Genomic DNA, 288,358 nt, shown 5'->3' on the forward strand with positions numbered 1-288,358 from the left:
GGTCTGGCTCACCTTCCTGATTCGCTAGGTAGAGCGCTGTACGTTAGGCACAGTTCACACTGAGACATTACGAAATGTGATACGATACACGATGCAGCCCGCGATACGACGCAGAAGCAACCAGCAGCGGTGGATCACACAGAAACATAGCGGAAACGACTTAACTGGTTCGCAGTGGGACGACAGTGGTACGACACCGACATGCGTCTCTGTGGTATCTACCGGCGCAAAGTGCAGTGCTGCTGCTCCACACAACTTGTATCGTGGAAAACACAGAGACGAAGTTTCAAGTCACCCGATGTGCCCTCAAAAGTGTTTTCTGTACATAAAACAAAGCTATATACGTCTCTGTACCTAATTTTCATCAGTAAAACTTTTATTTTTCACTTAAAAAATTAGAAATCACTGTTTTGTGATACACATGTCTTCTTTCCGATACACATGTCTCCCTTGCTATGCAATCTTTCTCGTTAGATTTTGAAAAAAACTATTTGCATAAAAGAATGATTCTTCCACACCTTATAGATTGAAATCCCAGCTTAATAATAAAATTGTTTTCTTTTCGTTATTGCCCATAGTTAATGTGATTCTTCTCAGTAAGATGAAACATCACACGTATTTTTTAAAAGTTTGCAGTGAAAAATGCAGCCACTGGACATTTTCTGTTTTGTGCATTTTGTGGCCTGTATTCCTGCGTACGAAATATAGCTAATAGCCGGCCGAAGTGGCCGTGCGGTTAAAGGCGCTGCAGTCTGGAACCGCAAGACCGCTACGGTCGCAGGTTCGAATCCTGCCTCGGGCATGGATGTTTGTGATGTCCTTAGGTTAGTTAGGTTTAACTAGTTCTAAGTTCTAGGGGACTAATGACCTCAGCAGTTGAGTCCCATGGTGCTCAGAGCCATTTGAACCATTTTTTTATAGCTAATATCGAAATCCTTTTTAATCGTGGAACGAAATACATATATCTTTTCACTATCGAGAGTTACGTGAAATATATTGAAGGTTATGCGTGAAGAGCGTGGCAGCTACGCACCACAGACGAAGCTGTTGATGCCTGCTATGCCCCGCTACAGGAAGTGCGGAGCGGTCTCGTGTTTCTCTTCTCCGTATGCTGCCGATACAAGCCAAAACTGGAAATGCAAAAGGAAAAAAAAAAACTTTCTTAAATGAAAAAAAACAACGGTACTCATCAGTTGATGATGCTGACTCGATGTTTTTTTCAATCTATGCTCCATGGTTCAGGAAGCTTAGTGACAGACATAAAAGAGATCTCAAAACTAAATTCCTGTTACTTCTGAATGAGCAACTGGACAAAAAAGGCTTTTTCCTTATCCTCATGGTCTTCTTCCATTTCTTTACATTGTCTACCCCTACAAAGAGTGCATCCCTCTTCAAACTCAGCAACATTCCTTCTGAATACTCCTTAAGCTTAATTATACACAAATCAAAAAACTATTACATCACCCCGGTTCCCAGAACTCCTGAAGACAGACGTTGACTGTGGATATTGTATCACAGACACAGTCCCTTTCATTGTTCAGAGATGTCACTAAACCATCCCAAAGATGTAAACAACCATGCATGGTGCAAATGGCTCTGAGCACTATGGGACTTAACATCTATGGACATCACACAACACCCAGTCATCACGAGGCAGAGAAAATCCCTGACCCCGCCGGGAATCGAACCCGGGAACCGGGGCAACCATGCATGAGCAGCGCCTATTACACGGAGGGGGTCCGACAGCCCATCAGTTCCAGTCATTCCACCAGGAAGGAGGTACATGGCTCGTATCGTCTGTAGTTCAACCATGCCTAGACGGTCAGTACCGCGGTTCGATCGCGTCCGCATTGTTACTTTGTGCCAGAAAGCGCTCTCAACAAGGGAGGTGTCCAGGTGTCTCGGAGTGAACCAAAGCAATGTTGTTCGGACATGGAGGAGATACAGAGAGACAGGAACCGCTGATGTCATTCCTCGCTCAGGCCACCCAAGGGCTACTATTGCAGTGGATGACCGCTACCTACGCATTATGGCTCGGAGGAACCCTGACAGCAACGCCACCATGTTGAATAATGCTTTTCGTGCAGCCACAGGACGTCGTCTTGCGACTCAAAGTGTGCGCAATAGGCTGCATGATGCGCAACTTCATTCCCGAGGTTCATGGCGAAGTCCATCTTTGCAGCCACGACAGCATGCAGCGCGGTACAGATGGGCCCAACAACATAGCCTGAGACGTGTTTGGAGGCAACTCGGTCAGGTTGAACGCCTTAGACACACTGTCCAGCGAGTGCTGCAAGGTGTAGGTTCTATGCTGTTTTGGGGTTGGCATTATGTGAGGCCGACATACGCCACTGGTGATCATAGAAGGCGCCGTAACGGCTGTACGGAATGCCATCCTCCGACCGATAGTGTAACCATATCGACAGCATTTTGGTGAGCCATCCGTTTTCATGGACGACAATTCTCGCCCCCATCGTGCACATCTTGTGAATGACTTCCTTCAGGATAACGACATTGCTCGACCAGAGCGGCCAGCATGTTCCCCAGACATGACCTCAGATGTTAAGTCCGATAGTGCTCAGAGCCATCTGATTTGAACATGTCTGGGATAGATTGAAAAGGGCTGTTTATGGGCGACGTGACCCACCAACCACTCTGAGGGATCTACGTCGCATCGCGGTTGAGGAGTGGGACAACCTGGACCAACAGTGCCTTGATGAACTTGTGGATAGTACGGCCACGACGAATACAGGCATGCATCAATGCAAGAGGACATGCTACTAGGTATCAGAGGTACCGGTGTGTACAGCAATCTGGACCACCGCGTCTGAAGGTCTCGCTGTATGGTGGTACAACATGTAATGTGTGGTTTTCATAAGCAGTAAAAAGAACGGAAATGATGTTTACGTTGATCTCTATTTCAATTTTCTATACAGGTTCCGGAACTCCCGGAACCGAGGTGATGCAAAACTTTTTTTGATGTGTGTATGTTATTTTGCTACAATGAACAGCTGTAGAAATAGTTTCCTAGTTTCATTGACTAAAGCAGCAGCAACAACTAATGGGAAACTTCTCGGAAGGAGAAGCAGGAAATTGAAAATTTCTTATCTCCTTTGTTGGAGTAACTGATGCTAGTTTCTCTTTCTGTAGAATTAGTGGAATTTGTGTTCTTGTTGGGAAAGCTCACGAGAAATGCAGCTGAACAGTGTTTGATATTTATAGCACTGTTTGGGTGCACTCAGAACTTTGTTTTCTTTTTCAGTATTTTTGAGCTTTAAATAATGATAAAGCAAAATAACGTCCTGTGAGAAAAGCTCATGACAGTAACTGAAGCTGAAACAGAAACGTGACAATGCTGTCTTTTTGCTTGTCGTATGGCAAGTCGCATCGCCCATTGTATCAACTATCACACCACCTCAGTGGGAACAAACGTCGCCGGCCGTTGTGGCCGAGCGCTTCTAGGCGCTTCAGTCTGGAACCGCGCGACCGCTACGGTCGCAGGTTCGAATCCTGCCTCGGGCATGGGTGTGCGTGATGTCCTTAGGTTAGTTATGTTTAAGTAGTTCTAAGTTTTAGTGGACTGATGACCTCAGATGTTAAGTCCGATAGTGCTCAGAGCCATCTGATTTGAACAAACGTCCCGCGATGTTTATTGCAGCGTGTTTTACCACCATATTGTATAGCCTCAGGAGAGCCACGCCCTACGCTATACAAGATAGGTAAAGAGCAACTGGTATACGTTATCGAGGCATCGGATATCAACATGTCCCTTCTAGAAATGGCTGCAAGTTCAAATAATCCCAGGCAGCACAACCTAAAAGTACGCATGTCAGACGTATGACATACACGTAAGGCATCTAGAACAGATGACGTTGAAATTATAGCAATCCCACAGAATTACGAAAAGTTTTGACAATGAAGGCATATACCTGCGATATTAACAAATTGAAGCTTGTACATTATGTATGGCTGTGCCTACATTTTTAAAAGGTATTATCGTCTTGCGATGGATTAGGAAACGACAGGGCTTGTACTACAACTTTATGTACGAGGGGCGTTCAATAAGTAATGCAACACAATTTTTTATTGGCCAATTTCAGTTGAAAAGAATGCGGTATTTGTTGAGGGACATCATGGAATGCTCCTGCTTCAGCCACTATAGTTCCATGAAGTTCCAATAGGTGGCAAAGCTACAAGTAGCTTTCAAAATGGCATCTGTAACGGAAGACCGTTCCAAGCAGAGAGCAGTCATTGAATTTCTTTTGGGGTAAAACCAGAGCACCGGATATGTTCATTGGAGCTTCCAGTGAACGAAAGCACGGTGAATAGCAGGCCGAGGAGTCTGCCACCATCCCGGCTAGGTCGCGCAGTCAAGTCCGATCTCCACCCTCCAGCCCGGACCTCGCACCTTCCGACTTCCATCTGGTTGGCCCAATGGAGGATGCACTCCGCAGAAGCAATACATCGATGGTGGGGAGGTCACTGATGCAGCAAGACTTTGGATCCGACGTAGGCCAGCAGGGCGGCACCGTGCGGGCACACAGGCCAACCCAGTAAGGTGGCGTAAGGCACTCGCATTCAACGACGATTATGTTGAAGAATAGGGTTTTGTAGCGAATAGAAAAAGTGTTACTTTGTTTATTAAACGCCCCTCGTAGTGGGTTGGCTCTGAGCACTATGGGACTTAACATCTGAGGTTATCAGTACCCTAGAACTTAGAACTACTTAAACCTAACTAACCTAAGGACATCACACACATCCAAGCCCGAGGCAGGATTCGAACCTGCGACCGTAGCGGTCGCGCGGTTCCAGACTGAAGCGCCTAGAACCGCACGGCCACTCCGTCCGGCCCTCGTAGTGGGGATCATACCTTCAGCTGCATATATGGATGTTAAAATATTCAAATGTGTGTGAATTCCTAAGGGACCAAACTGCCGAGGTCATCGGTCCCTAGACTTACACACTTCTTAAACTAACTTATGCTAAGGTTAAGACACACCAGTGTCCGAGTGAGGTGAAATGCGGTAGGGAGCTGCTGTTGAGTGGAAAGGTACGGAGCCATAATGAATTTATTAACATTTCTAAAAACACTAATGAATTCATTTTTTAAAAAGCAAAAATCCAAGAATAACATTAACAAATTGCCTCCAGAATTGAGAAGACTAAATTTCAATAACACCACTGATAGCAAATACCTCAAAACGGTAATTGTATAAAATCACTTCCTTTTAGTGAAGAAAGTTAAATGAAATAAAAATAAACTTACATGACAAACAGAAAAAATACGACCAAATGAATATGCCATAAACATCAACCATCGCCTATTGCCAGTAATTATCAATACGTCATTGCCTTCGCAGAAGCCAGGATGACAGACAAATGTGGTTCAAACTTATGATGATAGAGGCGGTGGCAGAGGCAACGCCAAAAGCAATAATTTCTCTACTAAATTGCCGTTACCACAGTACTAGAAGCCTTCGTTGAAAATTTCAGTCATGGTACACAGGAATCTTTAACTAGACCACAGTTAACAAGAGAGAACATCCCCTATCCTGCAACACAGAGACAACTTGTTAATTATTTAGTAAAAATTAAACATACTGCAAATGCAGAAAAGTACGAACTTTGCGCAGGAAACTTGAATACTGAGGCATAATATTTTCCTTCAGTTTTTTTTTTTTTTAAGTAGATGCAACCAATTTAGTAAACAGCTCGAGCTCGTGATACTAGCCAGCAGGTAACTATAGACATGCCTCAGATATAAGGTAGATAGGTTAAACAATTTTCACTGACTATAAAGTACAATTCGTAAATCAGAAGAATTACATCTGCATTCTGTACCCTTACATTCTAAAATCAGTTTGGAATACTGACAGCCACAAGCCCACACACACTGACGGAACTGAACTCAAGTAGTACTAAGCAAAACCGGGCAACCAAGATACGGAGTCAAAATAAGCAGCATCCGACACCAAGTGACATGCACACTAATCGGATGCCCACCGTAATTTCTCGTAAATTCCAGCGTCCATTGAGAAACGCTTGATTAGAGAGTGCCGATAGAAGGATGTAACGAGGATTCCTCGTAGTCGGAAACCCACGGGTATCATCCAGTAGACTATATTTGCAAAGGTCAGACCGGACGCCAACACAGCACCACAATGGACAAACTGCATACAACTTCAATAGCAGAGGACACGCCAAATACTGTGCGTCCTGCCGAAGTAGCTTTCAGAGAGCACTGTTCACAGCTGCGACCAACACTCGGCCCCGCCAAACCCGAAGTGAGTAAAGGCACAACTCTTGCCAACGGGCCACGGCAGGTGCTCGCCCTCTACCGGCGACAGTAACGCTCCATGCGCTCTTCGGGCAGAGGGATTCCAAATCCGCGGGAATTACCCGAAATTAATCGCGGGCGAACGGTACAGGAGGACTCGCAATCCGTAACATGGCGCCCCTAAACGCGCGGCCACTCCACGCCGCTTATACCGGTAGATGTTACTTTATTTGGAAATATGTAGCTGTTATTCATATCTTGCCAGCCGGAGAGGCCGCGCGGTTCTAGGCGCTGCAGTTTGGAGCCGAGCGACCGCTACGGTCGCAGGTTCGAATCCTGCCTCGGGCATGGATGTGTGTGATGTCCTTAGGTTAGTTAGGTTTAATTAGTTCTGAGTTCTAGGTGACTGATGACCTCAGAAGTTAAGTCGCATAGTGCTCAGAGCCATTTATTCATACCTTAACCACGAAGGAGGTTTCAGTGAAGCGGACATTGTTTTTTTCTTCACATAAAACTTCCGGGCTGAAAGGCCGTGGTCGAAGTATAAAACTCTCTCCTAACGTTTCGTCTCCGACCTCGCCGCTTTACCTCCGAGGATGTCTGCCGCAGTCGGAGACGAAACGTTAGGAGAGAGTTTTATACTTCGACCACGGCCTTTCAGCCCGGAAGTTTTATGTGAAGACAATACCGGCCGTGAAAAAAATGGTTCAAATGGCTCTGAGCACTATGCGACTTAACTGCTGAGGTCATCAGTCGCCTAGAACTTAGAACTAATTAAACCGAACTAACCTAAGGACATCACACACATCCATGCCCGAGGCAGGATTCGAACCTGCGACCGTAGCAGTCCCGCGGTTCCGGACTGCGCGCCTAGAACCACTAGACCACCGCCCGGCCGTGAAAGCTTACATTGTATGGGCATTGTACATTGTTGTTTTTTTTATTTTTTTATTATTTTTTTTTTTTGTACCCTCTGAGGTGTGTAATTATGATTTTCCAGTATCCCCATGATCGTATCATATAGATGTGCCTGTAGTTGGTGTAATGTAACACTGCCAGCCGGTGTGGCCGTGCGGTTCTAGGCGCGTCAGTCTGGAACCGCACGACCGCTACGGTCGCAGGTTCGAATCCTGCCTCGGGCATGGATGTGTGTGATGTCCTTAGGTTAGTTAGGTTTAAGTAGTTCTAAGTTCTAGGGGACTGATGACCACAGATGTTGAGTCCCATAGTGCTGAGAGCCATTTGAACCATTTGTAATGTAGCACCGAAGTCGGTTGCAAATAAAATAATACGTATGAATACAGTTGAAGATGTCACCTCTGCTACATAAAAATTCATAGGTAGTCAGTCACTTCGGAACGAGCAAGGTGTTGTATATGTTCGGAAGCTAGAGTCTTAACGTAGATATGACAGCTCATGCCCGGAGGAGAGTCGTATGTATGGATGCCTCTGCAAAAGCTCCGAGGTCATACGTGTTACAAGCTACATATTCATCTCAGAATATCATTACAAGACAAAACGTATGACGAGAAAGAGAGATGCATCGTTACGTTGAGTAGCTGCATAGCAGTCTGGACTAAGTGCCGGGGCTACCTGCTGTGTACCAGCACGGGCGCCGTTTCTTGCAATGGCTGTGACGTGTCCTCAGTCACCAGACAGCGCACAGTCCGGACAGGCCGCCGCGGCCGTGCGTTGTCATATCGGCCGAGTAGTTTACTGCAGGGCTCTGCGTCCGTCCCTAAACAAAACAACGGCGGGCGGCAGTAAGGAACCGCAGCGGCTGTTTGCATATTGCTGGCCGGCCGGACGGCTGGACGCACATACGTTACGGCTCCAAGTGGAGACACGTCGCCCGGCCCGGAGTCTGCCGCGGCGGCGCTGGATATGTTTCCAGTACATTTCTTCCGGCGCGGTGTTCCCGTTAGGCGGCGATAAAAACGGCGGCGGCAGCAGCAGCAGCAGCAGCGCCGGAATGTAAATGTTTGTGGGCGGCAGTCGCTATTAGAAGGCCGGCGGGCCCAGCAAATGGCTGCCTCGGCAGGGCGGCGCGGCACGGGCGAGTAACGGCCAACTCCGCCCTCACGCTAAATTAAGCAAGGTGGGCAGCCGGCAGCCGCCAGCGCCTGCTGTGTTTGCTCTCGAAACTGTGCGATCCTTTTTCTTTCGCGCCGAGGCAGCTTGTTATGTGCGACGCGGGGACCGCCAAGTCGTCTCCGCACGGAATTATTCCCGCGCTGTAGGGCTTAGCCCCTCTAGCACCCACGTTCAGCCAGCACGTTCGGTTAGGAAAGTGCTCTTCAGTGGCATTTATTATATTAACCCTGCAGTGAGCGTCGGAGATCTTATCAGGGAAATGCCGATCTCATGAAACGCATTTGTCGGTACCTCTCTGAGGCTGTTCGCGGATGCAGTTCTTCCTCAGACGGTGCGAGAGGAAGTCAGGAAGAAGGAAGATTAGTGCTTAGCAAGCCAGTGACGAGACGGAGAGCAGTCGGATTGGACTAGGATAGGAAGAAAGTAGGCTGAAACTGTGGTATCGATAGCTACGATGCCACGGCTTAGGTACCAGTTAAGTTGGCACTACGACACCGACACCGATGACAGCGCCCTCTAGCCGACGCTGGAGAGCTCTACGAGCATCGCTACAGATTCTGCCCATTTCATGAGGTGCAGACAGCCAGGAATCATCGCTTCAGCTTAGCTTGCTATTGAGACTTTGCATCAGTTACGATGGGGCCACAACGTTGCACCTGCGTGTCATCACCTTAAAAAAATGGTTCAAATGGCTCTGAGCACTATGGGACGCAACATCTTAGGTCATAAGTCCCCTAGAACTTAGAACTACTTAAACCTAACTAACCTAAGGACATCACACACACCCATGCCCGAGGCAGGATTCGAACCTGCGACCGTAGCAGTCCCGCGGTTCCGGACTGCAGCGCCAGAACCGCTAGACCACCGCGGCCGGCCATCACCTTAAGTTATGTAATATGTTTGCATATGTTTATACACTAGTAAAGGTGCTTTAACTGTATTTGCAATGCCGACTTACCTTTTCCTGCTCCAACCCACTCGCCGCCTTCCAGGAGGAATACAAAAGAAACTATGCCACGAATATATCAGCGACAGTGCTAAGTTACTTTTCTCCACATCCGTTTCTCCAGTCGACTAATAGAACGTGTTAGTTCAGTAGCATATTACTACTATATTACATACATAATGGATTTATTGTAATCGCTTCAGCTGGAGCCTCTTGATACAACACTGTATAGTTTACGAGCGGCGCTCAAAAAAAAATACAACACATTTCTTTCTCGGCGAATTTTGGTTGAAAAAATGCAGTATTTGTTGTGGGACATCGCGGAACAGTCCCTCTTCAGCCCCTATAGTTTCATGAAGTTCCGATAGGTCGTCTATGAAGAGGTGCGTTCCAAGCAGAAAGCTGTCACTCAGTTGGCGGCAGACCAGGGCATCGCAGATATTCGTAGCCTCTTGCAGAATGTCTACGGATACCTGGCAGTGAACAAAAACACTCTGAGTCGTTGGGCGAGGCGTCTGTCATCATCGCAACAAGGTCGCACAAACCTGTCCGATCTCTGGCGTGCCAGCCGGCTCACGCAGCTGTGACTCCTACAATAGTGGAACGTGCGGACACTCTCGATCAAAGTGAGCGATAAAATAGCTCGCTGCTCAACTGAACATCTCGGTTGTTAGTGCTGACACATCATCTACTGCCGGCCGGGGTGGTCTAGCGGTTCTAGGCGCTACAGTCTGGAACCGCGAGACTGCTATGGTTGCAGGTTCGAATCCTGCCTCGGGCATGGATGTGTGTGACGTCCTTAGGTTAGTTAGGTTTAAGTAGTTCTAAGTTCTAGGGGGCTGATGACCTCAGCAGTTAAGTACCATAGTGCTCAGAGCCATTTTTGAACAATCATCTACTAGTTCCGGTACTCAAAAGACGTTTGCCCGCTGGCTCCTCATGGCCTAACAGGCGACCATCAAGAGCATTTATTGCGCCTTTGAGGCTAGGCACACACTTCTCGCGCTCTCCACGCGCTTTCCAAGAGCCTCATTAACGGCCCTGGCCTGTACAATGTGCAGACACGTACTCCAATGTGTGTGTGTTTCAGATACTATACGATGGCGTCTGCGTCTGACTACTTTAGCAGCAACTTTCCCCGACTAAATGAGACAGTTCTAGGTAGCAGCACGGAATACAGTACCCGAAAATGTGTAAAGGCGTTCCAAATGAACTTAAGGCGTTATGTGAGATTAAATTACAAGACTTCGTGATTATCTACACAAAAAACAGCAAACAATCGAATAGTTAACGAAATAAGTAAAGGTCAAAGATGTTTCCGTGGCCCAAATAATCAAGGACTACATAGAATACAGGTTATCAGACAATAGTTTATAAACGTAATCTGTCTCGAAAGATTTCGTCGTTACAGCCGCAATGATGGTTCATCTCTCTTATAATCGATTATATACACTACTGAAAATTTGTATTTAAGCTACAGGCGACTATAAAAGATCCTGAAAATGCTATCCAAACCACCTTACACAAAGGTTTACGACACTGTGAATGTAAGGATGTGCAGTCCACAGGCCGGCCGAAGTGGCCGTGCGGTTAAAGGCGCTGCAGTCTGGAACCGCAAGACCGCTACGGTCGCAGGTTCGAACCCTGCCTCGGGCATGGATGTTTGTGATGTCCTTAGGTTAGGTTTAACTAGTTCTAAGTTCCAGGGGACTAATGACCTCAGCAGTTGAGTCCCACAGTGCTCAGAGCCATTTGAACCATTTTGCAGTCCACAACCTGTATAACGTGTGTTTCAATTTCATTCACGTGTAACCATTACTTCTGCGCGTCCATTCTTCAAAACTGTGTTTTTAATTAAGATTTCGCCAAATTTTCTTCTGGAAGAATGGTGTATTTAGATGGTATATATTAAAAAATCAGTAAATCAGATGCTGTAATTATAGTTTTTACCTTTCTGTAAAAGTAAAAAGATAGTTTTGTAGTGTTGTTACGTTTGTTTTTCATTCAAGATATTTGTTTCGCATATCCTCACAACTGATTTCGAATTCCATATTCTAACCACAACGAAAGAAGCTCATAATTCTTGGGGTACTTCGTTTTCAGTCTGGCACTATCGCTGATGATGTTTGCAACGTTCTTCAGCATTATTTACATATATCTTCGGTATTAAGTAACAGTATATTCTGTTTCATGAGACTCTCTTTTTATTGAATGTTTAATTTAATTACGTAATCTATAAGGACCCCATGAACCATGGACCTTGGCGTTGGTGGGGGGGCTTGCGTGCCTCAGCAATACAGATAGTCGTACCGTAGGTGCAACCACAACAGAGGGGTATCTGTTGAGAGGCCAAACAAACGTGTGATTCTTGAAGAGGGGCAGCAGCCTTTCCAGTAGTTGCAGGGGCAACAGTCTGGATGATAAACTGATCTGGCCCTGTAACATCAACCAAAACGGCCTTGCTGTGCTGGTACTGCGAACGACTAAAAGCAAGGGGAAACTACAGCTGTAATTTTTCCCGTGGACGTGCAGCTTTACTGTATGGTTAAATGACGATGGCGTCCTCTTGCGTCAAATATAAAACAGTCGCCCATTCGGATTTCCGGGCGAGGACAATACAGGAAGACGTCGTTACCAGGAGAAAGAAAACTTGCGTTCTACGGATCAGAGCGTGTAATGTCAGATCCCTTAATTGGGCAGGTAGGTTAGAAAATATAAAAAGGGAAATTGATAGGTTTAAGTCAGATATAGTGAGAATTAGTGAAGTTCGGTGGCAAGAGGGACAAGACTTCTGTCAGGTGAATACAGGGCTATAAATACAAAGTCAAATAGGGGTAACGCAGGAGTAGGTTCAATAATGAATAAAACATGGGAAGGCCGATAAGCTACTACGAAGAACATAGTGAACGCATTTTTGTAGCCAAGAGAGACACGAAGCCCACGCCTATCACAGTAGTACAAGTTTATATGCCAACTAGCTCCGCAGTTGATGAAGAGATTGAAGAAATGTATGATGCGATAAAAGAAATTATTCAGATAGTTTAGGGAGACGAAAATTTAATAGTCATGGGGGACTGAAATTCGATAGTAGGGAAAGAAAGAGAAGGAAATGTAGTAGGTAATATGGACTGGGGGTAAGGAACGAAAGAGGAAGCCGCTTGGTAGAATTTTGTGCAGAGCATAACTTAATCATAGCTAACACTTGATTTAAGAATCATGAAAGAAGGTTGTATACGTGGAAGAGGCGTGGAGACACTGGAAGATTTCTGATAGATTAAATAATGGTAAGCCAGAGGTTTAGGAGCCAGGTTTTAAATTGTAAGACATTTCCTGGGGCAGATGTGGACTCTGGCCACAATTTATTGGTCATGAATTGTAGATTAAAACTGAAGAAACTGCAAGAAGTTAGGAATTTAAGGAGATGGGACCGGGATCACCTGAAAGAACCAGAGATTTTAAAGAGTTTCAGAGAGAGCATTAGGGAACGATTGACAAATACAGGGAAAAGAAATACAGTGAAAGAAGAATGGGTAGCTTTGAGAGACGGAATAGTGAGGGCAGCAGAGGATCAAGTTACTGAAAAGACAAGGACTAGTAGAAATCCTTGGGTAACAGAAGAGATATTGAATTTAATTGAAGAAAGACGAAAATATAGAAATGCAGTAAGTGATGCAGGCAGTAAGGAATACAAAGGTATGAAAAACGAGATTGACAGGAAGTGCAAAATGGATAAGCAAGGATGACGGGAGGACAAATGTAAGGATGTAGAGGCATACATCACTAGGGGTGAGATAGATACTGCCTACAGGAAAATTAAAAAGGAAAAACAACCACCTGCATGAATATCAAGAGCTCAGATGGTAAACCGTCCTAAGCAAAGAAGGGAAAGCAGAAAGGTGGAAGGACCATATAGAAGGTCTATACAAGGGCGATGTATTTGAGGGTATTATCATGGAAATAGAAGAGGACGTAGGTGAAGATGAAATGGAAGATATGATACTACATGAAGAATTTGACAGAGCACTGGAAGACCTAAAAAAAGGCCAATGGAGTAGACAACATTCCATTAGAACTACTGATAGCCTTGGGAGAGCCAGCCATCACAAAACTCTTCCGTCTGGTGAGCAAGCTGTATTAGACAGGTTAAATACCCTCAGACTTCAAGAAGATTATAATAATACCAACCCATAGGAAAGAAGGTGTTGACAGGTGTTAAAATTACCGAACTATCAGTTTAACAAGTCACAGTTGTAAAATACTGACACGAATTCCTTACAGACGAATGGAAAAACTCGTAGAAGCCGACCTAGGGGAAGAACAGTTTGGATTCCGTTGAAATGTTGGAACACGCGAGGCAATACTGACGCTACGATTTATCTTAGAAGATAGAGTAAGGAAAGGAAAACCTACGTTTGTAGCATTTGTAGACTTAGTGAAAGCTTTTGACAATGTTGACTGGAATACTCTCTTTCAAATTCTGAAGGCGACAGGGTTAAGATACAGGGAGCGAAAGGCTATTTACAATTTGTACAGAAACCAGATGGCAGTTATAAGGACGAAGGGCATGGAAGGGAGGCAGTGATTGAGAAAGGAGTAATACAGGGTTGTAGTCTATTCCCGATGTTATTCAGTCTGTATATTGAGAAGCAGTAAAGGAAACAAAATAAAAATTCGGAGTAGGAATTACAATCCATGAAGAAGAAATAAAACCTTTGAGGTTTTCCGATGGGGTAATTCTTTCAGAGACAGCAAAGGACCTGGAAGAGCAGTTGAACGGAACGAACAGTGTCTTGAAGGGAGGATATAAGATACGTATCAACAAAAGCAAAACGAAGATAATGGAAATCAATCGAATTAAGTCAGGTGATGCTGAGGGAATTAGATTAGGAAAGGAGAGATTTAAAGCAGTAAGTGAGTTTTGCTATTTGGCGAGCAAAATAACTGATGATGATCGAAGTAGAGCGGGTATAAAATGTAGACTGGCTATGGCAAGGAAAGCCTTTCTGAAGAAGAGAAATTTGTTAACGTAGTGTAAAGATTTAAGTGTCAAGAAGTCTTTTCTGAAAGTAGTGGAGTATATGGAGTATAGTCATGTATGGAAGTGAAACCCGGACGATAAATGGTTCAGACAAGAGGAGAATAGAAGCTTTCGAAATGTGGTGCTACAGAAGAATGCTGAAGATAGATGGGTAGATCACGTAACTAATGAGGAGGTATTGAACAGAACTGCGGACAAGAGGAATTTATGGCACAACGCGAGCAAAAGAAGGGATCGATTGGTAGGACACGTTCTGAGACATCAAGGGATCACCAATTTGGTACTGGAGGGAAAAGTGGGGGGTAAAAATCGTAGAGGGAGACCAAGAGATGAATACACTAAGCAGATTCAGAAGGATGTAGGTTACAGTAGTTACTCGGAGATGAAAAAGCTTGCACAGGATAGAATAGCATGGGGAGCTGCATCAATCCAGTCTCTGGACTGAAGGCCACAATAATAACAATCACTAATCAATAAATAAGTTAATATAAGAACATGAATCGAGAGGTGTCACTTCAATCTTACGATCAAAATACATGGAAATCCCTTATAATCATCAACCTGAATAGTTCTCTGATAGCTCAAAAACGTCGCAACCCATAGTTACAGAATCTTTCCTGGCAATCACATCCTAATGTTTATCGTCCGTAAACTGTCGTTATCGGCAAGAGTGTGAGATACTTAGTACCGGTATGAAGTAGTTCTGTATTGATTGCAAGAAATGAAATGGAATAACGTAAACTCGGACCTTTCACTCCTCTAGAATCTATACTCTCTTACGATTGTGAGGTAGCAAGTGAGACGGATATCACCGACATCACGTCCTCCATACTACCAGCAGTATTTTATCACCGATAAGTATTAAGTCCATCGTAAGAGCGCCAGAAGCAGCCACCCCGTGCCACTACTCCGTCTCAGCATTTGCCCGCAGTTTACAGTCTCCACGCTCCCCGTTTGTATTCGAGGCCGCCGTATTTATGCTAGTGCCTGTTATCCGCTGCATCGTCCCAACCATATCTTTCTACACGAAACAGTCCACTGTATCTTTACCTCTTGAATATTCCAATTGCTTCTATTGCATTTAATGGCTTCAAATGTATTGATTTTGTCACCTTGTTCCACCGAGCTTTTACCAATTGTTGCTCTTATACTGGGTGTTAAGGGTACAGGTGCAGATATTTTGATATTTGGTACCTTAATTTGCACCCGCGTCTGTGTGTTAGTTGCTTTTTGTCTGCATCTAATTGCCTTTCCCAATTTCAGGACATAATTTCTTACCCGATTTTTTTATATTGCTTCACAGAAGTACTACCACTTCGTGGCTGGACTTCCTAGGATGAATGGATAAGTTTCACTTTATTTCCACGTGAGAAGGGTATTGAGCAGTTGATCCTTTGACCGTTTTAAGACTTTTTTTCTTTATTATATTTCATAAATGTTACATTTTGTTCCATTCGACAGTACATTTCTGTCACACAACGTTACATTTTCTCCTTTTTTTGTTTATAAACATACAATGTTACATCATTGGTGTGCCTCGATGATGGCGCAGGAAACTCTGGCGTCATGCCACCTCTCAGGGTGACAGATCCCACATGATCAAGATGTCTCGTAGTGCTTCTATTGTAGCGAATTGATTTTATGTGGATGATATGATTACTTCCCTGACGATCTCCACGTGCAGTTCCGGATGCAGATCCCTGATCCTTGTCCATGTAGGTGCTGCAAGGATTAACCGTAGACAACTGTTTTGTAGGGTTTTCAGCGGTTTGAGATTGCTGTTGCAGGTGAGAAGTACCCTTATAAGATTGACGGCAGGACTGTTGCTCGATGGAGGCGTAGTTTGGCCCTGACGTTCAGATGTTGACTCGACGGAAGAGGATATAATTGACGAAACACGTGCATAGTACTGCTCCGTTTCCATTGAACATGGTTCTTGAAAAGGACGGACGTAACTGCTCCATGGAGTTGACTACGCCTGTCAGTATAAACCATCTGTTCTGCGTCCACACATCAGTAACTGACCTGTTGCCCAAGGGAAAGTAAACAGTTAATGACTTGCTTCTGCCACTCATTCTTGGACGTCTTAATCAACTTAAAACCATATTAAGCGTAACTGCTATATTATTAGTGTGCAATGAAGTAACGTTGTTCCGTACACAGTCTTCATTCATCAATAAAAATATCTGTACTCATACGCCTAATATTGTAATTTCTGGCTTTATTCAGCTTGTGATCCTAGGAAATGCCTGGGTTGTCTGCTTATGGTATGCGATCTTTTTAATTTTATGTTAATGAGACTAAGATGTCACCAATCGATCTCTTGTTGACATTGTCACGAGCAAATCAGTTTGCTTTTGGCACTGTATTCTGTCTGAAGATGATCTAGAATATTTTTTTTATTTCTGTGTTCGTGTGTGTGTGTGTGTGTGTGTGTGTGTGTGTGTGTGTCAGAGAGAGACAGAGAAAGAGAGAGGAAGAGATAGAGAGAGAGAGAGAGAGAGAGAGAGAGAGAGAGAGGGAGAAAGTGAGTAGGTGATTAAGTACATCATTTCGGATACTATCCGCCTGCTTAGCTGAGTGGTAACGTGCTTGCCTACCGTGCAGCGGGCCCGGGTTCGATTCCCGCCAGGTTGGAGATTTTCTGCGCCCATGGACTGGCAGTTGTGCTGTCCTCAACATCGTCTCATCCTCATCGACGCACAAGTTGCCCAGTGTGGCATAACATGAAATAAGGCTTGCAACACTGAACTTCCCCCGTCGGAGCCTCCCGCCCAACAATGCCATACGATCATTTCATTTCATTTCGGTTACTGACGCAATCAGCACTTTGTACTTCTGTTGGTAGGTTATGAATTTCTCAATGTGCCTGCCAGAACTGATTCAACCTTGATTTGATAAAACAGATTTAACAACGTTTAACAGATAAAACACTAATTAGAAAATGAAAGACCGTTGCTGTTTCCGTCAACGACTCTCCAACAAAGTGATTTTCGTCCACTCTTCATCAAACGTTACCTGGTTGTTACAAATGCTGTTACGTTGCTGGTCATGAAATGTGTTTGGTAGTGAACAAGCAATTTCAGTTGAACTACCATTCCTATAGTAATACATTAATGCAACATTCATACACTTTTGATAACTTGTTGGGTACTTGAGTGAGAATGAATACACGATATTACAGTAACAACCAGCATTATCTTTTCGGTAGAAGCAGGTATGTCCACTACGAAAATCGACAACCAATACTATTTATTGTTTTTCAAATGTTTCACATTTTCTCGAAGTTCTCTCCTTCAAGTTTTGTGCGCAAGTGTAATCTACAAATTCAATAATAATTCTGCGTCACGCATTCATAGTAAGGTTTCCCAGAAATGCTTCATAGGTCGATACAATCTTGCCATCTTGTCTATAGATGCCTCTTGTTGCTTTTGGCCACGTACAGGAATTGCATGAAGGTATACGGAGTTATTGACCTTGACCTTGTCCTCAAAGTAAATATGAATTTGCCTTGATTTGGAAAATACTTTGGTTTTCTCAGCCCTCTAAAAGGTTGGTGAAAGAAGTTTCTGCAGAGGCTTGTTTTGGCCAACTTCTGGAGGTTTGCGCAAAGCTGATAAAAATATCCTGAACGTTCTAAGCAATGATTATTGCCGCACCATCTTCAGGTACAATTAAGGCGGACTGCAACAATCACCGCACATCATTCCTTGGCACTTTCCTCCGTCACTCTGCTGCTGCACTTACTTTATTAGGGAACAACCAGTTATATGTCTGCTGCTTAACCTCTGTCTCGTGTTACTACAGCCATGTTTAGTCAAGAAAATGGAGAGAGACGCCAAACAAGGTGAACTTTTTGAGTTCTCGTCACGTGTTTCATGCATTTTTGTGACAGGTCAAAATGACTGGTCACTGTCGCCATCCGTCTCTGTTAACACGTGACCAACAACTGAAAGTCAAGCACATTTCACTTACGTTGTACGTCTCAGGTACCGAATGAGACACTAACTTTCAGCTGATTCCTTGATATTTAGAAATATTTGCATGTACGCCTATATTATATACCAGAACCTTAACGGTCTTTGGACATTTATAAATTCCTCATATAAACAGCAGTAGCCTTTTTCTGTGAGACCATTTTCTCTGTTTGATGAGTCTTAGACATCGACAACAGATTGCTACCATTCGTTAGCCCTTAAGATATTGTAATAATACTAAGACGAAACCGAGCCATCAAGCCATTTCAGAATCTCTTCAGACCTTCACAATCCACAACGCGACTTGTGTACACCTGACATCCACCTGTATAAGTTACGAAAACTGTTACACCAGTCCAGTTTACATAGAACTCACTGATAACCTTATCACTGAACGTCAATATACGCTTTTTCATTTCTCACTTACCATTCTCAGCCAGTTATACGGTTCTGATTTGACATCACCACTTTCGCTGCACAGATTGTAATTTACTTTGTTCTTCTGCCGTGATATCTCAGTATCTCATGCTGCATGAAACTGTCGCGAGGGAAGCCTGGAACAAAAACAAAATTTGTATTTTTCACTGCAGTTGTACTAGTAGTACTGGAGTACCAATTTTGTTCATAAAATATTACGAGAATATGTTATCTGATGTTCGAAAATTTATGTCTCTCTCTGAACTTGTAGGTCAGTATCCCGTTGAATTTTTAAACCACAAGCTCCTAAGAGTCGATTTTCTGCAATTTGTATTAGGCAACACTAGTGAGGTTGACCTGTAGTCGCTTCTGAATTGACTGTAAATTAGTGAAAACAATAACAAAGATGAGTGGAAGAAAAGTAGTAAGAGAATGCTGGCACATCGGGGACCCGCTTCAGCCCCTGTAGTTTCATGAAGTTCCGATAGGTGGCGGTGTTATACATAGCCTTGAAAATGGCATGTGAGAGAGCTATCATTGAGTTTCTTTTGGTGGAAGACCAGAGCATCGCAGACATTCATAGGCGCTTACAGAATGTCTACGGAGATCTGGCAGTGAACAAAAGAGTTGTGAAATGTTGGCCGAGGCGCCTGTCATCATCATTACAACGTCGCACATACCTGTCCAACCTCCTGCGTGGCGCCCTGCCAAACACAGCTGTGACTCCTGAAGTGTTGGTATGTGCGGAAACTCTCATTCGAGGTGATCGATGGATCACACTCAAACCCCTCGCTGCTCAACTGGACGTCTCTGTTGTTAGTGCTAACACAATTATCTACCAGTTGCCAACCTCTTCATCTTACAGTAGCACTTTGCAACCTACGTCCTCAATTATTTGCTGAATGTATTCCAATCTTGGTCGTGCTCTACAGCTTTTGGCCTCTACAGCTCCCTCTTCCAATATGGAAGTAATTCCCTGATGTCTTAACAGAGGTCCTATCATCCTGTCCCTTCCCTTTGTCATTGTTTTCCACATTTTCCTTTCCTCTCCGATTCTGCATAGAATTTCATCATTCCTTTCTCTATCAACCCATCTAATTTTCAACATTCATCTGTAGCCTCACATCGCAAATGCTTCGATTCTCCTCTGTTCCGGTTTTACCACAGTCCATGTTTCATTACCATGCAATAGTGTGCTCCAAACGCACATTCTCAGAAATTTCTTCCTCAAATTGAGGCCTATGTTTGATAGCAGTAGACATCTCTTGCCCAGGCATGTCCTTTTTGCCAGTGCTATTCTGCTTTTGATGTCCTCCTTGCTCCGTCATTCTGCTTCATCTACTTCGTGTCTATCTTTAATGGTGCTAAGTTTCTCGCTGTTCTCCTTTCTGCTACTTCTATTACTTTCGTCTTACTTCTATGTACTCTCAATCCATATTCTGTACTCATTAGACTATACATTCCATTAAGCAGATCATATAATTCCTGTTCACTTTCACTCATAATAGCAAAGTCATCAGCGAATCTTATCACTGATATCCTTTCACCTTGAATTTTAATTCCACTCCTGAACCTTTCCTTTATTTCCACCATTGCTTCTTCGATTTACAGATTGAACAGTAGGGACGAAAGACTACATCCCCGTCTTACACCCTTTTTAACCCGAGCATTTCTTGGTCGTCCATTCTATTATTCCCCCTTGGCTCTTCTACGTATTGTATATTACCCATCACACCCTGTAGCTTACCGCTATTTCTCTCAGGATTTCAAAGTACTTGCACCATTTTAGATTGTCGAACGCTTTTTGCAGGGCGACGAATCCTATGGGCGTGTCTTGATTTTCCTTTAGTCTTGCTTCCACTACCAACCGCGACGTCAGAATTACCTCTCTGGTGCCTTTGCCTTTCCTGAAGCTAAGCTGATCGTTATTTAACACGACCTCAATTTTCTTTTCCATTCTTATGTATTTTATTCCTGTCAGCAACTTGAATGCATGAGCTGTTAAGTTCATTGTGCGATAATTCTCGCACTTGTCAGCTCTTGCAGTCCTCGGAATTATGTGGATGACATTTTTCCGATAGTCAGGTGGTATCTCGCCGGACTCATATATTCTACAGATGGCGTGAATAGACGTTTTGTTGGCACTTCCCCCAACGATTTTAGAAATTTTGATGGAATGTTATCTATCCCTTCTGTCTTATTTGATTTGAAGTCCTCCAAGGCTCACTTAACTTCTGATTCAAATACTGGCTCCTCTGTTGTTGTAGTGGTCTTCAGTCCTGAGACTGGTTTGGTGCAGCTCTCCATGCCACTCTATCCTGTGCAAGCGTCTTCATCTCCCAGTACCTACTGCAACCTACATCCTTCTGAATCTGCTTAGTGTACTCATCTCTTGGTCTCCCTCTACGATTTTTACTCTCCAAGCTGCCCTCCAATGCTGAATTTGTGATCCCTTGATGCCTCAGAACATGTCCTACCAACCGGTCCCTTCTTCTAGTCAAGTTGTGCCACAAACTCCTCTTCTCCCCAATTCTATTCAATACCTCCTCATTTGTTTTGTGATCTACCCACATAATCTTCAGCATTCTTCTGTAGCACCACATTTCGAAAGCTTCTATTCTCTTCTTGTCCAAACTATTTATCGTTCATGTTTCACTCCATACGAATACTTTCAGAAACGACTTCCTGACACTCGATGTTAACAAATTTCTCTTCTTCAGAAACGCTTTCCTTGCCATTGCCGATCTACATTTTATATCCTCTCTACTTCGACCATCAGCAGTTATTTTGCTCCCCAAATAGCAAAACTCATTTACTACTTTAAGTGCCTCATTTCCTAATCTAATTCCCTCAGCATCACCCGACTTAATTCGACTACATTCCATTATCCTCGTTTTGCTTTTGTTGATGTTCATCTTATATCCTCCTTTCAAGACACTGTCCATTCCGTTGAACTGCTCTTCCAAGTCCTTTGCTATCTCTGACAGAATTACAATGTCATCGGCGAACCTCAAAGTTTTTATTTCTTCTCCATGAATTTTAATACCTACTCCGAACTTTTCTTTTGTTTCATTTACTGCTTGCTCAATATACAGATTGAATAGCACCGGGGAGAGGCTACAACCCTGTCTCACTCCCTTCCCAACCACTGCTTACCTTTAATGTCCCTCGACTCTTATAACTGCCATCTGCTCTAAATCCACTCCTGTTTCTTCTTCTGTCACATCAGACATATCTTCCCCTCATAGAGGCCCTCAATGTACTCTTTCCACCTATCCGCCCTCCCCTCGGCATTTAACAGTGAGATTCCCTTTTCATTCTTTAAGTTACCATCCTTGCTTCTAGTTTCACCGAAGTTCGTTCTGAGTTTCCTATATGCTGAGTCAGCCCTTCCTATAATCATTTCTTTTTCGATTTCTTCACATTTTTCATGCAGCAATTTCGCCTTAGCTTCCCAGCGCTTCCCATTTATTTCATTCTTCAGCGATTTGTATTTCTGTATTCCTGAATTTCCGTGAATATTTTTGTACTTACCTCTGTCATCGATCAACTGAAGTATTTCTTCTGTTACACATGGTTTCTTCACAGTTACCTTCTTTGTACCTATGTTTTTCTTTCCAAGTTCTGTGATTGCCCATTTTAGAAATGTGCATTCCTCTTCAACTCTGTTGCCTACTGGGCTATTCCTCACTGCAGCATCTACAGCCTTAGAGAACTTCAAGCGTGTCTCGTCATTCCTTTAGTACTTCCGTATCCCACTTCTTTGCATACGGATTCTTGCTGACTGATCTCTTAAACTTAGAACCTACTCTTCATAACAACCAATTGCGGCATCCAAAGGCGTGAGCCCGCTGGGTTCCTCACGGCATAACAGACGACCATCTAGATCAACGAAGGACCATCTCTGCGGAACAGCTTGCGCGTTATGAGACTGATCGTGACAATTTTTTGTCGAATATCGTCACAGGTGATGAAACATCTGTTCATCATTTCGAACCGGAAACAAAACAGCAGTCCATGGAGTGGCGCCACAACACCTCTCCTCCGAAGAAAAAGTTCAAAGTCGTACCCTCAGTCAGTAAAATAATGGCGACAATCTTCTGGGGTTTTGTAGGTGTTATTCTTTTTGATGTCCTGCGTTATCGTGCAACATTTAACTCTGAAGTGTATTATGTTAGCCTCAGGAAATTGAAGAAACGATTTCAGCTTGTTCTTCACCATAAAAATGCAAATGAATTTCACCTTCTCCATTTCAACGCCTGGGCTCATACAAGCCTGCGCAACCGACAGGAGCTCAAAAAACTTTATTTGACTGTCCTTTCTCACATACTCTATAACCCGGATCTCGCACATTCTTCCATATGTTTGGCCCAATGAAGGACGCACTCTACAGTAAACATTACTTGGATAATAGGGAGGGTATTGATGCAGTAAATGTTTCCTCCTGCGTCGAACAGCAGAATGGACCATGCGGGCATTCAGGCCCTCTCTGTAAACTGGCATAAGGGCGTCGCGTAGAACTGAGATTATGTTGAAAAATAGGGTTTTGTAGCCAAAAGAGTAGGGAATAATATGGTGTAGTGGAATCCTGTATAAACCAACCTGCTTTCAGAAAAATATGTGTTGCATTACTTATTGAATGCCCGCGTATTTCACAATTGACGTTACCAATCTTCAGCATTCTTTCTTCGTCCTCATGTAGCCAAGACAACTGCACTTAGGCCGAAGTGACGTGGCTGTGACGCTGAACATCGTTGCAGACGAGCTTCCGACGCCAGCTGCTGCCGTTGTGAGTTCTCTTGTGAGAGCTTTTCCAGGCGACAGCGTCGTTAACCGTCGACACATAGCAGAACGTACTTGCGTAGGCGGTGCAGCGCGTCATTTGCTTACCCTGTGTGGCGGGCGGGCAGTATCAACAGGCGCGCGGGCGGCTCAAGCAGTGCCACGAAGCGCCGTCTGCAGCCACGCGAGCAATTAAGTGATGGCGGGGAACCCCCGCGCGCCGGCGGCGGCTGATCAAAGCACCTGATGAAGAGCGCCCGCCAATCAGGCGCCGCTGATACAATAAAACAGCGACAAAGCGCCGACCGCAATTACCGGCCGCCCCGCCACGCCTTCCTTTTGCCTTTTCTTTTCCCTTTTTAACGGTTTTTGTCTCCCACCCCTCGGCAGCGCCTCTCTCAAAAATCGGTGCGCCGGCCAAGGCTGCCGTGGCGGCTGGCACACGTTCCCACAGGCGCGGCCAAAGAGAAACGCCGTGCAGGCTGATTTTCATCAAGATGGACGTGCCGGTCTCGAGGGCCGGCAGGCTGCGACCTAAATATGTCTACGGTGCTGCCCTCCAAATCGTAATTTTGAGCCAAGAGGATAAAAAAGGAAGGTGGACCATTCTTCATAAATTTGCTACGTGCTCGCGAAAGGTACATTTTCAACTGCAGTACAATACAGCGCAATTTGCATAGCTACTTAAAATTACTCGCTATTCAAAATTTTGGAAGCTCCATTGGCGGCAGGTGTATTCTATCTGTTTATTTTCTAAACGGAAGTTTCTAAACGGAGGTGTTTCGTACAAGAATCGAACCTATGACACTGAACACATGCTTTATATTCACGAAGAAACTCAGCGAACTGCATATTGCCACTGCTTCTTTCTCTATGAAGGAACGGAGCTAGACGGGAATATGAGCTGCAGATGTCGCATAGACGAACTGGTAAACCACTTTAAGCGACCTTAAACCGATATCTTCCAGCAGCACAACTATACAGGGTATTAGGGGCGTAATACAGGTATGACAACTGGTACTTTACTATGTGCCCACTTCAGTTTGTTAATTCTCTGCATCTAACAGCCTTCCCGCAAATATATCACATAATTTGATATCTGATGTTTTCTCCACGGCCGTAACTGCATGGAGAAGTGGACTACACCAGGCAGTAGAGACTATCCCTTTAGTGTCCAATCATCCGCACTTCAATATCTGACTAGCTGCCCAGGGGAAAATTAACATTAATGGCTTGCTTGAGCCATGCGTACTTGGAGACACTAACCAATCTAAAAACATAGTATTCGCTGTGACTCTTGAAGTTTTCCCGGCGTATCGAGTATTCCACAAGATTTCGGGATTGCAGCCGGATCTCATCGACACTCGCCTGAAGATGGCTGTAAGGTTGTCAGCCGAAATATCGTGGAAAGAAGTCGATGAGATCCGGTTGCAATCCCGAAATCTTGTGGAATATAGTATTCGCAATAGCCGTAATTATTAGCTGCAAATTAATTAGATACTGATGTAATGTTGTTCAGTATAACGTCCTCAGTCATCAATAAAAATATCTTGACTTGTACCTCTCACACCCACTCTAAGTACAAGGGCAGCCACCTCACAGCTGTGTAATGGCCGAGGAACATTCAACCTAATTCTCATTGAATATAGATTGATTCTCTGATTATTATACAGATTTTCAGTGATGATGGAGAAAGGCAAATGTATCGATTTTTTGTAAGAGACCCTGGCCCCGAAACGACCGAGTCGAAAATTAAAAGCGTAATCTTTCTGATATCTCAGCTAGCAGAATACATGTACTGGGACTGTTATTGCTATGATTGTAGGGTATGCCACTTCGAGAGGTGGTAGTATGGACCAAGAAAAGAAAATAATATCTAGTAAACATGGGCTCTAAAGTTCATACCTTAAGAGCTGTGAGCACTTGTTCGATAGAGAAGTGTTTCATAGTAGCGAAGATGATGAAGTGCCCATAGGTCTTACTTTTTTTTTGTTTTGGTCCATACTACTACCTCTGCAAGTTGCCTACCCTACAATCTTAGCAAATACGGTACCGGTCAGTGTAAACCACCATTCACTTATAACTTCCGACTCGATAATTTCAGGTCAAGGATCCCTTACCCTAAATTGATATACTTCCAGCTTTTCGCGCCGGCCGGGGTGGTCGAGCTGTTCTAGGCGCTACATTCTGGAACCGCGCGACCGCTACGGTCGCAGGTTCGAATCCTGCCTCGGGCATGGATGTGTGTGATGTCCTTAGGTTAGTTATGTTTAAGAAGTTCTAAGTTCTAGGGGACTGATGACCTCAGAAGTTAAGTCCCATAGTGCTCAGAGCCATTTGAACCATTTTGAACCAGTTTTCCGCCATCCATGAAAGTTTTGTACAATCACTCATCACTAATATAATTCTAAGAAAATGTTATTGACAGTATGGAAGATTTAGGATGCAAGACGAAATGACGAAAAGGTTAGCGCAAGATACAAAGAAAGGGAGCGTTGAAACTGGACGTATTACTTGAGAAACTAAAAACTAACTGCACTCCCCGTCAACATGGGAGCGGACCAAGTCTAAATTTTAGGGTGTATCATCCCGTCAATGGAAAAGTGATTTGGGATAGTTTTTCTAACTGAACAAGGAAAGGAAGGAGATTAGCATTTGCCGAAAAGAATCATCCTGATATTCGTGTTAAACGATATAAGGAATCCACGGAAATCGTATTACGTATCCTTCTGCGTGTATTGCCATGTCACTTCACAAAAATAGTGAAAATACTTAATTATTTTCCCTGAGGAAAGCCGCTGCAGCACGGCCGAAACATCGGTATATATATTTCTTATTACAGGTTTCAAGTCGCCTAGCGTCTCATCATCAAGTCATATATGTTTAATATTCGTTATTCAGCACTGCGCGGGTTGTTGTGTAGACCTTGATTCCAGAGGATTATTCTCCGTGCACAAATCATTTTGGAAAGCATATAATCTTTTTTTGCCTCTATCTTTTTCACATCACACCACACGCTCTGCCACATCTAACAACTATCATATGATGGTACAAAATTTTTTAGTATTTTCGCATTTAAATGTTTTATAACACGATGCGGCAGTACACCGAGGATTTTAGTGAGACTGACATCGTTGCGGAAGCTGGCGTATTTATATCTGTACAGCCAGACGGTGATTTAAGCCCCAATCCTCCCGAATGAGACGCCACGTGAGGCGCCTCACTGAACTAGTCAGCAAAGGACCTTTGTTTTAATCACTCTACCCTCTATTTCGCGATAATACACAACAAGCTGTCCTCCTTTGAACTTTTTTGACGTCCTGCGTCAATCCTATCTGGTGCAGATCTCATACCCCACAGAAAGAGCGTAGAAAAGCATAGTGTAAGCAGTCTCTTTTTTGTATTTGTTGTATTTTGTAAGTGTTCTGCCAATAAATCACAGTCTTTGGTTTGCTTTTTCCGCAACATTATATTTGTTATTATTCCAATTTAAGTTAATCGTAAATTGTAATCCCTAAGTATTTAGTTGAATTGACTGCCTTTAGATGTGTGGTCTTTATCATGTAACCAAGATTTAGAATGTTCCTTTTGGTATTCATGAGGACTTTTCCACTTTTCCCACAATACAGATATTTTGTCCAAACCATTTTGCAATTAGTTTTGATCTTCTGATGACTTTAACAGACAGTAAATGACAGCATCAGTTGCAAACCATCTTTGAGGGACACTCAGATGGTCGTTTAAATTGTTCATATAGCTTATGAAGAGCAGAGGGCCTGTAACACTTCCTTGGGGAACCCCAGATATCACTTTTTCACTAGATGACATCCCCTCAATTGCTATGCACTGTAATTTTCTTGAAAGGGAATCACGAATCCAGTCGCACAACTGACAACCCATAGGCATATAATTTGATTAAAATCCACTTCTAAGAAGCTGTGTCAATTCCACCTATAAACTCTGCCAGAGTGATGCCATTCCAGAAGTCCAACATCATCTCCAATCCCTACTTAAAGTCTTAGGCCCTTCCCACGACCTCCTCCCTGACTCCATTTCCTATCTCACCCCTAAGTTACCCCACACACCCACATTCTAAATGCTCCCAAAAATCCACAAACTCAGCAATCATGGAGGCCTCATAGCAGCCGGTTATTGTGCCCGGAGTATTTTGCCCGGAGTATTTTGCCGAGTGCTGCTTGCCACAGCCTATCACTGTGGATCGGTAGCACACCGTTCCGGTAGCATTTGTCATTCAGTGGCGTCACCGCCTCGGCCATACGTGACACGTCCATCGCCGCCAACTTTGCCCGCTCTAAGTCCGCGTCGATACTCTGCTTCTCATGCTATGCGATACGTCACCGTATGTTTCACGTTTAGGGCCGTTCTGCACCGATTAACCTGCAATTCAACCGGCGGACAAGCCACGCAGACAGCTCCCTGACAGCATCTCACCTGTCGACGGCGACAAATTGTGAATATCGCCAGTCTCTGACAAGCACTACGGCAATTATCCTTTCAAACTCGAAACCTTTGCAGATTTACAGACACAAAAAAAATAACATTGCTCGCCGTCCTAATGAGTTGCTACTCCCTTCCTTCAAATTGGACAGGGCCGCTGTTGAAATGCGCGATCTACAACATTATTCCAGATGCTGAGATAAGGGAAAAGAATATTCAAATGACAATAACGCGTAAGCGGTGATGTAGTTTCAGCATTTCACTTAAAAAGAATCTGAGAATAAGCTGCGTTGTAGATTAAGGGGAGAGGGGAAGGGTATAATTTTTACTTTATTAGTGAGATCAATCAGTTACGGCCTTTTCTTCAGTTAGTGAAAGTCTCTTGGGATGCAGAAAAGTTTATGTAATTGAACTATCTGAACTGTCGAAAATCAGTGCTGACTGCATTTCAGTACCAAAACAGATCACTTGATAGCCAAATAACGCTACCTCTGGTGCGCGACAAAATGTTACCAGTTGATGCACTACAACGTGATGCATTATCATTTGAGAATGTTCTTATTTGTTTGTTGTCCTGACTTGTGTAATGGTCAATGTGATTTTTTCTGTGTGTCTTAACGTGCTAGGTCCTATGTTCCTATTTTACCATCTGAGCGTAGTGGCTTTGGTCGTGTGGTAATGCTCTAACCTTTTATAATAACTAATGCACTGTTATATGCATTAATAGCAAGTGGTTTTTGTCCTGGGTTGAAATGTGAATGAAACCCAAGCGTTCAAACAAGGAAATAACGATCCAAGATCCGTCACTCTGTGCAGACTGGGTATGGATTGCAGGCGGCCTGCTATGATTGCATATTGACTGCTGAATTAATTGCCTACTGATTAGGGATAATTTATGCCGGGACAGATTCAGCAACCTTTCGTGTATTAATCACAGCTTATTTGCAGTCACGCTTGCGCTTGTCATCTACTTGATGATCGGTTTCAGACTGTACGACCAAATTCGGGTCTACGAAAGAACTGAAATAAAATCTACCGAAAATAAATCGAACTAACAATCGCCAGAGTTAAATCTGTTTAGTCAGCAAAATAACTGATTTTAAGGATGTGAAGTTTTCTCCTGATGCAATATGTATAAAAAGTGACAGCAAAATGATGCACAGAACATTAATGTAGGACTTCGTGAAACAGGAAAATCCAGAGTTATATAGTCACTTACAAAGACCTGTCCGCATAGCTTAACACTATGGGCGTTGGATTCTTAAAAATGGTAGGTAATCGAGATACGCGGACTTCGGAATGTTACAATAGTTAGCCTTAATGTGGTTTTCAAATGGTTTTACATGTTCGTCTAGGTAAATTCTCAGTTGGTTCGAGGAACACAGTACACGAATGTCTAAAATAGAATACAAGCAGAGCATAGTTCACTGGAATCGTACCTTAAAAGAATATTAGAATTTGAGCGGAGAGATACATCTCTACATGATATGGTCTTAGATAGGTGACGAGACAAGACCAAAGAACAGTCGTATCTAATGACAGGGACAGGTTGGTGGGGTACGTTCTAATATATAAACGGTCAGATAATTTACCAGTGGGAAGGGTTAACACAGAGTCTGAATTACATGAGAAAGCATACATAACCCAGATTACTTCAAACTTCAAGATATGAGCTGTGTGATACAAATGTGTTGAATTCTCCGTTCTTTTCGTAAATCACAGATCGATTGCAAACACTTAAAACATATGATGAATTCTTCTCGCGTTACCAGAAGATGATGGTACGAAACTCATCACAACGTTTGGACAAGACGACGCCACCACTCGGCTGATAACCCGAGAAGGATTCATCAATGGAATACGCCGAGCAAGACAGCAATCGCACATACTCAAAACATATCTAAACAACTGCTTCAGAAGCAAGTCCCTTTGTTCGCCATAACCTTAATTTTCGCCTAGTAAAAGTTGGTTCTGATGTAGCGTAAAAGGCGGTTTCCGCTACAGTATAAAAATGCTTGAATTTATCCGTCTCCTTGCATATCAACCTTTTTACTCATATTCGGTTTATTAGCTTTCCTCGTGTGATTCAAGTTTTCACACTTGGCTTCCCTTTTAGAAATTGCTCCCAGAATTACTAACATTTGCTGGAAGTCAGAATCACTTCTTACTCGCAATGATATACTGGGTTTCGTGGGAGATAGCTTACGTGAGAAAATCCCGCACAGCATTGTTCAGCTTATCTTTCAGCAGTTTCTTCTAAAAGCATTCTGAAGCAACTAAAGTGTCACTGTGGATGTAAGAGTACGAAATTTCTCGATACAGATAATTTGTTTCAAATAAGGGAAGCTATATGGAAATGCAGGGCTTCTCGGCGAATTTCGATGATGAAGACTTCTCGGGTTATCAGCCGAGTCAAAGCGTCGTTTCGACAAGTTTCCTGCTTGTCATCTTGAAGCGAAGTGTCGGGTTCATGTCTAGTTTGTATCTTTATAGACGCTGGACCGCAGACAGAAAGCAGCGGATGGAATAGACAGGTAGCACCAAGATGCGACGCGACGACCCTCCAACACATGGGGAGTTCCCCCACCACCGTCCGTGATTCCCATCACCCCCTCCCCCCCTACTGTTCGCAATACCCCTTCCGGAGGCACGCCATTGGCCCAGTGTTGCAGACGATGCAGAGGAGCCTGCGGCCCAGCGCCTATAAAGATACGTACTGGACATGAACCCAACACTTCGCCTGAAGATGACGAGAAGGAAACTGGTCAAAACGTTATCGCAAAACAACGCCTTGAAACGGCAGACAACCTGAGAAGACATCGAAAAAAGAAACTGTTTTAATTAATTAAGACTTCTATACAGGTGCTTCAATAGTTTATGAAATACTTGCCTTGTAATCTACGAATCAAATCAAATCTTTTGATAAATGTATCAGCCACGTTTTGTTTGGTTTTATTTTTTATCATTTACGGGGATTTTAGTTTTTGTGCGTTTTTAGTCTTTCTATCCCCACGTCATCCCAGTTTAGCTAGTAGACACTGGACTTGCATTCGGAAGGACGACGGTTCAATCCCGCGTCCGGCCATCCTGATTTAGGTTTTCCGTGATTTCCCTAAATCACTCCAGGCAAATGCCGGGATGGTTCCTCTGAAAGGGCACGGCCGACTTCCTTCCCCATCCTTCCCTATTCCGATGAGACCGATGACCACGCTGTCTGGTCTCCTTCCCCAAACCAACCAACCAGTTTAGCTAGTATACCGAATACACGATTTGCATGCTAACAAAACCAGCAATATATGAGGGGTGCCAAATTCGATTTTAGTCGACTGAATCATATTGAAAATTGGCCTCCAGTGACAACTACCAGAGTGAGATCTGTCTCAGGGAAAGTGAACAGTTATGAGTAGTCTTGGAGAGTTTCCAGTGAATTAGGACATTACTAACACATGGACGGGAACAACAGTTTCAGATGATTCGAGTCTAATAAATAGGATGGCAATAGCACATGACGCCATATTTAAGTGGAGCATTATGTTCTATAAAAAATGGTTAAAATGGCTCTGAGCACTATGGGACTTAACATCTGAGGTCATCAGTCCCCTAGACTTAGAACCACTTAAACCTAACTAACCTAAGGACATCAACACATCCATGCCCGAGGCAGGATTCGAATCTGCGACCGTAGAGGTCGCACTGTTCCTGACTGAAACGCCTAGAACCGCTCGACCACATCGGCCGGCTATTTCTTACATTTTGTGTCGAATAATGATAAACAAATGCCGCGCGGGATTAGCCGAAGCGGACTAAGGTGCTGCAGTCTTGGACTGTGCGGCTGGTCCCGACGGAGGTTCGAGTCCTCCCTCGGGCATGGGTGTGTGTGCTTGTCCTTAGGATAATTTAGGTTAAGTAGTGTGTAAACTTAGGGACTGATGACCTTAGCAGTTAAATCCCGTAAGATTTCACATTTGAAATTTTTTTTAACAAATGACGCGCAAAATTTTCGTTTGTTATTTACATTTATAAAATCACCTAATATAATATGAAGCCGTGGACCTGCGACTTTGTATAGCTTAGGTAGTAAAGTTTTTCAGAAAAAGAACAAACAAAAAGGAAAAAGAAGAAAAAATATAGCGTGGTAGTGCTATGTCAAATCATAGATGTCTTTTTTATTGTCATTATATATATATATATACAAGCAAACCTCTGCTGAGTGTTATCAAAGTAAATCCTTCACTGCATAGAATGTACTGCTTAGCTGCCGTTCTCAATAAGTTCGTTTTAGTAATCTCTTTAATCCCTTTAGACAGGTTGTCAGCTTTATTCCTTGGTAAAAATTCTATTTCGAGTTTTATTTTTATTCTTTCTTGGCAATAGCAAGTTTAGTCGAGGTGTTGTTCCACGGTCTTGAACAGATATGTTTGTTGAATAAGTATCAACATCATTTGTGGTGTCCGTAACTGATTGGCAGTTTTTCCAAATGACGAGATATTCGCTTGTAGCAGTTACTGTTTTCATTTTACCATCGCAATTTCGGAATTTGTGCCATTTTAAAGCATATTTGAAGCAAAATACAACGCAATGAGAAAACGCAGAGAAAACGTAATATGAGATTAACAGCATGTACAACATACTTTATTAACAATCATATACCTACAAGATATCATGTTGCATTATATGACAGGAATACATTAAAATAACGTTGTTACAGTATTCTGTAATTTTTAATGGTAACTGTTTGTTATTAAAAGACATTAGTATATTTGTTATTAATGTGCAGGTTGACATAAGACAGATATAACAACATAAGACGTTTGTACATCAGAGAGTGTCTAGTCAGCAGTACATTACTGTATCATGCTACTCCATTTTATGTACTGCAATCTTGAGTGGACTATGTACACCATAACAGAAACGTACGTATTTTTAAGAGCTTATACTATATTACAGTGAATTACAGTAAATTATCCTTTATAGGTGCTTGAACATGGGACAAATTCCGAAATTGTCGTAGTGAAATGAAAACAATAACAGCTAAAACTGAATACGACGCCACTTGAAACAGTGATAGAAGATGTGGACACATATTACAAGAAATTAATGATGGGTAAATGTTCTCTCTTGGTGTAGTTAAAATCCCCCAGATCTCAACAGCAATCGAACATATCAAAACAGAGCTTAATAGGAAGGAATGGGAGACTGTACCAATCCAGTCACGTAGCACTGATACTGGAAGTGTCTCTGTTACGCAGTTGAATCTTTCACAGTAAAATGGGTCACAGGCAGAGCAGCAGGAGAGTGTAATGAGTCGGGACTGCTTCTCAGCTGGCTCTTTTGAAGCGGTGGGGAAGTTTCGGCGCCGCAGAGCGCCGCTGTAGTGGATGCTAGAGCCAGTGAGGCGTGATGGACGGCACTTGTGTGGCGGCCGCCTTCATCAATTCGCTAATTACGATCGCTAATGAGGCACACAAGCGGCTCGTTACGGAGCACCGCTGCGACTCACCTGCTCCACGCCCCAGCCGCCTCTGTGCTGCAAGCCTGCTGTCTGCATGGCGTCTTCGCTCGCAGCTGCGCGACACGCACGTACATCACGGAGAAAAGCGAGAAAGACACTGCAAACTCTAGCTCCAGGAAACACTCCCTGCGTTAGGGAAAAACAGGATGTACTCTGACATTCATAACACGAGGGGCGTTCAATAAGCAATGCAACAGACTTTTTTCCTCGGGCTATTTCGGTTGAAAATTGCTGTGGGACATCGTGCAATATTCCCGCTTCACCACCTGTAGTTTCATGGACGTTCGACTGGTCGAGGCGCTGTACTAGCCTTCAGAATGGCGTCCGTAACGGAGATGCGTTCCAAGTAGACAGCTGCCATTGAGTTTCTATTGGCGGAGAACCAGAGCATCGCAGACATTCATAGGCACTTGCAGAATGTCGACGGAGATTGGGCAGTAAACAAAAGCAAGGAGAGTCGTTGGGCGAGGCGAGTGTCATCATCGCAACAAGGTCGCGCAAACCTGTCCGATCATCCGCATGCTGGCTGGCCGCACACAGCTGTAAGTACTGCAATGTTGGAACGTGCGGACACTCTCATTCGAGGTGATCAACGGATCACCGTCAAACACCTTGCTGCTCAACTGGACGTCTCTGTTGGTACTTATGACACACTCGACAGGAGCTCACAAAACCTCATTGTACTCTTCCTCATCCATCCTACAACCCAGATCTCTGACTTCCGACTTCATCTATTTAGCCCAATGAAACATGCACTCCGCAGGAAGTAGTATGTGCAAGATGGGGGAGGACATTGATGTAGCAAGACCTTGGTTCCAACGTCGACCAGTAGAGTGGTGCCATGCGAGCATACTGACCCTTCCAATTTATTTATTTAATCGTATGGCTAGGGCCCCGTAGGGCAGGCCGTTCGCCGGGTGCCGGTCTTTCAATTTGACGCCTCTTCGGCGACCTGCAGTCGATGATGATGATAGAATGATGATGAGGACAGCACAACACTCAGTCCCTGGGAAAAATTCTCCGATCCAGCCGGTAATCGATCCCGAGCCCAGAGGATTGACACTCCGTCATGCTGACAATTCAGCTACCGGAATCGGAAATGGTTCAAATGGCTCTAAGCATTATGAGACTTAACATATGAGGTCATCAGTCCCCTAGACTTAACTACTTAAACCTAACTAACCTAAGAACGGCACACACATCCAAGCCCGAGGCAGGATTCGAACCTGCGACCGTAGCAGCAGCGTGGTTCCGGACTGAAGCGCCTAAAACAGCTCGGCCACAGCGGACGGCGCCTCTCGTAGAAGAGTAAAGTATAACCTACTAGTGACTATGGGTCACATGTTTACAGGGTGTCCCAAGCACTTACAGGCAACTTCTTATTCTTTTTGTTTTTGACGTCTGAGAACCACGTTAATTCACGGCAGCTTCGCTTCTTCTGGTCCTTATCTTTGTCCACTATTCTTTCATATTCATACATTGAAATCTTCGTCGCTTTTTGTGCATGATGACTTTTTTCTGGTTCTAATTTTGTCCCGGAAACCTAAAACAGCCTCCATCTGTGATTTGAAAGTCACCCTGTTGCAGCTCTCTGTTTCCTGTATTCCCATTTCTTCCAGGTCCTTGCACACATAAATCCGTACCCAAAGACGGATACGTTGCACAAGTAATACCAATATTCAAGATAGGCAATAGGGGTAATCCACTACATCACAGACCCATATCATTAACGTCGATATGGAGTAGTATTTTGAAACATATATTGTGTTCGAACATTATGAAATATCTCGAAGAGAAAGGCCTATTGACACATAGTGAACACAGGTTTAGAAATCCCTTTTTTGTGAAATAGAACTAGCTCTTTATTCACACGAAGTGTTGAGTGCTATCGGCAAAGTATTTCGTACTGATTCTTAATTTTTAGATTTTCATTTGACGCACTATCTTACAAGCGGGTTGTAATCAAGTTGCGGTTATGGAATATCGTCTCAGATACACGACTGGAATCGTAGTTTCCTGTCAGAGAGGTCGCAGTTCTTAGTAACTGATGGAAAGTCATCAAGTAAAACAGAGGTGATTTCTGGCGTTCCCCAAGTTTTAGCCCCTTTGTTGTTCCTTATCTATATAACCAATTTAGGAGTAACTTGAGCAGCCGTCTTGATGCAGTCGTTTATGACCTAGTGAAATCGTCAGACTATCAAAAACAGTTGCAAAACTATTTAGATAAAATATCTGTATGGTGCGAGAATTGGCAGTTGACCTTAAGTAATGAACAATGTGAGGCCATCCACACGAGAGCTAAAAGGAATCCGGTTACACGATACATCAGTCATATCTAAAGGCGGTAAATTCGACTAAATACTTAGGAATTACAATTACGGACAGCTGAAATTGGAAAGAGCGCATAGAAAAAGTTGTAGGGAAAGCGAACCAAATATTGCGTTTTATTGCCAAAACACTCAGAAACTGTTAAGAGATCTGCTAAAGAAACTGCCTACACTACGCTTCGCCGTCCTCTTTTGAAGTACTGCTGTGATGTGCTGTTACCAGATAGGATTAACGGAGTACGTCCAGAAAGTTCAAAGAAGGGCAGCACGCTATTTATTGTCGAGGAATTGGGGAGAGAATTTCATGGACATGATATAGGATTTCGGGGGGGGAATCGTTAAAACAAAGGCGTCCTTCGTTGCGGCAGGGTCTGCTCACGAAATTTCAGTCACCAGCTTTCTCCTCCGAATGCGAAAATATTTTGTTGGTGCAGATCTACATAGGGCAAAACGACCATCATAATAAAATAAGGGTAATCAGAGCTCTTATGGTGAGATTTAAGTGTACGTTATTTCCGCACGCTGTTCGAGAGTGCAATAACAGAGAGTTATTGTGGAGGTGGTTCGATGAACCGTATGTCAGATACTTAAGAGTGATTTGTAGAATAGGCATGTACATGTAGATGTCTTGGGTCCAACATAATTGGCTCTCTTGCCCACAAAAAATTGTATTATCTGATGTGTCAAACTCCCATGGTCCATTCTAAGGATGTGTCCAAAGAAACATGTTCCATGTGTTCGTGATGGTGACGGGTACTTTCTCTATATGGATATACAGGTCTTGGTTCACTCGCCTTCTATAATGATCATCTCCTGTTCTTCGAGGTCCCAATATCCTCCTGAGAATCCTTTGATCCACAATATTTAGCTCAAGTGATCCTGTTCTTGCGAGGTTCCGACTTTCTGTTGGATATACCCTTCAACGTGAATCACTATCTAGTCATGTTCCATTTTCGTATTGCTCGAACGATTCTTCACGTTATACATGTTCAGAGCTTGTGCGCTAAGTTCTTTTTCATTTCTTGCTCCCGTTGCTTCTTTTTCCGTTAACCCCTTCCTAGCTATTCTCCTAGGTATCTTAGGAGCTGTCTTGATGTTTGTGATATACTGTGTATCCTGTATAGAGATCTGTAGAACTGCTTTAGCCGCTTTCTGTTGTGCATGCGTGGATTGATTAACCGCCTCTTCTAATGATTATGGCTATATCACAACTTTCCTGTTGTATTCCATCCACTCCATTCATTTCTCGTCTCCGTCTCTGTTCAGTTATTTAGTGTCGGGCGTAATCGGATATATATTGCCCGAGATTGTGAAAACAAAACTTCGCAGATTTCGTAGTTAAACATAAAAGTGTGTGGCATGGGTGCTAGAACCAGTCATTGGAAAACAGAGAAGTGAGAACATTGCTTACATACCTCGCGCCGGGTTCGAGGTTAGTGGATGTCTAGACGCCATGAATGTCGGTTCTCAAAGGGCCACTACATAAAATGCAATGGAGTGGTCGTCATCACAGATCATTTAACAGCGGTCGTTTCTTAGATGCTGTTTCATCTTCTAGTGCTGTTCATCCACAAATGTGATGAATGTTATGCAGATCATTAGCTAATTGATATTAGTATTTGCTCTGATGATTACTCTCGACCTTTTCAAGCTATAGCCTGTCACAATGAGCTCCCAATGTGATGTTAGGACGATATTTGTTGTGAGTTGCAGATAGCCACGACAAATGAAAGGCTTATCATTTCCACAACAGTATTTCGTACGATTTTGATTGAATACCACGAGGAGATGTGCTGATAGTTTTTGTTTGGCAGTTATCAACATTAAGACAGATAATAACCATCTTTAAGAACGCAATACTGCATAGACACAGCGCTTTCTATATTCTTCCCAAACATTCTCGTTTACTTGTACATGTTGTTGTTGTTGTGGTCTTCAGTCCAGAGACTGGTTTGATGCAGCTCTCCATGCTACTCTATCCTGTGCAAGCTTCTTCATCTCCCAGTACCTACTGCAACCCACATCCTTCTGAATCTGCTTAGTGTATTCATCTCTTGGTCTCCCACTACGATTTTTACCCTCCTCTTCTCCCCAATTCTATTCAATACCTCCTCATTAGTAATGTGATTTACCCATCTAATCTTCACCATTCTTCTGTAGCACCACATTCTCTTCATGTCTGAACTATTTATCGTGCACGTTTCACTTCCATACATGACTACACTCCATACAAATACTTTCAGAAACGACTTCCTGACACTTAAATCTATACTAAATGTTAACAAACTTCTCTTCTTCAGAAACGCTTCCCTTGCCATAGCCAGTCTACATTTTATATCCTCTCTATTTCGACCATCATCAGTTACTTTGCTCCCCAAAAAGCAAAACTCATTTACTACCGTAAGTGTTACGAAACGTCCCCTCAGAAAAATTAATGAATTACTGTGCTGATAAACCTCTTACATTATTTGCTTTTCAAACGGCTGAGCAAAACAGAACGTACTCAGACATTACTCTCTTTACTTATTCTGATCAACACTAAACTGACACACAATATTTTTAGCGCAACGCAATCTGACTCTTAATAATCCCTACAAAAGAATGGCCCTGACTAACGATAACCTATACCTTTCATGAATAACTTACCACACAAAAATCTTCATTACTCGAACTACTGCAACACAGCGAGCGCCAATACTGCCAGCTAAATAAAAGATTCTAACTACTGAAGGGACTAACTACTGATAGGCATAGTTAGCAAATGAAAGATTTTGATAGAGAACAAACAATGTATTTACCTTAATAGTGTTCAAAAGTCATAATATATATAGCAGTTCATGACATCCAGTCTTACAAATTTACTGTCTCTGATGGACACACGTCCAGATCATCCGCTCTCAAAACTCCGCCATCTCACTCCCCACATCCACCACTGCTGACGGCTCACCTCCAACTGCGCAACGCTATGCGCTGTTAACAGCCAACTGCCCAACGCTACAATAGCGACTATTGCAACAATGCCGACCAGCCTCAGACTGCACACAGCACGGTCAATGAATTTCATACAGAGCGCTACGTGGCGTTACCAACATACAAACCTAAACAGCCTACTTACAGTGTCTCATTTCCTAATCTAATTGCCTCAGCATCACCCGATTTGTTCCGACTACATTCCATTATCCTCGTTTTGCTTTTGTTGATGTTCATCTTATATCCTCCTTTCAAGACAATGTCCATTCGGTTCAACTGCTCTTCCAGGTCCTTTGCTGTCTCTGACAGAATTTCAATGTCATCGGCGAACCTCAAAGTTTTTACATCTTCTCCGTGGATTTTAATTCCTACTCCGAATATTTGTTTTGTTTCCTTTACTGCTTGCTCAATATACAGATTGAAGAACATCGGGGATAGGCTATAACCCTGTCTCACTCCCTTCCTAACCACTGTTTCCCTTTCATGCCCCTCGACTCTTGTACACTTGTACATTGCTTTCGTAAACAGCTTCACACATATTTTCATTGCCCAAGACATAATCATCTGCGTACAGTCACCGATCGCACGCCAACGTCTCCGCTTCAGAAAACACTTCTGAATCGATGATCAAAACCTCAGCTAAGAAACAGGCGTTTAAGAGGGAGCACACTCATAAAAGAGTGAACAACAGTGGTTCTTTCGCGGTCACTAGAGCGTATGGAGATACTGGAAAAGATGCATCTTACGTAATCCGCTGGCGTTGGTAACCACAAACAGTTGTACAAAAACGTACACTCCTGATTAGATGGCATCTCGATTCGTTTAGTATACAGTGCCCTCTCTGATAACCTTATGCTGCAAGCAGTAAACAACGTATTAAAGGACGTCACGCTATGCAGAAACCGTCAGAACGTCTCATTAATTGTGATATAACCAAAATTGATTATAAACTGAAGAAGAACTATGAATTATACTCTAAATTCCTTGGTATCGCCGCCCGCAGTTGACGTTGTACATATGAATTTCCACCACACCCTGCAGAGGTTTCAGTTTCGTTCGATAAGCGTTAACCACTGTGCTATCGAAAGATAAGGGCCCTACCACTGTTCCAGTGCCATAGTCCCGCTGCCTCGCAGACGCAAGCGGATTGCCAAGGCCTCACGGAGCGAGGCATCTCTCGCCAGTACGCTTATCATCTTCAGACCAGTGAGCAGTATCAAAGATTTAGACGGCCGACATCCACCAGCAGAATGAAAGAGACCATGAAAAGCCACGCGCAAAAAAGACTCCCACGAAATTTTTACTTTATAATAAGGGCCACTCGAGAAAAGCGGCCAAGAGGAGTAACTTTTTTTCGAAAATTTAGTATTTGTCGACCGCAGGAATCGTTAGTTTACAGCGGGCCGGCGGACCTTTTTTTCTTTTTTTTCCTCGTGGCAGCGAGCCGGGCGGGGAGACGAAGCCCTTCCTGAGCGCCGTGCCAAAACGAGCGGCCTCTTGTCCATCACTTGAACCGCAGGCCGCATAACTAAGTCCCCACTCGCCCGCGCCGACCTGCGTTTTATCGTACTTGGCGCCCAACTTGCTCACCTATTCTCCGCGCTACTTTTCCACATCGACTTCCGATACCACTCCTGGCGCGTCTCCATTCCCCTCAACTCTTCGAACAGATAGCTAATCACCTTGGATCGATGCCTATTCCTTACTCTTTCCAGAGATATAGCTAAATATCCCCCGGAAACCAGGAAGGTGAAGTACACTACTGGCCATTAAAATTGCTACACCAAGAAGAAATGTAGATGATAAACGGGTATTCATTGGACAAATATATTATGCTAGTACTGGCATGTGATTACATTTTCATGCAATTTGGCTGCATAAATCCCGAGAAATCAGTACCTAGAACAACCACCTCTGGCCGTAATAACGGCCTAGATACGCCCGGGCATGAGTCAAACAGAGCTTGGATGGCGTGTACAGGTACACCTGCCAATGCACCTTCAACACGATCATCAAGAGTAGTGACTGGCGTATTGTGACGAGCCAGATGCTCGGCCACCATTGACCAGACGTTTACAATTGGTGAGAGATCTGGAGAATGTGCTTGCCAAGGCAGCAGTCGAACATTTTCAGTATCCAGAAAGGCCCGTGCAGGACCTGCAAACATTCGGTCGTGCATTATCCTGCTGAAATGTAGGGTTTCGCAGGGATCCAATGAAGGGTAGAGCCACGGGTCCTAACACATCTGAAATGTAACTTCCACTGTTCAAAGTGCCGTCAATGCGAACAAGAGGTGACCGAGACGTGTAACCAATGGCACCCCACACCATCACGCCGCGTGATACGCCAGTATGGCGATGACGAATACACGCTTCCAATGTGCGTTACCACGATGTCGCCAAACACGGATGCGACCATCATGATAGGGTAAACAGAACTGGATTCATCCGAAAAATTAGATTTTGCCATTCGTGCATCCAGATTCGTCGTTGAGTACACCATCGCGGGCGCTCCTGTCTGTGATGCAGCGTCAAGGGTAATCGCAGCCATGATCTCCGAGCTGATAGACCGTGCTGCTGCAAATGTCGTCGAACTGTTCGTGCAGATGGTTGTTGTCTTGCAAACGTCCCCATCTATTGACTCAGGGATCGAGACGTGGCTGCACGATCCGTTACAGCCATGCGGATAAGATGCCTGTCATCTCGACTATCTCGACTGCTAGTGATACGAGGCCGTTGGGATCCAGCACACCGTTCCGTATTACCCTCCTGGACCCACCGATCCCATATTCTGCTAACAGTCATTGGATCTCGACCAACGCGAGCAGCGATGTCACGATACGATAAACCGCAATCGCGATAGGCTGCAATCCGACCTTTATCAAAGCCTCCTTACACGAGGCATCACAACAACGTTTCACCAGGCAACGTCGGTCAACTGCTGTTTGTGTATGAGAAATTGGTTGGAAACTTTCCTCATGTCAGCACGTTGCAGGTGTCGCCACCGGTGCCAACCTTGTGTGAATGCTCTGAAAAGCTAATCATTTGCATATCACAGCATCTTCTTCCTGTCGGTTAAATTTTGCGTCTGTAGCACGTCATCTCCGTGGTGTAGCAATTTTAGTGGCCAGTAGTGTCACTCATTTTAAAATCGCCGTGAATCCTGTAAAAAGCGTAAGACGACCTACTTTCTTCACTGACACACACTGTAAGACAAAAAAAAAAAAAAAAAAAAAAAAAATCACCCTCACACCACGAAGGAATTGTCCGTACGGGATGGAAATTCGTAGATGTGATGTATGTGCACAGACAAAGAATGATTACAGTTTCAGAAAAAAATGGATGATTTATTCAAGAGAAAGATCTCCACAAATTGAGCAAGTCGATAACGCGTTGGTCCACCTCTAGCCATATGCAAGGAAGTATTCGGCTTGGCATTGATTGACAGAGAGATTCGATGTCTTCCTGAGGGATATCGTGCCAAATTCTCTCCAGTTGGCGTGTTAGATTTTCAAAATCCCGAGCTGGTGAGAGGGCCCTACCCTTAATGCTACAAACGTTGTCAATTTGGGAGAGATCCAGAGACCTTGCTGGCCAAGGCACGGTTTGGAAAGCATGAAAATAATCAGTAGAAACTCACACCGTGTGCGGCGGGCATATTTAAAGGTAAGCCCAAGATGGCTCGCCATGAAGGGCAACAAAACGGGTCGTAGAATATCGTAGAAGTACCGCTGTGATGTAGGGTTAGAAATGGTTTCCCAAACTATCCCCCTTGGTTGTCGGACCTTATGGCTGCGACAGTCAGGTTGGTATTCCACTGATGGCCTGGGTGCCTCCAAAAACGCCTTTTTCGTTCGTCGGGTCTCAATTCGAAGTGAGACTTATGAATAAAGACAATTTTACTCCTGTCAATCAGATTCCAGACCGAATGTGCCCAGCATCACTGCAAACGGACTGGTCGGTGTACAGAGGTTAATGGTAGACGGTGCGAGGTTCGTCGTGAGCTCAGCCTCCTTTCTGCGAGCCGCCTATTGATGCTTCTTCTGGTCACTGAAGCGCCAGTTGCACATCATATCGATGGTAATGATGAATCCGGGCCGGCCTGTGTGGCCGTGCGGTTCTAGGCGCTTAAATCTGGAACCGCGTGACAACTACGGTCGCAGGTTCGAATGCTGCCTCGGGCACGGATGTGTGTGATGTCCTTAAGTTAGTTAGATTTAAGTAGTTCTAAGTTCTAAGAGACTGATGACCACAGATGTTAAGTCCCATTTTGCTCAGAGCCATGTGAACCAAATTTTTTGATGAATCCGGGGCCTTTAGTGGCTCTCTGACATTTGCCCGATCCACACGTCCTATCGTCTCTCTACGTCGACCTCTTGCTTCTTCACGCTGTGTTCGGCCATCGTTCATCCATTCCCGCCAAAATCGTGGAATAGTGGCATCGCTCCTATTCAGATTCACGGGTTACTACAACTGACTCCTCTGATCCCACCTATACGTCCTCTCTCAGATGCTGACATGTACGTACACTGTTCACACGCCTGTCTGCGAGGCATATTCACTGTCTAGCTGAGTACACCGAATAAAATTCACGACGACTTTTTGCCCTGTTATCCAAAAGTCCCCTGTTTACCACACTAGCCAAATGCGAGATGAAACCGCGCAGCAGCATCACACATTCATCCAACGGCTGCCAAAGTTTACAGTTTTGCATTTTCCGTCGGTATGAATATTAATTTTTGACTAACTTGCCTATTACTTCATGGTGCCTCGTTTTTGTGTGTGATACAGTCTACAAGCAGGCTGGTTACGAATATCACATTTAGCTTCACTAAGGAAAGTGATGCCACGTTAGAACAAAATGAATGACTCAAAAGTATAAATGTAGGAAAAAGAAAACAGGAAGTACCTGTCAATCCACTGAAAACATTCCAAAGGTGGGCCCCATGACTGCATCTTTGTGGCTCCTTTAATTTCTGTATTTTTAACTTTCATCATTTCGCTGCGTAGTTTTTTCTTAAGTAACATGTTTTATGCTGCCTGCTTTGTCATTAGGTAGAAATACTTTTTAACTCTTACCGGCTAAAAAAAGAGAAAAACAATCAATCCTTGTCTCTTTTCATGCGTCAGACGTTTACTGGTACGTTCAATAACAGTCCTACGTTCTCATTAACTCTAGATTTTTTTTTCCTAGGAACAAGTCAAAATTACACATATTCTGAACGAAACTGTCATTAGGGCTGCCATAACAAAATTTATGATATCACCTTAAATAGGCTTTCGGCTATAGCTCTTTAATAAAATGTTGCCTACATAACACAATTATTCGCATAAAACAGCTACATGCCAATTTGGACTGTACAAAGTGAAAATATCCAAACAGAGAAAGGACTCAAGAATAAAATTGGAGGTAACCGTATTTCTAAATAATACCTCATGTTTCGACTTTCATAATACCATTGCGAAGCTTATATTGCTTGCATCTGCCGTGAATATCTCACGCCAAGTTTAAGTCCCAAGCGACTAGAAAAAAATGCAGGTGACTCCCGTATACAAGAAGGGTCTCGCAAAACTACTGTCCAATATCCTTAACGTCGCTTTCCTGCAGAATTATTGTTTAAATTCTAAGTTCGAATACAACAAACTTTCTGCCGATAGAAAAGCTTCTGTCCACTTATTAGCATGGGTTTGGAAAAGTATCGCTCTTAGCGAACTCAGTTTGCACATTTATAGGATGATATCCTGCGAACTAAGCTAATGGGCGACAAACAGGTTCCATATTCCTACATTTCCGGAATACATTGGAACAGTGGCGCACTGCACATTGCAGTGTGATAGAGCCGCTATTGTTCCCTATAACAGACATAAAAGATCTGACCGACAGGGTGAGCAACTACACTGACGGGAAAAAAAGTCGCAGCACCAAGAAGGAGCTGTGCAAAATAAATGAAAGTTGGTAGAAATGTTTCTACAACTGAAAGATGACGTCTGTTGAAATTTCCCGCTAGACATATAAGAGTGGCGCTAGTAGCGCCACTATGAGGATGCAAATCAGGTTTTCTTGAGTATACGCAGTAACGGTCGTGAGCATTACTTACGTTTGAGACTGGACGTGGAAGCCCGAGCTCCGGAGGGCCACGTGACACTACCGAGAGGGAAGACCACCGTGTTGGTGTGTGGCTTTGGCGCATTGTACTGCATCTGCAGCAGCATTAGCAGCAGCAGCTGGCTCCACAGCGATAAAAGGATCTATTACAAATATGCTATTTCAAGGACAGCTCTAACGTGCATTCCACTGACCCCAAACCACCGCCATTTGCGACTTCATTGGTGTCAAGCGAGAGCTCTTTGGGGGTGGATGGAGGTCTGTCGCGTTCTCTGATGAAATCTCGTTCAGCCTCGGTGCCAGTGATGGTTACGAGGTGGGCAGTTGAGGGCTGGCAGCCAACCTGTCTGTGGCTGGACACACAGGACCTACAGCTGGAGTTACGGTTTGTCGCGCGATTTCATGACAGCAGCGGCTCTCCCCTAGTTGTCCCACGCTCCCTTACTGCCAATTTGCACGTCAGTCTGGTGATTCGACCTGCTGTGCTGCCATTCAGGGACAGGATTCCAGGACGTATTTTCCAAGAGTAAAAACCGCTCCCCCGCATAATGTTGTTGTTGTCTAACATGCTCTACAGAGTGTCGACATGTGGCCTGCTCCATCGCCAGATCCATCTTCAGCCGAGCACATACCGAGCATCATTGGACGACAACACCAGCGCCATCTACAAATAGCATTAACCGTCCCTGTATTGACCGATCAAATGCATCAGGCATTGAACTTTTACCCATGCACTTTTACGTGTTAGCATTCAACATTCGGGCAGTTACACCTGTTATTAATGTACCAGCATTTCACATTTGCAATGGTTTATGTCTCGCTTACCTTACCCTGTGACCTTTCAATGTTAATCATTTAAATATGTTACCAAGACAAATCTATTCCCGAAATCTCAGCCGGCCGGAGTGGCCGAGCGGTTCTAGGCGCTACAGTCTGGAACCGCGTGACCACTACGGTCGCAGGTTCGAATCCTGCCTCGGGCATGGATGTGTGTGATGCCCTTAAGTTAGTTAGGTTCAAGTATATGGTGCACAGCTTGATCGAGAACTGCGATATATATACATATTATTGCGTACCAACGTACTCTGTCCGCAGCAACACTACATAACATAACTATTCAAATAAAAAAAATGTAGTCTTCATGTTTAGAAAAAAAGTGTCTACTACTTTAGACAACAATAGTTGTTATTACTTTTATTTGAAAATGTGGGTACAGTAACCCCTGATGTGTTTGACGCATTAGATGTTAACATTCCTTTGTACCCGGAGCCTTAAATATTACCTGTGGAATATCTGATTATCATTGTTATTTGTAACTGCCCGGGAATCAAATGGAAGGGCCACATCTACAGCGATGTTGCCGCTAATAGTCCTTTTTAGGAAACACTGCTATACAGGATCATCACGTATACCAATATCTCCATAGTAGCGTCTGCCTGAGTGAATTTTATGCAGTTTTACAACGCCGGTATAGATGGATCTCTGCTTGGGTTCATATACTGTAGATACGTCCTTTCTCGGTCAACGCCCGACACCATTTTGTGTCTGGGCGCCGTGGCGTGCTGAAGTCCGCTGCAGCTGTGTGCAGCGGAGCGCCTGATTATTGGGGAATATCTTTTATGCCGCTGGGAAGTGTCAACTGAACTCAGCTGAACTATGAGTACCATGTCTTGCTCGGGTAGAGGAACACTGAAATTCAGTTTTGAATTGAACACTGTTCGGAGATGGAGGATTAATGATGTCAAGTTGCTTGATGTGGAAGTGTTAAGTATTCAGTTGACAATACTGTGAGTAGCATGTATGCCAGATGTATAAAACAATGACGTTTGTGGACTAATAGTCACGACGAAAATAGTACCGTAAAATTTAAGCACACTGATGGGTCTTAGAGCACAGTTCCCATAAAGAACGCAGCTCTTGTCTTGCCGAATAGTATGAATGATACAGAGAGAAATAGAGCTCAAGTGCAGATGTAAAATAGTGACACATATTTTCCATTTAACGCGATTACTCCATTGGTGAAAGTGGGTGTGGGTAATGGACTGTTTCAAAAATATCGCACTGAATTTAAGTAGCCCTTTTGTGACTGTGAGGAAATACACTTTTTCTGTTGTATTTGACTGCTAAGCCTGATTTTTTTTCAGTTCTTAAGAGTCTGTATTATCTTAAAACATGTCTAACAATACCATTGGCCTCCATTTTTCAGTTGATCCTGATGACATGCACTGAGAGTTCTCCCGTGCATATTTTGTTTGTAGCAGCGTACAACCTAAGGATACCCCGTTGTTTAAATGTATTTACAGATAAGGGCACGAATATTGAAAGACTAAGCTATGCCATTAACGACTTTTATTAACAACATTTATTTAGTTAGTGGCCAAACAGATATGTTGCTAAATGCTCAAATGTTTGATCGTAGACCAGTGGTAAATTTTTGAGGTCCTAATTCCATAAGAGGCATAAAGGCAAGTACTTTACCTGTCGCTCAGAGCTTTTGTAAAAAGTTTATGTCGTAATAGCTGTATGTCTATTGTAAATGTAACAAATAATATTTTTTTAAAAGAAGAGAAATATCCTTTGCAAAGAAAAATCCGAGGTGGCTTCATCTATTCCTGTCAAATCAACGAAGTTCAGCACATTCGGGCGTGACCAGTACTTGGATGGGTGACCATCTGCATACGCCGTGCGCAGTTAAAAATTTCCCTTTGCCTTTACGATTTTGAGGGGACAGCGAAAACACGATTGCCGGAGTACCGAGTGTCCTATTCTCCCTGCCACGCACTGGTTCTCTAGCACTTGAATTTTATTCGTGATTTCTTGCCCACTGCTCTAATGGTAACGACTTCTTTGAATTCTCGGCGCTGTACGTGGGGCGTAAAAAAGTATCAGTCCCGAGAATGTTAAAACAAGTGGAAAAGAGCGAGACCGCTGAAGAATTCTCGGTAGCAGGCAGTCCACGACGTGCCGTCGTGTTTTCTGCGTCAGCGCCGGGTCCCTGCTCATTACTAAATGAGCGTCGCGACGGCAGCGGCGCCAGGCGACGCGTCGCCACCTGTGGCCGCTTCCACGACGGCTCGCATCGCACCTGTTGGCTGCACACGGTTCGCAGCTTCGTCTACTCGCCAGCGTACCGACCGAAAAAATCAAAAGTTCGTCACTGATTGTGTAGAAAGCCTCGCTCCGCCACATTGCTATTAGACCGAGTGGACAATGTCACGCAAAGTGTTGTCTCACATGAAGATGTGACTTGTATGACGTCCGAATATCGTGCTCAGATATAGCGTTAGGAGCGAGCGTACCCCGTCAGCCCAAGAACTTTCGAGATTGGAGTAATACAAACTAGAGAAAAGATGGTGGTTTTAATGCTGGCCGGCCACAAGTCTCACCCTGTAGGGAGAGACCTGAAGTTCTCCACCAGGGAAGGACCAGAAGACAAAGAAGAAGCAAGTAATCACAATCACTTTCCACCGAGACTTGTACAGGAATCGAGTTAGCAGAAAAAACCGCCTCCACGTTGTACAAACCATTGGAATCTCCTTTCTTGATTGGTCTGTTGCCCTCGTAGCCAATCCACCGTGTTCCCATATGGGGGGGGGGGGGGCGGGGGAGCAAGCCTCTGCTTTGCATATCCGGACGGCAGCCAATCAGCGATTCAAAACCTCTCTCTTGTCTGAAAAATAAGATTTTAAACTAGAGAGCATGACCATGTTTCGGCAAAAACGTCTACCTACATGGTCCACAGTCCCTCATTTACGAAGTGATCTCATCTTTCTGGGCTGACAATTTCCAATTTCTAAAAGAAAACTGTTAAGCTTCCCAGACAGTGGTGCCCGTGATTTTTTTTTTTTGTTTTGTTTTTTTTTTTTTTTTTTGTTTTTTGTACGCTAACAGAAGCCGGCGACTTCCTGGCATCAGGAGAGTTACAGTCTTGCCTCCTCTAAACATGTGCACAAGCCGCTCTGATCGTATCGCCCCAACTTCTAACATGAGAATGCTTATAGTTTTATGACCATCCAACTGTTTGCACGAAAGCTCAAATTACAACAGTGTCTCTTAAATGGCTTCCTCCACCCACTTACCGCCATCTGGCCGCCCTCACGACGGACTGTCGCCAAGCCCAGCCAAAATGTTTTCCGAGCCAGCGCCCTCCTGCTCCGACCCTATGTGGAAAGAATGGAGTGCCACAGCCTAAGATCACTCTGTAGGTACAATGCACCTTCTCCCTGTTCCCTGTCGCCTCCACTAAGGTCCCTCGGATACAAGTTCTCTACAGGCTACACATGCAGTTATAAGAACATTCTGCTCACAATTTCCTCATGTAAAAAAGTCATAAGCCACACATATCAAATGTAGTATTAGGCAAAACAGAGATCATGGCCTAAAGTATGAATATTAATCTGACCAACAGAGTAGTTAATGTGAGAGAGGCGACCGCTGTGGCCGAGCGGATCTAGGCGCTTCAGTCCGGAACCGCACTGCTCCTATGGTCGCAGGTTCGAATCCTGCCTCGAGCATGGGTGTGTGTGATGTCCTTAAGTTAGTTAGGTTTAAGTAGTTCTAAGTCTAGAGTACTGATGACCTCAGATGTTAAGTCTCATAGTGATTAAAGCCATTTGAACCATTTTTTTTTTAAGTGAGAGAATGGCTTTCCACCTTTCAAACATACGTCCAGATATGCATGGTTTCCATGTCATGGACAATTTTGTTACAGAGACAGTGGTCTAATACATGCTGCACCATGCAGCCACAGTTACAATATGCGTAGTTTCCTCCTATAAATTAGTACTGTTCCTCATACCTCGTGTCCTGGCGCCCTCTCCTGTCATACAAACTCGTAAGGTTGTGTCCGATTCGCTTCTCTTGCTGGCTTACCTTGTAGGGAATGTGATACAGTATTGTTCACAATGGTTCCATATTCGAATCGAGAGCTTACCGTTATGGCGTTTACTTAAGGAAAGGCGCCGGCCGCGATGACCGAGCGGTTCTAGGTGCTTCAGTCCGGAACCGAGCTGCTGCTACGGTCGCAGGTTCGAATCCTGCCTCGGGCATGGATGTGTGTGATGTCCTTAGGTTAGTTATGTTTAAGTACTTCTAAGTTTAGTGGACTGATGACCCCAGATGTTAAGTCCCATAGAGCTCAGAGCCATTTGAAGCATTTTAAGGGAAGGCAAACGGCAAGGGGCAGGAGGCAGCGAGGCTGTAACAGGAGACTATCCCCGCCGACAATGTTTACAACAATGTTTCGCCGATTACCTGGTACAGGGTCGTTTCAGGAATCAGGAAATCATGAAGGACACTCCCAAAACGTTTGGGCATCAGACTTGGAGGGAAATGTGATTAACACTGTGGAAGGTAACTGCTGTGTCAGTACCAGGTAGTTCGCCCGCCAGTACAGGGTAAACCAGATGACTGTGCGGAACATTCTCCATGACAATTGTTTCTACGCTTATCACTAACATGTGCAGGGCTTACTAGCGACAAAGTTTCCATATTGTGAGAAGTTTTGTCACTGGTTTCTTCCCCAGGCAACTACGATTCTGGGATTTGTGCCACCCATCCTGTTTACAGATGACGCCACCTTTATGCAGAGTAGTATCTTCAACTTTCGTAACAGTCATCGGTGGCATAGTATGCAGAACCCCCATGGTATGGCGACAGCGATTCATCAGCATTGATGCAGCCGGAATATGTGGACCGGCATAACTGGCGACCAGTCTTCCTTTCACGTCGCCCAACAGGCTGGAACTGTGGGCGGTTCTTGCGAGTGTCTTTTCCTCCCCTGCTGGAAGAAGTGCCACTGCTGAATCGAAGGGTTATGTGGCTGCTACATTATGGTGCTCCAGCTCGCTCCTCCATTAACATGCGGTCACATCTCAAACGTGTGTTCCCTGGTCGATGGATCAGACGAGAGGGTCCAGTTGCATGTTCTGGTAGTTCACCGGATCTCCGCTCATGCGATTTCTGGTTATCAAGCCACCTCAAAAGTATCGTGTATGCAGAACCCATTACAGATGTGAAAACACTGGAGCAGCGTATTCATGCTGCTTTGACGCTGTTCGGATGCAGCCTGGCCGATGTGAACGTGTGAGACAGAACATGCTACGACGCGTACAGGCATGTGTTGAGGCACATGGAAACCATTTTCAGCACGTACTGTAACTGTGGCTGCTTGGTACAACACGTATTAGAGCGCAGTCTCTGTAACAATCTACGATTCATAAATAGTCTCTAGCACGGAAACCATGCATTTTCGGACATAGCTCATTAGACCTTTTTTGTTCAGTATTCTCTCATCGATCAATCCCTAGAGTTCCCTGTACGCAGGAGCCGACACACAATAACAGGGAGCTGTCTGAAACTCGACAGTTCCGTTCATATTAATAGACCGGTAGCCAGGAGTGCGAAGAGTCCGTGATCAAAGGTGACTGACTCTTTTAGTAAAACATTAGAACAGTACTACAAACTTCAGAACGTTTAGTACATTGGTGGTAACAACAATTATAGCTCATAACAGATTAATGCACAAACACCTGACAACTATAACTAAACCATAAACAGGAAACTATTTACCAAGATGGTATACTCATTAGTTGCTACTTCGTTTATTCCTCATCTACGGCCCACCAATTTTCCATCAGAAGTGGACGCCACGAAGGCTACATGAAAACTGAAATTTATCACGTCTGTATGGGAAGCGAGAACGAAACATTGGCAGATAACACTTCTTCAGGAGCGTCAGTTAACCATACAGCGACTTGCTTTATTATCACTGTTATATTAAATTCCTGTCTTCTTCCCTCTGTCAGCCTTACATCGATAATAAGCTTCTATATTTTACTTACAAACTGACAATGTGTCACTCTATCTTCGTTTCCTGATTTTATGGAGCAATATTTGGTGTAGACTTGGGCGTAAATGTTGGTAGGTTTCTGCAGATACGAGCGATCAGATGTTTAGGCCTGGACCGATAGTTTGCTCTCAGGATGCTTTCGACTACTACCGCAGGTCCCATGGAAGCCCAGGTGAATGTTTCCCTTAGCATAATACTGCCCTCACCGACCCGCGTCCGAGACGCGATGCTTGTATCGAGTAGCAATTCGACTGGATGTCGTCGTATCCGAACATGACAGTAGAACTAGTGTGACAAGAAACGTGATTTATCCATCCAAGTGACACGTTTCCATTGTCCACGAATCCAATGTCGATGATCCTGTACCTAGTGATATTGGAATAGGGGAACAAGCAGGGGTCGTCTGTTCAAGAACGTGTTCCGAAACACCTCTGCCTCCTCCATCACTGTACTCTGTTGTCACATCCACAACATGCTTTATAGAGCGGACACGCCTCCTTCTTACACGTGCTGTAAAGAAGCGTAGAGAGCAACACCTTGTCGCTTATCATGGCGTCACCGTCTTTCAGTCACTTTCCATAGATGCTGGCGACAGCAGCACGTAAACAGATATTTTTGCCGTTCCGAGATATTCATTCCCAAGCGCCGGGCCATAACAATCAGGCTTTTGTCATGTCGCTTATTTCAGTGGATTTGCGGCCCATATCGTAGCTAGAATAATTCACGTTTCATCTCTGCTCCGCTTATACAGAGTGTATCAGTTGACAAATCAGACTAACTCGAAAAATAAGTTTCACACGAAAAAATATGTTGAATCCAAAGTTGATTACTTTCGAGGGGGAAATCTGCTGGTGCTAAAATTAGCCCTCCACCCCAGCCCCCAGGATGTTGGGCGGTAGGCAACTTTAAAATTTCAAATAGGAACCCCCATTTTTTATTGCAGAAACAGATTCTACACACAAAAATAAACTACGTTAGTCTCGTTTGTCAACTTAAAATTTACACCCTGTATACTTTCCTTAGGCCTGTATCACATGATTAGTGTATTTTTATGACAAATCTTTTGTAAGAACTAGGATCACGTTCTAATTTCTATAAAGGATGTGATAAAAGTATCCCACCACACCGTCAAAGAATTTGTAAGACTTCTTTTACAGAAGATGTTTGTCAAAGATCATCAGAAATACTTTACAGCGTAATACGCGCCCTACTGCGTCATGAGCACGCTACGCTGTCAAGCGTCATTCGGTATCGCGGTAGGCAGTTATCAGAATGTTCTGGCTTATCAGTGAGCATCAGTGCAGTTCATGAGGATAGCGGAAAATTCAGAATTGAAAGGGGAGTCAATCAAGAATCTATATCGCCAAAACCACAGCAGCCGTAGAGCAAGTTTTTCGATCCTTAAGTCGCGAAAACGAAGAATCAGCACGTTTTTATGAAACTAACTGGACTGTATTCTTTTCTCTGATGAAATTTTAGTTTTTGCCTCTTGTACAGACTCTTCTGGAGGACGAATGGAAGAATTTAATAGAGTAGGTTAGAAAGTAGTGGTGTCGGTCATTTATCAACCATTGCTGGATATACGTCTCTTCCAGATTTCTTCATTCAACTTCTCATATCCAACTGTTTCTGAGTTGTTTGTTTACATCGTCAATCCGTTTCCATTAGGTCATCCTCTAGGTTTTTCTTGATTGTGAGGAATCCAACACAGAGTCTCCTTTATACATTTCCCATCATTTTATCTCATTCCATTTCAGTTTGGCAACAGCCACGTCCTCAACTCCTGTCTTTCATCTTATTCATTTCTCAATATCTTTGTCCAGTCTTTCTCCATTGCTCTCTGTCCATCCCCAGTTCCTGGACTGTTTTAGTGTCCACGTCGTTTCCTCCCTTAAGTTAAAACTGGCATTGTACACTGATTACAGACTTGCCATTTAAGGCATATTCCATTTAAGTCATTTTGAATAAATTATTTATCTTCCCAAATGAATTATCGAGTGGTTCTAAGTATACAAATCGATCAACTGTTTCCATACCTCCATCATTAATCATTCCTAGCTTGCTATCGGCATAATGACGGTACATATTTTGGTGATACTACAGCATGTCCGGGCTAGAGGTATACAAAAAAATCTGTTTATGTTTCAGTGCCTGTTAAGGTTTATAAGTTTATTTGTCCAGCGTTGTACACAGAAGTTCAAATATTGTCATGCATGTTGATACAGTTCAATTGGGTACTGTTTCTAGCTCCATAGATATCGAAACTGTACTCCACTCGTCGCCACATTTTCATACCATAAGCATGAAAAGTGTTGTGGCCTCTACTGCGGCGTAGATTCGATGTCACAGAGGCACCAGATCGCGGACTCTTAAGCAATCTCCTTGATAAGCTCCCATGCAGTGAAATCCGGCGGTGTCAGATCGTGAGACTGTGGCGGAGGAGGGGTATGAGGGGAAGGGGAGGGGGGGATAGGAAATGGGATTCTCCATTCCGATCCAACGTTCAGGGAACGTCTCATGGAAAAATGTGGGAACACCCCATGATAGTGGTGTGGCGCACTATCGTGCTGGAAGATGACGAGGATCACATCTTGAAGAGTGTATCTATCAGTTGTGTACCATATTTACCCCACAACTTAAAATGTCGAGTTCTTTCGTTATAACGATTTGTTTGTGTATACCTCTAGCCCAGACACTTGAATAATTAAGTCTCAGGCCTACTGTTATACGTGCTCTGTTCAACTACTCCTTTTCTTTGCTGAAGTTCGTCATCAAAACAATATCATGTACAAAACGAAGGTGGTTCGGACAAGATCCGTTTATACGTTGTCCTTCTTTAGCCTACTTTAATGATTTAAAGACCTTCTCTAAGTCTGCAGGAAATAGTTTCTGGTGAAACTGAACCACCATGCGGAACTTATTTCTCAATACTTAAGTTTTCAATTTCTTCGCATAATCTTGTGTATATCCTTTAACAAACTGTTGTAGGCATATTACATTCTCAAGTGCTGCCAGCACAGATTTTATTGTGACAATGTCAAACGTCTTCCCATAGCCTGTAAACCCTATACAAAATAAAATCTTTTTTGTTTTCTAGCCGAGTCAGTTGGAATAAAATACTCGAGCTTTAGGTGGTTAGCTCCGCCATCATTGTCAGGAGTAAACACCAGTGACTGCTGGGGCTAGTACAGTTTTCAGCTTATACAGCCACGATTACAGATATAAAATAGAAACACATTCGTTGCTCCTCTTAGTAATTTCATTGGCACACTGCAGATAATACATTGAATTATATCGATTACTGACGTCAGCTGGTTCTTTTCCCTGATTAAAGTCTTACTTTTTCCTAAACGATTAGTATGGATTTTTGTACAAATCTTGTACACCACTGACAAAAGACTAATGTAAGTGTAATTGTTCACCTCTTTCCTGCTGTCTTTCTCGATTATAATAAGACTACTGCAATGTATAAGCAATAAATCGGATATAGAACAGAACAAATTAACAATGAAGGCAGAGAATCAGTTAATGAGCTTTTGTATTTACTGAATTGAAGCAAGTGACATGATGGACCAATGCAAGAAATAAACAGGGGAGAAATAACACAACTGATTGCTGCAGCACTGGTAGCAGTTATTGAATACTACGAGTCCAATATATACAAAAGATCACTATATGTAACTATTTTTTAATTATGGCTATAAGGTATGGACTTTCTGATTCAATTATCATTTCCCCCATACGTTTAAAAGACAGCTTACTGTACACCATGAGCTGATGAGCTGCTTGTAAAATATTCAGCTGACAGACCGGTATTTTGACACAGAGACCATAGTCAATGGCATTTGATGCAGAGGACGAACAAACAAATGTATATATATTGATATCTACAACATAATAGGCAACGGCCTTTCCGCAGTGGAGACACCGGTTCCTGTCGGATCACCGGGCACTTAGGTGAGTAACCATGCGGGCCGCCATGTGCTGTTGCCACATTTCGGGGTGCACTTAGTCCCGTGATGCAAATTGAGCAGCTGCTGGACCGAATAGTAGCGGCTCCGGTCAAAGAAAACCATCGTAACGACCGGGAGAGCGGTGTGCTGACCACACTCCCCTAGTATGCGCATCCTCAGCTGAGGATGACACGACGGTCGTATGGTCCCGATGGGCCACTTGCGGCCTGAAGATCGAGTGCTTTTGCTTTTTACAACAATAACATTCTGTATACACGAACACTGTAAACAAAAGGTGACTTACATATTGTGAACGTCCATATCAAACGTCGTGTGTGTCAGTTATGAAATTTCTGTTATGTGTATCCTGCTCAATGTGTTGTTCATGACGGTTAACATCGATTTCCTCTCTTTATCTATTCTGTCCTTATATATGATGTGTCAAAGTCCAGAACTTAATACACATGTCAGAGATGTATCTACCTATGATACCAGAGATTACAAGACCCGTATAAAATAGCCTCTGTGACCTGACCACCAGTTTCATGTTTTCATTCCGTGGCTGTAGTGTCCACTGAGGCCAGGAAGCGTGGCTGTTTAGCGTCTGAAGGCTGTAACATTATACTGCAGAGGTACGGAAGATGATGCATCCTATCTTGATCAAATAGACATGGTTAAAATTAGATTTTAAACATTCACAGGGATCTATATTTTCTGGATCGACATCAGTTTCGGCTTCACAGAGATTCCATAATTGACAAACACGTCATTTCACATGGACGTGCGCACTGGCGGCCTATCCGCACAATAACCCTGGGTTCGGTGTGGGGTGGCGGTGGGGTGGGTGGACTGCTGTATCCTGTTGTGGGGTTGTGTACCATTGAGGTCTACCGCTGGACGAAGCCTCTCCGTCGTTTCTAGGTCTCCGGTTCAATACACAATACACAAATATGTATTCATCCTTAAAGTATTATTCTAAAACATTGGTTAATTGAAATGTTTTTTTGTCTAATCTATTAGTACCTGATTCATACTGTGCTTTACTGATTCATTTCGGGAAAGAATCACCTGAGTGAGCTGGAGCTCTGGCGCAAGGTCACGATCTGAAATCTGTAATTAGTATTCATCAAACGTGAAATACTGAAGATTTATTGCTATTTTTTTGGATTGTCATAAATAATTGCTTCATTTGAGCTTGTCAAAATTTACGTGTTAAAATAAAAAAAAATCATAATAACAGCTTGCACTCGATATTCCTACATTTCTTTGTTTGTCCTTTGTTTCAGATGCTACTGACGATGCGCTCTACATCCGAATACCGCCCGGGCAGTTAAATATTTTACATGCAGCTCATGGTGTACAGCAAGATGTCTTTTAACAAGTACTTACAAGCCGGCAGCACCAGGCGTATAAGGTTTCATTTCATCCCATACACTATTCCATTTATAAATAGTGCGTGGGAATGGCAACTGTCGATAAATTCGTATGTGCTCTTCTTTCTCTCATTTTCTTGTTATGGTTATGTCACGAAACACATATGAGAGTGAATAATACGTCGTCCCGCTGGCGACGGAACGTACGCTCTCGGGATTTCAACAGTAAACCTCTTCATGACACACAACGACTCCCTTGTAGCGTTTGCCACTGGAGTTAGATGAGCATCTCCGTAACATTCTTGTACTTAAAAAAAAAAAAAAAAAATCCCGTGACGAATCGTGTCTCTCTTCATTCAATCTTCTCTCTCTCTCTCTCTCTCTCTCTCTCTCTCTCTGTCTTCTATTATTCCAGGTAGGCGAAGGTCTCAGATTAACAAATATTATTCAACCATCGGCCTAACAAGTGTTTTGTAATTCATTTATTTCTTGAACGAATTACACTTAAATAATATTCATCCCGTAAATTTCGTCTGTCATCCTGAATTCTATTTTGGGTATGTCTGGGCTGTTACTCCTAGAGCTTTAATTGTTTCCAGTGGTTTATCGCCAAGAGCATAATTGAATAGTAATAGATCTTTTCGCTTATTTATGCGCCACTCATTAATTTATTTTCGCTCCAGCAACTGTTACGAAGTTCCTGCGGAGTAATACAGTTAGTTTTCTCATGTAGATGTCACCATATAGAGCTGTTTGCGATGTTCTGCTGGCAGTTCGCTGACGTCTCAGACCAATAGCAGGGACACTATCCACCGAAAGTCACTGTCACTCTCTTCAATACCTTACTAATTTTAATAGCCCTGCAGTTAACTGGAAGTCAGGCATTAGGCCACCATGCGTCTAGCTGTCAGTGTGCTGAACATCTGGAAAACATGTAATTCAGTTACTGTCCATTCTCTTAGTTCCTCAGGAAGGCTACTACAGTTTCGTTATGAGGAGTCTAGCAGTAAATATTACTTTAAAACGATACCAAGATACATACAGAGAGTGATGGGCTACCAGCTTTGCATCTCTTGCTGTAAGATTACCACAACAGAGACTGTAATTCTAAGCAAAAATGTATATTGATAGATAATATTCAGCCAGAGACTTATATAACTGAGTATAAGCATGGAAAGGAATAAATACAGACTACTTGCTAATTCTGCCAGTTCGTTTCTCAATTCTTTCCTGGAGATAGTACGCTATGTCTAAATTACAGAACTGTTTTCTTCTACTGTAAGAGACTTAACAACGCTTATGAGTAACTTTGAGTTCTTTTACTTATTTACTGGTCGTCGGCAGCGCCCATACAGCCATCCAGAACATACAATAGCTTAAAAAATCAAACAAACTGCAGTTCCTTGACGAATAATACAGAAAACCAAACAAACAACACCATTGACAGCTGACATAAAATAATAGGCATAGAAATACATCGCCTCTTACTTTAACAATCAGATTAGAAACAGATGCAGACTTACACACACACACACACACACACACACACACACACACGCACACACACACACACACACACACACACACACACACATACGACAAAAACCCAAACTTAAAATTTACCAATCGGGTCAGTGGACGCCGCTCGCTGCAAAGTCGTTAAATCGTAGTGGCATTGCCGTCTTGCACAAAATATTGTTGTCAGTGATCGCAAAAAGATTAACTAGACCATCTCCTGGCCCTGTCTACAATATACAGGGGCTCGACAAAAATATGGTAAGACAAAAAACACATTACCACGCTTCAAAGTGGTATAGGAAACCTGTTGACATTCAAAATAGGTTCCAGTCGTTTCTGAATGGGTAAATACAGATCCTGTGTGGTTTTCATGGGGATCTTACACCATTCTTCCTGCAAAATAGTGTCAAGTTCAGATAACAAAAATTGAGGTGGATAGCGAACACGCGCCCTTTTCTCAACGGTAGTCCACAAAGGAACTCGATAATTTTGAGATCTGGTGACTGTGGTGGCCAGCTCACAAAACTAGGCCTGGACGATGACAGCCTTGCGATCGGGGGTCCTGTCCTCATGGAACACAACGTTGCCATTGGGGAAGAAACATTGTATCATGCCATGGACCTGCTCAGCCAAACTAGTTACATAATCTTTGGCAGTGAAGCCATGTGGGACCATGGAATATCACGATATACCTACCCACTCATGACCTAACTTCCATGCAGTTTCACTCTTGGGATGTTAAGTCGGCCAGAACATGGAAAGAATGTGGGACAAGACTTTCTTCCACTGCTCGCTAGTCCAGCTTTTATGGCTTTGGCACCTCGTTGTTCTGTTACGGGCTTTTGCATCCCCGAAGAGCGGTTTAGAATTCCAGCTCGCCCTACCGTTCCCATGTTATGGAGCTCCCTTCGTGTTGTTTTCGGTGCTGTCATCTTTCGAGAGTGTGACATTCAGTTCTGCAGTGACCATCGCAGTCACCATCATTCAACACCGGATGACGTATTTCCGTTTTCCCAGTATGCGGCACAAATCTTCGATAGGGTGTCTCTTCAAACACCAAACACATCGATTACCATGGTTACGCAAGCATCCACCATATGAGCACTAACAACTCGGCCACGTTCGAACTCAGGCCGCGCGGAGTGGCCGTACGGTTTGAGGCGCCATGTCACGAAATGCGCGGCCCCTCCCGCCGGAGGTTCGAGTCTTCCTTCTGGCAAGAGTGTGTGTTGTCCTTAGCGTAAGTTAGTTTAATTACTGTGTAAGCCTAGGGACCGATGACCTCAGCAGTCTGGTCCCTTAGGAATTCACAAACATTCGAACATTTGAACTCAGTTAGCTCCAACATAATGCATTCGTAACTACACAGAACACTGTTTTGGACATGACTGACACTTTCTCCCATATTAAGCTCATTGCCGTTCGTTGTCAAATACAACAGCATCACCCCCAGGCTTGGCTAGGATCTGCGTTTACGTTCAAGCATGCGTTTCTCACGGTGTTTTCACATTTTTGTCCAACCTCCTGCACGTCTTGTCTTCGTGGAGGTCTATGTTGACATACAGTGTAAGAATTCGCTCCCAGACATCGAATACTAACACCTGAACTGGAACACTACTATAGTATGGCTTCTTTGTTGTTTAGCATGGCACTTTCACAGCAGAGGCCTACATCGTTGTTTTAAAACCTTCTTGCTTCCCACCGTTGAAGAGCAATTCGGGGACGGCGATTGCATCTTTCAACACGATCGAGCACCTGTTGATAATGCACGGCCTGTGGAGAAGTGGTTATGCGACAATAATATCCCTGTAATGGACTGGCCTGCACATAGCCCTAACCTGAGTCCTATAAAATACCATTGGAATGTTTTGGAATGCCGACTTCGTGCCAGACCTCACCGACCGACATCGATACCTCTCCTCAATGGAGCACACCGTGAAAAATGGGCTGCTATTCCCCAAGAAACCTTCCAGCCCCTAATTGAACGTATGCCTGTGAGAGTGGAAGCTGTCATCAAGGCTAAGGGTGGGGCAACACCATATTGAATTCCAGCATTAGCGATGGAGGGCGCTGCGAACTTGTAAGTCATTTCCAGCTAGGTGTGCGGATACTTTTGATCACAACGTGCATAACGTTTCCTTAAAAGAGCATTCTGGGTTTAAATATTACTGTACCTCGACAACTTTTATAATTATTGTAAAAATTAATTCTCTATAACGAGCAGCGTGGAGACTGAATCTACCGTGACTTGAGAACAGTAACTTGGGTCGTAAAACGAACGACTTGGTTGAGTTTTAATCGAATCCCAGCTGCCGATTTGAGAAGGTTCGTTCAGTCACGAGGTGACGACGGTGTTGTATGCCGCTGAGCGGACGACTGCCGAAATACTGCACGCTTGGCGCATCATGATGCGAAGATCTCGAAGCGGCAGGTCGCCGAACTGACACAGAGGCTGAGCATAGGGCTGGACTTAAATGTGTCTGTCGCCACCACAGTCCACTCTTGGCAAATAACGCCACTGTTTTTTAAGATGCGAATATCTTGTTGATCCATAACAACACAACTAATACATTATATAATGAAAAGTTTCCGGAAACCTATTAGTGGGCATTAAAGTGGAGTGCGTCCACTCTTCGACTTTATGACGGCTTCAACTCTGCTGGGAAGAATTTCGGTGAGATATCTGAATGTCTGTGGAGGGATGGCAGCCCATCCTTTCTATAGGCTCCAAACCGGAGAACGTAAAGATGTTGGACGTTGGGATTTGGAGCGGAGCTTGCGTCCTAACTCACCCCAAATGTGTTTCGTTGGTTTCAGGTTGCGTCTCTGGGCTAGCCAGTCCATTGCTGGTTTAAGACAGGGTCTATTGTCATGCTGATACAATCATAGCCTCCGCACTGTTCCTCTACTGTACACAGTACACAGTGCTGTAAAGTGCGTTCATGTCCTTCCACATTTAGCGTTTTCTTAAGCGCTGTAAGGGGACCACACTATAACCACGAAAAACACTCTTACACCGTGACACCACATCCTCTGTACTACACTGTTGGCATTATCCCTGATAGTACGTAACGTTCTTCAGACATTCGACAAACCCAACGCCTTCCACCGGTTGCCACAGTCTACAGTCTCGCTTCACACCACATTAAAGCATCGCTTAGCGTTGTCTTCAAACATGTATGGCTTACCAGGAGCTGCTCCACCATTGTACCGTGCTCTTTCCAAATGCTAGCTCTTTGGAACTGAGGAGTGGTCCCTTCCACTGATTACACGCAACTTGTTACAAGGCCCCTCCGTAATAGTCGACGCTCCTTGACCGTCAGTACATGAGACTCACCTGATCTTCGATTAGCTGTGGTTTTCCTTCGAGTTTACACCTAACGATCACGTCACCAGCAGTCGACTTGAATAGCTTTAAGAAGATTGAAATGTCTCCGAAAGATTCGTTACTCGGGTGACATTCAATGACTATTTCACGTTCGAAGTCACTGAGTCCTCCTGACCAACCCATTTCGCTGTTACAGCATTTCTACTGACAGCACAATACTTCCTGCTTCCTTTTATAGTGACAACTACTGGTCAATTTCGCATTACAGATGGATGTCCGAATACAGTCGATCACATAGCGTATCTCTTCGTATTCTGTCAATACAACCTGTAAAGTATGTATGTAGAACTGTAAACGGATCGTAGCCAAGGCTCGACATACGTTACGTACCAAGAATAACGCAGATGTAGCCCTTGTGCGCAATTTCTGGTTAAGCCACTTCACAAGGACAATTATAAATTTAAAAATTACAGGGTCGCCACCAGCCCAAGCCCTTCCTTACAATTAAGAAAAATACCGAACTTGAAATTATCAGTTCAATTAAATTAAGAATTTAATTATAAGAATGCAATTTTTAAAGACACTAACAAAATGAACAGCATTGTATGTCGTATATCAATGATGTTGATTAACTAAACTGAGTTTTCCTCCCATTTTTGTTCATGACAAGCAAGCAGATTAACTTTTAAAATATCAAGGAATGGAAAATTAATTTGAAAACTGGCATCAATGAGAAAGATAAAGGACGCAGAGTTTATCTTTTACGTAGCACATTTATTTCATTACTGAATTTGATGCGCATCTTATGAATACACATGACTGGTGCCTGAATGAAAAATTTAACTAAATAATTCGACAAAAAATGGTAGAATAGCGCAATTAAAAAAAGGAAAAACACACAAAATGGAAGTGGAACAAAATAATTCAATCATTCCATCTATGTACCCTCGACTGTCCGAAAGGAACAAAGCAACTTCCACACCTTTAATTTCAATCACCATCATCGCCGATTTTTAACAAAATAATTATGCCACATTCCGAAAATACATAACTACACACGCTTCAGTTAAGCTGAAGTACTTAAATATGCCGTGAATTTAACATAGGGAAGTTCTAATTCGACCTACTTCCTATCAGCAGAAACCCTCTCTACGAACTGTACTCAGCAACCGCTAGCTGCAGAGTGTCCTTTCTCCACCGAGCTTCGCCTAACTACCGGTGCAACGGAAGCTACCAGAGGGGTAGGCTTCCGTCACCAACCTGACAGACAAACCAACCTCAGACATAAAAAGGGGTAAACCTCTTTGTCCAGGTCCTGGGATCATAAGTTGGTCATCCTGTGCTACCCTCCAAACGAGAAGTAAACATCACCTGCTCCTAGCAGACGACAACCAACTCAGCGTCCCCCACAAGAGAAACCCGAAACCCCTCGTAAAAGCACTCATTCAGTCACATTTACGCACACATAGGGTAGGGTGAATGGAAAAACGTAATAAATACAGATCATGGTTTCCTATGGAACACACACACCAAAAAAATCAAACATAATATCGTTTAATAAGCCTTACTTTGATTGCTCAGTCGTTCTGGGAGAGATAATAAATTAAGCCGCAATCACGCGGTGGAATAGGATGCACAGAATACAGTGAGACAAGCGTCTTATGAAACGACTCCACAGAGACGTTTCATCTTACGTACTTTTGCCGATAGTCTTCAGTTTAGTTACACGAGAAGGTATTCTATCGCAGTGCGTGTATTTTGCTGCAGATACAGTCGCCGTCACGGCAGACGAAGTGGAGGCTGTGCTGCTAGCGAAGTGGTACGTAAGGTTGTCCGCCAACGTCCCCAACCCCCGTCCGTCCCCCTGCCCCGCGCACAGCCAGGGCATCACGTGTCCCTAGGCTGGTAGCAGACGCCTCTCTCCCCAGGAGCATCCCGTCTCGGACGGCAGGCTGTTCCGAGGGGAGCCGAACACAGACGCGCTCTGGCACCCCACGGTCCAGCGCGCACCGAGAATCAGATACACTGCGCCTCTTTCTGAGCTGATGGCAGTTATCAGTGCGATTCATTTTCACTCTTCACATCTCAGACCTGACTCCCTACGGCCGGCATTTTAAGAGCAACTTCGCCGCTTCTATCTTAAAGGGCGTCGCTTCGATGGGATGGAATCACAGTTTAGGAAGTTCAGTTCTGAGTTTGTCGAAATGCGGCATCGGTAGCACTCAATACACTTCGCTGTCATTACTATCCATTTATCTCTACACTTATAAATAGCTTACGCACGTAAATAATGTAAGGGGGTTCCAGGAATAATGCAATTTCTTAAAATGCGATTAAAGTAGAATATAATTTTCAGAGACGATAATGTGAGAGAGGCCTAGCGTTCTGAAAACTTGCGCTTTGGGTGAGATATTCAGGTGATTGAGCCAACCAGTTTACCGTGTAATATTAAAAAGCTCGATAAAGTGAAACCGTGGCTCTCTTCTACATCGAAACACATTCATTACAAATATCCAGTGGACCCGCTTTTGCACACAAACTGATCTAACTGAAAACAGCAATATAAATGTTCTCATTTTACGTGGAAAATCTAGTGAAAAGAGTCATTTTTAATTTTTATGCTCCCATTCCAGCATTGCGGACAGTTGATCAATCGGTTCCTAACTTCAGTCAATTCCAAACTTCAGTCAGTTTGACTACTAAGATATAACTTCGAAAAGTAAGTTAGACGTTATCTTGGCAGGCCTAATAACTTGCTGCACTACACATCAGAGAGACAAAGATACGTGACACTATAGTCTAGCGTTGATTTCTGCAATTATTTCACGCAGTGCTACTTGTCTATTAGCACTGACAATTCTACACAACCGCCGCTGTTCTCGGTCGTTAAGTGAAAGCTGTCGGCCACTGCGTTGTCGATGGTGAGTGGTAATGCCTTAAATTTTGTATTCACGGCCCACTCTCTACATTGTGAGTCTCAGAATAGTCACCAAGTGTCTGTAAACAACGGTCAGAACGTTCTTCCAATCGACCAACTCCTCGACGATAGAAATCTGCCCCTTGGTCAAGGACCTAGAACCGCTGTATGAACACTCTCACTTTTGGAAAATCTCTTTCCTGGCGACTGCTGCGGGTCATTCCCTCGAATACCTGGATACTTTCATCTGTGGTCGACGTCGATGGTCTTCAAATGGTTCAAATGGCTCTGAGCACTATGGGACTTAACATCTGAGGTCATCAGTCCCCTAGAACTTAGAACTAATGAAACCTAACTAACCTAAGGACACCACACACATCCATGCCCGAGGTAGGATTCGAACCTGCGACCGTAGCAGCGGCGCGGTTCCGAACTGAAGCGGCTAGAACCGCTCGGCCACTCCGGCCGGCTGATGGTCTTCCTTCCCATTCAGCATCACCCACGTTTGTATGGGCTTGGTCAAATTGTCGGCACCATTTCATTACCACTGGACACAAAATTGTATTTGGTCCATATTGCGCAAGAATCTGTGAGCACTTTATACGTTTTGCCCATAAGCATCGCACTGTCGCCGCGCGGCGTACTCGTGCGGTCTAGGGTGCCTTGTCACGGCTCGTGCGACGGCTACGTCCCCCCCGTCTGATGTTCGAGTCCTCCATCGGTCGGGCATGGGTGTGTGTTGTCCTTAGCGTAAGTTTGGTTCAATAGCAACTTACAACAAATTTCCATCGCACTGTCCTGCGTACAACTATGGCCGATGGCCATAGCCCGTAAATGACCCGTTACACATTGTTTTGGTTCAGGTTTGTGCTTCGTCCTAAGACTTTGGTCCTGTTATTGCGGTTACGAAGTGTGGAAGAAGTCGAACACAGTGTACAGCAATGCCGTTCGGAGACGATTTCTGTTTGTATCAGCATGATAATATACCCAGTCTTGAAGAAGCATAAGATCTGAACCCAATGGGACATCTTTAGGATGAGTTACAACGTCGATATAGCTCCAGACCGCAGCGTACAAAATAGCTACTTGTCTGGTTTCTGGCCTGGAAAAGAAATGGCTGCCATTCCTCCACAGACATTCAGACGCAGTGTCCCCAAGAGATTTGAAGCAGTTATAAATGTGAAGACTTCTTAAGTAATAGAACCGAGTACGTTGTCCTCGATGGTGAGTGTTCATCGGAGGTGAGGGTATCATCTGGAGTGCCCCAGGGAAGTGTGGTAGGTCCGCTGTTGTTTTCTATCTACATAAATGATCTTTTGGATAGGGTGGATAGCAATGTGCGGCTGTTTGCTGATGTACGGGAAGGTGTCGTCGTTGAGTGACTGTAGGAGGATAGAAGATGACACGGACAGGATTTATGATTGATGTAAAGAATGGCAGCTAATTCTAAATACAGATAAATGTAAATTAATGCAGATGAATAGGAAAAAGAATCCCGTAACGTTTGAATACTCCATTAGTAGTGTAGCGCTTGACACGGTCACGTCGATTAAATATTTGGGCGTAACACTGCAGAGCGATATGAAGTGAGACATGCATGTAATTGCAGTTATGGGGAAGGCGGATAGTCGCCTTCGGTTCATTGGTAGAATTTTGGGAAGATGTGGTTCGTCTGTAAAGGAGACCGCTTATAAAACGTTAATACGGCCTATTCTTGCGTACTGCTCGAGCGTTTGGGATCCCTATTAGGTCGGATTGAGGGAGGACATAGAAGCAATTCAGAGGCGGGTTGCTAGATTTGTTACTGGTAGGTTTGATCATCACGCGAGTGTTACGGAGATGCTTCAGGAACTCGGGTGGGAGTCTCTAGTGGAAAGGAGGCGTTCTTTTCGTGAATCGCTACTGAGGAAATTTAGAGAACCAGCATTTAAGGCTGACTGCAGTACAATTTTACTGCCGCCAACTTATATTTCGCGGAAAGACCGCAAAGATAAGATAAGAGAGATTAGGGCTCGTACAGAGGCATATAGGCAGTCGTTTTTCCCTCGTTCTGTTTGGGAGTGGAAAAGGGAGAGAAGATGCTAGTTGTGGTACGAGGTACCCTCCGCCACGCACGTGGATTGCGGGGTATGTATGTAGATGTAGATGTGAATGGGTGAACATACTCCATATCGGTGTCCGTACACTTTTCATCAGATGGTGTGGACTGGGTTATTGTGAGGAGGCTGAGCCACCTAGTCGCCAAGTTTTTTCATCTCCTGCGAATGAATGTTAGTCCTTTCTTTGCAAAGAATATACGTTGTGTCCAAGTCTTACACAATATATGAGTGCGGGAAGAAAGGTCCCTATCTGACGGCGAGGCGCCAAGAAGGAATACGTAGCGGCAGCGGCCGCGGCGCCGACTCCGGCAGCGCCGCACCGGAAGCTGCGCGCAGGCGGGCGGCGGCGGCGGCGGCGGCGGGGGCGGCCGGAGGGCAGGGCGCTATTTGCATCGAGCTAAGACGGCGGCCGGCCGGGTCTGGGGTCTGGCCACGCGGGACTCCTTAGAACGGGGACGGACGGGACGGGACGGGGCGCAGTCTCGTATTGATCGGCGGGCCAGGCGCCAACCGCCCGGGAACTTCCCTTCTTGCGCCCGCCTGCCACCGCCGCAGGCAGCTAATCCTCCGTTGCTCCTTCTTCTTGTCCGCGTCTTCTCCCTGCCTCCGTCCGCCGCCTCGCCTCCTCGGCCGTCTTTATCGACCGCGAAGGCGTCGTCTGCGCCACGGCCGCAGCCGCCCCTGCCCGACTTGCCTACCCCCACGCCCGAGCCTACTCCCTCTGATGCCCAGAAATATCGCGCCCTCCTCCCCCTCGCCCCATCGCGCTGCTGGGCCCGGCCCCGTCTCTGCGTCACCCTCCCTTTCAGCCCTGGAAGCTACAAAACTTCGCCTTCAGACTCCCCTCCGACTCCCTACCAGCGCTCCCTCCTTTCTCCCGAGATGGTAAGAGGAGGAAAAAAAAAAAAAAAAAAAGCGGTCGTCGCCAGTTGCAGCTACTCATCTCTGCAGAACGAGGCGCTTGTTCCGCTCTCCCCAGACCCTCCCCCACCCCCGTCCCCCTCCCGCGTCTTCCCGGATCGATAGTCGGAATCTTCCGTCAAGAACTGTTCTTTGGCTGTTCTGAGGCGCAGGGAAAACTGCAGAGGAGCATTTTATACGCAATCGACGACGCGACAGTCCTTACAGAGTTAAAAATAAAAATACCTAAATCTCCATCTTCGTGAAAAAATTCAAACTCTATGGTAATAAAAAATTTTACCAAAACAGCTTGCCGGCCGGTGTGGCCGAGCGGTTCTAGGCGCTTCAGTCTGGAACCGCGCGACCGCTACGGTCGCAGGTTCGAATCCTGCCTCGGGCATGGATGTGTATGGACTCCTTAGGTTAGTTAGGTTTAAGTACTTCTAAGTTCTAGGGGACTGATGACCTCAGATGTTAAGTCCCATAGCGCTCAGAGCCATTTGAACCAAAACAGCTTCCGCATATCCTGTCTTCCTTTCCAGAGAGCACAACAACCAATCAGGCGCCGAAGGCTAGTGTAATATAACCTGTAAGAGAAAGACCAAACTAATAAGCAGCAGAAATGAGATTAGTGAAACTTCGCATCGCAGTTGGAGACCACGAAGGAACTGGGGACCAAGCAGGAATCTTGCTACCTTCGAAGCAAAATAACATCTGATGGGTGAAGCAAGAAGAAGATCAGAAGCGGACTGGCACAGGCCAAACGGACGTTCCTGGCCAGATGAAGTCTACCACTATCGAAACTAGGCGGTAATGTGAGAATAAAATTTCTTAGAATGTATGTTTGGTGCGCACAATTGCACGGAGGTGAATCCTGAACTGTGGCAAAACCGGAAATGAAAAGAATATAGAAGGATGCTGAAAATTAGGTGAGCTGATAACATGAATGATAAGAGCAGCGTGTGGGAAATATTGACGAGGGTGCTAAAACATCAAGGAATAACTTTCATGGTACCACGGGGAGTTGAAGAGGTCAGAAACTGCAGGGAGAGACAGAGATTTAAATGTATCGAGCAAACAGTTTAGAACGTTGTGTGAATAAGTGATGATCTGAAATGAAGAGGTTACCAGAGGAAAGATATTCGTGACGGATCGCATCAACTTTCACAGAAAACTGTTGACACCCCTCTCCGAAAAAAAAAGAAAAAGAAAAAGAAAAAAGTGGAGAGAGAGACAGAGAGAGAGAGAGAGAGAGAGAGAAAGAGAGAAAGAGAGAAAGAGAGAATTTTTTTATTTTTTTCTAAATGTACACTCTCTGCTCTGAGAAGTAAGTCGTTAACTGAGTGACGACGTCTTTCCTACAGCATCCCTGTGACGCTTCCCCGTGCACCGAACAAAAGCCTGACAAATCGTGAAGCTTCTTCCTGTATATTCTCTCTTTCATTGGTTCCTCTTCTTAAAAACTATATCTCTCACATACAAAGCTATCTGTCACATCGAATAACCCAGGGTGATACTCCATTGTCGGCTGTACCTACGCTTGTGCTCTGTCAGCAATAGTGTCCGCCTCTGTAGCTGAAGGGTGAGCGCGGCTAAACGCTTGCCAGCACGGTAGTTCGGGGTGTCAGGGGGTTGGCCGCCTTCTGTAGTAAAAAAACTGAGTGAAGTTTTCAGCGGCCAACTTGAAGAGGTGTTATAAGACATCTGTAAAGAGCTAATGACGAATAGTAACAAAGAAAGAGATAGAATGAGAAAAAAGTCTTTGCGAGGGCCTGGGTTCGATTTCCGGCTGTGTCGGAGATTTTCCCCGCTCGGGGACTTTCATGGACACGCAAGTCACGGAAGGGGCGTCAATTAAAAAGACTTGCACCAGGCGGTCTAACTCCCTGAATGGGGACTCCCGGACAAATGTGCCACAAGAACATTTTTCGTTTAATCAGCAATAATACATTCACACAATATTCGCTCTTTCCGTCTGTTCTTATAATTTAAAAAATTACAGGTCACTTTCTTCTTTTTGATAAAGCTACTGAAGATATAAGAAATGAGAAAGGGTACAGAAAGACTCCCTACGACTGATTTTGACTCTAGAACAAACAAAAGAAAAAAGAATGCGTAGAAGAATGCGATCGTGTCCCATATACCCCTGAGTTGCTCATATTCGTACTTGAATTGTATTTAAAAATAAAATATTATTTAAGGCGGAAAAAGTTGTCTGTTGCGAGACTATCCAGTAATGGTACCTGACTGGCAATAGAGAATGGGCAGAGAAGATAACTGTTTCCGTCATAAATTTTTATTGATAGAACCTCATGATTAATTTCAGAAATAGATTCCTGGCTACAGAACCAAAGAAAAATATAAATTCTTTCATGTTCTAAGTATGAATTCATTTGCTTCAATCAATTGTGCTTAGCCGCGAATGCAACATTAGCGCATGCTATTTTTTTTTATTTTAAAAATATTGTCTAGATATTCAGTCGTTCAGCCTGCTCATCATGTTTCTGTCCGCCCCCGGTAGCTGAGTGGTCAGCGCGACGGAATGTCATACATAACAGCCCGGGTTCGATTCCCTGCTGGGTCGGAGATTTTCTCCACTCAGGGACTGGGTTTTGTGTTGTCCTTATCACCATCATTTCATCCCCATCGACACGCAAGTCACCGAAGTGGCGAACTATAAAGGCTTGCACCAGGCGAACGGTCTACCCGACGAGAGGCCCTAGCCACATGGCATTTACATTTACATTATGTTTCTAGGCGATTCCTACGCAATGGATACATGGATACTTCGGAAAGAAAACTTAGTTGAACTAGCTGAATGGCACCACAGATGAAATACAATAAAATATGTAGGTGCCAATGTTACACTCACGGTTATTCATCATTGAGTAATGGATCAGGATCCACAGTTTGAGTCCATACTAATCGTTTTTCCTATTGTTATATCAGCAAACAGCGACTGAAGAACATACACAGATGACGCATTTAATTCTACACTCCTGGAAATGGAAAAAAGAACACATTGACACCGGTGTGTCAGACCCGCCATACTTGCTCCGGACACTGCGAGAGGGCTGTACAAGCAATGATCACACGCACGGCACAGCGGACACGCCAGGAACCGCGGTGTTGGCCGTCGAATGGCGCTAGCTGCGCAGCATTTGTGCAACGCCGCCGTCAGTGTCAGTCAGTTTGCCGTGGCATACGGAGCTCCATCGCAGTCTTTAACACTGGTAGCATGCCGCGCAAGCGTGGACGTGAACCGTATGTGCAGTTGACGGACTTTGAGCGAGGGCGTATAGTGGGCATGCGGGAGGCCGGGTGGACGTACCGCCGAATTGCTCAACACGTGGGGCGCGAGGTCTCCACACTACATCGATGTTGTCGCCAGTGGTCGGCGGAAGGTGCACGTGCCCGTCGACCTGGGACCGGACCGCAGCGACGCACGGATGCACGCCAAGACCGTAGGATCCTACGCAGTGCCGTAGGGGACCGCACCGCCACTTCCCAGCAAATTAGGGACACTGTTGCTCCTGGGGTATCGGCGAGGACCATTCGCAACCGTCTCCATGAAGCTGGGCTACGGTCCCGCACACCGTTAGGCCGTCTTCCGCTCACGCCCCAACATCGTGCAGCCCGCCTCCAGTGGTGTCGCGACAGGCGTGAATGGAGGGTCGAATGGAGACGTGTCGTCTTCAGCGATGAGAGTCGCTTCTGCCTTGGTGCCAATGATGGTCGTATGCGTGTTTGGCGCCGTACAGGTGAGCGCCACAATCAGGACTGCATACGACCGAGGCACACAGGGCCAACACCCGGCATCATGGTGTGGGGAGCGATCTCCTACACTGGCCGTACACCACTGGTGATCGTCGAGGGGACACTGAATAGTGCACAGTACATCCAAACCGTCATCGAACCCATCGTTCTACCATTCCTAGACCGGCAAGGGAACTTGCTGTTCCAACAGGACAATGCACGTCCGCATGTATCCCGTGCCACCCAACGTGCTCTAGAAGGTGTAAGTCAACTACCCTGGCCAGCAAGATCTCCGGATCTGTCCCCCATTGAGCATGTTTGGGACTGGATGAAGCGTCGTCTCATGCGGTCTGCACGTCCAGCACGAACGCTGGTCCAACTGAGGCGCCAGGTGGAAATGGCATGGCAAGCCGTTCCACAGGACTACATCCAGCATCTCTACGATCGTCTCCATGGGAGAATAGCAGCCTGCATTGCTGCGAAAGGTGGATATACACTGTACTAGTACCGACATTGTGCATGCTCTGTTGCCTGTGTTTATGTGCCTGTGGTTCTGTCAGTGTGATCATGTGATGTATCTGACCCCAGGAATGTGTCAATAAAGTTTCCCCTTCCTGGGACAATGAATTCACGGTGTTCTTATTTCAATTTCCAGGAGTGTACATTCATGCCCAAGGCGGGAGTAGAGCCTGTGATCTCTAATTTACGAGGCAACGACAGCATTCTGAGATTACAGAAGCCGATAAAGCCTCACTGATGCCGTGCAGGTATAGAAAGTTTATATACTTGGGTAACCGCATAAGTAACCAGATGACGTTGGATCATGGAGGGGAAAGGCAGATTTCCCATATTTATACAGGATTGATTCTAAGTAAGGAAGCAAACTTCAGTTGGTGATTCTTGTTAGAAAAAGGAAGAAGAGATTAATATCAACATACGTCTGGGAGTGGACGATGAAGAGTGTTGTACAACCTGGAGAGCTACATCAAAGCAGCCTTCCGAATAAGACCACAATTTCAACATTAAACTTAAACAATCGTCATCTGTGGCGTACAAAAAATATTGGGAGGGTGGTCGAACCATTATGTCATCAACGGTTTAGCGTCAATAAGGAGTTTATTGCCGAGCACCTATTTGTAACACTTGTTTTACTACAACGGCTTGAAAGACACAGACATGTGGAATGTCTGCAGAAACTTTGCATCATTTGTTAGGCAATGTGGCTTCAGCAATACGACAGGAAACTTGGCTGTGGCATCATGGAGCACCAACGCACTTTCATACCATTGTTCGTCAATACATCAACAATGTCTTCCCCAGGAGATGAGTAGGGAGAGGAGGCCCTTGTGCCTGGTCACATCGATCACTAGACGCGACTCCCTTAATTTTTACTAGTGGGGCCGTCTGTACGCTGAACCAACTGCGTGTAGCCTGTGACGCTATTCGACTACAGCCTGGATCTTTCGAAAAAGTGAGGCAGTCCACGATGAATTTCGGTTTCAAATGTTCCTTTACAAACGAAAATCCAGGAGTATTGCCTCAGTTAAATTCTCACACGACAGCAAAGATGGATGATGTAGATATTAACGTCACTGCGGTTGAGAAACAGCTAAAATCGCTAATATCGAACAAAGCTTCGGAGCCAGATGTAACCACTATCGAATTCTACACGGAATTTTCGGCTGAGTTCAGTCCTCTTTTAACCTTTCACTGAAGTGACGAAAGTCATGCATACCTCCTAATATCGTGTCGGATCTCCTTCTGACCGGCATAGTGCAGCAGTTCGACGTGGCATGGACTCAATAAATCGTTGGATGTCCCTTGCAGAAGTACTGAGCCATGCTGGCTCTATAGCCGTCCATAATATCGAAAATTTCACTGGTGCAAGATTTTGTGCACCAACCGACCTCTCCATTACGTCCCATAAACGGTCGCTGGGATTCACTTCGGGTGATCTGTGGGGTCAAATCAGTCATTCGAATTATCGGTAATGTTCTTCAAACCAGTCACAAACAGCTGTGGCCGGTGACAAGGCGCTTTGTCGTCCATGAAAATTCCATCGTTTTTTGAAAACATGATGTCCACGAACGACTGAAAATGGACTCCAAGTAGCCGACCACAGCCATTTCCAGTCACTGATCGGTTCAGTTAGACCAAAGGACCCCGTCCATGCCATACAAACAAAGCGAACACCAATATAGAGCCACCACCAGCGTGGGCATTGCCTTGTTGAAAATTAGGGTCCATGGCTTCGTGGAGTCTGCGTGACATTCGAACTTTATCTTCCTCTCTTACCAACTGAAATCGGAACTCATCTCCCCATGCCACAGTTTTCCAGTGGTCTAGGATCCAACCAATATTGTTACAGCACAGAAGAGGCGCTCTAGGCGACGTCGTACTGTTAACAAACGCACTCGCATAGGTCGTCTGCTGCCGTAGCCCATTACCGCCAAATTTCGCCGCACCGTTCTAACGAATACGTTCGTCCTACGTCCCATATTGATTTCTGCGGTTATATCACGCAGTGTTGGTTGCCTGTTAGCACTGACAACTCTACGGGAACGCCGCTGCTGTCGGTTGTTAGCCACTTCAATGTCCGTAGTGAGAGTTAATGCCTGAAATTTGGTATTCTCAGCACACTCTTGACACCGTGGATCCTGAAATACTGAATTATCTATCGATTTCCGGAATGTAATGTCCCATGCTTTTATCTCCAACTACCATTCCGCGTTCAAAGTCTGTTGATTCCCTTAGTGTGGCCACAATCACGTGGAAACTTTTTCACATGAATCACCTGAGTACAAATAAAAAATCCACCAATGCACTGCCCTTTTATACTTTGTGAACGCGATACTACCGCCACCTGTATATGTGCATATCGCTACCCCACGACTTATGTCACCTCAGTGTAATACATTGTAGCACCCTGGAACAAAATACCGTGCCCAGTATTTCAGAGAAGGTACAGGTCACACTCATCTACAAGAAGGTTGCAGAACTGCCAGTATCCTTGGCATCCATCCACATGAAGAAGACTCTGAAAACATGTACAGAGCTCAAACGTAATAAGGTATCTCGAACTGAATGTCCTCCCCCATGCCAACTACCACGAATTCCGAAAATATCAACATGAGAAATCCAACAGGCAAGTTTTCTCATGTAGCATCCTGAAAACCATGAAGTAAGGCTGTATATGGAGATGGTATCTGTTGTAATTAACAGATACCATCTCCATACATAGTTAAGGCTAACCGGCCATTGACCTTCTTCTGTGCGGATGCACACGCAATGCCCCAACTCTTGCGGGACTCGTTCAGATTGTGTGCCGCGAGTAATGAGTGTAGTCGGCAGAGGCACTACGAATGTAGTGTGTGGACATTAACTTGAGAATCGCCGGCACCGTAGCTCAGCGTACTCGGTCACAGAGGCGGTGGCCTTCTGTAATAAAAAAAAACGAGTAAAGGAGTCAACGATCTACTTGAACGGATGTCACGGGACGTCCGCCTAGACCAAACGCAACGAACAGCACGGAAAAAAAGATGGATAGAGCGTCTGCCATGTATGCAGTAGATCCCGGGTTCGAGTCCCGGTCGGGGCACACATTTTCTACTGTCTCCGTTGATGTACATCAACGCCTGTCGACAGCGTAGGGTCTTGATTTAATTATCATGAAGTAAGGCAGTCAGGTATATGCAGTATTTTTTGATCTCCGAAAAGTATTTGCCTCAGTACCACATCTACTCTTATCATCCAAAAGTACGATCCTGTTAGATATCAAGCGAAATTCGTGACTAGATTGAGAATTTATTGGCAGGGAGGACGCAGGATGTTGTCTTGGACAGCGATTCATCGACCGATGTGTGAGGAACTTCAAGTATGCACCAGGCAAGGGTGTTGAAACCCTTGTTGTTTATTTTGTATGATAATTATCTTGTAGACAATTTTAGTAGTAAAGTCATATATTTCTCAGATGATGCAGTTATCAATAATGCAGTACTGTCTGAAAATATCTGTGCAATATTCAGTGGGTTTTTGATAATGTTTCAAAGAAGTGCGTAGAATGGCAGTTTGCTTTAAATGTTAAGAAATGTAGACTTGTCTCCTTCACAAAAGAAAATAATGTAGTATTGTATGACTAAAATATCAGCGAATTACCAGTGGAATCGGTCAACTCTTACATACACTCTAACATAAAAAAACGCACCATGAATGAATTTTCCGAATGGGACCCAAACCGGTGGACATATTGTACACGAACAGACAAACAAATGATATCGAGCTTCAAAATCTGAGCAAAGCAATACCCTTTGCTCCACTTCTGGCCCGTATGCAAGCAATTATTCAGCTTAGCATTGACTGATGGAGTTGTCGGAAGTCCTCCTGAGAGATATAGTGCCAAATTCTGTCCAACTGGGGCGTTATATCATCGAGAGCCCTGTCCATAATGCTTCAAACGATCTCAGTTGGGGAGAGATACGGCGACCTTTCTGGACAACGTAGTGTTTGGAAAGCACGAAAACAAGCAGTAGAAACTCACCCTGTGTGCGCTAGAGCATTATCTTGCTGAAATGTAAGCCCAGGATGGAATGCTATGAAGGTCAGCGAGATGAGGCGTGGAATACCGTATCACAATGCAGTAAGAGTGACGCGGATGGCAACAAAATGGGTCCTACTAAGGAAAGAAAAGACACTCCACGCTATCACTCCTAGCTGTTTGGCCGTATAACGGGCGCCAGTCAGGTTAATATCCCTTCACTGTGCGGGGCGTCTGCAAGCACGTCTTCGGCCTGGAATCTCATTGACTGGAGTACAGTTGTCTTCAGCGATGAGTCCCGATGCCTAGAGAATGTGCTTCTGAAGACGCCCTCGTAGGGATTGAGAGGACGATGTTAGACTAATATCCGTGAGCCCCGTACATGAATGGAACAGGAAGAAGCCGTAATAACTGGTACTATGGGAAGTACCCTCTGCTATACACTTCACACAGGTTCGTAGAGCATGGATATACGAGGGTCACTCCAAAAGAAATGCACACTATTTTTGTAAAAATACAGTTTTCATTCTGAATGTGTGAAAGTTTTACAGTGTGTAGATACATCCTTCCCGCTTGTTTTCAAACTTAGTTCAACCTGTTCCCGTGAGTGGCGCCGTCACAGCATGTCTTCAAGATGGCTGCTACACTTGACGTTCGTCAGAAGCAACGTGCTGTCATAGAATTCCTGTGCTGTGAAAACGAGACAGTCGGAAACATCCACAAGAGGTTGAGAAAGGTGTACGGAGATGCTGCTGTCGGTCGCAGTACAGTTAGTCGGTGGGCAAGCAGGTTACGTGATGAAAGCGGGCACGGCAATATTGAGGATTGTCCTCGCAGCGGCAGGCCTCGTACTGCACACACTCCAGACAATGTGCAGAGAGTTAACGAATTGGTGACTGCTGACAGACGCTTCACAGTGAACGAATTGTCACGCTACGTTGGGATAGGAGAAGGAAGTGTTTGCAGAATACTGAAAGTGTTGGCGTTAAAAAAAGGTTTGTGCCAGGTGGGTTCCCAGGAAGTTGACAGTGGCTCACAAAGAAACAAGAAAAACGGTATACAGTGAACTTTTGGAACAGTACGAGAATGGTGGAGATGAATTTCTTGGAAGAATTGTGACAGGTGATGAAACACGCTCCATCATTTTTCACCAGAGACGAAGAGACAATCAATGGAGTGGCCTCGTGCAAATTCACCCAAGAAAAAAAATTCAAAACCACACCTTCTGCTGGCAAAGTTATGGCTACGGTCTTTATCGATTCCGAAGGACTCTTTCTTGTGGACATCATACCAACTGGAACCACCATAAACTCTGATCCATATTTGGCGACACTGAAGAAACTTCAAGCTCGACTGAGTCGTGTTCGACCACATCGGCAAAAGCAGGATGTTTTGCTGTTGCACGACAATGTACGGCCACATGTCAATCAAAAAACCGTGGAAGAAATCATAAAACTCGGATGGACAACACCGAAACACCCGCCTTACAGTCCCGACCTGGCTCCATGTGACTATCATCTCTTTGGGAAACTGAAAGACTCTCTTCGTGGAACAAGGCTTGAAGATGATGACTCCCTTGTGCACGCTGCCAAACAGTGGCTCCAACAGGTTGATCCAGAATTTTACCGTCCGGGTATACAGGCGCTGGTTCCAAGATGGCGTAAGGCAGTTGAGAGGGATAGAAAATATGTGGAGAAATGAAAATATTGTTCAAAACATGGTTCAAATGGTTCTGAGCACTATGGGACTTAACTACTAGGGTCATCAGTCCCCTAGAACTTAGAACTACTTAAACCTAACTAACCTAAGGACATCACACACATCCACGCCCGAGGCAGGATTCGAATCTGCGACCGTAGCGGTCGCGCGGTTCTAGACTGTAGCGCCTAGAACCGCTTGGCCACCCCGGTCGGCTATTGTTCCTAATGGATGTATCTACACACTGTAGAATAAAGGATGGATTTAAAAAAAATAGTGCGCATTTCTTTTGGAGTGACCCTCGTAGTTGCGAATGAAGATGCGACGTGTAAAGTTTGCACTGCACCCCACAAGCAGCCACGTTAAATATATTTTTGTAACATCTATCAAATTAATACCATGTAATAAGTAATGTAATGTACAAGATTAGGTTCCTTTCAGATTAAGCTGATACAATAGCTCCCTACTTCGCAATCATATACAACCGCTCGCTCACCGATAGATCTGTACCTACAGATTGGAAAATTGCGCAGGTCGCACCAGTGTTATGAAGGGTAGTAAGAGTAATCCATCGAACTACAGACCTATATCATTGACGTCGATTAGCAGTAGGGTTTTGGAGCATATACTGTATTCAAACATTATGAATAACTTCGAGGAGAACGATCTATTGATACGTAATCAGCATAGTTTCAGAAAACATCGTTCTTCTGCAACTTCGCACGAAGTAATGGCTGCTATCGACAGGGGATCTCAAGTTGATTCCGTATTTCTAGATTTCCGGAAAGCTTTTGACACCGTTCCTCACAAGCGACTTCTAATCAAGCTGCGGGCCTACGGGGTATCGTCTCAGTTGTGCGACTGGATTTGTGATTTCCTGTCAGGAAGGTCGCAGTTCGTAGTAATAGACGGCAAGTCATCGAGTAAAACTGAAGTGATATCAGGTGTTCCCAAGGGAAGCGTCCTGGGACCTCTGCTGTTCCTGGTCTATATAAATGACCTGGATGACAATCTGAGCAGTTCTCTTAGGTTGTTCGCAGATGATGCTGTAATTTACCGTCTAGTAAGGTCATCCGAAGACCAGTATCAGTTGCAAAGCGATTTAGAAAAGATTGCTGTATAGTGTGGCAGGTGGCAGTTGACGCTAAATAACGAAAAGTGTGAGGTGATCCACATGAGTTCCAAAAGAAATCCGTTGGAATTCGATTACTCGATAAATAGTACAATTCTCAAGGCTGTCAATTCAACTAAGTACCTGGGTGTTAAAATTACGAACAACTTCTGGGTGTTAAAATTACGAACAACTTCAGTTGGAAATACCACATAGATAATATTGTGGGGAAGGCGAGCTAAAGGTTGCGTTTCATTGGCAAGATACTTAGAAGATGCAGCAAGTCCACTAAAGAGACAGCTTACACTACACTCGTTCGTCCTCTGTTAGAATATTGCTGCGCGGTGCGGGATCCTTACCAGGTGGGATTGACGGAGGACATCGAAAGGGTGCAAAAAAGGGCAGCTCGTTTTGTATTATCACGTAATAGGGGAGAGAGTGTGGCGGGTATGATACGCGAGTTGGGATGGAAGTCATTAAAGCAAAGACGTTCTTCGTCGCGGCGAGATCTATTTACGAAATTTCAGTCACCAACTTTCTCTTCCGAATGCGAAAATATTTTGTTGAGCCCAACCTACATAGGTAGGAATGATCATCAAAATAAAATAAGAGAAATCAGAGCTCGAACAGAAAGGTTTAGGTGTTCGTTTTTCCTGCGCGCTGTTCTGGAGTGGAATGGTAGAGAGATAGTATTATTGTGGTTCGATGAACCCTCTGCCAAGCACTTAAATGTGAATTGCAGAGTAATCATGTAGATGTAGATGTAGGTGTACAAGCATTAGCTGCATAATGCCGAACACTCACCGTCCATTTCCGGACATCTATTTTTTTGTTCCTTTTCCTGCAAGAAACCATAACCTAAAGTTAGTCCTTTCATTTAGTGCTCATCCTGTAGACTTTTGTATCTGACGAAAAGGATCTGTACCCCAAACGCGTCGTGTGTGTTGTGGCTGAAGTGATAACTGTCTATTAAGATTTCACGTGCCACTGAGCAGGCTGTATGGCCAGGCGTCAGACCAGACACCTACAGTACAGGAGAGTCGTCAGATCGGAAAAGCGAGTAGGATGCGAGTGGCGGCAGCGGGACCGAGATGAAACGTATCGCCCGCTTCCCCCCGGGCGTCATATTTCTTACGAGGGCCGCGACCCAGAAGAATCGCCGACGCTGCAGAACGAGGGCCCCCACCCAACCTCTCCGCTCCGCCAGCAGACGTATGACTGTTATTAGTTGGATCTTCTCTTCTTACAGCCGCGCCGCCTCCCGTTCCCTGCCCTCCACCCCCTCTCACCACCCCCACTCCTCCCCCGCGAGCACGCGCCATTTCTTTCAGCTCCGTTCTTAATTGCAAAACAGCGCGCAGAACCCTCGTCGCTGCCTTTCATCGAAACGACGCTCGCCTTCATCCGGAATTCAGATGCCCTCGCTCTGCTTTCCCAGTCGACAGAACAGAACAGAAAAGAAAAGAAGAAAAAGAGGACGGGCGGGCGCGCCTCCTGACTCGGAGTCGGCACCTTAATTTACACCCTTACCGTAAACGTCAAAGTTCACTACTCCGCAGAGAAATCGACGGAAAACGCGCCTGCCTGTGAATTCAAAAATAATGCCGTGCTGACTGCGCTTTTCCAATTTACCGATTTTCACTTACAGATATCTTCGTGCTCTTTGCGTACTTGCGTACATACCAGTGTGTGTGTGTGTGTGTGTGTGTGTGCGTGTGTGTGTCTGTGTGTGAGTGTGTGTGTGTGTGTGTGTGTGTGTGTGTGTGTGAGTGATAAGAGTGAGAGAATGTACTTCTTGATACGTAAGTCTACACATAGTGTGTTTCGTGTGGCGTTTACCAGTTACTTTGCAGCAATACTGGAACGAAAATGGACATCGAATGCTATAGAACGTGTTGTCGATGATAGTGGGATGGTTCACATGCCTCTAAGCACCACGGGACTTAACATCTGAGGTCATCACTCCCCTAGACTTAGAACTAACTAACTTGAGGACATCACACACGTCCATGCCCGAGGCAGGATTCGAACCTGCGACCGTAGCAGCAGCGCGGTTCCGGACTGAAGAGCCTAGGACAGCTCGGTCACAACAGCCGGCAATAGTGGGATGACTAGTCTATTACCCACGTCTCCAACATCCTTCGACGAAACCTGATAAGAAATATTTGGTAATCTTAAGAGCGGTATAACATTCGTTGAATGTAACTCCACCGCCTGCGGCACTACACTTTTTGTCTGTTTCCTTGAACCATGGACCTAAGAAGTCTACTCTCTTTAAATGAGGGTGTGCCAGGTTTAGGTTTCTTTAACAAAGAAGGATCCGTATGATAGTAATGACGATAATGAGAATTAGTGTTTATTTTAAAATTCTTTTCTTGCCATAACGAGACAAGACGAACACAGGAGTCTCATGTTAGTAGTAATGGAACAGTGTGACTTAAAAGTGAATCTTCAGGAGAACAGATAATTAGGGACGAACAGGATGGTGAAATAAATGACGGCTACGGACAAACTGAAATGAATCACTAAATCATTTAACGGAATACTAGTTCTTTCGGAATATTAAGAGTATAATAGTACTTGGCTTTTCGTAATGACACTTCCATATGTCCGTTTCGCTTATTATATAGCAGGGCTACACCTAAAATCACGAAAACTGTTTTTCTTCCCCGCGAATATTATTTCAGCAAGTAGTGTAAACTGCAATCAGATACAGCATGCCTCCCGCTGAAATCGGAAATATATCTACAGTTTAGAACCAACAAGTGGAATTTTTGTATGTCATGTCACTTTTTTTCTTGGTACATCAAATATTATCCGTTTAGATCTTTATACACTGTTCTTTTGTTTCGTAAAAGTGCATAGATTTTATTTTACGTATTCAACGACAAAGCATGCTCTCTCCCAAAGACACGCAAGTGGATTTGAAATAAAAGTCGATCTGTGACCTTTTTTTTAGTACCAGTTTCTCTCTGTCTCTCCCATTCTCTCTCTCTCTCTCTCTCTCTCTCTCTCTCTCTCTCTTTCTCTCTCCTTCTTTCCATCTACATCTACACACGTACTCCGTAAGTTACCATGCGGTGCATGGCGGAAGCTGGCTTGTACCACTATTACTCATTGCCTGCCTGTCCCACTCACAAATGGAGCGAGGATAAAAACAACTGTCTGTACGCCTCCATATGAGCCCTAATTTCTCTTATCCTGCCTTCTTGGTCCTTACTCGAAATGTACATTGGCGCAGTAGAATCAGTATGCAGTCGCCCTCAAATGCCGCTTCTGTAAATTTTCTCAATATTGTTTAGCGAAAAGAACGTCTTCTTCCCTGCAGAGCTTCCCATCTAAGATCACGAACCATCTCCGTAATACTCGCATGCTGATCGAACCCACTGCTAGCAAATCTAGCAGCACGCCTCTGAATTGCTCCAAATTCGTGAATTCGCAACCTATCATCCTGATTAAGGTTTTCCGTCATTTGCCTAAATCGCTCCAGACACATGCCGGGATGGTTACTTTCCAAGGGCATGGCTGATTTTCTTTCCCATCCTTGAGAAAATCCGACTTTGTAGTTCGCCTCTAATGACCTCGTTGTCGACGGGACATTAAACCCTAATCTTTCTTCCTTCCTTTGTGAAATGCACTACTCACAATGGATCGCACTAACGTTCTATTCGCGGTCTCCTTTATAGATGGGCTACACATTACTTTAATTCTTCCAGTAAACCGAAGTCGACCAATCGCTTCTATCCTTCCCTACTATTGATATTGCGGGCTCGTTCGATTTCATATCAATTTCCAGCGTTGCGCTCACACATTTATTCGACGTCACTATGTAAAGTCTCCCTTTTCTCTCTTTTTCGCTCTTTCTCTCTTGTTTTTCTTTTTTTCATTTCCAAGTACCTTTGTTAAATATTTAATCTACGTTTTTCCATACAATTATTCCATTCTCCTGCTTCTTCCACACTTAAATGAACTATTCCTGGATACTTCAACTGTCCCTTCTTCTACTTACGTTTTCCTCTAGATTCCTGTAGATACTCAGTGCAGAATCTCAAAGTTTCTCATTAAATTTTCATTATCATTCTCTATATTTCACGTTTAAATTCTTCCTCTTGCTTCGCCTCCGATTTCTGCATGGCACACTTCTCTCTTTCATATAATAATGTTCTCCAGGCATATAGAGTCAGGAACTACGTCCTCAACTTAACGTCAGTGTCAGTGAGAAAATATTTCACACTGGTAGAGCCCTTTTGTTGAAGGAATCTTACTTCGCCTACATCAGTCTTCTTCTGATGTCTCCTTTGTTTTCATCATTTTCAGTTAGCTTCTTTCTGTCACAGAATTCACACGCTTCTGATGTTATGTTATTATATCTTCCCCAAACTTGATCTTCAGCATTTTATTGTTTTCCTTTCTGCTATCTTTCATCTCTGTTCCATTTATTCACAATCCAAATTCTGTACTAATTAGACTGTACATCCTATCCAAGCTTTTTTTCGAGTCTTCCTTATATTACATTATTCAGTATTATTATTTCACTCTCCACCATAAATAATATTACACTAGGTTTGAAATACAAGGGCTATCCACAAAGTACATTACGTTTTGGAATTAAAAATAAATAAAGTATTGGAAATTTTTTTATTATATACAGATGAAAGCCACACTTAAATACTACTTTTATACATAGTTGCCATTTAAATTAAGGCACTTATCGTAGCGATGGACGAGCTTGGAAATTCCTTCGTCGTAAAGTTCGGCCACCTGCGCCTTCAACCACGTGGTTACTTCTTCTTGAAGCTGTGCGTCGTCATCAAAACGCTGCATAGCCAACCACTTTTTCATTGCTGGGAATAAGTGGAAGTCGCTCGGTGCCAGGTCGGGACTGTACGGCGGATGAGGAAACAACTCCCACTTGAAAGATTCGAGAACTTCACGAGTGGCATTTGCCGTGTGGGCCCGGGCGTTGTCGTGAATCAGCAAGATCTTTGAGCCCAACTTTCCCCTACGCTTGTTTTGTATTGCTCTTCTGAGGTTGTGCAGGGTTTGGCAATACCTTTGAGAGTTTATTGTAGTGCCTCTTTCCAGGAAATCCACAAAAATCACACCTTTTATGTCCCAAAAGACAGTCATTACGTGGTTAAAGGCGCAGGCGGCCGAATTTTACGACGAAGGAATTTCCAAGCTCGTCCATCGCTACTATAAGTGCCTTAATTTAAATGGCAACTATGTAGAAAAGTAGTATTTAAGTGTGGCTTTCATCTGTATATAATTTAAAAAAATTCCAATACTTTATTTATTTTTAATTCCAAAACGTAATGTACTTTGTGGATAGCCCTCGTACTTTCAGTGGTCGTGTGTGTGTGTGTGTGTGTGTGTGTGTGTGTGAGTGTGGTGTACGCCGAAAACACTAACCTTTGCAGCTAACAGCCAGTTACGCTTGTGTCTATAAACAAGAATCGGCCTGGAGCGTAAGGAAAGCTTTCTCACGAGACGGGGCCTTAGTCCAGATGTTCGGCAGCTGGGTAGACGCCGTGAGGTTAATGACCCGCTGGCCCAGGTGCTCAAGAAAAAACAAAAGGGTGCCGCAGGCGGAGTCGCAAAGAAAGGTCGCTAATCTCGTAAAACACGTTCTCGCCTTACTGCACAATTTGCGCGCCACACAATAGCTTCGTTTTCCAGCACTGGCCGAAAATTTCTGCGCCCCTTTCTCTTTCTGCGATTTTTATGTTAATGGAGACAGATCAGTCCCTTTGTTTACTTCGTTAGTTACGCGTCACAAAATACGAATGGCGTTCACACAGTAAAAATATGCAAAAGGAGTCCAAGGCAATTTCTTATTCACGTAAGCCGTACCCTAACGAAAACAACGAAGTTAAGGGAATGTCCTTTCTCGTGAGTAAATAACACTCAGTGATCCGTGTGGCTAACGCAGTCTATGCATAACACGCAACCGAAAAGCGTAAATAGATTATTGTCTTCGCAAGCATAATAAAAAGAGTGACCAGAAAATTTCCCATGTTTTACTTTGTGAACCAGCAAATTTTAATTATTTGCCACAAAAGAAAATATAAGAAGGAGAGAGAGAGAGGGAGAATAATAATTTCCCACTTTTGTTGCATGTTTCCAGTCAAAGAGCATACATTTTGCGGGGTGAATATATCGCAAATAGATTTATCCTTTGCCACTGAGAACATCAGTTGACGACAAACCCGAACACCTGCTGTTAGGAATTACAGACAGTTTCTTTTTTCCTACGTAAGACGAGAAAATACACGAAAAAATATACTTAGATTTTGATCTTACTGCGTCATATTTTGAGGGTGCTGTACTCTATTATTATGTGATAACCTGACTGATGATCACCACCATTAAATATCTAGAAGTAGTCGTGCAGACCAGTTTAAACCGGAACAAACACTTAAAGTTGCAAGCAAGACACATCCAGGATTGATTTTCTTTGAAAGTATTTCAATGAAATGCTACTGCTCCAAGAAGGAGAATACTCATAAACGCTCAATGGCCGACTCTCTAGTATTAGGGACCTTTACAAGAAGAGTAGGGAGTGTCGTATAATTAACAAAACATAAAGGTGCTAGTCCAACAGCATCAAAAGCAACGTTATGCATTACGGAGAAGTTTTCTGTCAAAATCCTGAGTGCGTACATTACAACAACATTTAGTTAACATACTATTTTTCCTTCACACAACTCGCAAAAGTACTATTAGTGCAAAATCAGAGACATACTAGATCTACACTCCTGGAAATGGAAAAAAGAACACATTGACACCGGTGTGTCAGACCCACCATACTTGCTCCGGACACTGCGAGAGGGCTGTACAAGCAATGATCACACGCACGGCACAGCGGACACACCAGGAACCGCGGTGTTGGCCGTCGAATGGCGCTAGCTGCGCAGCATGTGTGCACCGCCGCCGTCAGTGTCAACCAGTTTGCCGTGGCATACGGAGCTCCATCGCAGTCTTTAACACTGGTAGCATGCCGCGACAGCGTGGACGTGAACCGTATGTGCAGTTGACGGACTTTGAGCGAGGGCGTATAGTGGGCATGCGGAAGGCCGGGTGGACGTACCGCCGAATTGCTCAACACGTGGGGCGTGAGGTCTCCACAGTGCATCGATGTTGTCGCCAGTGGTCGGCGGAAGGTGCACGTGCCCGTCGACCTGGGACCGGACCGCAGCGACGCACGGATGCACGCCAAGACCGTAGGATCCTACGCAGTGCCGTAGGGGACCGCACCGCCACTTCCCAGCAAATTAGGGACACTGTTGCTCCTGGGGTATCGGCGAGGACCATTCGCAACCGTCTCCATGAAGCTGGGCTACGGTCCCGCACATCGTTAGGCCGTCTTCCGCTCACGCCCCAACATCGAGCAGCCCGCCTCCAGTGGTGTCGCGACAGGCGTGAATGGAGGGACGAATGGAGACGTGTCGTCTTCAGTGATGAGAGTCGCTTCTGCCTTGGTGCCAATGATGGTCGTATGCGTGTTTGGCGCCGTGCAGGTGAGCGCCACAATCAGGACTGCATACGACCGAGGCACACAGGGCCAACACCCGGCATCATGGTGTGGGGAGCGATCTCCTACACTGGCCGTACACTACTGGTGATCGTCGAGGGGACACTGAATAGTGCACGGTACATCCAAACCGTCATCGAACCCATCGTTCTACCATTCCTAGACCGGCAAGGGAACTTGCTGTTCCAACAGGACAATGCACGTCCGCATGTATCCCGTGCCACCCAACGTGCTCTAGAAGGTGTAAGTCAACTACCCTGGCCAGCAAGATCTCTGGATCTGTCCCCCATTGAGCATGTTTGGGACTGGATGAAGCGTCGTCTCACGCGGTCTGCACGTCCAGCACGAACGCTGGTCCAACTGAGGCGCCAGGTGGAAATGGCATGGCAAGCCGTTCCACAGGACTACATCCAGCATCTCTACGATCGTCTCCATGGGAGAATAGCAGCCTGCATTGCTGCGAAAGGTGGATATACACTGTACTAGTGCCGACATTGTGCATGCTCTGTTGCCTGTGTCTATGTGCCTGTGGTTCTGTCAGTGTGATCATGTGATGTATCTGACCCCAGAAATGTGTCAATAAAGTTTCCCCTTCCTGGGACAATGAATTCACGGTGTTCTTATTTCAATTTCCAGGAGTGTATCTTGGACCCACAGACAAGTGCTCTTTCCGCGCACTTCTCGCGAACAGGGAAATCCGTACACGACGTATGCACACAACACACTGTACTGCACAATTACACGTATCACATCATTTGTAAAGTATTACTGAAAGCACAACATGTCATAGATGCCGTTTAAGAAAGCTGTTTCACTTACTTTGTTGTTTATTTTATGTAAATATTCATTCCTATGCAAGTGGAACAAGATTAGGTTCAGGTCAAGCCTAACTATGCATCCTCACAGCTTCGCTTCTGCTGATACCTTTCTTGTATTTTCTGGAGCTTGTTCTGCGATTAAGATGAGGTGATAGCTACCTGAGATATGGTGAGGCTCCTGAAGGGGTTGCACACTGAGAAGCAGACAAGGCATGTGGTAGTCACGTAAGTTGTCTGATCGGAAGCGTCCTAAGTGGGTGCTCGGAGCACTCACTTGGTCAAACAGGTGGATGTTTCAGAAATAACGCACACACACTATGTGATCAAAAGCATCCGGGAACCAGGCTGAAAATGACGTAAGAGTTCGTGAAGCCCTCCATCGGTAATGCTGGAATTCAATATGGAGTTGGCCCACCCTTAGCCTTGATGACAGCTTCCACTCTCGCAGGTGTACGTTCAATCTGGTGCTGGAAGGTTTCCTAAGAAATGGCAGCCTATTCTTCACGGAGTGCTGCACTGAGGAGAAGTACCGATGTCGGCTGGTTAGGCATGGCACGAAGTCGGCGTTCCACAACATCCCAAAGGTGTTCTATAGATTCAGGCCAGTACTCTGTGCAGGCCAGTCCATTACAGGCCGTGAATTATGAACAGGTGCTCGATCGTGTTGAAAGATGCAGTCCACATCCTTCAACAGTGGGAAGTAAGAAGGTGCTTAAAACATCAATGCAGGCCTCTGCTGTGATAGTGCCGCGCATAACAACAAGGGGTGCAAGCCGCCTCCATGAAAAACACGACCACACCATAACGCCACCGCCTCCGAATTTTACTGCTGGCACTACACACGTTGGCAGGCAGATGACGTCCACCAGAGATTCGCCATACCCACACCCTGCCATCGGAAAGCCACATTGTGTACCGTGACTCGACACTCCACACAACGTTTTTCCTCTGTTCACTCGTCCAATGTTTACGCTCCTTACACCTAGCGAGGCGTCGTTTGGCTTGCACCGGCGTGATGTGTGGCTTATGAGCAGCCGCTCGACCATGAAATCCAAGTTTTCTCACCTCCCGCCAAACTATCATAGTACTTGCAGTGGATCTTGGTGCAGTTTGGGTTTCCTTTGTGATGATCTGGATAGATATCTGCCTTTTACACATTACGACCCTCTTCAACTGTCGGCGGTCTCTATCAGTCAACAGACGAGGTCGGCCTGTACGCTTTTGCGCAGTACGTGTCCCTTCACGTTTCCAGTTCGCTATCACATCGGGAACAGTGGACCTAGGGATGTTTAGGAGTGTGGAAATCTCGCGTGCAGACGTATGAGACAAGGGACACCCTGTCACCTGACAACCTTCGAAGTCCATGAGTTGCATGGAGCGACCCATTCTAGTCTCTCACGATGTCTAATGACTACTGAGGTCGGTGACACGGAGTACCTGACGATATGTGGCAGCACAATACACCTAATATGAAAAATATATATTTTTGGGGGTGTCCATATACTTTTGATTACGTAGTGTACGCGTAAGCACCGGTAGCTGCTTCTAAACACCCATAATTTTTACTAAAGGCATCATGTTGGATTATATCGCAGTAGTAGAAGTTCGGCACACAAACTCAATGCACAAGTTCCCACTTCACATCCTACAGCAATTTGTTCCGAAATTTTTGGTGGGCATACAGACAAGCGGAAGTTTATCCGCATATGGTGGGAGAGCCCTCCACCTAACTGGGGTGCCCATCCAAAATTACACCCAGTTTTAACACCATTTTTCGATATATTGAGACACCAATGAAAGAGCACAATGACAAACTGTTCGTGTAAGCTACAAAAATTTGTTGGACGTCTTGTAATTTAGATTTCGGTTCACATTTTCCGCTCATTTTAAAACTAAAGGCCGTTTGTGATTTATGCCCATGATATCAGTGAACATTGTAAGTAGGCTGTTTAGGTTTTTTTATTGGTAACGCCACCTCTGTATAAAAATCACTGGCTGTGCTGTGTGCAGTCTGTGTCTAGTTTGCATTGTTGTCTGCCATTGTAGTGTTGGGCAGAGGCAGCTGTATGTGAATTATGAAAAATTTTTTCAAATCTGTATTGGCCACTGCCCAAACCAATTTGTAAAATTTTTTGTGGGAAGCATGGGGGCTATGTAAGTAGGCTGTTTAGGTTTTTTTATTGGTAACGCCACCTCTGTATAAAAATCACTGGCTGTGCTGTGTGCAGTCTGTGTCTAGTTTGCATTGTTGTCTGCCATTGTAGTGTTGGGCAGAGGCAGCTGGATGTGAACAGCGCGTAGCGTTGGGCAGTTGGAGGTGAGCCGCCAGCAGTGGTGGATGTGGGGAGAGATATGGCGGAGTTTTGTAATTTGTCATGAACTGCTACATACACTCGTTCATGTTTCACTCCATACGAATACATTCAGAAACGACTTCCTGACGATGTTAACAAATTTCTCTTCTTCAGAAACGCTTTCCTTGCCATTGCCGATCTACATTTTATATCCTCTCTACTTCGACCATCAGCAGTTACACTCCTGGAAATGGAAAAAAGAACACATTGACACCGGTGTGTCAGACCCACCATACTTGCTCCGGACACTGCGAGAGGGCTGTACAAGCAATGATCACACGCACGGCACAGCGGACACACCAGGAACCGCGGTGTTGGCCGTCGAATGGCGCTAGCTGCGCAGCATTTGTGCACCGCCGCCGTCAGTGTCAGCCAGTTTGCCGTGGCATACGGAGCTCCATCGCAGTCTTTAACACTGGTAGCATGCCGCGACAGCGTGGACGTGAACCGTATGTGCAGTTGACGGACTTTGAGCGAGGGTGTATAGTGGGCATGCGGGAGGCCGGGTGGACGTACCGCCGAATTGCTCAACACGTGGGGCGTGAGGTCTCCACAGTACATCGATGTTGTCGCCAGTGGTCGGCGGAAGGTGCACGTGCCCGTCGACCTGGGACCGGACCGCAGCGACGCACGGATGCACGCCAAGACCGTAGGATCCTACGCAGTGCCGTAGGGGACCGCACCGCCACTTCCCAGCAAATTAGGGACACTGTTGCTCCTGGGGTATCGGCGAGGACCATTCGCAACCGTCTCCATGAAGCTGGGCTACGGTCCCGCACACCGTTAGGCCGTCTTCCGCTCACGCCCCAACATCGTGCAGCCCGCCTCCAGTGGTGTCGCGACAGGCGTGAATGGAGGGACGAATGGAGACGTGTCGTCTTCAGCGATGAGAGTCGCTTCTGCCTTGGTGCCAATGATGGTCGTATGCGTGTTTGGCGCCGTGCAGGTGAGCGCCACAATCAGGACTGCATACGACCGAGGCACACAGGGCCAACACCCGGCATCATGGTGTGGGGAGCGATCTCCTACACTGGCCGTACACCACTGGTGATCGTCGAGGGGACACTGAATAGTGCACGGTACATCCAAACCGTCATCGAACCCATCGTTCTACCATTCCTAGACCGGCAAGGGAACTTGCTGTTCCAACAGGACAATGCACGTCCGCATGTATCCCGTTCCACCCAACGTGCTCTAGAAGGTGTAAGTCAACTACCCTGGCCAGCAAGATCTCCGGATCTGTCCCCCATTGAGCATGTTTGGGACTGGATGAAGCGTCGTCTCACGCGGTCTGCACGTCCAGCGCGAACGCTGGTCCAACTGAGGCGCCAGGTGGAAATTGCATGGCAAGCCGTTCCACAGGACTACATCCAGCATCTCTACGATCGTCTCCATGGGAGAATAGCAGCCTGCATTGCTGCGAAAAGTGGATATACACTGTACTAGTGCCGACATTGTGCATGCTCTGTTGCCTGTGTCTATGTGCCTGTGGTTCTGTCAGTGTGATCATGTGATGTATCTGACCCCAGGAATGTGTCAATAAAGTTTCCCCTTCCTGGCACAATGAATTCACGGTGTTCTTATTTCAATTTCCAGGAGTGTATATTATGACTATTAAGGTAAATACATTGTTTGTTCTCTATTAATATCTTTCATTTGCTAACTATCCCTATCAGTAGTTAGTGCCTTCCATAGTTTGAATCTTTTATTTAGCTGGCAGTAGTGGCGCTCGCTGTATTGCAGTAGTTCGAGTAATGAAGATTTTTGTGAGGTAAGTGATTTCTGAAAGGTATAGTTTAATGTTACTCAGGGCCATTCTTTTGCAGGGATTTTTGAAAGTCAGATTGCGTTGCGCTAAAAATATTGTATGTCAGTTTAAGCACAGTCATGTATAATTGTTCAAAGGGGACGTTTCAACATATCTTCACTTTTGGTACTTAACTAAAGCAGGAGGCGTTCCGCACAGAAATAGCATTCACAGTAGGGCAGAACTGACGAGATGTATCTAAAATAACAGCAGAAAATGATGAGGGGCTGGACCGAGTCGCCGCGCGGAATGGCAGCGCGGTTAGAGGCACAATGTCACGAATTGCGCTTCTCCTCCCGCCGGAGGTTCGAGTCCTCCCTCGGGCATGGGTGTGTGTGTTCGTCTTAGTGTAAGTTATTTTACGTAGCGTGTAAGTCTAGAGACCGATGACCTCAGCAGTTTGGTCTCTTAGGAATTCACACACATTTTAACATTTCTGGACTAGGTCCTCGCTTCTAGGATGACTGCATAGACCCATGATACATACTGCTGTCTCTTTGTCAAACACCTTCCAAGATATTTTAGCATATTATGTGAAAGTTTCAGGTGTCACGTTTTTCTAAGAAGTGTGTCCAGTTAATGGTACCTGACTCTTTGCTGAAGTCTAGTAATCGTCAATATTGTGAACTCACGGTTTTCTATACCATTTTAAGCTCATCAGTTAGCCTCATTGGTGCAAAGTTTGGCCTTAAGTGTTTCGAGAACCGTAATGATACTTGTCTTATATATTTAATATTCCTAGGTATAAAGTCAGTTGATCGTAAATAATATACAGTGGTTCAAAAAAAGAAAAAGAGGAAAAACACGGAAACACCGCAAGAAATGCGTGCGAGAACAAAAATGCAGATACTAGAAAGCCTGCAGACTGCGCTGTGGTATTTGACCATGCCAACGAGACAGACTGTCATTGAAGAGGACTGAGACGAGAAATAAGAGAACGAAAGCTGCAAATGTCACACCAGAACTGAATGCCGTACCTCTGGACATGATCAGCAAGAAAACAGCACGAAGGGAGCTCCATAATCTCGGAACGGCGGGAGGAGCTGGAAATCCAGACCTACTCAGCAGTGACACAATTGCCCGAAACAGCAGAACGTGGTGCCGAAGCTGTAGAACGTGGATTATGGAGCAATGGAAGGAAGTCATTTGGTCGAATGAGTCTTGTTTCATACTGTTTCCAATTTCTGGCTGAAATTACGTCCCAACACTGAAAAATAGTAGGGGTTCGTTGACGATATGGGCAGCAATATCGTGGTATTCCATGGACTCCAAGACTACAATACAACGTCGCCTTACTGCCAAGGATCACATGACTATTTTGGCTAGTCAGATCCATTACGTGGCATAGTGTTTGCTCACCAGTGGTGATGCTTTCTTCAAGAAGGCAGGGCTCTTCTTCTCACGGCTCGCATTTGTCGCGAATTATTCTTATTATTATTATTTGTTGTTGTTCTGGTATTCAGTCCGGAGGCTGGTTTGATGCAGCCCTCTATGTTACTCTGTCCTCTGCAAACTTCTTCATCTACAAGTAATTACTGCACCCTACATCCTTCTGAATCTGCTTAGTGTATTCATCTCTTGGTCTCGCTCTACGACTTTTACCCTCCACGCTGCCTTCCAATACTAAATTGGTGATCTCTTGATACCTCAGAACATGTCCTACCAACCGACCCCTTCTTCTAGTCAAGTTGTGCCACAAACACCTCTTCTCCCCAATTCTATTCAATACCTCCTCATTAGTTATGTGATCTACCCATCTAATCTTCAGTATTCTTCTGTAGCACCACATTTCGAAGGCTTCTACTTTCTTCTTGTCTAAACTATTTATCGTCCATGTTTCACTTCTATACATGGCTACACTCCATACAAATACTTTCAGAAACGACTTCCTGACACTTACATCTATACTCGATGTTAACAAATTTCTCTTCCTCAGAAACGGTTTCCTTGCCATTGCCAGTCTACATTTTATATCCTCTCTATTTCGGCCATCATCAGTTATTTTGCTCCCTAAAAAGCAAACTCATCTACTACTTTAAGTGTCTCATTTCCTAATCAAATTCCCACAGCATCACCTGATTTAATTTGACTACATTCAGTTATCCTCGTTTTGCTTTTGTTGATGTTCATCTTACATCCTCCTTTGGAGATACTGTCCATTCTGTTCAACTGATCTTCCAGGTCCTTTTCTGCCTCTGACAGAATTACAATGTCATAGCCAAACCTCAAAGATTTTTATTTTTTCTCCATGGATTTTAATTCCTACTCCATATTGTTCTTTTATTTCCTTTACTGCTTGGTCAATATACAGAATAAATAACATCGGGGATAGGCTACAATCCTATCTTACTCCCTTCCAAACCACTGCTTCTTTTCCATGCCCCTCGACTCTTGTCACAGCCATCTGGTTTCTGTAAAAATTGTAAATAGCCTTTCGCTCCCTGTATTTGACCCCTTCCACCTTCAGAATTCGAAAGAGAATATTCCAGTCAACATTGTCAAAAGTTTTCTCTATGTCTACAAATGCTAGAAAAGTAGGTTTGCCCTTCCTTAACCTATCTTCTAAGATAAATCGTAGGGTCAGTATTGCCTCATGTGTTCCAAACTTTCTACGGAATCCAAACTGATCTTACCCAAGGTCGGCTTCTACCAGTTTCTCTATTTGTCTTTAAAGAATTCGTGTCAGTATTTTGCAGCCGTGACTTATTAAACTGATAGTTCGGTAACTTTCACACCTGTCAATTCCTCCTTTCTTTGGGTATTTAAAAAAAGCGCGAGGAGTAAGTGTCTCATCTCCCTTGACCAGTACAGTCAGCAGATCTCAATATTATTGAGCCTTTGTTATCTACTTTTGAGAGAAGGATACGTGATCGCTCTCCAGCTCTATCGTATTTACACGAAACTGTCACTCTTTTGCAAGAAGAGTGGTATAAGATTATCTTCAAAACCATGCAGGATCTACCTATATTTATCCATTCCGAGACGAATGGAAGTTATTTTGAATGCCAATGGGTTTCCTACACCGTACTGGGCATCGGAATGTGTTGTGTTTTTGCTGTTTCCGTATAAACCCGCTGTATTACAGTAGCTTTTCGATACCGCGTATAAAATAATGGCTGGGTAGTAATCGCAGTGTGATTTTCTTTTTCTGTTGCGTGGAATCCATCCCATTCAAGGGAGAAGAACTTATCTGTTTTCCGTAGAATTATTGATTATGATTGTGGTTATCCTGTAAGGCTATCGCTTCAGTAGAGATTATCATTGTTGCTTTTCTTGTTAAGTTCATTATAACATATTGTAAGAGGAACTGTATATGATGGATCTATGTCCTGACAAGAATGGTGATCAACAATTAATTGCAGCATGCAGGCTTACTGGCACCGTAAGAAACAAAAAACTGATTTCGTTAGTCGGAGGTTGAAAAATTTTCTAATTTTAAGTTTCCAACAATAAAATTACGGAACTTTCCCCGTACAATTGTAGGTACGTATCACTGTACGCTATGCATGATTTTCGCTTTGCTATCATATTGCTTTAGAACGTTTCGCAGATTTCTGTATTCTTCGTAGCGTTTACGCGTCGGATCTGACTAGTTTCTGTAAACAGTGTCCTTATTTTTTGCAGTTTAACGTAACAATGTTGCCAGCCTCGAAGCGAACGGGTTTCTTATTCAGACTGTACGCATGGGGTGTGTTTGTCGCAGAAAACCGTGAACGCATTAGCAAGGTCATGAATCATTCTATGTTGTCGACAATGACTACTTACTTCTATTGAGTTCCTTTCCAGCGTCACAATCTGTACGTTTAATGTCCCCCTAAGCTATGCGGCGCAATTTGACATTTAAGGGGTGTGAAAAGTGCAGCACAAATGCTATGAGACTAATCGCGTATGTATGACCATTGTCAATGTTTCACGTTCTGATTACATTTGTGTGTGTTTTGTAGTGAAATAACGCTCACCTTGTGCAACTGCTTTTGCCTTCTTCAGTTGAAGGTTTGTGTAATATGCACGTACGAAGATAAGGTACACTATGTGATCAAAAGTATTCGGACACTCCCAAAAACAAACGTTTTTCATATTAGATGCATTGTGCTGCCACCTACTGCCAGGTACTCCATATTACCGGCCTCAGTAGTCATTAGACATCGTGAGAGGGCTGAATGGGGCGCACCGCGGAACTCATGGACTTCGAACGTGGTCAGGTGGTAGGGTGTCACTTGTGTCATACGTCTGTACGCAAGATTTCCACACTCCTAAACATCCCTAGGACCACTGTTTCCGGTGCGATGAAGTGGAAACGTGAAAGGACACGTACAGCACAAAAGGGTACAGGCCGACCTCGTCTGTTGACTGACAGAGACCGCCGACAGTTGAAGAGGGTTGTAATGTGTAATAGGCAGACGTCTATCCAGACCATCACAGAGGAATTCCAAACTGCATCAAGATCCACTGCAAGTACTATGGCAGTTACGCGGGAGGTGCGAAAACTTGGATTTCATAGCGGCTGCTCATAAGCCACACATCACACCAGTAAATGCCGAACTAAGCCTCGCTTGGTGTAAGGGGCGTAAACATTGGATGATTGAACAATGGAAAAACATTGTGGTGTCGTGACGAATCACGGTATACAAATGGCTCTGAGCACTATGCGACTTAACTTCTGAGGTCATCAGTCGCCTAGAACTTAGAACTAATTAAACTTAGCTAACCTAAGGACATCACACACATCCATGCCCGAGGCAGGATTCGAACCTGCGACCGTAGCGGACCCTCGGTTCCAGACTGCAGCGCCTAGAACCGCACGGCCAATTCACGGTATACAATGTGGCAAGCCAATGGCAGGTTGTGGGTATGGCGAATGCCCGGTGGACGTCATCTGCCAGCGTGTGTAGTGCCAACAGTAAAATTCGGAGGCGGTGGTGTTATGGCGTGGTCGTGTTTTTCGTGGAGGCGGCTTGTAACCCTTGTTGTTTTGCGCTGCACTATCACAGCACAGGCCTGCATTGATGTTTTAAGCACCTTCTTGCTTCCCACTGTTGAAGAGCAATTCGAGGATGTGGACAGCATCTTTCAACACGATCGAGCACCTGTTCATAATTCACGGCCTGTGTGGTTTCACGACAATAACATCCCTGTAATGGCTTGGCCTGCACAGAGTCCTGACCTGAATCTATAGAACACCTTTGGGATGTTTTGGAACGCCGAGTTCGTGCCAGGCCTCACCGACCCACATCGATACCTCTCCTCAGTGCAGCACTCTGTGAAGAATGGGCTGCAAGAAACCTTCCAGCACTTGATTGAACGTATGTCTGTGAGAGTGGATGCTGTCATTAAGGCTAAGGGTGGGCAACACCATATTTAATTTCAGAATTACCGATGGAGGGCGCCACGAACTTGTGCGTCATTTTTAGCCAGGTGCGCGGATACTTTTGACCACGTAGTGTAGAAATGCTGCTCGTTCTGGGTGGTTATGATAAATTGGACCGTATGAACGATGTGCATTTTCCTCGTGTTTCCATTTGTTTACTGTCAGCTCAGTCAAGTGAACGAGCTACGTTATTCCAGGTTGCTGCAGTGTGATAATCTTAATAGAGGTATGGTAATGTGAATAGAACACTGTTCAAATGGTTCAAATGGCTCTGAGCACTATGGGACTTAACAGCTGAGCTCATCAGTACCCTAGGACTTAGAACTACTTAAACCTAACTAACCTAAGGACATCACACATATCCATGCCCGAGGCAGGATTCGAACCTGCGACCGTAGCGGTCGCGCTGTTCCAGATTGAAGCGCCTAGAACCACTCGGCCACATCGGCCGGCTAGAACACTGTGATACCGTTTTGAATAGGTCTTGAGGAAAGAAAGAGGATTATCGAATTAAAACTATAGTACGCTGTTTTATTTTTTTTTATTTTTTTTTTTTTTCTTTTAAGGTACTTCTCTTTATATCTTGGTAAAGAACAAAGTTACCAGAAAGGCATTCATGTTGGTTAAAGTGTCTCAGGTAGCTAAACAATTCCCCTTCTGTAGTTTTATTTGACGTTCTGTTCTAAATTCGTATAGGAGCTTATATACTACTCATGTGTCTTCTGTTGCTAAAAGAGTTTTAATGTTGCTGGAATGGCATACCTAGGGATCATCAGATGCTGTAATAGTTCCACAGTTTCTTCAAACCTTATGTGGAAGACGAAGAAAACTGATTAACATCTTCCTCACTGCAGCATTCACATGAAGAAGATGGAAAACGCTGAAGCGGTGGAGATGTTGCCGGAATCTTCCGAGAATAAAAAGAAGTCATGCCTTTGTTAAAATAAAGTTTCTGTTGTTTCTGTGGTGTCACCGCCAGACACCACACTTGCTAGGTGGTAGCCTTTAAATCGGCCGCGGTCCGGTAATATACGTCGGACCCGCGTGTCGCCACTGTCAGTGTTTGCAGACCGAGAGCTGCCACACGGCAGGTCTAGAGAGACGTCCTAGCACTCGCCCCAGTTGTTCAGACGACTTTGCTAGCGATGCTACACTGACAATTACGCTCTCATTTGCCGAGACGATAGTTAGCATAGCCTTCAGCTACGTCATTTGCTACGACCTAGCAAGGCGCCATAGCATTTGATATTTATCTTGTGAAGCATGTACAGTCAAGAGAGATGTTCACCAATTGTGGATTAAAGTTAAGTATTCTACCAGTTACCTCCTTTTTTTACTAGACTCAACTCCTATAACTGTTCCAGACCTCACGCCAGCCTGCGTGAGCTTAAACGCGTGCATTTCGGCCTCCTCTAGCAACATGGTTTTGGCTCTTCTGCCAACACTACAGTTTCTGCAGTTTTGGTACTAAGGACTTGATGGGAGATTAGTCACCACTATCGTACAATGTATCACATTAATTTCGTAAGACTGTTGCAGATTTTCATTCCATCGGGATCTGATTATAGTCCTTATGTTATGAAGAATATCGTCGGGTAGCACTGAATCATATTTCACTGAATCTGTGTATATAGCTTCCTTGGTCAGTGTATCTACTTTTCCATTTCCTTTTATTTCGCTGTGCGCTTTCACACATGACATGATGGTCGTTTTATTTACACGGTAAAGCTTCTGCGCTGCTTCTATAATCCGATGTACTGGGTAATTTTTGGTATTGCTGTCGTCGTAGCTTTTTAACAGCGTCAATGCTGAGCATGAGTCCGATAAAACGATGATTGTTTTTGCATGGCTTGTGGAGAACTGAAGGAGACGGCAAGCGGTTCGCAGCGGAGGGAGCACCACGGCAGTTTTTTCCAAAATATTAGAAGCGTTCAATAACTAATGCAACACATTTTTTTCTGGAAGGCAATTAGTTTTATTCAGGATTGCCAAACGCCATGTATTCCCCACTCTTTTGGCTACAAATCCCTTTTTTCTACACCACTGGCCATTAAAATTGCTACACCAAGAAGAATGGAGATGATAAACGGGTATTCATTCGACAAATATATTATACTAGAACTGACATGTGATTACATTTTCACGCAATTTGGGTGCATAGATCCTAAGAAATCAGTACCCAGAACAACTACCTTTGGCCTTAATAACGGCCTTGATACGATTGTGCACTGAGTAAAACAGAACTTGGATGGCGTGTATTGGTACAGCTACCCATGCAGCTTCAACACGATACCATAGTTCATCAAGAATAGTGACTGGCGTATTGTGACGAGCCAGTTGCTCGGCCACCATTGACCAGACGTTTTCAATTGGTGAGAGATCTGGAGAATGTGCTAGCCAGGGCAGCAGTCGAATATTTTCTGTATCCAGAAAGGCCCATACAGGACCTGCAACATGCGGTCGTGCATTACCCTGCTGAAATGTAGGTTTTCGCAGGGATCGAAAGGAGGGTAGAGTCACGGGTCGTAACACATCTGAAATGTAACGTCCAGTGTTCGAAGTGCTGTCAATGCGAACAAGAAGTTACCGAGACGAGTAACCAAAAGCACCCCATACCATCACGACGGGTGATACGCCAGTATGGCGATGACGAATACCCGCTTCCAATGTGTGTTCACCACGATGTCGCCAAACACGCATGCGACCATCATGTTGCTGTAAACAGAACCTGGATTCATCCGAAAAAATGGCGTTATGCCATTCGTGCACCCAGGTTCGTCGTTGAGTACACCATCGCAGGGGCTCCTGTCTGTGATGCAGCGTCAAGGGTAACCGCAGCCATGGTCTCCGAGCTGACAGTCCATGCTGCTGCAAACGTCGTCGAACTGTTCGTGCAGTTGGTTGTTGTCTTGCAAACGTCCCGATTTGTTGACTCAGGGCTGCACGATCCGTTACAGCCATGCGGATAAGATGCCTGTCATCTCGTCTGCTAGTGATTACCCTCCTGAACCCCCGATTCCATATTCTGCTAAGAGTCATTGGATCTCGACCAACGCGAACAGCAATGTCGCGATACGATAAACCGCAATCGCGATAGGCTACAATCCGACCTTTATCAAAGTCGGAAACGTGATGGTACGCATTTCTCCTCCTTACACGAGGCATCACAACAACGTTTCACCAGGCAACGCCGGTCAACTGCTGTTTGTGTATGAGAAATCTGTTGGGAACTTTCCTCATGTCAGCACGTTGTAGGTGTCGCCACCGGCGCCAACCTTGTGTGAATGCTCTGAAAAGCTAATCATTAGCATATCACAGCATCTTCTTCCTGTCGGTTGAATTTCGCGTCTGTAGCACGTCATCTTCGTGGTGTAGCAATTATAATGGCCAGTAGTGTACATAATCTCAGTTCAATGTGACGGCCTCACGCCAGCTTATTTCGAGGGCCTGAATGCGTGCATGGCACCATTCTATTGGTCGACGTCGGAGTCAACGTCTTGCTATATCAGTAAACTCCCCGTCATACACGACCATTTCCCTCGGATCATTTACCTCGGATGAGAGTGTCCGCACGTTCCAATATTGGCAGGAGTCACAGCTGTATGCGACCAGCCCGCACGCGGGAGATCGGACAGGTTTGGGTGACCTTGTTGCGATGATGGCGGACACCTCTCCCAATGACTCACGGGACTTTTGTGCACTGCCAGGTCACCGTAGACATTCTGCAAGCGTTTGTGAATATCTGCGATGCTCTTTTCTTCCAAATTGAAACACAGTGACAGCTCTCTGCTTAGGACGCACCTCCATTACAGCTACGTATGGCGCCGCCACCCATTGGATCTTCGTGAAACTGTAGCGACGGGAATATTCCACGATGTCCTACAACAAATTCCGCCTTTTTTTTTTTTTCAACCGAAATTTGCCGAGAATAAAAATAGTTGCATTACTTATTGAACGCCCATTGTAAAATGGTCTTAATTTTGTAAGGCTCAATGCCCTGAAGGGTATGAAGGCCTCTTACGGTACCTACGTGGCAGCAGCTCTCAACAAGGAGACCTGGCACAGCTGGCCAGAGTGGCCTCGGCGCGGCCGGCTCTCGGTTACGGGCGGGCGGTGTAGTGTCGCGTTTCTTGCGGCGCGGCTCGGCGGGGCTCGTCTTGGCGCCGGGGGCGGCCGGCCGGCGGCCAGGCCGTGTTAATTAGTGTACACGGCCGGGGCCGCACCTAATTGGACTCCAAGACAAACAGCGGCCGGGATCCGCAAGACGGTTTGCGCGCCACCCTGCGCCGCGCCCTGGCACGCTGCGCTGACGTCGCCGCTGCGTCGCCGATTGGGTCGCACTGCAGGGGGGAGGGGGGGGGGGGACGACCAGCCTGACCCCGAGTATCGGTTTACCTAGCCACACACCAGTCGTCCTCGGTGAGGACATCTTGTTCACCTAATCCTACCAGAGAAAAATAGTAGATCGCTTACACAGATGTGCCTACACATGCGCAGAGCCGGATTTACAGACGGAGATACCCCAAGCCAGAAGCTTCGGCACTCCTCCACTTCCTCACCCTCCGCTTCCCCACCCTCCCATCTATTGTTTGTTTTTATCTTTCGTCGCTTTTGCTTTTCATATCTAGTTTTCGTCAGACTATAAAGTTAACATTCGATATTACCAAAAAATTAAATCAATAATTCAATTACTGAAAATAATCACATCATGCGTTACACACTGGCATTCGCCATATCTTTTAGCTTGCATGGCGTCTTGATCTTTTTGTTTCAAAAGTTCACTTCCAAGATGTACACCACTTAGCTTCTTCACATACTCCGTATACCACACAAGGCAATGAAAGTAGTGTCAACTTGTCCACTGAAACTTCCTGGCAGATTAAAACTGTGTGCCGGACCGAGACTCGAACTCGGGACGTTTTCCTTTCGCGGGCAAGTTCTCTACCAGCTGAGCTGCCAAGCACGACTCACGCTCCGTCCTCACAGCTTTACTTCTGCCAGTACCTCGTCTCCTACCTTCCAAACTTTACAGAAACTCCCCAGCGCACACTCCGCTGCAGAGTGAAAATCTCATTCTGGAAAGATCCCCCAGGCTGTGGCTAAGCCACGTCTTCGCAGTATCCTTTATTTCAGGAGTGCTAGTTCTGCAAGGTTCGCAGGAGAGCTTCTGTAAAGTTTGGAAGGTAGGAGACGAGGTACTGGCAGATGTAAAGCTGTGAGGAAGGCGCGTGAGTAGTGCTTGAGTAGCTCATTTGATAGAGCACTGGCCCGCGAAAGGCAAAGGTCTCGAGTTCGAGTCTCGGTCCAGCTACACAGTTTTAATCTGCCAGGAAGTTTCATATCAGCGCACACTCCGCTGCAGGCTGAAAATCTCATTCTAGAAACTTGTACACTGGTCGATGCACGATGCAACTAAACTGCAATTACGGCCACCGACATTACAAAAAAAACGTCCTTCAACTGATCTCAGCAGCAAACCAAGCGCTACTCTAGTGACAGAGTTGTTAGTGAGCGCTCCAGGTTTGCAAATTACGTGATTTTTTCCTCCAAGTCTACTGGAAATACAAGGGCCTAACAAATTCTCTCGGCACCCATTTTCCTCTCAGCGCCCTAGGCCCGTATCTACCTAGGTTACGCGAACGCACGCGCGCACACACACACATCCCGCCACAAGTTCTCCGGGTTAAAAAAAAAAAGGGTTCAGATGGCTCTAAGCACTATGGGAGTTAACATCTGAGCTCATCAGTCCCCTAGACTTAGAACTACTTAAACCTAACTAACCTAAGGACATCACACACATCCGTGCCCGAGGCAGGATTCGAACCTGCGGCCGTACCAGAAGCGCGCTTCCGGACTGAACCGCCTAGAACCGCTCGGTCACAGCTGCCGGCTCTCCAGATTAGTTGAGTGCATCGGCACACCTCATTACTGCGTTGGCGCATAAGTTCGTATTGTTTAGACATAAATTAAAGAAACATAACAGATGCGCAGAACAGAGACTTAAGTCATCAGTGATATATTCTCCTTTTCTATTATCAACATTCTGGCAACGCTGCGATGACTTCCGACTCCACGACTGTAGAAATCACGTGGTTTTGAGGTGAACAACTCGTCGAGCCGTAATTCAGAGCGCATTTTCATCCGGAAACAAAGTCCCATGAAGGTTTTTCGATAGAGAGTGGCAAAGGTGAAATTCTGAGGGTGCAAGGTCAGCTGAATAAGGTGGGTGCGGAACGACATCCTAAACAAACTCCCGGATAGTGTTTCTTGTCAGTCTACCAGAATGCGTGCGGGCGGTGTCGTGGAGTAGCATCACTCCACGATGTCTTCCTGGTAGTCATTCTTGGACTGCGTTTGAAGACGTCTCACTTGTGGGCAATCAATTTGACGCCTCGGGGAAGCAGTTCGTAGTACACTACACCGTCGCTGTTCCTCCAGATCCATAACATTACCTTTTGTGGATGCGCGCTGGTCTTTGTAGCGCGGAGTTGCTGCTTTTTTTGGGCTCATTCATTCCTTTCTTTTCCTTATATTAGCATAAAGACACCATGTAACGATACAGCATAGAAATGATCGGTGCTGTGTACGAGCCAGATATGCACATATGGCCACCCATAGATCTTCGTTATTTTGGCTCAGAGCGTGCGGTACTTTTACATCCAATTTTTGAACCTTCCCCATGGTATGCAAATATCGCATGATGGTAAAATGATCACCGTTCATCACATTTGCAGTTCTCGATTACATCGACATTCATCATTGTGAAGTAATGCGTTTAAACGATCCTCATCAAACACCCAAGTTCTTCCTGAACGTAGCGAGTCACTAACGTCAAAACGATCCTCCTCAAAACGGGAAATTCATTTTCTTGCCATCCTCTGACCAGTGGCATTATCCTCAAACACGGGGCAAATGTTTCTGGCTGCCTCCGCTATTCTTACCACTCTACTGAGCTCAAACAAACGCATATGTCGGGAACGTTGAGATTTCTCCACTTGGCACTCCATTCACTATCTCAAAATGAGAAAATGACAATATGTAAAATCAAATAGCAACAGTGAACTACAAAAAAATGATAATAGATAAATAAACCCTTAGCAAACGGAATAGAAACATGTAAAACAAAAACTCTAATAATTTATGTACCAACCTAATGTTTCAGACATTAATGTTGTGACACCTATAACACATGTCACTGATTTGTCGGCATTCATTTTAGTAGGGTTTGTAAGTCGCATATCCAGATGCACACTATCCGGCCAGTTATAAGGGCCTTTTTTGAGGAAACTTCATTTTTATACTCTCAACTGTAATTTTGTGCATTACTTCTCTATAAAATGAAACTCATCTTGAACAATACACTCATATTATAAGTAACATCCCTTTTATTTCGTGAACTTGCCAAGATATCGAAACGAATTTTTCTGTCTCTTGTAACAATCGCGATATTGGATATAATTTTTAGTGGCATCAAAAAACTCTTGAAAAGATATGTAAAAATCTAAAGCTTGTTAGTACTGACGTTGAAATTTTCGGGCAAATATTGGACAAGTGTCGGAAAATTGAAAGGCAAGCCGGTCGGTATCGGCTGTTGCACTGAAAACATCATCAAATAGGACTATCGTAACAAGCTCTCCGCCCGTTTATTAGTTTTCCACAAAGCTATTCACATAAAAATGTATACGCACACATTTGAAACAATTATATTAAGTGCCACCTGATATGCGAGTAGCTTGCGTGTAGTTGAGGTTACAACAGTGGTAGCCCAGTCCATGGGTTAGTCACATTAAAGTTGTATATACGTTTTATCGTACAGTTGCGTAGGCCATCATCTAGTTGCCTATAACGACGGAGCCTGGGCGCCTGGAGTGAAGACACCCCCCTCACACACACACACACACACACACACACACACACACACACACACACACACACACACCCTTGGTCTCACACCAGCCGATACTAGCCACCTCGGATTTCAGTTTTAGCACACTCATCGAATACTTATGTCAAAATTTTCTACACCAACATGCGATATATCAATCTAATCGTCGATTTAAAAGCGTTATAATATCTTAAAAAGTATATATTTCCATTTAAGAAAGCCATTCTTGCCTCTTCTCGGTTGATAGCCTCTTGCAGGTAGCGTGGCCGCATGGAGACTGGGCCCAGCGTACAACAGCAAAAAAAGCACACGTCAGATGCCCTCTGACAAACGCACGCATAGTTTACTCACAAGAGATGATATATATCAATGTCATGGGTTATTTACCGAAACCAGATCTTTATTTTTAATTTCAATACTCTTCCTTCTTTCTTTTCCACTTAAGAACCAAATACTGCTGGCCCCTCCCTTTTTCTCTCCTCTCCTGTTCTCTCTTTTTATCTTTTTTTTCTATTGGTTTTAGGCAAATGCTATTTCACCAAATACAGTTATGTCACATAGTGATACAAGCAGGAAACTCTTCTAACTTAATTACGAAATATAAAACACAATTGCGCGAGATAATAGGTCTACAAAAGTACATTAGTCTGACTGCACCATTCCTACTTCCTTACCCTCCATCCATTATCTCTGATGTACATGGCTGTGCGATACGAGTTGAAGTTATGCACCAATAAAAACGCTTACCAAAGATTTTATGCTGGTGCGTTAAAATTACTTTATTTGAAACTCCAGGCTGATTACTTTTACCTAAAAGATTTTGACCCATGACTACTTGTGTGAACATTCAGATGTTATTAGAATATCAATATTATGTAAATAGTTTATCTTTTTCTTTATCTATTTGAACAAATACTTGTCGGTGTTACATTTTATTTTCGATCTGAATATGGTAATTACATATGGTTTCAAATTGTCATAAATGTTTTCTCATGCAACTGGAACGGTAAAGGTAAACTTTTCTGAACATTTACCAAGTTGTTGGTCCTCTCGCTTCGAAACGTCGGCTGCTATTGTTACGAAGTGACTTCATGTCGATGTTGATTTCGTTGCAGCCGCGTGGGGTAGCCCCGCGGTCTCAGCCGCCTTGTCGCGGTCCGTGCGGCTCCCCCCGTCGGAGGTTCGAGTCCTTCCTCGGGCATAGGTGTGCGTGTTGTCCATAGCGAAAGTTAGTTTAAGTTACAGTAAGTAATGTGTAGGCTTAGGGACCGATGACCTCAGCAATTTGGTCCCATACGACCTTACCAAATAAATGATTTCGTTCCATGTGATGCTTCTGTGTAGATGAACGTGGTAGTCAAAACATATCATTATGAAATTGTCGCTAATCTCGATGAGTCTGTGATGTCTCTTAGATATGAACATTCTCACTGCAGGCTGTAATCGGGTATTTGGACTGCCAGGCGGGATTGCGTACTAATCAATCATCCCTCATCAATCTCCATACAGATTTTAACCTTTCTTGGAAAACTAGATCAGTTCCCCAATACGCCGTTTTTCGCTCGCAGATCATAACAATCCATTAAAGAGATATGATGGCCGGTCATATGTTAACTTTCGCAAGCCCTTTTGTTAAGGAGTCAACAATCCTAGCACCACACGCATATGTCAAGTGAAACCAATCGTGAATAACTGTGAGACCATGCCACGTTACACGTATTTGCAAAATTTAGCTACAACCTCCAAGTACTTCTCTACGCAGTCGCCGCCCCGACTTAAACATCTGTCGTACCGTGGTACCAACTTTCCATTGCCCTCGTCATAGAAGGTAGACGCCTGTGCTTTCCGCCGATTCCCTACGCTGGTCTGCAGCTCGTTGTCTGCGCCAAAGCAACAGCTCATGTGAACGAAGAGATGAAAATCAGGGAGAGCCAAGACCGGACTGTATGGAGGGTGATCAAACACTTCCCATCGAAAACGCTGTAGGAGCGCGTTTGTTGCACCTTGAGTGTGAAGCTGACCATTGTCATGAAGACAGACACTAATGACACGTTATGTGGGTTGCATGAAGCCCTTAGCATGCACCACACACCTGGTGGGAGATGCTAATGTTCTAGCCATCTTTAAGTGCTCACTGTACGCTCAAACTAAAAAATGCGACGTGACGCGATCAACGGGCACACTAGAGAGACTGCCCAAGACATCTGCAAAAAGCTTCATCGGATTTCCACTGCGGTATTAATTTCAAGATCGATCGGAATTTGAAAAAAAATAGGCCTCGTATCTTTAGAACTGGTCTCTTAATATACAACTAAGGGAAATAAATTACCTTTGTGGCAATATAAGTGAAAGAAAAATGTGTATTACCCTTGATTCCGTTGGCCGTCTTTGACAGCCTCCTTCCAACGGTTCACTCAAATGTTCCTTCCATTTGGATTTAAAGGTGTTAGATCGATTACACGTAATAACGCTTTACAGTCATTTTCAAGTATACTTCTTTTACCGATATAGCAAGCGAAGTTCGTAGTGCACAAACGCACCGTTTTCCGCAGCTTTCGCTTTCCTCTTGCCTTGATAAACAGGGGCGTTAGTAAATACCAGCATTACAGCCGGAAGATAGCTGTACTAAGCACACATATTTCCTGTTATACCTTCCAACGATGTCTTAAGTATGGAATGAAACGGCAATATGCCGGCCGGTGTGGCCGTGCGGTTCTAGGCGCTTCAGTCTGGAACCGCGTGACCGCTACGGTCGCAGGTTCGAATCCTGCCTCGGGCATGGATGTGTGTGATGTCCTCAGGTTAGTTAGGTTTAATTAGTTCTAAGTTCTAAGCGACTGATGACCTCAGAAGTTAAGTCGCATAGTGCTCAGAGCCATTTTTTTGAAACGGCAATAGGTGTGGATGTGAGCATCCTATAGGACAGTGGTACACACCCTGCAAGTCGTTGTACAGTTTCGTGTCAATAATAACTTTCCGCTGTCATTTTCTATTTCTATATGAGCAAACACAAATGTATGCTCTTGAGTAACCTCACCTCTGTAATCTCGTTCTCCACTTATTAGTACGATGTAGTATAATGTTACGCAGCTGAGCTCAAATACCGCTTTTCTATGGATACACAACAATATTCTTCGAGAAGCACGTCGTCTTTCTTCAAATAATATATTTAAGTTCCCTGAGCAGTTGAAGTTCCGTATCGGCGCTACCGAAATGCTACCATTCTAGCAACGTGTCCCTGTACTCCTTCATCATCTCCCATGTCTAGGTTCGCTTATTTATGTATTTCTAAGTTGACATAAAGACAAAGAGATGCAGCGCGACACAGTGAATAAATTTGGAGGCAAATAACACAGTTAACAGATTTGTCATTCGATAGAACTTTATTTACATCTACATTATAAAATGTAAATGTCGTGTGACTAGGGCCTCCTGTCGGGTAGACCGTTCGCCGAGTTCAAGTCTTTCGATTTGACGCCACTTCGGCGACTTGCGTGTCGATGGGGATGAAATGATGATGATGTCAACACAACACCTAGTCCCTGAGCGGAGAAAATCTCCGACCCAGCCGGGAATCGAACCCGGGCCCTTAGCATTGACATTCCGTCGCGCTGACCACGCAGCTACCGGGAGCGGACATCTACATGATTATTCTACAATTCGCAATTAAGTGTCTGACAGAAGGTTCATCGAATCACCTTCCCTACGTCTCTACTTCCCTACCGTTCCACCCTCGAACAGCGCGCAGCAAAACCGAACGCTTAAATGTTTCCGTTCGAACTCTAGTTTCTCTTATTTTATTATAATGATTACTTTTTACTGTGTAGATGGGCGCACACAAGTTGGTGACTGAGATTTCACGAGAAGGAGACTGTTTTAATGACTGCCACCTCAAAGCGTATATCTTATCCGTGGCACTTTCTCCGTTATTTCGCGGTAATACAAAACGAGGTGCCGTTCTTTGAACTTTTCCGATCTCCTCCGTCAATCCTATATGATGCGGATGCCACACCGGACAGCACAACACCCGAAGACAGCTAACAAGCGTACCGTAAGCATTCTATTGAGTAGTCTGTTACAAGTAAGTAATAGTTACAGTTTAAGCTATTCGTAATTATAATCTCTATGTATCTAGCTGTGTTTACAGCCTTTAGATTAGTGTGATTTATCGTATAACCGAAATTTAACTGATTCCTTTTAGTACTCATCTTGACGACTTCAGACGTTTCGTTGTCTAGAGTCAATTGCCACTTTTCTGATTCCTTTTAGTACTCATCTTGACGACTTCAGACGTTTCGTTGTCTAGAGTCAATTGCCACTTTTTGCACCATACAAATGTCTTGTCTAAATCGTTCTGCAATTCGTTTTGATCATCTGATGACTTTACAAGACGGTAAATGACAGCATCATCTGCAAACAATTTAAGAGGGTTGCACAGATTGTTCCCTAAAACACTTATGTAGATCACGAACAACAGAGGGCCTATAACAGTTCCTTGGGGTACGTTAGATGTTACTTCAGTTTTACTCGATGACTTCCCGTCGTTTATTACGAGCTGTGACCTTTCTGACGGAAACTCAAGAATCCAGTCACCCAACTGAGACGGTAGTCCAAAGGCATGCAATTTAATTACAAGTCGCTTGTGAGAAACGATGTCAAAAGTATTCTGGAAATCTAAAAATGTTGTATTAATTTGTCGTCCTCCATCGATAACACTCGTTACTTCGTGAGAGTAAAGTTGTGTATCACTCGAACGATATTTTCTGAATTCGCGTTTTTATAGCGATACATGACTTTCGACTAATAGAACATTTCTGTAGAACAGTTTAGGACAAAAAAATATTGCTAAGGGCGGTTAGGCGCTTGCTCGCTGTTCTCTGTCAATGATGTAGTAGCATGTAGAGCTTCAGGTCGGCTCACCACTCCGATCGAGACCCAAGTCCGACTGCGTGTGTAACAAGTACTTTGGCTGTCACGTCTGTAACGAGCATCCTCTCTGGCTGCATTTTCGCCGGTATGAGATTAAATTGTCAAAGAACACGGAAGAGAGAATGATTTGATTTGGTCTTACACGGCGCCACGCATTTGAAATTCTTTGACACGCGCTGCAGCGAGTGCGCGGAAAGAAACGCCCGGCTTTTGTGTCGGATGCTGATTCCTTCGCGTGCAAAAATTACATTTGCAGTCGCTGAAACTATCCCGGGCCGTTCTCGCGAGGGCCCGCAAGTGCTTTCTTTACTGCCGAAATTCTCGAGGACGGAAAATACAATTTACAAGCGTTTAACTATATGCGCGAGTCTCTTATTAAAAACCACGCATTTACATTTGGATTCGGGTCAAAATTAATGGGATTAGTTGGCTCCAGACCGTCGCACCGGAAGAGCCGCAAAAAGTCTTAATTTCTGGCGGTGTCACAAAGTTTAATGTATATCGGCGGCTGAGCGTGGGCGCGGGCTCGGGGGCCGCCGTGGAAAAAGTTGCTTGTTGCGGTTCCTCTTTTGTCGCGGCGCGTCGCGAGACAAAACAGCCCACCAAAAGCCGGCCGCGCTCATGTAAATACGCGGCGGAGGCGACGCCGCGCGGCGCGGGCGCGAAAAAAATCTTCGCGCACTTTTTTGCACCGCGGAAACTTTCCACGTCGCGTGCTCGTATTTGTTAATTTGAAAACAGGAAAAAATTAAAACTTTATGCGTTACTTTGCCGTGAGAGACGACGCGGCGCTATCGGCGGCGTTTCTGTGGGACCTGGTCTGAGAGTCCCCGGCACCCACGCGGCGCCGCCGGCTACACATAAAGGAGAGGACACGCCGGCGGTGCGGCTTACCCTTCCCTTCACCTTCACCTTCATTCACCTTCCAAGCGAACGTCAACATACCACCTCTTCATGATTCAGAAGTACGCTTATTCCAAACCTACGAGGGTCACCCCAAACGAAATGCACACTATTTTTTTTTTAAATCCACCTTTTATTCTACATGTTTGAAAGTTTTACAATGCGTAGATACATCCTTTAGGAACAATATTTTCATTTCTCCACATAATTTCCATCCCTGTCAACTGACTTACGCCATCTTGGAACCAGCGCCTGTATACCCGGACGGTAAAATTCTGGACCAACCTGTTGGAGGCACTGTTTAGCATGCGTGCACAAGGGAGTCATCATCTTCAAACCTTGTCCCACGAAGAGAGTCTGTCAGTTTCCCAAAGAGATGATAGTCACATGGAGCCAGGTCAGGACTGTAAGGCGGGTGTTTCAGTGTTGTCCATCTGAGTTTTGTGATCGCTTCCATGGCTTTTTGACTGACATGTGGCCATGCATTGTCGTGCAACAGCAAAACATCCTGCTTTTGCCGATGTGGTCGAACACGACCCAGCCGAGCTCGAAGTTTCTTCAGTGTCGTCACATATGCATCAGAATTTATGGTTCCACTTGGCACGATGTCCACAAGCAAGTGACCTTCGGAATCGAAAAACACCGTAGCCATAACTTTTACAGCAGAAGGTGTGGTTTTGAATTTTTTTTTCTTGGGTGAATTTGCATGATACCACTCCATTGATTGCCTCTTTGTCTCTGGTGAAAAATGATGGAGCCATGTTTCATCACCTGTCACAATTCTTCCAATAAATTCATCTCCACCATTCTCGTACTGTTCCAAAAGTTCGCTGCATACCATTTTTCTTGTTTCTTTGTGAGCCACTGTCAACATCCTGGGAACCGATCTGTCTCAAATCTTTTTTTAACGCCAACACTTCCAGTATTCTGCAAACACTTGCTTCCCCTATCTAACGTAGTGTGACAATTCGTTCACTGTGATGCGTCTGTCAGCAGTTACCAATTCGTTAAATCTCTGCACATTGTCTGGAGTCTGTTCAGTAAGAGGCCTGCCGCTGCGAGGACAATCCTCAACATTGCCGTGTCCGCTTTCATCACGTAACCTGCTTGCCCACCGACTAACTGTACTGCGATCGACAGCAGCATCTCGATACACCTTTTTCAACCTCTTGTGGGTGTTTCCTACTGTCTCGTTTTCACAGCACAGGAATTCTATGACAGCACGTTGCCTCTGACGAACATCAAGTGTAGCAGCCATCTTGAAAACACGCTGTGATGGCGCCACTCACGGGAACGGGTTGAACTAAGTTTGAAAACAAGCGGGAAGGATGTATCTACACACTGTAAAACTTTCACACACACAGAATGAAAACTGTATTTTTACAAAAATAGTGTGCGTTTGTTCTGGAGTGACCCTCGTATTATCTCTTTGAATCAGCTCCATTACCCCACTTCCAATCCTCGTACTCTCTATACAAAACAGGCAAGCTGCAACCACCCATCAAGAACCTAATACTATGGTACAGACGTGCTACCTAAAATTTTTTGACCGTTATGTTTAATGCAAATATGATATATATGGTTTATTCGGTAAATCTAAAGACGCTATTTGTTGTCCGCAGCTCGTGGTCGTGCGGTAGCGTTCTTGCTTCCCGCTCCCGGGTTCGATTCCCGGCGGGGTCAGGGATTTTCTCTGCCTCGTGATGACTGGGTGTTGTGTGATGTCCTTAGGTTAGTTAGGTTTAAGTAGTTCTAAGTTCTAGGGGACTGATGATCATAGCTGTTAAGTCCCATAGTGCTCAGAGCCATTTGAACCATTTTTTTTTTTTTTTTTTTTTTTTTTGCTATTTGTTAACTATAAGTGTGATATGTGCTCTAATCAGTACAAATTATTCTGTATTATAATGTATTTACTCTGTGTTAATGCCGTTCGGCAAAGTTAGGGAAAGCATAACGTCGGTAGAGAGTAAAGACATGTGTAGGAGCACTGTCTCTGAATGTGTGACGTCAGAGCAGAGCGTGCAGCAGATTTACTTGGTAGTGAGACGTAAGAGTGAACTCACGCAAGTGGCGTGTAGTGATGGGTCTTTGTGAAGCGCAGTTGTTAGTAGCGAAGTACCAAGACCATAACGAGTGCGGTCAGATATTAGAGGCTCCAGTAAAATCAAGATCCTGCCCCATAATTCGTCATTGCGAATTAAAATGTGCCCCCAATGTTACATGCAGCTTGGGAGCATTCTAAACGACAACGTAATACTCGGGTGTTGATCGAAAGTACGCGTAACGATTCTAGAAACAGGCCTCTGAACTGCTTCCTCTAGTCCGACCTGGTGGGGGTCCCAAACACTTGAGCGGTAATCACGAACGGCTCACACGTAGTCTCCTTTATAGATGAGGTACACATCTTAGAATTCACCCAAAACATAAAATCAACCGTTCTCCTCCCTACAACCGACCATATATGGTCGTTCCATTTCGTATTTTCTTTGAACAATTCTACAACTGTTACAGTGGAATCGGGTGGCCAGTAAAAACATCCGATGATTAACCTGCATTCACCTAGGCTTCTTATTAGGGTCCAGATAACATGACAGTCAGCCTCAGTCTTGACCTCGATAGACACAATGTTTTGTCGATTCTGTTACATGGCAAATTTTGTCCAAAAACTCTCACGTAACCTGTTTAATAATCTAGTATGCAGATCTGACTAATAAATCAAACCAAATCACTAACGCAGCATGAAAGTTGCAAACAATAATAAGAAATTCCAATTATTGCAATTCTAAATAACCGTTTGGTACGGTAAAGGAGTCTTGTAATTACGACAGCCTTGGGGATTTCATTTGGGTGCCGATAGGGAAGAGTCATTTGGTGGAACCACATGGCAAGACGTTTGTGCTGAAAGCCAGAGTCTCGTGCAGGTAAACGCAGGGAAGGGACCTCTTCCGACAGAACGCAAGAAGAGGAACAAGGAAGTGCAGCTAGACAATCATAATGCTTCACTGTGCGAGAAGAATTCCTTTTAGCAAAGACAGAGATCTGAATTACAAGAGAGAACACGAGGCCATGAGTGTGGTACCAGCCTTAGGCCAAGAGGAGGCTAGCTGGGGTGTTTGTTCAAATTTCAGTAAGGAGATCTGTGACTGGCTCCTAGTAGTTACTTTGGTAGCAGGGGAGAGTGCATAGACGCCTTCTCATTGGACGTAGCTAGAAATCCTTACCTAGTGGAGGAGATTTTGTGCCTTCTTCCCTACACCATTGTTAACCATGGAAAAATCCGCAATAGTATGGAATTTGTTTGTTTGTTTATTAAATCATCTTTGGTCGGATATCGCAAAGTGTGTTCGAGGTGGCTGGCGATATTATAGCACTGGCAGATCCAGCTATGTTTTGTAGAATATATTTCTCCGTAGGTCATCCCAGAGAGCCGCATAGCGAGATTTCTCCAATTTAGAACAGAACCCAGATACCGTGGCTGAACTTACAATCCTCAGCCACTCCTGCAGTCGTCTTCTGCTCTTGTACGTCTTTAGAGTTAAGCTTGGACCTTATTTACACCCGCCGAGACAAGGCGGGCGAGAAGTCACTTATCTTTTGAAAGGGTTACGTTTCGCTAATCTAATCATTTATGCCCACCTCCTTGCATCCACTTTATGCACAGGCGAGATACTGGTGTTTTTTCATGCTTTTCTGGGAACTTCTTTTAACTCATTAACTTTTTCTGCAAGCATTGGCCATATTCGCGACACATTCTTATATTGTTTCTATTATTCAGTCACTTTTCTGTACCAAGGTTTTAAGTACATGTTTTTAATCCCTTGCTCATTGGTTGCATTCTTGATTCAACGGATAAAACATTTTAATGTCTTTTAGCAATTAATCTGGTTGTTTCCTCTCATGGTATGATGTATTCCGTTGTCAATACGTACGTTATCCATATTTTCCATCTTAATAAACCACTCCCGGTAATTTTATTAGATAAACCGTTATCCACTGCACGACTTGTTTGCTTTTAATTCACACGGTTTTACGGGGAGTTTCCTATCATTGTAGGTCTCAGGGGATAGAATCTGTTTCATCTCAAGGTATGCTAAATGCTCAGCTGAATACTCAAAACTGCAATGAATACGCACCCTCCTATGACATCTAAAGTGTACTTTCGACACAACCTCCATGCCTCATAAAACATGTTGGAGCTATCTACCTTGGGTTTTAGCCACCTCTTGATCCGAGTATAATTTGAGCGCGATGGCTTTTCTAATGGGAAACTAAATCAGGGACTTCGGTACGAATGCTGTGGCAGTTCACTGTTAAAATCTTGACATTTTGTTCGTAATCTAATTTTGCTCTCTGCATATCGACTCTTGACCATTTAGCAGAGGATCTCAAACTATCGCCTAGTCCAAGAAAAATCCATATGCACTGCACAAGTACTCTGCTACCCGAGCTGCTGCTTTCTCAGTGTCGTGCATCTCTGATCTATCTTCGTAAATACTACAATTCTTCACGCCATAGTGTATTTCCAGATATCTGCAGTCAAGAGCGTCAGTGAATCAGCAGAGCTTATGGTTCAGACCCTCCACTCGCCTCTATAGAAAAGGGTCCCTATCAGCCCTGGGTACGATACCGCAAAGTGTAAGCTCTGCTTACACTCCGTGAGTAAGGCCAGTAGTCTAGATCACTTCTGCCAGCCGTCAGCACGAAATGTGGATGGTGTCAGAACCCAGGCGACAGTTAGGCCCAGTCATTATGGTCCCATACATTTGAGCAGTATTGTAGGATGGGTGACATGAGCATTCTGTAAGCAATTTCTTTTGTAGACCAACTGCATTTTTCTATCGTCCTATCAATACACTGAGTTTGACATCTGCTTTAATTACAACTCAGGCTATGTCATCATTCAATTTCATATTCCTATAATATGGATAGCATCCTGTGCATTTCCTGCAAATGTTAGCCCTATGTAGAGCATTTGTATTTTATATTATGAGTAGTCCTTTGGTTTACACGTGACTCGGTTAAGTCTCAATCCATCACAGTTTAGTATAGATTTCACATGTTATTTGACAGGGAGTGTCTAACAAAGTAGCATTCATTATTGTATCGTGAAATGTGTGTGAGGCATTTGTAGCGGGGTCGTTCCCTTCTGGGGAGCTCGGCTGCCTGGTGCAAGTCTTTCTATTTGACGCCACTTTGACTAACTGCGCGTCGATGATGATTAAATGATGATGAGGATAACACAGACACACAGTACCGAGTAGATAACATTCCAGATACAGTCGGGAACCGAACCAGAGGCCCGTGATCTAGAGTCAGCAACGCTAACCATAAGGCGACTAGATGCTGACTATTATAATCAATTTTACAGCAATTGAGCGACTCGACAAAATGATGAGTCACCACGTACCATTCTGTTGCTAATTACTAATATTTTTATTTTAAACTATATCACAATTGCAACTGTTACTGTACAACTGATACAACACCTTCACTGATGACATGTTGTTTCTATACTACTTGTTAATTTATATTCAAGTATTTCCTCGTCTTGGTCATTGTCATTTGCATTTGACATCACAACACTTATTCCTTCATTATCAGCAAAACTTACATTTATTTAGAACTCACCACCACTGGCATCTTTCCTCTAGCTCACATAGTTTTCCTTGTTAACAACTTTCCGGCCTGTATTTCTGTCTCTAATATGTACTCTGAACGTGTTTAGTTCATTCCTAGATATGCTGCTTGAATCAATCTTCAGTTTAAACATTTCTAACAACTATGTTGTGCCCTGAAGGGGTTCACGACGCCCAGCTGCCACTTGGGGAGGGCATGTGAACGACACAGTCAAAAAATCCTTGTGGTCTTTTGCCTATTCGTATAAAGCAGTGAGGGTATGGGCCAACACACATGTCTCAAAATCTTCGTATCTGTATACATTCTCCTGTCCACTCTCACACAACTGCGAGTAAAGTATTAGTTATTAACAACTCCGGGATCATACAGAAAAGCCCGATCAGGGATTTGGAAATTTGCGGTAAGGTCTTATGGGACCAAACTGCTGAGGTCATCGGTACCTATGCTTACATACTATTTAATCTAACTCAAACGATGTTACGCTAAGGGCGACACACACACCCATGCCCGAAGGAGGGATTCGAACCTCCGACGGAAACCCGATCACATCACAGGTATATCTCACAACCATAACTAGGCGTCGAACAGTGTCGTCGCCAAATTCTCTGGTATCCATAAATTAGCGAAAAATTAATTAAACAACTACCACACTGAACAATATACAGTAACTGACTTGACAGTTGACTATTTTGTTAACAAAGTAGTGTTGCATGGAAATATCACGTGCAGTTGCCGCGTATTTTATGGTTACTATACGCTTGTTATAGCTTATGACGGCGTTTAGCTCCCAATCTGCTTGCTACAATTCTTGTGTACATAACTTCAAATGACACAAAGAAGAGCAGTGTCTGTATTTTAGCATCAGACATGCATGCTTGTCCAAAGCAGCAGACTTTGCTGACGATTGACGGCCGTACTACATTATGAAATGCATTTACAAACTGCAAATACGATTGTACAACGGCTATACGATTTACTAGTAACATTGAAAATTTGTGCTGGATCTAGACTCGAAATTTGATTTTTCGCTCTACTCGAGCGGTTGCCTTAAACACCTCAGCCATTCGATCACGCCTCCAGGACCGACCAAAACTTTCATATGTACTGTTGTCTACATCCCATAGCGCTTGCATACAAATGGTATGATTCCCGCACAGGAAGAAACATTGTTTTGCTCGTCAGATTGCCTTGCTGTGGCAGGAGGGCAATGAATGTATGTCCGAAGGAACATTACATCGAACTATACGGACACTGTAAAATAAAAAAACGCTGCCCTCCTGTAATTCATGGTACAGCAAGGCCATCTACCGAGCAAAACATCTCTCTCTCTCTGTGGAAATCATACGATTTATATGCCAGCACTGTGGGACATAGGAACTAGCACATACAGGAGTTTGGATATGTCGTGGAGGAGTGCTCGAGTGGCTTAGGCGGTTTAAGCGACCGCTCGCAAAAATGCGCGATATCACGGTTCCAGTCCTGGTCCAGCACAAATTTTCATATGTCACTAGTAAATCGTACAGCCATTGTTCAATCGCATTTGCAATTTGCGAATGTATTTCATAACTTCAGAAGAGTTTCCAGAAACTAGAATGGTTGGTTACGAACAACACAGGTTGTTAAATAGCTGCCATTCATCTCATATATTAAATTTAGTGGTGGAGTTTAAAACACTACATAAGTTTTTATCAGAGAACCGATCTGTATCTACGATTTTTTGAATTTCCGTACAGAAAGTAATGTTGGTATGTGTGGGCCATCGGTCATTTTAAGCACAGAACACTATTGAATGTTGTTATTGCGGTCATCAGTCAAATGGTTCAAATGGCTCTGAGCACTATGGGACTTAACTTCTGAGGTCATCAGTCACCTAGAACTTAGAACTACTTAAACCTAACTAACCCAGGCCATCACACACATCCATGCCCGAGGCAGGATTCGAATCTGCGACCGTAGCGGTCGCGCGGTTCCAGACTGTAGCGCCTAGAACCGCTCGGCCACTCCAGCCGGCGGTCATCAGTCCAGAGACTGGTTTGATGCAGCTCTCCATGTTACTATATCCTGTGCAAGCTTCTTCATCTCCCAGTACCTACTGCAATCTACATCCTTCTGAATCTGCTTAGTCTATTCATCTCTTGGTCTCCCTCTACGATTTTTACCCTGCACGCTGCCCTCAAATACTAAATTTGTGATCCCTTGATGCCCCAGAACATGTCCTACCAACCGATTCCTTCTTCTAGTAAAGTTGCACCACAAATTCCTCTTCTCCCTAATTCTATTAAGTACCTCCTCATTAGTTATGTGATCTACCCATCCTGCTGTTTTACAACATGGGCTGTGCTGCTTCCATTTTCAGATTTCCCCGTCGTTTTAATTTCAATCATGTGGGCTGTTCTTTTAGCATGGGGTAGCGGTGGTGACTGCAGTGCCATCACAACAACATATAAGTGGTGGAAACAGGAATTAATATCTCGGTTTCTTGAATTTCCCAAATCTTTTAACATAGGACAGTGTGCACTGGGATATCATAGTCTGCAGTTCACATGAGACAGTCAAGCGATGGTATTTGGTGGCTCTACGTGGCTGGCCGATGACTCGGCTCTTCCCGATCCTCCAGTAGTGGCAACAGCACGTGGTCACTTGGCTGACAATAGCTCTCGGTCTGCGGGCAACAAACTTCACAACTGGTGCGTCTGGGGCCCATGGAAGAGGCTCTCCTTCATTTTTTGTTTAAATAAAGACGCAGTTGCTTTCATCCCGCCCTATCCTGCTGTTGTTGTTGTGGTCTTCAGTCCTGAGACTGGTTTGATGCAGCTCTCCATGCTACTCTATCCTGTGCAAGCTTCTTCATCTCCCAGTACCTACTGCAACCTACATCCTTCTGAATCTGCTTGGTGTATTCATCTCTTGGTCTCACTCTACGATTTTTACCCTCCACTCTGCCTTCCAATACTAAATTGGTGATCTCTTGATGCCTCAGAACATGTCCTACCAACCGATCCCTCCTTCTAGTCAACTTGTGCCACACACTTCTCTTCTCCCCAATCCTATTCAACACCTCCTCATTAGTTATGTGATCTACCCATCTAATCGTAAATGTTTCAATAGTACATTGTTTTAACCTTATGGCAGGTGAACTGTAATGTCATAGTGTAACGAATGATTTTAGAATATCCTACCAGGAAAGGATTACACAAGTGACTTGGCAACCATGTATTTTGCTAGTATCTACCATACTCTGAATTCTATATTTAGCATGAGTGATACGTCAATCATGCGAGCTTGGATTCTGACGTCATATAGCTGTAACATTATGCCCATATTCGAAGTCGTGGATTCTGTCGTTACAGGGATGTGCCATTATCCCCAGGTTGACAATCTTGGATCGCCATCTCAGATTCTAACGTTATACAGCCTGTGCCAGCATCCCCCGGTCCCCCATTTTGGATTCTGATGTCATATGGTTGTATTAGTATCCCCGGATCAGCTATCTTGGATTCTGGTGTCATAAGACCTGTGCCAGTATCCCGAGGTTCGCCATGTTGGACTTTCAACAAATAGAATAATTGCCCACCTTCGATTTTTGAATTTACAACCAATTTACAATAGGACGAGCACCTTACTCACACAGTGGCATCAAAGCACTGTGTTAAAACTCTATCTATTTCGAATTTCCTACCAATTGTTTTAATTTCTGCCTTTTTGCACAGAGGGCAATTCGCTATGTCAGAAGGATTAAGGATATGTGACAACAATGCCGGCTCTATCAGAATGCCCACAACTATACTATTCGTTTCTTGTTCCATTACTAGTTATTTCTGATCTTGATTTTATTCTCTCCTTCATGCTGTTGCAACATCTTGCCTAGCAAAGTAGTTTATTCCATGACAATATACTACTTTCACCCAGATCAGTATCAAACCTTTCCTTATTTTTCTTTCTGTTCCACATTTCACTTCATATTATCGTAACAATTTTTCGTTTTATCAACAAGAAGCAATTGTCTCGCGGACTAAGAATTAACATTGACTGGAAATCTCGCAAAAAATATAGTCCTTTTGCTGCCTTTTGACGCAAACTAATTCTTTACTGGACTCGTATTCGAGAGGACGGCGATTCATATCCGCGTTCGGTCATCCTGATTCAGGTTTTCCGAGATTTTCCTAAGTCGTTAAGTCCAATGCTGGGAAGTCTCCTCTGAAACGGCACGACCACTCTCAGCTGGGCTTGTGGTCTGTCTCTAATGATCCCAACATCGAGCGGACGGTAAACACCTTAATCTTTATTCCTTCCTTCATTCATTCATTCAATAGGTAATACTTATCACACAACGGCTGGCACAGCTTTCCTTTCCAGACAGATCTGAAATATCATTTTATGATGAATGGCATGAGTGTTCGTTCGGTAAAAGATTCTTGCATGGAGCGGAGGGTTGAATACTTAAGAAAGTCAACACCACAAGCCATATCATTTATCATTTAGCTATTACACAGTTTCAAAATCTTTCCTTAGAACCAGATTATTTGTTTGTAGCGCCAGACAGGGACTGCGACAGATGGAAGAGAAGCATGATGTAATGCCATAATGGCGTTACTTGCCACCTATGACAGTACGTATGCTAATTATACAGAGGAACACGCATGTGCGGCTTCTGACATGCAGAACACACGCTGTAGGGCTGGGAAATCCCTTCTGGCGACGGCCACATTAATTCCTTACACGGAAGACCTGATTTTATTTGCATCTCAAATTCCTACACTCTGCGAGCAACTGCGGGAATTGTTCCGTCATTAACTTCAACTTGCCCTCCTCCCTCCACCTCTCTCTCTCTCTCTCTCTCTCTCTCTCTCTCTCTCTCTCTCTCTCTCTCCTTCTCTTTCTATCTCTGTCCAATTTCATTTTCTATACTACGAGTATTTATGTCTTATGTGGAAACAAACAATTTGCCTTCTATAACTTTAAGGACGAAATTTGAAACATTAAATAGAGAAATGAGAAGTAATATGCAAAACTTCACCCCTTGCCACAGTCTCCTTTTGCGAACAAGAACTTCGTCTCATTCATGCGCAATCTCGCGGTAATTCGGCTCTCAGCTGCCGGTCGTACAGAACAATTAGTCGTACCCTAAAAGTCTCTTAAATATAAACAGAAGCAGGAGTGTCATTACACAGAATGACGGAGACATCAGTCACGACGCAGTAGCTATTCACTGCGTCCATTCAACCTTTATTATCCTATTTTGTGGAAGAAATCACATTACGATTAAGATGCCATTCTGTGACTGTTCTTTCTCATTTAAAGCAGTTGTTCGCCGCATTTCTTCTTCTCCTTTTGCACCTGTTCTTGATAATTTGATGTACTCAATATGCTAATCTCCGTCTGATTACAGCTATTCGTTATCATTTATTTTCGTTTCTCCCATCACAGTAATCTGGTATGGTAAAAACATGTAAACGACCAGCTATGTGTCGCTACATTTCATCCTGTGATATCATACAGATCTATATTCACTGAAGCCAGAGCACTTTCACAGGGCTCCAGTGCTGCACTAAAACTCATGGCAAGCAAATCGACAAAGTATGTTTAAAATGCTGAAAGGTCTCTGTTGGATTCCTTTCATGTTTAATTTCTTAAATCTGTTGTCATTTATGGAGTAAATTCCTCTCCTAAATTTACTGTGGCGTTTCTGACTATCTGGGAGGAGACTGAGTAGTGGAACGTGTTACTTTTACACATAAACAAGAACGATCTGTCACACTACTACACTTTAAAACACAGTTTATATGTAATTCATGTCACACAGTCTCATACGGAACCTACATCCGCTTTCTGTTATATACTGTGTATGATAAGATACTGTCATCCCCCTTCCCTTCTGTGTGAGAGGATGAATGAGCAAATGTATTTGTAGTTGCATGCTTGAGGGTAGCAGACAAGCCTGTCTGCTAGAGAACAGTAGGACCAACGTCGGAACAGGTAGCTACGCTTCCTAAAAGCAAAGAGGTTTCTATCCTTAGTATGGTTCTGTCCGTCCGTTGTCATGTTGGTATAGGAAGCTGCCCCTCTGGCCACTTCCGTTGGTCTTTGTGAGCCACCCTCAGGAAACACGCTCGGCAGTAGGCAGTTGCAGTCTGGCGGTGGCGAGCGTCTGAAGTGGTAAGATCTCCGGCTAAGCGCGTGTCTGCTAAGTCCATAGGACAATGGATTTCTTAAGTTCAGCCTAACTGAAAATTTAATCATCTTTATCTCGGGTTTAGCTCTAAAATATCTAAGGTTATCTTAAATTGCAGCGTAGTGTAATTCTTGTGTGAAGTTCAGATTATTTTGGGGTAGTTGCTTTGTCATTACTTTGCGAGTAAAGTGGAACCACGTGTTGATCAGTAACTCTAACTAAGTTCATCAATCTTAAATGTGAATGCTTGTGTGATTATAACGTCTCGTCTTGACAATATTTTACAATATAGCAACTTTTCTTTATGCTTTTCTTTATGTTCAACCCACGTGGAGTGTACTTTGCGAGACCAGTACCACGTGCTTATATAACTGTTTGACCCATCAGGTCAATAGTAAGACGTTAGTAACCAGTTCAAGGTTTTTCTTTTGTCAATTGCTTTTCGATCGAATTTATGTTAATTATCAAAATTACTGTGGAGTTATACGCTTTCTGTAAACCAAGTTGACCACGTGGAGCATGTGGTCAACTTGGTTTACAGAAAGCGTATAACTCCACAGTAATTTTGATAATTAACATAAATTCGATCGAAAAGCAATTGACAAAAGAAAAACCTTGAACTGGTTACTAACGTCTTACTATTGACCTGATGGGTCAAACAGTTATATAAGCACGTGGTACTGGTCTCGCAAAGTACACTCCACGTGGGTTGAACATAAAGAAAAGCATAAAGAAAAGTTGCTATATTGTAAAATATTGTCAAGACGAGACGTTATAATCACACAAGCATTCACATTTAAGATTGATGAACTTAGTTAGAGTTACTGATCAACACGTGGTTCCACTTTACTCGCAAAGTAATGACAAAGCAACTACCCCAAAATAATCTGAACTTCACACGAGAATTACACTACGCTGCAATTTAAGATAACCTTAGATATTTTAGAGCTAAACCCGAGATAAAGATGATTAAATTTTCAGTTAGGCTGAACTTAACAAATCCATTGTCCTATGGACTTAGCAGACACGCGCTTAGCCGGAGATCTTACCACTTCAGACGCTCGCCACCGCCAGACTGCAACTGCCTACTGCCGAGCGTGTTTCCTGAGGGTGGCTCACAAAGACCAACGGAAGTGGCCAGAGGGGCAGCTTCCTATACCAACATGACAACGGACGGACAGAACCATACTAAGGATAGAAACCTCTTTGCTTTTAGGAAGCGTAGCTACCTGTTCCGACGTTGGTCCTACTGTTCTCTAGCAGACAGGCTTGTCTGCTACCCTCAAGCATGCAACTACAAATACATTTGCTCATTCATCCTCTCACACAGAAGGGAAGGGGGATGACAGTATCTTATCATACACAGTATATAACAGAAAGCGGATGTAGGTTCCGTATGAGACTGTGTGACATGAATTACATATAAACTGTGTTTTAAAGTGTAGTAGTGTGACAGATCGTTCTTGTTTATGTGTAAAAGTAACACGTTCCACTACTCAGTCTCCTCCCAGATAGTCAGAAACGCCACAGTAAATTTAGGAGAGGAATTTACTCCATAAATGACAACAGATTTAAGAAATTAAACATGAAAGGAATCCAACAGAGACCTTTCAATGCAACGGAGAAAAAGTTAACATAAACTCGCACTTTTTACACACCTTTTACTGTACAAGTGTTAAGTTCGTTAAGTGAATCACTTTTAAAAAAAAAAAAAAAAAAAAAAAGCTGCACGGAGACAGCCTCTGTAATTAGTATATAAATACTTACTATGAGACCCGTTATAGTAAACATTTTACTAAATTTGTCAACTAAACGCACTATTAAAAGGGATCTCTAATGGCTTATAGACTGGAAAAAGTTGTCTGCGCTCAGTCCCACCAGTCTGAGTTTCTTAATGACTAAGTAAACTACGCACAAGACATTATCTAAAACAGTGAATGCAAGTATTTTGTTTGGATGATTACACGTGTAGGACACTTTCCATTTTTTGTGGTGCAATCAATTTACACACTTCACAAAACTACACATTTGAAGGAGTGTTTTTACTGGCTTTCTGGAACAGTGTAGAGACCGAATGGTGAACTGGCTATCTACTTTTGTATGCTTTTCAAAGCGTATTGCGGACGTCTACCTCGTGGATGGATACGTCTTTTGGGACATGTTCATCTTAGAAGCTTCGCATATTAATAGTGGCTGTCGAAGGAATATCATGAAAGAGCTCCAAAACATAGTGCAACGTTGCGTGAAGGCGAACGAAATGAGGGTGTACAGATTAAAAAAAAATGGATAGCAAGAAAATTTAGTTCTAATGTACATAACGTGACCGCAAGAAACAAAATCATTAGACTCATGAGCGCTTTATAGACGAACAGAGAAGCGACCAGGTGCTTCTAAACACGCCAGCAAGAAAGCATGCCGATTAATGCTTAATGCACTATATCTTGGTAAAAATAGATTCTAATTACTGCCAGGTTTCAATTAAAAACGTGTAGAACAAATCTTCTCATCAGTGCAGATTTCAGAGCAAATGTAAGGGGAGCAAAGGGGAAATGAAAGATGTCGAGTTAGGGTAATTTCCAGTCGGTGACAAGGCCATTTGGGATGGACCACACGCTCATATAGAATGGGGGGGGGGGGGGGGGGAAATTAGGGCGTATCTTTTGTGAAACAATGATCCCGACACTGGCCTCCTGTTTCGTAAAACCACCAAAAATCTAAATCTGAATTGACGGACTGAGATTCGAATCCAGTTTCTGCCAGCCACTTCGCTTCTTTGATCGTTAGGAATACTGCGCACACTGATGGTCAGAGTCAGGCAGAGCTAGGTATTCGGTTTCTTACACCCTCTGATCCGCTAGTGAGGAGATATGGTGCTGTGCACTGACTGTAGACGAGAAATGTATGACAAAATAGAAACCAATTTGCATTCAATAAATGGCCAGGTTGAGTGCTAGTAATAAGTGACCCAGAGAATGGCGCATCGAAAAAATTAATCGTACGGTTCTTCAGGTTTTGCGGCGTGAGAGAACGCTGAAAAATTAGTTACGTGCTTCAGTCTCGAAGTTGTAACTCGAACGCCGTACATGGATGATTGGTTTGATGACTTAGTACAGAAGCTGGATACTTTCTTTAATTTTCACCGACAGCCTGTTTGACCCAAAACATTTTGCTAGCTAGCCGACGGCATGCGAGGCGAGGGTCCGTCCAGCTATGTGGTACGAAAGAGTGGTGGGCGGGGAGGGGTGAGGGACGGCCTAAGGCCCGTCTCACACGGAGTAAAATTCGCCGTAAGTTAGCTGAGTGGCGCGCTTTACTGTCGGCTAGCAGCAAGCAGAGAAAGCTAGCTCGCAAGCTGAAGCCATCACACGGTGTGTGCTGTGAAGTCTGCTGGAAGTTGTATCGTGGTAAAATGTTCTCAAGTACAGATGTTACAATAAATGGGAGCTTTCTCATAACATAAGAAAGATTCTTCTCTATGCTCAGTGTCCCAGGAGGAATGGTCAATATACAGGGATATGACAGGAACGATCACTCGAAGCAAAAAAGTCTAGTAAACATGGACTCTATAGCTCATACCTTAAGAGCTATGAGACTTGATCATCTTCGATACTGTGACACAAATCTCTTCTACTGCAATCTTTCACCATTCCAGATTTTGCGAGCTGACAGTGTAGACCAAAACAAGGAAAAATGGCCGGTAAACTTGGGCTCTAAAGAGTATACTTGAAGAGCTATGAGCAATTGCTCATCGTCACTACTGTAGAAGACATCTCTTCTATTGAACAAATCCTCATTGATCTTAAGATATAGATTTTAGAGCTCATGTTTACTGGATTTTTTTTTTTTTTTTTTTTTTTTTTTTTTGCCGTACTGCCTCCTTCCAAACTATGGAAAGCAAAGAGATTTCAATAGAAGAAAGTTGTTACACAGTATCGACAATGGAGTGCTCAAAGCTCTTAAGATATGCATTTCGGAGCCCATGTTTACTAGACCTTCTGCGTCTAATGTTCGTTTCTGTCGTACCCCTGGGGCACCCTGTAAGCTTCAGCTGTTTCACTGTGGAGGCATCTGCTGTAATTAAAAGCCGCTTTGAGGTTGTGTTCCAGCCGATCGCATCCCCAGCGTGGCTGCGCTTGCAGTCAGGATCTGCCGTCCAGGCTGTGACGTCAGACACCGTTAGGACTTCGGATTACCCCGGGCGGTAGCGGTCAGACAACACTACACGGGAAATTAGACCACTTCTATCAGGGACGAATGCTCAAACCAAGTTGTTAAATGTAATCTGGAAGGAGTAAATACGAAATGAAAACCAAGGACGACGTACATTCTGACGGTGACATCAGGCAGAGCAAATAATGTTCATAACGACAGGAATTAAATAAAATTAATGAGCGCGAGAAAGTAAGTTGTGGTCCCTGATTGCTGGACGCTGATTCCGTTGTAGGAGCAGAGCATGTTCTTGACATCCACTAGCTGCACATAGTCGACGAAATAGTCCCTAAGATGAGGTCTGTTGATTTTGTTAATGCTTGTGATTTCACATGGAAAAAGCAAAAAGAAGTAAGATAATTGTTTAAGATCCCGTAGACAATGAGATAATTAAAGACGGGACACAAGTTTGGATTGTTTAAGGATGGGGAAGGATTTCGGTCGTATCCTTTCCATACAACCATCGCGGTATTTGTCTGGAGCCATTTAGGGAAATCATGGAAAAGCTACATCTGTAAGGTCGGACACGAATGTGGAGAAACCTGAAATCGTTATGTGTTGCAGTCGCATTACGGCTACATCTTGCTTATAGCAGTTACATTTCATATTTTTGTCTTTTAATCCCTGAGATCAGATAAATCACCTGATGAAGAGCTATCAATATGGGCACAAGTCACTTCTAGTTGTTATAAATGGAATAGTCTCACGTTTTTCACTCACATGTGTCTGAAAAAGTGGTGCTGCTGCGAGAGGAAGCGCGCAGAAGTAACTACGTTTGCTTGTGGAGACTAAATAATTGTCCATTCATTTGCTCTAATTCAGTTATTTTAAACCCACCGAGTTCCCAGCTGCCTTCTTATGTTCCAATTAGAAAACTGATTGCGGCTGACGGTTTCAGATCTATTTCATAACAGTATTGCTTCACTTTTTTGCACACGAAGTTATGAGCACAATGACCCGACCATGTTCTCCACTAACCAAATGCGTTACTTTGCAAGGCGTTTTTTGATTTGGTAGAGCAGTGACCGTGCGGTTCTAGGCGCTTCAGTCTGGAACCGCTTGACAGCTACGACCGCATTTTCGAATCCTGCCTCGGGCATGGCTGTGTGTGTGTGACGTCCTTTGGTTCGTAAGGTTTAAGTAGTTCTAATTTCTAGTGGACTGATGACCTCAGATGTTAAGTCCCATAGTGCTCAGAGCCATTTGAACCATTTTTTTGATTGGGCAGACACTATGGATGCATGGACTTGAGGGTGCTGGACGGCATATTTTGCTGCTACTAAAATGTTACCTTTACGCGCAAATAGCCCACTTCTGTATATTGATGTTCATTGTAACTCGGCTGCGTTTAGAACTCTTGATTGCGTTCATGCTTGTATTTTCCTAAGGCGCCGTCGGTAGAACATGTCACTTCCGAGCGTCAGATTCACTGTAATAATCCACATCTACGTCTACATCATACTCTGCAGGACACTTAATGGTGTGTGGTGGAGGGGTAACTCTGATACCATTAACAAATCGCCCCTTTCCTGTTCCACTCGCGAGTAGTGCATGGAAAGAATTATTGTCGGTAAGCCTCTGTATTGGCTCAATTTTTTTGAATTTTCTCGCCGTGGATATTTCGCGAGATGTATGTGGAAGGAAGAGCTGTGTTCTCCAACTCTTCCCGGAAAGTGTTCTCTCAAAATTTCAATAGTAAACCTCTCCGTGGAACACAACGCCTCTCTTGTAACGTCTGCGACTGGAGCACACCTGTAATGCTATCGCACCGAATGAACGAGTCCGTGACGAAACGCGCCACTCTTTATCGGAACTTCTCTATTTTTTCTATCAGTCCTACCTGGTAAGGATCCCTTACTGATGAACAATACTCAAGAAACGGTCGAACAAGTGCCGTGTAAGTCCCTTTCTTCGTGAATGAGGCTTGACCACTACCATGACCTCGACCATTAGTCTGTTCACAGGCTAAGTCTCATGCCTCCTCGATTCACGATACTGATTCCAATACGGAAGACGTGAAGGAAATGTTTTCTTGCTTTACGTAAAACAGTGAGTGTATGTACATTGCGTCCATAAACGTTTGTGGTAACTTTTGTTTTCTGTTACAAGTCTACTAGGCAACTCATGAAGTTATTGTACAGCTGTGTGTCATTCAACACTTCCTACACAAGGTGCGCTGTGTGAGGTGTATCGTAAAAATTATTTCCCCGCAGGAGAAAGCTCAATGTGTTGTGTGGCTAGTAGAAACCAAATCACCGATTACGGAACAGCGAAAGTTTGTGTCCCATTACGGAAAGAAAACATCAGATCATGGATGGAAACTCTTTTGGCATCGAGTGTTGGTTCAAAACCTGACAAACATCGGCATACCATCTATTTCCGAGGAGACGGTGAAGGCAGTTCAGACCGCGTTCACAAGGTCGCCACAGAAATCGATTAGAAAAGTTTCGCGGGAGATTAAAGTGCCAAAGAGTATAGTGTATAAAGTCGTCCGCAAACATATTAAACTGCATGCAAACAAGGCGCAAATTGTTCAGGCATTACAACCAGATGATAACCCAAAACGTGAAAAATGTGCAAAGGACATGCTGCACCCTTTGGATGAGGACAATGATTTCTTGAAGCGTGTGTATTTTTCCGATGAGGCTACATTTCATGTTTGTGACTCAGTTAACCACCATTATGTCCAAATCTGGGGATCAGAGAATCCTCATGTCGTACGAGCGCACATTCGGGACAGTTCAAATGTTAATCTGTGGTGTGGGTTAATATGTGATCTAGTGACTGGCCCATTTTCCTTCCTTGAAAACAATGTAAGTGCGTATGTGTACCCACCCATGTTGGTAAATTATGCCGTTCTCCAGTTACAGGATATGCAAGATACTATCATCTTTCAGCAAGATGACGCTCCCCTTCATTGGGCTTCATAAGTCCGCGATTTTCTTAATGAAACCTTCAACAACAGACGGACTGGCAGAGAGAGCTCTGGTCAATGGCCCATGAAATCACCTCACGGCACCAACTTCGATTTCTTTCTTTGGAGATATGTAAAGATATCATGCACAAAACATCATGATATTCTGACACTGCAACAACGCATCAGAGATCCCATTGGCACAAGCACGCCAGGCATGTTGCAGAATTTGTAACAAGGGACTGAATGGCGGCTTGATATTTTGCGTGTTACCAAGGGGGTACATGTTGATGTGATTTAAATGTTGAAGTGTATTACCTATATTAAATGTTTGCCCAAGTTTCAGAACTTTAATGAGTAGAGGCATATGTGTTATAATGCATGTTCCATACACGGTATCCAGTAAAGAGTTACATTGTTTTATAATCAGGGTAAACATTTATTGACACCCTGTATTATATACCGTTGCCAATTTCATTTTCAAGTAGCCAGTAACAGGAAAGTACGGCGAACTGTTTCCAACTCTCAAAAACTTGGAAATACTTAGTAAAACAACTGGAAATAAACTCTGGCTCAACTGCATCAGGATTAGCTATGTTAAAAGTTTCATTTCAATGTAGGTTTCACGGAGCAGGCTTGTTTCTTACATGAATGAGATGAAGCAAAATGGTTCATATGGCTCTGAGCACTATAGGACTTAATATCTGAGGTCATCAGTCCCCTAGAACTAACCTAAGGACATCACACACATCCATGCCCGAGGCAGGATTCGAACCTGCGACCGTAGCGGTTGCGCGGTTCCAGACTGAACCGCTCGGCCACATCTGCAAGCAAGGCCGATGCCTCTGCTGCATTTTGGGATATATGATGAGGGAATAACAGATCAGCTGTACAATAGCATCGACATTTGTTTTTGAAACTAAAAGCTTCCTTGATATTGTCTTTCTTTTATGACAGCACTCGAAGTTTAGCAGAATCTTTCCACCGACTGCTGTTAGCTTCTGGTTTATCGTAAAAATACTGCAAAATAACACAAAACGGATATCAAAAAACAATAAGCTTAATTCCAAGTCGTTTAAAATTAATTTCAAGCCTTCTCCATCTGCGAAGGAGAAAGTCAAACAACGCTGTGGAAAAGGTCAAGAACGTTTTTCACTAAGGAGTCTGAAAGTAATAACTCTACGCTGTGTAAAATGGCCGACGTTGGCCAGTTTTTGCTGAGATACGTATCGCAAGAAAAGACGTCTCATCTCTTTATAACTGGCTTTCTGTTTACTTCAGTAAATACAGTGGTCTTAAACTCTCTTCGAAGAAAGGACTTATGAAATAGTTAATATTTGCGCTCGCATTACGTTATATTTTTATGACATTAATAAAGCAAGTAGCACAGTGGTCTGTGCACATTTAATGAACTAGTGTACACTGGCGTTCTTTAGCGTCTTTATTTGCGCTTGTGTTTTGTTCTTTTAAAGCACGTAATTGCACGGCCTGGGGTTATTAAAACGAGTCCGAGACGTTTAAATATGAAACTCAAACACAAAAATCTTCGTGCGAGCATCTCTTGTGTTATTTCATTTTCAGAGAGCAGCATTTTAAAGATGCGCGGAAGATATTAGGGTAATAACCTTGTTTACGGAACGGTTCCTTTTCGCTGAAAACATAACCGGAGGAGATAAGACTTCTTTCGCTTGAGAATGTTTCTCTCCGTTGGGGCAATAAAATTACGTAAAACGTGCCAAGAGTGAACAACGTCGCCGAATAAATTACCACGAAAATAACACCAAGGGAGCATTTCGACATGCACGAAAAAGACGAAATCCTATACATAGCTATTAGCAAGGAAATTGCCGTTTAAAGCTGAGACTGAAAGTGGTGGAGGATTTTTTAAACTATTGTAAAAATCGATAGCAAATTTCCGAAGTGATGCAGGACTTATTACTGTGCTGCTATTTTTATTAAATCCCACGTACGTGAAAACAAGAGTGTAGCAGCTGTCCTCTCTGGCAAGACTGTGTTAAATGGCATAAGGGTGCGGTTAACCTCAGACCTCCGTCACCTAGTCTGGTGTTTAGTTCGAAATTGTCACCAACAGTCTGAGTCAAATTACAAGTGAACACCCCGACGCCAGATCGGCGAGCTATTACGAAGCAACAATCGGAAATCGATATCAAGATCTCTGTGTTTGGTATGAAGGGACAGGTCGAATACTTTAGGACCCGTAAGCTTTTTCAAAATTATAATAATTTCTAAAAATTTCATTGGAACATTCTTCACAGTAAACAATACTATAGTACGTTACTTAATAGAATCATAAAACTTGATGTCATAAATACATATGTTCGTCGATTTTTTTATATTTTTCCAGCCATCGCACTTCGGCCGTTTAAATTTTCGAAGAGCTACATTGGACATGAGACTATAATGTTTAAAAAAAGTCGTTTTTGGAACAAAGTAGTTTCAAATAGATCGTAAATGATTGTTTACTTGAACTTGTCCATCAGCTTACCTATTTCGTCACACTATCTGTCAACTTGTTCCTTGTTGAAACCTGTTGCTCGCTGCCATCTCGTGGATCCAGCTGTCTGCATGAAAAGTATTCGCAGTTGCGCATATGAACAACCATCAACTGTATAATGGAATGAAAATTTGTGCCAGACCGGGATTCGAACCCGGATTTCCCGCTTATCGCAAGCGGTGACTTACCATTAGGCTCACCGAGCGCCATTCACAGCCAGAAACAAACTTCGTTATGTCATCAGCTATTATGTCTACAGCCTATATTCGTACATCATTATGTATATTCCCGTACATGGAAACACTTTAATTGAAATTCGCTTTCCCAGTGTCGGCCGATATATGCGATACTGCAGTCACGTGTTGTTCAGAAATACGATGCAATGTGAAACTTCTTTATTTAAATGAGTGTGTCTGTACTTAAATTGCAGAATGACTGAAAAGATGAAACTTCATCTCCGAATGTGCTGAAAAAAACTTATTATTTCCTCCCGTAAAGCTTTAGGCGTATCACCTAATGTACTTCTTGGAACTGGATATTTCTCACTCGCTTCCCTAATCGTCATTTCGAGAAGTCTGACTTTTTTTACGGCTTACTTCAAGCTAATATCATCCATTTGTGTCCTGACTTCTCCATCTTCGGCTATTAAAGTAGAAACAGTAAAAAAAAATATTTTCGCCCATCCGTTTTGTCCGGTACAAAACGGAATTGTTTAGTCGGATACAATCCGAAAGGGCCTCTGAGTTACCTTAACATTGCCAATATTATTACTCGGACTACACATTGGCACAGAGTACAATAGAGAGAACACAAAACACAACACTCCACAATTATATTCGCGCAGCGAAAAACTCACTAGGCACAGATAATTCGCTGCCACTTCAAAAAAGAAATTGGGTGTTTCTATTCAAAATCGCTTGAGTGATGTCCTCCATAGTTAACACTGCGGTGGCGCGAGAGGTGCTGCCACTAGCGCTAGAGCTTAGAAACAGCCCTTGCACGATACAGTACGCTGCCCTACAGCACCAGACCTTCCCATGAGGCAAATCTCCTAACTACCGCAATATTTTGTGACTTATTGGGACAGTTTTTGTTTTAGTAAAGGTCATATTTCCATTGTGAGTACCAGTTACCAACATAATCGTCATGTCCATCAGTTCCTGAAAACAGTAGCTTTTTCATCCAGTGCCGACCGCAGGTATTACGTACTGTTGGTTTTCCAGCCTGCTTCTAAGACTGCCCACTTTGCAGAAATCCCTAAGCTGATAATCCAACAAACAACGTGACATTTAACCACGCTACGTGAGATATTCCGATTCCATATTCCTAGATTTCCAGAAGGCTTTTGATACCGTTCCTCACAAGCGACTATTAATCAAATTGCGTGCACATGGAGCATCGTCTCAGTTGTGTGACTGGATTCGTGATTTCCTCTCAGAGAGGTCACAGTTAGTAGTGATAGACGATAAATCATCGAGTAGAACAAAAGTGATATCTGACGTTTCGCACGGTAGTGTCATAGGACCTCTGCTGTTCCTGATTTGCATAAATGATCTAGGTCATAATCTGAGCAGCCCCCTTAGATTGTTTGCAGATGAAGCTGTAATTTACCGTCTAGTAAAATCATCAGACGATCAATTCCAATTACAAAATGATCTAGAGAGAATTTTTGTATGGTGCGAAAAGTGGCAATTGACACTAAACAAAGAAAAGTGCGATGCCATCCACATGGGTACTGAAAGAAATCCGATACATTTTGGGTATACGATAAATCGCACAAATCTAATGGCAGTCAATTCGACTAAATACCTAGGTATTACCATTACGTTCACCTTAATTGGTTCAAATGGCTCTGAGCACTATGGGACTTAACATCGTAGGTCATCAGTCCCCTAGAACTTAGAACTACTTAAACCTAACTGCCGCGCAGGATTAGCCGAGCGGTCTACGGCACTGCAGTCATGGACTGTGCGGCTGGTCCCGGCGGAGGTTCGAGTCCTCCCTCGGGCATGGGTGTGAGTGTTAGTCCTTAGAATAATTTAGGTTAAGTAGTATGTAAGCTTAGGGACTGATGACCTTAGCAGTTAAGTCCCATAAGATTTCACACACATTTCAATTTTAAACCTAACTAACCTAAGGACATCACACACATCCATGCCCGAGGCAGCATTCGAACCTGCGACCGTAGCAGTCCCGCGGTTCCGGACTGCATCACCTTAATTGGATAGACCACATAGATAATATTGTGGGGAAGGCGAAACAAAGGCTGCGCTTTGTTAGCAGAACACTTAGAAGATGAAAGAAACCCAGTAAAGAGGCAGCCTACATTACACTTGTCCGTCCTCTGCTGGAATAATGCTGTGTGGTGTGAGATCCTTATCAGGCAGGATTGACGGAGGACATCGAAAAAGTGCAAAGAAGGGCAGCTCGTTTAGTGTTATCGCGCAATAGGGGTGAGAGTGTCACACATACGCGAGTTGGGGTGGCAGTCACTGAAACAAAGGCGGTTTATTTTGCGACGAGATCTATTTATGAAATTTCAATCACCAACTTTCTCTTCCGAATGCGAAAATATTTTGTTGACACCCACCTACGTAGAGAGAAACGATCATAATAATAAAATAAGAGAAATCAGAGCTCGAACGGAAAGATTTAGGTGTTCCTTTTTCGCACGCGCCATTCGAGAGTGGAATGGTAAAGAAGTAGTATGAAAATGGTTCGATGAACCCTCTGCCAGGCACTTAAGTGTGAATTGCAGAGTAACCATGTAGATGCAGTTGTAGATGTTGATCTCCACTTCCAGCAATATTCCACGATCTTATCATTCATGCTCAGGGACGGTTCGAGAACTTTTCTCCACGCAAGTGACTTATTATTTGGCGCCCGCCTCACCCCCCCCCCCCCCCCCCCCATCTTTTCCATCGTACACTTTCACCCATAGCGGTTTTCGCTACTAATTTTGGTACACACTATACGTATACAAATCTTGCACTTGCGTCCATATCAACATGGCGCCCCAGGCGGTTGTTACTAACTGCGATACGGCCATGTAAAGAAATCTTACAGTTGCGTCTTTAGCGTCCCTCTCCGCTTGGCAAGCTTTGGCCTTAAACATGCCCTGTTCGGGCTAGCGACGATGAATTGTGGCCGTACACCTTCGTTTTGTATAACGGATAACAGCACTCACTTTTCCGACACCTGAATTCTATTTTTTTTCCTATTCAAATAAGGACTTATAATTCAGCTTTACACACATCTATTGCTACTCTCAGAGACTTAAAACATTTCGTCACTGTTTCCTTTCGTCGTATCTTGCTTCTTCAGGCTATACTTATTGCACCATGTATTCTGATAAATTTCTCGAATTTTTTATATATAACCGACTTTCCCAGCCAGAGAGAATAGGTATCATCATTTATCGAAGAAAAGTTGTGGCATTGACGGAAGGGAATTATGAAAACTAAAGTAAAATTGTGCTCCAAGGTGATTAATGTCAATTAACTGATATGAATACGTATTTTAAACATAATATTTTCCGCTCACGCTGTTCAAAATTACGAACTGTATGTTATACTTTAGAGCAGAACAACAACGATTTCAGTTATTTTGTACGATTGAACTCCTCATAATCTGTGTAAGTAGAATACACACAACGCAGATTTGATATAAAAGGGTTGTGGAAACTAGCACAAAGCCTAAATAAGAATGAAGACACCGAAGAAGTCGTTCAGAAACGAAAAAAAAAACTCTGCCAACTCCCTACCATGTTATCAGTTCGCGTCAAAAAGGAAGCCCAGACATTTTATTCATTCGCTTTAAATGTCGTAATTTGATCTTCTACTGATTATCTTATTTTGGCTCTGAGCACTATGGGACTTAATATCTATGGTCATCAGTCCCCTAGAACTTAGAACTACTTAAACCTAACTAACCTAAGGGCATCACACAACACCCAGTCATCACGAGGCAGAGAAAATCCCTGACCCCGCCGGGAATCGAACCCGGGAACCCGGGCGTGGGAAGCGAGAACGCTACCGCACGACCACGAGCTGCGGACTATCTCATTTTCTTGCCCAGTTAAAAAACAAATCTCATTGCGTAATGCAGCACATTTTATGACACCAAGCACTGTATTTCATGTCTCAGCTCACTGCCTGTCTGCTGAAAATGTTTTTAATGTCGTCAAATCGATTATGACTGCCTTCATCAGATCGAGTCTAACAGCACACATGACTACTGACTGATACAGGGGCTCCAACAATGACGCAACATTTTCTAGTACTATGGTGCTCTACTCTGATGATCCGCTCTTCCTCGCGAGGCCAAAGAAACAGTCGCTTGTATTAATAGCCAGTGGCGTTCAATTGAGACGTAGGCTGTAATGTAATTAATAGCGAAGCGTCATTAGACAATCGTTCCCTTGTGGCAAAACCTTTTGGGTGGGACGGGGTGGGGGGAAGGTTAAATGTATTATTCGGTAGCACATTAAAACACAAAGTGCCACCAAAAGGTCAACCATTAACTGCTGATACGTCTGAGGGACGAAAGGGATTATAAATCATATTGTGTGCGACCTGTGGCTGTTTTATCTTTATATTACACGGTGCAGTCACAATAACGTGGCCACCGCCCAAGTTCGACGTCAACGTGCAGCAACCCTACTCACAGACTGCATGTGGTGGCACAAGCGTGGAGGGTATATAAAGCGTGTCGGGGGACGCCGAAAACAGTGCATAGTGCAGTCGTTGTCGTATTGCGGAAACGGAACGATTTATCTGAAGTCCACACTGGCATGATCATTCCCTTTATGAAAGCATTTCCGAAACGGCTAAGATTCTAAAAGTTTCGCGTGGCGCCGTGGTTAAAGTGTACAGTACGAGGCAAAAAGGCGTTATCGGAGACCGCCGCTGACGCAAATGTGGTGCACCACGGGCCATAGATGACAGGGGCGAATGACTGCTGCGCAGATGCATACAGGTGAATAGACGCGCAGGTGTCGAGCAGCTGACCGCCCAGATGATCCAAGCGGCTACCAATAGTTTCTCCTCGATGACCGTTCACCGACGTTTCTGTGAATGGGCCTCCTCAGAAGTAGCCTGCTTCATGCACACATGTTTATTGCTGTTCATCGGTGACGAAGGCTGGAATTTTCATACCGGTACCGGAGTTGGACATCCACTGAATGGCGACACGTGGCCTTTTCAGATGAATCACGTTCTATGTTTCGTCGGACAAATGACCATTAGTGTGTACGGCTTGAAATGTTAGAAAGCAAACACCATGCATCTGTTATGGTCCGGGAAATGTTTTCGTGGCATTTCCTGGGTGATGTCATCATTATGGGAGGCACACTGGATCAACATAAGTATACGTCTGTCATTGGGGACCGTTTCCACGTTCACATGCAGTTTGTTTTTCCTCACTACGATGGCATCTACCAGCAGGTCAATGCAACTTCGCACACAGCTAGCAGTGTCCGTTCGTGGTACGAAGAGCAGCAGGATGAGTTTACTATACACTCCTGGCCACCAAACTCCCCAGGTTAGAATCCAATCAAAAACATGTGAGACCACTACGATCGGGCTGTTTATGCCAAAGATCTTCGGTCGAGAAACTCAACGCAGCTGGCCACGACTCTGGAATCGGCGTGGCTTCACATGCCTGTCGATACCTTGTAGAAACACAATTATTCTTTTCCTCAACGTCACACAGCGGTCTGCGCTGAAAAAACTGACTGTTCAAACTGTTGATAGGTGATCACATTAATGTGACTCTTTTGTATCCCTCCTGGAAGGCGGCGCGTGGGTCTGCTCCTGAGATCTGCGATATAGGGCGAATGAAGGAAGCGAATACGAGCAGGTGAGGTAAAGCACTTCGGTACTGCAAGTAAAGTTAAAGCACCTTTACTGGAGTATACACATACACAAATACATTACTTAACTTTTGGTACAGATGAGCACGTAGGTGCGAAGCCGTTCATGTATCAAAGCGAACAATTACTAGAATTTAGAAAGACAAAGTCTGTAATGGCTAGCCCCCCTACAAGTAGAAGCTAAGTTGCTAGGTCGTCTGCTCTTGATCAACTGAACAGAAAGTACAGCGACGCTCGTTCAGCACCACAGTGTGGGCTAGAGGACGCTGTGGTCGGCGTAGTTCGTCCGCTCTCGTAGTGCCAACCTACTAGCATGCACTTACGCTGTGGTATCGGAAATATCGATACCACAGTGACTAGGCAGCGTATTTCCACCGGTTGCTGTGTTCCCGGAAGGCAATGCCTGCGTTTGCTAACAGTAAAATACAATACCGCTTTAGCAAGTTACTTGTTACAATTTGCTGTACACTTTTATCTCTTAAGTGGTGTTTTAGGCGTCGACCTTGAATTAGAGTGCAATAATGCACATATTTCTGCAGATAATTACAAATTCTTTCAAACGCTCCCATATCATCTCGTATGCCTTGACTGCGAAATTCCATGCTCCAGTTCTTTAACCGTAAAGACGGGAGTGCTTTGCACCTCGCTTCTGAGATCCCCAAGACAGAAAAATCCAGAGAATGAAGGTCAGGTAGTCTTGGAGGCCGAAGTAAGGGTTCTGCTCGACCCATCTATTTGTAACACAATATTGCGTTAGACGTTGTCTTCCATCAGCAGTAAAATGCGCCGGTGCTCCACCGTGTCTGTACTACATTCCACAACCAAGAGCTGTGGTCATGAAGATGTTCTTTTTAAGTATTACTAACAGTACAAGGCAGAAACGATTAAATATTCTTCTATCAAGCTAACTAGTTGGACGTGGATAAGGTAAATTAGTTTGATAATGGTTCAAATGGCTCTAAGCGCTATGGGACTTAACATCTGAGATCATCAGTCCCCTAGACTTAGAACTACTTAAACCTAACTAACTAACGTAAGGACATCACACACATCCATGCCCGAGGCAGGATTCGAACCTACGACCGTAGCAGCAGCGCGGTTCTGGACTTAAGTGCCTAGAACCGGTTGGCCACAGCAATTTGATAATGGATACATTCCGTTTCGAACTGCGATTTATGACAGAATGGGTAGCTAATACTCAGAGCCTAATGAGAAGACATTCAGATGTAACATCTATTAATGGCGAACTAAAAAGAGAGGTAAGATTCGTCTTGCAGTTTCATAAAACGTTAATTTAGCAACAAGAATAAGGAAGGATATATTTAGGAGCAAATGATGCACATGTTAAGCCCTAAATTACGGGAAATGGGTTTAGAACTACCAATAAGCTAAACAACCTATCAACGTTTCACTGGCTGACACCACCCATTACTAAGGGGCTTATAATCTAATAATGTTGTAAACAGTTCCCGTCAGGTGAGAATAATAACGAGATTAGGTGCCATTTTACATGTTTTTTTATTACAATGAAAGAAAGATGAAGCAGTTTTGGCAGTATGATATCTTTCCCTGATTTAAATGAGAATAATGCTGTGTTCGACAAATGCAGTTGGCGTCAAACGTGTAAATGTAGCAAGAAGAGAACCCTCAACCATCGATGTAGTTACTGTTGCCAGTGGCTTGCTTGCACGCGGCAAGTATACAGACTCGTTATACTGACAAATAGGATGACGCAAAAGCTATGGCAAAAACAAATGGCAAAACAGATTAGCAACGCGGTTTAGCAACAATTTATAGCGATTTATTTATAGAAGTTTTAGAATACTGTACTGGAATATGAAGACTGCGTGTAAGGTGTCAGGCAAATCCAACACCTTCCATGAAAACCCTGACATGATAGCAAATCCGGCAGTATGTCACATAGCTCCAAATAAATCCTGGCATTAAATTAACGAAAGTAATACGATCAACGAGTGAGCAAATGGAATACCACAGACTAATACAAGAACGCCTAAATGCATTTCATACCTTCCCACCGTGAAACAGACGCAGTTCCGAGGGGAGAAACGAGAACAGAAGCCGAGAGCAGAATCGTGTGGGCTAGGAGGCCCTACGATAAGGAACGGACACCCACGTCGCCAGCTGACCGCCAAAACCACCCCCCAGCCCATGTTAAAAGATAGAGCCCTCCAGAAGAACAGTATAGATCTTACGATAACACTAAAAGGGCCACACCAGCTGCAAGTTTTAGCGTGAGACCTCCTCGCGTCTCTGTTACGTTGCAAACGTTAAAAACATTGCCCCCTCCCCCCCTCGCCACGAAAAGTATAACGTTTCTCGTTGGATAGACAGAATTTTTGTAGCGGAGCTTAAGGTTAACATTGAGACCCTGATTGGTCAGTTGAAAACACAGCCAGATAACTTTTTTTTAAACCAACTTCGGTAAATTGTAGTAAGGAGAAATTAGAAAGGAGTTGCTTCCGAGACGGCGAGGTGCGTGGAGCTGTGCTGCCCGCTGCCCCCTGACGTTGCCTAAACACCGACAAGGTAATGAACGCACGCGATGCCGCATCTTTTAGCGCATAAGGCTTCACTCAGAACTGCAGAAGTCTCATCTGTTTCATCCCCTTTTTACGTAATACTAGTGTCGATCGTCAATTAAATCTCATGGTGTTCACATTTGCTACTTGGAGTAAAAATCTGAAACGCGATGATTTTTCTGTTATATAATTATTGAGAAGCCACATCAGCCACTGTAATTTACGACCAGTTAAATAAGTAATTAAAGATAATTGATGGTCACTGTAGACCATTTTGATAGTTTTCTCTTTTGTGAAACTTAATTTAAACCTAGATTATAGATGTGATATGGCATAGGTCATCCTTCGATCCATTGTAGAACTTGGAAACCCATTCAGGGAATATTCGTTCACATTTTTGTTGAACGCAGTTGGTTTTTATCATCCTGCATTAAAATATTTCCTTTTATCAATAGTGCAATTTATAAACAATGTTTTGTGAGCAGAATAAAATTTCCAATGGTAAACTTAACTGCTTTTTCGACGTTATTTTACCAGCTAACTAAAAATAGGAAAGCCTTGAACCCCTTCCACTAAATTTAGTTAGTATTAAGATTCTTTTACAGGGAGTGCAGTGGAGCTGACGCTGAAATCATTAAGTATTTGATTATATCATCGCTAGTCTCACTGAACTCTTCTGAACTCTACAAGTCATGTGTGGTCTGGCGTCTCCTTACCAGCAACAGGTCCCAAGTTCAAGCTAGTCAATTCCCTAAGAAACACGCTCAGAGCCTCGTTGCGCGAAAGTGGTGGCGAGACACGACTTAGAACAAACAGACACCACGCAGAATGTTAGATGCGTGGTGATTTAGTTTAATGCTCACTTGTACTGATCTGTCTTTTAAACAGTTTCATAGTGCCTGGTTTCGCATTTCTTGACGGCTGTAGATGAGTCCTGAGACATTCGCTGAAACAGTGGTCTGATCCCGCCCGACAATTGACTTGCGGCCCTAACTGCTCAGCAGAGGCGTATGTTTGCTTATAATCACATTTAGTGAATTGGTGTAATTTATGTAACGCAAGGTGGATGCGTAATATAGGCGTTTACCATGTACGCCTCCACTGCAGCCTAACCGTAATTATGTTGCACCTTAGTCGTAGGCAGTTCGGAGCCCTTCTGTGTAGGCTATGTTGCGTATCTTTTGGAGGACACAGCAAATAACATACTACAAATTTTGTACAAGGAATTCTGGCGTACCAACAGACTTTCCGGTTATTTTCAGCCAGATCACACTGAGCTGGGAAGGGGTAAAGATACTCTCTACACAGACTGTTTTTGGAGCAGCTTTGCAGTTCATCTACATTATATCATACTCCGCAAACCACCTGATGGTGTGTGGCGGAGGGTACTTCCGGGCCCACTACTGTTTCCCGCCCCCCCCCCCCCCAACCACCCAACCTGTTCCACTCGCGAATGGCGCATGAGAAGAACGTTCGTCGGTAAGCCTCTGTATTGGTTCTAATTTCTCGAATTTTCCCGTCGTGGTCATTACGTGAGATGTACACTGATGTGACGAAAGTCATGGGATGGCGTTATGCACACACACACAGATGGCGGTAGTATCACGTACAGGTGGTATAAAAGCGCAGTGCATTGGCGGAGCTGTCACTTGTACTCGTGTGATTTATGCGAAAAGCTTTCCGCCGTGATTGTGCCCGCACGACGCGAATTAATAGACTTTGAACGCGGAATGGTAGTTGGAATGCTGATTTCGGAAATTGTTAAGGAATTCAATATTCCCGAGACCCACAGTATCGAGAACACCAAATTACAGGCATTGTGTCTCAGAAGGACGGTTCAGTCGCCAACGGCCTCCACTGAACAACTAAGAGTAGCGGCGTTTGAGTAGTCTTGTCAGTGCTAACAGACAGGCAACACTGCGTCAAGTAACCACTGAAACCAATCTAGGCCGTGCAACGAACGTATCTGTTATGAAAGTGAGGCGAAATTTAGCTTTAGCGGGCTGTGGCAGCAGACGACCTACGTGAGTGCCGTTGCTGAGAGTACGACATTGCTTGGAGCGCCTCTTCTGGCCTCGTGGCCATATCGGTTGGACCCTAGACGACTGGAAAATCGTGGTCTGATCAGGTGAGTCCTGATTTCAGTTGATAAGAGCTGACGGTAGGTAACTAATGTGGCGCAGATCACACGAAGTCATAGACGCAAATTGTCAACAACTGTTTAAGCTGGTGGTGGCTCCATAATGGTACGGCTGTGTTTTGCGTGGTTCAACTGAACCGATAATTGACTGTTAATGGTTATGTTCGGCTACTTGGAGACTATTTGCGGCCATTCATGGACTTCATGTTCCCAAACAACCATGTAATTTTTGTGAATGGCAATGCGCCATGTCACCGGGCCGCAACGTTCGCAATTGGTTTGAAGAATATTCTGAACAATTCAAGCGAATGAGTTGGCCACCCAGATCGCCTGACATGAATCCCACCGAACATTTATGGGATATAATCGAGAGGTCATTTCGTGGAGAAAATCCTGCACCGGAAACACTTTCCTTATTATGGACGGCTATTGGGACAGCACGGCTCAATATTTCTGCAGGGGACTTGCAACGGCTTGTTGAGCCAATCCCACGTCGAGTTACCACACTACGCCGGTCAAAAGGAAGTTCGAGACGATATTAGGAGGTATCCATGACTTTTGCCGCCCCATGGTATGTAGGAGAAAGTAATACGTTGTCCGACTCTTAATAGTGCTCTCTCGAAATTTTAATAGTAAACCTCTCCCTGATGTATAACGCATCTCTTGCAACATCCGCCGCTAGAGTTTGTCGAGCGTAACCGTAACGCTCTCGCGCCGATTAAACGATATCGTGACGAAACGCGCCGCTCTTCGTCAGATCTTCTCTGCCTCTATCAGTACTACCTGTTAAGGATCCCGTATTGATGAACAATACTCAAGAATCGGCTGAACAAGCTCTTCATAAGCCACTTCTTCCGTGGATGAGTTACATTTCCTTAAAATTCTTGCTATGAATCTGAGTCTGGCATCTGCTTTTCCCACTATTTGCTTTATATGATCGTTACCCTTAAGGTCGCTCCGGATAGTTACTCCTAGATATTTTACGGCAGGTACTGTTGCTAGCGGTTTGTTATCGGTAGTGTAGCTACACAGTACGGCTTTCTTTTCCTATGTATGCGCAGTATGTTACATTAACTTACGTTTGATTCATCCGCCAGAGATTGCACCTTTCGTTAATCCTCTGCAGATCATTCTACAAATCGATACTGTCTTCTGGTGATGCTACTTTATTATAGACAATCGCATCCTCTGCGAACAGTTGTAAAGAGCGTCCGTCGCTTTCTGCAAGATCCTTTATATGTATAATAAATAATAACGGTCCCATCACATTTCCTTGAGGTACTGCGGAAATTACTTTTACATCTGTGGATTTCGTTGCGTTAAGAGTGATGTATTGAGTCCTACCTGCAAAGAAGTCTTGAATCCAGTATCAAATCTGGTCCGATACTCAGTAAGAACGTATTCTTTTCACTAAAAGACAGTGCTGGACAATGCCAAATGCCTTCCTAAAGTCAAGGAACACAGCATCAACCTGCGAACCGTTGCCTGAAGCGCTATGGTCTCATGGAGGAACGAAGAAAACTGAGTTTCGCAAGATCTCTCTTTGCGAAATCAATTTTGACTTTTATAGAGGAGGTTTTCGGTCTCCAAAAACGTCAAGTGGTTGAGCATAAAACATGTTCCATAATTCCACAACAGAGTGACATCAACGATATAGGTGTATAATTTTGTGCATCGGTCCTGCGGTCCTTCTTGAAAACTGGAATGACCTGCGCTTTTTTTCCAGTCGCTAGGTACCCTTCACTAGTTATCCTTCATGGTTCAAGCGATCTACGGTAAACTGCTCAAATGGTTCAAATGGCTCTGAGCACTATGGGACTTAACAGCTGAGGTCATCAGTCCTCTAGAACTTAGAACTACTTAAACCTAAATAACGTAAGGACATCACACACATCCATGCCCTAGGCAGGATTCGAACCTGCGACTGTAGCGGTCGTGCGGTTCCAGACTGAAGCGCCTAGAACCGCTCGGCCACTCCGGTCGGCGGTAAACTGCTGCTAGAAGGTGAGCAAGTTCTTTGGCATAATCTTTGTAGAATCTTATCTGCTCCTGATGCCTTTCCACCACTAACAGATTGTGGCTGTTTTTCTACCCCGCGATCGGTTATCTCAATATTTCCCATTTCGACGACCGTACGGTGCCTCCATTTCCAAAGAAACCGAGTACTGAAAGGTATGAATGTTACCGAACAGCTCTTTTGGTGTGCTTGGGACCAATAGGTCTTTTGATGAGGTCTGAAGTGGTCGGTTGGCCTGTGTGTGAGATTCTGCTCTTCCATTTGTTGGCACAGACGTACGTCCCGACAAATAATTATAGTCTGGCACTGCAGCCATATTTAGTGGAAATATTCCACACGCCTTGAAACAAATTTAACTGTCGACCGTATCTCCTGATTGGCTGCGAGAGCCATCTGAGACAGATAGACCATCTCCACTTCTATTTACGGGTAGGAATCTCTGCCGTCGATTAGTTTAGTTTGATACCTAAATGTTTTCAAGATCGTAGTGAAAATACTGCATCAGTATTGTGTATCTAAGACTTAATACTGGAATTATATAACTACACAGTAAAACTTTTCGACTTGCCAGAACAGAGAATCTGATTTTGCTGCGGAACTAAGGCGAAGACAACAGGAACACATCTGTAGTACGCTTGTTCACATAGAGCCTCATCACAAGTAGCAAGAGCTGCTCTCTAGCGGCGCATTTCTGAAATACGCGGCTGGTCCGTCTCAGCCACTGGTCAAACTCCACCGGATTTACGCTACTTGTCTAAGGCATATTGAACGACGCGTTTGAATTTAGCGTTTATCGTGCAACGAGGAAAAAAATTTCGATGCTATTGTTCAGAACTAGTTCAAGTGTGTCTACGCATATCTGCTAACGTATTTAATTCAGTATAGTGACGTCTACTAGAGTCGTATCGAGTCATGACCTGCTTTGTTTATATATCTGGGCTTCAAAAGAGCTATGTAACTGCGAAAAGCTTGGGGCTGCCACACAAGCAGTGCAGAGGGCCGCAACGCCCCCTACAGCTGCCGGCGAAAGGCCACACAGATCCAGAACAGTTCGGACAGAACCCGCAGTTCCACAGACTGGAATGGAGCAGCGAGCCAGGCCCTTTCGCCCGCGTCTCGAGAAGAACGCAGAGCAACCGGCGACACATTCCCAAACCCCTCCAGTCCGGCCATCTCACAGTTTTCCCGGGCGTTAGGCTATTATTAATGGTTCGTCACCTCCATTAATGATCAATCTCCACTTACGCTTCTTTGTGAATACCGGATATCACCGCCGCTCTTTCCAGCTAATTCTTCCTCATACTCCACGCGCTCTTTTCGCAGTTCCCTCCGCCTTTCCTTTTTTTTTTTTTCTGCGCCCCTCACTTCGTAGAGCACGTTACTTATTCTGACAGATTGCCCCTGATTAAGAGGCGTCACACCAATCCCGAACGGGGTAGTATGTGAGCGCCTGACGCGCCCACACACACATACACACACACACACACACACACACACACACGTGCTGGAAAGCGCTCACCGCGCTACTCTTCCGTGGAAAAAAAATGGGGGAGCAAGGACAGGAAAACACACCCCACGGCAGCATCGTCCTCCCCATTTTTGTTACGAAGTGCTCTTTTGTTGGCGCGCTTTTTTTTACATATCTGCTTGAGGTTTACCATTCCAATTATTGTTCCCCGAGATTCTTCTTGTAATACGCTCTTTCATTACGCGCGGCGGACACTTGAGGGCCGCGCGCGCCTCGCCCTCCCCCGCGTGTCCTTCCGCCCCCGCGCCCTCCGCGCGCGCAGCCGCTCGCCCCCGACGGACGGAGCTTCCTCCGCGGATTACACTTAGTGTGTTGACCAGAACGCCTGCGGCGGACAAAAGCGCCAGGCGGCTGAGTAAGCCCCATTTGTCGCCGCTGAGGGCGTAGGTGCGGCAGAGGCGGCGGCGGCGGCGGCGGCGGAGAGGTACGGCTTCGTTACAGAAGACCTGCTCGGCCGTCTCCCGCCGAGCACGGCAACTGGCCGTCTCTGGCGCCCCTACCCATCCTCGCACTCACACGCGCGCACAGACAGACATGGCCGCGCACACTTTTCCGTCTCCCGTCGCGCCGCCGCAAGCACTGCCCTCTCTCGTTGTCCTCCGGCCGGTGACTTGCACACATTAGCCGACTGAAAAGGCATTCTCGGGAGAAAGTGCGCGAGGGAGCGTTTCCTAAGCGGAAGAATAAAGGGCCGCATCAGCTGTGACGGTGCGCCACGGCACGCTGCACCGTGTGGCTGCGGTAGCGCAACACAAGAGACAGAGCCGTAAAGGTGCTCTTGAGCCGTTGCGTCGCTCTGCGGCTCAAACTTGTTTGCAGGTTTACATTCATCAGATAGCTGCCTCCTCTCTACTATTTAGTAACAACGAGCAAGAATACGCTTTCTGAGTAATCAGGTCGGGTTTTTCAGGCAACTAGGAATCCGGAAGGCTCCTAGTGCTCGAAGCGAGTACTGTAGAATTTATACGGCGTGAACAAAATATGGAAACATCAGAAACACAATACACTGCCATTCCTAATGGCAACGGAAAACCGTTCACTGTCAAACCAGCTTCCACTCGTCTCGGAATGGATAAGTACACACGGAATGGATAAATACACTTTTCAGCCGTCTAGTTTCCAACCACATTTTATTTGGCAACCAGTTTCAGCTTTTTACTACGGCATCTTCAGGCCCTTGACCGACGTGTAGGGAGATTTTACTTCGGTTGTGATAAAAACAGGGGCCATCAATACTGGTATTAATTTGGTTTTCCTATATCGATCGCGTCAACCATCATCTCTATAGCAAAAAACTACACTACTGCCTATTAAAATTGCTACACCACAAATATGACGTACTACAGACGCGAAATTTAACCGACAGGAAGAAGATGCTGTGATATGCAAATGATTAGCTTTACAGAGCATTCACACAAGGTTGGGGCCGGCGGCGACACCTACAACGTGCCGACATGAGGAACGTTTCCAACCGATTTCTCATACACAAACAGCAGTTGACCGGCGTTGCCTGGTGGAACGTTGTTGTGATGCCTCGTGTAAGGAGAAGAAATGCGTACCATCACGTTTCCCACTTTGATAAAGGTCAGATTGCAGCCTATTGCAGTTTATCGTATCGCGACATTGCTGCTCGCGTTGATCGAGATCCAATGACTGTTAGCACAATATGGAATCGGTGGGTCCAGGAGGGTAATACGGAACGCCGTGCTGCATCCCAACGGCCTCGTATCACTAGCACTCGAGATGACAGGCATCTTATACGCATGGCTGTAACGGATCGTGCAGCCACGTCTCGATCCCTGAGTCAACAGATGGGGTCGTTTGCAAGACAACAACCATCTGCACGAACAGTTCGACGACGTTTCCAGCAGCATGGACTATCAGCTCGGAGACCATGGCTGTGGTTAACCTTGACGCTGCATCACAGACAGGAGCGCCTGCGACGGTGTACTCAACGACGAACCTGAGTCCACGAATGGCAAAACGTCATTTTTTCGGATGAATCCAGGTCCTGTTTACATCATCATGATGGTCGCATCCGTGTTTGGCGACATCGAGGTGAACACACATTGGAAGCGTGTATTCATCATCGCCATACTGGTGTATCACCCGGCGTGATGGTATGGGGTGCCATTGGTTACACGTCTCGGTCACCTCTTGTTCGCATTGATGGCACTTTGAACAGTGGACGTCACATTTCAGATGTGTTATGACCCGTGGCTCTCCCCTTTAATCGACATTTCAGCAGGATAATGCACGACCGCATGTTGTAGGTCCTGTACGGGCCTTTCTGGATACAGAAAATGTTCGACTGCTGCCCTTGCCAGCACATTCTCCAGATCTCTCACCAATTGAAAACGTCTGGTCAATGGTGGCCGAGCAACTGGCTCATCACAATACGCCAGTCACTACTCTTGATGAACTGTGGTATCGTATGGAAGCTGCATGGGCAGCTGTACCTGTACACGCCATCTAAGCTCTGTTTGACTCAATGCCCAGGCGTATCAAGGCCGTTATTACGGCCAGAGGTGGTTGTTCTGGGTACTGATTTATCAGGATCTACGCACCCAAATTGCGTGAAAATGTAATCACATGTCAGCTCTAGTATAATATATTTGACCAATGAATACCAGTTTATCAACTGCATATCGTCTTGGTGTAGCAATTTTAATGGCCAGTAGTGTACTAATACCACATTGCTGGCCCGTTTTGATCACGACCGAGGTAGAATCTTCCTACTTGTCGGTCAGGTGCCTGACTATGGCGTAGTGAAACGCTGAAACTGGTTACCAAATAAAATATGTTAGGAACTAGAAGGCTGAAAAGGGGTTAATTTGACACCCCGTGTCGAACAGCCGAGTGCCACAACCATTTCTAAAAAGATAGACATACAGAGACTGGATAAATACAGGTGCTGCGTTGTTTTCAAGGTATCTTATACCATACTTCCTCAAAAAGAGTTTCAAGTTCAAGTAGACCACAAAGCGTCAATAATATTGAGATCTGATTAATATTGTCACCAGTGGAGATGTGACAGTTCATCCTCGTGCTCTCAAAATACGATCTGTGTGGACAGAGGCCCTGTCATCTTGGAACACAGCATCACAATTGGCGAACAAACATTGTGCTGTGGGAAGGACCTGATCGGCCAAAAATGTCACAAAATCATTGACAGTAATGCGACCTCGTAAAGCACCCTTGGTGCCCATGAAATACCACGATATGTCTGCCCAAATCGTCACCGAACCCTCGTCACATTTCAGTCTTTGGTTGTAAGCTCGGCCAGGAATAGCAAACAGTGTGAAACAAGACTCATCCGACCAAATGACTTTCTTCCATTGCTGATCCGAAGCTCAGGATTTATAACTTCCGCAGACGTTTTCCTGATAGAAGCATTGGCACCACTTATGAGTGGTTTTGGAATTATAGCTCGCCCTGCAATTTCCCGCTTATGTATCTCCCGTCGTGTTGCTTCGGTGCTGACAGCACTCGTAAGCACGGCAGTCAGTTCTGCAGTGGCTCTGTAGCTGCCATCCTCTGCTGTTTAGTCACAATCCTCTTCAATGCCGGTCTGTAATGAACACTCAGCACACACTTTTGTCAGTGTTGTGTCTTAGCGAACGTTGTTTTTCCGCTCTCCCTATATGCGGTCTTTGATAAGGTGCCTCTCGGAACATCATCAGACACTCCGGCTGCCTTGCTTACGGAAGCACTCACCATACGAGCGCCAACAGTCTGCCAGCGTTCGAATTCAGTTAGCTCCAGCATAACGCACTCACAACTACACACAACACATTTTCGACCACAACTGGCATTTGCAGCGTATTGAGGATATTCCACAGGAGCTGCTCGTGTTTAAAAGCGACAGCACTACCTGCAGGCTTCACTAGCATCTGAATTTATGTCCAACCACGCATTTCTATATCTACATCTAAATCTACATTTATACTCTGAAAGCCAACTTGCTGTCTGTGTGGCGGAGGGTGCTTTGCATAACACTATCACTTGTTTCCCCTTTTACTGTTCCAGTCGCGAATGGTTGCTGGTAAGCCTCCGTGTGGGCTCGAATCTTCCTCATCTCTAATTTTATCTTCATGGTCTTTTCTCGAGATATACGTAGGAGGAAGCAACGTATTGGTTGACTCTTCTAGCCATGTACGCTCTCGGAAGTTTAACTGTAGGCCATAACGTGATACAGAACGCCTCTGTTGCTGCGTCTGCAATTGGAGTTGGCTGAGCGACTCCGTGACTCGTTCGTGCTTACTGAATGTAACCGCAAAGAAACGCGCTACTCTTCTTTGGATCTTCTCTATTTCCTCTATCAGTCTTATCTGGTACGCATCCCATACTGCCGAGCAATATTCAACTACTGGTCGAAAGAGGTTTTGTAAGCTAATTTCATAGTCGATTGACTACATTTTATGAGAATTCTTCCAATGAATCCCAGTCTGGTATCTACCTTACTTGCTTTTAATTTTATGTGGTCTTTCCACTTACAATTGCTCATAAGCATACTCCTAGACATTTTATGGAAGTAACTGCTTCCAGTGATTGTTATGCAATTTTGTAATCACACTAAAACGGCCTTTCTGCCTTGCGTTGTTTCCATGCTTCTGTCTAACCACAGTAAGTTCGTAGGCTGTCGAAATAATTAAACGTCCTAACATGGTTCTACAGTATCAACAAGCGGCTAAATCAGAACTGTCGACGGTATAAACATCTCGCTGCAGGGAAACATTACCCCTGGATGCCAGCTACCAATCCTTCTTGCGTACCAGTTACCTGCCAGGGAAGCACAGGCCTACCGTAAAGCCTACCTCGCATAGAAATCTTCAAGTCAAACTGTCCAGTGGAATCGCAGATATGAGATTTGTAGTTATCTGACAAAAGAAATAAGACAGTATGCGAGGACAACTATCCTTATAATCTACTAGTTATTCGCCTTGAAAAGGGCTGCTGCAAAGACTGTTGAAGCGTCAGTGGTTTAATTGTTCAGGGTTTCATAATTACGCTGCCTGATACCTAAAATTATTTTACTCACAAAGACTACTGAAGAAGTCTGAAAAAGAATATCAATCGGCCTAATAGCTCAGAAGTTTTTAGTGTTCTTCAACAAAAGCCATGTAAGTGTATATACACAGGTTGAACCCAGACAACGGGCACAAAATTGGGAAGGTCGTAGAGGGATTTTTCTGAGAACTTCGATGTAACAGACCCCTAGTACTCCGGCAACTCTCCACAGTGCATTCGGATAGCGCAACTGGGCAAATGTCGATGGTGTTCGCTGTGTGTCTTATTTGGAAACATCTACGACAAAATGTCTACATTTACATGATACTGTGCAAGTCACAATTAAGTGCCCGGCAGAAGGTTCATCGAACTACCTTCAAGCTATTTCTCCACCGTTCCAGTCTCGAAGAGCACGCGGGAAAAGCGGACACTTAAATCTTTCCCCGCGAGCTCTTTCTTCTCTTACTTTATTATTATGATCATTCCTGCATATGTAGGTGGGCGTCAGCGAAATTGTTTCATTCTCTCACGATACTCGCTGTTGGCAATAGTCATGCCTATTGCATTCTTCGCCCTCAAACTAGCGTTCAGTTCTGCTCGGTTCTGACTCGCGTTTGTTTTTTTAACTGTTTTAGCCGTACGTTAACGGTGGTACATAGTAGTATGGATAGGTTTCCTAATAATTCGTGTATGGGTTTACTAACGCAATGAAAGAACAGTACAATGACGCTGCGCTGACCTGTTGCCGTACAGACAGCAACTACATCACAGTACTTTTGTATCTGCACATAAGCGTCTATTTTGTGTTTTCGTTGTGCGTTTTGGCGAGTGCACATTACAGGCTTAACACTGTTCTGAAGGTATTATCACACAAACAACATTAATTAGGATAACAAATCGAGTAATTACATTGTTATTCTGTCACAATACACCAGAGACCATGGATTCCTTACGCGAAAATACTCAAAAATTACACCTGAAAAATCTTCAAAATTTTATGGGTAGAGTTCCGGTTCGCGCTGTATAAGAAAACAACATCTTGACGCAGGCCTCTAGTCACAGTGGCCGAAACGTTGCTCTAAGCAACAACATACCCGGAGAAGTTTTATTGAAGATTACAACGGCTGCTGAATCATAAGTTTGTACAACGAAAAAGAAAGTTGTATCCTTCAGCGCTGTAATAACTGCTTGCCTGGGCCCCATTGTTGTTAAAAAAATGGTTCAAATGGCTCTGAGCACTATGGGACTTAACATCTGAGGTCATCAGTCCCCTACAACTTAGAACTACTTAAACCTCACTAACCTAGGGACATCACATACATCCATGCACGAGGCAGGATTCGAACCTGCGACCGTAGAGTGTAGTTTTACACTACGGCGAAGTTTCAGCTACCTGTGTTCGCATTCTCTCCGACACCGATAGGGCAAATGAGTTAAATTAGTTGAGCAGTGGTTTTAGTTTACCACCTTTGCCATAACAGATAAGTCACTGCAATGTCACACCGTTCAGATAGCTGAGGATATAGCTTTGGAATAATTTCAGGTGAAACGAACGCACAAACTAGTTGCAGGAAGGCAGATCCGACGACGTAGAAGTATGATGTAGAAAGTTGACATCTTGACATTTCAAAAACGTCCATCCACACTCTGATGTCCATACTGCCCAAAAAATTTGAAACCCTCATCCTTCTCCTTTACAGCTCTTAACTCACATTAAGTGACTACCATTTCTTCTTAACCCACTAGGAGTTTTTGCTTCTCAAAAGTGCGATGTGTTAAAATTTTTAGTTTTGGATCCGCTGAGCGGGCCGCGGTGGCCGAGCGGTTCTAGGCGCTCAGTCCGGAACCGCGCGACTGCTACGGTCGCAGGTTCAAATCCTGCCGCGGGCATGGATGTGTTTGATGTCCTTAGGTTAGTTCGGTTTAAGTAGTTCTAAGTTCTAGGGGACTGATGACCTCAGATGTTAAGTCCCATAGTGATCAGAGCCATTTTTGATCCGCTGAAGCTCAAAATGAAGACATATAGTTTAAAATAAACGTATTCTACTCTTCCAAAATTACAACAGCGCAGGAAAATGAACAGAAAGTTTAGCTTTTATAGTGATTCTTCATAGCATGTCTTGTGGTTGTCCCAGTCACGCTTCGTTCGCCGCTTTTTTTTCTTGATCAGTTACTATCGCTCTTAGTGTAGCGTGCAGCATCGATCCACTAACTGTAGTTGCGTAGACTGTAACACATTCGCAAATGAAGACAGAGATCCAGGAAATATGGAATATGTGTATTTTATTTTAGTCTATAGTAGCAAAAGATTTGTCCTCAGATTATCGATTTCGGTCAGTGATGACCATCTTAAGATCTATTTAAAACATGAAATAAAGAAACAAATTCTATAACCAGTTTTTCTCATCTTCAACGACTCCTTTAGCTCTCTTCAGTTTTCTCTTCCTCTCGTAATTCTTCTTCAGTTTTACCTTCTCAGGTGTTTTTTGACCTCATCTGAAATCTCCTATTTTCTCATTAACGACAGCCCCAGCAATGGTAACCCATATCAGGTCCAATCCGTAATGCTCACCAGGTAGTCAGAGGTTAAGGACGATATGCGCATCAAGAGAGGAAAGTAGCAACTGTACGCGCTTGTTGCCTCATTGATTAATGGAAGAGACTCTCGCGGAATAATATGTCTTCATTTGAAGTTCAGAGCAAATAATCCAAACATATTTTCATATTCATAAGAGGAAATAATTTTTGAAACTGTGACGTAAGAAATTACGTAACATTTCTAGTACTGAGCACATCTATTCGTCGGAAGATATATGTGAAATGGACATCCTGTCCTATTCACATCAGGTTCCTTGATATGGGGTACGTTAACGATTCGTCAACAACAGTGGCAACTCAGATTTTAGATTTGAGTCATACTGTGTACCTTCTCTGTACATCACGCAACTTTTTAAAAAATTTCTACAAAATAATTAAAATGTGTATTTATACATTTCAGTCAAAAATTGGCGTTCTGTATAAAGATGGAGCAAAGAGAAATTATAGTATCCATTTAAAGACATCTGTTTCGTGCTATAATTAAAAAAACTAGACGAATAGTTACAGTTATATAGGTTACCAGAGAAGAACATTTCAACAAACAATTTCAAGAGACGAGAGAACGGATTCCACAAAACGTACTCCGAAAACCTGAGTAAATTAGTCAAAGCAACGAGGACGATACTGGTTTTAGCCTGCAACAGCAGACGGAAGTAAACTTACGAAATACCCTACGATTAATAAATATGCATTGAGAGGCGAGTTGTGTCGTATATTTGTTTAACATTTTAGCGTACTGTTATCTACATAGCCTTTACGAATATTTTTATATGTAGAATCAAGCAAATTTTGCTGTAGCTAAATGTTCGGTAAAAGATTGCTGGAATAGGTATAGATATTACAGACTTCTTTTCGTAAGTTCTCTAGTACGAGTGAATAAAATCGTACATACAATTTAATGCCAAATGAAACTATTTTTAGATAGTTAAATTTTTTTGTTTACTAAGAGTCCGCTCTAAGGACCTGATTTGCACTTCCCATGCAGCTAAGGGAATTTTTTCAGAATTGTTACTCATTTTGAAACATAGCTCTGTCCAGATAACTAGACAGTATCTGCAACTGTTGACTTTAACGTTATGGAGGGAAGAAAAGCAATTAAGTCTTAGTTTTCGACAGATTAATGAACCACAAAACCATGGGAAGGAAGTTTTGATCTATCTTCAAGTATGGATAGTTACTGATGAAAGAATTACTTTTGCCTGGTAGATCCACCTACAAATATTTTTTCCTTCGTAGAATGAAACGTAAACGTTATGGTGGCACAACTAAAGTACGTGCATCTCAGAATAGACTTATAACTAAGACTGTCCTCAAGCCTGTTGTTGCTTCGAACACTTCAGTGCTCGACTAGGCATTGTCCTAGTGGAGTTCTTATGCCCTTGCCTTCTTCCGACCTTTAAGTTAAAATACGCTGCCAGTTGTAGGAAAAGATACAGTCTGAATTAGTAAACAAACCTGAGTATCAAGTACAAGTCAAGAAACGAGCAGTGATTCTTTAAAAAATGAGTGACATAGATTGGTTTTCCCTTCTCTGCATTATCAGTGCCAGAGACGGAAGAGCCACGGGGAAATCATGGCCTACAATGGAGGCTGGCGATTCTTTCCGCGAGCACGGAGCAAAGTTGCGCGAAGTGTAGATCTGCGTCAGAAAGCCGACTGTCCCGCAAGACGAGGCGGTGTTCCGTTGTTGCGGGACCTGGCTGTACCTGCGCCTTATCAGCTGGCCCAAGGCACTGCCTCCCCGCCACCAAGAATTTAGCCGCGCGACGCGGCACGGCGCAAAAAATAACACTTTGGCTGCCAGACCCTCCCCCCCCCCCCCCCTTCCCGGCCCTTCTGCTGCCTCCGCCATCGCCGTGCTCCCTGCCCCAAAGCCGCTTTAATATCAGTCCAAGTAAATGTGGCGACTGCCAAGTTTCACTTTTTTGCTACCTTAAAAGTTTCCCTCGGTCCGCGCGCCGTGGCGCTGCGCTGCCGGGAAAGAAGGGAGGGAAGAACGAGACAATGCAACTGGAGCCAGCCGCATTAGGACGATTAGTTAATGTCGCAACGACTTCTGCAATAGCAGTTGCCTCCATCTCATTAATATATCTTTTATTTGCAGACTTTTTCTCATTACGGGCGAATTTTGTTGGAGACGTTTCCTTCTCTCCTTATAACGAATGAATAAAAGCTTTCAGGGCTTCGGGTAGTATTAATGAAGAAGTTTCCGGCGAGCTCTAAAAAGTCCCTACAAAGGGAAATATCTCAGTTCTCCGCAGCTTTTCTGAGAAAGCGTGATCGTTACAACTTTATTCTGTCCTCCGAAGTGGCATGTATAGCTGTGAAGAAACCACCTAGAGACCTATCCAAAGCGCTCAACAAGCTGACAATATGAAAAAGAAGATTGTCAAGTAGGAACCTTTGGCATATGGGATCTTAACAATGCGGTGAAGGAAATTCGCCACGACTCTTTCAAAGGGGCCGTCCCACCAATCACCGTGAGTGATTTAGAGAAACAATGTAAAATATAAGCGTCGAAGAACATAAAAGTGAAGGAGAAGTTGAGAGATGAGGCCGAATGTAGCCTAAATCGAGTGTTACTTAATCCGTACATTGAGAAGTAGTAAGGGAAACTAAGAAGAAATTAGGAAAGGGAATAAAAATTCGAGAAGGAGAGATAAAAATATTGAGATTTGCCAATGACTGTAATTGTGTCAGAGACAGAGCATCTGAACGGAATCGATAGTGCGATGAAAAGAAATTATAAGATGAACATAAACAAAAGTAAAGCTAGATTAATGGAATGTAACAGAATTAAATCAGGCGATGCTAAGGGAAGTAGATCAGGATATGAGACACCAGAAGTAGAAGATCAGTTTTAATATTTGAGCGGCAAAGTGAAGACAGCCGAAGCAGAGAGGATGTAAAATGAACAATGACAATATCAAGAAAAGCATTCCTGAAAAAGAGACATTTGCTAACATCTAAGACAAATTTAAGCGTTAATATGTCTTTTCTGTGGGTATTTGCCTGGAGTTTAGTCTTGTACTGAAGTGAAACGTGGACGATAAGCAAATCAGACAAGAAGAGAATAGAAGCCGCAAAAGGATGCTGATGTTTAGACGGGTAAACGAAATAACTAACGAGGAAGTGCTGAAGCGAATTGGAAAAAAAAGAAATTTATGGTACAGCTTGACAAAAGTGGATAGGATACATTCTGAGGTATCAACATCGTCAGTTTGGTAACGGAGAGATGTGTGGAGTGTAATAATTGTGGAGAGAGACCAAGTCATGAAACAGTAAGCAGGTTCAATTGGATGTAGTTTGCTGTAGCCATGCAGGGATGTAGAGCCTTGCATACGATCGACAGGGGTGGAACCTGCATCAAACCAGTTTTCGAACAGAAGACAACAACAAAATGGAAAATCACACCCTAGACGGTCGGAGGGGTAGAATCCTGCTGCCTCCGAATGCTGGACCGGTGATTAAATCACCGCACCATCTCATTTGATGGATTGATTTAGAACAACCGCGCGAAATCTAAGCTAGGAAGCTTCACCAGAGAACCTAACATTTGTCTCGACGTCCCTATCCCGGGCGCTAGTTGGATCAGTATACCTTGATCGTATGGTGGAATTCAGTCGGAGACAACTTTACTTACCGGGGAGGTTTGCACAGTAGTGAAAACACTTGGCTCACATTCTGGAGGAGTGGGGTATAAATTCCGTAAACGAATACAGATTGACATTTCGTATTGTTTCGCCAAATATCTTTAGATGAACGCTGAGATGATATCCTTGAAAATGTTATAGCCTGTTTTCTTCCTCCCCTTTGTTCAAATGAAGTAATGTTACTTCTGCAATGGTCTCGACAGCTACAAGAGACGTTAATGCTATCCTTTCTACAATGCACCAAATCTGAAATCCCGAAGAAAATTTTCTCACTAATATTTTTCTTGTTCAACTTCAGATAATGTCCTGTAACATTTTTACGATTGTTTATCGTATAGGTCATAACTAAAATAAACTATTTAGCTGGAAAATCTTAAATTTTGGAATTAAGAGCTAATATTCTTAACAGAATAATAATATCGATAAAAAGGGTGATTAAAGCAGTGGTTCAAATCCGTCTACGACTTTCTCTAAGTCACTGCAGAGAAACGTCACGAAGGTCCTTCGAGAAGAATATGGCCAGTCTTTTGCCAGTCTTCATGAAGAAAGACACAACTTCATCAGTCTGAAGAATTAACTATCGATATGGTGATAAACCTTAACCGTAGTTTTGGATATTAAAAACGTGCTAATCCTGATCAAACGACATGAACCGCTTGTTTACTTGTAATGACCAGCATATTTTGCTTACCACATGTATCCACTCTTTATAAGTTATGTGGCATGAAATAACTTGAAATTTTCATACTTCGCTCTTGTCGAAACGACTGTTTGTCAATGTTAACATCCGTTCTACGAATACCTCCCTCATGTTAAGATTTACTATAGCTGGATAAATTCTAACACTGCCCCCCTCCCCCCCCCCCCCCCCCTCCCACACACACCAAGTATCTTATCACCATGTCCGTAATACACAACTTCTCTCTTCAGCATTCTGACATTCCGTTAACACAGTTTTATTTGCGCTAAAATGTTGTTCTTTGTGCCCGTCACATAAACTTTTATATTATTATGTAACTGAAAGTGCTTCCAGGCAGATTACGTGGATCGACCAACAGAAACCTTATAAACAAACCAGGAAAGTTATCTAAACTAAATTACACAAAAACTGTTGCAGTCTCCAAATTGTGCTATGATTACCAAGAAGCAAGAAAGTCATATTTATGCACAAGAAGTGCAATTCCTGAGGAGAGAGGTTGCACGATAGAAGACAGACTACGGCATCAGGATGTTAGAGAAGCATTAAAATGTTTGGTCTAAACGGTAAAATTTTAGGTTATAGAGGAAAATGGAAGGAACAGCTAGAAATAAAGAAGAGTGAGAGACCTACCTTAAACGCTAGGAATCATACGTGCCCAGGGAGAAGAGAGAGAGAGAAAGACACGGAAAAAGATGGATAGAGTAACAGAGAATTTTGCGTAATACCTGAAGAGCAGAAGAAGAAGAAGAAGAAGTTGTGTCACATCCTTTGCTAGTGAAAACCGGAACAAACACAATCAGATGTATAGGACTTTAAAATCCCTGGACTCAAGGAAAATGGCAGTGTGCCTAAGACACTGTTCTCACCTTCTGCAGAGGAGCTGTCCGCAGCTCCGTACGGCCATACTGATTTATATTTCCTACAGTTTCCCTAAGACATTCTGTCGAATGTCAGAACTGATCATAGTCCATAGCCTTTTATCTCCAGTTGAGTTAGTGTTGGTCTCTAGGAACGTTTTTGTTGTCCCTTCCTTTTTTATTGCTGCTTAATAGAGGAGGAAAGTCCTCTATCTGGACCAGTGGCCCCCTGGGTTACTCAAATTTTTCTGAGGTGAGCAGTATTGAGTAGGTATACCTGAACAACTTTTGAAAGTATGTCGGTACGGTTCTGGTTCGTCCTGTATACGGCACACGACGCAAACGTTAAAATACCCGTCCTTGCCTACTGCGTGTCTCCAGCTTGCGATCAGGAGGGCAAAGTAAGATTGAAACACAAAATGTAACAGTCTTTATTCATTTATGTACGTTGTTCGTCTAATTATTATTGACATCGAGTTTTTCAAACAGCTCTGTACGCTTTCTCTTCATTCTATGTACATTTCTTAGTCAATCCGGGAAAAAATCAAGTCGAGTTGTGCCCGAGAGTTTATAGAAAATAATCAAAAGTGTCGAACAGACAAGGGAATTTCTCACCGTTTGGTATGTTTCATTCCAACTGATAACGAATTTCCACTCCATTTAGTAGATTCCATTAAAAGAAAATCTAATTATCATAAAACACGACAGGAGAGTAAGAGTGCAATTGGATGAATAAACGGGGAATTTGTGGAGCAAATGATAGTAGTAAAACAGTATCACTGCTTGAGAAATAAGTGATATGGCCTTTTAGAATTGTGTGTCACCTCGGCTTTCCAATACAGAAATATGGGCAGATACCTGCGGCTAACTACAATCCTTGCGTTACCGTTACTCGATATCAGACCTATGCCACATGTAATGCAGTGTGTCTACTTTTTTCCCTAATTGGTTTGGTTCATGTATTTCTTAAGTTTAAAACTCGTGGCAATATGATATTGATGTAGTCCAGTAAACTGAGAGCTTGCGTTACGTTCTGGACAGTTAGTAGCTACAATTCTTTAAAACATTCAATTCAGTTGGTCCTACCTAAGGTTTACGCTGTCCAGAAAAGAAATTCATATTCGAAAATAGAAAACAACCATTACTGTCAGAGGAACGAAGCGAATTTAATCTGATTTTTTGGGTTCCTGTCCTCAATCTGTAAAAGTGTAACCTTTATGGGATCGTTTCGTTGCCCGTCTGTTGGCCTGCTGTCTGTCCGACTGTTAATGTCACATATTAAGACCTATGGTTCCCTAGCAGTGTAAAAATTTTAAGGTTTCAAGTCAATTCAGTCAAAAGAGACGGCCATTTGTGTCACATATTTTGATAGTCGGAAACCCACACATCTACATATACCCGTTGACTAAGAGTCATGGAATGTGACAAGAAGCAAAGTTTGACAGTGCAAGTAAAGGAAAAAACCCAAAATTCTTTATTTTTAATCATATAACACGAAAACAATTTTTTTGTACGTAAACGGTTTTGTCTCTCCGTCTGTTAAAGCTCTTTTTCTCTGAAACAGTTTGGAGTATTAAGTTCAAATTTATGTCAGGCGCTAAGATCTACGGTTCATTGGAGGTGCCAAAATTTAAGATTTTAAGTCAACGCAGTCTAAAGATACGGCCTTTTATATCACATATTTTGGTACTCGAAAACCCAGTCAAAAAGACCTATAGGGTACTTCACGTTCATCTAGAATCATGAAATTTGGCAAGAAGTAAAGTTTCAAGTGAGCAAGTAAAGGAAAAATTCCGGAATTGTTAATTTTTAATTATACCGCACAAAAAATATTTGTTTTGTCAACTTGAAATTAAAACATGAATGAAAGCCTCGGTATCCCTGGGACCAATATCTTGCCAGTATCAATGTCGATAACGGATAAAAATCGTCAGCATCCTCGATTCCCGGACTGGATACAGTGTCTGTATGCATAATACAGTTCGTATCGAAACCTCACTGTGCGAGTCCTAGTCGCAACTGACCAACTTTTTTTACCTACTTATCTTCAAATCTTGTGCGAGGCCTAGCCGCAACTGGCCAATTTTTACCTTCAAATCTTTTACAAATAAAAATCAGTGTCTTCTTCTTCCTCATATTTGATCCGAGAAAAGTAAATAAATCTCATGTGGGAGAATGATGTGCTAACAGTGCTAGCCTGGAATAACGATACTTTGAATGCCAACCTGAAACGTTGAATAAAAGCTTAGTTTCTGTCAAAATATTACCTTTTGCCGAGAAAATTCAGTGGTATTTTCTAAGAATACTTGAATAAATTCGGTGTACAGCGGTTGACGCAGCCAGCATCATAATGCTAAATGTAACACAATTTTACGATAATATAAAATAATGAATTTATAGTTATCATTAATCGCTACTTCTCAAGTTTACTGTTGCATTAAATAATCTCAAGTTGTGTTGTCGTCAGTTACAAGTTATTTACTCGTAATACGATCAAACAGAATTAATAAATGAAAGTTCAACTGCAGAAAACTTTTCTGGCTTTTGCCGACGTTTCAGCGAAATGGATGTACTTTGCCTTACAAAAAACGTGAACCACCCAGAAGATGCGGTCGGATGTCAATGTAATTTCGCACACGTATGCACCATCCGTGGGTACGAAAATGATTAGAGCTGCAATTCTCTGTAACGGGTAGAAAGGCCACGAGAGAGCATCTGTTTTTCTTGTTTTGTGTTGTTAGCAGTTCTGGTAGGATGTACAAGAGACGTAGATAACGTTAGATTTGAGTAGCCACTGTGCAGGACACGGAGATGTCGCGTACTCGTATGAGCCTGCCTTCTCAGCACGTGACAGAAGCTGAAACGGGCCTTTTGTGGGTATTCATTTTTTGGCTGGTCGAGCAGGGCAATATCGAGATTTGTGAGGCATTTGGATATGACCGTGGCCAGGTATTGGAGTGCATGGGAACATGACGGCAGGCCTACTGGTCGTCAAGCTACCAGTCAACCATGTCTGGCCACCACCAGGGAGTATCGCCATTTTGTAGACTGAGCGCATCGTAATGCAATCATGCAGCAGCGGCAACGGCATCTACCACCACCTGACGATGTCGAACAGTTGTATCGACGAAATATTGTGGACTTGCACAATACGATCCGGGGGCAAGAAGTGTATTTGCAACAGATCCGTCGGGAAAGCCTGAAAAGTCACATCTGTGCCTGCCATCCGAGAACAACTAGTGGACTTTTTGCAACATTCTGTCATCCCGCACAACTGGTCGGAGCCTAGCTGTAGCCGGAATAGGGAGTATCGTCTCACGCTTGAGCCGTCGTTAGCACCGTAACTCAAACGGCTAAGCTAGAATTGGTGCCCTGACCGGGAAGCATGTACTGCTGACGAATGGCGTCGGATTGTGTTCAGCGATGAATTGCGGCTCTACGCTAACCCGGGTGACCATCATCGACGAGTGTGGTGGCCACCTGGGGAGAGACCCCATTCTTCCAATGATTTGGAGAGGTACACCGTGTTACTTCCGCCGCCATGGCGCACAGAGCCATCGGGTATGCCTTCAGGTCATGGCAGGTGGTGACTGAGGCACCTCTGACGACATAGACATCTTGCGTCATGTGTCAGCTCTTATGCGACAGTGTCGTGGTGTCATTTTTCGACACGACAATGCTCGTTCACACATGGTGCGTGTCTCTCTGAACTGTCTGCGTGATGCTGATGCTCTCCCATAGCCAGCAGGATCCAATGTCCCCAACGGAAATTCTGCAGGACCAACTTGGGCATCAACTCGTCCCAGTGCCCGTACCTAGGTTATTAGGGACCAGTTACAACAGCTGTGACCCAGGAGACACTACACAGCTTTGTGACATCTTCCCCAACTGAATCAGTGCATGCATTCAGGCAGAAGCGGTGCAATGCCATACTGATACATGGACTCATATTGCCAAGTTCTTTCTGAATTTGATTCGATTTTGTGGCCAAAGAAATAACATCAGATACTCTCTCGACCCGTTGTAACGGGACATCCTCCTCTAACATTACTTTTCCTCAAAAGAAGATGTCGATACCAACATTATTTTTCAAATTTAGGACAGGTCAATATTATCTTAGCTACTTTTCTCAAAACTTTCACTTAATTTTATACACAATATGCTATATATTAAAAGCTAAAATTTATGAAAAGAAATTACTTTATTTTCGATGTTACAATAGATAAGTACTGAATGTACAGTTAAAGTTTTTTTCCTTTAGAAACATTTGAAATTACTAATTATTTGGCACACTTAAAATTTCTATTATTAATTACGCAATCTAGTACTGTTTACTATGCTTATTTCTGGACACATTTATGAAATAATAATCGAAATCAATAGAAATTCATTTCTCAAGAAAAATTGTAAACCCTTTGGACTACGGCTGTTAACGCAGAGTGAAGTAGTAGTAAGCACGCCTCTGATGTGATCGGACGTAATTTTGTATTTTGGGCGAACAGTGTAATTTTTGGTTTTCTTAATGGTAAAATTCAAAAGACTGTATGACATAGTAAAATGTGACAAAATATATTAACGTAACAACAAAAATTCTGCAACGACAATCTTAAAATTCATTTAGAGCAATTAAACCATGAGCACCTAAAATGTTAGAATTTCGGATTCAGTAATCAGACCCCTAGAGAAGAGCAACTGGAGCCAACTCTACGAGAAAAGCTAATAACCTAAAAAGTTTACTGTAGTCTTCGGTCCTTTCAAATTTTTCATAAAAGGCTTTGCTTATTGTGGACAATAACTGGTATGAGGAAGGAATGGGAGACTACACCGAGAAGGTTCATTTTGTTTCCTCTCCCCATTCTCGATGCTTCACTATTTCCATCAGGCAGTGTATGTATTGCTGCAAGCAGTTACATTGTCGGCAACCCGTACTCACATTAGTTTAAGGTACTCAAAATTGTGCAGAATGCGACCTCTTCACGTCCCATGTGGATTCATTCCTCTGCCAGGCTGACTTCTTCTGTCAATAACCATGTAAGTAGGCTGTTTAGGTTTTTTTTTGGTAACGTAACGTAGCGCTCTGTATGAAAATCACTGACTGTGCTGCAGAAAGAGTAAATTTGTAATATTGGATATCATGGACTGATATATATATTATGACTTTTGAACACTATTAAGGTAAATACATTGTTTGTTCTGTATCAAAATCTTTCTTTTGCTGACTATGCCTATCAGTAGTTAGTGCCTTCAGCAGTTTGAATCTTTTATTTAGCTGGCAGTAGTGGCGCTCGCTGTATTGCAGTAGTTCGAGTAACGAATATTTTTCTGAGGTAAGTGATTTGTGAAACGTATAGGTTAATTTAGTCAGTGCCATTCTCTTGTAGGGATTATTGAAAGTCAAATTGCGTTGTGCTAAAAAATATTGTGTGTCAGTTTAAGCACAGTCATGTATAATTTTTCTAAGGGGACGTTTCAACTATGGATCAGATACTCCCAATAGGGCTCTTGATTGACACGAGTTCATCACGAATCTTTTCTACACGATTCCACCTAAAAACTATCTTTAAAATTGTGAAGCTGGACATCATCTACGCTCGGTCTTTTCAGCCTGTTGGCGGTTCCCACCTGGGAAAAGTCTTTCAAGATACTGAGCTTGCAGTGAAACAGATGCATGGCCTAGCTAATTATTTCTTTCCGGGCTACGAATCCTGATCACAACACAGAAACAAATAAAGAGGTCCTTCCACAACGCCATAACTACTAAAGGTCGTTGCTTGTTTTCTAATGTGTAACAGAGGTAGGATCAGTGAGAAATGCTTGTAGAACACATTCGCTCACTTTCATCTAGCAATCGGAATGGACAGAAGCTACACTGACAATAGTCACAAGAAAATCGGCTTCACGAGAAACATTGGTTCGAAACAACAGAGCCGGCCGCTGTGGCCGAGCGGTTCTAGGCGCTCCAGTCCGGAACCGCGCGACCGCTACAGTCGCAGGTTCGAATCCTGCCTCGGGCATGGTAGTGTGTGATGTCCTTAGGTTAGTTAGGTTTAAGTAGTTCTAAGTTCTAGGGGACTGATGACCTCAGATGTTAAGTCCCAAATTGCTCAGAGCCATTTGAACCATTTTGAAACAACAGAAACCCATGCAGTTCCTTCTACGATATTGACTTACGTAACAGCTACCGAAAAACTCAGAGGAGAAATAAGTCTAAAATAATTTTACAGGTGTACCCCGTGCAAATAATTTGGCATTTTTATCGAAGATCGGAGCTATACGTTTTCCACGAGATTTGATGCAGCACAGATACCTTACGTTGTATGGCATTCCATCACAATCTAAGGTGGATACTTTGAGAATACGGCTGACAACGTTGAAAACTCCATTAACTTTGTTACCATTCTATGATAATATAAATTTGCAATTTAGTGTTATGAACAGTAGCGCTGTTAATAGTATGATCCGCCGGCTGTGTGGCCAAATTTATAACCATATATTAAATATGTGCGACGATGTAATTTTTGATAGGCCATTATACCTTCATTATATTAGGAGATGTTTTAGAATAGATCTGAAGCGGCTCATCGCTGCTGACTGCAACCGGTAGTCTAAGGACCAAACAATTTTCTCATCAGACTCCGATATAAAGGAAATTAATCTACACTTTCTGGATATGTTCTATTCGCGACTATGTCACAACTTGTGTAATGACTCTTGGTAGGGAGGTCATAAATTATGTGTGTATAAATTCTTCCATACGGAGGATACCGCAAGCACTGAAATCTAGTTTCGATATGGGCAACCATGTTTTATTAAAGAAGGATATTGCCTAAAAACGAAAATCGAATTAACACAGCCATTACTAGGAAAATAATCGATAATACTCTTCCTCCTGTTCTGCTGGACAAGGCTAAGTACAGAACCAAGAGTCGCGCGGGATTAGCCGAGCGGTCTCGGGCGCCGCAGTCATGGACTGTGCGGCTGGGTCCGGCGGAAGTTCGAGTCCTCGCTCGGGCATGGTTGTATGTGTTTGTCCTTAGGATAATTTAGGTTAAGTAGTGTGTAAGGTTAGGGACTGATGACCTTAGCAGTTAAGTCCCATAAGATTTCACACACATTTCAACATTTTTACACAACCAAGAAATCTGAAGACGGGTGGGACAAAATCAGAGTTATCATTTCACTGAAGGACAATAGCGGGAAGAGAAAGGAGATTAGGTCGCATTCTGAGACAGTGAACCACCTTGCTCCTTCTCCTTTGGCGAAAGGAGCGGGAAAGAAAGCGACGAACAGCGGCGCGACGCATCCTCCGGCACTCTGTGTAATGTGGTATGCGGAGCAGCGAGCTGGCGTGTGTGGTTCCGGGTACGGCGAGTGCCAGCTGTCTTGTCCCGCCACTTGAAACGCGGCTCTCTAAATTACTGCTAACAAGTACAGACCGCTTTATTCTTCGGACGGCCATAAAATTGCCTCTCCTCCGGGACCGTAGCAATTACGCGCGTTTCAGGAATAAAAAGCTCCGGAAAGTAATTACCTGTATATTATTACGATAAATTAATGATCACCGCTCAACCAAAACACCAGAAACATAATATAGCTGCAGGTACGAAGACTTTCCGCTGATACAAAGCGTCCTGAAAAAAGGCAGACGTTAGAGAGGAAAAAGCACCTACACCTACAGGCTCTCTTCAGTGGAGAAGCGTGTGAAGCGCTAAGCACCGCAACACCTTAAATTTGCTTCCGTTTTACTCGCGCACTTCGTAGAATCGACTGGCGAGGTAGCGTAATATAGTGAGTAATCATTAACGAAAGTGAATAATTATTAATCTCATTACATACGTTCGTCGGCTGAAACTCCTACCATATTTAACTACTAACAGAAAAATGTATCAGGTTACAAGAAAAAAATGAGATAATGGGGAACTCTTACGTGTGTATCGTCAGAGCACGTGCTACTCGGGAGTATAGGCATTCGTAGCCAAGCTGCTAAGAAAATTGCCAGCCACAGTGGCCGAGCGGTTCTAGGCGCTTCAGTCTGGAACCGCGCGACCGCTAGGGTCGCAGGTTCGAATCCTGCCTCGGGCATGGATGTGTGTGATGTCCTTAGGTTAGTTAGGTTTAAGTAGTTCTAAGTTCTAGGGGACTGATGACCTCAGATGCTTAGTCCCATAGTGCTCAGAGCCATTTGAACCATTTTTTGCTAAGAAAATTATTTCACTAACAAGTTGCGTGAGCATCCTAATTCAAATTATTACTAGCGAATCTCCACAAGCTACAGAGTTCAAATGGTTCAAATGGCTCTGAGCACTATGGGACTTTACTTCTGAGGTCCTCAGCCCCCTAGAACTTAGAACTACTTAAATCTAACTAACCTAAGGACATCACACACATCCATGCCCGAGGCAGGATTCGAACCTGCGACTGTAGCGGTCGCGCGGTTCCAGACTATAGCGCTACAGAGTTCGTAAAGATTTGTTTGTTCAGTTCTTGTGGCAATGTGGCCAGTGATTTCCTTTAGCTATGCAACGGTGAAGTCTAATAACATACGCCAAGTCTCACAGCAAATGTCGTCACCTAGAGCTTTTTCACAAAATCTGCTATTATGTAGTTGTATTCTCTTAGACTGCATGCTCAGCAAACATAGCTCTACGTATTCAGCGAGGAAAAACACTAGTTTGAGGAAAGAAAGTGCCTATCAGATGACGTCAGCTGTACTCGTTTCATAAGGAAACTGTTCAGAAGTTTTCTTATGAAACCGTTACATTGTGCAAATACGGTGCGCAAAAACAGATCTCGCTTCTCTGGTCACAGAGGATATCCCAGGACGAATTGTCAATATTTAGAGATACGACATGAACCATTATTCGAAGCAAAATAGTCTAGTAAACATGGGCTCTAAAATATATATCTTAACAGCTATGACCACTTCATCTTCGATACTGTGAAATAAATATCATCTACTGAACGCTCTTTGCGTTCCATATTTTGATGTGTGGTAGTATGCACCAAAACAAGAAAAAATGTCCAGTAAACATGGACAGTAGGGTGCATACCTTAACAGCTATGAGCGCTTGTCCATCTTCGCCACTGTGAAGCACAATCTTATCTACTCAATACAGGCGCATAGCTCTCATGGTATGGATTTTAGAGGCCATGTTTATTAGACAATTTTTCTTTTTGCTTTGGTCCATAATACCTCCCCCCCAAATACCGATATCAGAGAGCTTGCAATACCTGACAGTCACAGTAGAGAAGATGAAGAACTGCTCATAGCTCTTAAGGTATGCATTTTAGAGCCCAAGTTTAATGAACTTTTTTACTTCGTATGATCGTTCCTGTCGTATCCCTGAATACTGACCATTTATCGTAGGACACCCTGTAGGCAGTGTCCGTTATACCAGAAGCATCGCCAACATTTTTGATTTGAAGTCATAAATAGCGGTTTTCTGTTACAAGAATGTCCAAAAAAAAAAACTGTAATTAGAGAATTCCTCGTGATATTAAACAGGAAACGGCGCCACACTGCGAAATTTACAAATGAAAGCAGCACTAAATATATATAATCCCACAATAGTTACTGTAATTTCTATTTCTCCGGTTTAAACGTTTCTTTCTATTTCTTATTTATTTTTGACTTATCTGGATTCTGAGTTATGCAGTCCGCCACTAATTTCGCTCCTGCGACAATTTATTGATTTCTTTACAACCCAAAATCCTAGCCCTTTATGGTTCTCACTGTTGCCGTGGAAGTCTTATGACATACTCCATCGCCCTATTAGTTCCTTCTCTCACTGATTCTACGGAGAACCTCTTCATTTATTATCTTATCAGAGCACTTGCTTTTCTACGTATCTCAGTAACATCACATCTCAGAATTTCTGAGTTTCTTCTTTCTCGGTTTCCTCCCAGTTCCTTTGGTGAAGAATTAACTTCTTGCATGCGCTAATCTGTGTCTTATCTCCTCCTTGAACCGTCCTTAATGCGTTACTTTGTTTGAAAAGTAACAGGATTCCTTCACATCATCTACTAAACATATTACATCGTCACCATCACAAAGGGTTCTGTCTATTGGCATGTTCCTGGCAACACTACTGTCTTCATTTGATCCTGTCCCAGGCCAACAACTTCGTAGTGCTGCATCTTCCTCTTTTCGCTTCATCCAGCATTTAAAACTCTTCTCCTTCCTATTTTCTTCCAACCTTCAGCTGAACCTTAGACAGCTATAGTTAGGATTTCTTTCTCTTGTGGTTTATGTCCCACCCAGTCTGCTTCCCTTTTCTTGACCAAGTTAAGGAGAGTTCCTTCTCCCTTTACCCTTTCTCGTACTTCACTGTTCTTGATTATAACCATCCATTTTATTTTCTCCGTTTTCCTCCAAACCCACGTTTCAAACGCTTCAATGTTGTCTCTTTTTCTCTTCTTCAACGTCCAGCTTTCAAAGCCGTATATAAAAAACTCAATCTTTTTCTTAACTCCGACTTCAATTCACTGCGTAATAAACTACCTTTTTGGTGGGGGGAAAGGGGGGGGGAGGGAAAGCGTGCTTTGCTATTACAGTTCCTGATCTTATTTGTTTTTCATTCCTTCAATTATGAATTAACATGCTCCCCTGAGCTAGGAGTGAGTTTGGATGGTACTACGTCAAAAGTTGATATTCCAGTTGTCTATGGAAGCGAGTCATACCGTGGGAGAGTGTGCCACACGGCGGTCTACGCACAGTGAGCCAAAGATATTTACGTTCCCAGGGTTGTGAGGCGACCTGCATAACAAGTGGCTCCTTGAGGCGGCTGGAGACGTTCCTTGCAGCGCTGCAGAAGCCGCTGCAGACTGAAGCCTCCAGGCTGCACATGGCAAGGGGGCTGAGACTGCAGTCTTCACGTGACCCCCGACCTCGCTAGCAGCGCACAATACGCGGTCGTCCTCCTCAGTGTCTGGAAGGAGGCCTTGCCACCATGAGCCACGGAGACGTGTCAACCAAGACTGGTGACAACTGTCGCTTTCAACAGGCGCCGAGGAGAATAGCTCGAGTCCTGCCACTTGCCCTTTCCGAAGAGAGTAACCTGTACCTGCTACGCATGTCCACTATTCCAAGCTTGTGGCGGCTCAGAGTATTCAAGGTGAGATAGCCAGTTATGTCTAGTGCTAACTTCAGTATCGTTACATTGCGATGCCGATAATCACGTTACAAAAACTCGGTTGTCAGCAATAAAAGGGAAGCGACGAACATTTACAGTTCAAATGAATTCAAATAAGGTAACTCGCCCCAGGAGATTTTCAACGTTTTCGCTGTTCAGCACGTTAATCTTATAACTTCCCGATGCTTTACCCAATTTTTAACTTTCTTATATGGATTATGTTGGTTGAAGGACGCCATTCGTTCTACGAAAATGCAACATTCCGAACTACAGTATTATTGATTTAGTTTAATAAGGCTCGGCTGCTACCAACATGACAATCTCATAAGAATAACCAAGACTAGATGAAAGATGTTGTATCGCCTCCGGAGGCATTCAGTCTAAGAACTGTTCAGTATTATATTTCCTTCTACGAACAGAGGGGAAAGACATCCGACAGCAATTTATCTGTACTCTTTCAGTGACAGCCTTGAGCATTTTCAACAATTTCCCAATTTATCTTACAATGTCAACAGCCTATACTAAAATTAAACGATAAAGTTCGTTTCACATTACCCAATCAGTAAACAATACTTCCATTACTGCGCAGATGTACCGATTATAACCATATGTCAGTGATGTTGCAAGTAAAGGTAGATACAGCCATATTTAATAATGACGAGTGATAACTGACATAACGAATAGGATTTTCCAAAAGTCATAGCACTCCATGTAAATATGGCGTTCGAATGTTGATTTAGGAGCATATTTCCCAGCTGTTTTTCGGTTATTAATTTGTGGAAACCACAACATCTCGAAAGTTTACGGAGAGAATTATTTCTCTCGTACCAACCAAGAAACACGTTTTCTGTCTAGCGTTCCATAAACTGGTGAAGCGAAGTTATATTGTAATGGTGAAGTTCATTTATTTTCGCTACTCACTATTTCCCAGACTATCGCATCTAAATATGTATCAAAGCAGGGTTCCCTATTGGCACATAAATATTTTTAATCTGTTTTGAATCTTTAAAGAGTATCTTTGACATAGGTTATCGTTTATGTTTTTCTTGTAGGAGGGACACATTGGGACAGTTTATTTTCTTGTACTCCCATTTCCGTCAACGATGAGTCAATAAAAGTCACTGAACATTTTTTCCAACTTCACAATACGTTCATCGTTAGCACAAATTTCAGGATTGGTGGTTTAGCGGTAAAGTGCGTGCCAGGAAACCTAGAGATCGCGATTTGGATCCCGGTCGGGCCACGGACTTTGAATCTCGCCTTCACTTCTTAATTATGTCAAGAGCCACCATTAACGACAAGTGGTTCGGGTCTTCGTTAAACCGTAGGTCCACCTTCCCCGGGTGGATAACTGGGGTAGGTTAGGGACATGAAACTCGCCAAAGTGGTGTCCAATTCAAAACGTATTAGTCGATTTTACTTCTTTACCTTCTTACCAGAAAGTGATCTCTTCGTTTCCGGCACGGCTTTTCTCAATATTCTAGAAGAGAATAATGGTGAACCACATCCGTGTTTGTTTCGTACGTCATGTGAACTTCTGTATTGACACAAAACCTATGATTAGTGAACTTAAGTGAATTCACTTCCAGTTCTGAATAAGCATAGATTCCTGAATAATGTTTGTGATATTGTGGTACCAATAGCTTTGTCATACCGTCCGGCGCTTCGGAAACCGCGATACACGTCCGAAGCCCTACTCACAGTACACTACAACTATCCCTCCACTTCTCACAGAACAGTGTGTTAAATTTCTCACGTCAGTAAGTTGAGGCCATAGGAGAAATCCGAGTGGAAATTGTAATATTAGCCTTGTCAAAACTGTGAACAGGTCAACAGAAACCGAATGTGCAAGCTGTAATGTTGTTCTCGTGTAGTTTAGCACAGAGGAACGCCAAATCGGACTTTGTTCGCGCTCCAATTCAGGACAACCAAGACCTAAATAATGCGTGCACCGTTTTTTTTTATCACCTCAAATAACGTTTTGTCCAGAAGCAAAATAAAAAAATGTAGCAAACAAATATTTTTTAGCAGCCAGTGAGACATTAACCAGCACAGTTGTATTTCTCGTACATTTGTTCGTTGCGAACATATGAACAGCAGTAATCTTTTCCAAACAACACCTTCCTTTTCTTTTTTAATTCGGTAATCCCCTTCTTCTCCTCAAGACTTATTCGAGGACGTATCACAGTGCACGATTCACGTAAACATGACGTTATTGGAACCGTGACAGAAAAATGACTTTTACTCTTCTGTACTATATGTAGCCTAACCGTATTGTAAATAAGAAACATTGTTGCAGTTACTCTTCAGCTAGCTTACATTCTCCAAAGATGAGTGGCTTTCCTACCTTCACTTCATTAATGTAGATACATTTTTTTTTTTTTTTTTTTTTTTTTTTTTTTTTTTTTGGCCATGAAGTTGTTCGGTGTGATCAAGATAAACGGGTCACCTTGTGTATTTAGTCGTTCCTCCTCAGATCGTACTTCGATGGTAAATACCTTAGCACTGCTAAACAACGAACTGCAATGCGGCCCTGCGAGCAGTCTTGGTTTGTCTCTAAATCTTACTCTGCACATTCCGTAGAGAAATTATTTTCGCAATGGTACAGCATGTGCTGCGGTCGTAGGAAGTTAACGCGGGCGGAAAAATAAATATCAATCACTTTAGTCTTTTTCACTCAGTGCCTGCCATTTCAAACTGATTCGTGGATCTAAAGTTCTCCTCATCCTCATTTACGCAATAGAGTAATGATAGCGTCCTTCCTATCCAGCGTTTCTTTACCTGCAAACTGTCTGACCTGAAATAAAAGTTTTCCATCCCTCATCCAAACGATTTTTCAGAGAGAGAGAGAGAAAGAGAGAGAGAGAGAGAGAGAGGGAGGGAGGGAGGAAGAGGAAGAAGGATACACTTTTATTATTCTGCCTATCTATCGATTTCCTTAGGGAACAAATGCGACATTTTTTCAGTTTATTATACATTACAGCATGAAATGAATCTGTATAGCGTGCAGTTTCTTCACTCTTTCCGCTTTTATTCCCTTCGTTTCTGATATACTTGTGCGTGATAGTTGCATCTGAAACACGTACACCTATTTGATAATGATTAAAATAAAACAAACAATCCTGATGTACGTATGACAGCTGAACATTACGCCAGTTATGACAGTGTACATGACAATCGCTCTTCAATTCCCGACGATAGAAAGCGAATAAATGGACTATCGATTTACCTACATTCAAACCTCTACCCCAACACATAACTTATATGATTTCATGCAAACATTGTACGTATAAATAATTTTGTTATATTAATGAAGGTCTTATGACATCCCGAAGCACGAATATATGTCATTTACTGATAACGCTTCTGAAGAGAAAAAATTTATGGAGAAATTTTCTCGATCTTAAGGAGAGACGTCTGCAAAAGTCTGTGTCATTAGAGGTTCTATGATGTTTTTTTCGCAATAAATTCATTTTTAATCATAAAATACGAAACGATGGCAATTTTAGTGTAGTTTAGGTACATTAACACCAACATTCAGTTCAGAAAACCATCTCGGGCGGCTAGGCTAGGTTTTCGGAAAGCTGATTGGTAACATAAATAAATGGTAGCAGAATTGTCCTAATGCACAAAAATGAACTACTTGTCCAATGAAATCGGGTACGTATGATACAGAAATAAAAATTGTATATGGTCGACTATCACTTCACTCCAACTTTTACCGTAGAATTATTGTTTCCATACTTCACAAGTGAACTGCGTAAATTTAACAAAATTCGCTGTCACCCATGAATATTGTTAGTGAGTGTTTTTCAACAGAAAATACAACAATAACATTGCAGCTTCAAAATACCCAAAAATACGCGATTTGGCGTTTGGTTTCTGGTTTCCAACATCGAATACATCTTATGATACACAACATATTTTGATAGAGTCCTTTAATCAAATATAATGCATGAGTTTTTGTGCTCAAAGATTATTTATGTCTTTTCGGTAAAATGACTGGTTTTTAACAATTACCATCTCTGTTGGGAGACACGGTTTCGAAGTAAGCAACGTTTTGTCTGTATATTTCGATTTCTTCACTTTTACATGCCAATAAGCTTAAACGAGTTACAATAAAAAAAAATTATTACTCTTCTCCTTATCATTGTCCTGAATGCCTAGTCGTCACCCAATTCAGACAGCACACTACATTTGTATGAAGTGTTTAAGAAGCGACAGGCCTTCTGTTTTGTGTCTCTTTTGTATTCCAATGTCGCTAATGTCGCACACATTCATATACAGTGGCCAAATTGATTTTTTTTAACTATCTCGTTCACAGGCGATTTACCGTCTTCCAATGGATTATCTACGAGCTTTAATCTCACACTTACCCTAAGAATGAGCTGTTTAGTGTCCGAGAGTACGCTCACTTGCTAAACTTCTATATGAAAAACTTAGTTCTACTTGAAAATCACGTCAGTTTTTTGTTACTCAGTTTAAGGCTTACATTTCTTTCAGAATTCGCACTTTTAGAAAATGCGCTTAGCTGCACAATCGGTAAAAGTCAGAGATTACGATTAATACTGTGTGCTAAATCAGCAACACAGTATAGAAATATTAGTGGTCTTATCTAGTGTCTCAGACCGTCAGATGTCCCTCCGTAATTCTGATGGATATCAGGAGACTGATGTCAAGTCTGATTGGAAAAATAAAGACGCTAATACTACATAACCAAGCCACGTGTGAAGTGACCACGATACTAAGTCAACGGCTTTTCTTAACAAAAAGATAAATAAATGTTATGTGATGTAAGCTGGCCTTCATATGATCAATGTCTGCGGAGCCAATACTTTCTAGTGAGGCAAGTGGCGTTTTCCAGAGTGGGTGCTGGTACGCTCCTTGTAGACTGGCCTGCCTTCAGCTCTAGTGTAGACTCTGTATGAGCCACTGTTCTAATAATCTGCGATGTTCTGTAGTGAACTGTGCGACAGACACAGTTCGAAATTAATTTGAAAGAATGGAAGACTTCCTTAGGTAGGTAAAGCTGTTCTCAACTCGAAGGTTGGTTTGAACATGGCGGTGCGTTTTAATGAGTGGACGTTGTCTTTCGGATGTAGTACCCTACTGCCACCTTCCGACCTTTGAACTGGCTTACCCAGCCAGTTGTAGAAGGGAGTGTACAGATTAACGCAAACTCAGAACCATGTTTGCATTACATGTCAGACCATTTCACTGGCCATGATTTTATGTGGAGGTAGAAGTGAGACGGTAGTAAATTGTTCCAGTCTGCTTTACAAAGAGGCGTTGTCACGAAAAACATGTTTCGTAAGAAGACCAGTGGAACTGTCTTGATTTTTGAGTGCGATAATCGATGAATAAATAAAACCATAGTTGATGTAAGTTACTTCGTTTTTAAAAATAGCTGCCCTCTTAACAAATTCGCGCGGCTATCCCCGCCGAAGGTTCGAGTCCTCCCTCGGGCATGGGTGTGTGTGTTGTCCCCAGCCTAAGATAGTTTAAGTTAGGTTAAGTAGTGTGAAATCCTAGGGGCCGATGACCTTAGCAGCTTGGTCCCGTAGGAACTTACCACTCCTGTTCATTAAAAAATAAATATTTTTTTCCAAAACCAACATTTTCGATGAAACACCAAAACCAATAATAAAAGTAACGCCGTTGTTGTTTGGATTTGTTTACTGTCATCTCCAGGAAGTGGACGAATGACGTCACGCGGGGTATCTGTACTATGTGTCAGTACAGAAGAGTAAAAGTCATTTTTCTGTTACGTTTCTAATAACGTCATGTTTACGTGAATCCTGCACTGTGATACGCCCTCGAATATGGAGAAGAAGTGGATTACCGAATAAAAAAAATAGAAGGTGCTACTTGTAAAAGATTACTGCTGTTCGTATGTTCCCAACGAACAATTATACAGTCCGTTTTGTGTATATGGTTAGCTTAGTGCCCATCACCCTATAAAAGTACGACTGTAAAGTTAGATCATTTTGTTTGACTGTGAAACACGGTTATTAAACTATCAAGTTTCAGGTGTAAGTAAAAAATTATAGACGACAGGCAAACATTTTGAAACATTTGTTCGAGACCTAGGCAGCGGAGACAACATTCACTTTTGGCTCAAATATGGTCAAAGGTCAAGTAAAAATAATGAAATATAGGCGAAAAGCTGCCATCTCATAAACAAATACCTTTAAGTAAGCTCTTTCCATTAGGCAAACTGCCACTGGGAAAAATGCTAGTCATCAAAGGGTGAAGGTCAGTCTATTAACTAGACTGACTAATTAGTTTCAGTAAATCGATTCAGTTATTTCCAGTTTTATTTTTGTCAGTGTGATCTTCAGTTATAACAAAACTGTGGCTCCTTTTCGACACAGCACAGAAACTACTTCGAATGATTGTCATCTGCTGTTATATACCATCCCTCCAAACAGTGCTTATTTTATTTTAGTTCAAGTCCGTTGGACTCTTGAGCTGAAAAATCAGTATCAATTCAGCAAAATAACTATTCTACAACAAAGGGGAACGAGATCTCGGATGTGAGTCTCGAGCGACACCTCTGAGATATTCCTGGTGCAATTAGGTGTACACCATTCGAAAAGTACTTAATGTAGCTTCAAGACCCGGGAACAGTGACGATCTTCGTTTTTTGAGATAAGTTAGTGGAAGCAAATGACATGCTTTAGCGCTCCATTTTTTGAAAGTGTCATGAAGAGCTGTCGTCCAGACACAAAAATCTCGAAGGTAATGTTGCGGGGAAGGCAAATCTGAGATTACGTTTGATTGGCAAAACACTTTGAAGGTGCAACAGGTTTACTAAAGAGACTGCCTACACTACGTTTGTCCGTCCCATGCTAGAGTATTGCTGTGCGGTATGGGAACTTTGCCAGACAGGTTTGACATAGGACATCGAAGAAGTCTGAAGTAGGACAGCTCGTTTTGCAGCACAGTGAAACAGAGGAGAGAGTGTCACGGATATGATACGTGAGTTAGGATGATAATCATTAAAAGAAAGGCGTTTCCCGTTGCTCTAAGACCTATTCACGAAATTTCAGTCATCATCTTTCTGCCCTGAATACGAAAATATTTCGCTGTCAGCAGTCAACATAGGAAGAAATCAGAGTTCATACAGAAAGGTTGCGTTGTTCATTTTTTCCCATTGGCTGTTAGAGCGTAGATTAGAAGTAGATTTGAGGAATAAAGTAATTGTTGAGTTTCAACGATTAAACAATTTAATGACAAATTTTACTCTTTTTTGGTCAGATAATTATAGTGCCTTGCGGTGTCGTCTACTTGAAATCTTCAGTTAACACCACACGTTGATCTTTATTTTAGTGTTACAGATCTAATATTGTTCGAATGTTCCATAAGATTCTTCACTGCAGGACGTCAATGAGCAGCCGTACTGTGTAGTGTAAAACTCAGCCTAGAGGCTCTTTTTCTCTCACTAAAAATAATTACACCCTTCTTAAGGGAAATGCGTTACGGTGTAACATCGAAGACACAGGAATTTGGTTCACAGCGGAGGAATGGATGGGCATTTGCAGTGGAATACTATGTGGGATCTGAGTATGCTCTGTTAATTCTAGTTGAGCCACGTTCTCTGTCTTTAAAAGGATATTTCTGTGCACTATCTTTGTTGGCATCTGTATTTGCAGTCGACGTGTAAAGAGTCCTATCAAGTAATTGGGAGCCACAGAGACATAACCTAGCTATCAGGGATCTAGTTACGACGTAAGGTAATTTCCATGTGTCATGAGTTTAAAAGGCGTGTATAGGATTTCCGAGAGCGCGACTCCTTTCTGGAACTGTTTGTACACCTCCATTTTTTCCCGTCAGCGCCGCTAGCGCACCGCTGGTCCGTTCCGAAGTTCAATGTTGACTCGCGTTTAAGACGTGCCCGAGCGCTCTCCGTCAAAACGTGTTATAAAAAGTACGTTTTCTAAGAAACGGTTAAAATGTCAGCATTCATTAAAGTACTCAAATGTTCATCCCTTTTCACTGGCACAGGACGTTTTAGCAGCACCTTGACGAGAACTAAAGATCCCTACACGGAAAAGAACAGCGCAGGTTAGGCTTTTGCGCCGACTGCTGTTTGATATCAAGGGGAATGTAACTCTAGGATACAATGCACTTTAAGAACGATATCACTTTATTAGAAAAAATACCCATAATGATGGAGACAATGATTCAGTTTTGTTAATAACACAAGCAGCTAAATAACGAGGCGTTAGTCAGCCAGTGCGGTATTGCTGCTCTATTAGTGACTCAAACAAATTAAAAAACAACTCTCAGAAAAACAATTAGTAAGTGGGCTTTCATGTTGTATAATGTTTATTAGAACACATTTCGTAATCGCAGCATGGTTTTTGTTGTAGGCTATGCGTATATTCAAATTCAAAATATTTTTATATGGACTGATTTGACTGACAAAGTCGAATGTAAGTCAACCTATACTCCAAGTTGACGGTTAGCTGTGTGGGTGGTGAGTGAACTTTTGAATTTAAAAAAGATTCAAGACATAATTCGAGAAAAAGAAAGCAATATCAGAAAAGTAAATCAGAAGCATCAATCGATTGCAGAAGGCTGTCAAAGAGCAACAATTGCATTTATTTTGCCATGGCCACTGAATGTCGACAGATCGCTTTTCGAGAACAATGAAGGTAGAAAAAGTGCAATTAAATTCGAGGAGGAGGCACTGAAGAAGAGGAGCTTTCATTGATGTAGATGGTAGCCACGAGCCACGGAGAAAAGACAGAGATCCCTCTCATCTTCTACACATTCACGTCGACTAGGTAGATTAGTAACGGAACCTGAGAAAGTTGGGCAATGCGCAAACGCAAAAACATCAACAACACGACCGCCAACGTTTCGAGTACGAAAAGAGAACATTAAAAGCAACTGAAACGTTTATTTGCATACACCATTCTAGCAAAATAACTGCACCATTTCAGTGCGATATTCAAATTAAATTTCGTAATTAGCTGACAATGACGGTGTATTGTTGTTTATTAATATTAGTAACGCTGTAACTCTTATAGAATCATGGGATTTTATTCTTAACTGGGAGTAAGATTAAAAGTTATACAATATGCAATAATTTTAATACTGACTTTGAATAGTCTGCTTTTTCACACCTTATATTCTAACAGTAGAAGACGGTAGTTGCTAGTGTATTAAGGAAAACATGATTTGGAATTGAAGTTATATTGTAAATTACTAGATTAGTAGGTGATCTGTTCTTACCTACTAGAAGACCATCATCATCATTTAAGACTGATTATGCCTTTCAGCGTTCAGTCTGGAGCATAGTCCCCCTTAAAAATTCCTCCATGATCCCTTATTCAGTGCTTACATTGGTGCCTCTTCTGATGTTAAACCTATTACTTCAAAATCATTCTTAACCGAATCCAGGCACCTTCTCCTTGGTCTTTTATCAAGACCGCTTTATAAAAAAAACATTTACTTTTCGGAAGGGATAAAACAGTTGAGACACGAATACTCGCAAAACTGATAGGTATTTACAGGGCGTACATGATCACAATCCACGATTTGCCAACCACAAGCGTGAATTGCCACTGCAGACGTTTTCGTAGGTTTCGTAGTAGTGGTAAATCTTAAAGTTATTGAGATTATTGTATCAGGAAGTGTTAGGTGGCCATTGAGTGGGTCACAGTTTTTCCCTCTGCTATTCTTGGTGGAAGTAATTCGTCGTGATAGATGGCATTGTCTCAACGTATTGGCTTCTTTACGCCAAAAACCTAGTGAGGGTAGGCCATTGTGTTCTTGTTCCTGGGGGAAGTACGAAGTTTAGCCTGATAAGTATGTTTACATGTGGATAAAGTCTGCAAGAATATAGGTAATGATAAACTCGTCGATAGTGTATACACCTTATTATGAGGCACTGCAATGAAATCAGATAATTTTTCCCTGATGTGTTTGACCTCCGGATGTCGTAGTAACATCCACGTTGAAGTCAGTACATGCATATGGAAATCCAGACACGTGTTGGAGGTTCAAGTTCATTGAATATGGGCACACCAAGGGAATGTCGCCGTACTGTATGCCACCACTTCCACGCCTGCCGAACAACATCACTGAACTTTCTTAGTGAACAGTGAGATTTAAAACTCTCGAACGGCCATCCTGAACTAGATGCCAGGATACCTCCTCCAAGAAAGGCATGGCCGAATTCATTCTGTACATGTGTTCTGTTCAGTATCAACAAGATGTTAACCTTTCTTTGTTCTGTGTGTCACTACTTGTTGGCGACAATGACTTCTCTCCTTCGCTGCATCTTTTGTAAACTGTCTGTGACCAGGAGGCCTGGGTTACTAGCAAGCGGCACCAAGAATGTCTATCGTGTTTAAGTATGGAGATGCCAGAAGACATAACACAACCTACCAGTATAGTGAATCTAGTGATCGACGTACGAGGAGCCAATCAATGCGTTTCACTGCAATCCCAGGCGGTAACTGGAGGTACGGGGGGGGGGGGGGGGGGGGGGGAGGGGGGGGACCGCTAGAGTACGTCTTGGCGATCCTGCGCCTTCTTGTTTTACCTCTATTGTGGCAACGTCTTCGTGACCAGTAATTAACGTCTCTGTTGATGTAGACTGGATAGTTAAGATATAAATATTTAATAACTTTAAAGAATAAAAGGAAGACAATTAAACATCAAGCTTCTGTAAGTTTTTATTTCCGGCTCACATTTGAGCTTAAGATACAATATTTCTTAATATATATTAGTAATCTAAAATATTCTACATCTAAAAATCAGTCCAGAATAAAAGGCGGTGTCTTATCTGCACCACCACTGGAACTGAGATGTTTTCCTTACTCTCTTTTCATCCATGAGGCACGAACTTTTGCACTTCTAGTTGTAATCCATTGTCTGCCAATACAATACTCCAGTTTGCAACTTTTGTAATACATATCAACCGATTACGAATTTATTTCTGATGTTCCCTTCGCACTCTTCCTTCAGCATTTCTTCTCCGGTTCGCTCTTCCATTGCGCTTTTTCACAAATGATTCGACTGGCTGTAAGGCTCTTAGTTTACTTATCTGATGTTGTGCTCTATTCTATAAATCTCGTATTTCGTTTTCATTGCTAATATCGTTGAAATTAGAAGTATTGGAGGTCCCTGGAATCTGTTGTATTTACGTAAAGCGTACATTCACAAGCAATGGTGGACCTTAATGTAATTTTTCTTTGAGATTTAGCCTCACATCGAATAGAGTCAAAATCCACGAAAACTGCCCATTATATTACTTTACATATATTAGGTAAATGTATATCGATTCTCAGTTGACTGCATTCCTATTTTCCTAGTTTTGGACAGTAGTTTTGGCTGCCATTAATCTTGGCTTTATAAAACTAGATATAATAACAAAATTTCTTCTTATATCGTGTTACTTCTATATATCTTCACCATCACTGTGAGTTGCCTCTTCACTGCCTTGTGGTCCAGAGTGAGAAGAAATAGACCGTATTTTTTTCTCTTCATTTGTCCTTCCCAGTTGACTTAATAATAAAACCTGTATTTCGCTTTCAGCATGTAACATCAGCAGGCCTATGTTTCATAAATCACTGTGTATCTGTATCAACGTCCTTCGTTCCTTCACACAGCGAGATGGCGCACAGGTTATTAAGACACTGCTCTCGCATTCATACGGACCTGTCTAAAAATCCACATACTGAACTCCGGGATTCCATTTGCCTTGGTTTCCCTAAATGCTGGGATAGTTCTTTTGAAAAGGCTAATTTCCTTTCTTACCCTTCTCCAGTCCAAACCTGAGCTCTTTTTCTCTCTCTAAAAATGTCAGCAAGTTTTTGAAACTTAATTTTCAATCCATTCTTTATTCTTTCTGTTTTCATCTCAGTGATACGTAATGTCACTCTACATACCTATTCCTCTTGATTGGATACAGTTACCTGAAACTGAATTATCGAACTCAGTTTCGCGAAATACTTAGTGTTTAGCATTTTAGCTAATTGGTCTAATGAAGAACAAACCTGAGTTTCTACTCGCCTTTTTTATCGTTTTTTTCATCGTACAGTCTCCACGATTATGTCCACTCTATCTTGTCTGAACGGGAATTTATTTCAGATCCGTCATGAACCATCGAGTCCTTCTTCGTCATGAACACATAATGAGCGGCACTTTACTTTCTCTCCATTTCGTGTTTTGACTGACTTGTTTGATTTTATGATGTTTTCAAAACAATACCACAGTGATTAACAGTGAGCTAGCGGCTGTGGCAGAGCGGTTCTAGGCGCTTCAGTCCGGAACCGCGCTGCTGTTACGGTCGCAGGTTCGAATCCTGCCTCGAACATGGATATGTGTGATGTCCTTAGGTTAGTTACGTTTAAGTAGGTCTAAGTCTAGGGGACTGATGACCTCAGATGTTAAGTCCCATAGTGCTTAGAGCCGTTTGAACCATTTGATTAACAGTGGTGAGTTTAATTTCCACTTCCCCTGCCACCTCATTCATAAATACAGACTTCGAACAGAAATCTGTTGCCAAGGTAAAATATTCAAAATTTATGGGTGTGTGCACTGATGAGAAATTTAAATGGAAGAAACACATTGATGATCTGCTGAAACGATTAGGTTCAGCTACTTATGCTATTAGCGTTATTGCAAATTTTGGTGATAAATATTTCAGTAAATTAGCCTATTATGCCTATTTTCATTCGCTGCTTTCACATGGCATCACATTTTCGGTTAATTCATCAGAGAAAAAGTATTCATTGCACAAAAGCGCGTAATCAGAATAATAGCTAGAGCCCACCCAAGATCATCTTGCAAACATCTATTTAAGGCACTCGGGATGTTCACAGTACCTTCGCAATACATATATTCACTAATGAAATTTTTATTAATAACCCATCTCAATTCAAAAATAATAGTGAAATGGTTAGTTACAACACTAGTAGAAAGGATGATACCCACTATTCTGGGTGAAATCTGACTTTGGCAAAGAAAGGGGTGAATTATGTTGCTACAAAAACCTTTGATCATTTGCCAAATAGTATTAAAATTCTGACAGATAGCCAATCAACACTTAAAAACAAATTAAAAGAATTTCTGAATGGCAACTCCTTGTACTCAATAGATGAATTTTTAGATATGAAGTAGTAGCTGTAAAAAATGTATATGTATTGTGTAATTAAAACTTATGTTAAACTGACGCGTTCCTCATAATGATCAGTTAATGTGATGTATGTAATCTGTCCTAAAAAAATTCTTGCTCATTTATTTTGAGTGCAAACATTCGGTGCAGTGGTTTTGGTTACAATAACACTTTGTTTCCTACGTTATTCGATAAGGTTTAGTAGAAACACCAGTTTTCAAAATCCAAACTATAATTACAAGTATATTCTAGATAAAATGAACAAAAGAAAAAGTCGAGTCGCAAAAACAGTTTTTTTCAGTTTTTTTCCCTTGTTCGTTCGTGAAGAAGACATCCACCCGAGTCTAGGAATTTATGTATTAATACCATGATTCAATTACAAATCATTGTACAAAAACTGTCGCTTTCTATCTAGCTATGAAAGATACGAGAATTACCTGTTTCTTGGAGAAAGAAAAAGAAGATAGAGTACAGTCTGGAGTATTATTTACAAAACACAAGTAATGAAAAAAAATGGTTCAAATGGCTCTGAGCACTATGGGACTTAACATCTGAGGTCATCAGTCCCCTAGAACTTAGAACTACTTAAACCTAACTAACCTAAGGACATCACACACATCCATGCCCGAGGCAGGATTCGAACCTGCGACCGGGGTTCCGGACTGTAGCGCTTAGAACCGGTCGGCCACCGCGGCCGGCCAAGTAATGAAATCCACAACCACGTGCACATAAGAGATGCTATGACAGCAGAATGAAATATGATGGAAACTACTACGTCATTTATGACAACCCTCGCGTATTGAAACCCCAACGTTGTAAACAGTTTACCAGAACTAACTCTGTGTATCACGAAGCATCACGGAAGAATCTGGATCGAAGAGTAAAAACGGTAGAAAGTAATCAAAGGACAGTATTGTTCTTCTGAAGGATTGAAGATAGTGGAGCATGTAGGGTGTTTCCACACTACTACACTCTTATTATCCTAGAGCCAGCACTCTCTGGCTGTACCAGGACGACTCTATTTCTGGAGACAGGTCACAAGAGGCGTTGCTGTACGTGCCCCTAGCATTCTCATACTGGTGTGCTTCAGCGGAGGTGAGCTGTGGTTAGCACATTGGACTCACATCCGAGAGGACGAAAGTTGCAATTCGCGTCCGACCATCCTGAATTAGGGTTTCCGTGATCGTCCTAAATCACTCCAGGCAAATGTCTCGACGGTTCCTGTGAAAAAGCAAGGTTGATTTTCTTCCCCATCCTTGAAACATCCTGAGCTTGTTCTCTGTCTCTAATGACCTCGATGTCGACGGGCCGCTAAACACTAATCTTCATTTTTAGCTGAATAAAGAGAAACTTAAATCTGTATGGCCTAATGATATTGAAACAGCAGTCATCCCTAATATGAAACAGTGAATAAATCCTCCTTCTTTATGATCTTCTTCCAAATATCACATTCGCTGCACTCATCTTAAATAATTGATCAAGCGCCCGCAGTACCATTGTTGAATGTTGCCCAATTATCACTTGACGGTAGAGCCTAAACATGTTGCACTACATGTCGAGCAGGCTTTATTCTCCGAAATACGTTAGAAGTATAAATACACACACTAGGTCCTCATATTTTTCTCTGGGTCGCATTGTCAAAGAAATAAAATTAAAAATAGTTCCAATCCCTAGGTCCTGACAACTATTTTCGGTAAGTTTCCTTCGATTGTAAGGCAAATGACGTAACTGGGAATACTCTCCCAAATATTCCCAGTTGGGAACCCCATTGCCGCTGACGTCGCTCACTGGGATCTGGCTCAAAAGAATCCAGCTCCACAAAAACCAGATCATTAACAACCAGCTGTTCCTTACGATAAATAAATAAAAAAGCCAGTAGCTAACGTAAGGGAATAATGTCCACGTCATTTCGCACAAGATAAACCATGGCTGCAGAAATATTTTTAAGCAACAGCTCGGAAAACAGATGTTCTTCTCTGGGGATAAAAAGCATGTACAAAAAATATTACCTCCTCAAACAGTAAGTACTGCGTCTTTCTCGGGAGATGGATGTGGAAGCATTAGTTAAGTAAAACGACTTAGATAATGTCAGTGGTCGATACAAAACAAATGTGAATTTTAAGACAGAACCCTAGAACTAATCCGTTGACAAAGAAAATGACTATGGAATGTCCGTAATTCATATCTACTACATCAAACATCGACCTAGTACGTTTATATTTTTTCATGTTCAAAATTGTATACTAGTTGCTCAATTTTTTAAATTTTTTTCAGTCGCAAAGTAATGTTCTGAAAAGCGGGCACCTGTACATCTACATATGCAGGCAGTAGGTTGTCGGAAACGTCAAAAGGCATGGTCTACTTCACTTAAACATTATTGAGCTGAGGTGCCATTAAGATATTGTAGCTTCTAGTAAACCAAAGTGGCACTCAGTTTTTGTTTGCAGTGCAGTAGTGGCTATTTACTTTGAATATCTGCTAAAAGAAGTTTAATATTTTAGTCCTGATAAAAAAATTCTCAATAGTGACATAAGCCTTGTTCGTTTGGTTCACTGGAAACACAATACTTGTCTACACCCACTGCATCATGTAATTTTCTTCGCTTCATAAATTTCATTCGAAAGACCCGTTGTGTGATGTCTCGCAGAGAGGCGCCAAATGGGACAAAAATAAGGAAAATTTTATATTAATCTACACGTACACGGCTACAGCCTTATAAAAACTATATTAATATAAAAACTTTCCCCTCCTCACCATTATTATATTTCTCGTGTAGAAAAATAACCGGTTTTACATTTTCCCATTGAAGTAAGGTAAGCTGCTGATTAAAAAAAAACACATGCGTTCAGAAATATCAGTCGATTCCTAAAGTACAAGGGGTTAAGCAACTTACCGTCAAAATCTGGAACACAAACGGGAGGGAAACGTAAATAACGAACAGGGGAAATGGAATACGAACAATACTGAAATCAAGTTACAGGATAAATGAGGTAGGGCGTCGGAACTGAGTGTTTTAAAATAGTAAACCGTATGTTAGGATACGTGGCTCAAGCGCAGCACCAGACATGATTGCTTCAATAACGACACAGCCGATTTACTTGCCCAACCTTGTGCGATTTGACCTTATGGTTCATGTCTACTGACCCTCTTGCGGATGGGACGAATTCTGATCTGCTCTTCTTCCTTCAAGTGCAGTAGGATCGTTTATGAGGAAATTCACGAAAGCAAAATCATAACACTGATTTATTTTTCATTTAAAATAAAAAGAACTATCGTTCGGTAAAGCAAGCAACGATAGCAGTGAAAGGCGACAGAAAGAGCTGGGAAACGTGGCTACCCGTTGCGGGTCTGTTATCACGCTCCACACACTACTCGGATGCGTACAGCATGGGCATTGAGCAGTTTGATAGCACATGGTGGAGATCCTTCCACACAACCAAATTACATTTAGTTCTACTGTTTACCGTTCAGTTCCAAGGCCGTTTCTTGTTGGCTTCAGTGATCGACGGCGGTATAGTCAACTTCATGTAAGATTCCTGTGTGGCGACTAGCGTTTGTCCCAGCTTCTGAACAGAGATAAGGTTTCTGTCACCTTGTTCGTCACCACACATCACAGTGCATTGGAGAGGGATCTCGTCGGCCTTTAACCTCTCATATCATAGCAAGTTTGGGTCCCTGTTTCGTTTTGATCCAAAAGAGTACGGGTTTCTCACTGTTGCTGACGAAGCTGCTGCTGATGCTCCATTCAGTTTATAAAATACATCTATCACTATATAGTTACCATTACATGCTTGTAGAACTGCAAACGAGATGACACTTCAGATAACTCTTCCGGTCTGAGAGGCCGTTATCGATACATAAACCTAACTGTATTCGTCATTTTATCTCCGAGTATGTACCCCGCAGTCGCAGACGAAACGTCGGGGAATAATTTATTTATCGACCATGGCGAAGCCCGGAAATTTGAGCTGAAGTAAAAACCAGCCGTGATAGTTTCACTGTGTAACTGAGATGGTACTTCTTCTTTTTTTCTTTTTAGTCATTTATGTTTACTCAAACCATAGTTCCGCTAGCTGAAAAGCATTCATTTGAGGTTGCTTGCAGTACACCGTCAACAATTTATGAAAGGAATTTATATCTTTCTTTCGAGGACCCACTACGCAGTGTCAGTCAAGTAGTGCAACATGTGGCCAAAACTAAAAGCTATTCATTGCACTTCACTGTTCCATTATTGAGAATTAGCGAACTGTGAGACGAACAATAATATCAATGAATTTCACCGAGTAACTAAGTTTCGCTTGTGCGATATCCACATCCTTACTTTAACAGAAATCTTTGATTAGAATCTACGGTGATAAAGAATATTTTCATTTGCAAACTATGCCTACATAAGCAACGGTCGAAACGCTTGCGAATCTTAAAAGCACCACCATAGCGATATGAGCGAAAAACGGTGGGAGAAAGTGCTAGCAGTAACATGGATAAACTGTCTCTTCGATACAAGTTTAGGGTGATTCCACACGTTCAAGACAGTTAAGAGCATTAGAGCAACGATTGTGAAAAACCTACGTGTGTGTATACTAAGGCTGCTATGTGGTATCCTCAGAGGTCATTAATTAGAAACTACGGTGATAAAGAAAGAACGAAGATTATATGGGTGAGGTGGTGATAACTACAGGCTTAAGAAACGTCAGATTAATGTGAAAGATTTCTCCAGAAAGCTGACTAATAATACATTTCCAGGCGAAAACGCATGCCTGATTGACCAGAACCTCATCATACCTTTGGAAGCTGCGTTTATGCCATCATGCTAGTAGGTATTACTGATAATATGTTATCGACTTGGCCAACGCCGCTGACTTTGCACTCCAATAAACTAAGGGGCACGAAACACAATGTTTGTTACTGTTAGACGCAGAGAACACAATACGTGACAGAAAAATCCAAAATTTTTGTTGATAAGTGGAAAATTGCTGTCATAACGAAATGTAAATAAAGGGCCAGAGGAAAGAATTAGGTAAGTTAATCTTTTAAGATATAATGTTTTAAGAAGCCGAAAACCAGTTTGATACAAAAAAAATCAGTAGAACAAGAACAATGTACTTGTTATTCAACCTTAAACATCGAATTGTACTATCAAGAAGTGACGGAAGATTCCATAAATATCAATTCTTATGAAACTTGAGAAGAAGCGAATTTAATATTTGAATTGAGATTACATCAATATACAAGAACATACAGTACTTTTTATTTCGTAAATTAAACATTCTGGGTGCATGCATGGAATGTGAAAATAGCGTTAATGGCATCCGAAGTGTTACCAGAAAGTAAAAATTTCCCAAAATGCAGTCAAACGTCAGTCTGTGAGGGGAAAGAACCAGGCAACTCAAGCGAAACAGACGCAATAATTCCACAATAATCACGACTAAACGAATTTCTGGCTATGTAAAACGCATATTTAGCTGCGGAGCAGCTGACTGAAGAACTTAACTCCATCAGGACCGAAAAACTTAATCAGGCGTTGCAAATGTTTATATTTCAATATGCATATTGGAAGGAGACCTATGATAAAGAACGAAATTTCTCGATTTAGATTACAGCGAAAAGAAGGTCACCGCAAAGCTATTGTGTGCTAGACAAATAAGGAATTTTGAAGTTAAACATACCACTATAAGCAGGTATGGGCAGTTCAAACATTTAACGTTGTCATGGTTCCTTATGATGCCACTTTGCGTATTTCAGCATACGGCAGTGGATTCGGATATTATCTTAATTGGCTGAGTTTTGAAAGGGAATTTTGGATTGTACTTTGAGTTGAAAAGTGTTTTCCATTTCTTGATTAATACTAACCACAGCCAAGGGAGATGGCTTACATCTAGATGCTTCGATCAATTTCTTGAAATCTTCAGGTGTTTCTATCAGTAACTTTGCGTTCCATAACCCAACATTTTTATCGCAATATAAGCACGAATAGTCACGCACATGGAATGTAATTTTTGTCTTCTTCCAGCTACTAATTTAATTGAGAGTTACTTAGTGAACGAAGGGGTAGACGGCGAAGTTTTCATTTTGATCACCAGCAGAATCACGAAGTATTTAGGATGTCCCAGGAGGAATGTTCAGTAATGGACTTTCATTCAAAGCAAAAAGTCCAGTAAACATGGGCTCTAAATGCGTACTAACCCTGTGGCACATAGCGCATGTTACAGTGGACAACTGTTAGTGGTCGCTCCTCTGGCGTTTTCAATAACTCCTGACGCTGTAAAGTGCATACAGTCCGCTACAGTCGGCACTCCCTACCGGTGTTGAGCCCTGCATGCATTTTCAGCCTCATGACTGACTTGAAACGTCATAGAAATGACCATTACAAGTTGTATACTGCAGTGAAAAACCAGGCACCATAGGTTTAAGAGCCACAAGCACTTTTTCATCTTCGATAACACGAAACAAATCCCTCCTACTACAACCTCTTGGCTTTCTATATTGTGAGAGATGGTAGAAAAAAAAAGTCCAGTAAACTTGGGCTGTAAACTGCATACTCTAAGAGCTATGAGCGCTTCTTCATATTCTGTATTGAGAAACAACATCAATTATACTGAGCAGTGACCATACCTCTTAGGGTATGCACTTTAGAGCCCATATTTACTAGCCTTTTTTGCTTCGACTGGTGGTTCCCGTCATATCCCTGAATTTTCACCATTCTTCCTGGAACACCCTGTATAGAGGTCTCCAGTGACCTCATCCAAGGCATGAGTGATTAAATGAAAACGAAATGACGTCACTTTATTTGTTCCCTTTTCACAATGCATTTAGGGTAAACATAAAAAAGGATTTGCCTCTTGCGAATTTTTTGTGCAAAGCCTATGCAGATCTTTCTTTTCCTTGTCCCCAATTTACTTGTGGGAACGACTGCACAAGAATTCTGTTCGCTCTGTCCTCTCGTGGCCACTGATTTGCCTGCTTATTTCCCCTGAAAAACTAACTTACTGGCTCTTTTTCCTTACAGCTAAACTTTGAATACTAATATCCCTGGACTCGCTTGCGTTTTTCCAGTATTAGCCTCTCAACAAACGCGTATGATCAGTCGCAATCGGGCTGCAGCAATGCCTCAGTTTCGAAAAGAAAGAGACTTACCTGGATTTTTTGTAGTCTACTTTTAATTTTCATCATGTGAAGACTAACTTGTATTGACACCTGATATGCCGTCGACAGATAAACAACATAGAGCGTGAACTGTATGCCCTTACGCGATTTTATTGTCACAAATAATGTTGAGTTCGGAGATAATTCTAATTATGCGTGACGAGTGTATATCGTGAATAAATTATATTTTGTCTTTGATAAGCTTAATATTCTTGGAAGCCAACACGTATTACTTGTACCGTTGCGAGAATTCTTTTATCTCTACATCAAACATTAGCTAAATAATTTGTCACAGTATTATTTTTCATGATACTGTTGTTCAACGGCAATGCTGAAATCGCAAGATGATCGTCCAACAAAGAAAAATGTAAACCAAAACACGCAACGTGCGAGATTGCTCGGCCAGATTGCAAGCACAAAATTATAAATCATCTTAGTCTATACAACTAAATACATTTTTCATTGTCTTTCGGTTCAGATTAAACATGAAACACAATTTTAGGACTAGACGTACTGTGCCGAGAGGGCGTGCTATTAACTTCCCACATATTAAAAAAGGAAAGAAGGTTATTGGTCAAGTGCACTACATTTATTCTCGATACTGTAAGGATGGAATTAGTCTGTTAATAGTGTGTATTGGATCTGCTCCAGATATCGTCATCTTACATCTCAAAGGAAGTGAATATTACATTAGGACCTAATTTCAGGAAAAGAAAGCTATGCGCCAAGATAAATTGAACAAAAACAGGAAACACATCAATCATCTAAATAAGTGAATGCATTATGATTGCTAGTAATAGTATCCAGCTATGTCAATAAAAGTAACCCAGCTACATACAACCACTTGGATAGAAAAGAAGAAGGTATTGGCCATGACATTAATCTAAAACGTTTAATACTGAAGATATTAATTGTGGATCCTTGGGAAATATGAGAAAAAAGAACTGGAAAATTTAGGGGTGTGTATATGGTTGGCAATACGTACACTCTGGGTGGAGAGAGAAAGTATGAGCAAGTGCTGGAAGAAATTGAATAAAATTAAACTTGCTACAGCGTACAGGGACAGTACTTTTAGAATACAGAAGCGTGTTATAAAAATAATTATATCTGATGTTAATTACAGAACATCCTGCAGAGTCCTCTCAAAAAACAGGGTGTCTTACTTCCGGACCCGCACTCGAACCTGGAACCCTGCCCCTTCCCCGGTCATTTTTGGGCTACCGTCTTTTTTTTATTTTTTTTAGAAACAATACGACCACTTTCAAAGTTTTACTTCTGCTAGTATCTCTCTCCTGCTGTCCAAACTTCATAGATGTCCTGCGCATTTTGCGGAACCTAGCACCCCTAGAAGAAATAAGGCGAAAATTGTTAGCTACAAAAAGATACAGCTTAATATTGCAGAAGTGGAAAATTAAATTAATTAACCCTATTAAAACATTAAATGTCCAGAATCAGTGCACTAATCTGGTTATTATAGTTTGTTATGATGATGACAAGGGCGACTGAATGAAGCAAAGCAGTTTTGCATAGCCTGATGAACCACATATTTAAAAATTACTAGGTTCATAGCTGTTTTTTTGTACTCACTTCGATAAAGATAAGTGTTGTGCAGGGCTTATTCATTCTTTAAGGCATGATTACTGGCGATTAAAAATGAAGAAACTAGTTTATTCTGCACAGTTCCACTTACCAGCGAGTTATGTAATTATTTTGTGGGGAAACTCAACGTACAGGCCCAGTTGTTTTAGAAGAGAGAAGCGACTTTTAAGAATTATATATGATCTTACGTGGAGAATATCCTTCAGAGTCCTCGTTAAAAAAGAAAAAAAGTGGGTATTTTGACAACTATCAATATTTTCTCACAAAAAGAGTGATTTGGATGAATGTAAACAGTAGGACCAAAACCGACCTCTATAAAGACCTCAACGGTTTTGATGTGCTATCAAAGCACATTAAATGGTATATAACTTTCTTTTGGGTAACTCTTTTTAACCCACTACTCCACTGAAGGAGTATCTTCTTTGCACTTAAATAGAATGAACATCTTTGACTCATTTCCACGTCCCAGTTACCACTCCCGGTAGGATCCATGGAATATAACTAATGTAACGAAATGAAGAGTAACGAACAGAAAAAAAGAAAATAATTTAAGTCTCTTGCAGTTCGTCAGAATTACTCATGTCACCTCAAAATGTTCCCTTACGGCAGAATACGTACTGAGTGTCTCATATAGGCTCTGCCTAATCAGGTACCTTGATAGAAGTGTATAATATTTTTAAATTTTAATCTTGTTATGTGAATCAAACTGAGCCACAATTACCTGTTCGGCAAGTTACTTCATTACAGATATTTCTTCTGATAATGCCTTAAGATTTGCAGATCTTTCATGCTTAAAAAATGAGGGGAAAAACGCATTCGTATGGAGAAGGAAAAAGAGTGAAGCTCTTAATCGGGCTCTGAGACATTTTCAGACAGCAAAAGCGCAGCAGGCGCAAGTCGAATCTCCCTGCTGGAGTCCCGATCCGGTGCACAATTTCAATCTATCAAGGTCCTAAAACAGCTTTTTTTTTTTTTTTTTTTTTTTTTGAGGGGCAACCAAAATAAGAAAATTCAGTGCTCTGAATTTCCTCCTTGTGGAATAATGAGGGGTGTATCCTCGCAATTTTCTGATACATCATCATTGTCGTATTCATAGCATTGTATTTAAACGAAAAGTTTCTTGCCCTATCAGTAACTGGGCATTTTCTAAACAATGTGTCCTCTGGATGTTGTTATAAACAACTTAATGACACGCTGCCAAGATAATAAAATCTAATCCTCTGAGTTTCCGCACTGTGAAACAATGTCGGAAGTATCTTCGTAATTTTTTTATGAATCATCGTTAGCCTCTTCATAATACTGTAGGTATTTTAATTGAAAGTATCTTGCCATATCAATAGCTGGACATTTTCTAAGAAATATGATCTGTAGGATGTTTTTCGAAACTTCTTCTTGTAAGTTAGTTCCCTCCAATGATTAATCTGAAAGCCCGGTCTATTTTCAATCCGACCATCGTTTCTGTTGTTTTTTTTCCGGTGTGTCTTCTATCGTGCATTATGTATGTTATTATCTGTTTCAACAGTCACTTGTTACTCATTCTTTCCGTATTTTATCTCCATTTTTGCTAACCTTTCTTCAGTATCTCAGCTCTAGAACTCATTAGTAGTTCTACACTTACCTCATTATGGAGAGACCCTTTTGTTTTTCTTAAAAGTCGAATCTTGGTTGATTGTTTTCATTCTCTATATTGTTTACTCACTGACCGTGACCACCATATGTCAGTTCCTTTCAATGTCTTTTTTTCTGTCTCCTATTATTTGGTGTATCAGGGTCCTGTTGAAAGTACCACAGGTCATTTCATATTGATACAGTTCATTGATGACGTCGTTTTCGTATAGACTTAAAAATTACACTGGCCCTATGAGGCGCACATTGATATCTGAGCCCGTATATAATGTTATGCTTTCTACATCTACGTCAACATCTACCTTTATACTCCGAAAGCCACCCAACGGTGTGTGGCGGAGGGCACTTTACGTGCCACTGTCATTACCTCCCTTTTCTGTTCCAGTCGCGTATGGTTTGCGGGAAGAACGACTGTCTGAAAGCCTCCGTGCGCGCTCGAATCTCTCTAATTTTACATTCGTAATCTCCTCGGGAGGCATAAGTAGGGAGAAGCAATGAATTCGATACCTCATCCAGAAACGCACCCTCTCGAAACCTGGACAGCAAGCTACACCGCGATGCAGAGCGCCTCTCTTGCAGAGTCTGCCACTTGAGTTTGCCAAACATCTCCGTAACGCTATCACGCTTACCAAATAACCCTGTGACGAAACGAGCCCCTCTTCTTTGGATCTTCTCTATCTCCTCCGTCAACCCGATCTGGTACGGATCCCACACTGATGAGCAATACTCAAGTATAGGTCGAACGAGTGTTTTGTAAGCCACCTCCTTTGTTGATGGACTACATTTTCTAAGGACTCTCCCAATGAATATCAACCTGGTACCCGCCTTACCAACAATTAATTTTATATGATCATTCCACTTCAAATCGTTCCGTACGCATATTCCCAGATATTTTACAGAAGTAACTGCTACCATATTCGCTACCATATCCGCTATCATATAATCATACAATAAAAGATCCTTCTTCCTATGTATTCGCAACACATTGCATTTGTCTATGTTAAGGGTCAGTTGCCACTCCCTGCACCAAGTGCCTATCCGCTGCAGATCTTCCTGCATTTTGCTACAATTTTCTAATGCTGCAACTTCTCTGTATACTACAGCATCATCCGCGAAAAGTCGCGTGGAACTTCCTACACTATCTACTAGGTCATTTATATATATTGTGAAAAGCAATGGTCCCATAACGCTCCCCTGTGGCACGCCAGAGTTTACTTTAACGTCTGTAGACGTCTCTCCATTGGTAACAACATGCTGTGTTCTGTTTGCTAAAAACTCTTCAATCCAGCCAGACAGCTGGTCTGATATTCCGTAGGCTCTTACTTTGTTTATCAGGTGACAGTGCGGAACTGTATCGAACGCCTTCCGGAAGTCAAGGAAGCCGTAATTTTTGGCTCGTTTTCTGATATTTTTAAATTGCACTTTTTACATACTAGATTTAAATTTGTAAATTGAACAATGTAATTCATCTTCAGGCGATTGCAGCATTACATAGTCACCTGTTAATTACTTTCGCATTTTGGCACAGATTTATTGTAGTTGGATTTTGTATTTTCTAAAGTTAATTTCTCACTTCTATACTTCCATTGCCGTGCAGTACATACGTGTATGAAATACTGTAATTGATAACCTGCACCTTTAAAGCTTACTGAGCGGTTTTCGCATTGAATCACGTATGTTTTTGCTAAGCCTTACTTTATTGGCATAACCGCTTTAGGACTGATAGACCATACTGACGCCCATACGTCAGCATGTAGGGGGGAGGGGGCCAGACCTGGGGGTACGGAGTATTTTTAATATCTTGTAAGACGAATAGCGACTTATTAGTAGCCATAAAAAAGTTCCTGTACCGATCTCGTTAACAACCTGTTTAATGCCGACATGTAAATAATTTTCAGGAAAAACACCTGACTACACTACATACTTTTCTTTGTTCTTATTCGACTTGTTCTGGCTAGAACTATAGTTATAAAAATACCTGTGAGCAAGTGTGACTGTTTAATAACCATTTGTTATATACCTAAGGTAACTTAGCCTCACCACAATTTTCTGTAAAACATCTTCTAAGTCAGTAAAATAAACTCCGTTAACTTCTTGGTATTTCTTTTCAGTGTGGTTGTTTTCGTCCTGTTGCAAAAGGGAACTGCATCTAACCGATGTGACCAAATGATTTGTGATACACACAAATACTTTAAAGACGTACCACGTATGTTTATTCAGTAGCGAGTCTAATTTCATTCAACAAATAGTCATGAAGAAAGCGGACAACTTAAGTTCATTCTCTTCTAAACTGTGGCAAGTAGTATTCCTGTGATACCTTGCTGGCCAACTTGATTCAGCGCCCGCAAGCCATTCCAGAACATTGTTTCGGAAAAAAATCTATTTCACCTTTCCTCAAGGTGCGCTCTCTCGCTGTCTGCAAATTATTGAACGCATTTGCATTCAGTTAATGACATTAATAGCCACAAATCTGTTTCGCCGTCTGTTCCAGCACAATTTGCATTCTTGGCAGCCGCACAGAGAAGTTTTGCGCCGGCCCGCGGGGCTAACACGGCGCACTTTCAAGAAGAACAAGACGAGAATTATGACATTAAGTTCTGGCCCGCTACGGGCGCGCGGGCTTATCACACAGTAATTATAGAGCCGTTGCGCTGTTTACTGCTTAGCATTTTAATAGCATTTTTGCCGGTGGGGGCAGAGCACGTCGCCCCAACGTGCGGGGGGCGGAGCCAGCGGCTCACAGGCCCCGCCTACAACATGGCGCCCGCGGCGCTACCACGTGGCCGGCCACGTGGTCTGCCGGCTAAGCTCCTCCCCCGGGCCAACGGCCCTCGCTCGTAAATAAACCACCCACAAACATGGGCGGCAAAATAAATTGCAAGCTGAAAACGCCGACAAATAAATGAACTCGAGAGCATAGGACTGGCGCAAAAAGATGGTGGAAAGGAGGGAGGTCCTGGAAACAGAGGGCGATGTCAGAGAAGGGGAATAAGAGCCGAGGGAGGAAAGGTGAACGGTGTGCGGCCTAAAGATGCTGGGGCAAGTGCAAGCATAAAGCCCTTCATCAATATTTGGTGCGTGATTGCGTGAAGCAATTATACACTGCTAGAAGTGTAATTGAAAGGTAAATAAAAAGCAATCTGAGGAACGAAAAATCGTATTAAATTGGCCAGTATTGTGCACCGTGTCCGACCATTACACAGCCGAAGAAACGAAACTCGGGAAAGAATTAACACAATAAATACTAATAATCCACGAATAATTAGCAACGAAGCACCAGCATTTCTTGTATGGAAAACGCGTAACACCCTTGCTTCGGGAACAAAGGAGCACAGACCTTTCTGCCGCACCGGATATAATTAATACCCTCAGAAAAGAGATCTTCGCAGCACTTTTGGAAGGATGTGCTAGGGGAGCCAATTCAATAGCACTGTTTATAAATAATAGCCAAAACAGTACGCAATCACCGTATTCCTAAGACAATGCAATCCCGATATTGTGACTAAAATCTTGAAAGAATGTTAGATCACAAGTCGTACTACAATAATGTGAATGAATAGTGATGAAGTACCTCCTGAGTGAGGCAAATAGCAGATCATTATGAACTCGCTAAGATTTTCTGAGGAATGTAAAATGTTTCTAATGCTCAGTATCTACTGATCAGGTCATGGGGACGAGCAAGGATGTAGCCTATTAAAGTTTCCCATTCAAGAACCAGTGCTGAATTTCCAAAGAAAAGTCTGACGTCCTTATTGTAAAAGAAATATTTTTTTTAAGAAACTGATTATTACTTGTATTGAAACACTGCTCTTCTGAATTCTCTCTTCATTCAAGGATTCACCTCTCTTTGGTACTTGCTGCAGCACGAAAATCTAATTCTAGCAACTATGCGGACGACGCACTGTTTGTCACAGGCTGATGCTTCGTATAATAAATACCTCAAACCAGACATCTTGAATCTTATTCCCTAACGTCACTGTAAACTAAAGAATGGTATAATAGAAGAAGATAAATAATTATTTCTTTGATGAACGTGAGTTTGTTCGTGACAGACAGTTTAATATTATGATAAATAGCTGTTATTAAATGTAGGATGACGCAATAAAGAAAAGAAAGGGAGATTAGGTCAAAACGTGCCGTCGACGACGAGGTGATTAGAGAGCAAGCTCAGACTGAAAGAGGATGGCGAAGGAAATTGGCTGTGCCGTCTCAGAGGTACCATCCCAACAACAGCCTTAAGCTATTTAGAGAAATCAAGGAAAACCTAAATCTGTTTGGCCGGATGGGATTTGAACTTTCGTCCTTCCAAATATGAGTCTACTGTCTTACCATTACAACAATTTTCTTAAATATTTACTTGCGGTGAAATACATTGAATTACAACGTTGTGGCACTACGTTTGGTGAGAATAAGAAACTGTGTGGATAGGTACAGATAATTCACACAGGTGTAACCCACTCTGAAAATTGATATATACTTTTGTATCAATGAAGTAATATATTTTCTAATGGAGATCAGAGATAATCTGCAGCCAGACCGAATCGCTTCAATAACCAACCTCAGACAGTTAATGATACTTCTCACTTCTATAGAAACTGGCTTCAGTATGTGCTGCGCATTTTATATGCATATTTTCACAGTTCGGGACAGGAGTTTATTTCAGCTAGATGGATTTCGACTCCATATGAGGGTCACTTGCTAAAGTGAATTGTGATAGTTGGATATTTCATAATATAAACAAAAAGTCTAACTGATCTGGTATCCTAGCTGTGCCGATTCATAAGACAAAAACATTGGCAAACTCCTTGTCCGTCGTTGCTGTCCGCCTCTGGAACATGCTGCCCTGCACTCTTCGCTCAATTCGCTGTCCTGCCACTTCAATAAATTCCTTGTGTCACCCTATTAGTGCTTATCCACAATTACCGTATGTGGCCAACTTCCCCTCTGTTAAATAGCAAAACCAATGCTCCCGTCTTCTCGCAGTTCCGCTTCTTTTTTATTTTCCTTTCTCTATGAGTCATGCCATCTTCTCCTCCCTTATATTCATTATCTGTGTGTTTTCACAATCTTTCCCTTCATCGTCCATTCCTTTCTCCATGCCCATTGCTGCAAGCACTCATAATTAAAAGCCTTTCGTATTGGAATCTCTAATTATTGTTGTATTTACCAGTTACGAATTAAATCTGTTTGTATGTTGTTCTTATCTGTAATATTGTAATTTTTATTTTTCTAAATTTAATACACCATTTAAATTTGTAGAAAGCCCCGTTAATTGTAAGAAAGGTTCTAATAGCCGTAGCTTGCCACGTTCAATAAATAAATAAATACAATATTTCGCACGATGTATTTTGGTGTTGAAAAGATGGAAGCGAGCTTTGGAGAAGGCTAACAAGGACCAACTGGACGGAGAGGACTAAAACGAAGATGTTCTGAATGATCTCAGTGAGCATGTGCAGAGCAACGTCACAGAAACTAAGAAAACGGAACTTTTTGGACCATTACTTCAGACACGATACGTTTTTAACAGACATGTTGGGAGAAAAGTTTCGGAAAGCAATAAAAGGCCAACAAAACAATAGTCAAAGATCTATTTGAAGTGACTGAATACCAAAATGATTAAGAATCTGGTACGACGGGAAGTATCATCTGCCATGCAGCTTTCAAAGTACAGATGTAGAAGTAGATGAAGAGTACAGCAAAAAATAGGGATGACTGCTTCCAGAGACAGGGCATCGCCTTATCGCGATGATGGTGATGATATTTTGATAATGTGAAACTTTTCATTACAGAACATGAAACGAGTCTGTGTACATGTTTCAGCTGTTTACATACTTAAATCATGCTAGTTTAAAGATGATGGTGTGTCTGATTTTAGATTTCCCTGGTGTAACCCGTAGTGATTTTAAACTGCTCTTAGGTACTCTGCTCGATAGCGTGATCCAAATTATCCGTTTAACAACAGCAAGTGAATGTGTTATCCTTTCACCCTACCTACAAAGGGAATAACATTCTCAATGCAAATTGTGTACGGAATAGGCGCTTATAAGGAATATTTTACATCTTCAGCTAGATGATTCAACATTTCTCTCATAACATATTCACTCAGATTCTAAAATAGAATTAATAGAGAAGAAAAGTAATTACAGTCATTTTTAGTCAAGACTCGTAATCATATATTGTTACATAAAGTGGGAAAACCACTTCTTCAGAATCTGTTATTATAGGTTTTATGACTTGAGCTGACTGCAGTCTAATTTAAAAGAATTACACCAAGCGCGTTTCACTTTTATTTACGTAGCATCTTCTGTGGTATTGGTGTTTCTTTACATAATCTGCTCCTTCATTCTTCACTAATGAATGAAAAACAGTTAAGAAAGTCAATTGTAAATAGTGCTGCGCAGGAAATAACGCAAAATGCCAAAAACTGCCAGGTGCAGATGTGAAATGAAGCCCGTCGACACCAACCACTTCTAGTAAGAAGGGAAGGAGCAGATTTAATTAGATTGCAGGTAGCTCAAGACAGATAACCTATAACAACAGATGTTAACAGCTGCTGCGGAAAATGGCCACACAAACAAACGTATAATTCTTCTGGAAATTGCTGGTGGATTAAAATATTGTGTGTCGAACCGGGATTCGAACCAGGATCCTTTCCGTTCTGGAATTCTTCAGGACAGTAAAAATAATTAAAACACACGTTGCGAAGATATGATACAATGTAAAGTCTCACATTATCGTTTGTACATACAATAATTGGATAAAAATTATAAGCCTGCCTCTAAAAGCGCTGGAATTTGACGTAATATGAGAGAGGCAAAATTCATAATCTGTGGATTACGTGCGCAACTACCTGCAATCTTGACAAGGCTAGAGCAGCAGATAACACAGGTTTACTCACAGAAGACTATCCACAACTATCACGAGCTGCTGCCTATTTTTGAAACCCTGGCGCAAACCACAATACCTTTATGTAATTATGAAAATACGATTGTGCCTTGAACAAACACAAATTCTTCATGTTTAGCGTCAAAACATCTTTGGGTGAAGTTTCACCAACGACAGTAGGTTTGTTTATTTTCTGTAAATTATGCAAATAAATTTTGCATAATAAGACTCAGTTGTAGATTATAGTTTTTATATATGTAGCATTATTAACAAGAATAATATATACCTTAGTATCACGTGCTGATATTTATGCCGCCATCTGATGTTTGCAGTGCAGCTGATATTTTATTCCAGTTCGTCATCTGCACCTGAAGTACAGCTGTAATGCAAATGTTAGACAGCCACATATTCCTAAAATAATATATTTTATCACGCAAACTTTGTTTGCATTTTATTTGACTGAAGATAAATGAATCCTCTGACGATGGTGAAACTTCGCCGAAACAAGTTTGAGTGTTAAACAAGACTAATTTGTGTTTTCTGAAAGCATAACCGTATTTCCATAATTATAACCTATACTAGGAAGCAAGCACGGACAAAAAGGGAGCTTCAACCACAAGATGAATAACAACAATTTATTTTTATTCTCGCCTTCACAGGTTGATAGTAAGCACTATTTTTTTAAAAGTCTAACGTTAATTTAGCCGTCGACGAAATACCCAAAAGCAGTCACGTTTTCCTTCCAGATTCAAAAGAAAAGTAACTGGTTTCAGTTATCGCTCTAATAACTCCGTCGACAATCACAATACTGATTACAGCAACCGAGTTTAGAACTCAATTCACTGTACATCTGCCTCTTTTTCAAAATTACATTTTGAAGGAAAAAGTGCTGTGAAGGGCAGGAAAATTTAAATTAGACAATCTTCATTGAAAGATAAGTAGATTGTGGAGCGACCAATTCTTCGCTACCACAACATGTGGGCATGAACTTCTACAAGAACTTCTTATTGTGTATTTTTACTCACAAGTAATCGGACGGACTTTTTTTACTGTTTATGTTATGTTTATTCATATTTTTGTTAAAGTTTAATATTGAGTCCACAATGATGTTCTTATCCTTCCCTAATTTGTGTTTCCAGGACCGTCTTCCTAAAAGGGTCGCTACACTCTTGTACATCTGAGAACACTTCTGTCATATCGGTGAGGTAAACCAAATACCATGAGGGCAAGTCCTTTCGCGGCTCTCCAAAACATCCCGCGCTCTTCTGATCCACAAATATCGTGGTGAGAAATATTTTAAATATATGGTCACAGACTTTTGCATTAACAGCTCGTCGTTAGCATAATAATATTTTTCTTTCAAGTAACTGATTTTTTAACTTTTGGAGTTACTAACAACTCGTAACACGTTAAGCTGTATTGTTACACAACTATATCGCAAAGACTATTAAACATATTTAATGAGACCAGTTGAGAAACAGTGTCTGAGAATCATATTCGAGCTTTCTGTAGATGCAAAGAAGTTCATAATTCGAAAGCAAAAATAATATTTATTGAGATAGCGTACCTATAGTCATTAAGCACTCTGTCCACAGCTTCTTTTGTCATTTCCAGCCAGTATCAATGCCAAAGAGACATAGTGCAATCGTAGCGTTCTGATGTCGAATAACCAAGCACTGTGGTTTGAATGGCGTTCCGTGTAATAAATTCGCGAGTGCTTTTGTATTACGAATGGACGTAGCTAGGATGCTAGAGGTCACTGTCATGTAATTTAGTAAACTATCAAGGTCACTGAATGAATTTTGTGAATCTGCTCTTTATTTGTAAATGCTAAATGTCGGAATTACTCTGTGTAGTAACATCTGTGGGGCGATGATTTTCAGCGTGTTCTCTGTATTTAAGTACCTTAGCGCTTAATGAGTTTGGTTCCCGTATTCACTTCACCAAAGTACCTGATCGATTTCTTTAGTGCTGAGTGGTATAAGGAAGCAATTAACTGATTTACTTTGTGCTCAATTGACAGTAGATGAAAACAGCAGTGAAAAACAGTTATATTCAGAAAGCAAGTCTATTAGTACACATGTATTAGTATTTTAAATTTCTTACACGTCACTTTTCGGTTTTTCCCACTGTGATGGCGTAACCCTTACGGGTTCATAAAACCCTTGCTTCGCATAAAAATTAAGCATTTTTATGAATATTATTATTAGTGATGAACTGGTGAAAAACGCTAGGGAGAAGTCGGCAGTGCCAGATTACTCACACAAATGATATGATCGGCAAGTGTATCTTATCTGAAAACAATGTTGACGGTAATAAAAAAACTTACTTCTGCTAGAACCTTATCGATTTTCTTCCAGCAACAGAACTAGACAACTTTCGTAAAGAATAATGAAAGCTCCCGCAAAGACAGCAGGCAAAGCAGCGTCAAGCCCATGTTTGCTGCTATGTGTAACTGAAATTCTGTTGGCCCATACCTAAACAGCGATCGCTGTTCTTCCGAAGCTGTTAATATGCTTCTCACAGCTGTGGAGACGCTACACTCACAGTACATATCATCTTACATTTGTTCAAGAGCTCTTACATACACAGGTTCTCGACAGTAAACAACAATTATTGTTGCGGCCACACGCTGAAAGCAACAATCAAAAGTACTGAGCTGTTTAGAATTTGATCAAAGTGCAGTGTTCTATAGGCAGCTACATTGTTATGGAAAGTGTATTTGGCAAAATGTAGTTATTATAAAAGAAACAACTAGTCTTGAATTTTTTGTTTATAAAGAGTCAAATCGCCTTTCTTTCGGCTGACTCGCGAGAGTCAAGAGAAATTAAAACTGAGAACGGGTGGACAGAAACTATAAAGTATGAGTAAGAGAATTTCGTAACTGCTGATCCTGAAAGATGGATAAACCTTCAGAAAAATGCCACCACTATTAACTGTGAAATCATAAAATGTGCTGACAGAACCAAAGCAGCTGCAAAAAAGAGTTTCCCAAGAAACTGCTGCCATGCCTATGCGAAGTTGTGAAAGATAGAAGAGAGGAAATAAGGAGTTAAAAGTCTTGACGACGTTGTGCTCATTGTGTATGGAGCACTAGCTCAATTGGAGAAGTATGTGGGAAGCAATAGACAACTGACATACTGAAGGAATAATCTCATTTCCTTGAAGTGATTTTGACTGCCTCGTGGAGTTGTGATGGGACCGCTCTTGTTCTCTGTGCACAGGATGAGCACCAATCTGCGACTGTTTGTTGATGACTCTGTAGTACAAGGGAATGTGTCTTCGTTGGGTAATTGTAGAAGCATACAAAATGACAGACAGAATTTCTGTAGCTCTACATGCAGAAAAATGTAAGTTAATCCAGATGAGTGTGGAAAACAATCCTGTATGTTCGAATACAGTTTAAGCGATGTGCTGCTTGTCCCCGTCGCGTTGAAAAAATAACGGCGTAAAGTTGCAGAGCGAAGTGGAATGGAACGAGCACGTACGGTTGCTTGTAGGGAAGGCGAATGGACGACTTCAGTCTATTAGGACAATTCTAGGAAAGTGAAGCTCATCTATAAAAGTAACCGTCTTTAGAATATTTGTGCGACCCATTCTTTTGTGCTGGTTCGAGTGGTTGAGATCCCCACCAAGTTGGATTAAAGGATAACAGCGAAACAATTCGGAGGCGGGCTGCCAGAATTGTTACCGGTAGCCGGCCGAGGTGGCCGAGCGGCTCTAGGTGCAACAGTCTGGAACCGCACGACCGCTACGGTCGCAGGTTCGAATCCTGCCTCGGGCAAATGGGAATCCCTGGACGGAAGACGGTGTTCTTTTCGCGAAACACTATTGAGAAAGCTTAGAGAACCGGCTTTAGCGACGGACTACAGAAAGATCCTACTGCTACTAACATATGTCTTGCGCAAAGATCTCGAAGACGATGGAACTCGGGGCTCGTTCGAAAGCATACAGGTAGTTTTTCTCCTCTTCCTATTTGCGAGTTCAACAGGAAAGTGAATGACTTGTAGTTAAATCCCCTTATGGTGGCTTGCGGAGTATGTATATGCTGATGCAGAGGTAGAAATTACAGAAAGCGTATCATTACAACCGGAAATGAATTCGAACCCGTTCTTCCCACTACATTAGTCACTGAACTAGCTCTCTTGGTCGATCGACATGACAGGAAGTTGTGACTTGTCATGGTAATAAGTGACTCTTCTAAGGATAGAAAGTTTATTGCCTCTTAAATAGAACGAGAAAAGCTAAGAAAATTTACATCTTGGAAGAACCGAAAGGTGGCTCAGATATGAAAGAACAGGTATTGCTGTATAACATTCAGAAAATTGAAAATTTTCGTTGAAACGGGATCCGTGAATTCTTCTCTCAATATCACCGAGAAATTGTAGTGTAGTGTTGATTCATTAATATTTTGACAGTTTTTTAATGTATCGTAGTTGTTCGGACATATATAAACAAAGACAAGTACCTGGAAACATAGGAGTTACATTTCTGATTGATTTTAATTCTGAATGCTTCAGGCATTGTTAAGATAATTCCACTGCATGAAAATCCTTACATTTACACTTCCTAGCCCTCTGCTAAGGAGACACAGCGGTCTCCTAATACGATATGAGGTGTTGGTGGAAAAGTCGCCAAAATTTCAGAATATGTATTTTATTGCCCCGACAAAAGAAGAGGTAAGCAAAGCACGAGTATACTTAGATCAAAACAATGATCTTTCAATTTAACATAAAGAATTAAGGCCTGCAGATCAAGAGATGAAAATTCTAAATCCTGCGAGAACTTGTGTGTTCTTTTTGAGCTAGTCTACTCCATTTCAGAGTCTCAAATGTGTTGGTGAAGATGATTGCGAGTCTATAAGCTGTAGTCAATGTCCTAAACAGAAAGTATAGCTGAGCAAACCCTCTGGGTATTAAATTTCATACTGTGTCTACATCTGCACGATTGCCCAGGAGTTCACAATTAAGTGCCTGGCAGAAACACCCTCACACCGTTTCACTGTCATTCCACTCTCGAAAAGCGCACGGGAAAACGAACACTTAAATTTTTCCGTAGGACCTCTAATTTCTCTTATTTTATTATGATGATCATTTCTCCCTACGTAGGAGGGCGCCAACAAAATATTTTTTGAATTCGGAGGAGAAAGTTAGTGATGAAATTTCATGCGGAGATCCTGCTGCAACGAAAATCGTCTGCTGCAACTTCGATAAGCCAACGTATTCACAATATGCCGTTTAAAATTAAGATAGCAGCCACAAAACAGAAACATGTTCAGTCTGTTCATCACTGAAAAACTGTAATACCATCATTTGAAAATTATTTTCAAACTCCCATGTTAATTTTTATGTGCCAGTTCACACATATTTGTTCGCATACATTTATATGTTTGTCTTGTATTACGAAGAAAAATTATTTAAGTATGTAGTTTATTTTGTTGTGGTTTTAGCAATGATAGGATGGAATATTTAAGTAATGTAGTAAATGTCTAATTAGCACATATCTTAAATGGAATTAAGTGTATTTGATAACTCATTAAACATTATACAAAAAGTAAATCATATTTTTTAAGAACTGGTGTCTTGTAGTTAAAGTAGTGAAGTAATGTATGTTGTAGCATCTCTTAATTGGAGTAACTGTTTGCTTTTCAACTAAATATTTATACTATTTGGGGAAGCTTTAGAAATGGAATTATTTCTCTTACTTTTTTCTCGTGTGATAATTCAGAATTGCAGTACTGTTATTTTGAATGCTCTTGCATGTGTTAAAGTTTTTTATATAAATCATTTCTTACTGGGTATTTACAACTCTTAATGACGGTGTACGATGGAAAATGTCTCCAGTCGTCCTCGACTGATAAACTGTAATAAATCTAATGTTTTTTATTCCCATCTTCGATCACAACATCAATTCTTTAGACGATGACCGGTTTCAATCCGTAATGAACATCCTCAGATCTTTTTTACACCATGTCCTAAAGTGTTAAGGCCATAATGCCATCGTCAAAACATATAAATATAATCAGCACAGCATTGTCACATAGATCTAAAATAAGGTGTAGAATAGGGCACATCGTGCACACAGTCATTATTCCAACAAATCTTATTGTTGTTTCTTTTCTTCGCCATACTGACAGTTATACCAAACTGGTAACTAAAATGAGTTCTAGGCACTGGTTTCTAAGTATAGATCGCTAATAAGTACTGAAAACAAAAAGTGAATCAACAGGCAGTTACAGTCGTTCACAATACAAACTGTTACCTTCAAGAAAATACACAAATAAATGAAATAAGCAAGTATACATCATTTTTATAGTTGCGTATCAAGTTCAAATAAAACAAACTACATGAAGCACTGCATTGATGGACTGAATAAACAGATACTTCACAACTTGCTATAAATTCCTTGTATTATTACAAATTAATATCAGCTTCATAAAACAATTAATAGAGGATAGCTATACTAACCAAAACAAGACGGTCTAAGATAATAAGGTTACCTGGCTGTAAAAGAGTCCATTGCAATATGACAATAGCTTTCGATTCGTATCTTCTTCAGCTTCAGCTACGGTAAATATCTGAAAAATTAAATTAAGCTCTAGTTAATTCCATTTACAAATACAGAATATCTCTGTTTCTAAGCTAAATACGGCTAGTTATTTAGTTAAACAATCTCAAACATACATTTTTCCAATTCCACTGTTGACAGCAACAATGAAAGTAATTTTATATAAATTTACATAGACAATAATAATTTATTCAGTGTACTTGAATCTCTTGAGTACAAAATATAATGACTTTGCAACAAAATTTCGATAAATTTAACAAGTATATTTCCTTAGATATGCTTCGTCAAAAATAAAATTCATTATCACTTAATCTCCTTATTTCATGGCACCTTGTTTCCAAGCATTTCCAGAAATATATATGCAGGACGCGTACACATCTGTCAAGGATTGTAACCAGTTTCATCCAATTCTCTTATGACCTTGTTAATTTTACTACTTGTTTTATAATCTTGCACGCCTTAGAAATTAAATATAATTGTCGAAAGAATTCCATAATTTTGTTTTCTAAGACTGAACTGGAGACTGTGTGAGGAAGTAATTAATCTTCAAATCACTCAAGGAGTGACCGTTGCGGAGAAACGTAGCATATCGACACAGTTTCAAATGAACATCCATAGAACTATATACATAGACAAAATAGCTGTGGTTTTAATCCTAATACTAAAAAATGTACGGTTGGTCTTAATGACAAATTCCGGGTGTTGTGACGAGTGTTATTCAGTAGTCTCGGAGGCAACGGAACGCAAGGGTAATAAATTAGTAATAAATTCCTCTGAATGCGAGCAGTTGTAGTGTTATCGTTGACACCATGGCCTTTAATGTAACTAAAAGGTAGCGACAGCAGGGATGAGAACGGGGAGGATTCTTTTTTTTTTTTTCCGGTGATGGCCGAGGGGGGCGGGGAGAGATGGGGGAGCGGGGGCAGGGGGGCGGGTAGGAAAGAATCGGAGGCAACACCAATCTTACGCAGTATGGCGTAAATCCATATTACACCTCTCGGGTGATAGTTTGTGGCTTCTTAATGTTTTGTTGATTTAAAGCTATTTGTCCCTAACATCCTCGTCATAGGTGCTAGAAGTTTTTAATGAATTTTCTACTCTATGTTCTTGATGTGATATCGGTTTACAGAAACTGACAGTTACTCCTAAGCAAGAAATAGGATTTTTTTTTGTTTTCTTCTATTTCTATCTCAGATTTGACGATTACAGCTGTTTCACCGATAAAATTCCATCTTTGGCAACGTATCGATTATCTATGCTGGAAGGTCAAAGTCCAATGAACTAGAAGAATTTCATTCTGTGTACGCTACTTTCTTTTCTGTATCTTATCGGTTCAGACGTGTTTCTGTCTTTATGCTGCTTAACAGGATTCTCGAATAATTATTTCTACTATCCCAGACAATCTAACTAATTGATTCGAAGCTTAAGCAAAGACTTCGTAACGACTACTCACGGCTCAGTGACACAGCCAAATACTCTCTTCATATTATTTTCAGTCCAGTGTCATCTGTTCACACTACCAAACAGCGTCGTCTTTCTGACGTCAACAGTTTCAACTGCCACATTCTTTAGTGTTCTGTATAATGAAAAAGCGTCGTACCACAATTTTTATTTGTCATACAGTTTTTCCCTATCTTTTGGTCCCCTCATTAAACAGATTTTTCTTGATCCACATTTCTTTCAAATAATTGCTTTCTGTTTACGGATCGAATGCTATTGAATTAATAGTAACGAGTATATTCTCTGCAGTGAGGCGCTGTGACTACAATAATCGCCTTCCCACCCTATTTACTGGCCTCTGCTAACTTATCTGGTGAGAGTAGTACTGGCACCACTGAATGATTAATAAGTCATCATGTAATTTTACTAAAATACAGCATTAACCTGGCAATTAAAACATTCCATTTCTTTAGTTAACAAGTAAAACAGGTCAAGACAAGATGACTTATACTGCTGAATTACGCAACAAACGCCTAATTGTATATCTTTGTTCTTTGTTTTCTGTATGTTTAGTATTAGGCAATAAAATCTTTTTCTGTAAAAGTGTTTAATGATAATAAATCGCAAAACGGCACAGGAGCGTCGTGTGCAAGTCTCTGCAACAACTCCGGAATGTTTTCTCACAACATGCTTGAGGACACTGTAACATAACAGGAAACGCATTTGGCAGAAAAAACTGAGCGAAGTTTATGCTTTGAAAGATATTTCTTCAGGCGTACTTCATTAAATAACAACAGAAATAATTATGATGGAGCAATTTTATGTAATTGTCACTGCCCATTTAACTCTTCATGAAAGAACAATCCGTTCTTCAGTTATAAACGTTTGTGTTTGTATACTCGCAGCTCCTGATTCGCAATGGACAGATAACTGGCAATACTACATTGATTTATGTATGCTTCCAATAATGCTGTAATCAGAAGTCTTCGATTATAGTACGAATTTCTCTGTGTAAGGCACTTACGTAAGCGTGTAGTCACTGAGGTGCGTAAATGTATAAAGGCGTAACTGTACTCGTTATTTGTATACTTCCAGTGTGACTCCCTTCTCTCACTCGAATGCACTCCTATAGTGATTGGATAAAAACATGGGAACACCGCGAGAGATCCACGTTTGAACATAAATGCAGCTGCTAGCTAAGCCTGCATGTGACGCTGTTGCACTTGGCCACGAAAAGCAACTGTGCAATGTCAATACGTTGCAATCGTCAGTTGCGGTCAGAACAGTTTTCTGTATAGTTGTGAATGCATTTATGTCGGAGCTAAATGAATTCATATATGGGCGAATCGCTGATACTCGGGTGGCGGGTGCTTTTGTAACCAAGACAGCCGAAGTGTTTGATGTTTCAAGAGGCACTGTATCGAAGATTTATGCCGCATACAGGGAAAGCGGAAAAACATTATCCGCTAAGTCACAACGCGAAGAAGTAAGTATTGAGTGATCATAACTGACGATCACTGAAGAGAATTGTGACGAAACGCAAAGGACGTCACCTGCAAATGCCGCAGCAGAACTGAATGTCGCACTCGCGTACTCTGTCAGCACCGAAACAACGTAGCTGGGATTCGGTGATAATTTGGGCAGCCACATCGCGGTATGCCTTGGGTTCCACGGCTACTTTGCAAAGTCACATTACTGCCAAGCATGAGTTGATCATTTAGGCTGATCAGATCCACCCTATAGCATAACGTCTGTCCCCACTGGAGATGTTGTGTTCCAAGACTAGAGAACGCCTGTCCACACCGCTTGGATCGCCCAGGGCTGGTTTTGTGAGCATTAGGATGGCCCTGGACACCGCAGTCGCCTGTTCTCAAGTTTATTGAGCCCTTGTGATCTGTTTCGGGTGACCGCTATTCATATCTATCATCGTTATCTCAACTTGCCACTATTATGCAGTAAGGGAAGTATTAGATTCCCTTGAAAACCGTAAATAATATTTTATTAGTTATGAGATGACTGGAAGCTGTTTTGAATGTCAAAGGTTTTACTACACCGTATGTGTTGTGTTTGTAATGTTCCATATTTTTGTCCACACCCTGCGGAAGGCATGTGCAGAGCATAGTGTACAATGTGTAAGTTTCATTGCGTGTAACTATGATGTGTATGTGTTATGAAAGTTGTGAAGGTAATATCAAGGCAAAAGATCAGGTCTGCATTTATATAAGCTGTAAAATACGCACAATAACTGTTGGGCCTAGACACGTACACTACTCGAGAGCATTAGTAGTGATAACAGAGGAAACTATTTACGGTCAAATATATTCTAACGAGTGTCAAGGCGTATAGCTGTCAGTTAGCAGCCACTGTTTGTACCCATCAACAAACTACCATCATGCCCGAGTGAATTAGTAGATGGGCTGAATAAGACAGCAACAAAAACGTAATTCATTATTTAATGAAGATTCAGTATCATCACTAGTGGCTACGGAAACTAGTTCCATATTCCTGTCTATTGATGTAAGACTTCCTTTATTTAGAATACAGGCTGACTATCGTATTATTTAATCTACAAACCAGGTAATCTTATGATCTTTTAATCAGTTGATGTCATGATACACAGATGAATACAACTAAGTGTAGAATATACACGTTGTCTTTGAGACGTCTTTAAAAACACATACGTTTAAGTGTTACTTGTGTGTCCACACAGTAGCATTCTCGCTTCCCACGCTCGGGTTCCCGGGTTCGATTCCCGGCGGGGTCAGGGATTTTCTCTGCCTCGTGATGGCTGGGTGTTGTGTGCTGTCCTTAGCTTAGTTAGGTTTAAGTAGTTCTTAGTTCTAGGGGTCTGATGACCATAGATGTTAAGTCCCATAGTGCTCAGAGCCATTTGAACCATTTGTGTCCACACATGTTTAGACTCGCGGTTACACGTTATTTTTCCAAAGTTGTCATAACAACTGCATTTAAAAACGTAGATATTTACTAACTGCTGACTGTATTGCATTTTCATTTGCGATGCACAAAGCGAAATCTCATCTTCATTCACCGGAACTTCTGCACTAAATTCAAAGTACGCAGCCGTGCTGAAGTAGTAATGTGTAGAATGAACGAGTTGGCAAATCTGAATTTTTATTTCTGACTTAAGAATAAACGATATCTGTTAGCTGACGGTACGTAAATAAAGATTCTTGTTTAGAACTGACACAAATTAAGTCGTGGTGTCTGTAATTTATACAAGGTTATGGCCTTGTTATACAGCATTAGGCTTCGTTATATGGCATTCTGGAATTCGTCTCGAATGATCTATATCGCTAGAGCTGAATACAATTCCAATCTCTCAGTAACTGCGTCACCAGGCGTAGTATGTGTCCATAAATCACTATCTAACTTTGATTTTCGTTACCGAGCGCAAAGTAAATTGATAAAACAGGAGACAGGGGGTAACAATTTTTTAATAAGAAATAAATCAGAGATTTGTGAATACAACATCTTTGGCACAATTTAATTCTTAAACGCTGAGGTTTTACGATTTCGTCTCCTAGCCATGTCCTGTCGCATTTTGTAATTGATGACGGTATCGAGTGAACTTGTCAGCAGACAACCTAATAAGGCGATACACTATAGCCTACATTCGTTTCATAATATGTTGCGTTAGATATCAGGACAATACATTTTTCGAACGCACACTTTTCATTTCTGTTTTGATGCCGTTCACAAACCCACCTTGCTTGCAAAGTACTATATGTTCTTTACGAATAGCAAAACAAAATAAAGCTAATTACTGCAACCGTTAAACAATAGCAGCTGAGAACGTTATTTCGTTGAGGCGCGTCTCTCCTCAGGTGAAGTTGAAAAGAGCGCCGCAGCGGCAATCCGGCGCTCCTCTCCAGCAGACAGCGCGCCACAGCATCGAGTTCGAAAGGCTACCGCTAGATGGCAAGGGCAGCAACAATCCGAGAGTAAGGTCCGAGAATAACACCGCATCGCGTGCGTTTCCAAAGAATTCGTCAGGAAGTGCTGTATTCCTACAGCTTCAGGTCTGAGTAGCACTTCTATCGGAAGTTATTTCGCGAAACTATCATTTGTCTTTACATAAGTTGTAATCAAATGCTAGACATATTTACCACGTAATGTATTTATCTTTTAAAGTTGTACGGATTTTGTAAGTGTTCATAATGCACTTGCCAAATTTCTGGGATAGAACACCTATCTGACGTTCAGAAACGCACCAATAACGTCTCTGAACAATCAGTAACGAAATTCTTAGTTTCCTAGCAATCGCGTCCTTTGTTTTAAACAAAGAGAAATCTATGTAAGGAAAAATATACCGGTACAGGAAAATAAACAAATTATCTTCCATTCGAGAGCCCAAAACACCAAAATATTGGAACTGATAGTTGACCCTAAATAACGAAATGTGTGAGGTCTTCCACATGAGTGCTAAAAGAAACTCGTTAAACTTCGGGTATACGATAAATCAGTGCCGGCCGGGGTGGCCGCCCGGTTCTAGGCGCTACAGTCTGGAACCGCGCGACCGCTACGGTCGGAGGTTCGAATCCTGCCTCGGGCACGGATGTGTGTGATGTCCTCAGGTTAGTTAGGTTTAAGTTGTTCTGAGTTCTAGGGAACTGATGACCTCTGAAGTTAAGTCCCCTAGTGTTCAGAGCCATTTGAACCATTTTTGATAAATCAGTCAAATCTAAAGGCCGTAAATTCAACTAAATACCTAGGAATTACAATTACGAACAACTTCACTTGGAAAGAACACACAGAAAATCTTGTCGGGTAGGCTAACGAAAGACTGCGCTTTATTGGCAGGACACTTAGAAAATGCAACAGCTCTACTAAGGAGACTGCTTACACTGCACTTGTCCGTCCTTTTTAGAACATTGCTGGTGGGATACTTACCAGATAGGATTGACGGAGTACACCGAAAAAGTTCAGAGAAGTGCAGCACGTTTTGAATTATCGCGAAATATGTGACACAGCGTCACTGAAATGATACAGGATTTGGGCTGGACATCATTAAAACAAAGGCGTTTTTCGTTGCGACGGAATCTTCTCACGAAATTCCAATCACCAACTATCTCCTCCGAATGCGAAAATATTTTGCTGACACCGACCTAGGGAGAAACGATCACCACGATAAAATAAGGGAAATCAGAGCTCGTGCGGAAAGATATAGGTGTTCATTTTTTCCGCGCGCTATACGAGATTCGAATAATAGACAGTTGTGAAGGTGGTTCGATAAACCCTCCGCCAGGCACTTAAATGTGATTTGCAGAGTATACATGTAGATGTAGATGTGGATGTAAATATAGATCTAGATGAATCATTAGACAAGCGAGACATAATTGATGTGCTAGTCTGCATATTAAGTGTCGTAACATTATAATCAAATTGTAAGCTTACGTAGTTTTAGATAGAATTCAAACGTTGTCCACCCAACCACTAGTCTTTATTAAAGTGAACACGTCCAGCAAGTAGCCACATTCCCCTGTTGATCATAAATCCCCTAGCGAAGCATTTCTTCCTTTTCACTTTTCAGTGAATAACGAGAAGTCCAAAAAGACACATTAAAGCAAAGTTTGGCTCAGGAGATAAGCCAATCTATTGTTTAAACCTCCTGAAGGCATTATGAGAACCACAAAAAACGTAAAACATGCTCATCCGTCGAAGATGTGACGGCTCCTTCTAAATAATTCTTTCTACTTGTGTGCGCGATTCTACCTCCTGAAGTACATAAATAAATTATGTTTCATGATGGATCGCAGGTAAGTATGTCTAATCCTACTACTATAGCGAGACTATTGCTATAGGTCTGTTTCAGTAGCAGAAATTTCATTAAGTAAAGCACCGACATAGCAAGTAGTCAGTTTCAGCGCGGGCATACTTATTCTGCTGAGGAGAAAGCAACACACTTTATCATAGGGGTGAGTGTAGTGTCTAAAGACTAGTGTACCTAGGTACACGTGACGTTTTACGTTGAGTACTTCAGTCTAGTGACTGATTTTAGAATCATACGAAGGAATTCGCACTAGAGATCGCCACAGTTAGTTTTCGCTCCTTTCTAGAGTTTTTATTGTTGTTAGAAATTAGGTTGCATTTTGCGCAGCATTTGTAAATACAGAACTCAAAAAAAAATTTGCATCACCACGGATCCCATAACTCCTGAAGATAGGCGTTGACTGTGGATTTTGTATGGCAGACACAGTCCCTTTGACTGTTCAGAGTTGTCACTAAACCCGCCCAAAGAAGTAAGCAACCATGCATGAGCAGCGCCTATTAAACGGACGGGGTCCGACAGCCTATCAGTTCCAGTCATTCCACTAGAAAGAAGGTACACTGCTCGAGTTGTCTCTATTTCAACCATGCCTAGACGGTCAATACCGCGGTTCGATCGCGTCCGCATTGTTACTTTGTGCCAGGAAGGGCTCTCAACGGGGGAAGTGTCCAGGCGTCTCGGAGTGAACCAAAGGGATGTTGTTCGGACATGTACGGGATTCAGAGAGACAGGAACTATCGATGGCATGCCTCACTCAGGACGCCCAAGGGCTACTACTGCAGTGGATGACCGCTACCTACGGATTATGGCTCGGAGGAACCCTGACAGCAACGCCACCATGTTGAATAACGCTTTTCGTGCAGCCACAGGACGTCGTCTTACGACTCAAACTGTGCGCAGTAGCCTGCATGATGCGCAGCTTCACTCCCGACGTCCATGCCGAGGTCCATCTTTGCAACCACGACAGCATGCAGCGCGGTACAGATGGGCCCAACAATATGCCGAATGGACCGCATAGGTTTGGCGTCACATTCTCTTCACCGATGAGTGCCGCATGTGCCTTCAACCAGACAATCGTCGGAGACTTGCTTGGAGGCAACCCGGTGAAGCTGAACGCCATAGACACTGTCCAGCGAGTGCAGCAAAGTGGAGGTTCCCTGATGTTTCGGGGTGGCATTATATGGGGCCGACGTACGGCCCTGGTGGTCAGGGAAGCCGCCGAAACGGCTGTACGATACGTGAATGCCATCCTCCGACCGAGAGTGCAACCATATCGGTAGCATATTGGCGAGGCATTCGTCTTCATGGACGACAATTCGCGCCCCCATCGTGCACATCTTGTGAATGACTTCCTTCAGGATAATGATATCGCTCGACTAGAGTGGGCAGCATGTTCTCCAGACATGAACCCTATCGAACATGCCAGGGATGGGTTGAAAAGGGATGTTTATGGACGGCATGACCCACAAACCACTCTGAGGGGACGCCGATCGCCGTTGAGGAGTGGGACCATCTGGACCAACAGTGCCGTGATGAATTTGTGGATAGTATGCCACGACGAATACAGGCATGCATCAGAGGTACCGGTGTGTACGGCAATCTGCACCACCACCTCTGAAGATCTCGCTGTATGGTGGTAGAACATGCAATGTGTGGTTTTCATGAGCAATAAAAAGGGCGGAAATGATGTTTATGTTTCCAGAATGAGATTTTCACTCTACAGGGGAGTGTGCACTGATATGAAACTCGATGTTTATGTTGATCTCTATACCTATTTTCTGTACAGGTTCCGGAACTCTCGGAACCGAGATGTTGCAAAACTTTTTTTGATGTGTAAATTTCGCGTTGTACACAACTAAGTGATGTGTAATAGATTGAAGCTTTTTGGAATATATTGTTAATTCTTCAAGTACACTGTTCTATGGTGAGTAAAGTGTTGTATATTTAGAATCATTTATACAAGATGAATCACCTAAAACTTGCACAGCAAATATTGCGGATATGGGAAGTGCTACTGATGTGCAGTTTTCACAGAGTTTCTTAGTCAGAGTTTCGTAATTTTAGGCAGTAACAGGACGTAATAATACTTACAACGCGTATTTTTGTACAAACATAAACTTTCTAAATGTGGCAATGCTTGTTGGCATAACGAACTAAAGGCAGGGTAAATTAGAATGTCAGTGGTGTTTATTGCAATATTCTAATGCGAGTCGTTTACGAGATGTCGTAATTTGAAACGTTCCCATACCAACACTTGTACAATACCTGTGGTAGCACAAAGAACAACAAAATTGTATACGTTAGTTATGTGGATTCCGACCAGTAACGAGACCATACACCATCACAGATTGTGTTTAAAATGACTACCGGTAGCAACAATCCACCCTTCCAGTCTGGTATAGAAGAACTGCTGCCCACTGCTAGCGTTTCAGTGGAGATGTCCGAGCAGGTAGCAAAAATACGTTTTGCTTATCATCGGATGTAGTTGGTATGTCTTTGTAGACGTATATTTCAGCTTTCCCCACAGGAAAAAGTCTACAGGTGTCAAACCCGGGGAACGGGCCATCCAAGGTACAGGCCCTCTGCGTACAGTCCAACGTAATGCAAACAAGACGTGCTGCAGTACTTCGCGCACTGCTGGCTGGACAGCAATCATGTTGGTACCATAGGTTCGCCCTAATCTGCAGAGGAATGTCTTCCAGCATCCTGGAAAATGGTCATTTAGGAGGCGCGTTCAGTCTTCCGTTTATGAAAAACGGGCCTATGGGCTGACGGTTTACTATCCCCCTCCATACGTTGACAGTGTATGGACGCTGTCGTTTCACCTTACTAAGCCAACAGGCCAATAGCGCATGTTTCGCCGGTTTACCTGGCCATGATTGATAAATGTGGCTTCATCACTAAACAAGATACATCTGGAGTATGCAGTCTTAATGCCGATGTACAGAGGTTAACACGATTCTCATTAATCGTTTCCATGCAGCTCATGATGGAAAGAGATGTGATAGGAATGATACCTAAGTCGATGGAGAATGTGTAGCACAACTGCCCGAGTCATGCAACTTCCTCGTCCGATTGCGCGACAGCAGCAAGGACATTAATTTGTCCCTCTTCTGTCACCAACTGCTTCCCTCTGTTACGTTGTCTAGGTGTTCACTACCACTGTCGGTTTACTGGTTGAAGAGGATGATAAATAACTGCCGAGATGGTTGACGTCTATTGGGATATCTTGCCGCATACACCGTACAACAACGAACTGCATTCTTCCCACACTCCCCGTACACCACGAGCATGTCGGCTTTTACTGCATTGGTAAATCGCATCGCCCACTCACGACCTACTGCTTGGAATGTCACACAATAAGTGACTACCAAGTCGCAGTGCACTCGGGGAACACACAAGCATATTGTAAGCAAACATAACATTACACCTAGCAACTGCGAATGGCACAAAAAAGTGTCGGTGTGAAAACTGTGCAGCCGGCCGGAGTGACCGTGCGGTTCTAGGCGCTACAGTCTGGAACCGAGCGACCGCTACGGTCGCAGGTTCGAATCCTGCCTCGGGGATGGATGTGTGTGATATCCTTAGGTTAGTTAGGTTTAAGTAGTTCTAAGTTCTAGGGGACTGATGACCTCAGAAGTTAAGTCGCATAGTGCTCAGAGCCATTTGAACCATTTTTTTTTTTTTAACTGTGCGGCGTACGATATCTCTTAAATGACTCGCGCTAGAATCCTACAACAAACGCAACGGGCATTCTAATTTACCCTACTTTTAGTTTTGATAGTGTCAATAGGCATTGTTCCATTTACAAAAGCGTATATTTGTACAAAAATACTTTCTAAGTGTTATTACAATTTGTTTATTGGCTGACATTATGAGCCCCTGGCTACCAAAAAATTCTGTAAAAATCGCACATCAATAGCACTTCGCATTTCCGCAATATCTGCGGTGTCAGATTTGGGTGATTTGCCTGTATACCGTGTGGACAGTTAAGACGTACTTCATCGGTAGAAAACTATCCTGTACCTTAAAAGAGAAGAAGGTCTTTTACCCTGGAACATGTGTTACTTGGAAATAAACTGAGTTTATTTTTATCTGTCTTGAAAATGGAGATTTGAGTTAGTTTCCATTTGCTCCTTTTTCAAAGTGTATTAACTTGTTACGAGTTTCTGATATTACTTCCGCTTAATTTAACTTCACTTGCTGATTATTGGTGTGTACTAGATTAATTACTTAATAGATATACTATTAAATACAGTACTGACAATATTTTCTCGATTGCAACGCTTTTAAAATTCAATTGAATATTTAGTCCTAAGTACATGGCCACGTTGCACCTAGGAACATGTTTCCACATTAGGAAAAGAAACCTTAATTTTCCGGAGTAATTTAAGAAATTTCAGGAAAAGACAGAAGCAAATTAGAGGTGAATGCCATTATTTAAAAATGTAATGAGGGATGTTTAGTGGCGAAAAGTGTACCAAGGTACAAGACTCTCCCATGTAGATTCTTTTAGCCTGGTGCGCCACAGTACTTGGAGGAAGAGCGCAATCATTTAAGAATTACTTTCGGAAGAAATGGCTATCCTGATAAAGAGATAAAGAGATCACTACGTCCTAAAAGATCTGAAGCTTCCGGTGAAAAAGAACCAATGAAAGTGAAAGTTTTCGTCTCATTCGCTAAAACAATCACAGGTGGCACCAGCAAGTGGTAAGAAGACACGGTGTTGATACGTTGTTTAAATCGGCAAGAAAGGTGCGTCAATATTTGGACACTGTGGAGGACGGACGTCCGCCACTTGCCACCACAGGAGCGTACAAAATTTCTTGTACATGCTTTCAAGTGTGTATGGCGACTATTGAAAGAAGGACAAATGCTTGGCTTAAAGAACACAATAGCAACTGTCTTCTGAAAAACACGGATAAATCAGCAGTAGAAGACTGTGCAGTAAGACCTGGAAATTACCAAATTCGATTCTCTGATACTGCGTTTTTATCAGGACCCAGTCATCAACATGGTGCGATGCACAGAAAAGGCATAGATATTCAAAAATAAAAATACTTCAGCAGTAAAGAAAGGACTGTAATTAGTTTAGTTGTGGACCTTAGTGTTAAAAACAGCAAATAGCACCAGCTCTCCCGCAGTACAAGCTCCTTAACACACGCCGGCGTAATTTGGCGATCTGCGGCAGCGGTTGGATGACGTCACTACCAGACCTTTGCCGGATTAGGAATAAACAGTTGCGCTAGCTGACTTTATTTTATTTCGAAAAACAGCTAGCAAATTTTTTTTGAAACGTGACAGATAAAATTCCTAAGATTGACTGGGAATCGAAATTCAAGACGTTTGGATCCATAGCCTGACACATAACTGATTTTTTTTTTTTTTACGCTGTGCGAAACGTATGGGCAGTGTGCTCACTGAGTGCAGACACAAGGAGAATCGGCTTCTATCAGGAATCCGTTGGACGCTGCGGTGGGCAGAGTCGACAGCCTTCAGGCCACAGCCAAACCTGAAACGACACTTAGGCACCAGTGGCGAAAGCTGTGGCATCTTGGTTCGTTTGGAATCGAGGGGAAGTGGTGGTCGGTCCCATATCTCTGAGCGGATGGCGAAAGATCGTACGGCTGTCCTCCCCCCCCCCCCCCCCCCCCCCCCACGCTCCTCTCCCCATACGACTTAGCAACAGGTGCGAGTGCCACGTATTGTTGTTAACACATCTCAAACAACTTGGGATGTTTCTCCTACTCAGTCCAGAGAACTGCAGAGGGCTGATGTGCTAGTCATTGGGAGCTCCAACGTGAGTTGGGTGACGGACCCACTAAGGGAGACGGCAGGCAGGTCAAGAAAGAACGCCAGTATGCATTCGTTATTTTTGCCGGGAGGTCACGTTAGAGGCGTGGGAGAGGCGGCTGTCGAACACACTGCATGCAACCGATTGCAAATCGTGGTTCATGTCTGCTCGAATAACGTCTGCCGCTTGAGTACTGAGATCATCCTCGGTTCCTTTCTGCGGTTAACTCGATTGGTGAAGGTACTTAGCATCGCAAGCCGAGTGCGACCTCAACTCGCTGCTTTCTGCATCTTACCCAGAGTCGATCGCGTTCCCCTAGTTTGGAGCAGAGACTCAACGATTTTACGACGATATCGGAAACGAACTCTTCGACCTCCGCGATCGTGCTGAGAGTTGTAGAGCCCCCTCCCCCCCCCCCCCCTCCTCCTCATCAACCTCCCAGGGCAGGTCAGGCCTGAAGTACGAGCAGGAAGCGACTGCCGTGGTACCGAAGTAGTACCGGAGTACGTAGGCGTGTACTGGGCGTTTTTTTTAAGTTAGGAAACATAGCCCACTGCCCCAGCCACCTCCCCCCCCCCCCTCCCTCACCACCATATCATTGGAATCAGTGAACAAATTCTCTGAGAACTTTCGTCCTTGCAGATCGGAAACAAAATGTGTTTGTGATACTAATAAACTTAATAAACTGCAGGAGCATCCATGGCAATATCTCAGAATTACTACCGCTTATTAAAGGTAATAATGCCAACATAGTATCAAGCCCAAAAAGTTGGCTGAAGCCGGAAGTGAATAGTAACGAAATCCTAAGTGCAGATTAGAATATACAGTACGCTTCTTATTAACGTTTAAAAAACCCCGAAGCGACGTGGACGACGCTGATACAAGCAACTTAATATGAGACACGTGAGGTCGGAAATGTCGGCAAATACCCCAAAAGTGGATGCCAATTGTTGAACATGTGACGTCACCAAACGACATACCTCGCCGAGTTGAGGAGCTAGTTTACAGCACCTCAGTAGAGTCCAAATTGACCTCGTAGCCTGCATAGCCGTTGGCGCTGCGGAGATCCAAAATACGAAGTGCATTTTCAAGCGCGTGTGGGAAGGGATGACTGAGCGATGGAATACTTGCATTCGAGCAAACTGCGCAATTTCAAAACCCTTTTGTAAATGTGATCTGTTGTAAACGTAGAAGTTACAAATTCCTCACTAAACCCAAGCAAAAGCTGTTTCTTTCCTTTTGTTCCTTCTTCTTTTTTTGTTTTTTTTTTTTTTTTTGTTTACAGATATAATTTAGTATCGAAAACGTAACTGGCAGCGACGTAGTTCGGAAGCTTAATATACTCATTTACCGGTGGCGCTATACGGTAGGCCTATGTGGTTTTCAATAAATTAGTGGAGATCGCGAGGCCAATAATAAAATAATAAATCTAACCTGAATGTAAACACCTAATTGTCTACTGCAGTGCAAAAAATACTGCCTACAAGACTCAAGAATCGAACTCCGAGCTGCACCATCTAAAATCGCGCACGTAGGCCCGGAGCCACACCGATGTGTGAATTTGATTTAGTTTGGGATGCTCGGGTGCGACACCGATAGGCTCAAGCGCTGCACGTGCGACGGGTTACGTCATCGGATGACGTCACATATTCAACATTTGCCATCTAATTTTTGGGTATTTCCCGACATTTGCTGCCCCCTTGTGTCTTATTTTAAATTGCCTGTCTCAGTGTCGTGTACATCGCTTCAGTGGTTTTAAACGTTAACACGAATCACCCTGTTTATTGCAATTGCAGGACAGACGCCAATCGTGGTGCCGTATTTATTGAACTAAAGAATTCCACGGTATCTAGTTCGGTTATTGCGGATTCAGAATGTTAAAGAATGAAGTTGAAGATAAACACCAACGGTAGTTCATACATGGTAATGGGGTGCATGTACTGGCCACCTACGTCAGTAGCTACAGTGGCAGGGCGCTTCAGAGAGTACTTGAAGAATATCGTGCATAATTCCTGAAGGGGCTATTGCAATAGGGTGAGACTTCAATTCGCAAGCTACAGACTTGGCAACCGTAGAGCTTACGAGGCGCTGTCAATTGTTGTTAACACCTGTGAGTCACCTCGGAATTTTGTTCCTCTTGGACCTGTTTCCCATTTTCCTGCTCAGTCAGAACAAGTGCTACAGACAGGAATTCGTGCTGACATTATTCTGAACGCCGTGTCCAAAATTTCTTCGATCAAATAGAGATTCAACCGCAGAGGATAGCGTCTTACTTGTTAGACCTCATAGCAACAAACAGACCTGAACTTCTCGAAACTGTTAAGGGACCTGCCCAGTAGTTTTTATTAGTTTTTTGAAATTTAATAACTCAAAAACTTTAATAGATATTGAAATTAAAACTAAACCAAATGGTTATGATGTTGTGACCTCTATGTGAACAAAATTTTAAAACTATGGAATACATACATAGTGGGGCGAATATTGATTTTATCACATGTACTGATTTGCGTTTAATTTTTAATTTAGCTACCTTATACTGCCGCTCTATTCAAAATAAAAGGTCAAACAAATTTTATTCTATTAATTATTAAGTTGTTGAAACATTAAACCAGGAATTTTTATCAATTTGTTTTATGTATTTTTTTAAAAAAAGGGTCTTTTGAAAGTAAATTTTTTCTCCAAATAATTTAAGAACAGGTAACATGCTTCAGCTTAAAATATTTTATACATTGTAGACTAATGTGGTTCACTGTGTAGGCAAGCAATTTTTGTTTTTATAGCTTTAATATTGGATGAAATAATAATATCTAAGTTTGCAAAAACATTGATTACGGGAAACTGAAACTAAAGATTTGCATGTCATTTTCTTCTCAGTAATAACATATCAAAACAGTCTAGCTCCATAATCTTGTTGATTCTGAGTGACTTTTCATCTTCTTTAGTTTTCTTTCTTTTCTTTGTTATTCTGGCCTCCTTTGTCATGCTTTCAACAGCTTCTTCACCTTAAGCGACACTTTACTTGTCCACTCGTACAACCCATTTTTCCTGTTGTCCCCCATTTTGTTTCCTTGTCTGCTCCTGGTGTTTATTCTGCTTGTTACTCTATCATTAAAACATAGGGCGTCCATCACACCAACCTGAAAAGTAGACGTCTGTCTTTGGCAAGGATTCGCAAATACAACTATTGAAGCTTTCTTTCGGATTCTGTGTTTTTCCATGTAAACATTTTTCCAGAAGTTTAGAATCTGAAAGACCTCCATATACTGGCTCTAGTTGTACAATAACAGTTTCTGACAAGGGATGTGCATGTGTGTATTTTGGTCCATTTACTTCACAGCATACTTTCACCATGAAGTGTTTCCTTTCGGGCAGAGGCCATGATGTGTATGTTCATCAGTGGAACACAGTTTCACATCTGAGAAATACGGTTGCCCAAATTGCTTTTTTGATCTCACTCACATTCTCACTGTTTCTCCTGATGGCTAGACCATAATATTCTGTTAGGTTTTTTTATTTATGATATGGTGAGTCTTCCTTGTCCACCAATTGCTTTGTTATCAGAGGTTTTTTTTCCTGCCATATCCTTGCAGAGTTTCCTAGGCCTTGCCCCCATTCTGTTCTGCACATGTCCTATACATTCAATTTTTAATTAAAATTAAATAATGAGACATTGTACACAGGAGCTCCTGTTTGACAATAGTGTGACAGCTAAGCATTCAAGTGCCACATCTGCCTTGGAAAGGCATTTAAACAAGAACATGATGAGTTAAATACATAAATGAATATATTTTTAGAATGAGAAAGACTCACAAAATTTTGTTAAATAAAAAAAAATCCATTTTTTGTTCCCTCATACGTCCAGGTCCCCTTAACGTAGAGGAGGGCGTCAGTGATCATAAGGCTGTAATGACATCGATGACTAAGTGTGTTACAAGAAATGTTAAGAAAGATGGGCAAATATAATTGATTAGCAAGAGTGACAGGATACAAATTGCAGAGTATCTAGGTAGTCGACATCAAACATTCGATTCTCACAACGAATATATGAAGCAAAAATGGACAAAATTCAAAAGCATCGTTATGTACGACTTAGACAAGTAGGTTACACTCCGAGCAAGGTTTTAAGGGATGGCAATACCCACTGTGGTTTAACTGCCGTGTTAGAAAACTTGTGTGTAAACAAAGAGAGCTTCGTTACAGACACAAAAGAAGTCAAAACCTAGCTTTCTAACAAATGCTGGACAAATTGAAATCAGCATATGGAGAGCAATGAGAAAAGCGTTCAATGAACTTCAAATAAAAATTTTGCTGACCAGTCTGACTAAAAGCCCTAAGACGTTTCGGTCCTACGTCAAAATCAGTAATCGGATCTAAATCATCTATTCAACTGGTCACTGATCATACTGGCACAAAAACGGAATATGACAGAGAGAAAGCCGAAATACTGAATTCCTATGATGATGGTAGTTACCTACGACGAGAAAGTAAAATTTGATTGCGATGTAGATAAGTGGTGATATGATGCGCGGCGAAAAAGGAAAAAAGAAGAATAGTTATGGCAAATGAGCCGCTTTTTAAAATGAAGTTTTTCTGTACATTCTTTAAAAGCAGTTAGGGGAAAGATTTATGGAATGTTTCGTCTTATCTAGTCCGAACAAACGTGTTATCTACGAAAGAAAAAAAAGATGCACTAATTCATACACTCGGATCTGATGACAAATTGAGCGCTAGGAATAGCCTCTGACAATCACTATTAATATCTGATCCGGAGGAGTTCAGATGAAATAAAGAACGGATATTTGCGGGTAGGAATCGCGATCTGAGGGTTACGTACAAACTTAATTATGTGTATAAATGACAATAATAGTAATTATTTGGTGTAGCTCAGTGTCTGGTGCAATTCCTTCTATTGGACGCCACTTCGGCGACTTGCATGTCCTTAACCCACCCCAACACCACTTCAACGTGGAATTCGAACCACGTGTTGTTTCCTCACATCGTTGAGAGACGAGGGCTAGATTAAAACGAAGACAACAAATATCGGTGCTCTGACCAAGATTCAAACCGCGAAGTATAAGTTTTCAGACATGCGTTTCACCGCTAGACCAACAGGCCGGAAATTTACATGCGTCGTTCACCCACAGGTTTTGAAGGGCAAGTTTGCGAGTATGAAAATATGTGACATGTATGGCCGTATCTATCGACTGCATTGACTTAGAAGCTTAATCGTTTTACTCCGCTAAAGGACCGTAGACTTTAGTATTAGACATCAATTTCAAATTGAAAACTCTTCCTTCCCTTTCCTGAGAAAAATGGGTCTTACCAGACGGACAGCTAGGAAGATGGACAAAAAAATGCGGAAATAATTTTTTTGTTTTATATAGTTACAAATTAACCACTTTCGGTTTTTTTCCTTTAATTGTACTGTAAAACCTTGCCTACTGCCACATTTTGCGGTTCTAGGTCAACGGAAAGTACTCTGTATGTTTTGATGAGGGAGTGTGCGAGTACGAAAATAACCGACATTAATGGCCGTACCTTTAGCTTAAATTTTTCACACCGCCAAGGGACTGTAGACGCTAAGATCTGACATAAATATCAGCTTTACACCTGTACCCTATCTTGAGACAAACGGGCTCTAACAGGAAGACAGACAGACAGATGGACACCAACATGATCCAATAAAGATTCCGTTTTGCCGATTGAGGTACGAAACCATAAAAAACGCTTCAGTAATTCCAAACCGCACTGATATCAATCTAAGCACACGTTTCAGTACTTGATGCGAAGCTTGGACAATAAGAGAACATGAGGAACAGCAGTTAGAAGCTTTTTAATTGGTCTACAGAAATGTGTAAGGCAGATAGAGTAGAAAATAAATAAGAATTGCGGTGGAATTAAAAATGTTAAATAAAGAAATGTAAATACTAAGAACAATGACGAGAACATTTTGTGGACCTGGTGAGGTGGTGAAATGGTTAACGACAAAAGGCTGTTATTCAGGAAGAACAGGATTGAAATCCTCGACCGGTCATCTCGGCTTAATTTTTAGGCGGTTTTCACAAATCCCGATAATTTGAATGACAGGTCGGTTTTCGCAACTGTTAATTTCTTGCCGTATGCTTGTTCAATCCGAGTTATTACTAAATACTTAATGATCCATTTGTCACAGGTAGTTAAACTTTAACTTTTCTTTCCTTCTTTCTCGACACTGAATGGAATGCTACACAAGAAAAAAATGCATAATATAAGCTGCATCAGAAGGGAAGGTGGACAAAGTTGTCAAGGAGCTAAGAGGTGTCAGTTTCTGCTCTGAAAGAGAATGAGTAGTAGATAATATGAACTAGCGGAGAAAAACCAATAGCAACAATGAATAAAATGACTGCAACCATGTATCCATCTTGTCAACAAATCAGAGCACTTCTGCTGCTATATGTATCTTTTGCTTATATTAAGGCTGTAGACGAAGTTAGTAAAAATACGAGAGCAACATGCATGCGTACAGCAGAAGGCATAATGCATACAAAAGTGCGTAAGAGGCACATATCCAGGAAGGAATACATATGGCTGCTGACGATATGTGGGGAACCTGGAATTCAGCTTTTCAATACCAGTCCTAAAACTATCATCCCATTACTGAATTTGGTTCTTATCAGCGAAATAACAACTACGGAGGAGACAGGCAGAGGGGTTCCAAGTTCCGAAGACATATCGAAAACCTTTGTCGAAACTGCTGCACAGAAAAAGAGTGTCCCAGCAAAGGACATCTAGTGCGTGTTTTTTGCGTTTCTGTTGGTGTGCATCAAGGTGTAATGCCAATCATTTCCTTGGGATGTGCTGGGCGGTGCCTGTCTATAGTTGTATTTCTTGGACTTTTTCCAACATTTGATTGCCTGGCTGAGCGGCCAGAGCGGGCTGTTTGAGGTCAGCTGCCGCGCGGGATTAGCCGAGCGGTCCAAGGCGCTGCAGTCATGGACTGTGCGGCTGGTCCCGGCGGAGGTTCGAGTCCTCCCTCGGCCATGGGTATGTGTGTTTGTCCTTAGGACAATTTAGGTTAAGTTGTGTGTAAGCTTAGGGACTGATGACCTTAGCAGTTAAGTCCCATAAGATTTCACACACATTTGAAATTTTTTTTTGAGGTCAGCTCATTCACCGGAAAGAACACATCCCTGTGAGCTATTAGCGGGGCAGAGGAAGTCCCGCAAGGGACTTTCCGATCCGGTGTTTGCCTTTCAACCAAGGCAAAGCTCCTAAAAACCTTGGTCGAAAAGGTACGGTTGAGAGCACGTTAATCTATGTCTGAGACGAAGCTGTCGATTGTCCAGATCAAAAATTAAATTTGTGTGCATGAGTGTGTGGTTTTTTTATATCCTCTATTCCCTAATCCTGAGAGTTTTATTCACTGTTGCAGAACATTTTTTTCCAGTCAAATATTCCGATTGCCTGGGAGGGGATGGAGGGACTCCCAATTGGGAATAGCTGTTGGTTACCGAGGACCGTGTATTGAACAACGGTGTGCTGAACGTCAGCATTTACTTCCTTTGGAGACTAATAATTAAATAATTATTGATGCTAGGTGGCGTATGGTTTTAGATGGGTGAGTACGTGTGACTATTGCAAGCCATTACTGTTTATTTTCTCTCGGACAACAGGTCAGGTGTTGAACTGTGGTCATGTGGACGCAAAACGGTTAGTACAGTTAGAGATGCAATTACAACCTTGCAGAAAACATTAGGTCGTAAAGTTTGTGACGTGTCTGTGGGAAGACTGTTCGATGCAGAGAAAGAACAACTAGGACACCGAAGTGTCTACAAATTAAGACACTACATATAAAAATGTCTGCACTTATACCTGTTTACTCTGTACCAAAGTCTTTAATAGAACTGTCTAGTGTTAATAGACCACGGCATGTAGAACGACTTCTGTTAGAGACAAAATGTTCGCCGGCCGAGCGGTTCTAGGCGCTACAGTCTGGAACCGCGCGACCCCTACTGTCGTAGGTTCGAATCCTGCCTCGGGCATGGATGTGTGTGTTGTTCTTAGACTAGTTAGGTTTAAGTAGTTCTAAAGGACTGACGACCTCAGATGTTAAGTCCCATAGTGCTCAGGGTCATTTGAACCATTTTTGTACAATATGTTCGTTGGCGCTTTCTAGCAACGTTAGCCGTCGTTGAGCATTTGCTGAGCATTAGTTGTCGAGATTTCACCAAAATAGCAGTGTCCTCTAATTAGGTTTGTGGCATACTAATACCTCGGAAAATTAATTGAGTGATTTTCATCAAGAACGAATGTTCCTAAGAGGAGAAAGATGTTTTAGAAGCGAATGAGAAACTCCAGTTTTGCTCGGCCTACTGCCTTTCATTCGGAATGGATGACTGGGTGATGGGCAACACACACTGCAAACGACTGCAACAGAACGCGTACGGTCTGTCGTCTCTCAGGGGCATAACCAGTCTTACATGACGCGTAGAATCGCCGAGAAACGTTGGCGAATATTTTGTCCCTAACAAACGTTGTTCCCTATGACGTGATTTCTCACCCCTAGACGAATGGACAGTGTCCTGAAAGGAGGATATAAGATGAACATCAACAAAAGCAAAACGAGGATAATGGAATGTAGTCGAATTAAATCGGGTGATGCTGCGGGAATTAGATTAGGAAATGAGACGCTTAAAGTAATAAAGGAGCTTTGCTATTTGGGGAGCAAAATAACTCACGATGGTCGAACTAGAGAGGATATAAAATGTAGACTGGCAATGGCAAGGAAAGCGTTTCTGAAGAAGAGAAATTTGTTAACATCGAGTATAGATTTAAGCGTCAGGAAGTCGTTTCTGAAAGTATTTGTTTGGAGTGTAGCCATGTATGGAAGTGAAACGTGGACGATAAATAGTTTGGACAGCAAGAGAATAGAAGCTTTCGAGATGTGGTGCTACAGAAGAATACTGAAGATTAGGTGGGTAGATCGCATAACTAGTGAGGAGCTATTGAATAGAATTGGGGAGAAGAGGAGTTTGTGGCACAAATTGACCAGAAGAAGGGATCGGTTGGTAGGACATATTCTGAGGCATCAAGGGATCACAACTTTAGTATTGGAGGGCAGCATCGTAGAGGGAGACCAAGAGATGAATACACTAAACAGATTCAGAAGGATGTGGGTTGCAGTAGGTACTGGGAGATGAAGAAGCGTGCACAGGATAGAGTAGCAAGGAGAGCTGCCTCAAACCAGTCTCTGGACTGAAGACCAAGACAACAGACGTTTACTGAAAAGACTGAAATACGCTGCATAAGTGTGCGTGCGGAAGGGTGGGGGGTTATATAATGCGAGTTAATCAGGAATGCAGCAAGTTTCTTAGTGGCGGTGTCGCATTCAGTAAGGTGGAAGGAGGGCGGCCGGCAATCCGCAGCAAAGACGAGGCGGCGCTGCGTCAGCCGGGCCGGGCCGGGCGGCTTCTTGGCATGCCCGCGCCACGCCAGAGGAACGGCGGAGTTGGCGCAGCGTAATCCACGGCCGGGCCGAGTTTGGCTCATTAATCCGGCGCGCGCGGCTTATCCGGCGACCGCTCATCCCCAAGTAGCGCCAACTCGCAAGGCGAAGGAGCGCGCCAAGTTGCCGGCTGGCGGACGCTCGTTTGCAGGCGCCCATTCAGGGATCACGGCCGCAACTAAAACTATTCCGGCCGCAGCGCCGCCACGGTCCCACTTCCGCAGTCGTCGCCGGCGACGCCGCCCCTGCCTCCGCCGCCGCTCCGCCTCAATGCAGACTGCAGACTTCATCTGCGGCCGCCAGCGACCCTTCCCCCGCTACGGGACCGCCTTCGTTATCTCCAGCCGTTCTCAATGGGGTCGGATGCGTTCGACACGAATACTGCGAAACTCTGCGCAACGTGAGGACGGATCTATCTATATTCTGCATCTTCAGCAAATTAGCACAGGCAGTGGGGCAGAGGTAGCCCGATAGCAGTTTCACTCGCCCTTCTCCTTTCCCATTTACACTAATTGGATGAGAGCTGGTATACTTCCGAACACACTCTAGTTACTCGAAACTTATCATCAAGCTCATAGTCCAAAATATAATATAATAGGCGAGTATCCGGTGTTGCTCGGATATGTATTTGTTCCAGTCTTCCTCTAGTTCATATACTCCTTCCCTCTCTCTCTGTTCTTCTCTATCACCCCTCTCTCTGTCCACCTTCCCCTCCCCGTCTCTCTCTGTCCATCTCCTGCTCCCTCTCACCCTGCTCATCTCCTCCCCTTTCCTTCATGTGTCCATTTCTTCCTTTCCAATTTCCTCCTCTTACCTTTCTCTATCTACTTCCTCCTCCCCCTCTGTCTGTTCATCTCCTCGTCTTCATCTCTCTGCCTGTCTCTTCCTCCCCCTGTCTCTGTCCATTTCCTCCTCTTTCCTCCCCATCCTATCGGTGCCTGTCTCCTCCTTCAGCCTCGTTGTCTGTTCACCTCCTCGTCCTCCCTTCTCTCTTCACGTTATCCCGCTCATCCCAATAGGAGGCTGGTAGTTCTTACCCATACAGCATTTCCCTCTAGATGTAACTTAAATGTGTACCAAATTTGTTAGAAATCGTTCCAGCGCTTTACGATGAGCTTTTTACCCCTGGCTTTGCTCGCGCTCGCACATGTCAAACATATTGTCACACATATTTAACATATTTCACGCGTATCTGGAAACATATTTCACCCGTATGTCCAGCGAAGGTCGCCCTGCACTATCAATTTCAAGCAGTTTAATGTTCATGACGTTGTATCGTCTGAAGCACGTCCTGTACAATGATATAATTTAGCTGGTACATCCAGTGGTAAACGTGCCTACTGTCTGCGAAAAGTATTGCGAATAGAGTTAGTGGCAAAGAAATAATAAGTTAAAACGTAATGCATGATACAACAGCCTTTTCTCGCATTTCAGTACACTATTGGCCATTAAAATTGCCACACCACGAAAATGACGTGCCTTATTTTAAATTTAACCGACAGGAAGAAGATGCTGTGATATGCAAATCATTAGCTTTTCACAGCATTCACACAAGGTTGGCGCCGGTGGCGATACCTACAACGTGCTGACATGAGGAGAGTTTCCAAACGATTTCTCATACACAAACAGCAGTTGACCGGCGTTGCCTGATGAAACGTTGTTGTGATGCCTCGTGTAAGGAGGAGAAATGCGTACCATCACGTTTCCGACTTTGATAAAGGTCTGATTGTAGCCTATCGCGATTGTGGTTTATAGTATCGCGACATTGCTGCTCGCGTTGGTCGAGATCCAATGACTGTTAGCAGAATATGGAATCGGTGGGTTCAGGAGGGTCATACGGAACGCCGTGCTGGGTTCCAACGGCCTCGTATCACTAGCAGTCGAGATGACAGGCATCTTACCCGCATGGCTGTAACGGATCGTGTAGCCACGTCTCGATCCCTGAGTCAACAGATGGGGACGTTTGCAAGACATTAACCATCAGCACGAACAGTTCGACGACCTTTGCAGCAACATGGACTATCAGCTCGGAGACCATGGCTGCTCTTATCCTTGACGCTGCATCACAGACAGGAGCGCCTGCGGTGGTGTACTTAACGTCAAACTTGGGTGCACGAAAGGCAAAACGTCATTTTTTCGGACGAATCCAGGTTCTGTTTACAGCATCGTGATGGTCGCATCCGTGTCGGCGACATGGCGGTGAACGCACACTGGAAGCGTGTATTCGTCATCGCCATACTGGCGTATCACGTGGCGTGATGGTATGGGGTGCTATTAGTTACACGTCTCGGTCACCTCTTGTTCGCACTGACGGCACTTTGAACAGTGGGCGTTACATTTCAAATTTGTTACAACCTGTGGCTCTACCCTTCATTTGATCCCTGCGAAACCCTACATTTCAGCAGGATAATGCACGACCGCATGTTGCAGGTCGTGTACGGGCCTTTCTGGATACAGAAAATGTTCGACTGCTGCCTTCGCCAGCACATTCTCCAGATCTCTCACCAATTATAAACGTCTGGTCAATGGTGGCCGAGCAACTGGCTCGTCACAATAGAACAAAATGGTTCAAATGGCTCTGAGCACTATGGGACTTAACATCGGTGGTCATCAGTCCCCTAGAACTTAGAACTACTTAAACCTAACTAACCTAAGGACATCACACACATCCATGCCCGAGACAGGATTCGAACCTGCGACTGTAGCAGTCACGCGATTCCGGACTGAGCGCCTAGAACCGCTCGGCCACCCTCGTCACAATACGCCAGTCACTACTCTTGACGAACTGTGGTATCTTGTTCAAGCTGCATGGGCAACTGTACCTGTACACGCCATCCAAGCTCTGTTTGACTCAATGCCCAGGCGTATCAAGGCCGTTATTACGGCCAGAAGTGATTGTTCTGGGTACTGATTTCTCAGGATCTATGCACCCAAATTGCGTGAAAATTTAACCACATTTCAGCTCTAGTATAATATATTTGTCCAATGAATACCCGTTTATCATCTGCATTTCTTCTTGGTGTAGCAATTTTAATGGCCAGTAGTGTATTTGACATCCTATCTCCTGAACTGTGTGTCGCACAGTTATATTTTTTTGTAGGTACGTTTAGCAGCAGATATGGATACCGTCTGCGATAAGTGTTGCAAGTAGGATTAAGAGTAAAAAATTAAACGTGTTGCATGATGCGGTAGTTTTTTAAGCATCTCAGTACGTACAACATTATATCTCCTGGACTAAGTGCGATGCAATGATGTTATTTTTCTGGTATATTCAGTGGTATATATGAATATTGTTTCCAAAATTTGTCACAAATATAATTAGTAGTAAAGAAGTAATAAACTAAAACGTCATGCTTCATGTAGCAGTTTTACTGCAAGAACAGCGAAAATATAGTAAGTGATAAACGTTTTTTCTTTCAGCATTTTGTAAGCGTCGTCAGCAACAGAAAGTTTTGTAAAGGTTTGAAATTGTAGGTAAAGTTTGTTGCAAGTCTCTAAATGCTCTCATTCTCATAGTGCATGACTATGTGTAGGTCTGCACTGCCTTTTTCACTCCCATCCACACCCTCTTGATAGATGGGTGCTTCTTTCCCCCAAAGTAATTCTTTCCAGTCAGTTAATGATGCGTGTACTAAGTTTTTTTGAAAACGGTCCAGTCATAGGAGACATGGAACATACATATATAAATACATACATATATGCCTACATACCTGCATTCATTTTTATAATTTGTATGGGTTCTTACGCTTATCCCCAAACCTCCTCTCCGAGTTACTCGCTGTTACAACACGGCACCTCGTACTGTACCGAGCGAGGTTCCTAGGCAGCGGGGGCGCTCCTAGAATGGACTATCAGTCGCTCATCCATGTCGATCGTCACTCGCTAGCTACAGGAGCCTCCTTTGTGCTTCTTTCGTTTCAGATAGCAGCTGGCTCTGCAGTTGGAAAGCGGGCAGTAGACGGTTGTTCACAAAGAATTAGGGGATATAATTAAAACTGTTAATAAACTCACTGATCGACTAACGTCTTTATTCGTTCTAAGACAATTACCAACCTATCTCCTATATACGTCTCTCGCAGACAAGTGTCTATTATACACACACGGCTCAAATTGGGGAAGGATGAGACAGAAAATTCATAGTGGTGTCTGAAAAGATCCTTTCCACGACACACTCAGGATAGCCGAGGGTAGCCAACGAAAACTCACATCAGGAGGGCCAGACGAATCCTGGTCCATCCGATCACGAGTCCACTGCCTTTACCAGTACACCATCCCACCTGATCATTACCAACAACTGGGGGACTCAAAGCTGTGCAAGTGACACCTTACGTAGGTAATCTCCAACTGTTCATCAGAGGATGACTCGTAATATGCATCGACATACTCACTCACAAGGCCACAGCACATCAAGAAGAAGATATGATATCCCCGTTTTCACGATTCACGTTGGACCGTCATTATTTTTGATATACGCAACTGGTTTTACAAAGATAACGTGAGAACTCCTCGGACAGATTATAATGGCGTCGCATGCCATACGAACACATGAAAGAGCATTCGTTAAAAATGTGTTTTTTCACTTCATACTGCATCGTAAATTTTGATACCATTCATGTGCTGTCATATAAGATACTAGGTACAGTGAAACACGAAGAGCAGCAAGGGTTATAGATGTCAGTTGAAGAGTACCACCTCTATGTTGAAATGAGATTCAAAGCTACTTTAATATCGTCCAAGAACAATAAGGTTTCTTATTAAAGCAAAAGCTGTGATCTACTCATCAAACTCTCAGTATCTCTCTTCCTTATTCTCACTTCCTCCACACATATCCATCTTCAACTCTTCCTCTCTTAACTTCCCTATACCTTCCCCTACTCTGTTCTTACATTTATTCACCCTTGCTTAATGTAAAGGCAACGGCCTTGCCGTAGTGGATCCACCGGCTCCCGTGAGATCTGTCCCGTGAGATCACCGAAGTTAAGCGCTCTCGGGCGCGGTCGGCACTTGGATGGGTGACCATCCAGGCCGCCATGCACTGTTGCCATTTTTCGGGGTGCACTCAGCCTTGTGATGCCAATTGAGGAACTACTCGACTGAATAGTAGCGGCTTCGGTCAAGAATACCATCATTACGACCAGGAGAGCGGTGTGCTGAGCCCACGCCCCTCCTATCCGCATCCTCCACTGAGGATGACACGGCGGTCGGATGGTCCCGGTAGGCCACCCGTGGCCTGAAGACGGAGTGCTTTTTGCTTAATGTAAAGAAATGTGTGTTAGCATTTGCCATAAAACAGCATAAACTTTTTCAATGAGAAATTTATGCTTACTGACACCTGTGTTCCAGATGCAAGGGAAAAATAAGTTATGCGTGCGAAAGAAGTGTTGCGTACCCCCGCAGCTTGTTGTCCGTCGCCACAGACTAGTATGCTGTTGACCCACTAAACAGGCCTTTTTCAGCGTTATTCGGGCAAGTGTACTGACGAGTCATTCCAAGTAAGTTTCTTCTACGTCAACTGTGCTGCAGACGTGCAACAGGGGAAGACAGAAAGTGATACGCGGATACATGGAAAAAGGTCGCCTTCGCGACTAATTTCGTTTCGTAAATCATGACACACAAACACACAGACACACACACACACACACACACACACACACACACACACACACACACACTATACACGATGCATTGCTACTGCAGCTGTCTTCTTGATTGGAGCTTTAAATAAACAGATAATTCATTACTGAATGATAGATTACCGTCTGAAATTCATGACTGTACACAATAAAGCCGTCAGGTAACAGTGTGCTCAACAACAGTATTCAGCTAACACCGCTGCTTTTTGTACGAACGACTTCTGATAGTACATCTGTCTTCTTCTGCGGCCTAGATAGAGGAATTATTAGATGGTCCCTAGTATCATCTAATAGTTGCCGCATCCGATATTTCTCGTCCGCCTGTCCACCTGCTTTTACCACTACCTTCTGTGGTTTTACCAGAAAACTAAGATCTACGCGCCTCACTATGGAATGAGTGATAGTATAAGAATCCTGACCTCTTTGTCTTCAGTCACTAGAACAATGCTGAACAATTTCTATTTTTTTCCATAAAAAGATATAAATGTTTATTTTCCTAGTATATTTTTACTGTTTACTGTAGGTGAGAGAATACCGATTACCCCAAAATTAGAAGCTGATACTGAAATTTTAATTTACGTAATGCAAACAAACAGTGACGTATAACATGAAAGTTCCCGGTCGGCATCCGTAGTTCGCAATATGTTAAGTGTTGCAGAGCTGTACACGAGACCCTGTATAGATATCACAAGCAGAGCAGCTACATACATGCTGTAGGCCGTAAAAGCAGAGTAGCTTTTGGAAGGACGACGGTTCGAATTCCCGTCCGGCCATACTAATCAGCTTTTCCGTAAATCGCCTAAGGCAAATATGAGGATGGTTTCTTTGAAACACCACAGTCGATTTCCTTCCCCATCCTTCGTTAATCCGAGTTTGGGTTCCGTTTCTAATGACCTCGTTGTCGACGGTACATTAGAGAGTAATTTTCGTTCCTTCCAAAATGCGGGCAAAGGCCGCTGCACGGAGAGCAGCGCGCAGTGCTCGCTTGTCTGCAGCCCTGTATCTGGCCTCTGCAGTTTAGTTATTACAAAAGACGCAGAACGAAGGAGTAAATGTGACATTCGTTTTTAGTTGTTTCGTTCCGCCTGTTGAGACATTCACTCATTTTTAAAATCTGTGCAGTTCCTAAGATTTGGTTTTGCTTTCGAAGTACTGAACATATTGATTTCTTCAATTGAGTATTATACCATCCTTTTGATGCCCAATTTAAGGTATCACTGTCAGAAAACTGAACATACGTGGGATATTAGAGTGGTACTATCAAGGTTTGCAAGTAAACCATTTTTGCCTCTGACACCCTTAATATTAACTCGCTGCCATTACTACCATCGTCATTGTTCTCTGTAACGCTATCCTCTTCATATAAACTGCGTCTTTTCATCTCTGCGTCACATCCTTCGAAGAATGGAGTTACAATAAAAGGAAAACCAGTTTATAACATATAGCCCTACGTAGGGTGTTTCGAAGTCTTTGCATCAAATATCTAGGGGTGATAGATCACAACAGGATGAGTAACTTCCGTTAGAGACGGAATATTCGCAGACGCTGCCAGGAGACGCTAGGCATCCTTTAGTTTTCGCCGGTCCCGGGACGATAAGATTACACCTATCCTGGTATGATGTATACTATCGACCCCAGTAAATTAATAAAATGATTGTCGATAAGAAAACCTTAAGGATGAGTGTCTCTAAGAGGAAAAAGGTATTTTAGATGCGAATCAGTAACTTTAATTTTATCAGGCCTGTCCCCTTTCAAACGGAGCATATGATTGAATTATAGGCAACACTCAGGGCATACGCATGCTGCACAGTGCGTACACCTTGCGCCTCTCAGGTGCATAACCAATACAAGAGGACGCCCAGGGTCGCCGAGAAGCGTCAGCGAACAATTTGTTTCTAACAAAAGTTATTCCCCAGGAGGTGATCTATCACCTATAGACGTTTGATGCAAAGACTTTGAAACACTCTGTATATACACTGAAGCGTCAAAGAAACTGTGTAGGCATGCGTATTCAAATACAGATATACACTCCTGGAAATTGAAATAAGAACACCGTGAATTCATTGTCCCAGGAAGGGGAAACTTTATTGACACATTCCTGGGGTCAGATACATCACATGATCACACTGACAGAACCACAGGCACGTAGACACAGGCAACAGAGCATGCACAATGTCGGCACTAGTACAGTGTATATCCACCTTTCGCAGCAATGCAGGCTGCTATTCTCCCATGGAGACGATCGTAGAGATGCTGGATGTAGTCCTGTGGAACGGCTTGCCATGCCATTTCCACCTGGCGCCTCAGTTGGACCAGCGTTCGTGCTGGACGTGCAGACCGCGTGAGACGACGCTTCATCCAGTCCCAAACATGCTCAATGGGGGACAGATCCGGAGATCTTGCTGGCCAGGGTAGTTGACTTACACCTTCTAGAGCACGTTGGGTGGCACGGGATACATGCGGACGTGCATTGTCCTGTTGGAACAGCAAGTTCCCTTGCCGGTCTAGGAATGGTAGAACGATGGGTTCGATGACGGTTTGGATGTACCGTGCACTATTCAGTGTCCCCTCGACGATCACCAGTGGTGTACGGCCAGTGTAGGAGATCGCTCCTCACACCATGATGCCGGGTGTTGGCCCTGTGTGCCTCGGTCGTATGCAGTCCTGATTGTGGCGCTCACCTGCATGGCGCCAAACACGCATACGACCATCATTGGCACCAAGGCAGAAGCGACTCTCATCGCTGAAGACGACACGTCTCCATTCGTCCCTCCATTCACGCCTGTCGCGACACCACTGGAGGCGGGCTACACGATGTTGGGGCCTGAGCGGAAGACGGCCTAACGGTGTGCGGGACCGTAGCCCAGCTTCATGGAGACGGTTGCGAATGGTCCTCGCCGATACCCCAGGAGCAACAGTGTCCCTAATTTGCTGGGAAGTGGCGGTGCGGTCCCCTACTGCACTGCGTAGGATCCTACGGTCTTGGCGTGCATCCGTGCGTCGCTGCGGTCCGGTCCCAGGTCGACGGGCACGTGCACCTTCCGCCGACCACTGGCGACAACATCGATGTACTGTGGAGACCTCACGCCCCACGTGTTGAGCAATTCGGCGGTACGTCCACCCGGCCTCCCGCATGCCCACTATACGCCCTCGCTCAAAGTCCGTCAACTGCACATTCGGTTCACGTCCACGCTGTCGCGGCGTGCTACCAGTGTTAAAGACTGCGATGGAGCTCCGTATACCACGGCAAACTGGCTGACACTGACGGCGGCGGTGCACAAATGCTGCGCAGCTAGCGCCATTCGACGGCCAACACCGCGGTTCCTGGTGTGTCCGCTGTGCCGTGCGTGTGATCATTGCTTGTACAGCCCTCTCGCAGTGTCCGGAGCAAGTATGGTGGGTCTGACACACCGGTGTCAATGTGTTCTTTTTTCCATTTCCAGGAGTGTATATAAACACGTAGAATACGGCGCTGCGGTCGGCAACGCCTATATAAGACAACAACTCTCTGGCCCAGTTGATAACTGTGTTACTACTGCTACAATGGTAGGTTATCAAGATTTAAGTGAGTTTGAATGTGGTGTTATAGTCGGCGCACGAGTGATGGGACACAGCACCTCAGAGGTAGCGATGATGTGGGGGATTTTTCCATACGACCGTTTCACGAGTGTACCATGCATATCAGGAATCCGATAAAACATCAAATCTCCGACATCGCTGCGGTCGGAAAATTATCCTGCAAGAAAGGGACTAACGACGACTGAAGACAATCGTTCAGCGTGATGGAGGTGCAACCCTTCCGCAAATTGCTGCAGATTTCAATTCTGGGCCATCAACAAGCGTCAGCGTGTGAACCAATCAACGAAACATCATCGATATGGGCTTTCGAAGCCGAAGGCCCACTCGTATACCCTTAGTGACTGCACGACACAAAGCTTTACGCCTAGCCTGGGCCCGTCAACACCAACATTGGACTGTTGATGACTGGAAACATGTTGTTGGTCGGATGAGTCTCGTTTCAAATTGTATAAAGCGGATGGACGTGTACGAGTATGGAAACAACCTCATGAATCCATGGACCCTGATGTCAGCAGGGGACTGTTCAAGATGGTAGAGGCTCTAATTGTTTGTTAATTTTGTTTTAGGGCGCAAAAACAACTGAGGTCATACGCGCCCAGGTCAAAATATGTGGTGTGGGGCTTGTGCAGTTGGGGTGATATGGTACCTCTGATACGTCTAGATACGACTCTGACAGGTGACACGTACGCAAGCATCCTGTCTGATCACCTGCACGCATTCATGTCCATTGTGCATTTCGACGGACTTGGGCAATTCCAGCAGGACAAGGCGACACCCCACACGTTAAGAATTGCTACAGACTGGCTCCAGGAACTCTCTTCTAAGTTTAAGCACTTCCGCTGGCCATCAAACTCCCCAGACATGAACATTATCGACCATATATGGGATGTCTTGCAACGTGCTGCTCAGAAGAGAACTCCACCCCTTCGTACTCTTACGGATGTTTGGACAGCTCTCCAGCATCCATGGTGTCAGTTCCCTCCAGCACTACTTCAACATTAGTCGAGTCCATGCCACGTCGTTCTGCGGCACTTCTGCGTTCTCGAGGACCCTACACGATATTAGGTAGGTGTACCAGTTTCTTTGGCTCTTCAGTGTATATGGTCCTTAAAAACGCTTCAGCGGAAATGCGCCATTTTTAGAATAATAGCTTATATGAAATCTTACTTAGCTAGTAGTCAAAGAGATGTTGCTCCTTATGCCTCACCGTTCACATGATCACAAACTTGACGAAATGCTCAATCAGCTCAATAAGCTGTATGTATGCAGAGCTCAGTGCATAGTATTTCGTGTCCTTGCAACGATACTCAACTGAACACTAATTACAAACGATACTGGTGAGGAAAACACACTGCCAAATATGACAGTACATAGTACGGGCGTAGCCAACGTGACAGAAAAATTGCAGTTGCATGCCCTTCACGTCAGCTAGGTTCAGGCTCTCTATTTTAAATGAAGCTTTCTATCTAAGTGTCAGATGTGCTAGCGAGTTCCAACAGACATAACGTCTTGGCGTGAGGATTTCTTTTTTTTCTTATTATTTCCTACCATTCCTTATAGCCATTAGGTTTTCGACTAGTTCGATTACATTCTCCATCTCTTCCTGTACTGTGCCAATATTTTTATCACTCTACACCTACTGCACCCAAGTCTTCGAAAACCTTGTTTAGACGTCCAATTTTCCCATGCCCTTTCCATTTTTTCTCTCCGTGTGTACCACCAGTGTTCCGTTGATTATTCCTGAGTGCCTTAGCACATCTCCCGTTATCCAGCACCTTCTTTTCGTAGACTTTCCAATTTATATTTCTTCCTTCCTTTGTCTATTCTTACTACCACGCATATAGCACCACATCTGTACGCCTAATTATTAACATTCTTCTGTAGCATAACGTTTCACAGGTTTCATGTTTCTTTTCTGGTTTCCCACGGTCCACTTCTCCCTTCCTTAACACACTGTTCTCTGAAAGTTCAGTTTCAGAAACTTTCCTTCATTTCTGTGACAATATTTTGTACCAGTATAGCAATTTTGTTGTAGACAGTTTTCTTTGCATATTCAACGACTTTCCGTGTCCCCCTTCCCTCGAATATCTTTTGCAAGCTTAATTTCAAAATAACCAATTTCTGTCTTTCTTTAGTTAGCTGTTCACTAATTCTGACCTTTAGTAAGTCACTACTTTCTGTTTCTTGCTCTCCATTTCCACCTATTTCGTATTCTATATCATTCTTCACCATAAATCTTTGCTGTCCTTATAGCAGGTGATGTCTTCCTCACTTTCGGTTACAGTAACTTCTAATAAAGTCGCATGCTGCATTAATTAAGACTCAGAAGTGTTAGTAGTTAAAACTATAGCAGTCACTGGCGAGAAGATTAAGTTTGCTACGAACTCTAAATGTAGTGGATGGGTTTTCCATCCATTACTCCGATTTTAGTTGCACAGGGATCAAGTGTTTAAAGTCGAACCTGAACTTGTGCAGCACGTCATTACATAGGAAAGAAAAAAATTGTTCAACTATCTGGGTTTGAACAGCAAACCATTGGATTTCTAGTCTTGGCATACGCTTGCGAAGTCATCGAACATCAATGAAGCTAAGATTCAGTAAACCATGGTGCGGATTTTGATGTCTCTTACAAGTGAGTTTATACCTTGTAATTAATTTACGTTACTCTGGACAACATGTCGACCTTTAAAAGCAAATACAAATATTTCACAAGATGGACAGTAAAACTATATCAATACAAAGGAAGACAAACGAGACCACTTTACACCGGTTAGTAAGTTAACAAGCAAAATAAAAATTTATTATTAAACATAAAATTAAGCTGGCTAATTGCAAGGCTTTAGAGGCAGTATAGAACACATGATGTAATCCGTAAGAGCTTGTTCCCCGCTGAAATACAAAGGGCGGTAAACTGAAAACGAGACAGATGGAAAAAAATAAGTAGATTGTTTATTATTTCAAATGTAATCGTCATAACTGTTAAAACATTTATCCCACTGTGAGACGAACTTTCTCTGGGAAATCATACAGCCTCCATACATTCCCAATCTCTCAGCATGCGATTTCCATACTTTTGGTGCCACATTCATGACCATCGATTTGCTTCGGACGAAGAGGTACACACAAACTTCCATCTGTCTCGTTTTCATTTGGCTGCACCTTGTACAAAAGAATGGTGCAAAAGAATTCAGAAGTAGTAATACCACTAGTAATAGTGTCGTAGTAGTAGTGGTAGTAACAGGTGGAGGAAGAGGAGATGGGGATAAAGCAAGTGCTCTGATGTATAAGTGTGAAGGAAAGAAAAAAATGCTACTTGTCGGTGTCTGGGTTATGTTTTCACGTACAGTATAACAGGAAAAATGATCTTACGTGGTATCCAGACGAACATCGTTGCTTGGTAAGCGCACAGCATGTCCAGTGCCCCTCCAACACCGCTGAACAGGCTGGCGTGCTCTCTGCAGCTTCTGAGAACTGCTTCCTGAACTGCCTCCCGCCAACTGTACAAAAGCATTGCACAGATTTAGAAAACTCGTAAAGGAAAAAATATACAGACAGAAAATTTTTTTAGTTCAATTCCAGAAATTTATGGTTTACTACACAGACGTAAAAAAATCGCAACATCAACAAATAATTAATGTAGAGTTATGAATTCGGGAATACACTTGTCCAGGTAACATACACACATCAAAAAAAGTTTTACATCACAGTAGCTCCAAGAACTCCTAAAGATAGACGTTGACTGTGGATATTGTATCACAGACACAGTCCCTTTGACTGATCATAGATGTCACTAAACCTGCCCAAAGAAGTAAACAGCTACGCATGAGCAGCGCTTATTAGACTGAGGGGGTCCGACAGCCGATCAGTTCCAGTCCTTCCACCAGGAAGGAGCTACACCGCTCGTGTTGTATGTAGTTCAACCATGCCTAGACGGTCAGTACCGCGGTTCGATCGCGTCCGCATTGTTACTTTGACCCAGCAAGGGCTCTCAAAAAGGGCAGTGTTCAGGCGTCTCGGAGTGAACCAAAGCGATGCTTTTCGGACATGGATGAGATACAGAGAGACAGGAACAGTCGATGGCATGCCTCGCTCAGGCCGCCCAAGGGCAGTGGATGAGCGCTACCTACCGATTATGGCTCGGAGGAGCAACGCCACCATGTTGAATAATGCTTTTGGTGCAGCCACAGGACGTCGTGTTACGACTCAAACTGCGCGCAGTAGGCTGCATGATGTGCAACTATACTACCGGCGTCCATGGCGAGGTCCATCTTTGCAACCACGACGCCATGCAGTGCGGTACAGATGGGCCCAACAACATGCCGAATGGACCGCTCAGGATTGGCACCACGTTCTCTTCACCGATGAGTGTCGCATGTGCCTCCAACCAGACATTCGTTGGAGACGTGTTTGGAGGCAACCCAATGAGGCTGAACGCCTTAGACACATTGTCCAGCGAGTGCAGCAATGTGGAGGTTCCCTGCTGTTTTGTGGTGGCATTATGTGGGGCCGACGTATGCCGCTGGTGGTCATGGAAGGCGCCGTAATTGCTGTACGATACGTGAATGCCATCCTCCGACCGATAGTGCAACCATATCAGCAGCATATTGGCAAGACATTCGTTTTCATGGACGACAATTCGCGCCCCCATCGTGCACATCTTTGAGGCAACCCAATGAGGCTGAACGCCTTAGACACACAGTCCAGCGAGTGCAGCAAGGTGGAAGATGACGTCATGGCTCGACTAGAGTGACCAGCATGCTCTCCAGACAAGAACCCTATCGATCATGCCTGGGGTACATTGGAAAAGGCTGTTTATGGACGACGTGACCCACCAACTACTCTGAGGGATCTAAGCCGAATCGCCCTTGAGGAGTGGGACAATCTGGACCAACAGTGCCTTCGTGAACTTGTGGATAGTATGCCATGATGAATACAGGCATGGATCAATGCAAGTGCACGTGCTACTGGGTATCAGAGGTGCCAGTGTTTACAGCAATCTGTACCATCACCTCTGTAGGTCTCGCTGTATGGCGATACAACATGCGATGTGTGGTTTTCATGAGTAATAAAAAGGTCGGAAATGATGTTTATGTCGATCTGTATTCCAATTTTCTGTACAGGTTCCGGAGTTCTCTGATCCGAGGTGATTCAAAATTTTTTTCGATTTGTGTATTTGAGTGATTACCATTGCAAGACCAAATGTTAATGTAAGTGGGTGATAAGCCATTCGAAATGTGAAATGCTTCTACGTTAATAACCTGTATAACTGCCAGAATGCAAGCATGTAAAAGCGCATGCATTGTGATGTACAAGTGCTGGATGCCGGTTCGTGAGAGTTGGAGTTCCATACCGTTGCACTTGATCAGTCAGTACAGGGACGGTTAAATCTGTGTATGGATGACGCTGGAATTGTCGTCCAATGATGTCCCGTATGTGTGCCACTGAAGATGAATCTAGTGGTCTAGCAGGCCAAGGCAACATTTCGACATTGTAGAGCATGTTGGGTTACCAAAGCGGTAAGTGCGCGTTATCCTGTTGGGAAACATCCCTTGGATGGCTGTCCTTGAATGACAGTTCAACAGGTCGAGTCATCAGACTGTCGTACAACTTTGCAGTCAGGATGCGTGGGATGACTAAGAGAGAACTCATGCTGTTATGCGAAATCGCACTCCAGACCATAAATCCAGGAGTAGGTCCAGTGTGTCTATCACGCAGACGGGTTGCTTGCAAGCCCTCAACTGGCGTCCTTATAACTAACATATGGCCATCACTGGCACCGAGGCAGAACCAGCTATCATGAGAAAACACAACAGACTCCATCTTCCTCTCTAATGAGCTCTTGCTTGACACCGTTGAAGTAGCAAATGCCGGTGGTTTGGTGTCAGTGACATGCTCGCTTCAGAGCTCGTGGCTCGGTCTTCTCCTTGAAGTAACCGATCTGTAACAGTTCCTTGTATCACTGTGGTGCCAACTGCTACTCAGATTACTGCTGTAGATGCAATACTTTGTGCCAGAGCCAAACTCCAAACATGATGGTCTCCCCTCTTGGTAGTGCCAGGTGGCCGTCCAGAACCCCTTCCGACCGTACATTCTCGTAACCACTCCCTCCAGTCATCTACAGTGGCTACATTTCAGCCAAGTCTTTCTGAAATATCTTAGAAGAAATATCCAACTTCTTGTAGCGCTATTACACGATCTCAAATTTTGATTATGGCATCTTTGTCTCACTACGTTCAATCTCGTAGGTAACTAACGCCCAAGACCGTTACAGTATCTTTCAGATGTAGAAATACGCCTACCAACTTTATGTAACACAACTCCTTTCTGGTGTTGCGTTTTTTTCCGCCAGTGTACATAAATAGATTTCGAAGGGTAACAATATGCTGCCTTACGTGAGTGACTAACTTGCATGTAAACATAAACATTTACAACATATAATATTCAGGCAATTTTCATGTAAGAAAATATGCAGAAAGACAATATTCTGGCTTGCGTCTCTTCTAAGGAAATATAAAGAACCCGAAGTTCTTAACATCAATATCGTAAAATGTACCGAAGTAGTGTACAGAAATTCCTTGAAACACTAATATTTGAAAACGTGAAGCAGACACGTCACCTCTGCTACCAAGTAAGAACCACCTGAAAATGAACAGTAGAGAGTTTCGCAAAAGAATGCAGAGAAAAAAGTTGCACTCAGTCCTCAGATTACATCCTTAAGAATTCGCAATAATGCTTCTATCGTTTTCTGCACTGAACGAGCCTTAGATCATACGTATCGAAAATAATTCACGTTTTATGTTAGTTTCAGTAATGACACACATACCAACAGTAAAATTACTGGAAAACCGAAAATACGTGGGTGCAAAAACACCTTAATTGACAATTAATTCAAAATACAAATCAATTGAAGACAGATATTTTTCGTAAGGCAGCATGCTAGTGTGATTCACGGGAACAACGACCATATCTAAATATGTTACTTTCTGAATTAGAAGTGAAAAACAAATTTTCATTACTTTATGATAATAATTTCGGTACATCATTTCAATGGATAAATCAGAAATCTGCGTTCGTATTACTATCAAAGCACATCGTTCTTTGATCTTCTGACACTATAATTCCATGTATCATCAGAGAATATAGACAAGTTATATGAAGAACTGCGTCTACGTAATACGAGAAAAGTAGTTTAGCGCAGTGATGTTACACAATTTTCGTATTCCTGACGCAGGCAGTTGTAACGTCCACACAGTCTGTCTTAGTAATCATCTGCAGAGAGTGCTGCAATATGCTAAAATCTAAATCATACCTCTGTAATAAGATCCAAACCCTGGCCTTGGTGCTACAAACGTGAGTTTTACTGAACCGTAGTGTTTTCCAGCACGAATACTATGACGGACTCGCTTACTGCAATGGTTTGTAAGAGAATAAGAATTCGAGACACAAAAGAAAAAAAAAAAAAAAGCTTAGGAGATACTGACGTCAGAAGGAAGTACAAACATAGTCGCAGCTGACTTGTCTGTTAATAAGATGTTAACAGAGTACACAATTTGGAACGCCTGTGGACACACTACCAGTTAGTGTGATAATCGACTGAAAAGAACAGCGACTCTTTAATGGGTCGGACGAGAAACAGACGCTCTACTCCTTGGAGTACAGAATGAAAAGTGCAAAAGAAAAAATGGCTCAAATGGCTCTGAGCACTATGGGACTTAACTTCTGAGGTCATCAGTCCCCTAGAACTTAGAACTACTTAAACCTAACTAACCTAAGGACATCACACACATCCATGCCTGAGGCAGGATTCGAACCTGCGACTTTATCGGTCGCGCGGTTCCAGACTGTAGCGCCTAGAACCGCTCGGCCACTCCGGCCGGCTGTGCAAAAGAAGTAGCATTGTTCACGCAAGTGTGATCAACACTCCTGGTGTAACATTACGAGTCAAGACAGCTGCAACGGAACTTGAATAGCGTAAAGTTATCGTTAAAAACGCAAGCCGCGCGATTTGTTATGATTTGGTCGGTCATAATACACTCCTGGAAATGGTAAAAAGAACACATTGACACCGGTGTGTCAGACCCACCATACTTGCTCCGGACACTGCGAGAGGGCTGTACAAGCAATGATCACACGCACGGCACAGCGGACACACCAGGAACCGCGGTGTTAGCCGTCGAATGGCGCTAGCTGCGCAGCATTTGTGCACCGCCGCCGTCAGTGTCAGCCAGTTTGCCGTGGCATACGGAGCTCCATCGCAGTCTTTAACACTGGTAGCACGCCGCGACAGCGTGGACGTGAACCGTATGTGCAGTTGACTGACTTTGAGCGAGGGCGTATAGTGGGCATGCGGGAGGCCGGGTGGACGTACCTCCGAATTGCTCAACACGCGGGGCGTGAGGTCTCCACAGTACATCGATGTTGTCGGCAGTGGTCGGCGGAAGGTGCACGTGCCCGTCGACCTGGGACCGGACCGCAGCGACGCACGGATGCACGCCAAGACCGTAGGATCCTACGCAGTGTCGTAGGGGACCGCACCGCCACTTCCCAGCAAATTAGGGACACTGTTGCTCCTGGGGTATCGGCGAGGACCATTCGCAACCGTCTCCATGAAGCTGGGCTACGGTCCCGCACACCGTTAGGCCGTCTTCCGCTCACGCCCCAACATCGTGCAGCCCGCCTCCAGTGGTGTCGCGACAGGCGTGAATGGAGGGACGAATGGAGACGTGTCGTCTTCAGCGATGAGAGTCGCTTCTGCCTTGGTGCCAATGATGGTCGTATGCGTGTTTGGCGCCGTGCAGGTGAGCGCCACAATCAGGACTGCATACGACCGAGGCACACAGGGCCAACACTCGGCATCATGGTGTGGGGAGCGATCTCCTACACTGGCCGTACACCACTGGTGATCGTCGAGGGGACACTGAATAGTGCACGGTACATCCAAACCGTCATCGAACCCATCGTTCTACCATTCCTAGACCGGCAAGGGAACTTGCTGTTCCAACAGGACAATGCACGTCCGCATGTATCCCGTGCCACCCAACGTGCTCTAGAATGTGTAAGTCAACTACCCTGCCCAGCAAGATCTCCGGATCTGTCCCCCATCGAGCATGTTTGGGACTGGATGAAGCGTCGTCTCACGCGGTCTGCACGTCCAGCACGAACGCTGGTCCAACTGAGGCGCCAGGTGGAAATGGCATGGCAAGCTGTTCCACAGGACTACATCCAGCATCTCTACGATCGTCTCCATGGGAGAATAGCAGCCTGCATTGCTGCGAAAGGTGGATATACACTGTACTAGTGCCGACATTGTGCATGCTCTGTTGCCTGTGTCTATGTGCCTGTGGTTCTGTCAGTGTGATCATGTGATGTACCTGACCCCAGGAATGTGTCAATAAAGTTTCCCCTTCCTGGGACAATGAATTCACGGTGTTCTTATTTCAATTTCCAGGAGTGTAGTAGTAACATGCTTTTGAATACAATTAAAATATAACGGCGATACCTGTTTAGCGTTATTGGAAATAAAATGTAATAAATTAATGAGTAAGGTAGCCGATCCTATAAGAAGAGGTAAAATTGGGCATATTAAGGTGTTTTGCTTTATATCGACTAAGCCGATGATACGGCGTCTTTTTTTTCCGTTTACTCTTAGAAGAAAAAAAAAGAAAACAAGTAACGAAGTGCTAATTGTGCGTTGTGAAAAATATAGGGGCGAATTTTAAATAGCTACAGTGTATAATCAGATTAACAAATGGACATTCAGTTACGCGAAATAGCCGACAGTGAAGTGTGGTCATTAAATTGAGTACACCTACAGGGCGGTCAATTCCGGGATAAGTCTATTCACATCTCACGAGGGACGCGGTATTGAGACCGGTTTTTTTTAATTATATCACGGAGAGCGGGCTTCAATTTATAAAAAGGAGAAAAGCTGTATCATTATCATTGACTGTTGGTGTTAAGCAACCAAAACTGTTCATCAAAGGGTTTCAGTGAATGAGTGGTGAATGCGAAATGAAACTGTGAACGAAGTTATGTTAAATAAAGCAGAAGAGACAAGACAGTTTGGTCGTATCTGTTATTATTCCATAAACCGTAACATTTATTCTCGTTGTACGAAGCCTTTATAGACGATCGTTATGACAATCTGCTTTGAAGGGATCTCGTTACGAGTTAAGTTTTGGGGACCTGGTCAACAGGGGATTGTTCGTAGATCTTAACTACTGCAGCTATTCTGGAATCAGGTGCTACCGTGACCGTTGTGTGTTGTCAATGGCTTAAGGTCATCATATCTCATGCTCTAAGATCGACGCGCCTTTCCTCTTGGTATAACGGTGTCTCACGGTAACCACGACAACGCCGACGGCGAAGGTAGATACGGTAGACTGGGTCAATCGTCAACGATAAAAACGATACAAATTAGTTACTTTTTGCACAAATGGAAACGGACTTTGTATCACCGACTAGTGGAAAGACACAATGAGATGCCATACACCTGTTGCATACGGCAACAATCACCCACTTGCAGAGTGAACATTAAAACAACCGACTAACTGCAGGGACGGATTCATTACTGGAAAAGAAGGAAAAAAGTCTTATGAACATGTGTCTCGAAATGTGTCGCTGCCGAGGTAGATCGCGTTGACGAATGAGTTCCTCTGACCACGTGCCGTGACGCAGCGTACCGTAAACAGCAGATTGGTCCGGTATTCATGGCGGTAACAATCCGAGACGGTATTTGTGTACGGCCAAGTAGATGGAAAGGCCGAGAAGCAGCACGGCTATACCAAAACAAGTACCATCACAGACACCAACCACATCACACAATATTTCATGCCCTTTCTGGGCGCCTGTGTGACCATGGGTCCTGTCAGACAGACGAACGTGCAACGAGGCGATGGACTGTGCATACACCATATTTTCAGGATCGGGTTATACAGGATACTGAGACAAACCCTAGTACAAGTTCGAAATCCTGTGTACGCTCAAACCGCCGTCTCCCTGCACTTTCTACTGTCCGAAAGGACCCATGACCTCACAAACTCCCGGAAAGGGCTAGAAATGTTGTGTGGTGTGGTTGGTGTCTGTGAGGGTACTTGTTTTGGTATAGCCGTGCTGCCTCTCGACCGTTTCAGTCTGCTAGGCCGTATATAAACCATCTCGCTTCTTCCAGACATGAATACCCGACCATTGTATTGACTACAGGGCGATGCATCAGTGACACAGCCTGCATTGCGTAAGGAACACAAGCCACACAGCCTGAAACATAAAAGGAACACTCGGTACGTAGTCAGAGGAACTGTCGTAGGTCAGCGCCATCTACCGTGGCCACGTCGCATACCCGGACACATGTTCATAGGACCTTTTTTCCTCTATTTCCAGTCAGGAATCCGTCCCTGCAGTTTTTCGGGTCTGTTAATGTTCAGCCTATGAAAAGAAAAGCGTACTGAGCCATACGCCTCCCATAGGCACAACTCACTTCTACATTACAGTCTTATATTTCGTTTCTGCCCTAGCAGTTGCCTGTAGGGCAATTAAATCTCTGAAGCTTGCCCAAGTCGAGCCAGAACTATCGCTAGTAAGCTGGGCTTCATTGGTTAGTTGTTTGAGTTAAAGGGACCAAACTGCGAAGTCGTCAGTCCCTTAACTATAATTAGTACTTATCGGAAATTTGTAAGCGCTTCGGTCGCGGAAACTTCTAGACCATCACTTTCATTCTCGACATGAACTAGTGAACAATTAAATAACTATCACAATCTCACTATATGTCCTACATTCAAATGTCTCCAAAAACTGCGGGTAAAAATAGTACGTTTCAAAGCAACATCTTTCCTTTATCGTGACCGTCAGCTGATGAAAGGAAGGCCTGGTAATTTAGTGCTGTATCTAGTCCCCGAAGTTCATCTGGCGAGGTAGGCAAGTAAAGCCTCAAGGGACAATGGGTGGAGGCTGGATGCTGTCAGACTCTGTAGTGATCAAAACCAAAGGCTCAACTGGAAGGAGGGAAAACCACAGATTCTCTCCTTATACATAAATTATTTACTAGCCACAGTGAGTGGCATCCTAGGATTGTTTAGTAACGAAGCTCTTCCCTAAGCGACAGTATTACCTCTTGGTACTTGTAAAGAAATTTACATGACTTATGTAATATTTTCACAAAGTGTAAAGTCGGATTACTATAACCAGATTGTTTATAAATAAACAGGTTAATGTAACAACTAATCTTCATTGTTGTGTAGATCCTCGCTATTACAGCTTGCCTAGAGGTACGTATGTTGGCAACGTTAGCTACTCAGGTCAGCGGCGGCCTCCCCATACCACGAAAATTAGTGTGTGTGTGTGTGTGTGTATTTTAATGATTTCCTTCACTTTCTTGCAACTTCTTGACTAACGCCTAAGAATTTGGAAGCGCAAAGTCGTTCTAAGGCCAAAATTCGATAATTCTCGAAAGTATTCAGAGACATGAAAGTAGGGTTGTAACGGGGCGTTGCGTGCACATTTAAAAGGTGCAGAAATGTCCAGGAAACGAAAATAGGACTCGCTTTAAAGAAGATGACTTTCTCTCCTTCATACACTGATAACTGTGATTCAGTGCCGGCCGCGGTGGCCGTGCGGTTCTGGCGCTGCAGTCCGGAACCGCGAGGCTGCTACGGTCGCAGGTTCGAATCCTGCCTCGGGCATGGGTGTGTGTGATGTCCTTAGGTTAGTTAGGTTTAAGTAGTTCTAAGTTCTAGGGGACTTATGACCTAAGATGTTGAGTCCCATAGGGCTCAGAGCCATTTGAACCATTTTTTTGTGATTCAGTTCTATTACCTCCATCGTACGTTTTGAACTGCTCCAACTTTTAGGCGCACTGCGTTCATGGAGAGCTGAGTGACGTTAGGTGTGTCTGTGTTATTTTAAGTTTTGCCTCGGATGTATTAGATGTATACATTAGGCTATATGTCGCGTGATTAATGCACTGAAGTACCTAATTGTGTTTGTGTTTTCTGTTTCATGTCAAAGAAGAGAGAGCAGAGGTGACCAGCGTCGTAGGCTTCCTTTCACAACGGGACTGATAACACCGACCACTGAGAACCTAGTAGCTGTCGGCAGGCTCTCAGCTCTCAGGGGAAGATGCCGCTAGACTGGCCTGCGTCACTGCGTTGTTCAAGAAAATAAAAAGATGTTATTTTAAATGCATCACATATCATGAGACTGTCTACGCCTATCTGCCAAACTGTGAAGTCTTATCCTCCAAGTTACTGCATTCGCAGCTCTGAATCATTACATTCAATTACAGTAGAAAATTTTGTTATATGTTGTGTGCGATGAACTGCGGAAAAACGCAACAAAGTTGATTCTTGAGATTATTTTTTATTCTGTAAGATGAGTGAAAAATATGTTGAAAAAATTTATCGGGAAAAGGGTCATAACAATCTTTCTTTCCATGAATTAATCCCGACTTGAGGGATCTGCTGTTACGGTTAGCCGGATTTGGCGCGTTAATTTGAAGGCGTGGCCGGATGCTGACTTTCAAGGATGACAGAGAAGGATAAATGGTAGTGGTCCTTGTACCGGAAACGAGCGAGCCGAAAGTTGTAAGCGAAAATCATTCTGATACCTCTGATAGTGGATTATACGTATTGGTACTGTTGTTGTTAAGGTTGTAGGGCAAGCGATTTTCATAGGTGGTAGACTGGACCTAAACAAGAAAAAAACGTCTAGTAAACATGGGGTTTAAAATGCATACCTTAAGAGCTATGAACATTTGTTAAATAGAGGAGATGTGTTTCACAGTAGCGAAGATGAGCAAATGCTCATTACTCCTCAGGCATCCGTTCCAGAGCTCATGTTTACTGGGACATTTCTGCATGTTTTAGTCCGTACTACCACCTGCGAAAGTTGCCTACCCTACAGTCTTAGCAACAACAGTACTAGTACATGTATTCCACTGTCAAAGGTATCAGAATAGTTCTCGCTAGTAACTTTCGACACTTTCGTTTCCAGACCAGAGACCCTTACCTCAAATTGATACATTCATCCTTCTCTGTTATTACTGAATGTTTGTAACATCACAATGTATACAGGGTGTCCCATTTATCTTGACCACCTTAAATAACTGTTTGTCCAGATGCAAATTACAAAATGTTTCAAGCAAATGTTCTTCGGCTGTCAGGGGGACATCAGTCAGCATGATTTCCTTCGTTGTAGCTCTATTTTTTACAAAGATGTGAACAGCAGTATGACTTTTATAAATAGCACCCTGTATTTTTTATTCGGTAATTCGTTTCCTCTCCTAAAAACCTATTCAAAAATTGATCACAGTGTACCATTTACTGAAAAACAACGTTATTAATTACATAACACGACATTGACACCCTGTATTTTTTATTCGGTAATTAATTTCCTCTCCTAAATACCTACTGAAAAATTTATCACAGGTAACATTCACTGAAACATAACGTTATTAATTACACAACACAACACTGACTTTGAGCCCGGGATCACAAACTCGTCCACTTGCTCGTGTTGTCAGAAAACAAATGAAAACCAAGTAAAAACATAACACAAAATTGACTTTGACTCTCCTGTACAATTGCCCAGGAGTAGAACATTCAAAAGTGCTCAAAGTGGTGACCCTTGACACCGATACATTGGGGTATACGTTGAATGAAAGAATTATTTACTGCTTCCAGTGTTGTCTGCTGAAGAGAATTACAAGCAAGCACGATACGTTCCTGCATGTCCTCTGGAGTTGTTGCAATATCGTGATAAACAACGTCTATAATGCATTGAAAGAAAAAAGTCCAGAGGATTTAAATCAGGAGACCTAGCAGGCCAAGTAACTGTACCTCCTCCACCAATCCATCTGGCAGGATACCTTCGGTTGAGAACACGACGTGCAAGCAAGGCATTATGTGCTGGACATCCATCGTGTTGATACCACATAAGCATTGTAGTTCTTAGTGGCACTTCATCCAGAAGACGAGGAAGAATGTGTCTAAGGAAGTTGGTATACGCTGTGCCATTTAGACTACCAGTGATGAAATAAGGGCCAATAACTGTAGTACCAAGCATCCCACACCAGACGTTAACTCTACATTGACGATGATGTTCCATCTGTCTAAGTCATCGCGGATTGTCGCTGGACCAATAATGCATGTTCCTTGTAGTTACCTGTCGTTTGTTTGAGAAGGAACGGTCATCGATAAATATGGAGAAGAAGTTCGGGTTGGAGAGGATTTGCTGCTGTGCCCACTGACAGAACAGTACACGATTCTGGAAATCGTTCCCATGTAATTCTTGATGTAGTTGTACATGGTAAGGACGGAACCGATGACGTGTAAGAATACGATGTACACTGGTTTTAGGAATGCCAATCTCGTGTTCAAGCTGTCGTGTGCTCACATGTGGATTCATAGCAACGGAAGCGAGAACAGTAACTTCGGCAGCTTCGTCTATGCGAGTGCTACGACGATGGCGTTGTCGTGGGTTGAAATTTGCCGTTTCCTGAAGCGTCGCAACGAGACGAGAAAACATCCGTCGGGAAGGTGGGTTCTTGTCAGGATATCGCACTCTGTACAGTTCAGCTGCTTGTGTAGCATTTCGCTTACCATCATCGTCAACAACAACAACAATAAATGAAACGTTATGTCAGTGCAGTTTGTAGGAAGGACAGCTTTTACTGTATGCCTACTCTAGACAACAGTATCCAAAGGACTAATCTACTGTACTAAATGTACTCGTACACAAGAAAACAGTTTTGCAATTACTGTTCTGTTAACTTCCATTCCCCATAGATGAGTAGCTATTCTACCTTCTCTTCGTTGGTGTGGATTCTACTCACAGAACTCTTCAAATGACGATGGTTGACGGTATGACGGGTGTGCATTCTACTTATGTTTACATTTGACCTCTGTCAACGTCAGCACGTGGATGTGTTCCATTACCCCGAGTACCTGCAATAAGCGCTGGGAGCGTCAATGTCAATGTTGTGTTATGTAATTAATAACGTTTTGTTTCAGTGAATGGTACACTGTGATACATTTCTGAATAGGTCCTTAGGAGAGGAAATTAATTACCGAATAAAAAATACATGGTGCCATTTAAAAAAGGCACATCGTTGTTCATATCTTTGTAAAAAAAAAAAAAAAAAAAAAAAAAAAACAAAGCTACAACGAAGGCAATCATGCTGACTGGTGTCCCCCTGACGGCTAAAGGACATTTGCTTGAAACATTTTGTAATTTGCATCTGGACAAGCAGTTATTTAGGGTGGTCAAGATAAATGGTTCGAGTCCTCCCTCGGGCATGGGTGTGTGTGTTTGTCCTTAGGATAATTTAGGTTTAGTAGTGTGTAAGCTTAGGGACTGATGACCTTAGCAGTTAAGTCGCATAAGATTCCACACACATTTGAACATTGAAGATAAATGTTTATAGACGCCGGCGCCTATACCATCGACGCTCTGTAGAGTCGTTGAATGACGTCTACAACCTCCAGAAGTATGTAACATGAATTGTCAAACATGCTGTATATATTTTACGTAGATTCCTCAAAAAAAATTAAGGTGTCAGCATGATTCCCTCAAATAAAGTCAAACGCTAGTTCTTTTCCGCATCGTTCTTCAAATGGCTCTGAGCACTATGGGACTTAATATCTGAGGTCATCAGTCCCCTAGAACTTAGAACTACTTAAACCTAACTAACCTAAGGACATCACACACATCCATGCCCTGAGGCAGGATTCGAACCTGCGACCGTGACGGTCGCGCGGCTCCAGCTGAAGCGCCTAGAACCGCACGGCCACTGCGGCCGACCGCACCGTTCTTGATTTAAGATGGTAATGGTCCTTCCCAAGCGCTAGAAACTAATTTTGTTTTTGCACTCTGCCGTTAAGCCGCCACCCAGACGAGTTGGCTCCGAAACATCGGGGCTCGCGCGTAGCTTTCTGGCACATTAGTGCTGACACGCAGTTCGATGAGCCTGGTGGTCCTTTCCCACAGGCGGGCTCGCGGCCGCGGATGCTGCGCGCAGCTGCGTGGCGGGACGGACTGGTTTCCGGGAGCGGGTCCGGACCTTGATCCGGCGTCTCTTCAAAAGGAGGACCAGGGGCAGCCGGGGCAGCAACGGCGCGGCGCGGCGCGGCGCGACGGGCAGGTCTCGCCCGGCCCGCATCTGCGACCGCGCGGACGCCTCTTCCGCTGTGGCCGCGACCTGCGCACAGCACTCCACTGCGAGCCGACACGGCCCAGCAGCCTTCTGCGATACAGCAGACCGCGTTCATCTACTGGCACTCTCTGCCTTTGCGGCGCGTCAACTGTCGGAGTCCCTAGCTGTTCTATTAACCATGGAGCATTGTCAAATGAAACATCTTCCCACTGATGTTTGCAATAAATTTATACTGAGGTGGTAAAAGTCTTTGGGTACCTCCTAATATCGTGTAGGACCTTATTTCGCTCGGGGTCGTGCACGAACTCGACGTGGCATGAAAATGTTGGAATTCCCTGACCTTTGATATGTTGTACACAAGTAGTTATAGGGTGACTTACAGTTTGCCCGCCGGCCGAAATGGCCGTGCGGTTAATGGCGCTGCAGTCTGGAACCGCAACACCGCTACGGTTACAGGTTTCAATCCTACCTCGGGCATGGATGTGTCTGGTGTCATCAGGTTAGTTACCTTTAAGCACACACTACTCGAAATTAAAATTGCTACACCACGAAGATAATGTGCTACAGACACGAAATTTAACCGACAGGAAGAAGATGCTGTGATATGCAAATAATTAGCTTTTCACAGCATTCACACAAGGCTGGCGCCGGTGGCGACACCTACAACGTGCTGACATGAGGAAAGTTCCCAACCGATTTCTCATACACAAACAGCAGTTGACCGGGGTTGCCTGGTGAAACGTTGTTGTGATGCCTCGTGTAAGGAGGAGAAATACGCACCATCACTTCTTCGACTTTGATAAAGGTCGGATTGTAACCTATCGAGATTGCGGTTTATCGTATCGCGACATTGCTGCTCGCGTAGGTCGAGATCCAATGACTGTTAGCAGAATATGGAATCGGGGGTTCAGGAGGGTAATACGGAACGCCATGCTGGATCCCAACGGTCTCGTATCACTAGCAGTCGAGATGACAGGCATCTTATCCGCATGTCTGTAACGGATCGTGCAGCCACGTCTCGATCCCTGAGTCAACAGATGGGGACGTTTGCAAGACAACAACCATCTGCACAAACAGTTTGACCACGTTTGCAGGAGCATGGACTATCAGCTCGCAGACCATGGCTGCGGTTACCCTTGACGCTGCATTACAGTCAGAGCGCCTGCGATGGTGTACTCAACGATGAACCTGCGTGCACGAATGGAAAAACGTCATTTTTACGGATGAATCAAGGTTTTGTTAACAGCATCATGATGGTCGTATCCGTGTTTGGCGACATCGCGGTGAACGCACGTTCGAAGAGTGTATTCATCATCGCCATACTGGCATGTTACACGGCGTGATGGTATGGGGTGCCATTGGTTACACGTCTCGGTCACCTTTTGTTCGCATTGACGGCACTATGAACATTGAACGTTACATTTCAGATGTGTTACGACCCGTGGCTCTACCCTTCATTCGATCCCTGCAAAACCCTACATTTCAGCAGGATAATGTACGACCGCATGTTGCAGGTCCTGTACGGGCCTTTCTGGATACAGAAAATGTTCGACTGCTGCCCTAGCCAGCACATTCTCCAGATCTCTCACGAGCAACTGACTCGTCACAATACGCCAGTCACTACTCTTAATGAACGGTGGTATCGTGTTGAAGCTGCATGGGCAGCTGTACCTGTACACGCCATCCAAGCTCTGTTTGACTGAATGCCCAGGCGTATCTAGGCCGTTATTACGGCCAGAGGTGGTTGTTCTGGGCACTGATTTCTCAGGATCTATGCACCCAAATTGCGTGAAAATGCAATCACATGTCAGTTCTAGTATAATATATTTGTCCAATGAATACCCGTTTATCATCTGCATTACTTCTTGGTGTAGCAATTTTAATGGCCAGTAGTGTAGTTCTAAGTTCTATGGCACTGATGACCTCAGAAGTTAAGTCCCATAGTGCTCAGAGCCATTTGAACCATTTGACCTACTGTTTAACGTGGACTCTCACGTCAACAGATACTGTGAGAGGTGAAAGAAGAGTATACATCAGGTGACAAAAGCCGTGGGATACGTTCTAATTTCGTGTCGGACCTCCTTCTGCCCTGCATAGTGCATTAATTGGACGTGGCATGAAAATGTCTTTAGAAATGTCTGTAGAAATGCTGAGCCATGCTGCCTCCACAGCCCTCCATAATTGCGAAATTGTTGCCGGTGCAGAATTTTGTGCTCGAACTGACCCATAAATGTTGGATGGAATACATGTCGGACGACCCGGGTGGCCAGATCATTCGCTAAAATTGTCCAGATTGTTCTTCAAACCAATCGCGAAAGTTGTGGCCCACTGATATGGTGCATTGTCACCCATAAAAATTCCATCGTCGCTAGGGACATTACGTCCATGAATGGCTGCAAACTGTCTCGAAGTAGACGAAACCAAGGAGCCGAGCCCATTCCACACAAACACAGCTCACGCTATTATGGAACCACCACAAGCTTGCACAGTGCCATCTTGACAACTTGTGCGATGGTTTCGTGGGGTCTGTGCCACATTCGAACCCCACTATCAGCTCTTACCAACTGAAATGGGGGCTCATCGGACTAGACCACGGTTTTCCAAATCGTCTTGGGTCCAGCCGATTTGGTCGCAAGCACAGGAGAGGCGGTGCAAGCGAAGTCGTGCTGATAACAAGAAACTGACGTCAGACGTATGCTGCCACAGCCCAATAACGCTAAATTTCGCCACACAGCCCTAACGGACACGTTCGTCGTATATCCTACATTGATTTCGGTGGTTATTTCAAGCAGTGTAGCTTGTCTGTTAGCACCGACAACTCTACGCAAACGCCAATGCTCCCCGTCGTTTATGGAAGGCCATCGGCCACTGCGTTGTCCCTCGTGAGGTATTGCCTAAAATATGGTATTGTCGTTACTCTCTTCACACTGTCGATCCCGGAATATTGAATTCCCTAACTATTTCCGAAATGGAATGTCCCATGCGTCCAGCTCCAACTTCCACTCCGCTTTCAAAGTCTATTAACTCCCTTAGTGCAAATGACAGCCTCCCCCTCAATGCATTACCCTTTTATACCTCGTGTGGGCGATACAACCGCCATCTGTCTATGTGCATATCACTATCCCATGACTTTTGTCACATCAGAGTATGTATCTGCTTCCAGGTATAAGTGTGCCTTAGGTAAAATTGCAATCTAGAGAGGGATTAACGACGCCTAATTCATCATGCCGGACAATTGTTAAGCATATTCTGAGTTCGAATACAATATATTTCTATGAGAGAGGAAATCTTCTACACACAAGCCAACACCTGTTTAGAAAGTGTCGCTTGTGCGCAAAGAAGTTTGCCATTTTTTTGCACGATATCGTACGAACCGTGGATGAAGGAAAACAGACAGATTTGATATTCCTAGATTTCCACAGACAGATTTCATATTCCTAGACTTCCAGAAAGAGTGACACAGTGCCACACTAGAGAGGTTTAACGAAGATCCGAACATACGGAATAGGTTCCCACATATCTGAGTGGTTCGAAGACTTTAAATTAATAAAATCCAGTCTGTTGCCCTCTACGGCGAGTGTGCGAGTGTTCATCGACGACAACTGTATCGCCAGGAGTGCCTCAAGGGAAGTGTTCAAAATGGTTCAAATGGCTCTGAGCACTATCTGAGGTCATCAGTCCCCTAGAACTTAGAACTACTTAAACCTGACTAACCTAAGGACATCACACACATCCATGCCCGAGGCAGGATTCGAACCTGCGACCGTAGCGGTCGCGCGATTCCAGACTGAAGCGCCTACAACCGCTCGGCCACAACGGCCGGCCAAGGGAAGTGTGAAAGGATGGCTCTTGTTTTCTGTGTGCGTCAACGATCTGACTGGTAGCGTGAACAACTGTCTACAGCTGTTTGCTGATGACTTTATGGTGTACGGGAAAGGGTGGTGTTTGAGTGACTGTAGGAACATACAGGATCACTTGGATGGATTGCTGTTCGGTGTCACGAATGACAGCTTGCTGTAAATGTCGGAAAATGTAAACTAATGCACATGAGTAGAATAACAATTTTGCAATGTTCTAATACGATATTGCTGGTGTGCTGCTTGACAGTCAAGTCGATTAAGTATCTAGGGATAATGTTGCAAAGCGATATGGAATGGAATGGAACGAACCTGTAACACCGGTGATACGGTCGGCGGATCGTCGATATCAGCTTATTGTGAGAATTCTCGGAAAGAGTAGCTCTCCTTTAAAGGAAAACGGCGTGCCAGACACTTGTACAACCCATTATTGAGTTTCGAGTGTCTGGGATCCTCATCACGTCAGAATAAAGACATCAAATCAATTCAGAGGCGTACTGTTAGATTTGTAATCGGTAGGTTCGATCAAACGCGACCATTACGGAAATCCTCCGTGACCTCAAATGGGAATACCTGAAAGAAAGACGTTCTTTTCGTGAAACACTGCTCAGAATAATTAGAGAACCGGCATTTCCTATGAACTGCGGAACGATCCAACTGCCACATATATAGCCTACATCTCACGTAAGATCTGCGAAGATAAAGAGAAATCAAGTTCGTACGAAAGCATGTAGACACTCGATTTTCCCTCCCACCATTTGCGAATGGATCAGAAAAAGTAGTGACTAGTATCGGTGAAAGTGGCTCTGACACGTATATGTAGATATGCTGTTATCGTGTTGTTTAGTACAGATGCTAATGAGGCTGTGCACTTCAAAACATACAAGACGCAAATGTTGTTTAGTGAAATACCTCGTATGTCTCATGCATTGTACGCTAATATGATGTTGAGCTCACTAACGAGGTTTGCTTTGAAAATGGTATCACGTCATATATATATAGCCTGAGGCCTCGTCAAGAGACTGCGCCTTAGTAAACAATGCCGCAAGGTGATGAGGAAAAAGAATGGCTAACGAAGAGATAAAATGGGATTTATGCTTACTGAGCGGCATCACAACTTTCAGTCATTACAATGTGTTTGAATTGTCAGTATATTCTGTTCGAAGAACTCTATTCAATCATGATGAATGATGGTGGCAGAAAAGGTGAAAGTGGTGGGAACACTATTTGAGGTGTTGCAGACCACGACACTAGCACAATTCGAGAATGATGGAATACTCGTAATAAATTAGGCTTGATCTTCACATGAAGTTATATACAGAAATAAAGGAGATCCTAAATCACAGTGACTGGTCAGGGACTTACTCCGTGTCCCTCCCTAGACCCAACACACCACGTGACATAACTACACACCCTGCCTCCTCCACCCAACAGAGCAAGTTGCTTAGTAAGTTAGAGTTAAATGTTCGTGAAGTTTGTGTCAAGAAAATATTACAAACCTGTCTCCTTAAATGTTCGTTAGTAGTATAAGATTCGAATGAGAGGACTGACTGATGACTGAATCTCTTTTACCAATTCAAGAATTTCGACATTTCTTTCTGAACCATACAGTATTCTATTAAACGAACAAGCATTTTTTGGTCCTTTTTTGTGGCTTTAGGGCGCACAACTACAATGGTCATCAGCGCCCAGACTAAGTTAGGAATGCACTGCGAGGTACAAGGTTAAAACAGCAACTAAAAGGGACAACACTTTAATAGACATATTAACAGGCATAGGATTTAAAAAAAAAAACAGCATAATCAAATGTCCTTAGACAGGTTTGTCAAGTGGATAAAACGAAGAACGCGAGCAGCTGCTTCTGGGTCATCTGCTAAAATAGCATCCAGAGTACATGGCAGGCCAAGATCAACGCGCAGTGTACTAAAATTTGAACAGGACGTTAAAATGTGGCGTACCGTCAGCAATTGCCCACATGGGCAGAACGGCGCCGGCGTAGCCGTCAGCAGATGGCGATGGCTGAACCGGCAGTGTCCAATTCGTAACCGGGCCAAAACGACCTCCTCCCGTCGAGAAGGGCGTGAGGAGGACGTCCAAGCCGCGGGAAGAGGTTTCAAGGCCCGAAGCTTGTTGTCTGTAAGTGCAGCCCAATCGGCATGCCACAGCGATAAAATGCGCTGACAAATGACACTGCTACAATCAGATGAAGGCACACAACAAGAAGCTGTCCGAGGCTGGAGGACCGCAGCCTTGGCCGCGGCGTCTGCAGCTTCGTTCCCAGGGATACCGACATGGCCAGAAACCCACATAAAAGTAACCGCAGAACCGTCGTCCGCCAGCTGCTGAAGAGAACATTGGATCCGGTGCACGAAAGGGTGAATCAGTTACGGATCACTGAGGCTCTGGATGGCGCTCAGGGAATCAGAGCAGATGACATAAGCAGAATGTCGGTGGCGGCAGATGTAAAGAACAGCCTGGTAGAGGGCAAATAGCTCAGCTGTGAAGACCGAACAATGGCCATGGAGCCGGTATTTGAAACTGTGTGCCCCGACAATAAAAGAACACCCGACACCGTCATTGGTCTTAGAGCCACCTGTATAAATGAAGATCATATTAATGAACTTCGAACGAAGTTCGACAAACCGAGAGCGGTATACCGAAGCTGTGGTTCACAGGAGATGCCATAAACACTGAAATGTAAACTTAACCAATGCAAGGAAACTCTCTGAATGAAACCATGTTTTCTTGGAGAAGAGGGCAAAGCAACTGAGCTCTTCAAAAACGGCGTGATTGCTTGGATACGATATCCTTGTGCGGATGAAAGTCAGCCAGTGTGTTCACGTGAATGTAGTAAGCTGTTATCTGAGAATCATAATTGAACAGACGGCCTCCGTAATCCAGAGTTTGATTCTCTGTGGTCTGTGCGTTACTGGGATCCAGTCCACCAAAGAGGCATCAAGTCAAAAGACAACTTGAGAGCGAATAAATTTATTTGTATATATTTCGGCAACGATGCATAGCATCTGTTCATCAGACGACTTAAAAGAAGGGTAGCGACCTCCAACGTCGACAAAGGGAGATTGCTTGAGTAAAAACTAATGTACGAGGGGCAGTCAATAAGTAATGCAACAATTTTTTTCTGAAAGCAAGTTTGTTTTATTCAGGATACCAATGCATCATATTATTCCACACTCCTTTGGCTACAAAACCCTGTTTCTGAAAATAATCCCTACGGTCGCAGGTTCTAATCCTGCCTGGGGCATGGATGTGTGTGAAGTCCTTAGGTTAGTCAGGTTTAAGTAGTTCTAGGTTCTACGGGACTGATGACCTCAGAAGTTAAGTCTCACAGTGCACAGAGCCCTTTTAACGATCTCTCTCTCTCTCTCTCTCTCTCTCTCTCTCTCTTTTTTTTTTTTTTTAAATATTCCCCGTTCAATGGACGGCCTTGCGCCACCTTACTGGAAGTGCCTTTATGTCCACATGGGACCACTCAACTGGTCGACATCGGAGTCAACGTACTGCTGCATCAGTAATCTCCCCATTATCCACGTACTGCAACCCGCGGAGTGCGTCCTTCATTAGGCCAAACAAACAGATGGAAGTTGCGATATCCAGGCTGTAGGATGGGTGAGAAGGAACAGTCCGACAAAGTTTTGTGAGCTTCTGTCGGTTGCGCAGATTTTTGTGAAGCCGTGCGTTGTCATAGAAGAGACGTTCATTTGCATTTTTGAGGCGACGAACACATTGCTGAGGTTAAAGGCGTGTGTAGCCAGCCGGCACGCGGGCAATCGGACAGGTTTGTGCGACCTCGTTGCGATGATGACACACGTTTCGCCCAACGACTCATCAAACTTTTGTTCTCTGCCAGGTTTCCGTAGACATTGTGCAAGCGCCTTTGAATATCTGCGATGCCCTGGTTTTCCGCCAAAACAAATTCAATGACAGCTCTCTGCATGAAACGCACCTCCGTTAGAGACGCCATTTTGAAGGCTAAGACAGTGTCACCACCCAGCGGAACTTCATGAAACTTTTGGAACTCAATCGGGAATATTCCACGATGTCTCACAACAAATTCCGCATTTCTTCAACTGAAACTGAGCTAGAAGAAAAAGTGTTATATTACTTATTGAACGCCGCACTTATTACTGCAGCAGCTGAATAGAGCTACACGTCTCCAATCACCAGACCAGCAGTGTTCGTACGCAACAGAGTCTTCTGCATAATCGACAACCGTAACCACTACTGCTATCCTTCTGACATCGCCACCATCGTTTACAGTGGGACCGAAATTACGGCAGCCCTGCGTTCCCTTCAAAACAAGTAATCCTCTCGACTAGCTTTGAAAGGAAGGATGCAATGGTGGAGCATCCCGCTCGTTGGCGTCGAGATTGTTGCAGATGTTGTGGCATAGTAACTTATGACTCTAGAGCTGCGTGTGCGGAATGAATTCTCGAGTCCCACGGCCGACGTGGAGTCAGGAATACATGAGAAATTTGTACTCTATTCATTGATCGAGGCACTTCATGCAGCTTCATACAGCTTTTTTGGTACAGTTCGTGTTTCAGAGGTAGTGTGTGACATCCTCGCTGTGGAATGTTGTAACGACACCCGCAGCACATCATCACCTCGCGGCTTTGGCGTACTTGCTGACCAAGTAGTGTGTCTCTCATGCGACTCAAAGCAAGGTGGCTGCCGAACACGCCCCTTGGCGGCTGATACGAGGGTTGGAACTTTAATAGTGGCAGCTATTTATTACAGCTTGTACAAAATAGATACGTGTTTCAAAGTTTTACTGGCCTTTAAATTTGTTTGACTGAGAGGGCTGCTAAGTGCTATAACACCTACTGCTCTTCCCTGACTTAAGCCCTCGTGAGTTCAACTCAATTTCTAAACTCTAGGAAATACTTCACGGCATTCGCTTCAGAACTGCTACAGCCGGCCGCTGTGACCGAGCTGTTCTAGGGGCTTCAGACCGGAACCGCGCTGCTGCTACGGTCGCAGGTTCGAATCCTGACTCGGGCATGGATGTGTGTGATGTCCTTAGTAGATCTAAGTCTAGGGGACTGATAACCTCAGATGTTAAGTCCCATAGTGCTTAGAGTCATTTGAACCATTTGAACTGCTACAAATTCGTCGGGCAATAGATCGCGCCGCTCGAACTGTCAACACAACTGGCACTGCTAAGAATATCCTACGACTTCCACATCGCTGGCAACGGGCTATACACAATGTTGGTTATTACTCTGAAGGTCAGTAAAACTTTGAAACATGTATCTATTTTGTACTAGTTGTAAATAAATAGTTTCCACTATTAAAATTCCAACCCTTGTACAAGCGTGCAAGCTCCCAGTGCTGAACCCAAGACCCTCGGAGACTGTCTTGTGTTGCAGACAATGTTGACCACTGACGGACAGATCCCATGAGAATCCCAGACAACTTGTAAACAGCTTGTAAACTAGGGGTTTGGACTAGCAGATGACGCTGCACGAGGAGGACCGGTGTAGTCTAGCCATACATCCGACCGATGACTGGTCAGGTGAATCAGCAGGATGCCGAACGATTTAGCCGACTGAGCTTGAAGTATTTTGTACTCCCTCTGGCCAGCTGTGTTGCCGCAGGAGGCAGGTTCTCGTCACATGCTCGACTGTGGGAAACGCCTCGTAGTGCTACACCGTGAAGCAATATGGCCAGAATTGTTGGATTCTGGCAGCTTGCTGACAGCTTGAGCAAAAACTGCTGCAGCATTCAGATGCAGAACTTCGGCTTCGCTGACCTGCATATTGCTCTGCTGGATGCGAAAGCCCGCTTGCAGCTTAAGCCGCTTCACAGAAAAGACAGCACATCAGACGATCAAGTATGGGATAGGAGACACGGAAAACTGTTTAAGAGAGCCACACCACCACTCCCCTAAAATAAGTTAAAGAAACTACAAAACTAATTCTTCAGGATGTCCGGACAGCGATTGGAAGCCGCAAATCACGAATAGGAATTCGGTCAGTGGCTACAATGACTCGCCACTATGATCAGTCGAAAGAGTGGCGTCAGTGTAAACGTGAAAAAGTAGAGGCAAAACACGCTACCCGCTCCTGTTTGCCAATATCACAGTACTCACATTTCCATCGCATTCATTATGTTTTATTAGTAGGTATGTAGTTTATTAGCAACTAGAATGAATGTTCTGGTAGAGTCCATTTCTTCGCTATGCTCCACATGTATTTCCTTCTTGCAAGATAAAACGCATTCTCACAGTATACGAGAGCAACATAATTTTATTCGCTAAGCGTATTTTTCAGTATGATACAAATTTTGTCGCCTACTATTATCTGGCTTGTTCTCTCCCAGATGCATAATTAACTGCTGTCTCCCTCCCAGTTATTAAAATCTAAGACTTGTTTAGTTTCTACACCCAGTACATATCCTACAGCTAATGTAACTAAGATTCAGGATATCCTTCTCCACATAACCTTTCATGAATGTTGTTAATCGCTAAAGGTTTTATAAATTTGACGGCACAACCTTGTTCTGAAGAATGTTCTCAGATGTACTAGATCGAAATGTTGTTACTGTTTAGTTTTTTTTCAATAAAAGCTCTTTTCAGTGTGTGGACTTTCTTGTGCTCTGGTTATATTTGAGCTTGGAGTGCGCTACTCGTATAGGTTACCGCGCAGGCGGCGAGGCTGGGAAGTCAGCCACATTGCGAGTTAACCTTGCACCAGACTGGTGACTGCGGCTCTGGTACTCCGAAGAACCCGATTGTGGTGTTTAGGGTGGTTCCCAGTCTCTGCCTCACAAAACGTAGAAACGAGTATCATAACACACAGAAGAAGCTTACATGATTTACGGACGGATGGTGAACTCGATCGCGCTTTCACAGGCTAACTGACAACGTATGTGGCAGGACGAGCATTTGGTCACAGAGCTAAATACTTTCGAAGTAATAAAATCAGGGATCCCATCACTGCACAATGTTTCATTGCTTTAACTGCAATTGTCTGAACCGTATGTACATATTCGGTCTTACTAATGCCATTATTTCATGCTCACGCCTTAACGGTTTGGGAAAACGAAAATTTCCTCTATAAAAATAATCATGGAATCCCTGTCATATTTGTAGATGTCGCGAGACATACAGCTCGCTCTGTTTGTCTCTGAAATCTAGAACGCCGTAGGCAAAGGCGGCCGGCTTGTGCTGTGTTCTCCTGGAAGACATTCACCACAGTTCCGCACTGTTATCCAGTGAAGAAAATATCAGCGAGTATTGGGCTAGATCTGTGACTGGATCTGGACTTGCCAACAGGCAGGAGTCAGCTTAACGGGAAGAAGCTAAAATATGTAAAGGTAATTTCGGGAGTACCTCAGGGGAATGTTATTGAACTGATACTGTTTACAGTAGCCAGATTGGTTCAAAAGTCTTTTCCCGTTGGTGATTCAGTAATCTTCGTCCACAGGATAAATTATTATTCAGGGATATGACAGATACAATCATTCGAAGCAAAAAGATCTAGTAAACATGGACTCTAAAATACATACCTTAGGTGCTATGATCACTCCCCTGTTTTTGATACTGTGAAACACGTCTCTTCTACTGAACAAGTGCTTGTGTACTGGATCTTTTTTATCTTGTTTTCGTCGAGCTATATGAAAAGCATAGAGCTTGCAGTGGAAGAGATTTGTTTCACAGTATCGAAGATAAACAAGTGCTCATAGTTCTTAAAGTATGAATTTTGAATCCCTTGTTTACTAAAATGTTTTGCTTAGAATGATTGTTCTTGTCGTATCCCCGGATACCACTTCGCCTCATCGGCCGAGACTACAGAATCACCATTGTAGACTTGACCAAGGGGCATGAATTTTGAATCAACCTGTATACAAACTGCCTAGTAGGTAACATCGGAAACACCAGTAGGCTGTTCGCAGACGATGCTGTTGTTTATAGAACCGTTGCAAGGCCAGAAGACTTTAGTGAAACGCAGAAAGACCTGTGGAGGAACAATGTCTGGCGCAGGAAGTGGCAGTTGATCCTGCGTACTGCACACAAATAGGCAAAGAGGTACACTATTCTTCGATTACATTATCAGCAAGAGATCATTGGAAACAGTAACTACCGTAACATGCTAGATGTCACCATCTGATGTGGCCGAGCGGTTCTAGGCGCTTCAGTCCATAACCGCGCTGCTGCTACAGTCGCAGGTTCGAATCCTTCCTCGAGCATGGATGTGTGTGATGTCCTTAGGTTAGTTATGTTTAAGTAGTTCTAAGTCTAAGGGACTGATGAACTCAGATGTCAAGTCCCATAGTGCTTAGAGACATTTGAACCATCCGAAGTGACCTAAAGAATGATCACATAAAACATACAGTAGGCAAATATTCATTTCGAGAATGCAGCCGATCACACGGTGTATTAGATTATTAGAAGAGATTAACAAGATCGAAGGAAGAACGGCCTATTTCGTCGCGTATTCGTTTAATCGGCGTGAGAGTATTAGGGAGATGCTGAACAGGTTCGAATGTCAGACGCTACGTGAGAGGCACTGCGCATAGCGGAGAGGTTTACTACTAAAATTCCGATAGAGTATTTTCGAAGAGGAATTGGACAATATATTACTTCCTCCTACATATGTCTCCTGTAACGGAAAGAGAAATTAGAGCTCATACGGAATTTACCTACAATCATTCTTCCCGCGCGTCATTTGCGGATGGAACAAGGAAGCAGTTGTACAGAAATGCCCTCCATCATAGACCGTAAGGTGGCTTGCGGAGTATAGATATAGATACTGCTGAAACTCTGCATACGGAAGTTATCGACAGCCGTTCTTCCGACGAACCATTCGCAAGTAGAAAAGGAGAGGGGGGAACTGACAGTGGTACCAGAAATATCCTCCGTCACAGACAGTAAGGTGACTTTCAGACTGCGTGTAAATGCAACTATGCCTCTCTGTACCTCGTGGTAGATGCAGTATTATTCTTGGTTCTCGAGTCCACCACTAGAGTCGTGCAATATACGTATCTATAATTTTAGTACACTGCCCTCGACGCAGCAGTTGAAGGAAGATCGAAATACCTGTTCAAAGTCAGATATAGTTCTGGTGATTAGAGCACATCCAGTTTCCGAAGTCACGGCCTGCAAACAACATGTTTTCCCGTTTCTGTTATTCTACGATGCCAAGGTTTCGAAATGAGCTACACCGTTCTAGATTGTACTATCTCACTCCCGGTATTTCTCGCTGTACGTCAGGGAAATACTGCCGGCAAGAACCGTGTCTTGTGGCGGGCATGCTCGGCCACATTTTTCAGTGCCCCAGGAGCCATCCCTTTTCGCCGGCCTCCCGCGACGGCTATTTCATTTTTCGGAACCAGAGGTGTGCTCCGCGCGCGGGGGGAGCAGAAGTCAAATGAGGGGAAGTGGAGGCTGTTCTTCACCGCTTGCAGGTAATTTCCGTGCAGTCGCGTCTTTAAAGACGCGGCCGTGGGGGGGGCCTCGGCAGTTTATATAACGACTGCAGGGGGCGCCGCTGTGGCCAGGGCGTGGGCGGGCCGCGATTCCGTCGACCGTATTAATGCAACAATCCCGACCCCCCTCTGGCGCTCCCCGGCCTGGCGCTGCGGAAGCGGCGCAAAAGTCCGCAGGATGCGCCGCGCGCTCCGCTCTTGTGTTCTTCCCTTCCTGTGCGCCTCTTAGCGCGTTCCGCCAGGCAAGCATGCGCCGGCTTTAGCGACGACGGAAAGTAAGGGCCGACAATGTGGCTCCCAGCACCACTCATTAACCTGCCGCTTTATGGAACTGTTAATGCGAAAGTGGTTACCAGCTGTGTCACACTCTCATACTCCGTGTTTCATTGCAGAGGCCGTATAACGAGAGACAATAGAAAACAAGCAGCAAATTCACCCATATGTCTCGCTGTCGTTACCCACCACACGAGTTTGAGAAAGACCATCCTGCGAAGACGCAGTATCGAAACACAGAGAATACTGTGTTACAGAATATACACTACTGACCATTAAAATTGCTACACCAAGAAGAAATGCAGATGATAAACGAGTATTCATTGGACAAATATATTATACTAGAACTGACGTGTGATTTCACTTTCACGCCATTTGGGTGCATAGATCCTGAGAAATCAGTACCCAGAACAACGACCTCTGGCCGTAATAACGGCCTTGATATGCCTGGGCATGGAATCAAACAGAGCTTGGATGGTACAGCTGCCCATGCAGCTTCAACACGATATCACGTTTTATCAAGAGTAATGACTGGCGTATTGTGACGAGCCAGTTGCTCGGCCACCATTGACCAGACGTTTACAATTGGTGAGAGATCTGGAGAATGTGCTGGCCAGGGCAGTAGTCGAACATTTTCTGTATCAAGAAAGGCCCGTACAGGATCTACAACATGCGGTCGCGCATTATCCTGCTGAAATGCAGGGTTTTGCGGGGATCGAATGAAGGGTAGAGCCACGGGTCGTAACACATCTGAAATGTAACGTCCACTGGTCAAAGTGGCGTCAATGCGAACAAGAGGTGACCGAGACGTGTAACCAATGGCACCCCATACCATCACGCCAGGTGATGCGATGACGATGACGAATACCCGCTTCCAATGTGCGTTCACCGCGATGTCGCCAAACACGGATGCGACCATCATGATGCTGTAAACAGAACCTGGATTCATCCGAAAAATTGACGTTTTGCCATTCGTGCTCCCAGGTTCGTCGATGAGTACACCATCGCAGGCGCTCCTGTCTGTGATGCAGCGACAAGGCTAACCGCAGTCGTGGTCTCCGAGCTGATAGTCTCTGCTGCTGCAAACGTCATCGAACTGTTCGCGCAGATGGTTGTTCTCTTGCAAACGTCCCCATCTGTTAACTCAGGGATCGAGACGTGGCTGCACGATCCGTTACAGCCATGCGGATAAGATGCAGCGATGTCGCGACACGATAAACCGCAATCGCGATAGGCTACAATCCGACCTTGATCAAAGTCGGAAACATAACGGTACGCATTTCTCCTTCTTACGCGAGGCATCACAACAACGTTTCACCAGGCAACCCCGGTCAACTGCTGTTTGTGTATGAGAAATCGGTTGGAAACTTTCCTCATGTCAGCACGCTGTAGGTGTCACCACCGACGCCAACCTTGTGCGAATGCTCTAAAAAGCTAATCATTTGCACATCACAGCATCTTCTTCCTGTCGATTAAATTTCACGTCTGTAGCACGTCATCTTCGTGGTGTAGCAATTTTAATGGCCAGTAGTATATCATCGGCCATTTTAGCCTAAAATCTGAAATATACAAAATATTGTGCAACTTGCTACTTTGCAAGTTAAATGTCAAACTACTAATCAGTAAGCACAGTTTTAGTCTATCAGTTACACATGACGTACATGCATGCTCTGCAGCGATGGAGAGACATCGTCGAGACAACATGTAACACTTACACTCATCAAATACCGTCTTACAGAACTAGTCATAGGTCCTTTTGTAGCCCACTATCTGAAAAACGCTAAACAAAATGTAACTAAATATCAGACGACTAATCAAAATGTTCTGGAAAAAAACTGCATGTTTTGTCTGTGGAGAACAATAATTGACGTATTACCCACTTATTTCTATTTTAGACACTACGAAATTTATAATATTACTTGTTGTGTGTGGCATGTGTTGCCACACCGCTTTCTTTTTCTAAAAAGGTGCACAAATACAGTCTTTCAAAATGAACATACCGGTTTTAAGGCTTGTAGAATTTATTAAGTTCAACTTACAATTGTAAATAATACACCAAATGAAAGAACAACTCAGACAATTTTGTTTGTATACCTGTGCGCGATGGGAAGAGTATGGAATGACAAAGAGTGACAGAAAAACGTATTGAACGAGTGTGAGTCTTTTACGCTTAGCCCCAAGAAATATCACCGCGGAAACTTTATGGGCATTTCTTTTTCGGTGAATCAACTGTAGCTGATGTTTTTTATCTTGATGTGCAACATTTATAGCCCGTGCCTCAATGGGAAGAAGCTGAATAACACATCTTTATTTGGGAGCGCTGCCTCATGTACAGACCAATGAAGCCGGCCGCGGTGGCCGAGCGGTTCTAGGTGCTTCAGTCCGGAACCGCGCGACTGCTACGGTCGCAGGTTCTAATCCTGTCTCGGGCATGGATGTGTGTGGTGTCCTTAGGTTAGTTAGATTTAAGTAGTTCTAAGTCTAGGGGACTGGTGACCTCAGATGTTAAGTCCCATAGTGCCCAGAGCCAGCTCAATGGCATAACTCAATAAGCGACTGGTTAAATGACGTTGTATCCGACCGGTGGATTGGGCGCAGGGGGCCGCTTGACAAAGCATTTTATGCATGACCTCCACGTTCACACACGATCTGACGCGATCGTGTGTATGTGCCTCCGATACCAGTTGATCTATCAGACTCTAGAAACAGTGTTATTGCAACAGTTACTCCTGACACATTGATCAAGGTTTTGAACAACTCGCTTACTGACTCGATGTGTGAACGGTGTTCACACTGAATAATTGTAAGAAAAACTGTTTGTGCTTCTCTTTCATTTAGTGTATTATTTGTAATTGTAAAGTGAATGTTATATGTGCTACAAAGCCTTAAAACTCGAATGTCCATTTTCAAACTCACTGTACAAAGCAGGGGATTAGCGCACGGTCAGATTCAACCCGTCTGCTTTGACTCATGACACCATATTTGGAATAAACATCGTAGTTCACACTATTTACTAAGACAACCACATAACATTTAATAACCTTACATCCTTCGAGATAGCGACCACAAGGTAGGCAATTACGCAGCAAACATATAAAAACACTCGAAATACTGCAGTCACCTAATGAAATGAATCTGACGGGACAACCTCGAGAATTAGGGGCTTTTGGCCAGGAACAAACTAAAAATACTATAATAAGACTAACACCATTCCAAGACACCCACTTAAACGAAAAACAACACACACAAATTCTACCGGAATAGACCGAGCAAAAAATAGAGAAAACACACTATTGGAATCCATTATTTCACTTGGCCTGTGAGGTTCAAACGAAGAGAACGATATGAAACAAACCACACAAACTCACCATACTTAGTACCGCAAATTTAGCTTGACAAAAACACGCCTCCTACGAACAAAATATGGTTCAAATGGCTCTGAGCACTATGGGACTTAACTTTCGAGGTCAACAGTCCCCTAGAACTTAGAGCTACTTAAACCTAACTTAACCTAAGGACATCACACACATCCATGCCCGAGGCAGGATTCGAACCTGCGACTGTAGCGGTCGCGCGGTTCCTGATTCTACACCTACGAACAGAATCCACTTCAAATACGCCGCGCCTCCATGACACCACATTCGAAAAAAAAAGCTACAAATATTCGTAACATTCAGGAATATAAATATGATCACAATCGTTCTACTCGCGACTATCTGAACTGTACTCTTAGGTTTCTGCCTAACCTCGCTCTCGAAAAACGTGTGACATTCGAAAAACACCCAAATATTTGTGAAGAACAAGATTACAAATATAATCACTAGTCGTTACACTCGGAACAATTTAAGCAGCACCCTTAGTTCCTTCTCACCTTAGTCTCGGAAATCGTGTCACATACGGAAAGAAACAACCGAAATATTTGTGAAAACCAAGATTATAAATACGATCGCTACTCGTTTCTCTATCAACGATTTGTGGCGTGCTCCCGGATTCACGCCTAACCACGTCCTCATAAATCACAACATACATGGAATAATCAGCATAATTTACACCAGTTATTAAGACAACTACAGATAACATTTAGTAACAGGCTGCTTCCAAGCTTCGCATCGTAAATTCATGACGACACACAGGAAGCCACCGTTCAAAGCAGAAGTATGAAATCGGACCTTGCGCTTGACCGCAAAGCAGAAACATTTAGCTGTACAAAATACGTGATGTCTCAGAAGTAGAGGTAGTAAAATTAATTGTCATTGTTATGTAACTTCTCAGACGAAACACTCACCTTTCAGAGAAAGCTGCCTCCAAAGGGAACACAAACAGCCGCTCCGCAAAAGTCATCGACGCCATAGCCGCGTTTCCGCTGATATAATTCCGTAAAGTTAATCAGTGTCCCTCCGTTTTATTATCACTTTAAACTGCCCAAATGATTTAAAGTCACCGAGAAGCAGCGTCATTTGCGGAACTGTAACGCCAGGTACTTGTACCGCAATCGTATCTTCCCCTACGTTGTCGGAGAAACGGCTTACGAATTGCAACAACAAACGATGCCCCTCGAACTTTTTTGTTTCCAGTACGACACCGATTTGAGCAATATGAACTGTTTTTCATCTCTCATACTGTGTGTCCGCTATGCGATGTAATACCTCTTTTCTAATTCTGAGTAGATAAAAATATACAAAGCAGGCGCATTTAGATGTACAAATAATGAGTCATTTATATACACAATTTGGCTGAAATTTCTGCAGACGTCCGTGAGTTATGCTGCCATGTCATCGGTTCCTCACTCGCACCCCCAGCCCTATGGGAGGTACGTGGTTATTATCCCATGAAAAACCTCTGCAGGTGCGCGTACAACAAATCACCAAAGTCTTATCGCAGTCAGATGAATGATATAGGAACGCATACAAGACAAACAAACAAATTTTCATTTGTATATATTGGCTAGCAGTTATTACCAGTTTATGCCATATATTGGCGATGTCCAGATTTTAAAAAATTGTGAATGCAAAGTTAGTGCAATAGAATCAAATCTCTTTTCAACGTAATTCGTTGCAAATTTTAGTGGATATTTATCTGTCACTTACACTGAGGTGACAATAGACCGGCTGGTCCCGGCGGAGGTTCGAGTCCTCCCTCGGGCATGGGTGTGTGTGTTTGGATAATTTAGGTTAAGTAGCGTGTAACCTTAGGGACTGATTAGCAGTTAAGTCCCATAAGATTTCACACACATTTGAACTTTTTTTTTTTTTTGTGGACAAAAGTCGCCGGCCTCTATGCCCGAGCGGTTCTAGGCGCTTCAGTCCGGCACCGCGCTGCCGCTACGGCCGCAGGTTCGAATCCTGCTTCGGGCATGGATGGGTGTGATGTCCTTAGGTTAGTTAGGTTTAAGTAGTTCTAAGTTCTAGGGGACTGATGACCTTAGATGGTAAGTCCCATAGTGCTCAGAGCCATTTTGACAAAAGTCGTTGGATAGCGATATGCATATTAACAGGTGGTGGTAATATCGCGTGCTCAAGGTACAAAAGGGCAATGCATTGGCAGAGCCGTCATTTGTACTCACCTGTGTCATGTGAAAAGGTTCCCGACGTGATTAAGGCCGCACGACTAGAATTAACATACTTTGGTCGCGGAATGGTAACTGTGGTTAGACGCAAGGGAAATTCCATTCCGGAAATCGTTACGTAATTCAATATTCCGAGATCCACACTGTGAAGAGTGTGCCGAGAATACCATCTTTCAGGCATTACCTCTCACCACGGACAACGCAGTAGCCGAAGGTCTTCACTTAACGACCGAGAGAAGCGACGCTTGAGTAGAGTTGTCACTCTTGACAGACAAGTAACACTGAGAGAAATGACCGCAGAAATCAATGTGAGACGTACGACAAAAGTATCCGTAAGGAGAGTGCGACGAAATCTGGCGTTAATGGTTTCAAATCAATCGGCTCCAAGCACTATGGGACTCAACATCTGAGCTCATCAGTCCCCTAGACTTAGAACTACTTAAATCTAAGTAACCTAAGGACATCACACACATCCATGCCCGAGGCAGGATTCGAACCTGCGACTTTAGCATCCGCTCGGTTCCGGACTGAAGCGCCTAGAACCGCTCGGTCACATCGGCCGGCTGCGTTAATGGGGTATGGCAGCGGTCGACGGACGCGACTGCCTTTGCTGTTAGCACGACATAGACTGCAGCGCCTCTCTTGGGCTAGTGACCTTATCGGTTGGACCCTAGACGACTGGAAAATCATGGCCTGGTCAGACGAGTCCCGGGCTGATGGTAGGGTTCGAGTGTGGCGCAGACCCCACGAAATCATTGAGCCGAATTGTCCAGAAGGCACTGTGCAAGCTAGTGATCGTTGCATAATGCTGTGGGCTGTTTTGACATGGAATAGACTCTGTCCTCTTGCGCGACTGAACCGACCATTGACCATAAATGGTCATGTTCCCCTACTCGAAGTCCGTTTTACAGCCATTCAAGGTCTTCATATCCCCAAACAACGATGGAATTTTTATAGATGAAAATGCGCCATGTTATTGGGCCACAGTTGTTCGCGACACGTTTGAAGAACATTCTGGAAAACTCAGGAGAATGATTTCGCCACCCAGATCGCGCGACATGAGTCCCGTCAAACATTTATGTGACGTAATCGAGAGGTCAGCTCGTGCACAAAATCCTGCACAGGCAACATTTTCGGAATTATGGACGGCTATAGAGGCAGCATGGCTCAGTATTTCTACAGGGAACTTCGAACGCCTTTTTGAGTCCATGCCACGTTGAGTTGCTGCACTAGGCTGGTCAAAAGGATGCCCGACACGAAATTAGGAGGTATACCATTACTTTTGTCGCCACAGCGTACATCTTCTTTCACCTCTCACAGTGTTTGTTGACGTGGATGCCCACGTGAAACTTTAGTTCACCCTATAACAGCCTGTAAACAACAGATCAAAGGTCAAAGGAATGCAATGGCATGCGACCTGCAATAATAGGAGCTTGCCTAATAAACCACTGTAGTGTCGGAACGAACCTTCAGGCTGATTATAGCCTTAATTTTCAAACATTTTTTGTGGCTCGCTCTGAGCACTACGGGACTTAACATCTATGGTCATCAGTCCCCTAGGACTTAGAACTACTTAAACCTAACTAACCTCAGGACATCATACAACACCCAGTCATCACGAGACAGAGAAAATCCTTGACCCCGCCGGGAATCGAACCCGGGAACCCGGGCGTGGGAAGCGAGAACGCTACCGCACGACCACGAGCTGCGGACATACATTTTTGTGTTTATTCCTTCGTTCCCTGCTGTTGTTCTTAGATTTAGTATAACGGCACACTGATTCCCAAATGCCATGCATGACGCATAGATATGAATCGACTGCATTTTCAGTTTTATTTCACGTTAATTGCAAACAGAACGGGTGAAATGTTTACAGACCTTCATTTTGTAATGTAGCTTTCATCTATATCCACAACTAAACCATAACACTACAATTCACAATTAAATGCCTGACGGAGGGTTCATCGAACCATCTTCTAAGCTACTGCCCTACCATTCCACTCTCGAACAGCGTGCGGGAAGAACAAATACTTAAATCTTTCCGTCCTATCTCTGATTCCTTCTAACGATCAGTTCTCCATATGTACGTGGAGGCCAACCAAATATTTTCCCAATATGAGGAGGGAGCTGGTTATTAAAATTTCACGTGATATTAACTTCTTCGTTTTAATGAGTACCGTCCCAATGTTATCCGTGACTCTCTCTTCCCTATTTCACCATAATACAAAACGAGATGTCCTTCTTTGCACTTTTTCGATGCCTTCAGTCAATCCTATCTGATGCAGATCCCATGCTGCACAACAGTACTTCAGAAGCAGGCGCACGAGCATAGTGTAAGCATTCCCTGTGGTAAATCTGCTACATTTTCTATGTGTTTCGCCAATAAATCGCTTTGCTTTCCCTTTAATATCATCAATGTTATCGTTCAAATTTAAGTTATTCGTAACTGTAATCTCTCAGTATTCAGTTGAGTTTACAGCCTTTAGAATGGTAAATGGCAGTATCATCTGCAAACAAGCTAAGAGGACTGCTTGGATTGTCTCCTAAATCGTTTATGTATATCAGCAACAACAGAGGGCCTATAACACTTCCTTGGGGAACGCCAGATTCCTGTTTTACTCGATGATTTGTTTATTTTCCTGTTGCACTCGTAAATCTGAAGATGATCAATGTATGGTCGTAAACGACATGTCCATTGTGCCATTCCAGCAAAGTCTCTGCGTACTGTTGTCAGAGAAGGCTTGCTATGAGTTCTGTGTGGCTGGTGTTATCTGGGGCAAAGAGACAGTCGAGGCACCGTCAGCTGGTGCCTCACGCCAGTGATCGCCAGAGCCGAAGTTGTTGTCTGTTCTGCCTTGCTTCACAACGCATTCTGTTCTGATAGTGGCTGTTTAGTATGTTCTCCTTTTTACTGCAGTTGGATGGTGCATCAAAGTGACAGTTACGTGAAGAGTGGTACATCGGTGTTTGAGAGACTTTGTTTGACAGACAGTATTATTGATCAGTATTTGAGTGACTTTGTTTGCCAAACACTGTGGTTGCTCAGCGTATGAGAGACGTTGTTTTAAGCAGTCGTTGAGGTTTATAACGGAGTTGTCCTTTTTAGTGGCATCTCTTCTGGCACGTTTTATCATGGACAGGGACGGTTGTCTCCTAGCATGACCCCGTGTCTTTCAAACTATACATGTTAGTGTATTTGTTTCTAGTATAAGTGAGACATTTGTTATGGATTAATCATCGTTAATCCCTTGTCTTAAATTAATTTTAAGTTCGGCTTTTCTTATTTGTTATATAAGTTGTACCTGTGGGTCTCTTAAGTGATGCAAAGGAATGTGATATTTAACTGAAAGTCTACCTTATGAAGGTTGATTGCTTTTAAATAGTTAGTGCTCTAGCAGCGCCGAAATTGCATAACAGCTCTTGAAATACACTACCGGCCATTAAAATTGATACACAAAGAAGAAATGCAGATGATAAACGGGTATTCATGGGACAAATATATTATACTAGAACTGACATGTGATTACATTTTCACGCAATTTGGCTGCATAGATCCTGGGAAATCAGTACCCAGAACAATCACCTCTGGCCGTAATAACGGCCTTGATACACCTGCGCATTGAGTCAAACAGAGCTTGGATGGCGTGTACAGGTACAGCTGCCCATGCAGCTTCAACGCGATACCACAGTTCATCAAGAGTAGTGACTGGCGTATTGTGACGAGCCAGTTGTCGGCCACCATTGACCAGACGTTTTTAATTGGTGAGAGATCTGGAGAATGTGCTGGCCAGAGCAGCAGTCGAACATTTTCTGTATCCAGAAAGGCCCGTGCAGGACCTGAAACATACGGTCATGCATTATCCTGCTGAAATGTAGGTTTCGCAGGGATCGAATGAAGGGTAGAGGCACAGGATGTAACACATCTGAAATGTAACGTCCACTGGTCAAAGTGCCGTCAATGCGAACAAGAGGTGACCGAGACGTGTAACCAATGGCAACCCATACCATCACGCCGGGTGATACGTCAGAATGGCGATGACGAATACACGCTTCAAAACAAATGGTTCAAATGACTCTGAGCACTATGGGACTCAACTGATGAGGTCATTAGTCCCCTAGAACTTAGAACTAGTTAAACCTAACTAACCTAAGGACATCACAAACATCCATGCCCGAGGCAGGATTCGGACCTGCGACCGTAGCGGTCTTGCGGTTCCAGACTGCAGCACCTTTAACCGCACGGCCACTTCGGCCGGCTACACGCTTCCAATGTGCGTTCATCGCGATGTCGCCAAACACGGATGCGACCATCATGATGCTGTAAACAGAACCTGGATTCATCCGAAAAAGTGACGTTTTGCCATTCGTGCTCCCAGGTTCGTCGTTGAGTACACCATCGCATGCGCTCCTGTCTGTGATGCAGCGACAAGGGTAACCGCAGCCGTGGTCTCCGAGCTGATAGTCCCTGCTGCTGCAAACGTCATCGAACTGTTCGCGCCGATGGTTGTTCTCTTGCAAACGTCCCCATCTGTTAACTCAGGGATCGAGACGTGGCTGCACGATCCGTTACAGCCATGCGGATAAGATGCCTGTCATCTCGACTGCTAGTGATACGAGACCGTTGGGATCCAGCATGGCGTTCCGTATTACCCTCCTGAACCCCCGATTTCATATTCCGCTAACAGTCATTGGATCTCGACCTACGCGAGCAGCAATGTCGCGACACGATAAACCGCAATCGCGATATGTTACAATCTGACCTTTATCAAAGTCGAAGTAGTGATGGTACGTATTTCTCCTCCTTACACGAGGCATCACAACAACGTTCCACCAGGCAACGCCGTTCAACTGCAGTTTGTGTATGAGAAATCGGTTGGAAACTTTCCTCATGTCAGCACGTTGTAGGTGTCGCCACCGGTGTCAACCTTGTGTGAATAGTCTGAAAAGGTAATCCTTTGCATATCACAGCACCTTCTTCCTGTTGGTTAAATTTCGCGTCTGTAGCACGTCATCTTCGTGTTGTAGCAATTTTAATGGCCAGTAGTGTATATGTTAGAGCTACTGATATAATTTGTCTCTGTTTAACTGTGTTAAAGTTTGGTGTGCCATTTGTGCTACAGCTACGTGAAGAGTTCAGTATATGTGAAGCCAGTTGAAAAAAATTTGTTATGTATGTTTTTAGAATTGTGTATTATTAAAGAGCAATTTTAAAATATACTCAAAAAAATTGTAAATGTCGTTAGTTATTCGTAAGGATAAAGATTATTTTGCTCTATTCAAAAATGCGACGATACGCAGATTGCCTTTAAACTGTTTTATGATCGATGATTGTGAAATTGCTCTGACGTTGCAGTGTAATATGCTTATTGTACGTTTATCAAGTTTATCAATAAATGATGACTTCAATTATGTCCAGTGAAATCACCACCACACAACACTCCCCACCCTAAACCTCCCTACCGGCAAAATATTATAGTATTATAAATGTTATTGTATTTAAAATAAAAAGGAGTGACTGTACAAAATGCCTGGTTTTCCACTCTAGCTGGTCCTGTGAACTTCCTTCCCTCATAATGTGACTTAACTCCCACCTATGGATCTGACAGCCTGAAAAAGATGAGTTGTACCGTGGTTCAGATCGAGAAACACAAGCGCATACATTCGCAATAGTATTATGTCTACTAAAGCAAAGTGATATCTATATGAACCTTGAGTCAATAGCATGTTTATTTACACAGAACAGTAAAATGAAAACGTCAGAACTTTCTCTGTTTCAGAGGTGATGAAACAAGTCTGATAATAAAGTCGATCAGTATAGCAGACTGTGAGACCCTGAAAGATTTTTCAGCGATCTAATCGAAAAGGTTGTCCTTCTCCGATATATAACATCTGTCAGAGACATCACTGTTATCAGTCTGACAGGCTTTCACTCCAGGTCTTTCTTACCGTTGCTGACCCAGAACTGATGCTAAAAATTCTCTTACTTTTGGGATTCGAATTGATATTTACCTTGTCGAATGTCACAGCTCCAGAGTGTGTTAGCACCTCGACTATGGAGGCGGGTTGGTATGGCCGATACACGCTTTGACCGAAACCTACGTCTGTTTACCTCAGCACTGCCTAATTTAACATCATATTTTTAATCTGTTGTGCATATAGGTGGTCTCAAAAAGAATAACTTGGTTCTAGACGGTAATAATTACGAAACAGCGGAGGTGCCAGCAAGAAAATGTCTGATGTTTGAATGGGCGTGGCCCAGAGCTTCAGAAAATCGCTGTTAGCTGTCAGACAATGCGTGTTCTGAGTTTTCATTGAGTCAGAAGTAAGATGGCGTCCGCTCAACAGAAGGCGTTTTGCAAAGAGTGCAGTTTGCAAAGAGTGAATCAGTGATTTCAGTCCACCGCGCTTTTCGTCGGCTTATTGGGACTGATCCGTCTGCATCCAGAAACATTCGTCGTTTGTATCGCCAATTTGAATAGACAGAACGCTTGCGCAAAGCTAAGAGTCCATGTCGACCTTGCACTTCTGAAGACGTGGTGGAAACGAAAACATAGTGACCGGAATGAGCTGTCTTCAAATGGTCCACAATTAGCTTTTTCAACAACTTCGGGATGATTCCGATGACTTCATTTTCCAACAGGATGGAGCTGCACCACACTGGCATAACAACGTACGTCAGTTTCTCAATGACACATTGTCTCAGCACTGGATAAGGCGCACGGGAGACATTGCCCTGCATTCTTGGCCTCCAAGATCGCCAAAAATGACCCAATTCAATTTTTTCTTGTGCGGATATGTGGTGTAAAGTGTGTTCATCTCCCGTTTACTTCATGACATTAAAGAATTGAGGAACTGAATAACAGTCACCATAACCTCTGTAAATACATTGTGTAAACTTTATGACGAATTTAGCAATCGACCAGATGTTGTTGGTGATGCTGCTGGTGGACACACAAATGGTTCAAATGGCTCTGAGCACTATGGGACTCAACTGCTGAGGTCATTAGTCCCCTAGAACTTAGAACTAGTTAAACCTAACTAACCTAAGGACTTCACAAACATTCATGCCCGAGGCAGGATTCGAACCTGCGACTGTCGCGGTCTTGCGGTTCTAGACTGCAGCGCCTTTAACCGCACGGCCACTTCGGCCGGCGGTGGACACACAAAGCATCTGAAATAGCACAGCTAAAACTTTTCAGATTTTTGTATTTTTCGATGTGTCCCATCTATGTAATACGTAATTATCAATAAATATACAGTTTTGAAATCAGGTCATTCCTTCTGAAACACCCTGTACTTTCCAACTCCAAACATATTATTAAAATATGATGCCTTCTGCAGCGTTCTAAAGTTTCTTTTGCACGAACATCTTTCAAATCACATATTCGCGTGCTATGCAAAAGTCACTTGTCAACTCAAAGACGATGCGACCCTAGCCGAATCTGTCTGCTAGAGGGATCCATTTTTCCAAAGGAATCGGCAGTTATCTCTTAGCGACACACGCAAGCTTTGACAGGTGCCAGCCAATCAGAGCGGTGCGATCCTGTATTTAGATTGGGACAACCAGTGCAGTTTTGCCATAAAGCACTCTGATTCCTAGTAGCAGAATGAACGGAGTTGATTTACACATTTGTCTTGTGTTTTGGTGATGGCCACTTTATGCTGACAACTTTCAGCAATATGATGACACTCCAGCAGGCGACAAGTACTTCTGTTGCATTTATGTGGATGGAATTGACATGTGCTTAGCGGTTATGTGGCATTGTGTTCTTTTTGAGTTGCATTTTGTATTCAAATATTATGTGCTGTCGTGTCGGTTTGGATGTGGACTATATTGGAAGCCGTACAACTTGAAACCGTTGCAGGCGTTAAATGATAATGATAACCAGAATCGTATGGGTTCTGTATGGAGATGATTAACAGAATGGGAAATGAAGATAATTTTCTTGACAAAATAATGATCAGTGTTAAGACCACATTCAACCTTAGTGGAAACTTTAACCGCCACAGTTTGTGGATATGCGGTACACAGAAACTGACTGAGACCTTGGAACATATACGAGACTCGCCGAAAGTTAATTTCTCTTGTGCGTTGATTTCCCTCAAAGCGTATTAAATATTTTTTTCGTGTGAGTAGACTGTTACTGTAATTACATTTCTAGATGTATTTCAGAACTACCTGATACCACAACCTCAAGAGTATGTGGGTGTACTGTATTCATTTTTCGAGAAGACGGGGCCTGTCCCCATTGTCACCGAGAAGTCGAAGCGTACCTACCCCGACTGGTTCCTGTTTAGGTTGGGTAAAGTGAGAACACAGGATACCGAGGTCTCCAGATCGGACACCCGTAGACTTTTGTCTGTGAGGACATGTTAAGGACAAGGTGTACATCGGTCCACCTCCTTCAGCCACCGACAAGCAGTAGGAGGTACATGCTGGCACCTGGCATGCCCGCGTTCATCTGGGATATGTGCTGGATGACAAGAGGAAGGCACAAGGAACGTTTGAAGAAAGAAACTTGACGTTCTGTCAGTTTCGGAACTGAGAATAAATTATTTCAAGTAAGCACACCTCCCGTGTTATTTAATTTTACCTTCGGGTAAATAACTGCACCTTTAATACGTTTGGTTTTTGCTGATTTATTATCTTGCACCTTTTCCTTTATTCACGAATTTCACCACTTACTCCACATTTCTGTAAGTCTCTCACATCTCTGCAAGTCTTAAGATACGTTTGACAAGAATGCGCTCCATTTACTTTCTTTGCAATTAATCCAAGAATAACGGAGCATGAAGAGCAGTGCTTGCGCGTATCTTTCGTAACAATTCTACAGCGCCACACATAAGACTCCATGATACAGTACTAGGAGACTCGCGGCGGAGGAGATGTGTCATCAAAGCTCCTTCCTTCCAATAATAACAGGTTGTTAAGCAATATACCTCATTAATGACAAAGATATTTATTTGTCCTGCACAAGTTGGACCTATTAAACTAGAAGGAGTGCAGTACACTGTATACATTGAATAGTTTAGTTTCAAATGGCTCTGAGCACTATGCGACTTAACTGCTGAGGTCATCAGTCCCCTAGAACTTAGAACTAATTAAACCTAACTAACCTAAGGACATCACACACATCCATGCCCGAGGCAGGATTCGAACCTGCGACCGCAGCGGTCACGCGGTTCCAAACTGAAGCGCTAGAACCGCAAGGCCACACCGGCCGGCGAAAAGTTTAGTTTAAATTCCAGCTATGTTACATCCGACTGCTTCACGAAAGTTTTGCCATCTCCGGCACTTCACAATACTGGTCATAATGTTTCATTAGTAGGTAATGTTCGGTGTCTGGGGGTATATTTCAGGGTAAAAATTACGTTCGTAATCATACGTGAACATACAGGTTCAGCCACAAAAGGAGTGGCCGTCTTTAAAATTTAAGCGTTATCCTCGTGAAAAGAACTATTTTAGTGCTTAAAGTAAAGACTATTAATGCGTATAGTAATTTATCAGTTTCCACTGTCCAGCACAGCAAAGCAGACTGAGTGAACAAGCGCTCAAGACAGTGATTTGAAGGTGAGTTTATCATCCTCGAGCGCCTCAAAGGAGGGATGCGAGCTAGAGAGAGAGAGAGAGAGAGAGAGAGAGAGAGAGAGAGAGAGATATTCTGATTAGTTTCTCTGCTGGCGCACCCCAAGAGAAGAAAGAGGCAACCCCGCGTCCAGAAGTAGCGCTGCACTTTTCTTTTCTTTTTAATTGCCACTTGGTCGCTTTGGAAAACGGAGTACTGCTTGCGCTGTAAAACAACGCCTCCATTTGGAGCAGATACAAACACGTCACTGAGTGTACGGAAATACGTTTTGTAAAGTATGTAAAATCAAGAATGGCCTAACAGTGGCTCGACCCAGGAACCAGTCGGAAAGTACGAAGGTGACGACGGGTGAACGAAGTGTGTATCCCGTGTTACATCGCGCCGCACCGCTTTCGTCACGTCACACCCTCCACCTTTAGCTACGGCGACAGCTGAACACAGCTGGCGACCGCCGCGCTCGCTGGCTTCACTGCTTCCCACAGCACCTCGACAGGTGAGAGGCGAATGGCTAGGACTAAGCATACCGAACCACTTGTGTATGTGGATGCACTCGGAACAAACCGAACCTTTATTACGTTTTTCCTGACAGAACATTCACACAAATCTGCATAACAGCAACTAAATAAAAGAATTCACTGACGCCGGCCGGTGTGGCCGAGCGGTTCTAGGCGCTTCAGTCTGGAACCGTGCGACCGCTACGGTCGCAGGTTCGAATCCTGCCTTGGGCATGGATGTGTGTAATGTCCTTAGGTTAGTTAGGTTTAAGTAGTTATAAGTTCTAGGGGACTGATGACCTCAGATTTTAAGTCCCATAGTGCTCAGAGCCATCTGAACCATTTGAATTCACTGACGATGATAAAGGCGTCTCACTGTTTATTTTAGAACAAGGTAACATTAACAGTCTTTTCGATCCCTTTGGTACTGATTGACAACCTGCCTCCCAATGCGATGGTCTTCGATCGAGTAACGTACCTAAAAGACTAAATCACAAGATTGTAATAAAACTACTTGTAGGAGATATCTCTTTTGTTGTGTCAAATAAATAAATGCTTATATAGAATACCAACTTCTATAACATTTCTCGCTCGCGGGGTAACCGCGCGGTCTTAGGTGCATTGCAACGGTCCGCGCGACTCCCCCCCGTCGGAGGTTCCAGTCCTCCCTCGGGCATGTGTGTGTGTGTGTGTGTGTGTGTGTGTGTGTGTGTGTGGGCGGGCGGGTGGGTGGGTGGGTGGGTGGGTGGGTGTATTTGTGTGTTGTCCTTACCGTAAGTTAGTTTAAGTTAGATTGAGTATTGCGTAAGCCTAGGGACCGATGACCTCTGCAGTTTGGTCCCATAGTAACTTACCACAAATTTCCAAATTTTATAACATTTCTTCTCTTTTTGTACTGTTTACTTTGGTGAGCTCTAAGGACTAGGTGATAAGAGCGCCGTTACGAATTTCTGCCAGTGTCTGTTAAGTCAAGAAGAGTAACCCGAGAGCGGCGTCGATACGTAGTAAATGCAATGTGGCTTACCTTCAGGCTTTGAATGGCCCAGTATCAAGCTTATCAGTGATCAGTAAGCAGGCGAACATGTCATATCTTAGTAATGGGAAGAATAATCAATAAAACTAAGACATTATTATTCCGCTCACCGACGCGATGAAAACAATCCATATTAAATCGGAATAAAGTGTTTGCAGTTCTGGAAAGAATAGGCAGGAAGTATACGAACAGAAGAGTTATTTACAACATAATGCACAAACGAATGGAGTACAACAGAGAAGAAAGTTTCAAGAAGGAGTTCGATGACAATGACGTTGCCATGTGGGTGGGTAAGGTGTTCAACTGTAGAAGCAAAGAAAGGAGCGATACGAACGTTCAGAGCAGGAAGACAAATCCATCAGGACATAAGAGTGGAGTTCTGCATCTGAAGGCATTATCCTTGTAGATCAGCGTACTAAAGACTCATAATTAATACGCCAAAATTACAGAAACTTATAACTGATTATACTACAAAATGAACAAGGCAGACAACTCAAGCGTACAGCAGTCTAAACGAGAATTACAAGCTGGTAAAAATTTTAATTGGGAAGAATGCTGTAGAAGAAATAAGAAATTCAAACTGCCTAAAACAAGGAGAACGTTTTAAAACGTCAAACCCTTTAAGCTGAGGAACTGACTGAGCTTAAACATATAGCTATGATTAATAATGGAGTTTCTGAAACCATGTATTCAGAAGGATATCAAAATAGACAAAGGGCGAAACAGGCAAGTAACAAAAGAAAAAAAAAACGACATCTATAAATATGGGTAATCAGAAGCAGCATTTCTAGTAATAAATGCATCGGGAGAGAGGAAGATGGTAGTGTTAGACGATGAGACCAATATGCACGACATTAATCGTAACAGGTATTCAGGGAAGAAAAGATCATTACAGAACATGTTGGATATGAGGATCACATCGAACGAATGGAACAAGATCGGTTTCATTGTAAAATAGTTTCGGAATGACTGGTACCATCAAACGACGACACGATTGTAAAAACATCATCATACCTTTCACATTTACATCTACAAGTTAAAGTATTGAAAACTCAAGAGCTTTCAGCGTAAACTGTGACATATTGGGATTCTATTGTTGCAGAAGATTTAGAAAAATAAGACATGTGAGGTTCTGAATGAGACTAAGTAAAACTGAACGTTACGGGCGATTTCGGCAGTGACAAGTATTTCATATATTTAGTATGGTAAATAACAGCCCCCTAAAGTCCATACACGACAAAAACACTGCATAAGTAAAATACTTGACTTGATATCAGCTTTCAGGCTTTTGCGGTCTGCCCCCGGTAGCTAAATGGTTAGCGCGACGGAATGTCAATCCTAAGGACCAGGGTTCGATTCCCGGCTGGGTCGGAGATTTTCTCCGCTCAGGGACTGGGTGTTGTGTTGTCCTAGTCATCGTCATTTCATACCCATCGACGCGCAAGTCACCGAAGTGGCGCCAAATCGAAAGACTTGCATCCGGCGGGAGGCCCTAGTCACAGGACATTTTATTTAGGCATTGGGGAAAGCATGGTAAAATCTGGGTCAGAAATTAGGCATCAGCTGAACCTGGCCCCAACGAACTGAAATATATTGCTATCTGAGTCAATATACAACATTTATTTTCAAATCGTACTCTACAAATATTGTTACGCTCTTTGAGATGTTCACAGAAGCTGACGTAAAAGATAAAACCAATCGAAATTCTCTATTCAGGGAGATTAACTTCAGAAATACTAGAACAAAATGGTATATTGCAGTAAAAAATAAAAGTGGAGTCATTTGGAAATGACAATGTCCATGAACCAGCCAAAAAGACGCATCCTTAAAGTAATGATTTTTGCAAATCATTTAATTACTTAAGCTTTTTTCCTTCATTGTTACTGATGGACTGTTGGAAACTACTTTCTTTTACAGAACTTGACATTTTTTTGTAGAAAGGGACATATTCTCACATATTTCAGACTTCGGACACAGACTGTATTGCGTCATTTGCGCCGTTTAGGTAGGAACTTCAGTCTGGATCTTTGACGACAGGAGGGCTGAATCTAATCGAATCCTCGCCAACTTGTTCGATTGCCAATTCTGTGTGCGGTTAAGGCCGCTGTGAAAATTTAAAAACTTTGTAGTGTCTGCTACACCTGATCTGTTTGCCTGCCCGCACCAACTTTATAGTAGCTTCGAGAACTGCTATCACGGCTGTACTCGTAAAAGCGGAGTTTCGTTTACGTGCTTTAAGTATATTAC

At 43.3% G+C, this 288,358-nt stretch overlaps 1 long non-coding RNA gene across 1 annotated transcript; it reads right to left on the reverse strand.

Moving 5' to 3' along the window:
• Nucleotides 1–18,774: 18,774 nt before the first annotated feature.
• On the reverse strand, nucleotides 18,775–242,177 carry LOC124592560. Its single transcript, XR_006977823.1, has 3 exons — nucleotides 242,075–242,177; nucleotides 206,920–206,997; nucleotides 18,775–18,886 (listed from the first exon to the last, which is right to left on the reverse strand). It is a non-coding gene; the product is annotated as an uncharacterized LOC124592560 (long non-coding RNA).
• Nucleotides 242,178–288,358: the final 46,181 nt, after the last annotated feature.

The sequence above is a fragment of the Schistocerca americana genome, chromosome 1 (assembly GCF_021461395.2).
Source record: "Schistocerca americana isolate TAMUIC-IGC-003095 chromosome 1, iqSchAmer2.1, whole genome shotgun sequence".
Classification (NCBI taxonomy): Eukaryota; Metazoa; Arthropoda; class Insecta; order Orthoptera; family Acrididae; genus Schistocerca; species Schistocerca americana.